The sequence below is a fragment of the Colletes latitarsis genome, chromosome 9, assembly GCF_051014445.1.
Source record: "Colletes latitarsis isolate SP2378_abdomen chromosome 9, iyColLati1, whole genome shotgun sequence".
Classification (NCBI taxonomy): domain Eukaryota; kingdom Metazoa; phylum Arthropoda; class Insecta; order Hymenoptera; family Colletidae; genus Colletes; species Colletes latitarsis.
The window spans coordinates 25,618,506-25,874,416 of record NC_135142.1 but is presented as its reverse complement, the minus strand read 5'-3'; the positions used below and the strand labels follow the sequence as shown (position 1 = coordinate 25,874,416).

Sequence of the window (255,911 nt, the reverse complement as noted above, 5' to 3'; positions counted from 1 at the left end):
TTGATCGTATCTGCATGCCACTTAACCATTACGTTTTACGAGGCGGATGGACGTAAAATACCCTCCCTCTCCCGTGTCCAGCAACAGGTTACGTCGTTGTCTTGCGTTTCGCGAACGACCGCGACGACGAAAGAGAATATTTTCCACGCAGGATCGACGTATCCTGGCGTATCCCGTGAAATTTACCACGACCGTTTCAGCGCTCGAACGTCCTCCACCGATCGACGAGAGTCGCCTCTATGACGCGAATTTATGCCATCTTCTTGTTCTCCGCCCGATAACCAGCGTCTGGCGAAGGCCTCGCGCCTATTCCAACAAGTATAGAAAACGATAACAACGTGTTCTACAGGGTGGATCCGAAACTAGCGAGCTACTAACGATAAGAACAGAACGATTCTTCCGGAGGAAAAGGTTTTACATTCTTGGCTTCGAGGATCGGTTTGGGATCGTAAAAGTTGATCTCTCGCGCTCGTTCTGCAGGGCTGATTTCTGAACTGTACGAGTTTAACTTCTGGAAATAGTTCTAATCCAGGAAGATTCTAATTTTCGTCGAGAATCGTGATTCGCTAATAAGGAGGATAGTTTTTTCAAATTATATATTCGTACAATTATTTGGGATTCCAACGGTTCGATGGTTCGTTCGAAAGACGTGTTTACTCTTATAGCGAGGCGTGGGTGGACAATCGAGGTACAGTAGAAGCTAGTGCGACTCTGTTAAGGTTGATATCTGAACTTTACGATGGCTTCTGCTTTAACTTTTGAGACCAGTCGGGATCTCAAACGATCGTTTGTCCACTCGACGAACGATTTAAACGATCGTAAAGTTCGCAATGTGCGAATCGAAACACTCGGTCAGCCAGTAAGATGACTTCTCCGGGCAGAAGATTTTTCAGATCGTATTTTGCGAGGTTAAATTCGACAAATCCGATATTTTTTCATCCACGTAGCTCCGTAAACTTTCGAAGGACGTAAAATGGAAACTCCGTGTTACGTTTGTTTTTACAGAGACAACGAAGAACGTTTTAATGTAAGGAAATATCGAAAGGTAGCCAATTACGACAACCTTTCTCGACGTATACTATTTTTCTTTGATCGCGACTGGCAGAACATTCTTCGGGAACGTATTTCCTGAATACAGATCGTCGAGTCGTCCGCTGAGAGGCGCATCCAGCCACTCCGGTGCATTCGCATAAACAGTGCGCGCGGCTAGCATTCTATTCCGGAAAAGCGAGGTCCTTGAACTCGATTCCTCGACACATCTCGAGCTACCTGCCCGCGGAGTAGTCCTTTATCCGTACGTACAGTCGTATGCAAAACGCATCTTTCACGCGTGGCTCGCGTACACGCGTACCAGCTCGATAATATAAACAGGGCGTGGCCCTGGGACGAGCAGATTTTCCGCGAAACTTCGCCGACGAGAAGATCGATTTGCATGAAATTGAATCTCGAAAACTGGCCACCGGTTACCACGTTCAACTTTGGACAAAAGGGTCGGAGGGACTTTAGCGATGGCTCTGGAATATAAACTACAAAGCTTTCGTTAATTCCTGAAATCATAGCGGCAATAGAAGATGTATATTCTATTCTTCTTGCGATTTAAAAATAAAAATAAAATTGAAAATAAAAGAATTTTTTTCTCGAAAGTGAGTAGGATTTCGGGGGTATGTGTATCCACCAAAAATGTTTGTAATTGACCCCTGGAATTATAAATAATTTTTTTAGAACGATTTGAAAATTTTTTTTTCACCGAAAAATTTGTTCACTTACTGAATTTTTTTCTCAAAACTGCGTAGGATTTCGGGGGTATGTTTATTCACCAAAAATGTTTGTAATTAACCCCCGGAACTAAAAATATTTTTTTTAGAACGATTTGAAATTTTTTATTTACGTCGAAAAATTTCTCCACTTACTGAATTTTTTTCTCGAAACTGCGTAGGATTTCGGGGATATGTCTATTCACCAAAAATGTTTATAATTGACCCCCGGAACTAAAAATATTTTTTTTAGAACGATTTGAAATTTTTTATTTTCGTCGAAAAATTTCTCCACTTACTGAATTTTTTTCTCGAAACTGCGTAGGATTTCGGGGATATGTCTATTCACCAAAAATGTTTATAATTGACCCCCGGAACTAAAAATATTTTTTTTAGAACGATTTGAAATTTTTTATTTTCGTCGAAAAATTTCTCCACCCTCTCCCTGATTGTATATTTTATTGTTGTACCAGTATATTTGTTAAGGCTTGAAAAAAGCAATTTTGTACGTTTCTTTTTCGATATTATTCCTTGAATCGGTACCAGGAAATGGCGGTTTGCGTTCGGTGTTTTCGTCGCAGCAAAACTGGACGCATCGATCCCGATATCGTGCCATCGAATTAACTTTGAAAGCGACATTATCACGACGAAACACATCCACAGAATTTAACGCATTAAATTGACTTCGAACTGTCCCCCACGCACCGAAAACCTGATTACCCTGAATTAATCGCTGTACGTGCAGTTCGAATGTTTCGTCCAGCATTATTAACGAATACTTGATATAATTACATTCCGATGGAAGCTTCGTATTATACGACGGAATTATTTGGTAAAATTATATTCGTTCAATGTTTCACACTATCTTCAAAATATCCACGGTTGCCAAATTTTAAATACAACGATAAAATTGTGAAAATTATCAAGACATTTCGTCAAACTGGTCTAGTCGTAGTTTATAATTTTTGTTTCTTTCGTAATCTGAAATATTTAATTTTTATTATAGATTTAAAAAATTCTATTAAGTTTGGAGAAACAAATGAACGGTGTTATTTTCGATCGTTACGTGTTTCGTTTTGCTGGTCGAAGATTTAGCCTGCCGTTTCGAATGATTAACGCGAAACAATTTTGTCACCTGGCTGCCGCGCGCGTCACGCTTATTGGTGTCGCGCGATCAATGGTCCTCACCTACGCGTTTGTCCCGAGCACGCAGAAAGGTGGTACGCGTGGGTGTATTGGGTCCCAAAGGCCAACGATAACGACAGCGAAAAGTCCTAGTATCGCGGCTCCGCATCGTGAAATACATGTGTGCATTTGCATTGATAAAAGGCGATCGACGACAGTATCTCCGATCGGTCGTTTATTCGTGTTCAACAATCAATTACGCACGAACGCTCGTGTCGTGTGTACAGGCTGCTTCCGAAACAATAGAACCATATTGAAAAATCACCATTCCTGGAAAAGTTTGGAAAGACATTCTTCGACTTTATTGGCAACGAAAATGAATATTTGGAAATGGAAGCCTTTAATTTTACCTACCTGTGAGACTTTGTTAAGACTATGTGTCACTGTTTTTTCAAGAACAAATAATTTAAACGAATGCAATTAACAATCGTAATCTCCGGTGTTCTTGTATCATTTTACTTGAATTTCGACTGCGACTCGTCCTGGTATCGTAGTTGGAAGAGCAAAGTTCACTGCCTACTCGTTCTCCCGGTTCTCTCGCCCCGTCGCGTTTTCACTTTTTCGGTCAGCATCTGGCTCTTCGTCATCTTCGAGATAGTTCGAACCTTTTCCCCGTTGCTCAATCCGGTCGGCCGTTAACGAGCTGGCAAAAAGCACCGAACGATATCGCAAGAATATAATGGGTAATTGCTGCGTTCGCGCTGGAATGTTGTCGAGTTGCAACGCGAGCGTTTTGAGTCTGCCTTAAAACTGGATCTCTAAAGAAACCATCGTCTCTTCGGACCTTTCCATGAAATTTCTCTCTTGCATTTCCTCGAAATTTCACTCGTAAGACTTTTAGCGACGGAAAGGCAAAATTCTAACGAAAGTTCGACTGCGAAAAGAGATCGACACGGTCCCGCGAAAGCTGGTAAATAAAGAGGGATCGATTGAGTCGTGATTCTTCCCTTTGATCGTTCCACGGCAACGGTCGAGCGCGATCGATACAGGATTTACAGGTTTCCTAAAAGGAAGACGCCTCAGTTCAACGCACGGATTATCGCGATCCTAGCAGACTCGGCCCGTAGAAATTATTCAGGTGTCGGTAGTCGTTCTATCGGTTTTATCTGCGATCGACGAGCCGCCGCGCTTAAGATCGATTAATCATACGGGCGCGAGCCGCGGGTTAGCCGCGATAACCGCCGCGCCGTGATTTATTGGGAATTCGGACCGCGGAAATATTTAAGCGACGCCTGAGAGAGTTTCTTTCGCGCGGACCTTGGGACAGAAGAAACGAGTCGTAACGAATTCCTTCGACTCGGACGTGCAACAGGTCTGTTTACGAGCCATCGATCTTCCTTGGGATCCGTCCACACCGGGCCGTGATCGTTTAACCGTTTCATGGTCAGTTTTTAGACCTATCGACCTAATATCGACGATCAAATTCTCGTTGGAATTTTTAAAAGCTCCGAGGTCCTCGTAAAGTTGGACGAATCGCTACTTCAGCGTCCGAGGAAAGAGGATTTTTATGGACACAGTCCTTCGAAGCATTGTTCGACTTTGCTCGTTGCTGAGAGCATCTGGGAATCATTGACATCTTGACATTCTCTGGGAGAAATTGTAATGGGAGATTCTAGAGGCCAAAATAGGACGAAAATCAAGAATATCAATTTATTGACTGAGGCTTCGTTGAGAAGTTATTAAAAAATTTCGAATCGTTCTAAAAAAATTATTTTCATATTCTGGGGCCAATTACAATCATTTTTAGTCATTAGACATACCCCCGAAATCCTACTCAGTTTCGAGAAAAAAATTCCTTACCGAAAATATAATTTCTAGCCAGAAATGTCTGCCCGAATTTTCATGCGAATCTTTAAAACGTCATAACTTCTGAACGGATTGGACGATTTTCATGTTTAAAAAAGCAAACTACGCGTATTTTGGTGGAGAATATGTACAAATCGTAAAAATATTCGAAAAGTTGGTCCTTGACACCGTAAAATGAGGAAAACCCCATAAAAGTGGTCCAATTTTCAAATAGCCACAACTCTTATAATAGTGAATATATTTGAATGAAATTTAGTCTGGAAGTAGAGCTCATGGATACCTACAAAAAAAGTATTACACAACTTTTCTGTAGGGCGTCAAACAAAATTACTAAAAATCAAAACCTAATTTTTAAGAAAAATCGACAAGGGGGGGCAGGTGCCTAAATTTTTCGGAGAAATTAAAAAATTTCAAATCGTTTTGAAAAAATTATTTATAGTTCCAGCGGTCAATTACAAGCATTTTTGGTGAATAGACATATCCCTGAAATCCTACCCACTTTCGAGAAAAAAATTCAAATATCTGGTCAAACTGCTGTTCTACAGGCAGAATTTGAATGTTAATAACTTTTTAACGAAGCCTTGATCAAGAAATTGGTATTCTTGATTTTCGTCTTATTTTGGCCTGTAGAATCTCCCATTAAAATTTTTCCCAGGGTTGGCCGAACACCCTGTAGCTCTTTAACATGGCACGTTTGAAATCAGGGATTTTGAAAGTAATTGTTTCAAACTGTTATATAAAAGTTTCACTTATTTAGAACGTTATTCTCCCGGGGAAGAATTAAAGTGATTACTGAAATATTAATTAAAGGCTGCAGAAGCATTCGGTGATTCTTGAAAAATTTATTACGATTATACCTTGGGAGATTAAGAATGCGTCTTGTATAGTTCTCAGTTACAGAGGGCTCCTTCTATCTTCGTGTAACGGATATACGAGCGATAATTCATAGCAAGACTATACTCGCGATAATTTAGATAAACAAAATAAAACAACGTTGGTACACAAACGGCAACGGCAAAAGCGTAAAATAATAATTCCACGACGGTGAACGTTAGTTTAAATATTACTGAAATCATTGCAAAACCGTTCCTACTGCGTCGCGATATAAAATGTCTCATTACGCATACAATGGAAATGGAAACCTGATTTCTTCCGTCTGTCTTTGTTGCTTTTTTTCCTCTCGTTTGCTCCAACGAAAATACAGGAAAAGTTTATTGAAAACCAAGTCAATAACGAAACGTCGATCGCCCAGCCGGTCCGCGTTTCTGTTAAATAGTTACTAAAAGGATAAAGGCGACTGTCTCGAGCAGTCCTTTCTCCCTTACTGGACAAATTAAGCAAAACAGATCTTTTCGATTAAGCGTCCGCGAAGCTGGGCGCTTAATTGGAAGTGCACGTAAACACTGTTCGCAGGATTTCTTTGTCCGTCGTTGCGTTAAGGGAATAATTCTTATTTCCCTTGGATTACTTTATTTGCCTCGCCTGCCTCCTCTCAAGGCGAAATTGTTATCGTCGAGCTCCGGACGAAATCCTTCTCCAAGGATGCTTCACGGACAGGCGAAATTAATCAAATTTAATGCGTTACAGTCGCGTTCCGTTCGACGAAAAAATCGTGCATTTCTCAGGCACTTTTACAAGAAAACATTCGAGATTTCGACTTGATCAACGGGAATATTCGTAATTCAAAAACTGTGTATTTCAGTTTTGTTAAAATTACCTTTACAACCTTATTTTGACTATCATGTTCTACTATTATTGCACATTAATGGGGTTTTCGTTTAGTGAATAAACAAATATCCTCCCCTTGTCGGGAACCTAGATGGCTGCCTAGCACGCTCTCAAACGAATCGTCCCGTTTTTGCCCGTTCGCGATACGATTGCCAAGTATAAAACTGGTATCCGTTAATTGAACGACAGTCATCGAGTAGTAAAAATGGCATCTGTTAATCTACGACAGTCACCGAGTAGATACCGCTGTCACGATCTTTTACGAGTGGAGATCAGTTCCCCCTGCGGTCGTCGATTAAATAGTCGCGGCGTAGAACACTCGATAACGGAAGCGTCCTCGAACACCATTCGCTCGACCGTTTAAACAGTCGCTCAATATTAATTTGCCAGATGATTGTCCGAGCGTAGGATAACCTTGGGCCTGACAATCCCGGGAGGATTTAAAAGAAAACCAGTGCTATTTACTTGCCTCGATCGAGGCAGTCACGCCAGTGGACGCGTTAATCCTTTCACTGACACGGGCAGAAACGCTGTAAACGACAGTTTAAACAAAGTCAATATCGACGTTAGAAACTCTCTGCGAGATTAAAAATGGCTGTTGGGGATGGATGGACGCGACGAACGCGTACGGGGTGATATGGAAATAGGCAGTTCCGGTTCCGTAGCGTGTTCTACTTTTTCCAAAGGATGTTCCTTTGGAAAATTACGTATACTGTTCTTCGAAGATTCTTATTCCACGCTAGGCGACGGTCTCAACCTTTATGATGTCGTTTCACGCAAATTCGCAGTTTCTTCATATTTACTTTGTAGCATTCCTCGCATTGTCGTTTGATTTGCAGTACACTTGCATCCTCGGTTCGCAATTCGTGACGCAGCCTGAGTGGCAAAGGAATGCCGTCATTGACGTCTCGCTGTCCAATCAAGTCCGTAATTAATTCCTGTCTAAATTCTGGAATTGACGAGCAAGCATCCCCTGCGCTATTACGTGTACATAATCCGCGTGTTTTCTACCGAGGTATTCGGGAAAAGCAGGAATGCCGATCGTTCATTTTATCCAGATGCGAACATAACTTATCAATTTAATGTTGTTTTAATACGACGAAGCAAACGATCGCGTAAAATTAAGGGGAACGATTCTTAATTTATCCGAAAAAGTTCCTCGGCACAAATTGCAAACGTCGGGAGAATACTACTGACAGATAAATAAATAAAAAACTCGTAAGGATTCGGTGTTGCTGAAACGTATCCGCATTCGACGAGTTCCAGGCGTCGAGCGAGGTCGATCGAGTTCCGCGAGTGGGCGCGCGGAGCCAAGGTCTCCGAAATCGAGGCCCAAAAGAGATCAAAGGCAGCTGTTTCGCTGTCCGCCATACTCGTCCTCGTCTACACGAATCGAAGCCTGCTAAACCGGTCCGCGGCACCGACGTTGTTGACGAAATTAAAAAAGAAAACAGTCGTAGGGTCGTAGTCGAAAAATACATACAACAGTTCCAAAGGAGACTAGAAATATATTTTATACAGTAATTTCTCCCACTTTTGATTCGATGTCCCGGTGTCTCCAAGGTGTACACGGTTCCTTTTGTCATCGAGAAACATATATTCCATTAATATCCAAGTTTTACGTTTGGATTTACAAAAAGTCAACAACGTTCTGTTTTAGAGCTGTTCAAAAGATCGCTGTAATGCATTTACATACGTCGTGCACAAGTTCACGACTGGTTCGATACGAATATTGAAAGATACCAACGCTTTTGTTCTTGGCGTACCGAATGAGCAATCGCGGGAACAGTCCCTGTAGGTGGTAATTTCCAGGAATCCCGTTTTTTACGTTTGGATTTACAAAAAGTCAACAACGTCCTTTTTAGAGCTGTTCAAAAGATCGCTGTAATGCATTTACATACGTCGTGCACAAGTTCACGACTGGTTCAAGTCGTTGCATTAGAATTTAGCCAGAGCGTTCGATACGAATATTGAAAGATACCAACGCTTTTGTGCTTGGCGTACCGAATGAGCAATCGCGGGAACAGTCCCCGTAGGTGGTAATTTCCAGGAATCCCGTTTTTTACGTTTGGATTTACAAAAAGTCAACAACGTCCTTTTTAGAGCTGTTCAAAAGATCGCTGTAATGCATTTACATACGTCGTGCACAAGTTCACGACTGGTTCAAGTCGTTGCATTAGAATTTAGCCAGAGCGTTCGATACGAATATTGAAAGATACCAACGCTTTTGTGCTTGGCGTACCGAATGAGCAATCGCGGGTACAGTCCCCGGAGGTGATAATTTCCAGGAATCCCGGATCTCTCCGCGGCCTCGTCCGCCCTTTCTTCGCGGATGGCGTGGCCGCGTCGCGTCGTTTCCAACTTGTAAACACGCGCGGGACCGCTTCCATCGCCTTCACCTTCGAAGCCCGGTCGAGGAGCGCGCCGCGGGACGCTCAGGAAAAATATCGCCTGGATCCGGTACCCGGTCGGGCAACTACCTGCCGCGCACCGCCGACTGGTTGCCGTCTGTCCTCTGTTATTACCCGAGATCGACCAGCGGGGCCTGCCTGCTGTTCGACTTTAACGCTCATTGTCGATAGGCTGCGTTTACGCAACGCCTATGTAAGAACTAGTTCCATGGAGGAACGTGTGCTCGTTGTTAATCTGGCTTCGCGAACTCCGGTTCAGCGAGGATTCGAGACGATGGACGCTTGCCACTGCTAGGCTCTGCTGACCAAAACTGACCACCCCTGATGCTTCCGACAACGTATAACATCTCCCGACGTCAACTGACCAACGCTGACCACTGCTGACCGTTGCTGACAACTTGTGACATGATGTAATATAATATAATATGTTTATATGTATTAAAGTTTTGTATAATGTAAATCTATGGCAATAAATGATATAATTTCAAAGAATGCTACGTGTTCTCATCATTTCTACCTTTCCTTTCCTCTCGAAACCATTCCCTTAGTTATAAGATACCTGCCATCTCTTCCCCTACCATCCCCTTCTGATAACAAAGTCTAAAATGGACATAAAACCGTCAGTATCTGACCTATGATCGATTAGAGATACTTATTCATTCATTCGGTAAACGTCAGCTCCCATACTAGCTGCCACAGATAAAAATTTTCAAGTCTAAAATGGACCTGAAATCGTCAGCGCCATAGCTATGGTCGATAGGTAAACGGCAGCTCCGCGTATTAGCTGCCAGAGGCAAAAATTTTCAAAGTTCCGCGGAAAGATTTCAAATCTGCCGCCGCCTGGGCTTTCTCACAAGCGCTCGCTCGAGCCTTCGTTTCTATATATACACTCGTTAACCCAACTCTAAATGGGCCATTTCATGACATGCCTTCCTAGCAGCAACATCTAGCAGCAGCAGTGGAGCCGGCAGGAGATGGTCCTCCCCTGGTCCGGTCAGGTCTGGCTGGCGGTCTCCCACCCAGTGGGAGGGGGGGGGGGGGTCGCTGCAAAATTTTCGGGATGTTCCTTCCCGAAAAATTTCTAAGTTCCACGGCTGGCAGGAGACAACAAACACTTGGCGGAAAAATTTCAAAGTCCCACGGCTGGCAGGAGACAATCAAACGCTTGGCGGAAAAATTTCGAAGTCCCACAGCTAGCAAAGTTCCCGGGAAAGATTTCACAGGGGGGGGCTCTTTAAAATTTTTGCCGAAAAATTCAGGCCGGAATTTTTGCCGCTGCCTGAAACTTCCGAGAAATTTCAGGGATTCCGAGAAGTTTCAGGGTTTCCGAGAAGTTTCAGGAATTCCTAGAAATGACGTCATTTCCAGGAATTCGCAGAAATTTTCTGGCGGCGGGAGATTTGAAATCTTTCCGGGGAACTTAGAAAATTTTTAAAGATACAGAGAGTCGATCGAGCGTTTGTGAAGGTCTTATAATTAAGGGAATGATTTGGAGAGGGAAAGAACGGTAAAAAATGATGAAAACACATCGAATTCTTTAAATTTATATCATTTATTGCCACAGATTTACATTATACAAAACTTTAATACATATAAACATATTATATTATATTATATCATGTCACAAGTTGTCTGCAACGGTCAGCAGTGGTCAGCAATGGTCAGCTGACGTCGGAAGATGTTTGCAGAGGCCAGCTTAGGCCAGGAGATGCTGGCAGAGGTCAGTAGAGGCTGCCAGTAGCAAGTAGTAATCGTTATACGTTGTCACAAGTATCAGGAGTGGTCAGCAGCGGTCAGCGGAGGCAGGCAGAAGTCAGTAGTAATCGTTATACGTTGTCAGAAGTAACAGGAGTGGTCAGTAGCGGTCAGCAGAGTCCAGCGGAGGCAGGCAGAAGTCAGTAGTAATCGTTATACGTTGTCAGAAATATAAGCGGTGGTCAGCAGAGGCCAGCAGAGGCTGGGAGAGGCTAACAGTAGCCAGTCGTAATCGTTATACGTTGTCAGAAGTAACAGGAGTGGTCAGCAGCGGTCAGCAGAGGCATGCAGTGGCAAGCAGAGATCAGCAGGGGCGAACAGTAGTATGTAGTAATTGTTATACGATGTCAGAAGCATCAGGGGTGGTCAGCAGTGTTCAGCAGAGGCCAGCAAAGGCATGCACAGGCAAGCAGAAACCTGCAAAGGCAAGCAGAGACTTGTAGGGGCATGCAGTAGTAAGTATTAATCGTTATACATTATCAGAAATACCTGCAGTGGTCAGTAGCGTTCGGCAGAGGCCAGGAAAGTTCCGCAGAGACAAGCACACACTGACAGTGATCAGCAAAGACCAACAGAGGTTAGCAGAAGTCAGTAGTAATCGTTATAGGTTGTCAGAAATATAAGCGATGCTCAGCAGAGTCCAGCAGAGGCAAGCAGTAATCAGGAGCAGTCAGTAACAGTCGCTGTATGGTGTAAAAAGTTGTCGGGAGTTCTGTACTTTTGTCAGCACTGGTCATCAGAGGTCTACAGAGGCAAATAGAAACCAGGAGTAATTTGCAGAGTTCAGTAATGAACTCTAGGAAAGGCAAATAAAAATACCTGGGCAGTCGAGATTCCGAATCGTATGCCGTTGACGTGAGGTCGGATTTCAGTTGTTAAGAGCGAGAAGGCAAATGTGAGCCTTTCTCTCTCGACTCCCACGAGGCGGTCCGAAATTACTTTGGGCAGCTTCGGAATAATCGAGAAAGAAGGCATGTGTCAGTTTAGCTTTGTCGACATTCCGAAACTCTACGAGCTCACGTACGCGTGATCTGGTACGTGTGAGTAGGGTACCGGGTGCTGAATCTGAAGTGGAGTCGTCCCACTAGCCAACTTCTCACGCACATGCAATACCCATCTCAGCGATCCAATATTTGGCAATAGTTTCAATGGCTAGGAAGTGAGGATTTTCTCATTTTTTTCGCATCGTTCGCTCCTGTCCGCCATGAAATACAACGCGGTTCGCAGGATGGCACGGCCACTGCGGAGAATTCCTGATCGAACTTATGATCCTGGTAACCTCGGCTCGGTGATCCGGCTTCGAAAATAAATTCCGTGTCGCGCGATTAAGCTTCGTGCGCGGCCGATAACGGAACCGTTTCGAATCGCCGACCGACTCCCATGACGGCGTAAACACCGAGATAAACGAAAAGTATGGATCCCCAAGGAGGCCGGGTTCTTCGAAGCGTGGGTCTGACTCTTGCTGACAACGTACGCGCAACACGTCGGCGAATATTTCGCGGTATCGTCGGGCTGCTTTGGACAGGAATGTTCGAGTAACGAGAAGAGGCTCGTAGCGTAGATAGTTTGGATCGTCGAAGGGTGGTATCGCTGCCGACGCAGTGAACTTTGAAGGTTTCCACTCGTTCATCTCCACTGTACCGATACTACGTACTTAAAATCATCGAATAAAGTATCCCTGTCACCTACATACGTTTTAATTCGTTTCTCTGGGGAACAGAATTATTTTTGAACAGTTATCCCATTTAAAAGCAATTACTCGAACGAATAGTTATGGTTTCTACATGTTGTCTTTCAAAAGTAACTTATCGGGACACAATGCAAAAATGCTTACCCTCGATTTCAAAGAAGATTCTCAATATACGATACTAAAATGTGTTGTTTGTTTTCTTAATCATTAAAGAACGGTCTTTGATGTCTACACTATTTTTTGTGAATGGCAAAACTATTGGATGACCAACACGACCATACAAACACTCTCATCCAAACATCCTAGTTTCTAATTCTTACTCATTCTGAACCTTCGTACCCTTCCTGAGACACACTGTCCCGTGACCATCGTCCCTACCTCTATCTATCTCCAGTAATATTATATAAAAGCTTGCAATATCGAAGAACCGGCAGAAAGAATTTAGTATGTAGTCGACCTAATAAAGTGTTGTCAATTCTACTGGAATCCAACAAAACATTGGATTATTTAATCTTTTTGATTGTTTAATTTTTGATATAATTCCTCTTGATCTTCAGAAAATTGTTTACCACGAATCAAAGTCTGTCGAACGCAAGAAGAGTGACGCGTTCTTCGCGGGCTCTGTGATAAGTAATTCCTGCAAACGAGACGCGCATCGTCTAATTCGCCCGTGCTTCTTCAATTTATCTCCATTACGCAGCCGATCAATTTAATTCACTGCACTACCCCGTTCATTGACTTCTCAATTCACAGTTGCACTGCTTCGAGGGTTTCGAAGTTGCGAATCGCCTGCAACTCGATGGAACGCGGTTCCCAACTATCCAAGAAACCAAACCTGGACGCTGGGATTTTATGCATCGAAACCTGAAACCGATCGAGCGACGTTTTGATAATCGAAATATTCTGTAAATGTACACAATACCGTCCAAAAGTTTGGAACTAGTCGTACTTTGCAATAAAACACGATATTCCCTTGCTAGACTAGCTCATCGAGGATTATAATAGATGATCCATTTCAGCTCGAATTTTCGTTCCCTGTAAGACGAGCTCGGGTTTGAGAGAGGAAGATTGGCTATCGAAATTGGAATGAGTTTAATAAACTGCAGTTAATGTTCAGTGGAGATTGTAGGAGATTTTAAGTGAACGACTCTCAACTTGACGCGTCGATGTGTCCTCGAGTTCTCGTTAAGAGGACACTTGAGTTGGACTCGATGGCTATGGAGTCGCGATACTCAGTCACGGAGATCCTTGAATTGTGGAACTTGATTGCGATCGTGGAACTCGGTTTGTAAGATCTCCATTACTTCGTAAGAACTTCACAGCTCCGGTGCTGGAATTCCAAAGAAATTTCCGTGAAAATGATTAAGTACGTCGAAAGCCTTTCACAGATTGTTGTATTCGTTGATAAATGCAGCGTTTCAGAACTTGGCTACGAAGACATTGAAACCTGTATGGTGTCGTGTAATTATAACGATACGTCGTTTATTTAGTCCATTCAGTAAAGATGACTGTTGAATCATAGCAAGGCGTAGAACTAGGTCGTGACGTCAGTGGAGCAGTAGAATTCGGTCGTGACGGCACTAGAAATCTCTAGAGTCGTAGGACAAGTAGGCGTCGTCGTGGTGAACCTTGAATCGCGGAATTTATAACCGCGATGGCGTCGTTGAATTCATTGGCACACTTGGGGTCGTGGAACTTCGAAATTCGATGGGAACGACACTGGAACAGGGGCGAATAAATTTTATATGTTCGAAGGTGGGTCAACAATTTTGTCGAATAGAAGAAACGAGTTCGTTTGGAGAAAAGAATCGAAACGATCGTAATGGAGAATTGGGTAAAACGAGTCGAGCTCAATTTTGACTCGATTTGAAAGAACGTCGAATCCGTTCGCGTTGCATCGAAGGTGAAGGAAGCAAAAGTAAAAGCATTGGATGCGTCTCGAATGGAATCGAGCCGGGCAGAGGCAAGGAAAGAGCTATCGTGTCCCGAGAAAAGTGGAAACCGGCTGGACTGCAACGTCCACCGGTGCATATACGCTCGGCGATGTTATCTAATGCGTATCGCGACCGGGCCTCGAAGAAGCCACCGGGACTCAACATTACTCCTGGCCGCCGCGCCATTTATTACGATTTATCGCGGACAAACCGGAGGGGTATCTCTCTTTCCCTCGTTCCCGTGGATACTGACTTTACATCGCGGCCCGATGCATCCGAAAAACAAGAGCTGCGCCCGTGTCTCTCCTCCGAGAAGATTGATAATTACACGGAAAGCCGGATAGCTATTCCGTAAACGATGATAAAGTTACGGATGGGTAACATTAATTCTGAAAATCAGAAAAATTCAGTGATTTTTCTGCAATTGTTTTCCACCCGTTTCGAGGCCCCGAGAGAGAATCTTTTTATCCTTGGACAAAGTTAAAATCGTCATGGTATCGATCACTTCGAACTGATCGAAAATATAGGGTGCTCGGCCACCCCTGGGGAAAATTTTAATGGGAGATTTTGGAGGCCAAAATAAGACCAAAACCAAGAATATTAATTTCTTGACTGAGGCTTCATTAAAAAGTTATTGAAAAATTTCAAATCATATTAAAAAAATTATATTTAGTTACAGGGGTCAATTACAAGCATTTTTGGTCATTAGACGTACCCTCAAAATCCTACCCATTTTCGAGAAAAAAATTCGAGAAGGTGTGAAATTTTTTGACGAAATTAAAAAATTTCAAATCATATTAAAAAAATTATATTTAGTTACAGGGGTCAAATACAACCATTTTTGGTGAATAGTCATATCCTCGAAATCCTGCGCATTTTTGAGAAAAAAATTCAATACTGTCGGAACTTTAAACGTAAATAACTTTTTAACGAATCCTGCATCAACAAATTAGTATTCTTGATTTTCGTCCTATTTTGGCCTCTAGAATCTCCCATTAAAATTTTTCCCAGGCCACCCCTGTATATATGTAGTAAATAAATATAAAATATTCTGCATTTATTCTATTTCCATAGCTACACAGATATTGATGAAACCACTAAATGATTCGCGTTATTTGATTATTCTATGTACGTATGAATTAAATTACTTTTATATTCTTCAAAACAGAAATACAACGATACTTTCGAAATAAATTTTATTCCAACCAGAAGCTTATCCGGAGCTCATAATTCGAGAACTTGTATTACGAAAGTTCCCTTGGAACCGTTTCGATGAAAGCTATTGGGAAAGTTTCATAACTGTTTCGACTCATGGCTGGAAGTTCCTGCTAAACGCGGCTTCCTCGAGTTTTTCGCGTAAAATGGAAAATGCGATCGGTGCGTCGATGGCAGACCGTGTGGCGCAACGAATAAATTTCTCCGTTGCACCCCGCGATTACCGAAATGCTAGTCCCACCGATCGCGGTTACGCAAGGTCGCCGCGAAATTTCGAATGCAACGCTGTTGCAATTGCATCGCGAGTCGAACTGCTCCAGTTGTTCTGGGTACGCGCACGCGCTCGTGTTCCTGGAATTGCGCCGTTTCAAAGCTAGACCGTTCCATTAGTTTTCGCTTTAAATATTTCAATTTGCTGGCCGCGCGGTTTAAATTGACGGACGTTTCCCGATTTCCCGCGACACGAAATCGCGTTTTCGAATCGCGTGCGTCCGACAGCTTTCCCGAATAGTTTACCAAATTTATTTCCCAGCCAGTCTGCATTAGGCACAACAGAATTAATAACCACGAGTTTTGTGTACAACGCTGTTCATCGTCGAGAATATTAACCCCTAAAGACGAGCAAATTTCATTCTTGAATAAGAAAAAAATATTTCGTGTATATCAAGAATTCATCTTATTTGGAGTATATGATTGTATTATCCTCCATCATTGGTAAAATTTGGAAGATACCAAAATAATCTGATCTGCAAGGAATTGTTGTAATTGTTCTTTCCACATTTATTGTACGAGCAGCCCTGATCGCGTGACTCACCGCGTGTATCTCTTACTTTCGTTAGCATTCGTTGGAGACGTAGAAATCGTATTTCGTCGATTCGAATCTGATGTGGGTTGGATAGCGAGCGTCTAGATCGCGACTTCCGGTAGCCGGGTAGGTTTGGGGCGCGATTTTCGAAGGTAGCCACGTTGCGACAGTGCCGGGAGCTAAATACCCCGGTCGTCTCGGTCAGTTGATCCGCGGAATGCGTGTTCCAACGCGTTGGTGGCCGCGATTGGTACTCGTAAAATTCACTTTTCACGCGCGTGCATACATTTGCATAAATAACGAATATCGCCAGTGGTAGGAGCGCAGGGCATATCGGGGACGCGCGGCTGAATTTCGTATGCCAACAAAACCGAACCGTGGAACCAGTTTCCTCGCCGTGCAGTGACTTTTAGCCCGACTAGATCCTTGTTAACTCGCCTCGTCGCGAAATGGGAAACTCTAGAATGGAGAGCCCAGAAATTTTAACCATCTTTCAATCGTTCGACGCACGAGTGTTTCGTATTTTTCCACATCAAGAACTAATTAAATATTCAGGGTTCTGGTAACCGTAACAAATGCAATAATAAACACTAAATTATCTACATTTTGCGCTTCTGTAAATAATTAAAAAGTAAGTTACCATACGGTGCGTTCCAAAATGGCGTACAAGTTTACAACCGCACCATATGCCGCGACCTGCAATTAACCCTTGTGCGTTTAAATAGTCGGATTAGCTCTGCCACTGTTCAAACCGGAAATTTCCTTTACTTCAGGTATACAGGGTGTTCGGTAACCCATGGGAAAAATTTTAATGGGAGATTCTAGGGGCCATAATAAGACGAAAATCAAGAATACTAATTTGTTGATGCAGGCTTCGTTAAAAAGTTATTTACGTTTAAAGTTCCGACAGTATTGAATTTTTTTCTCGAGAATGCGTAGGAATTCGAGGATATGACTATTCACCAAAAATGGTTGTATTTGACCCCAGAACCTAGAAATAATTTTTTTAGAACGATTCGAAATTTTTTCATTTTGTCGAAAAATTTCACACTTTCTCGAATTTTTTTTCTTGAAAGTGGATAGGATTTCAAGGGTATGTCTAATGACCAAACATTATTGTAATTGATCCCCGCAACCGAAAATAATTTTTTTAAAACGATTTAAAATTTTTTAATTTCGTCGAAAAATTTAGGCACCTACCCCTGGGTCGATTTTTCTTAAAAATTCATTTTTCATTTTTAGTAATTTTGTTTGATGCCCTACAGAAAAGTTGTCTAATACTTTTTTGTAGGTACCCATGAGCTCTACTTCAGAAAAAAGTTTCATTGAAATATATTCACTATTGTAGGAGTTATGGCAGTTTGAAAATTGGACCATTTTTATGGGGTTTTTCTCATTTTGCGGGGACAAGGACCAACTTTTCGAATATTTTTGCTATTTGTACATATTCTCCACCAAAATACGCGTAGTTTGCTTTTTTAAACATTAAAATCGTCCAATCCGTTCAGGAGTTATGATGTTTCAAAGATTCACATGAAATTTGGGAGAACCATTTAAGGCCTCAGATTATATTTTCCGTAAGGAATTTTTTTCTCGAAAGCGGGTACAATTTTGGGGGTACGTCTATTCACCAAAAATGCTTGTAATTGACCCCTGTAACTAAATATAATTTTTTTAGAACAATTTGAAATTTTTTAATTTCGTCTAAAAATTTCAGTACCTATTCGAATTTTTTTCTCGAAAGTAGGTAGGAATTCGTGGGTATGTCTATTCACAAAAAATGCTTGTAATTGACCCCTATTACTAAATATAATTTTTTTAGAACGATTTGAAAATTTTTAATTTCGATGAAAAATTTCTCCACTTACTGAATTTTTTTCTCAAAAATGATTAAGATTTTGGGGATATGTCTATTCACCAAAAATGCTTATAATTAACCCCTGTAACTAAATATAATTTTTTTAGAACAATTTGAAACTTTTCAATTTCGACGAAAAATTTATTTAAATTAATAACCAAAAAATTCATTTTTTATTTCGTCGAGACTAAAGCAATTTCCCGACAATTTATACATACGTATATTAATTGATGCTTAAGCTAATTGATAAGTAATTCGATCCGGAGCTATTAAATTTCTCCGTAAGAAAACATCGCGCACAAATCCTGTAAAATCTCCTGCGTGAACTTTACAAGGATTCTATTTCACAGGTTTCCGGTCGGCCGTATTGTGCAATGCAGGGTTAAATGTTGCCAGCACGGTTTACAAACTCATGCATAACATGCAAATAAAGAATACTGGTTCTGCTCCCCCCGCGATGAAAGACGCGTGTCAAACCTAATTCGGTGCCGTAAAATGTTCAAGTCGAAGGGAATCGCGACCGTTGAATCGAGCTGGGGACAGCGAAAAGATTTCAACGGGGATAAGACGAGAAACTGTAACCTCCTTTGTAAAGAAAAACCCTCGCGTCTCGAAACAAATTGGATTTTCGAGATTTTCCGCGGAGATACGCGTAGCGTTTTCTTTTTTTTCTTACGACGTTCTTGAAATTTGCTGCACTATTTGCGTCCCCGACGCATTGTTTGAACTCTGACACTTTGCAGCGAAAGTTTCTGATAAAATTCTCCCTTTTCTCTTTACTCGCTTTAAGGAGGTCTGGTACTTAGAAAAATTGAGAATTCTTTATTATCATTTTTCTTTTATGTTTCTCTCTGCAAAGCTGTATTTTTGAAGTGTTAGAAATTTTTCTTAAATAGCCAAAACGTGTTCAAGATTTTTCTCAAGTACAACTTTCCCTCGCCAAAGGTCGGGAAATAAAGTCGAATTTTTCGCGAGCGAAAAACGGAAATAGTGGCGAGTCGTTGGAACAATGTAAAGTAAGTTGTTGAAAATCGATTGCTCAACGACGACAAGAGAACGTTGCGGCCGCGATCGCACCGTGTCGGCCAATCTAAATTCCTAATTACCAGTTCGCGAAGCAAGTTTAATTGCACGATACGGTGGCGACTTATGATAAAGTGACATTCGTTCTCGAGCGGCGGCGAGCGTTTAAACATGCTACCCGGTTTCTTACGGCCACGAAAGGTTATTTCACTCGCTCTGATAAAGTTTATCGTTACATAATTCGTCAAGCGAGCGAGAGACAGGCGCGCGTTCTCTTTGCGCGATTGTTTGCGTACGCCTCGTGCCGTGAAATTGCCACTTGCGTACCGATGCACGAATATCATACGCGAATAAAGTAACGAATTTCTTATTAACACGAGATATCATCAAATATTAAGCAACTTCATCGAAGAAACGAAACGCAAGGTCCGCGACTACGATTTCATTTCGACGCTTCCTATCACTAAAAAGGATTTCCGATCAAACTTTTTACATATTTGTTTCAAGTTTCACAGAAGCTAAGAAACTTTCGATCGTTCGCCATTGAGTTTGTAAAACGTGCAGCATTATCGCTTACGAGATTAGCGTGTTTACGTTTTTGTTGCATACAAAAGTTGAGAAACCTCAGATTTACGCGAGTTATCTTAGACAGGACCGTGTCTGGGTACTTTAGTGCCCTTAAATTGCGATGCTTAAAAAAATAATAGAGATTTTTATATTTTAGCTTCTGGTATTTGTTAACATACTAAAGATAGGGCATTTTTATTAAAACTTTCCTATACGACGATTTTAATGATATAGAATTCCTTCAACATGTGTATACCAAAAATGTGATAAGTATTTTTGTAATTAATATAGTTTGTTAAAATTTTCAGGAGCTATACAGGGTGTTCGATCACCCCTGGGAAAAATTTTAATGGGGGATTCTAGAGGCCAAAATAAGACGAAAATCAAGAATACCAATTTGTTGATGGAGGCTTCATTAAAAAGTTATTAACGTTTAAAGTTCTGATAGTATTGAATTTTTTTCTCGAAAATGCGCAGGATTTCGAGGATATGACTATTCACCAAAAATGATTGTAATTGACCCTTCCAACCGAAAATAATTTTTCCAGATAGATTTGACATGTTTTTTTTTCAGGGTAACCAGACAGTCATGGTCAGACATTACATTTTCAGTAATGAATTTTTTTCTCGAAAGTGAGTAGCATTTCGGGGGTATGTCTAATAACAAAAAATGATTGTAATTGACTCCCACAACCGAAAATAATTTTTCCAAAACGATTTGAAATTTTTTTTTTCGTCGAGAAATTTCACACCTTCTCGAATTTTTTTCTGGAAAGTGAGTAGGATTTCGGAGGTATGTCTAATGACCAAAAATGATTGTAATTGACCTCCGCAACTGGAAATAATTTTTTCAGAACGATTTGAAATTTTTGAATTGAATTATTAATAACTTTTTAACGAAGCCTCCATCAACAAATTGGTATCCTTGATTTTCGTCTTATTTTGGCCTTTAGAATCCCCCATTAAAATTTTTCCGAGGTAGCCGAACACCCTGTATGTAGATAATAGAACTTTTTTCTTGTCGGAGAAATTACGAAAAATACACACATTTGTCGTAAAACGAGAATACTCGTTTCCCGTCGGTAATGTGTTAAGAAATTACTGTGTTATCTGTGAAATTGTTTCATTATTACGTCCTTACGTTCGAACAATATCGTATTATTCGATGTCTGTTCCAACTCGGAAGAATAGGTATTTTTCAAACTGGTCTTGAAGCTAATTACCTATATAATAACCTACCTAGTGTTAAACGTTAAATTTACAATTGTAGTACGCGGTCGTGTGTATTTGTTATCGATAAATAACAGAACAACGTTGCTGTCTGCGCGCGTCATCGTGCCCGATTCATTCAATTATCTAAACTGCAAAATTACTATACACGTTATCGTTTCTAAACAAAAGAATTGCCGACTGATAGCGGGGAATACCGTATTGCATGGCGACATACAATGCAGCAAGTGTTCACAAATTGTCCTGTCGTGGATAATTACTGTTTGGATATTTTATTTCTAAGATTCTTATCTTTGTCCGTTGAAAGAACACGAACGCGTTTAATAAATAAATACGTTGCTTACGGGGATACGGGAGACTATTCAGAACTTTCAGACACTTTGGGGTTTAAATGATATTTATTTTCACGTTTTATAAGTAATCTTTATAACACTTCTTACATATGGGAATATTATACTCACGGGCGTATCAGAGAAATAAAAAATGAAATTGATCGCTACCCACTCGCACACTCATCGAAAATTCGTTTAAAATAGATAGCTCTCTCTTTCACTCGCCCACGTGTTACATAGTCTTTTCCTTTTCATCTTTGTTTTTTTTTTTATTTTTCCATTTAACGTACAAACGGGTAATGCTAAACTTTAATATTATCGCCCCATAATTATTGTTAACCGTGAAGTCGTCGATTATCGATTAAAATCAATTCACGTCGATCATCGTAAATCTTACACGCGTGTGTGCACCGTTAGTCTATTTGTCTCTCATTAATCCAGTATTTTCCAAAGTAGAGCCTTTACGATCCCAAGATGAGGGAGGGACGACAGAAAACGTTGACAATTTAAACAACTTTCTCTGTTAATACATTTATCATCGTAGTTTACTAACTGTAAGAGTATATTTGTCTGGTATCCTTTTAAATATATCATGTGTCTCGCTTAATAAATGCCTCCATTCTTACATCTTCCTTCAAAAAAACTATATAAATATCTTACTTAGATTTTCATCATCTTTTATCTCGCAACGTGTTATTTATACGTGTATATTGTAGGCCTTTTTAAAAGTAATTTGTTACGCTCAACGAGTCAAAAATTCGTTCGTTCAATATCAACCGAATCAAAAGAAAATTTTTGAAAATCGCTTCGACAGTTATTTTTTTTAATGGTAGAAAGAATTTTCTCGACGTAGAAATAGAAACAGATTGAATACGATATATTACAAGTCACGGACGCGACCGGAAGTCCGTCGAGTATCTCGTTTCGCCGACGAAGATCGCGAGGACTTCCGGTCGTTCTCGACAGGAACGCTAAGTCTCGTCCTTTCCTCTTCGATAAGCTCGCGATTTCTTGGAAAAACATAACTCTCAACTCAATTTTGAATAAAACGAAACGAATTCTTTCTTGAATACTCTTTGTAATAAAATAAAAAACAGAAGCGATCTGTCGAATTGTTTTCAATCCATATTTACAGATCGCGTATCGATCGAATGTAAAAAGACGCAGCTCTTGAAATTTGAATAAAACCAGCGTCGAATGCTTCGAGTTTCGCGATCGGGACCGAACAGTTATTCAAATTTATTTATTACATTTTAATTATTAAGAGAAAACAGGATCGACGTCACCTTTTGATATTCGCGCGGAACAACGGAGAAATCTTAGCCTCAGACGCGAAATTATTTATTAAGAATATGTTGCATTCCTCGAGACGAACAATGAAATCACGATCGATCCTTTTCCTGTTTGCTGGAAGAATTTTCCTCGGAATTAAGTCGACGGAGGTTTCCTTGCATCTCGTTTTTTCAATTTAAAGAGGATCGCGAAAGCAAAACATTCGTTCCAGTTTTTCGTATCTTCAAAGGAATTATAATAATTCCATTAAGCGGGAACGCTCGCGATTACGTTGCTTTCGTCGCGAGAATTCCAGTTTCTCTGCCCGCGCGTTCCATTTCAAGCTCATATATGCGTCCGCCATTAATGGATCAACACGAATGTTTTCTTTCTCCGCGCATGGATCAGCGCTTAACCCCTACGCCGAGCCATTTCGATGCTGAAAACGTTCAGCCACGTGAATCTTTCATTACGAGGATCTCGGATCTTCGACGATAAAAGTCTTCTGGCAAGGAGTAAACAGTAATACAGTAGTATTATCGTTCTTAAATTATAAAGTACGTAAAAATGTTTAAAATATTGTACACCTTATCGATCGTGAGCGATAGAGCTTTGAGCAGAGTATCCAAAAGCTGCCAGAAGACTTGCTAGCCTTTGAACCTAATCACAAATCTACCTGGATCCTTTGAAACTTAGTTAAATCACCAAGACTGATGCCTACAGTTAATGCATTGTTTGTTAAGAGAAAATAATTAAATTTAAATGAATTAAGATATCTTTTTTGTTCAAGGTTCTCAGATTTCTCAAAATTGTATTTGGTGACTCGTGTTTGAGTAAGTTTACCTCCTTGACCTATCTGGATCCTTTGAAACTTAGTTAAATTAACAAGAATGATGCCTACAGTTAATGCATTTTACTTCGTGCATCGTTTGTTAAGAGAAAATAATTAAATTTAAATGAATTAAGATATCTTTTCCAAGGTTCTCAGATTCCCCAAAATTGTATTTGGTGTCTCGTGTTTAAGTAAGTTTGCCACTATTGACCTAGACGATTTACCTAAAAAGCTAATATTAATTATGAGATACTCGAGGCTCTCGCGACCTGGGTTTCTGCAATTGATCGAGCTTCCTTGTGTAAACTGCATAGTTATCGAAAATCGACCCGACGCTGCAACTAGCTTCATCAAGGTATCGAATAACGCACTGATAGCAGAGCACTGAGAAGGGTAATTGATCGGAACGCTCGCTGTGCAAGCAATCGTTTTTGCTAAATAATAGACGATGGAACCGAAGAAATTCTAGAACATTATTTAACGACGTTCAGTTGCGTTTATAAAACATTAAAAGCCCGTAAAAGCATCAAAATGGTTGGTTAAAAATTAAAAATCTAAATATTCAGCACACGCCTACGCAGAAATTTCGCGTATTGTTTGCTTCAATCGACTCGATGACGTATAAAAAGTAAAAGTCACGCAATAAATATTAACCACGAGACGTGGATCACTCGATCCCCTGACGAAGCCAGCTGCAATCTTGGCGAAACGATTTACACCTGAAAGCCTCGAAGGCAAAATTCAGAATCAGCTTCCCAATTAGCTCGACCGTGACACGTTCATTATCGTACAACTTATCCTAATCAGAAAACAACTCGTTTGTACAGCTTATCAAATATGCACAATACTATTTACGCCGGGATCAGTCTGCTCGAGTTTCGGCCGCTTCTGTTCGTTTCAAGATCCAGAGTAAAGTCCATTACGTTCATTCGAGATGCACGATTCTTAAACGAAAATCGTTCTCCCTCACTGGCTGCAACAACGAGCTCGTCGTCTCTCTGGCGTTTTTCGTTGGGCTTTTTGATTCTCTCTCGATTAAAAGTCGAACGACTCGCGGTCGAAATCGAAAGGCTCGGATACACGTGCGATCGTACGCGTCGTCGAACCGCAAGTTTGAGACCACGCTTCGCAAATTAACTAAACACAGTTTCTACACACCATTTACTAACTAGCTTTATCAATATTCACGAGACTATTTATTTAACAGGGTTCCTCGACGCGTTGACTGCTTGGTAATTCGACATTTCCTCGAGTTTCAGCGTTTAATAATGTATTTTTTATTTCGTGGAATTTCTATCGACGCTAAACATTCACGACTATCAAGGTTTTAGTCGTTCTTCTTTGCAGTCAACGCGTTGGTCTCTTCATGGATACCGACGTATATTTAGTTTTTTAAGTTACTTTAAATATTGCAACATGGAAGTAACCACTTAAATTATGGCTAAATATCCGTAATACAATTTCCAGACGGTATAAATGCATCTTAAAAATGTTACTTTCTGCAGAATTTTTTAAATAAAGCCTACGATTGTCTTATGAACAGCCTTCATGTAAGTACGCCCGAAAATAACTTGAGGGTAACAGGGTTAACTCGGATAAAAACTTACAGAAGAAAACAAGTGTGAACGTGATAATGGTACCTACTGATTACCAGGGCCGTTCCTGAGTGGCGTGCTGGACGTGTACTTGCACGCAGTGAAAAGAAAAACCTGTTAATTTAAATATAAAATTAAAATTAAAATTGTAAAGTGTCGCTTTGTTATTTCTTTGAAAATAATTGTACATTATGTACCTGCTAATCGATATCTATATTTTCTTTTCCTTGTTAATTAACGCTAAAGTTATGTTGAATTTTATTGATACGTATATTTATAAAAATCCTCGCGAAAACTGGGTCAGCATTTTGAAATTTCACACGTGGGCGACTGACACCTCAGGAACGCCCCTGCTGATTACTCGCGAGTATAGCTAGATAATTTGCAAAATGAGGAACGAAGAAAATAGTCTCAAATTTACGGTCTCTAATGTACGTATACCTACGCATTCTATTCTGAGTACACACACACACGCACGCATACAGACAGAAGAATCAGACTATGATGTATCTTGTCGCTCGACACTCGTGAAAATTACCCTAAACGCGTGCTTTCTCGTCCACGCAATCTCTCACTCTCACGCTGGTATAATCGTGATGTAACTAATTACCACGATGCAATTAAAATACCTACATCATTAAAGGTGCGCGCGTTCTCGCGAAACGCCGCGTTTATTTACAGTCCAGAGTTGAGTGAAATAATGGACAAAACGACGCTTTTTTTTTTTTAGAATCTTTGGACGTTCGTTTGGACGAAAAGTTTGGACTACGTTCGACAGAGACGGGCAACATTCTCATCTACTCACAAATTTTAAACAGGGAATAAAAAAATTTCAATTACAGGACGAAAACGTTTCATAAAAAATAAATCAAAGTTCCGTTCGAATTTTGCCAACCTTTGTCGATCCGAAGTTAGGGTATTTATGTACTTCCTGTTTCTATTTTCTGTATTCGTCTGTACTACAATAAATGCGTAAGAAAGACGTTTAATAATAGTAATAATAAGTTCTTAGGACTGCTGTGACATTCATGGTAGCAGTCACGGATGCGACGAAATTTTCATCAACGGATCGTTAGATTACGTTACAAAAATAACTGGACTCTAGTTACTTCTCTTTCGTCCAAAATTGTACTTTTCACGATTGACGAAGGCACCATGAAACACGAGCAAAGGAATCAGGACGAGTTAAAACGCGAAAGAGGGTCGAAGTTCCTTCGGGATCCACGAATCTTCAGCTACACGATCGAAGCTGGGCGAAATGCTATTTTAATCAGTAAATAGTAAATAAATATTTTATTTCAGATTGTACGTGTACCTTCGAAAATAAAATATTTCATTCGTTGGAACTTTTTTAAAACAATTGCATTATGGATTTCAATAATAAAAATATTTTGTTCCCAGAAAGAATCGCTCGTTTAAAATAGCATTTAAAATATTTCCTCGGTAAATAATTACCCAGCTCCGGGCGCAGTTTGCAATAATACAAGCACACACGTGTAAATCATAGTCTTTATTATTAAATCTTTGACTTGAATACTCGTACAAGCAAATCGATATTCATATCCTTATCTCGTGTCTATTAAAAAAAAAGAAAGAAATGAAGAAGAAAGAACGATTATCAAACGCTATGCCACGTTCTCGCACGGATACAAAATCGTAGAACAATGCCTCTCGACGTGTCACGCGTTGCTGTCCGAATGTCTCGCGTAGTGTCGCTGGCATTAGTACCACAGTGACATTAAAAATGTGTACCCGCAAACTGTCGTCGCTTCGAACGATTTTGGAACAGTCATTCACATAAATCTATATATATCTATGTATATACATATATATTCATTTATGGCATGGAGAAACTAAAGTAAATCGAGAACAGTATCGTGTAACTTTAATACACTCGTGATATTTGTGACATTTTACCATCGTATTTACCGACGTTTCTAAAGGAGTTTAAATAGATATCGCCTTAAAGCTTAACCGTCTGTTCTCACGTACGCGTGAGTCCACGAATCTGAGCTCGAGCGATCGATCTCCTCGAAAATACACAATTTTTGCGATCGATCCTCGAACGTAATTCGTTTAAACTTTATCCGCTACGTTAAAATCCGTGATGTTTTTAAAAAGAGAGGACGTTGCAGCTTCTGGGGTTAAACTTATTCCTAAGGGCTAATAATTCCCCGAGGTATCGGGCCAAAATGGCGCCGTGCCTTGCGAGAGACGGTTAAGCGTGAAGTATCTCTAACGTTAAGTGACGAACAATCGTACTTCCTACGGGATTACTCGTATTTTTTTTTTTTTTTTGTTTTTAATAATATTGCAAGAGTACGGAGTGTAGATTTCTGTGAGTGACTTAATTGGGACAGCAACGCGTCTACGGATTCGCGATACTCTCACCCAACTCTGGTTCGACACGCTCGCGGAAAACTCGATTCCTCCTCGCGGTTTCGGTTCCCCCGATCTCTCGATCCGCGCGCTGGACGATCAAAGGGTCCGAGGAATTCCTGCGATCCACGCGAACGCCAAGGAAGTCTCGGCGAATCTCTGCCGCAACGGTTTCTCGCTCTGCCACGGATCTCGTCGCTTTTAATTGGCGCAATTAGCACGCGTTACGGTTCCATTTGGCGCTACGTATTAACAGGAGAGATATTCGCGCGATTAGCCTCGCTCTTTCAGTATTAAAATAGAATGGCGATACACGGGTGATTGGAACGGACACGATTTGCTCTTATCGTGTCGCGTAATCGTTGCTCGCCATCGAATTCGAAAGGCGAAGCTCCATTTCGTCGGAGGAGACGATTTCGATCTATTTTGTATATAGTATCGTTGATATTTTATCGTTAAAGGTCGATCAATACAATAAACAAAGGCATGAATTACGAATTACGCTTTTCATTCTGTTCATGCTCCTCCAGTTATTTGATGCAAATCCGATTTTAGAGTAACTTTGACTCTCTGGTCTTTTGTCCTGATAATTAAACATTCTCGATCCGTAGTAGCATCGGGCAAATGTAATCTAATTACGTTTGCCGGGATTACTTCCACAAAGTTTGCGTTGCACGTAATTACGGAGCAATTACAGCGTAATTGCCGTGTAATCGTAATCGTAAATCATTAAATCGTATAATTACCGTGCAGTTATCGTGTAATCGCTTTGCGGAGGTTTAATTCAGATTATAATTTACCCAACAATTTGTAGTTAAATCCACACGACTGAAATAATGTGTCATTTGATAAATTAAGATTCCCTAGTACGTTCTCTTTTAAATCTGTTAAATTTCATACATTCGCCATTACACACTTTTACGTATTTTTCGTTTCTCGCGTCTTTTACGGTTTTCGAGAAACGAATTCTTTCTATTTCCAGATAGTCGTATCTATCGAATGTTGCACCTTGTTTAAAGCGAGTGTAAAAGGAAATACGTCGACCGAATGTAATGGACGCGGTGAAATGCATCGAGTTTAAAAAAAAGTTTCGATTAAACGATATAGAATCGTTTGTGGTCGAGTTTACCGCGATTTGTCATGCGTGCATGCCCCGGGGCCGAAGTTAGAATCACCGATTCGAAACAATTGAACACTCTGTCGATGAAAACTCCAATAAAAGTGCTTTTCTCCCGGTGGAAACTCGCGGACAGTACATTCCAGCGTTTACACACAAGGTGTTTCATAAAATATCACGATTTTACACGTAGCGAGCGTAGAAGTAAATAAAAAAAAAAAGGGTTCGTACAAACGTCTGTTTCGTCCAAATATTTATTGTATCAACCTTAATTGTTGCTTTCAGAAGAACGAACCGAAACGATTCACGAAACATTTTATAAAAATTCTTACAAACAACCGTTAACGAGTTACGCAATGAAATATTTAATATAGTAATATAATTGTCTAAGTAAGATTTGTTACGCTAAAATTCAATTTACGATTGAAGACTCATCGCAAAATGTTAAAAATGCACGTGACTCGGACATTGGATGGGACAAGTATGCTCATAGAAAGTTTTATTAATATCGTGCGACGAATTTACTTCTAAAATACCCAATGTTTCGTTCTACACTGTGCGTAATACGCACGCAATTACGCTCGTTCGCTCTCAATTTGCCTCTGTTTCACCTCTCGTTTCTACGAATACTCTATTTTTGTTACTATCGTCGCGTTGGCCGTTACTAACCTCGTAATTATCAAACTATACAGGGTGTTCGCCTAGGAAAAATTTTAATGGGAGATTCTAGAGGCCAAAATTAGACGAAAATCAAGAATATCAATTTCTTGACTGAGGCTTCGTTAACAAGTTATTAAAAAATTTCAAATCATTCTGAAAAAATTATTTTTGGTTACAGGGGTCAATTATAATCATTTTTGGTGAATAGACATACTCCTGAATTCTTACCCACTTTCGAGAAAAAAATTCAAGAAGATGTGAAATTTTTCGACGAAAAAAAAAAATTTTGAATCGTTCTAAAAAAATTATTTCTAGGTTCTGGGGTCAAATACAACCAGTTTTGGTGAATACACATACCCCCGAAATGCTACTCACTTTCGAGAAAAAAATTCATTACTGAAAATGTAATGTCTGACCATAACTATCTGGTAACCCTGCAAAAAAAAACATTTCAAATCGTTCTGGAAAAATTATTTTCGGTTGGGAGAGTCAATTACAATCATTTTTGGTGAACAGGCATACCCACGAAATCCTGCGCATTTTCTAGAAAAAAATTCAGTACTTCTTGATTTTCGTCCTATTTTGGCCTCTTGAATCTCCCATTACAATCTTTCCCAGGCCGTACACCCTGTATATTCGAACAGGACATCGATCTCTTCCTCCGACTGCTGAATAATAACCATAGTGTTGTGTCAGGTAAATGCATTTTATTTCTTCTTCTCTTTCAAATATAAAAATCATTATAATCATCGGGGCGAGTACAGTGTCGCGCGGCATCATCGTACAAAAATCCGTGTGGCGAGCATATGGTTATTATTCACGTACTAACTCGAGCATCGCGGATTCGAATACACGATAATTAACGATAATAATAATAATAATAATAAAAAAAGAAAAGAAACTGCATTCGTACGCGGTCGACGATCCCGTCGTGTATCGACGACTATAATTTTTCTTTTTCAAATTCGATTTTTCCCCGATCGTCGTTATCGTCGTTCCCTCCCCTAATCGTTCTGCGCATTCTTCTCGTCCCTGTTTCTTCTCTCTTCTCGCAACGAAAACTCTAAGCACGATTGACAAATTCGCTCGGAGCATCGATCACGCTGCACGCTCGTTTCGAAGTGACATCATCCACGATTACAATGAACATCTTATCAACTCGCGACGCAAACGCAGATCTCGCGAACATCCATCGTGCCCCGGCTTCTTCGATCTCTTTCGATCGCTTTTGTTTCGTCGCGATCGAAGTCCGCCTTGTTCGAATCGTCGACGTTCGAGATTCGAGACCGCGCGACAACCTGTTCGATACATCGATTCGCAGACACTCACAAATCCAGCAAATAAATAGTATTTTCGGCACTTTCAGTTCGACGGTTCAAAGAGAAAAGTAAAAATATGTTTCCTTACGTAAACAAATGCAAGACCCAAGGTATACAAAAAGATCTTCACAGAAGTCCTCGGGAAGCTTAATTTTCTATTCTTTGTTCTTTGAGTATCGTAGAAAGAAAGGAGGATCCAACTCGAAAGGAATTATTAATCATATTGGATGGACAAATTACTCTTCTATCTTTTTTTCTTTCTAAAATAATTGAACAGGTTGCGCAGAGAAGACGATACCGAACGTTCGAAGAAGAAAGAAAGGGAGCCCATGCTCGAGCAGATTGCACTTCTTTTAGGAACCTTTCGTTCCAGTGACGCATTTCGACATATCGCGATCAATCGATGCCTTCGATTGATCGATCGAGGGACGCCTCGGAAGAAATCGCGCGCCCCTGGTACGAATCTCGATCGAACGCGATGTTTTCGACGATGGGTGCCTCGACTCGACCGAAAATTTGGATACACCGATCGTTTCTTAATCTTCGAGGAAGGAAGGAAGAATTCTGGATTTCGAGAAACTTCTTCCGCGGTATAGTTTTCTTTACTGAAGATGTTCTGATGCTTCTCGGGTCTTGGACTAGTTTTTTTTTAACTCTTCCGCAATTAAAGATTGTTTGAGCCACAAACTTTCCTATCTTTGCTTCGAACAGGGAAATTGACGTCTATTTTAAACAATATCGGATAAAAGACTGATAAAACGCGAGAAAAATATGCCCAAGAAATGTGCTTTTCAATTTGCAACGTTTGTTTCTCCCTCCAGTGTTAAAAAAAGTCACGTTACTTGTACGTGTCTGTGAGATCTGAAGATTAAAACGACGATTAGCCAACGCTACCGCGAGATTTATGAAAGAAGATAACGTCTATTGGAAAACATTAAAGAGTATGCTTGTCGATGTAATAACGACAAATTGTCAATCCGCAAATAAGGTATTTTTATTATTGTTGCTGCTACTCGTGCGTTCTGAGTCGCTTACAGAATAAACGTGATTACATAAACTTACATCGATAATTAGAGAATCTAAACCCAATTCAAAGAAATTTACGTGCATTCAGCAAAAGAAATACACATAACGTTGTATATAATCAAATAATCTTAATATCCGAAAATATCTTGTACGCTGTACTCTTGATTCCACAGAAAAGAAATCTAGATTATTCAAGTATACATATTGTCCCTAATTTTTTTTTGTGTATATTTTTCATATTATTTCGCTCTTTTTTTTACTTTTTTTTTCTTTTATGTACAAAAAGGATCTAGTTCCCGCTGATAAATAAATTAAAAAAATAAATTATTCATACAGGAAATAATACGACTAACTGGATCACGAGCCCCATACTTGCTTTCATGAGTCGCACTTAACACTTGTAATAAATATAAAATTGATACTACGATTAAAAAAAAATTAGCCCGTACGAACAGAAAATTTAGGTACACGTAACTATAGCGTGTGGTACGATAATGTGCGATTGGACAATTTGATGGAAATTGCGTATTGATTATTCTTAATGTGACACGACCATTTAAAACCTCGCGTTTAAAATTACCATTAATTTTGACAATTTCTCGAAACGTAAACGGTACGAACAGCTCGCGCGAGACTGGCAATTTGTCGTTACTAATTTTTGGAAAAGTGGAGATTGGTATTAAGTGAATTTTCGAGGCGATTCGAGGCATCGATCGCGACTACGTCGTAAGGAACGATCGATAAAATGAAAAACGAGCGACTAACCGCGTACTTAAAAAAAACAATTATTCTCAAACCCCGCCGGTGAGTAAATGATTCCATAAAACGTCTTTTTGGATTTCTATACATTCTAAAAAACAAACATATTACGGTGCTTCCTTTAATCCTCAGTGTCGAACGATCTAACTCCGTCTAAAAATCGAGTCCCTCGCGCGAAGGGTTGAAACGTACGCGTCAGAAGCAGGCGCGACGCGAATAAAAAATATCTCGTTCGATTGGATCGTGTCGAAGGAAGTGCGAAAACATGCGAATAAATCGATAGAGTTATCAACCCCTTAACCGTGATCAGTTTTCGTTAAATTTCGTAGGTAAGAGTGGAAATCAGATTTTTTTTAACGATTCGGTACTGTCTCCAAAGTGGGTACATATAAAAACTGTTTAAAAAACCTTTACGCACGATTCATTCGGTAACGTTTATTAACGCGATAGGATTTCGGTAAAAATACAAAAGTTTGCGATAAAATACGCGAGCTTCTCGAATGTACCCGGTTAAAGGGTTACACGCACACGTTCAATTTATACAACGAATATATTTATGTATACGTAAACCTGTCACCTACGTTAAAACGATCGGTAATCTAGATCGAAACTGACAGATTGTGACGGTGATCGATGTTGAGGATGCTATTTAAAGCTTTCAGGAATTAAAGCATCGACGAGACGGACGATCAAACGACGAGAAACCGACTCGATGATTAAACATTTCCAGTCTGCTCCGATTTTAATCGCGAAACGAATACTTTTTACAGGACACTTTCCAGCCTTCGATCGTTTTTTTTTTCCACCATCGAAGGAGCTTTCTCGATCGATTCGAGTTTGGCGCGCGTCGAGAATCGTTAGGAAACTTTGCCACTCCCGAAACGTCTCGACTCATCGGTTTCGTCTTCCTAGATCCCTGTTGTACAGATTTAGTTAGCTCCTAAAAACGAATTTCACAATTCTAATATTACGTTTCCTCGTTCGAGGTCTAACGAAACTTCAACTGAAATCTCTTAGCAACTATCCGAAAGCACCGAGGAAGATCTACGTGTTTTCTTCTATCACAGGCCGACTTTAACGCGAAACCTTGGTCGAAATTTTATAATCGAATCCACGATTTGAACGTCGAAGACACAGATGTAACGAAGCAATGCTCAAATCACAGTTGCTTCTGAGCAACGAGTTTAACGATTGAGAAAATCGACGAAGATCCTGCTCCATGCTTTCAAGGAATACGTAGGGTTCCGAAGTTTAAGTACGATGCTTCGACTGAAGTCTTCGCGTAGTTTACGAGTTGTCAGAGGCTATCCAATCGAAGAACTGTTGAATATATGCAGCAAACTTCTCTTTAAGTAGAACCTTCCTAGTCCGTAGAATATCCTGCTTCCTATCGAAACATTCTCGCATTGAAACTAATTTTATTCGTTACAATTTAGCATTAAAATGGCAATGCAAGCTTAATCAAAACACTGAACAGACGAAATAACTGATAGGCTGAAAAACGCGTTTTTGTCGAGAATCTTTGATAATCTGAGGTAGAAGAAAGCCATCGTTTGGGCAATTAAACGTTCGAAAAAGATGTGAAGATATAGAATAATAGAGGTTCTACCGTGCCATTTAAATTTTCAGAACCGATAATTACAGTGCAAGTTGTCTTCCATTAGAATTCTGACGATCTAATACTATTTATACTTTCGGAGTCGAGATATCAGACTCTGGTCGTCTTGACGTTGAACATTTACATTTATAATTCTAAACATCAAATGCAAAAAGAAATTCCAGCAGTTGGAGAGCCCGGTTGGCAATACTATTCACGTTTTTCGAGTCAAGATCGACTCCGGCCGTACCAACTGAACACTCGCGCGTAATACTAAACCACGAACGCTAACAAAACTCCAGTCGAAGTTTCCAAGTAGTTCGAGGGTCGTTCGAAGCCAATCCGATCGAAGGATTGGCTCGGATGCAATACATACTTTCGGAGACGAGGTATCCCGCTTCGGTCGTCTCGCGGAGGATTCGCTTCCGGCGATCGCGCGCGCAATGTTAAACCGCGAATGCCAGACCGAGCTCCAGTTGAAGTTTCCGAGTACCCGGGTAAGCTTGTCGAACTTTCGAGAGTCGAGAAGGTATCGCAATCGACGATCGCTCGCGACGCCAAGGAGCGCGTGGGATCCAGCAAAGTTTCCGACACGCGTTCGAAAATGGTCGACCCTCCTTCGATCGCAATCTACCGCGACGTTGGTCTGTTGGGACATCTTCGCGTACGTCCGCGAGTTCCCTCGTCCAGGTATCGCGTCGCGTGTCTCGCGTGGGAGAGACGAGAGAAGACTCGAGCGAACGTCGACGACGTCGGTGTCGAGGAGGGTAACGCACCGGGTGACAGTCGAGACGCGAGACGATCGCGAAACGGGCGAGGATTACGGCGTTGGTGGGTGAAGGTGGTGGTAGTAGAGCGGCGGCTAGAGGTGCACCGGGTGCACGCCAGTCGGCCTGGCTCTCCTTAGCATTAACACGCGATATACCAGAAAAACCAGTTTGCGGGGCTTTTTATTAGGCCTTTACTTTCGCCTGCAAACTGAAAGGAAGAGTGAGCGAGCGAGGCCTGGCTAGAGTAACCGATGAGCGAGCGAGCGAGCAAAGTGACTGACTGAGCTAACTAACGGGGTCACCAGTCGATACGGACACGCACATATAAAGACGGTACCGACACACACGCATACGTACACACACACATACTCTCTGTCTCTCTGTACGAACGCGTGCGCACGTAGGCACACATAGACGCGCGCTAGAAACGCTCCCGGAGATCCGTGGCTGGTGGGTTCTGCGCGCGTATAGGAGCGTATACGCGCGCAGATGCACGCGGAGATATAAACGCACGCACACACCTACACGCGCGCCACACACATCTTGGACGCGGCGACGCTCTCGCTCGCGGTATTAAATAATTACGGTATCTAATAAAGAAAGTTATGCAAGCTGTTGCCGCCGCGAGAGACTAGACTCGTCGCGGTGCCGATCGACGGCGCATGCGCAAGCGCGACGACGGGGTTTGCGCCTCCAGGGTACCCCCTGGGTCGCGTCCTTCGACGGGTTCGTTTCCTTTTTCTCCGTTTGGAACCTCGAAACCCGGGAAAGAACCGTCTCCGTTCCGGAGATACTCGTACGATCGATGCACGCTTATCCGAGACGCGATCGGTCGCCTCTTCCGCTCCGAATGTGCGCGCGTGTACGTGTACGTTTACGTTTGTTCGCGCCCGTTGCGTGTGTGTGCGCGCACGGTTCCCGCGCGGGAATCGAAAGAAAGAAACGAATGGGAAAACGGTCTCCCCTCCCACGCCCCCTCCCCCCCTCTCCTGTAAGCTCGTTCTCCGTGTCGCACCGATCGCGCGTCGCTCGTCCTCGATTTCAATCTTATCACGTTACATAGTATCTAAATGAAATGTGTTCACAGCCACACATTAATATTTATACATAGATTTTTATACATGTATTTATATATTTAAATATATATTTATATATTTATAATATTTTTTGTTTGCAAACGCCACGCCCGGTTTCTTTTTCTTTTTTGTCCGTCTGTGATCCGTTATTACCACTACCCTCGTCTGTTCTCGGTACGCGTTACTCGAAACATGTGTTTTTTATTTATTATTATATCTTTATTTTTTTTTGCGTTTTCTCTGGTTTTCTGTTTCTGGAAAAAAAAGAAATGAAGGTTCAAAGGGGGGCGACCGGAGCGCCCGGCGAGACGCTTCCGTGAATTTTCAGTCGTGATTCTCTCGCGAGTGCGCGCTCCGTCGAAGTCGCCCGTGGTTCTCCATCCCCGTGTTTCCTCCGCGTTCCTCTTCGACCGCGGGATCCCTAGATCCGTCCCTTTCGTTGGGAATGACCAACACGCGCGCGCACAGTCTCTCACCGTGAACTACGCGCGCCCTGAAGAGCGTCCATCGACCATCGGAGTCTCATCGGACGATCCCCTCGTTTATTCGCGCGTGTACGTGTGTGTATATATATCTATATTATATATATATATATGTGTGTATATATAATATATATGCATTCCCTTTCTGTCTCTCGCTCGAATGTTAGGCACACAACACAATTGTTACTTTGTATTCGTTTCGCTTGGAGTCTTGTAGTCTCTCAGTTGATCCCCTACGACCGTAGTTCAAAGCTACCGTCGCGTTTGGTCCTCCCGCGACAACTGAGCGCGTCCACCGCGTGTCCGGGGGAAAAAGAAGAGACGCACCCGTCGTCTTTTCCCCCCGGTTGTCATCAGTCTTCCTTCGACCCTGGTCACTGTCACCGACGACCCCCAACGACGACGAATACGGAGAATACCGTGCTTAAGCTAGCTCCTCTTCGTCCGTCCGCGTCACGCTCCAGCGTCAACTGAGGATCGAGTCGCTCAAGGTCGACGGTTCGTCCTCGAGCACCTCGAGGACGCAGGGACGACGGTGTCGAGCGTGTCGTGGACGCCTGGCGTCGATCGTACCGCGGACGTCGGTGACCGTGGTCGTAGCGGTGGTGATGGCGTTGGCGTCGGGGTCGCATCACGACGAGCACGCCATCCACGAGTTGCAGGTGCACGTGTAGCACGCGGTGGGTATCACGGGAGCGTAGTAGTAGCCGTTCGCGTAAACGTAGGTGGCTGGCGGACCGGGTGGCGCCTGTTGATGGCTGGTCAGCCGTTGCTGCTGCTCCTGGCAGAGTACCTGGTACGCGAGGCTGTCGATCAGCGCCAGGGTCTGTCGTCTCTCGTGGCCCATCAGGCACACGGTCGACTCCTCCACCACGTTGTGGAGCAGTATCAGGTATGGGTACTTGAGGGCCTCCTCTTCCGGTCCCACGAAATGATTCCACAGGTAGTTCTCCAGCTTGGCGCGTTGCTGGCTGATGTCCGGAAAGTCGATGAAGAATCTCGAGCACATATATCGCTCGAGGGTCTTTATGTAGTCGGGCTGAGAGGGTTTGTACATCTTCACGAGCAGGTTGCAGTACTTTAGGAGACCGCCGCCGCGTATCTCCTCCGGATGCCTCGTCGAGATCAGTTTCTTGTGTAAGTGGTAGAGGGCCTCCTGGAAGTCACCGTAGACGGACTCGCCCACCACCGTCGGGTAGAAGTTCTCGCCGATCGGCAGCTTGCTGCACTCGTAGAACAGCAACAGGGAGTCGAGGACTATTTGAAACGAGTCTACCGAGAACTCGAACTGCCGCCTCATCGAGTCGACGAACTTTAGCTCGACGTTCCTGTGACCCCGTGAGTTGCCTAGGGAGATCAGGGACCACCTGTCGCCGTCGTTGTTCACTTTCACCATCTTGCTGACGTACGCCTCCTTCAAGCTGCACGTGGTGATACGCTTGCGACTCACGCCTTCGGGCAGCAGGTCGAACAGCGAGCCCAGCACCGCGGCCTTCACCTTGTCGTAGTTTCGCCCGCTGGACAGCTCCACCGCAAATATCAGGTCCAGGTCGTTGTACGGCTGCGATTCCGTCGCCAGAACGTGAGACGCGGCGCCCCCGTTCAACCGTATGTCGCGTACCCTCATTCCAGCCCCGCCGTTGCTCGGGTCCGACTCCAGTTTGCTGCGCACCACGGTCACCAGGTCCCTAAGTCGAACCTCCAGAGTGGGGAAGTTGCCTCTACCGTGGATGCACACCATCTCGTTCATCACGTCGTTCAACCGACGAACTTGCTCGAAGCTGAGCACCGCCAACCTCTGCTGGGGATCTGGACAGTCCGGGTTGTTGTTCGCGTTGCTGTTGCTGTTCTCGTTCCCGCCATTGGTCTTGGTGCCGTTCACCTGGCACAGGGACTCCATCATAGCGACCCGACGCTGGCGTTCCTCGCCGATCTCCAGGGAGCCACACTGCAACACAAATCGAACACAACGCGTCAGTAACTGCTCGGTTTTTTCGAAATTATCAGCATTTAGAAGCTATTCGTCTTTGCTGTACACGAAATGGAGTTATCGCGCGTCACGAGGTTCTGAAACGTGGAAAAGTCTTTAAAAGTATCAATGAAGCTCGAACTTTTCTAAATTCTCGTCTTGATGTTTTCTTTTTTAATTGGAAACAGAGTTGGACGGAGCTTTGTTCGATTGAGCAATTATCCTGACAGTTTTATATATTCAACGTGAAATACGATTCAATTTTATATTTCAGATTGCAATTTTTATCGAACGAACATCGGGTCGAAACTTCGTTTTTCATCGAAGCAATTGACCTTTTTCGATTGCAAAAGCGAAAAGCGAGATTGATTTACCAAGTTGTATTTCGTTTAACCTTTTCCCTTCCAAGCACAGGAAAAAGCATTATAATATATAACGAACGAAACGAGAAACGACAAGAAGTGCAGAACAAAGGAGGCGTTTCAAGAAATTAACTTACGTAAGTTTTTATATCTCATCAACAGTTCTATAACGTTTCTCATATTTATTATATGTATTCGTTATTTTATAATTTATTATTATAGATTTAAAAATTTGTTCTTTAATAAATACATCACTTCGTAGTCGAAACTTGTTTTCGTAAAGTGATCGAGTCGGACAAATGTTTATTGTATGTAGAACGATCGGAATAACGATCAATATACCGTGCACAGATTAATAAATTGGAAATACTCGTCTTTAGACTCGGTTGTTCAGATCTTTCGCTCTTTTCTCGACATTCTTTTATTCAGACGGGGAATCTCACTTGCTTATGAGTGGAAATTTCTTAAAAAAGTCTCGAGAATTCTTGGGACGGGATTCTCGAGCACAATCGCTATCCGTCACAGCGAAACGCGCCCTTAAACGGCGCGTGTATGTGTGTCGAGTTGTACGAGCGCACATTTCGAAATGCCACGAGGTTACGTCCGGGTAGTATGCACGTTCGCCAGTCCACGGACCTCTTTCGAGTTCTCACCTGTTGTTAAATGGACTCTCCTACGGACGGGCAACATTTTTATTCCCACAAAAGCGTAGCAGAACGAACGAAAAAGTCAACTACGGTGCAAATAAAAAATTTGAATTTGAATCACGGAACGTATAAAAGAAAATAAATCGATCGAATAAACGTCTCGTGGATGAATTGTTACTGTGCTCTTGGTTGAATAAAATTTTGCCAATTTCTGGAATCTCTCGACGCGAACGAATCGTACCAAGTTTCGTGTGTCTTCGAGGAAGCGAGAATCGCGCCAACGTTGGCGAACGTTGAAGCTAGACGTTGCTGAATGCCTCGTTAAGAACGCGCTCGTTGAATTGTCAGCGATTACTGGCCACGTTGGGGGGAAAAAAAGACTTCGATAACAGGGAACAACTGTGCGCTGCAGAGAAACTTCTTTGATTCGATAGAACTGATTACTGAGGCTACCGGAAAATTTTCAAATCATTCTAAAAATATTATATTTAATTAGAGGGGTCAATTACAAGCATTTTTGGTCATTACACATACCCCCGAAATCGTACCCACTTTCTAGAAAAAAATTCGAAAAGGTGTAAAATTTTTCGACGGGGAAAAAAATTTTCAAATCATTCTAAAAAAATTATATTTAATTAGAGGGGTCAATTACAAGCATTTTTGGTCATTAGACATACCCTCGAAATCCTGCGCATTTTCGAGCAAAAAATTCGGAACGGGCGGAACTTTAAACGTTAATAATTTTTTAACAAAGCCTCCATCAACAAATTGATATTCTTGATTTTCGTCTTAGTTTGTCCTCTAGAATCTTTCATTAAATTTTCCGAGGGGTGGCCGAACACCCTGTATATTTCCTATAAAATATTACCGACTGTGAGCTGAAATCAAAGATTCAGGAACGTTCTAAGTAAATTGCCTGACCTAATCATCGTGACTCATAATCATTATATTTCTGTTTACATTACGTTCTCTTAATACAGTGTATTAACTTTCATTCTCGAAATTGGCTTGCATCCAATTTTCATATTTATTATGCTTTCTTTAAATACTCTTGGCTTAAAACACGTTGACGAAAGAGCTTTGAAAGTTACGTGCTACGTGAAATGGGGAGAAAGATTCTTAAAATTCAGTATTCGATTGATTCTTTAGTAATCTACGTTTCTTCTAAAATAAATTTCCACGGTGTTTCATTCTTAGAATAAGAAAAATTCTAATAGACATAGCAGCAAGTATCTCTTAGATTTTTAAAACGTTCACTGCCAGATCAAAACCGTATAATACTCTGCAAAAGTAAAATTTTTAAACCATTATAAGCTACTTAATCTAAAATTTCTTTCAGTACTTATTTTCATGACCTCATTAAAATTCATAAATTCCATTCATATTTATTTTCCTCAACGTCTTAATTTGAGAATTAATTTTTCTAGTATCATAATGGTAAATCCTGTCACCCACGTACGGGTGACATGGCAGTCAAAGTGTTATCAAAATACGTATGTATTTCAAAGAGAAGAATATCGATGGCGGACAGTTCGATAACGTTCCTCGTTAGTCGTTATTCCAGCGACGGATTGCGTTCGAAATTGGATCATTATCGTCGCGAACGTGGGGGAGTACCGAGTCCTCGACGATTCTTTTAACAGAGACGCGAGCTGACGCGGAAAAACGGCGTGGAAAAACAACATGAGTCATAGAAACGTGCACGGGACGCAGGTTAGAGTTCACCGCGAGCGCGATAATGCTCGAATTATCGTCGCTTCGTGATCCGATATCGCGACTCTTTCGATTGCCATCCGAGCCAGCGCAGTATAGTCGTCCATGCAAATAAGACTAACGCGTAATTATTCGTTCGTTCATGCTCGCAAAAAACGAGCATCAATATTTAACGAGTATGACTGACCTAGCACAGTCTATTCGATAGTTCAATTTTTATTTTAGAGAAACTAAAACCGTGGTCACGTTTCATTTGTTACTGCGAATTTGGCCCACGTTGGACGGTGACCGCGACGTGGGAGTGAAATTCTCGAAACAACGAAACCTCGATCGCTCTTTCCCCGCGAGTTCTCACCGTGCACTTGGGAACGACAACACCTGATCGTGGTAACTTCATTAGCTAACAGCCGCGTCGATTACGGCGTATTGCGTCACACATTGCGTCCACGCGTCGCTAAGTTTCGTTCTCTCAGCTGGCGCGATGAAAATCGGAGTAAAAGTCCTCGAAACTGAACGATCGAGAAATTTTGAAAAAAGAGTTACATCATTATCGGCGAGAATCTCGTGTCGCGTAACCTGACGATTAATTGCAATCTTTATTAGTCCCCGTGTAGCGACAGGGATTAGTTTTTGATCCACTTTTGTTTGCATCACCAGCAGAAATTGCGTTCCGTTCCTTTGATTTGGCTTTAGCCGCGTTCCGACGAAGGCCGGGAACAAAGGTCGAAGACAAAACGAAATCTTTTGTTTGAGGTACCGATAAAAGTTAATGCTCTTCGAAATTATTTCCTCGAGTTCTGTATTTAGGAATCTTTTACGTGTGCTTCTATTACCAAAGAATAGTCGAACGCTAATGGGAAGAAAAGAATCGTCAATTTAAATCGAACGACAGTGATACGGGGTCAAGGGAGCTAAATTTACGAGCAAAAAGGATCTTTCTACAAGTGGTCGAATTGCAATTCTCGAACAGATAAAAATTGAACACTGATCGCTCGAAGGGCGTCACAAGATGCAGCACTGTTCTAATTTCACGACGCGGAACCGACGAGATTCACCTGGACGAAATCACGTAACTTTCACTGATCCACGGAGCACTGTGATCGCGACAGATCGAGGGAAACAAGAACGGAGTCGCACCACCTGTGGAGCACGCGTCCAGCGCGCGTGGAAATCAATCCGTGGCATCGACGAGCCCCTCTTTCGTTCTCTGTGCAGGCTTACCATGAAGAAGCACTCGACGGGAGTCGTCGAGTGGCCCAGGCTCGATTCACGGTGCTCCAACGTAGACGCGGGATCCAGAGTCGCGAGAATTCACAAAAGGAAAGACACTCGGAACGAAATCGAAACGATCGCGAAATCGTTCGCGAGGGGATTTGCGTCGAGTATGTACGGTAAGCGTTCTCGAGCTCCGACCGATAGATCCGCGGCTCGCGAGAGGCAGCAGCGAACTGAGACCAGCGGAGTGAAAGGCGTATAAAGCAGCCTGGCGGCGGCGGCGGCGGTGGCGACAGCACCATCAGCGTCGCGAGTGCTCCAGGAGGGCAGCACAAAGCCCACCAATACTATCGACGACGCGATACCCGGACGAATTTAGCGGGTTGTAAATCCGATTACGCGACGTCACCCGTATCAAACCGGTGCGTACGACCAGCAACCAAGAGGGGACCAGGCAAAAAATCGATTTTTTTCTTTATTTTGTGAGAAACGTATGTATTTGGACCGTGGGACCGTTGGCGTCGATGATGTTTAGTCTAAGCTAGAGTAGGTATCGAGTGAGGTGTTTAGGTTTAAGGAATTATTGCTGTCTAGACTGTCAATTTCACGGCCCTTTTTGTGATTTTTTTTTTTTAATGATAGATAGGCTGTTTTGTACTGAGACTTTGTAGATATATTTATTCATCTTATAAGCATGTACAATATTTTTTTCATGGAGAAATATTAAAAATCGTGGGAATTATAACTTCTTATTTAATGGCTCTTCTGGAAAAGGTGTTCCAATGGGCTTCCAGGATTTCAGATAATTTGAAATAGACGGGGTTAAAGTATCTTCATAAGGAAGGTTGTAGTTATAGCAGGAACTAGGGAGAAGTCAAAATCCTGTCAATTCAAAAAAAAAGAGAAGTCAATCGGTTTGCTAGATCTTGAAATATCATGTAAACCAGTTTAAATGCGTTTTTTCAAACACGAAGCTATAACTCTCGCAATTTTTAATATTTTTTGATGAAAAAAATACTGTACACACTTATAAGACAAATAAATATATCTGCAAAATGTCATTACAAAGCAACCTACCTGTCGTTAAAAAAAAATCATAAAAAAAGGCCGAAGAAATGACAGCCTAGACAGCAATACTCCCTTAAGTTGAAATAGTTAGTCGAGAGGAGTCACAGTTTTATGCTTATGGTTTCTTTATGTTAAATAGTTTTACTAAATATTAAATAATACAGTTAATCCTCGACAATCCTTACAATTTTTGTTTTCGAAATTAATGCTATTCAGAAATTAAGTGCCAAAGTTCCGTGACATTGTGACGTTGGGGGATGAAAATGTCGAGTACGGAAATTAGTCAAGAGATGGACGAAGCAAAGGCACGCAATAATTTGGGCAGTTATAAATATAAACCATTCTCGATGGTGTATTTAAAATCATTTTACCCATTTATGAAGATTCGAGCGATGTATTAGTGGCTATACACAGAATGCAAACGAAAGCTTTAATAATTTAGCCTGGAAAATTGCTCCAAAACCATTCATCAGGCAGAAAGAAAATGGCAGTATTTTGAAGTTGAAATATCGATTTTTTTCTTTGATTTACACGAAATTCGAAGTGTTCGTCACTGATATAAGAACCAACGAACAGACGAAATATGTAAAATAATATTCTCGTTCCCACAAATGTTACAACTGCGTTCAACCCTTAAGAGCAACGTTCAAATCTAATCGCGTCGCAACGAGCATCGCGGTGATCGATTCTCGATTTTTGTAATTTTCAGAAATTCGCTACTAGAATATTGTCGAGAGGAATAGAATTGGTCGGCGTGGGTTGGCTGGCTGAACAGTTTGAGATGGTAGCCCAGGGGGGACCTTGGCTTCTTTATCTTCCTACGCCCAAACGCGCACCCTTCACACGCCTCTTTCAATTTGCGAGTTCACTGTATTCGTTCCATCGACCATACGCTCGCGTATAACCTTATCCCGGCTGGCGTGTTCATTCAGAGACGCCCACGCGTTCCTCGGTCTGACGTCATAGCAACTACTGGAGCAGTCGACGTGGTTCGAGACGCGGGGAGAGAGGACGGATCTGGAGCAGCGCCTCTCTCGAGCTTTCCGTTGATCAAACATAGGCGTCATTTTGTTGCAACGCAGTATTTGTCAACTTTTACACTACTCCATCTTCCGTCTTTTTTTTTTATAAATTGCAACAGCAACGTCTAATGCAATATTACATTCCCATACTTTGCATTTTTGTTATTAGATCAATTTTTAAATGTCTAGTTATTTCTGAGCTCCTCAGTCACGTTTATGTTGGGTCAGGGGTTCTAAGATAACTATCCAGACTCAATCCTACTTTTCCTCGTGAATTAAAACCGATAAAATTAAATTTTGCACCACTCAAACTTCCACCTTCTTTTCTTCCTACTCTTCAGCTAATGCCATTGCAAAGATCCAAGTATTTGGCAACTTTTGCACGACTCAATCTTCCATCTTTTTTTTCCATAAATCTATTTACTTGCAACACGAACGTCTAATGCAATATTGCACCCTCATACTTCACGTTTTTGTCATAAGATCGATTGCCAAGTGACAGTCTAGTCATTTCTGAGCTTCTCAGTCACATCAATTCAACAATATACGTTTACGTTGGGCCAGAGTTTTCAAGATAACTATCCAGACTCAGTCCTACTTTTCCCCGTGAATTAAAACCGATAAAATTAATTTCTCGTAATACGATTGCAAGGATCCAAGTAAGCTTCGAGTTCATTCTTCGTAAATATTGCCCAACAAGTGAAACTTCGTGCAGATGGAAAGAAAATACAGGAGGAAGTGAAAAGGTTGGCAGAAAATTTCAGAAAGACCAGCTGATCGTCGTCGCCTCGGAACAGAGTCGCCTTCGTCGCTGGCAAATAGAATTAAGCGTCTCCCTAGGAGTTCAGCCACATCCGTTTCATCCACTGTACATCCACGTAGATGATTCTCGTCTCGGGGGTGGCGTGTTTCCACCGACGCGGCGCGTGGGCGTCGGTGGAACAGAGGCTGGACCAACGAGAAGGGTCGACAAGTATTATCGATCTCGCCTACCCCGATACTCAGTCGTCAACCCACGTCAACGCGGGGCTACGATTTTATTTTTACGCTCCTCGCGGACGTGTAATTTCACCCAGTGACGAAAATATGTCCCGATACGGGGTGAGAGGTGGGGGGATGCTTCACGTCGCGACAACGCGTGAACGCGGACAAACGATGGATGACGTTTACTCGCGCGATGGCATTCCTGGTACTGAAACGCGTGTTTCGAACTATTTTGGGCATATTTTTTGGGAACAACTTTTGATAGATTGCTTCGCGATCGAGCTCGTGTTTCCCAAATATGGAAAAAGAAATTTCATACGACGCGATAAAACTCTCGAACCTTGTCTACCTGAATGGCTCTCAAGATCAAAAATGAAGTTAAATTCCTTTGTTGTTAGCACTAGAACTACCAAAATGGTCAAAATGGTCCATTCGTAATTCCTAATAAAAATTGTAAAAAATTTACTGTAGTTTTTTATAAGAGAATAAATAGATATTTAATTTGGTTTAATTTCTTTGGTACAAGTAAATATACTCCAAGTGTCGGTAGTTCTGGTGTTAATATAATAACGTTTAAGACATGTTATTTAAATGTGAATAACGCTACGCAGAAGTCTGACGAATGTTTGAAAGTGTAGCCTCGACAAACACTCGTAATTAAGGTACCAAGAAAAAAATGATAAATTATGAAAATCAACTTGACATTCAACGTATTAATAATACATGCAACGTTTGCGATGGCGGTTTCTTACGAGTTAGTATAAACAATTTTTTTTGCAGCTATTAATCTTCTGCAATCCTGCAAAGCTCTCTGAAGCCATCTATCATCCAACATAAAAAATAAATTGTAATTTAAAAGCAATGATATGGCCTGCCAATACTTTGTTTACATTTCACGTTTCTTTACGGAAACGATCGATACAGTTGGAAGTTTACTAAAATTATAATTTACATTCCACTTAACATCTCGACTATTCTTCCTTGTCGTTACCAATAATTTCTATTAAATAGTCGGTGTAATAATTGTCTATCGAGGGGCCCCTTTAAAACTGATTCGGATTCTATCTTCACGGCTGGATCGATACGCAGGAACTGTAGTACGAGATTTATCGCATTAACGAGACTCATCGACGTATCGTAAGCACCGACGAAGTCTCGTAAGCCGACGATTTCGCTCGGGGGACGAGAAATATCGGCGAAACGAACGTAGTTGGTCGGCCTGGACGATGGAAAAAGCGTTGAACGCGCGTCGAATGCAGATGTTCGCTGCAACGTGTCTCGAAACGGAGTCGTCGAGATTCCCAAGGAAATCTCGCGTCGTCGATATTCATGAGGAAGCTGGCCTTCCGTGAACGTAACGGAAACTGGGTACGATCGAACGTCCAGGAAACGGAACCGAAGCTTTTCGACAGGTGCGCGACGATCGGGTAATCGCTTCTTGTTTACGTCGACGTGCGTCACGCTGCATTAACAATTAACTCGAACTCTGGCGACACGTTCGTTCCGAGACTGTTAACTCTTCCAGGTTACGTAACATGGCGAACGCGAAATGCAACGTCGCGTAATTGCTGCATTCTTTAACCTCGCGATAGCGTGTCGATGGAACCGCCATTTTTCAAATTTCCCGCGTTGACATCGAAGGGAAGACAAAAAGGCTGCGATAAAATTCGAATTCGAATTCGAGAATCTCGACTCTAGAGATGTCGACAACCCCTGATTTAGAACGTATTTTGGCGACTGTTCTGGTCGATGGAAACGTGTTTTTTAACCCACTTTTGGACCTTTTGGACATTTTTTACATTTTTGTCTCGTCTCTACTGGCACAGTTTGGCTGGAACATCGCGAGACACCCTATGTAATATACCTTGTAAGTAACTTGCACGCTGTACGGGTATTTTTAGCTATTCTACCAAGGAGGTATCCAGGCTATCTTCTTCTCTATTAGTCAACGTGGGAGAAATACTATCGGGGGATGGATAATCGTCTGTCAATCGATTATGGTAGAAAATACTGTTCCAGGAATTGTGTAAGCGTCGAAGGTTAGGGGGTTGCAAAGCGACTGGCTGAAAATCGAGCATTTATTACCTAAAAGTACTGAATAGTAAACTAAAAACAAATTTTTAAGAAAAATCGACGGGGTAAAATTTTCGGCGAAAAAAAAATTTCAAATCGATCTGGAAAAATTATTTTCGATTGCAGGGGTCAATTACAATCATTTTTGGTCATTAGACATACCCCCGAAATCCTACCCACTTTCGAGAAAAAAATTCGAGATGTGAAATTTTCCGATAAAATTAAAAAATTTTAAATCGATCTGGAAAAATTATTTTCGGTTGCAGGGGTCAATTACAATTATTTTTGATAAATAGACCTACCCCCAAAATCCTACCCAGTTTCGAGAAAAAAATTCGAGATGTGAAATTTTTCGACAAAATTAAAAAATTTCAAATCGTTCTGAAAAAATTATTTCCAGTTGTGGGGGTCAATTATAATCATTTTTGGTCATTAGACATACCCCCAAAATCCTACTCACTTTCGAGAAAAAAATTCAATACGTGTCGAACTTTAAACGTGAATAACTTTTTAACGAAGCCTCCATCAACAAATTAGTATTCTTGATTTTCGTCTTATTTTGTCCTCCAGAATCTCTCATTAAATTTTCCAAGGGGTGGCCGAACACCCTGTATACTTGAAGAAATGTCTTACGTGACAATAAAATATCCTACGATCCTACAAGATTTCTCCAACTATCGTTTCAATTTCTTTGGAACAAATACATACACCATAATTCTCTGTAGTTTTAGAAATGTTTAAAAGCGTAGCCCCGACAAACTCTTGTAATTAAATTGTACAGAACAAAGGTACCAAGAAAAAAATGACAAATTATGAAAATCAGCTCGACAGTCGCAGACGGTCTCAAAACTCGACAGAGTTAAAATACTCCCCTTTTTTACGTAACAACTTTCGGAGCACCCTGCGTGGAACGCGAGGCATAAACGGGGTTAATTCTCGAGTGAAATCTCGGTACGGATCGACGGTAAGCATGCGGAAAACCCGAGAAGTCTCGTCGCGCATCCGGAAACGTTCGCGGCTGGTCGACGAGTGCAGCCGGTTGCACGGGTCAACGAATGATTGCAACCGCGATGCAAGGGGGGGAACGCACCCGGGGAGATACAGGTTCACAGTGTACGTGAAATCGTAATGTTTCGCTTTTCTACGGCCACGCGTTAGCGTTTCACCTGCTTCTCGATCCTCGTTTGATTCAATCTTCTTCGGCGGCTGAAATGAAAGTTACGCGTACGCCGCTCTGGAAAAATAGAAACTCCGTGCTCGTGCACCCGATCCACCGAATAATAGAACGATTACAGTGTCGCGCGACGTATCATTATTTATTACGCACCGATTCAAGATCGTTGCAACTTTCTTGCAGAGGACGAACGCACAGGCGTATCATTAACGATCGTAAAGTCGTGTCTAACGATCGAACGAAGGTCTTCTACCGTGCATTCGTCGCAATTAGAATCTTACGACTACCTGTCCGGAGATCGTTTATTTAATTTACGCGAATGCATGCATCGCGAGCACACAGAAACGTTTCTAGATCGTTCGACGCGTCTTTGGACCCCGGAAGTCGTAAACAGCACGCGTACACGAGCCTGGTCGACGCTAAATAGCGCTTCTAAGTACTCCGCGAGCGATTCGACCACTCGATTAGGCCTCTAAGTGTCTATCGACTTCCGGAAAGCTTTAGAGTTAACATTTCATCTAGTTCATTCGAGGCGTTTCGCGATCGACGTTCGCGAATATTGGACAATTTAATCCGCGTAATCGTCCTCGAAACGACGGCCAGAATAAACTCGTTACCTCTTTAGTCCTCTTTCTGAATCGCCTTACGTCATTTGTACGAGCGGAGTCAAGTGCGCGAGCACTGAAATTGCGTTTCCCGGAATAATGGCAGGCGACACAAAGAAACGCGAAAGATTAATTCCGCGTAATACCCGTTTCACGGGTGACAAGCCTGAAGCGTCGGATAACTAACATCCAAGCTCGTGGAAAATTAATGCAACGCACGCGACGCGGCCAGAGTTGGGGGGGAATTTTATCCAGAAATCGAGAGTATTTTATTCGTCGATAACGAATATTTATCCAAATGTCTACGCGGAAAGAAAGGCGCGAGTAAAAGTAAACTCGCGTAAAACTCGAACTTGAAGCAACGCTGTCCATTAATTACTGCTTGTCGGATGCTACGTGCGTTTGATAATATTCAATTAGGCCTCGTTTGTTCGCAGCTCGTGAATATGTTAACGAGGGGAACGAGTTTTACTTTTCGTTACCTTAAATCCCAGTTTTAATATCGTTCTTAGCAATTAAGTTGTTAGTAGAATGCATCTTCTTGGTTTAGATTTTACGCATTGTATTTAAATAGACTAAAAATATGCGATACCTTATTATTTTACGAGTAAGCTTCGCGTAGATAGGCTCGAGGGCACGACATCGCGATGTGGAACAGATGGATCGAACCACCAAACACTTTTCCAAGTTCTGACGTCGATAAGTTCCCCCTCGAATGATTTTTTAATAATGTATCCCCTGCCTCGGTACTTTTAATCATGTACAAGAAGTCCAGCGAAACTTTTTCAGATTAATAATGGAGCTTCCTATTACTTAACGGTTCTAGTTTCGCCTTAGACGACGCTCTTATAGATACTTACAGGTCTGTGTGGTTGGTGAATACCAACAGACCATACAGACTGTTCCATTTTCAATTCTCGATCATTTCGTTTCTATAAAATCTGTCTAGATTTGTTTTTACAATATCTCAATACGTTTAGAGTATTCGAGAGTCAGCGACTTAAAATTTGGATGAAATTTCGTTTAAAAAGTTTCTTATATCCACTGTATCCCCTAAACTCAAAGTGCAGAAATTATAGGCAAATATTTGGGATTGAGATAACACCGTAGCGCGTACAGCGTTCTTCCTATGGCTGAGAGCACGCTTTCACGAGTACTTATGAACGACAGTGCATACATCCTTGTGGTCCCATGTATCGCCAAGTGCACTCGACGAACTGCACTCTGGTCGACTGAGTTTGTCGCAACGTGGACGCAATTCGTGTAACGACTCTGTTTCGTTCGACAGAGGAACGACGAGGGTGACTCCAGGAGGACTACAGAGTACGGAGGGTGGAGTGTCGATTATTCAGACACGCGATCGTCCTAATACCCTCGCCATCTTTGTCGGGAAAATTCAAAGAAACGATGCTCTAACCACGCGAGCCCCACAAACTGTTATTAAAGTATCATTGCATGACCACGAAAGTAAAAATTCATCATCTACCTTTGTGCTTTGATCGACGTTGCGTAACTAATACACACACTGCGGATGTTTATGCATTCATGGGAGATTTTAATTCTCAAAAAAATACAGAATGCACTTAATATGTAAAAATACTAGAAATAAAGTAAAATTTATTATACTGGGTGTTCGGTCACCCCTGGAAAAAATTGTAATGGGGGATTCTAGAGGCCAAAATAAGACGAAAATCAAGAATATCAATTTGTTCATCGAGGCTTCGTTAAAAAGTTATTAACGTTTAAAGTTCCACTCGTACTGAATTTTTTTCTCGAAAATGCGCAAGATTTCGGGGGTATGTCTATTTAGAAAACATGATTGTAATTGACCCCTGAAACTGGAAATAATTTTTCCAAAACGATTTGAAATTTTTTAATTTTGTCGAAAAATTTCACATCTCGAATTTTTTTCTCGAAAGTGGGTAGGATTTCGGGGGTATGTCTAATGACCAAAAATGATTGTAATTGACCTCTGCAATCGAAAATAATTTTTCCAGAATGATTTGAAATTTTTTTTTTCCGTCGAAAAATTTCACATCTCGAATTTTTTTCTCGAAAGTGAGTAGAATTTCGGGAGTATGTCTAATGACCAAAAATTATTGTAATTGACCCCCGAAACTGGAAATAATTTTTCCAAAACGATTTGAAATTTTTTAATTTTGTCGAAAAATTTCACATCTCGAATTTTTTTCTCGAAAGTGGGTAGGATTTCGGAGGTATGTCTAATGACCAAAAATGATTGTAATTGACCCCTGAAACTGGAAATAATTTTTCCAGAACGATTTGAAATTTTTTTTTTCCGTCGAAAAATTTCACATCTCGAAATTTTTTCTCGAAAGTGGGTAGGATTTCGGGGGTATGTCTAATGACTAAAAATTATTGTAATTTATCCTTGCAACTGAAAATAATTTTTCCAGAAAGGTTTGAAATTTTTGAATTTAATTGTTAATAACTTTTTAACGAAGTCTCCATTAACAAATTGGTATTCTTGATTTTCGTCTTATTTTGGCCTCTAGAATCTTTCTATTAAAACTTTTCTCAGAAGTGGCCGAACACCCTGTATTTAGGGGTTGAAATAATCCTGTACAAAGCTCCTATTCCATTAATCTGCAGTTTACTAGTAAATATGCAATTTTATTGTACAACGTTACCATTTCATTAATCTACAGGCTACTAATAAATCTCTATCTACTAAAATGCAATGTTATTATACAAAACTCCCATTTGATTAATCTGCAGTCTACTAATAAATATGCAATTTTATTATGCAAAGCTCCCATTTCATTTATTTGCAGTCTACTAATAAACACGTAATATTATTGTACAACGGTACCATTTCATTAATCTGCAGGCTACTAATAAATCTCTATCTACTAAAATATAATTTTATTATACAAAACTCCCATTTGATTAATTTGCAGTCTACCAATAACTATGCAATTTTATTATGCAATTAGGAAGTATTGTAGTATAGACACGAAGACAGTTTAGTTTGAAGAGTGAACTGGATACGGTAGTGTACCGATGAGTCTGGCCAACAACTTGTCCCTTCCCCTGTCTAGATAACCGGGTGTTCGGCTCTATTCACCTTCTCGGGTACCGTTCGCGACGTCAGACCGCTAATAGTCAGCGTGTGACTCAGATTTTGGCACGCACTCGCGAAAATTATAGCGAGCATTCCAACGAGCTTCCGCGGTGAATTATAGCGAAGGACCGTTGGCACTTGTAAATTTCGAGTAGGTGTGTCGACTCTGCACGCGAACTTCGTCTACTTATCCCGTAACGATGGGGTCGAGACACTTTGAATCATTTCCAATACGTGACGCAAGCTTCGAACCGCTTCGAATAATATTAGACAGTAACCGATTTTACTGTACAATGAAGAATTTTAGCCTCAAGGCTCGCACGAGCCGGATATTTTCGACGTTTCGAGACTTTCTAGTTGTTTTCGACATACTCGGGGATTTTAATTGCTTCGAAATGGGATTTATAATTTTCGTGGAAGACCGAAGACTCAAGAATTTGAACGTTTTTTGGACGCTTGAAACATTCGAGACTTTTGAAAACAGTTTAACACGACGTATGAGTATTATCGAGGCCTTGGTTTTCATTAAAAATTCATTGCTAGTTTCATAGAAACGCGGATTATTAGTGTGTCGCGATATACTGATACATTCTTCCGGTCATGTGGGTGGTCAGAACGAACGGTTGCCGGGATAAACATTAACGAGCATAATTTGTAAAACGGAGCATCGCAGGCGGGTAATGAATATGGTAATTTTTGTTTCTTCGCTAATTAAAGGAGTACTTGTTCTACGCGTGGTGGAATCTAGCCGGGCGTGACGAGCGATCGTTAATTACAAATTATCGAGACTCGATCGTAATTAAAATAAAGCATCGATGTGGCCGCCGGGGGAGGCTACAAAGTTTCAAAGCCAAGTGGCGTCGTTTCAAACTTCCGAACGATAGCACTTAATAACTGTAACAGTGATTGAAACTTTTTCGATGGATGCCGCAACGGTTGCCCACAAAATACGCGACCCTCCGCTTGCGGCCATTCTTACATCGAAAATGCATAGGACAAAAATTGTTGCAAATAAAACATGGAAACTTTTTCTACATATGAAAATTTTCGATAAAATCGATAGTACCCGAGATATCGAGGAACGATTAAAAGTAAATGATATAACGATTAACACTAAACCTACATTTATTTATATTTATACTTTTTTGTAAAAGACTGGACAAAATTTGGTATCAAATTCTAGTTAACTTCCGATGTAAATAAGAAATATATGTATAGCAAACATGAAATGAGAAAATCTTCAGTTTTCATTGTCTTAGAATAGTCTAACAATGCTCATTAAAAATACATAAATTTTAAATGCGTGCAGTTCCGAAACTACTGGTGTTTTATGAATAATTGAACCACTGTTGGAAGCGGCAAGGCCTCCCCTTTAAAGTGGTTTTTGGTTTTTGTCGATCCGACTTTCCGTTTTCGAGATATCGTAATTTATGTAAATAGGTAATTTTAAAGAAATTCTCTTATGGCGCTTCCCGTGTTAAAACGGGCTACGAACGCGTATTGAAATTACTAAAACTTTAATTACTTGTAGTTCCGATACTATTAGCGTTTTATTAATAATTAAGGCATTGTTAGAAGCGGCAAAGCCTCCCCTTTAAAGTGGTTTTTGGTTTTTGTCGATCCGACTTTCCGTTTTCGAGATATCGCAATTTATGTAAATAGGTAATTTTAAAAAAATTCTCTTATGGCGCTCCCCGTGTTAAAACGGACTACCAACGCGCATTGAAATTACTAAAACTTTAATTACTTGCAGTTTCGAAATTATTAGTACTTTCTCCATTATTGAGCCATTGTTAGCGGCGACAAAGCTTCCTCTTTGAAATGGTTTTTGGTTTTTGTCGATCGGACTTCCCGTTTTCGAGATATCGTAATTTATGTAAAAGGTAATTTTTTTAATTCGACTATCGCTGTCTCCGTCTAGCGCGTCGGACCTCTCTCTCGCTCGTGCGTCGTGCTGACCTACCCCACGAACGTGACTGGCGTGACCCAGTTCCGTAGTATTTCCAAGAATTTACTACGCACTGTGTACTATCTACGCGCGCGGGGGATGAATGAACTCGCGCGAGCGCATCAAAAACGTAAACAAACTTCGGACCCTTATATCTCCGTAACTAGCCATCGCATCGACTTGAAATTAAAACTGTCATATCTCAGGAACTAATAAAGCTATCCACTCGTACAAACGCTCATTTTAAAGGGCTTTTCATCCTCTACCTAATGACCATATCATCTACTATAATTTTTGCTATCTTCTATGTTTATTTTGCAATTTACTTTGACACTACATATTAAAAGAAGTTTCTGCAACTCCTATTGATTATACGACTAGTGTGCGATAAAATTGGATTATAAATTTGTTATTTAATTGAAAATCAATCTAAATTTGTATAGGGGATGTTTGCATAATTACTATGCCATTTTTTCGTAAATAATTGTTTCCTCCGGAATTAACTGCGGTATCGACTTGAAACAAAACTCGTATTGAATATTTTTGTACAGATTCTTAAAATTCATGCTTTAAGAACAAATATGCGACACAAAAGAGAAAGATATCTTTCAAAACACAACTTTCTATAGATTTAATGCTAAAGCCCACTTTAAATTATACTAAAGGCAACTGCTAATTATTTTAGAACTAAAAGTTGTTCAAAATGGTTCTCTCGATAAGATATGCATTCTCCCCTAACCTAAATAATAACTATTTAGTGCTCCCACTGAATAAAATTAACTAATCTCGCTAGACGAACTATATTAATTTGTTACGTATATCCAGCGAGTATCCAATAGAAAATAATCGACGTTAATATCAATGTAAACAGATCAGTGAAACGCGACTCGTATCCGTCGAGAGAGGTTAATTAATTCCGAACCGATTATAAGGATCTCGGGTTCTCGATTTACCAGCACATTATTCATAAAGAACATTTCATCCGAGACGGTTCTCGCGGTGCGCCAGTTACAAGATCGGGAAATATATCATGCAAAGCACACTCTACGATTCTCGATATTCAATTAAAATGCTGCGGAATGAAATCTCGACGCGAACTGGTCGACTGCACAGCGTGGCGAAGATAATCAGGAACACCGACTGAGAAGCCAAGCACCGGTAAACGGTTTATTACCGTCATAATTCCGCTTTAACAGCACGCTGTCCGTTTCCGTCGGACCCCATTTCGCGTTATTCTCGAGAGAGAACACCCATTTCTCCAGTTGATCACAAAGCATCCATACACAAATCTCTCAGTAGTTAGCTAGCTTTGATGCTCACAGAAACTACCCGAATCTCGAAAACTCTCAGTGAACCACTTGTGATACTCATATTGGATCCATTCACAAATAAATCTCCCTATCCCCTTCCAACTTCTCTTTGAAATTTACAAAACTTAGTCTGAAACACATGTTCTCCTTTTGCCATTTCGTCGTTATTTAATTTTTATTTATTTAAAGATCTTCTTGAGGATTGGAATAAACGATAATCTGTGACGACTAGGAGAGCTGGCGAGCAAAAATTAATTTTAGTTAATTTTAAAAAGATTTCTTCATATTTTTGTTAATTCTAGAATACAACACGAGGAAACGTTGATAAGTAAAAGGCTCCTACGTCGCGTTTGCAACGAGAAAAGTTGAGATTAATTCCCCGATTCGAGATTTTCGAAAGAATTTTCGTCCAATCCGAGTAAGAATTTGCCACGACGTGGAATCTCTGAACAGTTACTTTCACGCCATCAAGGGATTCCAGCGACGCCAAGTGCCGGGTTGCAATTCTTTTGGATGTCTTTTAGTGAAAACCGAAGCCCCGTATTAGGCGGTCGAAACATTTTTCGTTAATTGAAGTATACCACGTTCACTTCTGCACATTCTTATTAGGTAATAATACGTTCTTTATTCGAAGAACTATTTGTTCCTCCGGTCTCGATCACTCTGTGCACGTATGTTCTGGTTTCTTTGGTCGACCGGTCGCTTTTGTGTAAGAAAGTTGTCGCGAGTACAACACAGATCTATCGAAAAACGCGAGAGCGCGAGTTCTCTGTGCCAAAATCAGCTGGGTGACGGGCTACAATCGCCAGAATATTTCAAGCGTTCGGATACGATAAATCAGGTGAAATCAGGTGAAGTTTAAAACATCAAAAGGGTAAAATTAACACTTTTAAATGTAATATATGCAACGAAAATAAATATCTAAGACGATCAAAAAGAAGGTATACAGATCTGGACAAGTCCAAAATACTGAAAGGGTAAAATATTTTTAAATATAATACATGCAACAAAAATAAGTATTTAAGACGATATAAGAGAAGGTATATGTACAGATCTCATCAAATCGACTATAAATGCACATGGTAACGACCGTAGAAATTTGTGTGAAATGGGGTGGGCTTGAAAGGGGAATATTTAACGAAAAACGATGCTTTCGTTGAACTCGTTCGTTTGGTAGCGAGTTGCTCATCGTCGAGGACCCTCGTTGCCCATTGAAAACGCATTGCGTAATATTTCGATGGTCGTTGGTCTGCCGTCGACCGAGCAGCAAATCAACCTTTCGCTGTACAAGCGTGTCGCGTGTTGCTACTTTCGAGCGTCGTGCAATTTGTCGCGTCTACGCAAATTATTCGCGCGGCGAAACGACAGCGACAGGAATTTATTTATTTGGTCATAGTCCTTTAGAAACTACCGTCGGTTGCGGCAATTATATGCAACTGTCCGTCTCTGGTAAGCATTTCAGATAAACAGACCATCGGATCCCCTTCGTTGCGAAAATTAAATGTTTAGATTCGATCGTCTCTCGTTAATTTATGAGTACAAGATAAACAAGTCAATGGAACATCGTATTACTTCAATTATACAATTTATAATTTCAAGTAACGAACCTTTCATTATGCATGGATAAACTAGAAAATTTCTTCGCAACTTTTCTTTTACCATACTGTAAACGAAACGTGTGATTTTAATTATGTGTTTACGTTTAGTATTTCGTGATGTTCTATCGTACGATAGTGATTGTATATCCCTTTGCACTCCGTATAATATTTCAATTTTGTTACCAGCAGCTCCCAAAGCTTTCAAGCGTTACGTTAACTAAAAATTAGGGCAATTTAAAGAAATTCAATTAGATATCTATCGATGTATTTTGTAATTTTCAAGTGTATAACATTTCTTTGATTTGGACTTGAAAATAGGGGTGCAAAGGGATACAAATAAAAATTGTTGTACCAATTTTCGAGTGCATTTTTCCCCAAAACGAAGTCCCCCCCCAATGGGATTCTTAATTTTCGTTTGCTCGATCAATTTCGAAGAAGTCGATTTCACCGATAAATGGTAAAATCAAGGGTTAACGTTGTTTGGATCGTGTCGTTGGATTTCCTCTGGGTCGAGTCGAACTGCGAGTTTGTTTCCGGGTGCATAGGCGCGGGGGATCGATGCCGTCGATGGACGAGTCACGATTCACCGTCGACATTAAACCGTTTTCTCGCCCCCTCCGGTTGCGCAATGATCGAACAAGATGAGCGCGGTGCCGACCATCGCAGAAATCCGCACGAGCCGGCAATTTTCCACGGAGCAACGACGGAATAATATTCCCCTCCGCGGGTAGAATGTAGGCCAACAAATGGCGCTTTATGCAACGGCTCCGTTGGCCGCCTATATCCGTGCCGAACGGACGGTTTAAATTCTTTAGCGCGTCGATGCGCGATCAATTATTTATCAATTTTCTGCCTCCGAGCTTATCTATAGGCCCGAGCGGCCACGATACGTGCCTGGTCTTTTGCCGTCTTTCGCCCGGTGTCGATTCAGGATTTCAACGTTTCTTCCATCGGAATATCCCTTCCTCCAGGCACCCAACTATCGTCTGGATCACTTTCATCAAATTTTATCACATTCGTGGCAATTTATTCGCAACAGGGAACACTTTTTTATTTTGTACACACAAATTATATCTTCGATTTTCTTCAATAAAATAGCGACTGAGAGTGTACTATATTACGTAGATTCTGGACTGTTTACTCTGTTCGTTTAGTTAAGGAATATTAAAAATTTTAATGAAAGGTTTTTTGCTATTTTTCACACAATGTTTCCTTCCAGGTTCCCAACTATCGTCTGGATCACTTTCATCAAATTTTATCACATTCTTGGCAATTTATTCGCATCAGGGAACACTTTTTTATTTTGTACACACAAATTATATCTTCGATTTTCTTCAATAAAATAGCGACTGAGAGTGTACTATATTACGTAGATCCTAAACTGTTTATTTTGTTTGTTTGGTTGAGGAATACTACAATTTTTAATGAAAGGTCTTTTGCAGTTTTTCACCTGGTATTTCCTTCCAGGCTCGCAACTATCGTTTGGATCACTTTCATCAAATTTTATCACATTCTTGGTAATTTATTCCCGAGAAACAGGGAACACTTTCTCCACAAAATTTTATTTTGTACACACAAATTATATCTGCGATTTTCTTCAATAAAATAGCGACTGAGAGTGTACTATATTACGTAGATCCTAAACTGTTTATTTTGTTTGTTTGGTTGAGGAATACTACAATTTTTAATGAAAGGTTCACAAAAAATTTTTCAAACGAATTTAAAACTTTGATCCGTACATTTACAAGCTATTTCTGCAGTGAAAAAAAGCTAAGATGATCTGATAGCTTGATGGTCTGATCCTTTAAGGAGGCATTCTACTGCAGTGCTTTCTTGAGAATCTATATTCATTTTCCGTAAAATGGCCGAATCGGTTTATCCAAGAATCGGAAAGGTACTGCGTTCGGAACGAAACGATCGATCCAAAGCAACCATATCGTTATTAAAACTGTTTGTCCTGCACTTCTGTACGCGCACTTGAATTTTCGCGCGTCGACTACCGCTCGCTATCGAACCTCGCTTAGCACTGCCCCGCGCGCCGCGACGCTCACCGTAAATATACTCACGCGATATCCAGAAGGATCGATTCTCGATCCTTCGCGACCGTTCGTCAAAGAACTTTCGCGGTCTATGGACTGTGTTTTTCCCCCTATGATACTGCTAAACCACTTGCATTCGGATCGCAATTGAGGGTCGGAAGAACTGGCGATCAATGGATCGAGAGTGTTTCTTTGATATTTCAAACATCATAATATTTGAGTATCATTTTTAAATACAATTTATATCAAATGTTAACAACGTTTGCACCGTGGACTTTCCAGAGTAGTTAAATAGAACATCGTGCAGCAAAAAATCTATAAAATTCTCTCGTAAAATTGCACCAGGATTTTTAATTGGATTCCTTCGAACGTAGAGTCAATTAAAACGCATTTACGATTATTCCAACGATCATCGACGGTCCACAGAAGCTACATAAACGCCACACTTGGCTTTTTAAACGTCGAAACGTATTCGCAGCTCGCTCGAAGACGGCTAACGTAACTTAATACGCAATACCTTGGAATCTTACGGACCAAGAATTCTCAGGACTGTATAACCCGGAAACTAGAGGCTCTGCAAGTAGATTATCGCTCGCTGGTGTGGGTATGCAAGAGATTCATAGTACGTACACGCATATGCCGGAGTTGTGTAAATGTGCACAGCCGAGTTTAGGCTAACAGGCACCTCCTCTTTCGTATCGCGTGACTTCGCATTCGCGATCGGCTTCTGTTTCTAACGAAACAATTTTTGCTCGAGAAAAAGGCAGCCTGCAAATTGTGCCTGCAAACATCGAGTTTTTGATACATACTCAATAATAAAGAATTCGTGGATCGAAACGTTGGAATAAACACTCGTACAAGACTGGAAAATTCGTCTTTCTATCATGTTCACAAGCTCTGCTATACTGACAGTAAAATGTTACAATATTTTACGATAATTTTGTTGACGTTTTTATTTTAACATGTAACTTGCGATAAAAATTAGAATTTTTCACCTCAAAAATTGTAAAATATACTGCTATTTAAATCTACGTTTCTTCTCGAATTTTACTCTCATTCAATATTTTACGATAATTTTGTTGACGTCTTTATTTCTTTTTAGCATGTGACTTGCAATAAAAATTAGAATTTTTCACCCCAAAAATTGTGAAATATACTATTTAAATTGTTATATCTACGTTTCTCCTCCAATTTCACTCTTATTCAATATTTTACGATAATTTTGTTGATGTCTTTATTTTAACATGCGACTTGCGATAAAAATGAGAATTTTTCACCCCAAAAATTGTGAAATATACTGCTATTTAAATCATTATATCTTTGTTTCTTTTCGAATTTCGCTCTTATTCGAAACACGTAGATATCTTTTTCGACCCGGGGATCCACCAGTGACCCACATAAAAAATTGAAATTCTCCTAAAGAAACCTGGGAAGTACGGAACGCGTGATAAAGTGGTTCCAACCCTCCGGCGGTTTAAAACGTTCGAAAACAGTGACGTCGAGCGAGCGGATTCGTTTGTTCGATTCTCCCAGCCGTTCTCAGGAAATTTCATTTCCACGTTCGAGGTTCGTTTCGCGTTAGCGTTGAACGTCGATACAACCCCCCCCCCCCCCCTTTGTTCTCTTCTACAGCATCAATCGTGGAAATCATACAAGCCCCGTATTCACCCCGTCACGTACGGTTTAAATAATTTATTCGCGGTCTGTACGCGCGCCAAGGATGAAGCGAGCTTTAGTTGGTAAAATACGACGAACGGGAACGACACGCTAGGAATATTGTAAATTTTATGTACCCAACGTTATACCCGCGTAAGTATGGAAAATCCATAACCACGTCGTAGGTGCGATTTTATATAATAAATGACGCTCCTAGCCCGCGAAACTTCGCACTTAAACGCGAACGACGAACGTTTAGGAAACTCCGATACCCGCGAGACACCGATCGAACTATTAGGAAGTGTTCACTCGAACGTCGACCCGTTTTACGAACTATTCGAACAGGTTTTTACTTTCTATTCGATTTGCTCGTAAAATATTTTCTACGGGCCTCTCTAAATTACTCGTAAGATGGGTCGACTATTTTCGATTCGTCGTTTCTCGTCGATACTGCAACAATCGAACGAAATTGTTCGAGTATCCAAGACGTCGAACACAACTCGCTGCCTTGCCAGTTTCAATTTAATGCGAAAACTTTTATAACGAACGAACTCTACATAGTTCTTCTGGCAAACGTATAGTTCGACTCCGAGTAGAACTTTCTTTCGAAACTTTAGTTCTACGGTTATTATGTTTACGGACGGATGAGACTTCAACGGGAACCTAATATTATTTTTATTTGTATTTGAGAGGCGTCTAACTAGTAGTGTTCGTAGAAAACGAGCTACTATTAAAACTCCTCTAAAATGGTGTGTTACCCTTCTGAGCAACCTACGATCGATCTTTCTCTGGAACAGTTTCGAGTTATCGTTACACGGTTAACAAAGTGCTATTTGTAAATTGAATTAAATTCCAGGAGCCATCGATGAACAGAATTTGCTCGAATCGTGGCTCCAGGGACGAATTCGCTACCAGGAACTTTCAAGAACTGCAAATTTCCCAAACTGGACTCCACACGCGAGGATTACGACTGCATCCCCTGGAGACTGCGCTTCTGAAACGTTCCAGGAACATTTTCATGCGTTTTAACACGTTTACTGCCAGTCTGAAATCCTGAAAATGTTTACGAGACCAAAACATTGATTTTAAACAATTGTAAACTTAAAAGTTGTCCTGGTAGTTACTTACGTAACCCCATTAAAATTTACGAAGCTTATTACAATTTATTTTCTTTAATATTTCAACTTGAGAATTGTTTTAGTTCCACTGTTAAGGGAGTATTGCTGTCTAGGTTGTCATTTCTTCTGCCTTTCTTCGTGATTTTTTTTTTAACGACAGGTAGGTTGTTTTGCAATGACATTTTGCAGATATATTTATTTGTCTCATAGGTGTGTACAGTATTTTTTTCATCAAAAAATATTAAAAATTGCGAGAGTTATAGGCAGCAATACCATATATGGGTGACGTGGCAGTCAAAGTGTTAAATGCTTTTCAGGCTGCACAATAAACAGCAACCAAAGCCAGTTTCAATCAGAATATTTTCTGTGTAAGTTCCTGTAATTTTCTAATCATCGTACATACAAAATCCGTTTCACGTTTCTCGTTATTTATTTTGATTTTTTGAACGGAGAATTTATTAACTTCGACGACCATTCCTCGTTTTTCTCAGACACGTGGAAACTATTTCCATCGCGGAAATTCCACTGGAATGATTTATGCTCGGAGAAAATACGCACGAATTTGCGGTTCGACGCGATAGAAAATGGAACGGAGAAAGAATGGGGAAAGCGCTCGGTGGGATACGAGGATTATGCAGTCCGAAAATGCACGCAACGCGACAACAATCGCGACGATAATTGCACGTAGGCGACATCGAGTCGCGTACGAGCCCGGACGGATAGCACGCGATTTAGAAACACCCGTTCAATTTCAGTAACGACCAGCGTGGGTGCTTTTTTCCACGAACGACGCTCTCGTGGAACCGACCGTTCCAAAGCAAACTTCGCGTCGAGGCCCTCGAACGATCTCGAAGCTTCCGACGCACCAGCTAACTATCGCCAGGGATAATGGGACGATGTATTCGATCGCGGTGAATCGGTGTACACCTTGTTCAATCTCAATAATGACTGGCGTGGGTGCTTCTTAGCGTGCAACCAGCCGACGACGAAACGTTCGAGACACACCAGGCCTACCAGAAAAACTTCCTCTCCAGCGTCTGTTGCATCGGTTGGTGTGGGCGGTTCGCGACATAACTCGGGCATTATTGAAATTAAGTGTTCGAAACGCGATCGTTAAAATAATATGTTAAACGTCATTCGAAATAATTGTCAGTTTATTTGAATAAACCTATCAGCGATTCTAACTTTCTTGCGAAATAATGGAAAGCGAATCATTTTGAATTAAATGGTATTGTGTTGGAACTGATTGAAAAATTATAATTTTTACTAGATTTACTGGATAGTCTAATTTTTAAGTAGTTCATGAGACTGTTGATAGAATTCTGTTTCATATTAGATACTTTTGTTCTACATTTTGCATCGTATGACTGAAAAATTGTAATTCTTACTAGATTCACTAAATAGTCTGATTTTTAAGTAGTTCATGAGACTATCGATAGAATTCTGTTTCATATTAGATACTTTTGCTCTATATTTTGCATCCTATGTCTGAAAAATTGTAATTTTTACTAAATTTACTAAATAGTCTGATTTTGAAGTAGTTCATAAGACTGTCGATAGAATTCTGTTTCAAATCAGCTACTTTTGTTCTACATTTTGCATCGTATGACTGAAAAATTATAATTTTTACTAGATTCACTAAATAGTCTGATTTTTAAGTAGTTCATGAGACTATCGATAGAATTCTGTTTCATATTAGATACTTTTGTTCTACATTTTGCATCGTATGACTGAAAAATTGTAATTTTTACTAGATTCACTAAATAGTCTGATTTTTAAGTAATTCATAAGACTGTCGATAGAATTCTGTTTCATATCAACTAGTTTTGCTCTACATTTTGCATCGTATAACTGATTGAAAAATTAAAAAATTGTAACTTTTACTAGATTTACTGGATAGTCTGATGTTGAAGTAATTCATAAGACTGTCGATAGAATTCTGATTCATATCAGCTACCTTTGCTGTATATTTTCATCGTATGCCTGAAAAATTGAAATTATTATTATATTTACAAGTTAGTCTGATTTTGAAGTAGTTCATAAGACTGTCGATAGAATTCTGTTTCATATTAGATACTTTTGCTCTATATTTTGCATCCTATGTCTGAAAAATTGTAATTTTTACTAGATTTACTAAATAGTCCGATTTTAAAGTAGCTCATAAAACTGTCGATAGAATTTTGTTTCATATTAACTACTTTTGCTCTATATTTTGCATCGTATGCTTAAAAAATTGTAATTTTTACTAAATTTACTAAATAGTCCGATTTTAAAGTAGCTCATAAAACTGTCGATAGAATTTTGTTTCATATTAACTACTTTTGCTCTATATTTTGCATCGTATGCTTAAAAAATTGTAATTTTTACTAAATTTACTAAATAGTCTGATTTTGAAGTAGTTCATGAAACTGTCGATAGAATTCTGTCTTATATCAGCTACATTTGCCCTACATTTTGCATCGTATGACTGAAAAATTAAAAAATCGTAACTTTTACTATATTTACAAGTTAGTCTGATTTTGAAGTAATTCTCTTGACTGTCGATAGAATTCTGATTCATACCAGCTATCTTTACCTTATATTTTGCATCGTATGTTCGCAATTTGTGCAAATTCGATCGCCGAGAAATGAAACATCGGCGGAGAAAATGTCGAACGCGATCCGGCGCAGGCTGTCTGATTCTACTTTCTTCGCGCGGTCGGATCGAACGAAAGAAAGTGTAAAGAGAAAACGAGAGGCCCGCCGTCGAAAAGGGGGAAGGCGAAAATACGGCGTCGCGACGTGTCCCCGTGGCTCGTAACGGTGCGCAGAAAATGAAAGCGATCGCCGTGCACGTCGTGAATTATAATGGGGGGGAAAAAAACAAGCTGGGAAATAAGTTCCCATCTGATACGCGCGAGCTGCGTTCCGATTCGTTCCATCGGCGATTCGAGCGCTGAATAAATTAAAAAATGATATAAAAAGAACGCGAGAAGAAGCGCATCCGGATCGACGAATTACCGGATGAAATTACTTCCTAGTGAGTCAGCAACCGATCGATCCTGCACAGATACTGTTTTTATTATAATATAGCCAGTGGGCCTTGTGTTTTGCGATTAGAATATGTTTGGAATACGTAGATTCTCATACAGAAATTTTATTCTATATTTTGTGGTCATTTTTGGATAAAGAATTCTCCTATTTTTATTACCTCTTTATAGAAGACGAAATAAATATATTTTATTTTAATTATTTCAATAATGAGAGGAATATTTAAGAAAAATGTCCAATTAAAAAGGGGCATCTTTCTCGACAGTACCATTTTATTCTGTATTTTTTGTACGAAGAATTATCCTGTTTTTATTATATATTTACAGAAGACAAAATAAATATACTTGATTGGCGGGAAATTATTTCAATAATGAGAGGAATATTTAACAAAAATGTCCACTTAAAAAAGGGCACAGTTATTCTATATTTTTTGGATGAAGAATTATCCTGTTTGTATTAAATGCTAATAGAAGACAAAATAAATATATTTGGTAAATTATTTCAATAATGAAAGGAATATTTAAGAAAAATATCTACTCAAAAAACGACACTTTTTTTCATAGTACAATTCATCTATCTCGAGTCTCATGTTCCAAATTTTGACAAAAAAATTCTTTGGATCGATATGTCAGATTTTGACAATATCACGTGCAATTTGCATAACTTGTGCACGAAGACTCCCGCGACAAGCATGGATTTAAATACCAAATGGCATTTATTCTTCGCCGGCTACTAGGGAATTAAGGCATCCGTTTTGCAGTTCGCAGTTTCATAATAAGTTTCATAATATCGTTACTGGAGCACGTTTCGTGTAATATTTCGATCGCAATCGAGTTAACCCCGGCCAGCTGGTTAAGTAACAAGCGTTCCTGCCAGTCGGGGGTTAACGACCGTGTCAAAGGATCCGCGGGCTTCGCCGACGCTTTCGCGCGCGTCGAGTCATAAAACTGACGTGAATTTCAGAGATTCCGGCGCACGTGCTGCGCAACACGCAACGCGACACAGCCATTGAACATCATAGTTCGAGGAGGAACGAACACAAAACTGCAAATATCAAATTTCTCCAATCGATCCATTCCAACAAACACCTCCATTTATAGCAGGTAAAATTTTTGCAATTCTTTCGCACCGAATATCGAGGAACAATTTTGATATTCGAATCCAGCACACGTTTTCTGGATGAATGAGAAGGCAAGCGACCAATCCGAGCGGCCCGTAATAATATCCCTGGAAAGATCGACTCATTCGATCGGATTCGCGTCGCAACGCGGCGAGGAAACTGGTTTCAAAAGCGATTCCGCGAACCGTCGCGATTAATAAGAGCTGATAACGAAAAAGAAAAGAGGAACGGAGTCGTCGGGGGCCCCCGAACGTGAAACCGGCCGATCTTAATTACATTAATTAAGTTCGAAGTTATCACGGCACGGTAACGTAAGAAGGAAGCAGATTCACACTAATTACCGCGCCAACTATCGTTACGCACGGCACCGCGTCTCGCGTTGCGTCACACGCCAAGCTGAATAAACCGAGAGCAAAGCGCATCAATCGCGAATCGAGAACCGCCCAAATTAACACTAGATTTACGGGCATTGATCGCACGTATATTTATTGATACCTCTCATGTTGACGATTACCTTAAAATACGATTTTTCTTTTAATTAGAATATATACAGGGTGTTCGACCACCCCTGGGAAAAATTTTAATGGGAGATTCTGGAGGTCAAAATAAGACGAAAATCAAGAATACTAATTTGTTGATGGAAACTTCGTTAAAAAGTTATTAACGTTTAAAGTTTCGCACGTACTGAATTTTTTTTCTCGAAAATGCGCAAGATTTCGGGGGTATGTCAATTCACCAAAAATGATTGTAATTGACCCCCACAGCTAACAATATTTTTTTAGAATGATTTGAAATATCTTTTTTCCTTCGAAAAATTTTACACTTGAATTTTTTTCTCGAAAGTAGGTAGGATTTCGACGGTATGTGTAATGACCAAAACTGATTGTAATTGACCTCCCTAGCTAATAACAATTTTTTTAGAACGATTTGAAATTTTTTTTTTTCGCCAATTAATTTAGGTACCTACCCCCTGTCGATTGTTCTTAAAAATTAGTTTTTCATTCTTGATAATTTTATTTGACGCCCTACAGAAAAGTTGTCTAATACGTTTTTGTAGGTACCCATAAGCTCTACTTCAGAAAAAAGTTTCATTGAAATATATTCACTATCGTAGGAGTTATGGCTATTTGAAAATTGGACCATTTTTATGGTGGTTTTCTTATTGTAGGGGATCAAGGAACAACTTTTCGAATATTTTTAGAATTTCTACATATTCTACACTAAAATACGCGTCGTTTGCTTTTTTAAACATTAAAATCGTCCAATCCGTTCAGAAGTTATGACGTTTTAAAGATTCGCATGAAAATTCGGGCAAACATTTCTGGCCAGAAATTATATTTTCGGCAAGGAATTTTTTTCTCGAATCTGAGTAGAATTTCGGGGGTATGTACAATGACAAAAAATGATTGTAATTGCCCACTGTAACTAAATATAATTTTTTTAGTATGATTTGAAATTTGTTAATTTTGTCTACAAATTTCACTACATATTCGAATTTTTTTCTCGAAATTGGATAGGATTTCGGAGGTATGTCTAATGACCAAAAATGATTGTAATTGACCCCCGCAACCGAAAATAATTTTTCCAGAACGATTTGAAATTTTTGAATTTAATTGTTAATAACTTTTTAACAAAGCCTCCATCAACAAATTAGTATTCTTGATTTTCGTGTTATTTTGGCTTCTAGAATCCCCCATTAAAATTTTTCCCAGGGGTGGCCGAACTCCCTGTATTCATGCCATTGCATCAAACAAATTCAACATAAGTTGTTAAAAAACAATATTTACGCGTCCTGCAATTTTAAGTATGAAATCTGATATCCGTGAAATTGACGGCTTCCGTAAATCTAGTGTTAACAAAATCGTGCATCGTTCGGATGGCGAACCTTAAACCTTGATATTTAACCTTTGACGCAACTTGTGCTCGTGTTAACACATTAACGACGGGGCATTTTCCTTGGACCCACCAGAGGGCCACGCTCTTGTCTTTCTCGCAAGCGCTCGACCATCCCTGAGAAAAATTTTAATGGTAGATTCTAGAGACCAAAATAAGACGAAAATCAAGAATACCAATTTGTTGTTTGAGGCTTCGTTACAAAGTTATTAACGTTTAAAATTCGATAGTTACGTATCGCAGATTGCCGTTCTACAGACGAAACTTTAAACGTTAATAACTTCTCAACGAAGCCTCAATCAACAAATTAGTATCGTTGATTTTCGTCTTATTTTGGCCTCTAGAATCTCCCATTAAAATTTTATCCCAATATCCCGTCGTCTAAGCCTTTCTCACCTCTATCAGAATCTCGCCACAGAGCATTTAGAAAGAAAGTTTGTTCGACACAGTGGTCGAAGGAAAGTGCAAAGGGTCAGCTTGTTTGGTCCAAATAAAATACACAATTATCGTCGATAGTTCTAGCGTTGAAATCAAAGCGTTGGGGCAGGGGCGTGCCACCCCCGCGAGAGCAACAGGCGGAAGGTCCGAGCGAACAGCGCGAAAATCGAAGCGTCCGCCGCGTGGCCGACGACGACGAGGACGCGAGGTCGCGACGTAACTGGAAAACGGGGTCACCGTGTGTACGCGGGCGAAGACGACGTCGCAGAACGGCCGAGGATGTCCCAGTTTCGCGGGAACCTGGGTCGTTGCACCCTGGCGCGAGTCAGCCGGGCGCAGGCGGCGCACGCCGCCGAGAGAGTTTCGATTTCGCGATCGCGCGCATCCGGGATACGTAATTCCCCTGCCTTCGGTTGCCTGCCGGCCAAGAAATGGAGTCGCGGACCAAGCCATCGGCCCCCAAAGAAATTCGGTACGAATTCCCGTACGCTCCCTGCTTCTAATCCTGACGGACCCGTAACCGCTAATTAGCGGCCTCTCGTCGATCAGACGCGAACCGTTTCGTTTGCGTAATTCGGAGAAAGCATTTGGGAAGAATCTCTCTTGGGGAACACGTGTAGACCGTGAGCGATAATCGACCAAAGTTCATTTGAGCGTGTTAAGGATCATTAGAGTCGAACTTCTACGTTTATCTTTGTTAATACAGAAAATTGAAACTGCAATTTAACGCGTGGAGCACGGTTTCTCGATTGGACGGTGGCTCGCTGTATTGACATATCAAATTGCGTAATTGGACGCTGGGTTGTTTTACACTGTCAAGGGGATTTACAGTTACAGTTGCCTTCGATACAGATATCGAAATCAGGAATAAACGTTTCGTTTTTAACCCCTCCTCGCGCAACGACGAGTTCTTTGTGTTGAATTTTAATAGAGAAATTCTTTGAGGGTATGTGAGTGAATTTGAAAAGTAGAACTACCAATAATTGTGGTGTATTTATTTTATATCAAAGAAATGAAATATATACTCGAATGAATGTGTTACTGCAAGGGAAATACAATATCTATTGATTGGAACATTTTACTCTACAAATAACTCCATATTAATAAATACAAATTGAAGATATATTAAATTCGTAATAGACACAGCGACGATACTTTTAAGAGTTGTTTCTGCAGTTTTTCGATAACCGTGCAAGTGTGAATATTCGAAAATCCAGTTGAGTAAATTTCCATTAGAAATTAGTAATTATTTTGACCATAAAATGAAATGGTGTAAATTTGAGAAATAATTTTCAATCGAAGAGAGAATTATCTGGTCGAGTGAGAATTTATAGCGATAAGGGGGTACGGAAACTGGAATGTTCAGCGGAATCGTGACTTTACATAACGTTTTGGCTCGGTTCTAAGAATGCGCAGGAAAGATGGAAAGTTCACACGGCGTTAAACGAGATCATTGTGCAATTTTTAGTTCTCGAATCACGAGAGTGAAACCGCCCATCGCTTTCGCTCTCGCGTTCGATGCGTGCATGCAAATCGCACGCGAATAATCGTGGCGCATAGCGTTTGCATGCGTGATTCAGCGCACGTGGTCACCGACCCTGACGTCATTGGCCACTGATCTTGATCGCATCAAATGCAGGTATCACGTGTCGTCCGACTCTTGAACAGGTTTTCCTCTATTTTTACCCGTCATCGTTTCTTGCACCAACTTTTCGTCAGTATACGATACGCGACGCGTTAATTAACACTAGGTTTGCGGTACGCGTCAATTCGACGCGTTCAGATTCTAAACTTAACGTTATAGGACTCGTAAATATTATTTGTTAGCAATTTATGTTGAATTGAATTGATGTAACGATATGGATGTATACTCTAATTAAAAGAAAAAACTGCATTTCAATGCAACTGTCAACGTAGCGAATTATAATAAAAATATGCGCAGTGTCCGTAAACCTAGTGTTAAATCAGGTAGATTCGATCCAATCGATTTAGAAAATATTTTCTAAACGTTATCTGTTAAAATAGTAGAAGCTGCGAAGATCTGACAAAATGGAATAAAACAAATTTGAAATTTGTGCTTCCATTACTGCAGCAGATTTCTATTTGCAAGCGATTATTCGCGAGGTAATACATTGTAATACATGTGAAAAGAATCGAATCTATAAATAAGATCTGCTTTATGTAACTGACCTAATTTGGCTTACAAAATTTCCTGTTTCAGTATCGTGCAAGGTAAATCTCTTATTCGAACTGTAATCCATTTCGCAATACTTATACATACGTATTAAAAGTTTGATTAGAATTGAAAATTCATTATACGAATCGCTAAAAGTAACAACTGACATTCCGGTAAGATACCTATAAATAAATTGACCAAAAGTGAATCAAGAAATTCGTGGAATCGGTCGAGACCCCAGAGATCCAAATCTGATTACGCTAGACTTTATTCTGGATCTATGCGGGTCGCTTTGTCCTCGTTTATTACGCGGAAAATCATCCTTGGAGAATTTGCATGATTATGAGATCGTCGATTCATTCTCGTGTCGGTGAACATTTTGAATTTTCACACACGACGCATTAATATTCCCCGATTGTTATTCTCGCGTATCGAGAATAATCGTCGCGCTCATTTATTCAAAGCACGTTTAGTCGGGGAAAAAGTGCCTTTGGAAATTCAAATTTCCCATCTATTCGTATTTGACTCTCATAAAATCGAGGTTGACTTCTATAACGTCTGATTTTACCGAAACTTGAATAACAATATAAGAATTTTAATTCCGTGACAATATTTTCGAAATCTTGCAGTGATAAAGATTCTTATATTTCTGAAAATCTAGGAATAATCAAAGATATAAATATTATAATAATAAAGATATAAAAATGAAAATAAATTTAACGTATGGGCAAGGATTTCGACATCATCCCTATCTCACTTTAATTTAAAAAAAAAACAAAACTTGGTAATTAATTTCTTAACAACACAGGCTAATTTTCAGAACGATAAACAAGGCGTTAACTAATTTCGAAATTACTGAAATCGGGGTATGGATTGTTCTGCTCCACTGCCCTATTTAATTGAAAGTAAAGATACCTAATTTGCTTAATTGCAAGATATTTGGGATTGCAAGCTCCGTAGTAGCTAACAAGAAGCATTCGAGATTCTTCTGCGAAGCCATACCCGGTGTCCATAAAATTCTCGTCGAAGGATAGCGTCGCGCAGACGCCGAAGAGTTGATCGTTAAATCAGCAATTATGTGGCGTCGCGTCTACGCGATTGTCACCGGTCGACGGTAGCTTGTTCCGCGCAAAATACGATGCTGGCGGCGCCGCGACGCCTTCAGGGGGGACATATTCTAGGGAGATCGGCGGGGATAAACGGGAAGGGATCAAAGGAAAGGGAGAATCGAGAACAGAAACGGAGAGGGAGAGGTCACAGAGAGATGGAGGGAGCGAAATGACGACACAAAGAATCGTCCATAGAGGGGGAAACCCCAAAGGAACTGCTCCACAGAGGAAACGCCACGACCTTGTCGAGGTTGCGGCGAACCCTTGCTGGCTTCGTCGCTGAACTTCGCTGCTGGACATGCAAATAAGCCGTGTCTCGAGCCACGTTGGGCTCGTTCCCTGTCTATAACGCTCTTCGACGTATTTGGGTCAAAATCTACAAGTGGTTGTCTCCCCAGCTTACGATTTTCTGGACCTTCGATTTCTTCTTTTTATAATCAAACCAAGCGTCGCGTAAATCCATATGGTAGAACTCACAAGGGACCATCCCGAGGTGTAAATCTCCCATTTTGATGAAACTTCGCAATTACGTAGTTCTCATAAATCTATTAGACACGTATTTTTTTGTAGCTGCTAATATTCACTTTAAGGGGTTGAAATCAGCCCTGAAAGGCTCGATTAAAAATAACTTTTTAACGAAGCCACCATCAACAAATTGGTATTCTTGATTTTCGTCTTATTTTGGCCTCTAGAATCTCCCATTAAAATTTTTCTTAGGGTTGACTGAACACCCTGTATGCGATCTGGTACTTCGTACAACACGAAATACGAAAAAAATTACAAATATAAAATCTTTCTTTATTGTGAAAAAATCAAAATTCCAATTTATCCGTATTTTGTACATGGATGTGTAGTTTCTCTGTACAAATGGAGAAAAAAAAATGATTAATATCCAACGAGAAAAATAAAAAAATGTGCTATTTTTTAACATATTGTTTAAACAAATAAAAGTTTTGCAAATCTCTTTACACCATCAAATTCGCCGTTTAAAAACATAAATTTCATCCATTTCAAGCACACCCCTATCTCTAATAGTTTCCAAGATATTCAACAAAGTATAGTTTGAACCCCCAACTTTCAGGGCTGATTTCAACCCCTTAAAGTGAATATTAGCAGCTACAAAAAAATACGTGTCTAATAGATTTATGAGAACTACATAATTGCTAAGTTTCATCAAAATTGGAGATTTACACCTCGGGATGGTCTCTTGTCGGATAAATCGAACTTCGCGATTTCTATCATATACCGAAAGTTCTATAAATCGTATGGATCAACAAGGGATAAAATGCTTTTCCTGAAACTTGTATAACTTCGTGAGACGAAAGAAAACTCAAAGGAAGTGAAATGGTAGCAAGAAAAGGTTTCAAAGATCAGAGAGAATCGAGATTTGTATCAGGTTAAACGTTTTAGCCATTCCCATAGCGTACATTTAAGCAAAGTTACTCGATTCCGTCTTCCTTCGTCTCGCTTATGGTATCGCTTTCCCCTCGACGCTTCTTAGACTTGTACATTGTAATGTACTGTCCAGAGACGGGAAGTTGATTAGCGAGTCAGACTCTTTAAAGTATAATCTCCATCCGGCAGTTCCTCCTTGGGTTTATAGGAAGGAGATTATACCGTAACTAGTCAGACTCTCGCCAGCCAACTTCTCATCCTCTCACAGTACGTGGACTCCAAGATTACTATTTATTATTAAACACTTCCCAAAGAAGACTCTCTTCTGCATCGTTCAAACTCTAAGTCGATATCAATTCGTTCCTATTAAACATCGACCGTTAAATCTTCGCTAATCCGTTTCGACGTCGACCATTGTTTAATCTTCATCCTCTTTCGAACCGACAATGTGCTAACTTCCGCGAGACATCCGTTGTACATGGATGTTTCTGGTCGACGAACAATCCAATTAACCATCGATTGCGCAATGTGGCCGATCGTGAACCCAAGAAAATGAATCCTTGCAAAGCTGAGGGGATCTTTATAGTCGGTGACATTTTGTAACTCTGCAAGTTCAGCTCACGGACGCACGATTAGTCGAGAAATATTTCTCTGTGGGACCTTTTCTATATCACTTAAATGTTTCTTTTCCCCCCTGTAAGGAAATGCCAGATTTTTCTATTTTGCTTACTCGCGATATTAAATACGACGTGGTGGGTCGATTCTGACCCGTTTTTTCGTTATCAGACGATTCACAGTGGAGAATGAAAACGTTCAGAGATCTTTCGCATGGAGTCGTGCGTATCTTCGAGCCTCGATCCCGAGTATCGCGTTATGTAATGGCGGTGAGTTCTGCCAAGACGGTAGCCGCTTTCGATTCTCCCGTGATCACGTGAGTGAACGAATCACGTGACACGCTGACGCACGAAAAGAAAGTAACGCTCGTTCGTATGATTGTACGACACTTGCATCATCGTCGCTGCTACGATTCTGCAGGTCGTTCGCATCCATTTTCGTTAATCGATAAAACGTTGCATCGCGTCGGCGAAAACGAAGATAGCTTGCGAAACACGTATGTATGTATGTATGTATGTACTTTGTTTTCTCGACGCGTTCGCGTGTTGGCAGCCAACGTCATGTGTTTCTCAGTTAACGACTGATCTAGATAACGTCAGATGGGGAATGATAATACGAGAAGGATGATGACGAACGAGTAAAAAAAGATTGAGTGCAATAAAGCTCTGAACGATAATCAATATCATAACGATATTCAACACGCGTGAAAATATGTTCAATTTCTGCCTGCATTTACGAGACGGGGGTATCAGATTTCGTAATTAAGATTACAGAAATTATGTTGAATTTCATTCGTGAAATAATTAAATTTTTCCTCGATTTTTAATTAAATATTCGATCGTTCGAAAGAAAGAGAGTCCACTAGTCGAGCACGAAAATTCGGAGACGATTTTCTGTCGCGTTTAAAATCGTGATCGATGATTTAAAGTTCCTTTGTACGCTAATCTATTCTGTAGGATTTATTGCGTGTCTAATCGGTCTTCGACAGCGAATTTAATCAAATGGCTGTTGGTAGAGCGGTTTTTACCGTGTCACGATGATACCGCGTTAATACACATGTATTCGCTTCGCCTTGCTTCGTCGAATTGCTCGCGTAGTCTGCCCGTCTGGCACGGAATGACACTTTCTACTGCAGCGATATTTATCGCGTTTTAGGACCGCGTCCGACCCAGCACGCTGCTTTCTACTCGAATTCTAATTTCTGGCCTCCTACGGTGCCTGACTCGACCATTATTTTCCTTTCCAGGACTTCAGAATGAAAAACGTTAATTACATTTTATGTGTATTTTTGATTCTCGAAAAATTTTCTTTTCTGACCAATTCACCAGAATTAATAAATTCATTTCGATCTCTTTTATTTTCATCGAGGAAGTCGACGTTGGTCAAAAGTTATGCAAATTCAATCGGAGCCATACTTTTCTCGCACCTTATGGAGAGGTTAAGAACAATAAAGAGGTCTAAAATATCGACGGATCATCGACACGAGTATCTGCTCTAAAAATATCGTCTCACGCGTGCATTACCATAGTAATTAAGCTCTGCAATAAATGCAACGACCTACATGGCCACGGTCGCGAGACGTGGGCGTTGATTAAAAGTTATTTATAAAAACCACGATGGATTTATAACCGATCTCAAGCTGTAGCACTTTTTTAATATTCCTATGCTATACAGGGTGTTCAGTCACCCCGGAGAAAAATTTCAATGGGAGATTCTATAGGCTAAAATAAGACGAAAATCAAGAATATCAATTTCTTGCCTAAGGCTTAATTAAAAAGTTATTAAAAAATTTCAAATCATTATAAAAAAATTATATTTAGTTACAGGGGTCAATTACAATTATTTTCGGTCATTAGACATACCCTCAAAATCCTACCCACTTTCGAGAAAAAAATTCGAGAAGGTGTGAAATTTTCCGACGAAATTAAAAAATTTCAAATCATTATAAAAAAATTATATTTAGTTACAGGGGTCAATTACAAGCATTTTTGGTCATTAAACATACCCCCGAAATCCTACCCACTTTCGAGAAAAAAATTCGAGAAGGTGTGAAATTTTCCGACGAAATTAAAAAATTTCAAATCGTTTTAAAAAAATTATTTTTGGTTGCAGGGGTTAATTATAGTCATTTTTGGTCAATAGACGTACCCCCGGAATCCTACCCACTTTCGAGAAAAAAATTCGAGAAGGTGTGAAATTTTTTGACGAAATTAAAAAATTCCAAATCGTTTTAAAAAAATTATATTTAGTTACAGGGGTCAATTACAAGCATTTTTGGTCATTAGACATACCCGCAAAATCCTACCCATTTTCGAGAAAAAAATTCGAGAAGGTGTGAAATTTTTTGACGAAATTAAAAAATTTCAAATCGTTTTAAAAAAATTATTTTCGGTTGCAGGGGTTAATTATAGTCATTTTCGGTCATTAGAGATACCCTCAAAATCCTACCCATTTTTGAGAAAAAAATTCGAGAAGGTGTGAAATTTTTTGATGAAATTTAAAAATTTCAAATCATATTAAAAAAATTATATTTAGTTACAGGGGTCAATTACAAGCATTTTTGGTCATTAGACATACCCTCGAAATCCTACCCACTTTCTAGAAAAAAATTCAGTACTGTCAGAAATTTAAACGTTAATAATTTTTTAACGGAGCCTCCATCAGCAAATTAGTATTCTTGATTTTCGTCTTATTTTGGCTTCTAGACTCTCCCATTAAAATTTTTCCCAGCTTATTTATCGGACTTGCTATAATACTCAAAAAAATTAATCCATATTTATTAGTTTGTAAACGTCAGAATAATGTATTAGTAATGTTTTGAATTATTATCGAGGAAACTAACATTTTTATTCATCCTACGCGAATGAAGTTTGAAGATAAGGACGAGTATGAACGCGGGGGAGTAAAAAGGCGCGCTGAATGGGAATCGATTAGCGGATTCTCTGAATGATCGTCACGTTAGCGACACTCGGTCCGTACATAATGCGATCTGTCGTCTCATGGTTGTTCAAGCGAGCCGCGGTTGGAGCAAGCCACACGCTTCTGCGTTTGCTAAGTCCGTCAGCATTCACGAGATAAACGATCGATCGCGAATACGTGCTGGAAATAACGAGCTGGAACAATACGATGCACGCTCGATGTCGTTTCGCGACCGGAAATGCGACACTTTATTACTAATACGCTTCGATTCGAACTTCGACGCGAGATCGTAACCATCGCCGCTGGCGTTTACGGAATCGTAGGAAAATCGCGAACACACAGATTTCAAATATAACGTAGCGTCGTAATTATATTATAATAAATATCGAGACTCGATACCAAGATAAGATTTCGATATCTAGTTCCTATCAATTAAGCATCGAACTTCTTGAGCATCTATATTTAATCGTATTCCCGCAACTACTTTTATCGATTAGATTATTGTAATTATTCCAAGTTGTATCTGCGTGTTTGCGTTGTTTCATACCAATTAGACTTTGTAATTGCTCCAAGTTATATTTGTATGTTTGCGTTGTTCAGCTCTTACCAATCAAACTTTGTAATTACTACAGGTTCTACGAAAATTGCACACGGTTTTTCGGTCGGGTTTTCTCCAATGATAATTTTTAATCACTTTTGGACAAATTGTAAACAAATTGTAAACAAGGTCACAGATTATGAGATCGTTGAACCCATCTTGACGTCACGCAATAAAGCCAGAAATAGGTGGCACCGTTTAAAAAAGACGAAAAGATATTCGAAAACACAGTTCCTTAGAAATGTTGAAAATTGTAATTTCTAGCCAATAAAAAATTCATTCACAATTCAAGAGAATCAAGAGATACTCTTTCTATGAATCTTCTCGTTTCATTTATCAAACCTGACTTTCCGGAAACGCCTCAGTTTCGATTCTATTCTTTCAATATTATGAAATCTCGAAGTACAGAGATTACAAAAATAAAGTCTCTCCACATTGCAAAGATTACTATCTTCTAGATCAGTTCACTCGATCTCACCGATAGTGCTTTACTTGCGATAAAGAAACTTTACAAATTAACTTAAAACCTCCTCCGATTAAAGCACTAATTTTAGACGAAGAAGTAGCAAACACGAGTTACTGTTTCCAAGCTCTGTTCCTTAAATAGCGACCAAGAAAGTTTGCAAACTAAACCAAACCTTTTAAAATTAGAGAAGCTTTAAATTACAAATTTAAACTTCCAAAACTTAGAAAAATTCTGACTATACTGCTCTTTGGACGAAGTAAGAAGTCAATGACTTTTCCTAAACACGTGCCCTAAATTGCTACAAAAAAAACTTCACCGTGTTATGAAAGCCTAGAACCTCGAACACACGGTGAGTAAGTTTATTTCGCATAGATATTAGCTAAGATCGCGAACACTTTACTAAACTAGGAAAACTACAAATCGAAGAAAACTTAAACTTCGCGCTAACAAAATTCCAAACTTTCAGCTAGCGAAAGTCTAAACTAACTCACATACCATAGGATACACTAAACTCTGTTCTTAACGTTTATACAGGGTGTTCGCCAAAATCAAGAATATCAATTTGTTGATTGAGGCTTCGCTAAAAAGTTATTAACAAATTAAATTAAAAAATTTCGAATCGTTCTGAAAAAATTATTTTCGTCTGTGGGGGTCAATTACAATCATCATTGGTGAATACACGTACCCCCGAAATTCTACGCATTTCCGAGAAAAAAATTCATTACTGAAAATGTAATGTCTGACCATAACTGTCTGGTTACCCTGTCAAAAAAAACATTTCAAATCGTTCTGGAAAAATTATTTTCAGTTGCGGGGGTCAATTTCGATCATTTTTGGTGAATACACATATCCTCAAAATCCTACGTACTTTCGAGAAAAAAATTCTTTACGAAGCTTCAATCAACAAATTAGTATCCTTAATTTTCATCTTATTTTGGCCTCTAGAATCTCCCATTAAAATTTTTCCCAGGGGTGGTCGAACACCCCTGGTATCTTGCAGAAGGCAAACTATATTTTTTTCTTCTATCGGAGGAATGAACAAAATTGCATTAATTTTCATCGATATTCCATCGAAAACCAAACATAATCTTTTTTAAATCCAATAACACGCAATCGATATTTCATACTGAATCGCCGACAACCCGTTTGATTTATGCGACTGTGAAAAAGAATAGTAAATAGTACAATCAACAGAAATCTTTGTATTCAAGAGCCAAGGAATATTCATCGTTCGATAGGTCTTAAAGTATCCGTGGAACAGAGCGAGCGATGAAGTCACGTCAATAAACGCTCCATTAATTATTTCGAGCGGTATAATAACCCTACCAGCGGTTGTAAATTATTCAATAACTGGTCTCCGCGAAGCTCCGTGACCCTGAACACCTGCGAACGCAACTTCTTCGTTTTCTTGCGCCTCGTGACGCAAAGTTGCGAGCGACCGTGCGCGAGATTGCTCGCGAACAGCCTGGAAGCTCGCCTGGATTGCGTAACGCGACGTGTACGGCCATCACGACGCGAAAATGAACGTTCACGCGACGATAAGACGGATTTTTCATTTCACTCGACCAGGAAAAACAACGATAAGCATCCAAGGAATTCGAGTATCCGTCATTGCCTGGGGTTAAACACGCAAACGCATCCTTGGTCGCGTTCGTCGTCGACACCCGTTATCATTGACAAAGCGAGTCGAACGTTTGACTGACAATGAAGGTTCTAACGTATCCTTGATGCTCATGAGACGAAGTTTACGCGTCGACAGCTGTCTTCATGGCCACCTTGAATGATCTTCGCTCGAGGAAGTTTAATCGTTTCAGGGCGGAGCAATCAGAATTAATTTCTGACGAGATAGAAATAATAAGTAGAAATTGTGGCAATTATTTGGTGAAAGTTAGAAGAAAATAATTATCTTCTCCACTTGTACTGATGGTGCACTTACCCTTGCGATTCAGCAAGATTTATGGACACTGTACGAATTGGCGTATACATACCTGCAATAAAATTGAAAACTATCGTTAGAATGAAATTATGTATTTAAATATTTTGAAAGTAGTACACATTACAATTATCCCGAATGTCTGAATTACCGGGATATTTACGGTAAATGTTATGGATTATATTTTACAAAAACAAGGAAATTACAGCCCCATGCATGCAGCAGTGACGTCGATACTAAACAGTTGACGAATAAAGCGTAGGAATTTTATATATTTTATTTTTTATTAATAAATTGTATGACTACATTACTCACGGTTGTGTTTATTAAAAATCAAAAACAAATTTTTAAGAAAAATCGACGAAATTTTTAAATTTTTCGACGAAAAAAAAAATTTTCAAATCGTTCTGAAAAAAATATTTTTAGATCCGGGGGTCAAGTACAACCATTTTTGGTGAATACACATACCCTCGAAATCCTACGCACTTTCGAGAAAAAAATTCCTTACCGAAAATGTAATGTCTGACCATACCATTGATATGTTCCACTGAAATTTCATGCATATGTTTAAAAAATCATAACTCCTGAAGGGATTGAAGGATTTTAATGTTTAAAAAGGCAAACAACGCGTATTTTGGTAAAGAATATGTAGAAATTCCAAAAATATTCGAAAAGTCGTTCCTTGACACCATAAAGTGAGAAAAACCCCATAAAAATGGTCCAAACTTCAAACGTCCATAACTCCTAGAATAGTGAATATATTTCAATGAAATTTTGGGAGGAAGTAGAGCTCAGAGTACTAAACAACTTTTCTATTGCGTGACAAACAAATTTATTAAAAATGAGAAACTAATTTTTAAGAAAAATCGACAGGGGGTAGGCGCCTTTTCTCGTCGAAAAAAGAAAATTTCAAATCGTTTTGAAAAAATTATATTTAGGTCATAGGGTCAAATACAACCATTTTTGGTGGTTAGACATACCCCCGAAATCCTAACCATTTTCGAGAAAAAAATTCGAGTAGGTGTCTAAATTTTTCGTCGAGATTGAATCGTTTCAAATCGTTCTAAAAAAAATATTTTCGGTTGTAGGGATCCATTACAATCATTTTTGGTGAATAGACATATCCCCGAAATCCTACGCACTTTCGAGAAAAAAAATTCATTACTGAAAATATAATGTTTCCGTAATTTAATTTTTCTCTTGTGTTTATTTTTGTGAAGTGTTGGTAATGTTGCGAGTGACACGAAAATGGGTAACTTTTAAATAATTCTTCTTCCATTAAACGCTTTTTACGTAGGTTCGCGATGAAACCTGAAAAAGGTAATGGAGACACGATTTTTTCCCCGGCGACATGACCTTAGAGAGCGTCGCTTTCTCATCGGTTACTTAAGTCTTCGAGTTAAGAGGATTTGTAAATGTATAGTTAGGTTCCCACTTATGCCCACATGCTTCGTACGTGTATATATATTCGCGTATTAAAATAAGCTTCGAATAAACTAAACGAAAAAAATAAAAAAAATTTTAATACGAGTAGTCGTGAATAAATGTGTACTTTTCATCGAATACTTCGTTCGAAGCGCGTGCAAAAGATAGTTTGTTCTCCTATTGAATATAAAAATTGAATACCATTCAATCCCATCGAGAACTAATTGGCGATAACAGGCGACAACAGCTGAACCGACAAACTAGAATTCAATTTCATTAATTAAGATACCCTTATCGTCTCGTCGCGAACCGATAGCAAAACTATGTTTCCCGGTGGACGTTTTGTTCATCAGCGATCCAAGTAAACAATGTATCGTGAACAATGAAGAAAAAATAAATAGTCTTTGCGCAATAATAACAACCGTTCGAGTCTCTGAAAAGAACAAGATTTATCTATATAATTTAAGAGGAGAATGATTGCTTCGCGGAACAGCTGGAGTTCCTCGTAACTACGCGATGTCATCCGAAGACAAAATGGCCGTCGTGCGCAATCGTGCTCGGAGGAAGCTATACTTTTCCTCCTTTAATAAGCAGCTTGTATTTCCCTGGCCGAAAAATTCCTCGAACCGCGCTGGCGTCACGGAAAACGATCGAGCGGATATGCAAATACCCGTGACCACGTATATTCGTTCGATTATCGATTTAACCGAAGCCTCGTAGCTATCAGGAACCAGCATTTGTAAAGCACGTGTCTTACGTAACGAACGCCAGCGCGTACATTGTACGTTGTTCGCCAAGCGCCATTGACGTAGCGCGATTATCGGACTTCCCTCTGAGCAGGTGCGACAGATCGGTGCCCAGAAAATCTACCATTCTTATTTCGTACCAAAACCATCGTCGTAGGTTTCCATAAATCCATTATAAGACTCGTTTTAGGGATTTTAACGCGCCAAATTTGAATCTGAAGTAGAGTGACACTGGAAATACTGATTTTAGAGCAATTTTCATGAGCTGTAAAACTGATTTTACAGCGAAATTTTCTTTAGCTGCGTTTCAGACAGAAAAATAAAAGACCGTCTGCCTTTCGTTTTAACGCGCCAAATTTGAATCTGAAATAGAGTGATACTGCAAATACTGATTTTAGAGCTATTTTCATGAGCTGTAAAACTGATTTTAGAGCGAAATTTTTCTTAGCTGCGTTTCAGACAAAAAAATAAAAGACCGTCTGCCTTTCGTTTTAACGCGCCAAATTCGAATCTGAAATAGAGTGACACTGGAAATACTGATTTTAGAGCAATTTTCATGAGTTGTAAAACTGATTTTAGAGCGAAATTTTCCTTAGCTGCGTTTCAGACAGAAAAATAAAAGACCGTCGGCCTTTCGTTTTAACGCGCCAAATTTGAATCTGAAATAGAGTGATACTGCAAATACTGATTTTAGAGCAATTTTCATGGGCTGTAAAACTGATTTTAGAGCGAAATTTTCCTTAAAAATCAGACGAGGGCAAAACAAAAATGCCAGTTTGATATTGCTCTATATTGCTAGACTCAATGACTGAAAAAGTATGGCTGATTTAGTGGAAGAAGGAAGATATTGGAATGAAACGCGATACCGGGTCGTGAAAGCGTCGCATGTAGCTGCGTTTCAGACAGAAAAATAAAAGGCCGTCGGCCTTTCGTTTTCCTCTGTTCCTCTCTCTTCGTGCGTCGAAGCACGTAGGCTAATATACCAGCTGCAACATTGCGCGACAAACACGAGCACGTCGCAACAGAATCTCCCATTGCATTTTAAACCGGGCAAAAGGACGACGCATCGCGGCGAACGTCCTTCGTACGTCTGGCGCCGTAGAATCTTACATCAAACCAAATAGTTTCGACTCCGTTTCGGCGACCTTGTCATTGGACGAAAGGAAAAGTCCCAACGTGAGCTTGCGTTCTAACTTCCATCTTATAAACTGTTTCAAAGTTTCTTTTCGATCGTCTAAATTAGACGCTTGGAACTAATTTTTATTTCAAAATACACGAATTATTTTAACGATATGAAATGGAGCATTGCAATTTTTTTTCTCCAAGTCTGATACTGATAGAATCGTCGAAGCACTTTGTTAATTTTTAAATCGGGTGGATCGACTCTGCGAGGACGCGTGAATTTTATAGTCTATTTTAACGATATGAATTGACAATATGAAACAGTTTGTTAATTTAGAAACTATTTCAAAGCGTTTTCGACGTTGTCACGGAGACGACAACGTGGAATTGAAAATCAGACTTGGCGTTAGGACGAGTCGCTGGCTGTATAGAGTTACTCCCGACGCGAGGCTTCATTCAAATCGAAGCACCGTGTACCACATTTTCCCGTCGAGAGCGAGTCGCTACATAATGCAGGAGAGAAGGGATCGCTCGGTTCGTAAACAACGTATCAAAGCAAGGTGTTGGATTGTGCCAGCGTCGGAGGAGCATTGTGAAACGCGACACCTTGGGCTTCGTTTTCCTCGTCATCGCGCGCCGATGGATCAGCTGTCGTTCGGACGGTATAACGCGTTAAATTCGATACGAAATTCAACGGGGCTCCGAAATCGATTCGAAAACGCCTTAAAAAGTTTTCGAAATCGACGATACGCGCGGTGCATATTTTAATTTTAGGGGAAATTAAGTAGAAATACCTGGAACTAGGGACGACTGTCTGACCATAGGAGTACCGAAACTACTTCCCGCGTGAAGCTGATCTCCGTTACTTCGTTAGTTATGAAATGTAAAAATACAACGATATTTGTTATTTTTATTTTTTAATAGTTTTGTATACGGAACTACTGGGGAAAATATACGGTTACTTGTTACGTGTACTATTCCTACGAAAGTTAAAGATATAATCACGTTCGAATGCGCGAGTATATTTTTTGTAGAAAATGAAAGTAAATTTTCAAACATTGATAGGTAGTAACATAAACAGGTGGAGAAGTAAATATTTTATAAAATGTGTAATAATAGAACGTTGTTTGGAGTTTGATATTTCTCTTTGCATAGTAACTGTCGACCAAATGTTGAGGAGATGGAGAACGTGCAGTCCAGACGGTGCGAATTAGCGTGTCCGACCATAAGAGGAATGGAACTACTGACTCTGTGGTCAGACCAAACATCGTACCCACGTTTGAGTCTCTTTAACTGCGACAAAACTGAGGGAATATTTTCCCTATTATTTTTTCTTCTTAAAGAAGACACTCAAGGTTAACTATAAAATTTTGTTTCGGGAAAAATACTCACATTTTGATTGATCCATAACGAAATTGAAATTTACAAACACTTCGAGTGAAAAATTTCCAACAAAGCTTTGACTTAGTATTAATTTAAATAAATATAAATTACATTCCGTTCAACATTCAAACCCCCCAAAAAATACACATCAATTTCAGATTTATCTACCCTCCCAAATAATTTTACCACAATCGATGATCAAGTGTCTTTAAAAATGAGTTATTCTCGGGTACGTTGGATTGATTTTTAATAATTTCCGTCCTGGGATCAGCATTTCAGCGCGACGACAACCGATTACGCAACGATTCCTCTAATCTTCGATCCCCGTACTCCGATTCTACAGCTTAATTAACGAGCCGTAAACGCGCGCGTAGAAAACACGGACGCGCGTGGAGGGGAAACGGGTATCTCTGTTGACATAACGGATTAAATGAAGTCAAAACACTCGAGAAATTCAGCGGTAATTAAGCGGCGAGTTACGTGGTCGCCGTTGCACGAAAGAGGACCGAGTAAGGTTCGCGCGAGCCAAGAAAAGATCCATTCGACCAACAGCGGTACAATGTACCGTTGGAATCTCACGCATGACGACCGTTTTATTTATTAGCCTGCTTTTCCGTAGTCCGTTTATCCATCGTCCGTGCAACGACGCGGTTTGTATGGAAAATGCTTCGCGACATTTTTTGCATTCCTGGCAGACGGCGTACGTGCACGTACGGTGCCACGCATTCTGTCAAGGATCTCTTACGACTTTTTCAGCGGGCGAGCACTGTCGTTCCTTTGTATCTTTTGTTACCAATCGACGCGTGTAACAAAAATATATTCCGCGACTTTTATTACGAGGTCTCTGGTCGCGGTTTCTCGCAGGCGAAATCAACGAATTTACAAAAACTTAAATTGCCAGAGTTCTTTGGACAGGTGCAAATAAGCTGATAGATGTGTTTAGCCAGGTGCGCCGATCGAAATTTAAATTAACAGATCTCTTTGGACAGGTGTGAGGGTTTGAACGTATCGAAATTTAAATCGTGTCGATATGTACATTTCGTAAATATTAAAATTTGAATATTAAAATTTTTGCTCGAAAGATGTATAATTACTTCTTTATATACGGGGTGTTCGGCCAACCCTGGGAAAAATTTTAATGGGGGATTCTAGAGGTCAAAATAAGACGAAAATCAAGAATATTAATTTGTTGATGGAGGTTTCGTTAAAAAGTTATTAACGTTTAAAGTTCCAACAGTATTTAATTTTTTTCTCGAAAATGCGCAGGATTTCGAGGATATGACTATTCACCAAAAATGGTTGTATTTGACCCCAGAACCTAGAAATAATTTTTTTAGAACGATTCGAAATTTTTTCATTTTGTCGAAAAATTTTACACCTTCTCGAATTTTTTTCTAGAAAGTGAGTAGGATTTCGGGGGTAGATCTATTCACCAAAAACGATTGCAATTGCCCCCTGTAACTAAATATAATTTTTTTAGTATGATTTGAAATTTTTTAATTTCGTCTAAAAATTTCACTACCTATTCGAATTTTTTTCTCGAAAGTGGGTAGGATTTCGAGGGTATGTCTAATGACCAAAAATGATTGTAATTGCCCCCTGTAACTAACTATAATTTTTTCAGAATGATTTGAAATTTTCGATTTTCGATAATTAATAACTTTTTAACGAAACCTCCATTGACAAATTGATACACTTGATTTTCGTCTTATTTTGGCCTCTAGAAACTCCTATCAAAATTTTTCCTAGGGTTGGCCGAACACCCTGTATAATGAAGATTTATGTATGAAAGTAAACTACTATGGTTTAATAAATGAGGGAATTATTTATGTAAGTCTAGAATCCCTATAATTTTCTTGAGTGTCTCTTGCAAAATGCTTAATCGATAATTTACATAACATCGATTAGAAATGTTGAAATACAAAATATCAAATAAAGTTGCTTGGGTAATTTCACTCAAAGACACGATAAGAATATCTACAACTTGGAAACGAGGCCCATTTGGATGAAACTTGAAACGATTATAATTTGTCCATTCTTAGAACTAAATTTCAACATCTGCAGAAGAAATAAAATTGTTATCGATGATTCGTTAATACTAGTGTGCAATTTACATAACAGGATATCATTGACGAACGAAGTGAATGCAGACAAATTTTCAAATTAAATTATTTAAAAAACGATGCATCGAACGAACAAATTTTATCCTTGACAATACACTATACGCGTTTTTTATTCTTTTTCAAATAAGAAAGATCCAGAATCTGGAATCATTTACTACCAGCAATGGAATATTTCGAATCGTTTCCACGATTTCTTCTTTACGCAAGGCTAGTGCTCCAAGCGATAAAGGTGACGAAAAGTCTTTACCGTGCTCCAGCGATTCAGAATGCCTCCCACGCACCAGAGTTCCTAGACTCTGTCGAAAGAAAGCTCCCAGAATTTCCCAGCTATAAAGGAAAGCGCCAGGAATCCCGGTATTTTCCTACAAGGTTAGTCACAGTCACGACGCGCAAAGGAAGACTCACCGTAGAATGGAAATCGATTTAAAACGATCGTAACAAGCGACTTAAATTCGTTATTAAATATTTAGAAATGTACTGCGAGGAGAAAGGAAAATCGACGCTGCAACAAATCACGCGTAAGAGAATTTTCTTTCGCATCAGCATCGTTTCTACGTTATCTGAATCCTGTTTCCACACTATGTTGCAAACGGTGTCATACTACCCTCACTTTTATTCCAGCATCTTGTGAAACGCAAACGATTCCTAAAGAAGACGTATTCTACGTCTGAGTCACCGGTTCGTTCAGCTTCTACGCCGTAATTACATCGAACATTCAAACTCTAAATCGATACCAATTTATTTTCCATTGTACATCGATCGTTCAATCTTTGTCAAAACCGTTTCAATATCGACGATTGTATAATCGTTCATCGCGATTTGCTCACCCGAAAAAATCATTGGTTACAGACGGTCTCTGCTCGAGTAACGATCCAATTAACTGCATAAAGTATCCCAGAGGATCGTCGACTCGAGAGAAAAGAATCTCTCTCGAAACGGAGGAAATTTAGCCGCGATTTAACGCGCGATAATTTTTAATCGTCGATAGGCGTGATGGCAGACAGCTACGTTCGACAATGCACGAGACTCGTCACTGTCGTCATCGTTAACGGTGTTCCGAGAAACGATGCTGCCATCGAAGACCAATTCCATCGGGCTGCGCAACATCCCCGGCGAAATACCTCGCCTGTTCCATCCTAAATACCAGAAAAAGGTCACGTTCGCGGCGAGCAAAGAGTTTAAAGTCAGGCTATGGAATAGGAACAACGACATTGCTCGACGGATGCATCCTCGTCGGATACTTTCACGTTCTTCTCTTCTTTTCACGCTGGAACAGTCACGGTATATTTATTTGCAATGAGGGGATTAAAACGATAGATATTCGAAAACATTGCATTACTGGAACTTCATTGAAACACTTTACTTTATAAATGATTCATATTATTACTATATAAAAATTTAAAATTAAATTCGTATGTACAATTGAAATCGTCCATTTCTAATGCCACAGTAAAGATACTTTTGAGAGTTGGTAGTTTTTCAATAACTGTGCAATGTTAAAAAAAAATAGATACTCGAAAAAATGTATTACTGCAAGGGAAATATAATATCTATTCGTTGGAATATTTTACTCTACGAATGACTCTTATTATTGATAAATACAAATTGAAGATTAAATTTGTATACAGGGTGTTCGGCCCTGAGAAAAATTTTAATGGGAGATTCTAGAGGCCAACATAAGACGAACATCAAGATTATCAATTTCTTGACTGAGACTTCTTTAAAAAGTTATTAAAAAATTAAATTAAAAAAATTCAAATCATTCTGAAAAAATTATATTTAGTTACAGGTGTCAATTACAATCATTTTTGGTCATTAGACATACCCTCGAAATCCTATCCACTTTCGAGAAAAAAATTCGAGTAGATACTGAAATTTTTAGACGAAATTAAAAAATTTCAAATCATACTAAAAAAATTATATTTAGTTACAGGGGGTAATTACAATCGTTTTTGGTCAATAGACATATCCTCGAAATCCTACCCACTTTCTAGAAAAAAATTCAGTACTGGCGGAACTTCAAACGTTAACAACTTTTTAACGAAGCCTGCATCAACAAAGTAGTATTCTTGATTTTCGTCTTACTTTGGCCTCTAGAATCTCCCATTAAAATTTTTACAATACAATATTCATTGGAATATTTTACTCTACAAATGACTCTCATTACTAATAAATACAAATTGAAGATTAAATTCATATACAATTGAAATCGTCTATTTCTAATTCTGCCTAGTAAAAATACTTTTGGGAGTTTGTAGTTTTTCAATAACTGTGCAATATTTGCACAAATCCAATTCTTTAGAATCTTTATTAGAAATTTACGAACCAATTTGACCACTTCAGTATTTCTAGTGTTAAACGAAGGTTTCTCATTTTACAGGTATTTTTGTCCCCATGGAAACAACCTCCCCTCGAAAGGAAGCTGCTGAAATTATTTTTTTTTTGGAAGATCGTTGTATGTATCGCGAAAGAAGATTTATAATTTCGTCGGGACTGATTTTGGGAACAATGGAAGGAGTATCGATTCTTTTCCACGAAGAGCCTAGAGACAGATTCTTTAAGAGTGTTTCTCTTTCGCGCGAGAGAACACAAAGAAAGTGAACGTTGCAACGCAACCGGGAAGTGGCCTAGTTTATGCAACGTGACGTCTCTTACGTCGCTTATGGAATAACGCTCGCTGGGATTATAAACGACACGAGCACGCCTCTTTTTGTCCCTCGTTCCTCGTTTTGGCGCGATAATATTGTGCAAAGTGGAGAAGGTGCATGTTACTTCGCGCGTGCTCGATGTAAGTTGGATCTTACGGTTCCGTGGAACATAAAAGGAGATAAAATTCGCGAGCGACGCCGATACACTTGCAAAACGCGCTTCTTTTTTTGGTAATAGGAACACGCGTAACACGATGCAAATCCAACTCTTTTCGTAGCAAATAAAAGTTTAAATTACCCAAAATATGGCAAACACATCGTTGATCGAATGAGGTCTATAGAAAATTAATTTATTGCAAAGCCAAATATGTTCTTTTTCTTCGTTTCGAAAAACTTGTTTCATCAATCTTTGTGTTAGTACAAATATAACGAAATTCTGTAAAAGGTTGACATTGAATTTTCTAATATTCATCGTCGTTTTCATAAAAGCTTTCAGTTTCCATTAACGTTGGAAAGCGTTTCTGGTTCTCCGTGTAATACGTTATTTTTGGATAGTACGGCTCCATTACTCGGACGCACGTAAAATGTATCGTGTCAGTCTCTGTTCGTTCGCAAACATCTCTTCGCCCTCTTATACGAAATTGTGAACCGCGCCCTCGGGGAAATCACAAAATAAAACTGTCCAATGGACTCGCGAGCTTTAAAATACCACGTCCCGGTCTCGGGAGATTAGTGTTTAAACAAAACTTCGTTCGAGCTTTCTCGCGCGGAGATCCACGCGCTAAAGAGACGTCCATTAATGTCCTTTCTACGTAAATCCAATTCTTCGAAATTCTACAAGATTTTCCTTTTAGAATCACTCTGTTCCCATATATGTATAGTTTAGTCGACCATTCGACTGTCGTACAATTTAAAATTATATTTAAATTATAGACACTTTGCAAATAAATCCAAGTAAATAGGGACCGGATATTAACACTTTGACTGCCATATATGGGTGACAGAACTTTTAACAATGGAACTAAAAGAATTAATTCTCATGTTGAAATGTTAAAGAAATTAAATTTGAATAGGCTTCATAAATTTTAACGAAGTTACGAAAGTAAGTACTACGACAAGTTTTAAGTTATGTAGTTTACAATTGTCTAAAATCAATGTTTTGGACTCGTAAACAATTTTACGGTTTTAGACCGGCAGTCAACATGTTAACAAATGTTTTCGATTTATGTTAAATGGAAATTAAATTCGATCTCGTTCGACGTACGTTTGAACTTGTTCGGTTCTTTCGAGATCTCGGATGGTCTCGGTTCGGTTCTACCGAACCCTCCAACTAACTTTTCGACTTGGAGCGCGACAAATTCGCAAGGGCAAGGGAACAATCTTGCCAAGGGCTGCCTGAGAATCGTTAAACGATATTCTTTTTCAACGTTGCCACGGCGACGCACAGATTCGCTCGTACGCGACCTAATTTCGTCCCGGAGCAGTTTCGCGTTTCCACCTTGAGACCCTTCGAGGTTACATTCACCGCCATTCTTGAGGTCTCCTTATTCTCGCCGACACTAACGACCAAGGGAGAGAGAGAGAGAGAGGCTGTGTCTTGGCAGACGTTAACTAACACTTGCTTTGGCAATGAATTGCTTCTCGAAGCAATTACTTCGTCCTTTAGCCCTTCGACTGTGTAACTTTTTCACGCCTGACCTCCAGAAACGACTGTTTTCTTTATTACATATTTCGAGAATCGTGATCGAGAGAAAAATGTTGGAAGAATTATCGAGGGAAATGGATGGAATTTGATTTAATGTTAAAGTTTTGATGATAGAAGCTTGTCAATGAATCATAGTATCGTTGCATCAACCGACGACACTTTTATTACTCATCGTCAATTTGCATATCCCTAAATTAAGAACGCTCTTATTTTAGACTCGACCGTTTCAGCGAAATATTCGCGAGGTCGAACGTTCGGAATCTCAATAAAACTGTCAATATTGGTTCTCGTGGGTCCTAAAACTGAACGGACTCGATAATCTTCGAACCTCGTTAAGATCACAATAGATTCCGATAAGCAACGTCGCAACAAAGTTAATAGTCTTCTGAGAAATCGAAGATTTATAAGACCTTTTTAGGACAAAGACAATCGACCCACTGAACCACTGAACCGAAGCCAACCGTTTCTAAGACCGCTCCATTAATTGAAGTGCTGAAGTCATCGACTGATTTACAGGGGCAGTTTGTTATTTCAGATAAAAAAAACAGTTCGATTCACTGAATTCTAAATTAAACCTTAGATAAAAATACAGTAGAAACGGACCATATTTTTTGGAAAAATCTCGTTTCAAAAAATACTATCTCCAACGAATGAAATTAAAATTTGATCGATTTGAAAATTTCAATTTTTCAATTAGATAAATTTGAAGCGTGATGCAACGCTTGCTTCGCAGTTCTTCGACGCGAAATTAATGAATGGACGCTGCAGCGTTAAAAAAAAAAATCTCCAAACGTTCGATAGATCGTCGTGTCTCGGGGTACGTTTCCTCGGTCTGTAATAATGGCTTCTCGACTGGTCGCTGATAGCAGAGTCAATAAGACGCTGTCGATCGCAAAGTGTATCGACCCGACGCGTCGACAGTATCGCGAAAAACCATCGACGCCGGTCGAGGAGCTATCCCGGAAGCAGAAATGGGCGAAAGTCTTATCTGGATCCAAATTCCGGATAAGAAATAAAAGACAAACAGCTTCGTTCGGTTGCTCGTTGAATATAAATTGAAATTCAAATAGCAGAATTACATATTTGGAATCCCTTCTCCAATTTACAAAACATAATTCTATTTTGATTACCAGACTGCGGATCTTTATGCAAATTCATATATTTATTAATAGAATTAACGAAATGGGAATCTCTCTAAATATAATAATTCGTACTTCACGTATTCCTTATATTTTCGCATATTAAGTGTATTCTGTAACTTTTCAGGGATTAAAATTTCTCATAAATGCGTAAACATTCGCAGTTTACTGATTACTTTCAAATTTTTTTGTCGAAGTGAGTGAACCATCCTCTAACACCCAACATTCTGAGTCGACGAATAAATTCGTAAAAGAAAAATGAACGAGATGAAAGTCCTCCAATGGTATTTTGGGGATTGAAAGAAAAAGAATGCAATGATCGGATAAAGGAGGGTAAAAAGCAACGATCTGTTTACGGTGGTTTGCAGTCGCGTAGCTCGTGCAACGATTCAGGCCCGTTGCGCTGATCTCAATTTATGCGCGCGTTTTACGTCCGTGTTTTACGGAACCGGTTGCGCAACCAAACGAAAAGAGTCGTTTCGCGATTAACAAAGCGTCGCGCGACGCAATCGCGACGGCCCGCGGTAATAGGACACGGAACACTGACTTATTCGCGATCACGCGACCATCGTCGGGTCTCCGCCTACGAATTCGCTGGAAACACTGACGCGAAATCGCCGTTTTATCGCGGACTGGCCCACTTCTTCTTCCCTATCAAACCGTAGCACTCGTTCGCTATCGCGACCGCGCCATCGCGAACAATGGCACAGTCGCGGAGATAATTCAGAAGACATCGACAGCTGACTAGAAAAACCACCCAGAGAAACGAAAGAAACTCCGTAAATTATACCGAACCAAAACTAACAAAGGAGCAATACTCCTAGAGTCTCGTTGCAAAATTACTGGCCTTGTTCAAAAGTGAATAATTATCAGTACTAATATGTATTTGAATCTTCTCTTATCCACTTGTAATTATTCTACTCACTCTATTGTTAATATACATATAATATTTGTCTAATTTTTTTTTCAAAGTGACTCAAAATAATAAGTATTTTTTTCCACCAAGAATAGAGTTTGCTAGAGTTACTAACAACCCTGATCAATACTCTTGCCTAGAGTTTAGGTGCAAAATTACTGGCCTTGCTCAACAGTGAATAATTATCAGCATTAACATGTATTTGAATCTTTTATCCACTTGTAATTATTCTACTCACTCTATTGTTAATATACAATATTTGTCTAATTTTTGTTCTCGTGTAAGTATGAGTCTGCCCATTTTTATCAAAGTGACTCAAAATAATAAGTATTTCTTTCCCCTAAGAGTAGAGTTAGAAATACTATTGCAACTATAATTTTGAAGACATTTTGAGGACGCAGGTTTGGAAAAAGTGTCGGAGAGTTTTCCCCACGAGCAACGGTGCGTGAAAAATTCTGTGACACCTCGATAAAGAGGGTCACCGTCTCGACGAATCGCCACGTTACGTTTTACGTCCTCTCGCATTAAGTATACCAACGTATTGAGCGCAATGAGGATCTAGGTCTAACGCTGTGATCCAATTGTTGTGTTGGCGCCTGCGAGACGCTACGATGCGCGAAATAGCGTCGCTATTTTCCTTTTAAAAATCCACGAATAACAGATAGGAGTCGAGTCACGCGCGAAAGATTATTTTACCAATTTTTCTATACCGCAAAAGTAATATTGTCAACGATGGTGCTTCTAGACGATTCTATAACAGATAACGCGACTTGTTACTGTATTTAATTGATACTCTTTCATTATCTTTCATTGTAAATACGAAACGTTTATTTTGTAGATGGGCTACCGCAAACAGAATTAAAAATTCACTGATAACAAGTAATCGTAGATACGTTTGTTCTTCGGTATCGATAGATTGGAGTCGAGAGGTTCTTTATTTTCTTGGCCAATTAGAGCAACAATATACGCTGCACTTGTTGACTCAACGTCGAGTAAACTAATATCGCGAGACGCTAATGTCAACAGGTGTTTCGGTGAACTTTCGAGAGCCTTCTGCGGAAACTTTTTAATAATTTAAAATAAAGTCCATAAAAAGCAACGAAGATATCAGTCTCGCTTTAAATGCGTGCTATAGAACACGTCGTGTATCAGTCTCAGGGGAATAAACAATTGTGTATAGTTTCGTTTTCGAGTCGATCGAAGATTCTGAAATTTAAAAATCCTTTGGCGTTGTTTTGCTCTGCGCGGGGATTTAAAATTCCCGATAAACGTTCTTTCATCTTCGCTGGTGCGCTCCAGCGACCTCGAGCATCCGGCGATGTGGGACACCGAGGCACTCGCCATCGCCTTGTCGATAAGAATATGCGAAGACCTTGACAGAGGCGACTCCTCCCACGAGTGACCAAGACAAGGGACACGTCGTGAATCGCATACACGACGCGCTCGAGCAGTTTCTCCTGTCACCGCGTCGTCGTGGCTAACCCGATTCAAACGAATTTCCCAGCTGTTTATCGCGATCGTCACACACAGGCGTTTCGACACACGACTGTTGCACGCTCGTGACGAAACCAGAGAAATAATCGTACAACGCCGCGAAACATCGAGGACAATTCTCTACGACATTCCATTTTTAAGGAACCTCAATCTCTCTTCCAGGTGTTATATTACTGTCACTCGTTTAGATACTTGTTCAGGTACCAAACTAGAATTCTATAAATACTTTACTTCAAAGGATCAGCTTTCTTTCTCAACGGCGTTTCAGAGATATGGTACTCAAAATTAAAAAGACTAAAAATTTTATTCTAGGTAGACTAATTGTTTCGTGGAGTTCACTGTTCACTGTTTCAGGGTACCTTTCATAGTTTGGTAGGTATTTCTCTCCAGACTCCACGTTCAAACTAATAGCAAAAATTTCATCTAAATCGAGTCTAAATCCAGAGTGCAACACAAAGGATCGCTTACTACGAATGTTTGTCGTCGTCTCCAAAAATTAATTTAATAAAAAAAGAATCGAGGTACCTAGAGCGATCTAAAGCACAGGTAGCCACCTGTCGATCGTGTATCGCGTAAATCGGAAGCGAGATTAGAGCCCGGTTACAGCGATTGGACCGTAACGCGGTCGAATGTTGTTCGTAGCTGCGATTGCTCGGCGCGAATTTGCAAACCTGCGGTCCCGATCGACAACGGTGCACGAAAAAACGGAGAAAAATCGCGCCGTAAACGTCGACGGAAAGAGAAAGAGAAATATCGGCATGCAAAGCGAAGTGGCAGCCAGGCCGCTGGGGATTTGCCAATCATAACGAGATCGGTTATTGCTTGCCAGTCGGATTTCCAGGTGCATACCACGCCCTGGTACGTGCTCGCGAACCTTGAAAGACCAGCGACATTCCTTTTACAGGGCTGAACTGGAGCGTTCTCGCATAAAACGGCGCGCGGCGACGCTTGGAAACGAACGTTGCGCACACACCACTGGTGAAATGCGCGCGGCGTACTCCGTTCTCGTTATGGGACACGTACTGGAGCTCCGCCATTTTACAGGGCGCCTTAAAAAAATATTAACGGGTCGTACATTGCCCGCCAAACATCCTGGACGACCTCATTTTTTATTATATTACACGGTATCGATCTTGGGTCGTCCTTTCGCGAGTCAAGTTTTGTGATTTTAGTCGTTCTGGGGTTGAACAAGTATTTTATTTGAGTATCGTTTAAGTGGAAATCATAGGTTGAGTTTTTAAGTTTGTTTGGGGACCATAGTTCGAGGATGAAATATACAAAATTAATTAAACAAACATGTTCCTCGTGCACATCGTTTTGAGAGTCAAGTTTCGTGATTTTATTCGTTCTAGGGTTGAACAAGTATTTTATTTGATTTGTTATGTAAGTATTATTTAAGTGATAATCTTGTATCGAATATTTCAATTAGTTTGACCGTAGTTCAAGAATGAAAAATAAAAAATGAATCCAACAAAGAAGTTCACCCTTTTGAGAGTCAGGTTTTGTGATTTTATTCGTTCTAGGGTTGAACAAGTATTCTATTCAAGTATTATTCACGTGATAGCCTTGCATCGAATATTTAAATTAGTTTAGGGACCGTAGTTCGAGGATGAAATATAAAAAATGAATCAAACAAAGAAGTTCACCCTTTTGAGAGTCAGGTTTTGTGATTTTATTCGTTCTAGGGTTGAACAAGTATTCTATTCAAGTATTATTCACGTGATAGCCTTGCATCGAATATTTAAATTAGTTTAGGGACCGTAGTTCGAGGATGAAATATAAAAAATGAATCAAAGATGTTCCTCGTGCTCATTGTTTTGAGAGTCAAGTTTTATAATTTTATTCGTTCTAGGGTCGAACAAGTATTTTATTTTTTCTTGAAGTATCATTTAAGTATAGCCTTGCATCGAATATTTAAATTAGTTTAGGGACCGTAGTTCGAGGACGTGAAGTGGAAAAATGAATCGAACAAAGAAGTATCTCGCGTTGCCCTTTAATTGGACTCGTTAACTGAGACGGTAACCTACTCTCGATTTCAACGGAGAATAAATGCCGCCCAGCGCAGGCGGAACGAAGTTAAATTCCACGGTTGCCCCCCCGTAAATCCGATTAATATCCTTACACCGACGAAGAGCATACTTTCCCGACGAACAAGAACTCCAATTCCGCAAATTGCACTCAGCCGGGGCCTGGATGAGGAGTAACCGGCGAACGAGTATCGGTTCTAAAGTCACGGTTCACGATCGTCCCGGTGAAAAGGAACGTTCCGACGCCCCGAAAGGACGTCTCTCGCGTACGAAGAAGCAAGAAGAGAGGTGCAATTACTCCGCGACCCAGTTGCACTCGAAAGATCGGAATTGATCATCGAGAACAGTTCGGAACGAAGATAAACTCGGAATGCTCGCTGGGAACGTGGATCTATGGGAATTGGAGCGACGGTTTTACGAACTACGGCGATTAAAAACGAAGGAGACCGAGCGATAAAGGCATCCCTCTATATCTTACGAATTTTTTTATTTCACTATTTTAGAATTCGACAAAAGGGAAATATAGCTTGAGAGATGTTTCGTTCGCCAATTTGGGAGTCGATTGGTTCTGTGCACGCATGTCTGACATCTCGAGAGTTCAGCGTTTCGACAGCTAATAGGCTAACTTCCGAATGAATTATTCAGTTTACGTCTTAGCGTAGCGCCACCGTTCAAACGCAGTCCGAATTATTTTTTACAAATTCTGAAAGACGTGTGTCCACGATGCTTTCGAACAGTTGCATCGATAGTTTATTTACACTGTACTCTCAAGAAAAATTAATTTTTATTTCTCCAAGATATATCTTTACTGTACGTTCGTATAACAATTTCCTTACGTACACTACTGTGTATAAAATACAGGATGTTCGGCCACCTCTGAGAAAAATTTTAATGGGAGATTCTAGAGGTCGAAATAAGACGAAAATCAAGAATACTAATTTGTTGATGGAGGCTCCGTTAAAAAATTATTAACGTTTAAATTTCTGACAGTACTGAATTTTTTTCTAGAAAGTGGGTAGGATTTCGAGGGTAGGTCTATTCACAAAAAACGATTGTAATTGCCCCGTGTAACTAAATATAATTTTTTTAGTATGATTTGGAATTTTTTAATTTCGTCTAAAAATTTCAGTACCTACTCGAATTTTTTTCTCGAAAGTGGGTAGAATTTCGAGGGTATGTCTAATGACCAAAAATTATTGTAATTGACCCCTGCAACCGAAAATAATTTTTCCAGAACGATTTGACATTTTTTAATTTTGTCGAAAAATTTTACACCTTCTCGAATTTTTGTCTCGAAAGTGTGTAGGATTTCGAAGGTATGTCTGTTGACCAAAAACGATTGTAATTGCCCCCTGTAACTAAATATAATTTTTTCAGAATGATTTGAAATTTTCGAATTTAATTGTTAATAACTTTTTAACGAAGCCTCCATCAACAAATTGATACACTTGATTTTCGTCTTATTTTGGCCTCTAGAATCTCTTATTAAAATTTTTCCCAGGATTGACCGAACACCCTGTATACAAAGTGTTTATTTACAGGTAATTTTTTAGGGGATCAATCTGAGAACATTTCTACCAAACTCGTTAATAAAATTAATTTAATAACTAGGAATAAATCGAACGCTTTAAAACACTTGACTTATTTCGATTGAAAACAGTAGCTGGACCGAATGCAATTTTATTAGATCAGGTAAAATATTAAATTCCAAGGAACGAGGGGGTTTGTTGTCGCGGTAGAAAATAAATTTAAGATATTCCTCGTCGGTCGGGAATATTAATTCGTCGCGTGACGCGCGTAGAATGAATACAATGTCGCGGGCAAAAGACAAAGGGAGAAGTTTTCGAGACACGGGGCGAAGAAAGTGGCTCGAAATCGTGCGAGAGGCCCTCTCCGCGAGGTCTTTTCTTCGGCTGGCCGATATTCGCCAGCCTTTAATTGGCCAGGCGTAGCCGATGCCGTCGAGAAGGTAAGTCTTTCGCCTCGTGCACCGTATTTAGACGGCCGATTAATTATGCGCTCTTACCATACACGGTAGTCACCTGTTTCGAGCGCTCGTACACGCGCCTTTACGTCTTACTTCGGCTCGAATGCTCTAAATCGACGGTCGACCGTACGACGCGTATACTTGACACCGTGCCAGGAGACACCATTCGAAAAATTCGCGCTCAACTTTCTACCATTTTGAAGGTTACACGTCACCCTCCAACGTAACACGCGCAGTTGCTCGTCCAAGGTATCGGATCATCCCAGAAGCAATTTTCTGGAGTCTCTGACACTCGATATCTTGATCGTAGCACGCAACGTATCGTTTCTGGGGCTCTTGTACCATCGTGGGCGGAATAATAGATGAAAACTGTCTTTCTCTCTTTAAATCTAAATATTCTAGGATTTACATCTCTTCTGGGGTTTTTTACAAATCTTTTAAGGATTTAATATCCTTCAATTTTGTTGAATTTTGTCTAAAGAAAGTACTGCATTTGTATCTTCTTGCCATAATTGAGAATTATTAATATAATACAATCAAGATGAAACAGCATATGGAAGACTGAATCTACGAAATAGCAAAAAACATGAAAAAATTGAATATTTTTTGTTAACTGCACGAAAACACGCGTACAACGATGGAATCGGGCCACAACTGTAATCTGATTACATTCGCCACGATTACGTGTAATCGCACTGCAATTGCACCGTAATCACGCTAACTGCACGATAATTCAAGTACGTAAGTACTTATTGCCCGTTTTAAAGATTTACGATTATGATTACGTCGCGATTAGACGTTAATTACCGCGTTATTACATCTTAATTACACGTAATCGAGGTAAATCAGATTACATTTCGTCAAACTCCAAGTAACGATTACGTTTTCGAGTGTCCCTGAATTCCTTCACTATCCAGTTCTTTCATTATTATGCAAGATTTCTTATCTCAAAGTCGGTGCACAAATTTGGTATATCAGGAGAGATAATACCGAGTATGGCAAACATTGCCTTAATTTTTTCGAGTAATCAATGAACAACGCAAACAAAGCAAGTCAAAGTTCCTTGTGATTAATATCACCTATTATCGATAGATAATCGATCACTATCAGTCACAATTACGTTTGTTAATCGATCGTAAAAATAATCGCAAAGTAACCCAGTCACTGTCACTGTCACTGTCACTGTTACTGTGTTACTGTTACTGTTACTGTTACTGTGTTTCTGTCAGCTTAGAATTCCGCGATTTCACTGCGCGATTCGATACGTCTGTCTATCGACGACACGTTCTACTGAATCCATTTCGCGTATCGATGCACGCTGGAACAGCACACAAAAGGGAAATACTTATTGTTCCGTTACAAAGGATGCAGGTTATCTCCATATCTTATCTAGAGACCGTATCTCTTTTCTACATCGTGCAATTTTTATCGAGAAAATTTTCCTCCGACTCCCAGGCACCGTCGAGAATATTTAGACGATGGAAGCTGAGTTACTTTGTATTATGAAATGCAATTGCAATCGAAGGCGCAAGAAATTGTTACGATAGCTAATAAAACGCATCGTTTGGCAGCAGATACGCAAAAGGTGTTATAATCACGATTGCAATCAGTCCAAAAATGGAAATAAAAATTCAGTAACATTGTACGAGTTTTCCTTCGAGATTGATATCGTACGACTCTGGTTCGAGCAGAGACTTGAAAAAAATAAAAATGTCGAATGGAACGCGTTACGAAACCGATTTTTCGAGAAATCCTCAACCGAGAGATCATATTTAAGTACACAAGGCTGATTTCAAACACAATGGCCTAGTAATGACTACTCGTAACCCGACGATGACTTGCGAAACAGGTTCCAGTAAGCAGTGTTTCGAAGATTAATTTCACTGGCGAAAATCACTAGGATCTAATGGTAATACGATGTCATCACGATCCACGAGGAACAGCGTCGCTTTATACTATTACGGCGTTACCGTGGCGTTGTTTATGGCGCAAGACAATTTTACGTTACATAATAATTACGATCGAACGCGTTTACTTTGACCCGTGGAATGCAGGTGCAACGTATCTTCTGTAAACCGATCGCAAATTATCGAGCGACGAGGCAGAACGGAGGAGTTCGTGCAATAAAAAGCAACTATTCACCTACGACGAGATTAAAAATTCGTGACACGCGGGATTTCGGAATTTATCGCGATCGTAAATTCGCCGTGTCTGTCCGCGAATGTCATATTCCACTGAACGCGTACTAACGCGGAATGCAAATGGACTGCGGATGCAAACTTTACGTGGTCGATAAAACTCGTTTATGGGAACGGGAACGGTTTAATAAATCGTAATATTAAAGTCGAGCCTTTTCATTTTTTCAATTATTCTATCACGGTTGTAAATGTAATCATGTGGGCTAAATATGGACTTCTTTGTTTGATGTATGTTGAGAATATGTATTCGTTGAATAACATTTATTTAAACTAGTATTCTTTTTTATATATGTGGATGCTTTGTAAAGAGAAATAGTTGAAAATACTTGGCTCTAACGTATTTGCAGAGTCGATATCAATTGTTTGCCTCGACTCTGTAACTATGCACAATGATAAAACACGGTTAAATATTATTCAGTTCGATAAGAGCTATAAAAATAACAGAATAATGATACTATCTATCGAAACAAATCTAAAATACGAAGTCGATATCTTCGTTGGGTTCCGAAAAAATTAGCGATACCTTATTGAAATTCTTAATAAAAATAGAGCAATCGAGAAGCGTTCTAGCGTGGAGTGTTTTAATAAAAAAAAATGGGGAAAATTTTCGCGTAGATGTAAAAACTTCGATCGGGATACTGCGATATTTTTCGATCGATTTTGGAGACGACGTTCTCGTACGGTGGAGGAAGAAGGATGGGAACGCATATCGCGTACTTGACCTTCCACATGAGCTGATACGAGCGATAAGGAAGTCAAAGAAAAGGCAACCTCGGGGAAAAGTGAAAGCAACGCGTGCTCTGATAAGAGCTTGGAAAAGTAAATGGGAGCTTGACGAGCGATACAGGAACTGGAACCGTTCGAATGTTACGTTACCGTTGATAACGTGGTAATAAAGATAACCGGTGGGGGGGAAAAACAATGAAAACTCGCAGACCACGGGGGACAAACGCGTAACACATTGATAAGTGTACTTGTGTGCTTCGTGATTTCTTTTATCCCCAAACGAAATCCATGACTACAAAGACAACTTATTTGAATTGAAATATCGGAACTATAATTTTTCCTACTTGGAAAAATTATTTCACGCTAGTTCGAGACTTGAAATTAAATATATACCAGTTTTAGTTGCTCAAAGAATAGAACAATCTCTTGTTCGTTGTAAGGTGGAATCCAACTATCAGAAGTATATTCCTACTTGGAGAAATTATTTTATACCAGTTCGAGACCTGAAATTAAATATATAGTAGTTTTGGTTGCTCAGAGAATAGAACAATCTCTTGTTCGTTCTAAGGTGGAAACGAAATATCAGAAAAATTGCGAGACTTGAAATTAGATATACATATACCAGTTGTTTTGGTTGCTCAAAGAATAGAACAATCTCTTGTTCGTTCTCAAGGTGGAATCCAACTATCAGAAGTATATTCCTACTTGGAAAAATTAATTTACACCAGTTCGAGACCTGAAATTAAATATATAGTAGTTTTGGGTAGCTCAAAGCGTTAAAGAAGATGTATAAAAGAAAAAAAGAAGGAATTCGAGGCTCCGGTTTGCAACGGAGACAAGAATGCAATCGTCGTTCGACGAAGTAGCGCGAATCGAAGGAAAACTCGCGCGAAAAAGGGGGACAAGGCGCGGAGGAAAACCGTAGTGGAAAAGCCGAGGCGCGCGACGCGCTTCTAAGCCGCACTTGACCCGCGATGCGCGTGACGTTGCGCCCATAAAGCAGGAGAGCAACAGAAGAGAAAAAAAAAAAGGGAAACGGCCAAAGAGTGGGAAAGGTGCAAGGCGAAAAATGGTGGGGAGCGGACAGCGCGACGGTAGGCGCGGGCATTACGCTTTTGCGATGGAACGCGCGTCGCGAGCGAGCGTTTTAATGTCAAGGAACGCGCACAACACGTTTTGCAACAATGCGAACGTGGGCTAACGGCGTAACAGTACCATAGTGTCCTTTACGCGGCTGATGGCCTGACCTCGAAAAGATTAACCCCCATCTACACGAAACACTCCATCCCTACCCACGAAACCGGGGGTGGGCTCCTACCCCTAACTTAAACTATCCGTATTTAACCGAAATTAATACTGGTATGTTTATCTATAGTATAGATATATATTGAGAAGTCTAAAACTTGCTTAAATTATTTTACTAATTCTTGTAATATTTTCTCATAATTTTCTTTAGCGTTGACTCCGAGTCTCTAGATAGTAGATATAATTGAAGAATTATTGGGAAGTCTGAAACTATCCTTGCTTGAATTACTTTACTAATTTTTATATTTTCTTTTTCAAGAAGAATCGAAACTGTATTCTTTTTATTGCTGTTATTAGATATAATTGATCAATGATTAAGAAGTCCAAAACTATCCTTGAATTATTTTACTAACTTGTGTAATATTTTTCTCATATAATTTTGTATTTTTTTTTTAAACGAATTGAAACTGTATTCTTTTTATTGCTGATACTAGATATAATTGAACAGTGGTAAAAAAATCTAAAACTAGCCTTGCTTGAATTATTTCACTAACTTTTGTAATATTTTCTTTCATATAATTTTATGTTTTCTTTTTCAAGAAGAATCGAAACTGTATTCTTTCAAGCGTTAACTCCCTCTCTATCGCTGATTAAATTAACGCGACTTTGTCGTAGCTAAATATATCTCCACCCGTATCAGCGCCGATTAGCGTTTCGCCACAAATTACGGCTGTATAATTAGCGATTTCGCCTATTTCTGCCGCGGAACGTAATCTGCAGTTTCGAGCCACCCACGCCTACCCAGGACATCCGGTTCACTGGGACAAACGTTTATCGTCGGATCCGACAATAGAAACTCGAGTACGCGGTCAGTGGAACTTCCTCGAGTTTCGATCGTTTCTTGCTCAAAGTCAGCTACCTAGATCAACGCGAACGCTTTCGATCGACAGGTGTAATGCCATTCTCTAGATTTCCCGAAACAACGTTCGTAACTGCGAGCCTCGAAGTTTAAGCGATCGGTTTCGCCAAGAAAGAAAAAAGAACGATCGTCGAAGGAAGCAATTAGCCGTTTCGTTTCCGGCTGGCCACCCTGTATATAGCCGTTGCGCCGTTATGACATGTAAATCGATGGAAATTAATTCCCGTGACTCCGTCGTTCGCCGCGAACCGAACAAAGCGGAGCGAGAGAGACGCAGCCACAGAGAAACTATTCTCGCGACCTAATTATCCGCGCACGATTGCGAACGATCCTCGAAATCGCGAAGCTCCGAGAGTCCCACGTGAACCGAGCTGCTTAACAGCCGTATCGCGATCGTAATAAGAACGTTACACAACCAGAGATACGACTCGCGATATTTTCGAGAACCATAACCCACTGCGCCCACGTCGTTGTGCAGCGACAAGTGGCCCGTTTCGTTCGTGCATCTCGTACTCCATTGTTTGCCACCGACCGTGCTCCCGTCAGAACTATCTTTCTCCCACCGTACCATTCCTCATCCCCCTCCCTCGGCAACTTATTAATCTACGTAGGTGGTAAAGGAAGCGCAGAATCGCTGCGATTTACACTACCGTTGCACAAAGTCTATTTTCCACGAATATAGACTACTGTACGTTTAACCTTTACGCGGTTACACTGGATATCGTATTCCGTTCGTTATTCGATTTGACATTTCATTACTGCGTTGCATCCATCGAACGCTCGATAATTGTTTCGCCAGTATTCGCACTTGTAATGTCTCTTAACCTCCTAGATTTTCCAGCGCTGAACGGAGACGACCGTAGAATCGACGAGTTCTTCAACCGCCTGAACAGTATTTTTTTGCGAATACTATTCCGTATTTCGTATTTCGAAGCCTAAAAATTAATTATGCAGGGTGGTGCATGCAACTGTTTCAGGTCGTAACTCCGTTATTAATGTATTTACGGAAACATAACAAAGGAGAAAGGTAAGTGGCTGGAAGAGCACTACACCTGTAGAAACTTAGATTTTTTTCAAATTCAATGGCGCTTCTTTACATGGAAATGCATATTTTTTGTTACACACATCCATTCGAGAAAGTACAGCGCTAAATACAGATAGTTTAAACGCAGTTATGAAAACAATAAAAAGAACGTCATCGGGAATGGTTACAATGTAACGGAAAAGCGTCTGAGCATCTTCAATAAAGATATTTCTTTAATTTTGTAATTTGTATAAATAATAAAATTTAAATAAAGGGATAATTTTTCAAATTCCACTCTCCGTCTTACAAGAGTCTGTCAACGTGAATTAAAAATACTAAAACTTTAGACGCGTGTAGTTCTGAAACTACTAGTGTTTTATTAATAAATGAGCCACTGTTAGAAGCGGCAAGGCCTCCCCTTTAAAGTGGTTTTTGGTTTTTGACGATCCGACTTCCCGTTTTCGAGATATCGTAATTTATGTAAATGGATAATTTTAAAGAAATTCTCTTATGGCGCTTCCCGTGTTAAAGCGAACTACTGCCGCGTACTGAAATTACTAAAACTTTAATTACTTGCAATTTCGAAATTGTTAGTATTTTCTGCATTATTGAAGCATTGTTAGCGGCGGCAAAGCCTCCTTTTTGGAATGGTTTTTGGTTTTTGACGATCGGACTTTCCGTTTTCGAGATATCGTAATTTATGTAAATAGGTAATTTTTAAAAAACTCTCTTATGGCGCTTCCCGTGTTAAAACAGGCACTAACGCGTACTGAAATTACTAAAACTTTAATTACTTGCAATTTCGAAATTGTTAGTATTTTCTGCATTATTGAGGCATTGTTAGCAGCGGCAAAGCTTCCTCTTTGAAATGGTTTTTGGTTTTTGTCGATCGGACTTTCCGTTTTTGAGATATCGTAATTTATGTAAAGGGGTAATTTTTTTAATTTGACTCTCTCTGTCTTCGTCTGACGCGTCGCGCTGGACCTCTTTCTCGTACGTGACTCGTGACCGAGTGACCTAGTTTCGGGCGTAGTATTTCCAAGAATTTACTACGCACTGTTTACTATCGACGCGCGCGGGGGATGAATGACTCGCGCGAGCGCAACAAAAACGTAAACAAACTTCGGACCCTTATATCTCCGTAACTAGCCATCGCATCGACTTGAAACTAAAACTGTCATATCTCCGGAACTAATAAAGCTATCGACTCGTACAAACGCTCATTTTAAAGGGCTTTTCATCCTCTACCTAATGACCATATCATTTACTATAATTTTTGCTATCTTCTATGTTTATTTTGCAATTTACTTTGACACTACATACCAAAAAAAGTTTCAGCAATTCCTACTGATCGTACGACTAGTGTATGATAAAACTGGATCATAAATTGTTTATTTAATTGAAAATGAATTTAAATACAGAATGTTTGCGTAATTACTAGCCAACACTTTTTCTTACATAGTTGTTTTCTCTAAAACTAACTGCGGTATCGACTTGAAACAAAATTCTTTTTCGAAGACGTTTTATCTTCTATCCGATAAAAATTAAAAAATTGTTTAACATAACAACGAAAGATATCTCACGAATAAACATTAAAACACAACTTTTTATACATATAATGCAAGAATTCGAAGTACGTTGTCTCGTAAAAGAGAAAGAAAAAGACTGTTCATTCGACTGGTCATGGTAGGAATGGGTATACATGAAGTACCGGTAGGTTTAGTGTTAAATTCTCGAGAGCAGATAATTTTTTTGCCATGATATAATGCAGAATACATATATGTGCTTAGGAACGCGAAGGTGAGTACTATTTATTACAAAGTACATACGTAAGCACAAATCAATCAACGTTGGAAAATCCTGGCTCTTAAAATATAGAGCTAGGAATATAAAAATATTAAAAGATTGCGGTGTAGGCGGAAATACCCTCTTAAATTCGATTGCAAAAGTGATCCTCTGCGTCATACGCGAAAATCCAGCAAAATTTCTGCGATTATCGTAGGGAACGACGATGAACAGAACGGAGAGAACCAACAAAGATTGTTCAAAAATTCCTATCTAATCGAAGCTAAAAATAACAACGCGATAACCGCTGAAATTCGACACGAGTGGGGACTCTGTACGTCCATTATGAGATACCAAGCCCACTCGGTCGATCGTAAATTTCGTCATCGACGGTGTCGACGACCGAGCCGTCGATTTCGATGCGCGTTAAAGAGCCGGGACGGTCGTGAAGTTTAATTAAATAACATTAAAGGCGAGAGTGCACGCGAAATATTACGTCCGCGAGCGCAACGTAGAGTCGCGAGCCGCGAAGCGTCGCTTTAAAGCGAGATCTCCTTCCGGAACTGTGACATCGATCGTGCGTCATTTTCGTGCGTTCGATTTTAAACGGGACAACCGGTGACTTGGATGTGAACTGTCTTTTGTATGGAAAACGCTCGTGCTTCTCGATTCGAGAAATCGTTAAAGACACGATTTAATGTAACAAGGTTTCGATAAAATAAATTTTTAATCGTTGACAAACAAATTTTCGAAACAAAAACATTTGAAGAACACCTTCCCGAGAAAGTCCGTTGCGTAATAATGCAAGTTCTAAGTTTCTCCAGAATTTCATTAACGTAAATGATCTCCATTGTAAAACCGCAGAGATCAACGTGAAAGTTAAATACGGTAAGTGCGTTTGAAAGTTCTTTCGACGGAGTTTCCAGCAATTATTCGCGTGCGTATTAAGTAAACGATATCACGATCGAACGTTTGCCAATTGAAAAACCGAGTGGAAACGTCTGTTCCCTGTTGTTTTAACGTTTTCTCGTTGAATTTCCACTGGACTGTGTTTCCCGTGACACGATTAACTTCATTCTGACCGACCAACGCAAACAACGCATCACGTGATCTACGCATGAATGATTCGTACCAGATATCAGAGCGATATCGCGTTTAAAAAGCAGACGTTGAGTCACTAATTACAGCTTTAATGGAGAATCAATTAAAACCTCGCGTTCCGTTTTGCATCTTTAACGCAGGACTCTTAAAAATATAAATAAACATTATTTCAAGCAAGGGTGGTTCACGAAAAAGAAAATTACTCGGCTCTAATTACAATTTTATCGTTACAGAAATAATCATGACGGTTTCGAAACATTTCGCACGAACGCGACGCATGCGAATATTTTTAATACAACTGAATGGAAATTCCCAAATAATCAAGATGAAGGATTTCCAACACACGTTACGGTTTAGACGATCCGCAGAGACAACGCTGTCGAGTGTTTACTACGAAAGTAAAGAGAGAATAACGTAGAAACTACAAAGCATTGACGGTACGCCAAAAATTGCGACACCTGGCGCAAACGAAAATCTCTGGACGACCGCCAACGCGTATCTCGCGAAATATTGATACAAATTAGTTTGAATTTCGATTTCCCGATTAGCGATTTCATTGCACTTGGATATCGTGAAACGTAATCTCCAACGAGCCTAGGTAAACTTCCAACGCGTTGCTCCTCGTAGACCGTAGGAATGGCACGTTGAGAATTTGTCGCGCCAACTAATAGATGACCTCGGAATTGGACACATCTTTTATCGAATTATTTCGGTTCGCGTTTCGTATAGTACGGTTGTTGTCTCGAACATGTGAGAAAAATAATTGGAAACGCTGCTCGGTGGAAAATTCCTGTTCCAAGCAGTTTCGTTGTGCAATTAAAAAAGCACCGTAATTATATAAAGTAATCTTCAATCCCCAGGATCTTCTCATACCTTCAGTCACGTAATAACTACCGGTTGCTAATAATTATAATCTCAATTTCAAGTTTATTCTGAGCAAATTAAATGTTACTTAATACTGACCACGTTTATCTTACTCTTGACATCACGATGATTTCTCTCATCTTCGCGTGCATTTAACCCCGGTACGTCATCGAGTAATTTCTCAACTAAAAGTTCCCTTCTATCGACTCTAGGAAATCGTGGCGTCGCGAGGCTAGACGAATTACAATTGCATCGTGCGTGCAGGTGAGTGCAAGTGCCCTGCGACCTGCCAGCGAACGCAACAAAGTTAAAGAAAGGAGGAAGCGTTACGGGAGACGAGTGAAAGGCTCGTGAAATACATCACCCCCTGTGTTCCAACCGTATCGTGACTGCGTAGTTGCAACTAATATTTGAAAAAAGAAAGGGGGAAAAAACTATAAGGGAACACGAAGATTGATAAGACTGTATCATGACGCGGACGTTCGCTGAGCAAGAAAGGAGGAAGTGAAAGGTAAAATTGGAGCCCCATCGATTTAGAATTGCAACTCTAGTTAGCAACATGTAACCCCTTTGCTCGAAAGATCGACAACGATACGACAAAAGTGGATCGAGACGACAATGTATCGCAGCTGGAGCGAATTATCTCGAAAAAAAAGCGACGCTACGAAAGCAGGAAGTCCCTGAGGAACGAGTGAAAGGCGTGATTGGAAAATTCAGCCGGCGAGATTATGGCTGGATCACGACGCACGTGCTCGTCCGTATCGCGTCGCGACGCGTCACGTAACGACGCCTATCTCGACGCAGTTCGCTGCCGCGACAAATTTTATTTTCAGATTGGAAACCACGTATCTAAAATTTGCAATTTATTATTTTTAATCTCGTCGAAAGATCTCATACAGGGTGTTCGGCCATCACTGAGAAAAATTTTAATGAGACATTCTAGAGGCCAAAATAAGACGAGAATCAAGAATACCAATTCGTTAAAAAGTTATTAATAAAATTTGTCCACATACATGAATTTTTTTCTCGAAAGTGCGTAGGATTTCGGGGGTATGTGTATTCACCAAAAATGATTGTAATTGACCCCTGCAACCAAAAATAATTTTTTTAGAACGATTTGAAATTTTTTAATTTCGACGAAAAATTTAGGTATCTACTCGAATTTTTTTCTCGAAAATGGTTAGGATTTTGGGGGTATGTCTATTGACCAAAAATGATTGTAATTGACCCCTGTAACCAAAAATAATTTTTTTAAAACGATTTGAAATTTTTTTTTTCGACGAAAAATTTTCTGATCAGTATGGAACTTTAAACGTTAATAACTTTTTAACGAAGCCTCAATCAACAAATTAATATTCTTGATTTTCGTCTTATTTCGTACCTGTATGCACCCTGTATATGTTAATGGTATACTCTGAGACGTTGAAATTGATTTAAACGCACAATTTCGAGTATAAACCAATATATTGTCACGATGTCGTACAACGTAGGTTTCATATTCGAAATTTATTTGTAAAATACAGGTTCGACGAATGCATCGACGCGTGTTATCTGTGGTACACGCATCCTGAATCGAAAGTCGCGGAAAAATAGCACTCGACGGTGTTAACGGCCAAGGCACGAATGATAGGGGCGAATGGTTGCCCAACTGGCGAGAAATGCGATGGGACGTTGCTATTCTGCTGTATCGAGGCTCGATTTATTCGCGACACGCAACGTACGTGTTGCATTTTATCGAGATTCGCGAGAGAACGGTTGCTGAATTTTATGGCCGCGGTGAATGGAATTTCCAGGGCTGAAAAGTTATTAGAATCGGGAACGATTCCTGGTCTTCTTCTCTTTGGACCGTAAATTACCCAGATTCTACCATTCGTTGCACGCGTATTATCGAAATGGACGCTACTCGCGTCGAAAATAAATTTTGGTCGCGTTGGATGGACGACCAAACACTTCTGAACGCCACTCTATGTTAAGTAAGTTCTTCTCATAATTGGATACGATCGCATTTACGTAACCGGGTTAGGTTTTGTAACTTGCGTTGCATTACCTTGTCTTGTATTCTTTGTTCTGCTTGCCATAATGTAATAAAGTCGTTATTATCATTATCGAGCTTCTTGGGATAAACATGTTCGGATAATAGACCTCAGTATCGCAATATCGAAGCAATTACAGTTTCGATACATTCGATAGAGTCACTAGTTTTCGAACGTTCGCGTCCCTTCCATTTAAAATCGATTTTATTGACAACGATGGTAAACTTGTAGAGCCAACCCTCTGTGTCGCGTTAAAACCATGTTACAAAATATCAAAGAAGAATAATTAATATTGTTCCGTTCTTTAAAATTAAGAAACATTCTAAATTATGGCTAATACGATACATTCTCCACGGTGGAGGATGAAGAATATTGCTCGAAATATGAAAAAATTAATCACACACATAGACCGTCCTAAGCGGTAACCTCCGACAAAAGAGAAATTATTAAAGTAGAGTAGAAGGAACTGAAACACGGAGATAACTCGATTCTTCGAATCCTTTTACTTCCATCTCAGAGTCTCGTTAAATGGAGAACTCGCGTTGAAAGTTCAAATTGCAGTATCTCTATGATTAAGAAAATATGATCGTACCGGAGGTCTTTGTGTTCGTCTCGCGATCGTAACATCCCAAAGAGTATCATGCAATTTAAACCGAGCACTTTATATAAGCTTCGAGCTATAATTGACCTGGAATTAAAACTTGATTATTCTGTTCCTCACATACTGGTTTGTCAATTTTTTATACAAGGTGTCGTGGCACTGAAAATACCGAAATCGAAAATCAAGGATAGATTCACGAGTTTTCAAATTTTCTGGAGTGAAAAAAATCGTCGAAAGTTTTTGGCGGATACCGCGGCGGATTAAACCGAAGCGTCACGACGCCTAACCTTCGAGCGCGTCGACGGTCGGACACGAGCGCAAACAGGGAAAATTAAATACCGTAGGAAGGAGAATAACACGATTTAACGACGACGGGCACGGCAGCGGGCGAAGGCGTAAAAGTGCACACCGCGGGGATTACACCGTCGCAGAGAGGAACAGCCTGTTGCACTATCTACGGCCACGGAACACGCAATGGTTGCCCTAGGTCGTGTCTCTCGAACGCGTGTATTCTCGAACGGGATTTCGTAATCGTTCTAACAATACATCGATCGAGCGCCCGAGCGCGCCGAGCAAACAAGAGATCCGTTTCGCGGCAACGAACGAACGCCATCTTGGGTCTCCGCCGTAAAAATGCTTGGGTGTTCGGCCAAGCCTGGAAAAAATATCAACGGGAGATTCTGTAGGCCAAAACAAGACGAAAATCAAGAATACCAATTTGTTGATCGAGACTTCGTTAAAAAGTTATTAACGTTTAAAGTTACGCTTGTAGAACGGCAATGGCCCCTGGAATCGTCCATTAAAATATTTTAAAATCAAGCAATTGGTATTCTCGATTTTCTGAATCTTCCATTAATATTTTTCCCGGACGCTGGTGACAAGATAACTCGATACTTATAATCGCTTCAATGCATAATAATTTTTATCCTTCGAATGCCCATCATCCGTTGTTTACTCGTCCCGTGACGAATCGACTACGAGTTAGCTCCTGCTCGTAATTAGCTTTTGCCTGCAGGTTTGCGCCAAAGTCGATTATCGAGATACTGAATTGTTTTGCAACAACGTAGCCAGATGTCTTTTAGGGTTTCGCCTTGAAAAATGTTCGACAACCGCCTCGAAGGAGCCACCTCGTCCACGTATGCGTGGAGAACCGCGCTTGCAACACCATAGACGAGCGTTGCGAATGGATTCCCGTCGACGCGCAGCTTCGATTATTTAACCGCGATTTTGCCTCGGTCGCTATCGCAAACAACCTGTTGACTGCGTAATTAAGCGCGCGACGCGCCAAAAGCGAACGTCCCGCGTTCAGAGTTACGCGCAATCGTTAACCTTAGAGAATCCGCTTGATATTCCTCGCCCGCATCTCGATCGAACCACCGACACAAATTAAATAATCTTATCTCCCCCGCGTGGCCACGATTATAAAACGACTCGTTGCGCCCGTTGCATTCCGACACCTATTCAGCCCTGTTCTTTGTTCCAACGATCCACGACGCGATCCCTTCGATCAATAATACGTACGTTCGCGTCGTAAAAATAATTTGTGCACATATCGATACGTACCAGCGATTTATTACGTGCTATTCTTTGTCCCGCCTGAAAGTAGTATCGCTCCAAGGACACGCAGACACTTTCACGCACTCCGAATGTAGAACTCGGGAGAGGAAAAGATGACGATCGTGCTCGCGGTTCGTAAATGTAAGAAAATTTTCCCCGTACCGGATATAAATATCTGGAATTACCAGAGCTTCCTGGTCCGTTCGTATTTCAGTCGTTCGATCCCGACTCGACTCGATTTGCCCGAAACGATTACTGGATCATCGACTGGAATGCACGACCCTCGCCGCGGATAATGTGTACTTTCAAAGTTTCCAACCGTTCTGGTATAATTTAGATATTCTCTATGTTATCGCGAATTCCTAAGAGGTCTATTTACGTAAGTGCATATAGACGTCGAGGTGCAGTTAAAAGTACTGTTACAAACCCTAATTTCGATTATCTGAAGCAATTAAACGTAATTTTTTACCAATTTGATGCACAAATGACCACGACTGCGTATTGACGTGCTGATTGCGACAACAGTTTTTCAGTACAATAAATCAATGAAATAGTCATTTCTGTCACGAAAGATCGTTTTGCAATAAAATATTCTTCCACTATAATTACGTCCAACGGTGGAACTAACGACAATAACGAAATACAAACGTGTCTAGAGATGGTTCCGAGAACTCGAGCATGTGCTTGACCTTGATCGATCCGAAGATTCCTGGAACGTATCTCGCGAAGTTATGATCGCGAACGACTATTGCGCGCGACAATTTCGTCCCAAAGGGAGGGCAATTTTCCAATTAATAATCTGATTCAGTTGAATACGGCGCGTTGAACTTGCGAGGGAATCAGATCGTCACGATTCGATGATACTTTCGATTTATTTCGCGCTAAATCATCCGTAATTAAACTAGATTATTTTAAGTACTCGAAATATTTCAAATATCAAAGGAAAGAATAAAATTTCTTCACTACAATCATTAATCTATATGGGGTGTTCGGCCACCCCTGGGAAAAATTTTAATGGGAGATTCTAGGGGCCAAAAAAAGATGAAAATCAAGAATACCAATTTGTTGATAGTGGCTTCGTTAAGAAGTTATTAATGTTTAAAGTTCCGCCCGTAATGAATTTTTTTCTCGAAAGTGGGTAGGATTTTGGGGATATGTTTATTCACCAAAAATGATTATAATTGACTCCCGCAGCCGAAAATAATTTTTCCAGAACGATTTGAAATTTTTCAATTTCGCCGAGAAATTTAGGCCCTGTCGATTTTTCTTAAAAATTCGTTTTTCATTTTTAGTAATTTCGTTTGACGTCCTACAGAAAAGTTGTTTAATACTTTTTTGTAGGTACCTATGGGCTATACTTCAGAAAAAAGTTTCATTGAAATATATTCACTATCGTAGGAGTTATGGCTGTTTGAAAATTGAACCATTTTTATGAGGTTTTTCTCATTTTGTGGGGTCAAGGAACAACTTTACGAATATTTTTATAATTGCTACATATTCTACACTAAAATACGCGTCGTTTGCCTTTTTGAACATTAAAATCGTCCAATCTGTTCAGAAGTTATGATGTTTTAAAGATTCGCATGAAATTTCAGGGATGCATTTCTGGCCTGAAATTATATTTTCGGTAAGGAATTTTTTTTCTCGAAAATGGTTCGGATTTCGAGGGTATATCTATTGACCAAAAATGATTACAATTGTTCCCTGCAATCAAAAATAATTTTTTTAGAACAATTTGAAATTTTTTAATTTTGTCGAAAAATTTCACACATTCTCGAATTTTTTTCTCGAAAATGGGTAGGATTTCGGGGGTATATCTATTCATGAAAAATGATTATAATCGACCCTTACAAACGAAAATAATTTTTTTGGAACGATTTGAAAAATTTTTTTTTCGCCGAAAAATTTGACCATCTTTCCGAATTTTTTTCTCGAAAGGGGCTAGGATTTCGGGGATATGTGTATTCATAAAAAATGATTGTAATTGACCTCCACAACCAAAAATAATTTTTTCAGAACGATTTGAAATTTTTTAATAACTTTCTAAGGAAGGTTCAGTCAAGAAATTGATATTCTTGATTTTCGTCTTATTTTGGCCTCTAGAATCTTATATTAAAATTTTTCCCAGGGGTGGCCGAACACCCTGTATACTTTCATAAATACAACTAAGATTTTTCTTAAGTTGTTTATTCTATATAAAATAATATTATATTTCGATCGCTGAGGATCGATGTCATTGGAAACGTTCGATTCAAACGATTCTTTTGCACCAAACAATGGCTCAAATTATCGATCATAGTTCGAATTTCCATCCAGCTGTGTTCGACGCTGTTTCCGTTTAAACGTCGATGAAAAAAAGCACGGAAAAAGGTATTTACAGTCGCGGCGAAAGGGAGAAAAGGACTTAGGAAAGGTCGCGCGCCTGCGCGAGCGATACGGGTTCTAGAAAGAGCGCGGCTGTTCGTATATATCCGCGTTCACGGACATATACGGGCTGTTTCCTAAACACGGTTGGTAAAGCAGACAAGCGTAGACGTCGCGACGTCGACGAGGAAAGAAAATGCGTTCGAACGAAACGCGACGATTGAAATATTCGAGTGGATTTGACGTTGGAACATCGTGGAACGACGCAATTTTCTAGAATCTTCGCTGCTTCCTCGCGAATGTTCGTCGAGCTTCGTCGTTAGGTTAGGTCGTCGCGGTAACCCGAATGCCGCGTTCGAAACGGATCGCTGAAGCTTCGAGATCGATACGTTCGAACGAGGGAGATAGCGATGGGACCAATTCGATGACATGCTCATTAATATTGATACGTATCGATTGTCGAGCACCGAGGTATCAAACAGGTACCGTTACAAGTAGCCGTTCGTATCGGGAAGACGTACTTGTTGACATTTCTTGCGATATCGACGCAATTCAAACATCGAATATCGTTGTAACCCCAACGGACAACAACGCAACTGATACACTATCAGAGCCGGACATTATTAGACTAACCTCGATTAAATGTTTCCACAGATAGCTGTTCGAATAAAGCTATTTTATGTGAAACGATTCACAGGGACGATGAGCGTTTGTCCGCAACGGGTGTAAGTTTATTCGGAGAGAAATGTGGGACCAAAGTTTATTCGTATACGACGTATTCAATGTAGATGTAGGAATAAATTATGCAAAGAAAACGGTTATGTGAAGATTACGTAAATAAATCGGCGTTTCATCAGATCGGGATTGCCGACTAACGATGAGACAGCTGAGAAGCGATTATTTTATTTCGAACGACGATTGTAAACACGTATCGAACTTGTACTCTATCGATAGGACGGTTGCCTGTCTCGTCGAGTTTCAAACCGTTCGTGATCGTTCTTTCGATACAACGATACGGGAGAATCAATCACCAACGTCGATTCATCGATAATATTCAAACGCGTCCGAGCCCCGTCTCTAAAGATAGTTTTCGAAGGCTACCATATGGAGCTGCGAGTGTAAACAGCGTGTGTAACTGGTCGGGTACTCACATCGTGTAAGAGCCTCTCCTCACTGTCGTCGGGACGCGGTGACACAGCACGTCTCACGAGCGATGATCACCGATGTCCAAGCACGGTTACATGTATCCGATCCGAGCGTTCTCCTGTCCACTGTTGTGCGGGAGTACGTCGCGCGTACGGTTTACTCTCGCATATGCTGGTCGTCCGGCACCACACGTGACGTTTTCGACCGGCGAACGTGCCCGAGAGCAATAGAGAACAAGAGAGAATCGCGAGAAATAGGCGGCCGTGTGCGTTTCCCGGCGGTCGGTATCGCGCTGGGACCGGTTGCACTGCGCGGATCCTCACCAACGGACCGCGTTTTCGGCGAATACCCTTACCCTCCGAACGGACCACCAGATGAAAAACTTCTCGCTCGATCGACGAGTCTGCTCGCCGCCCGTCGTCGTTGGACGGGCAGACGCGAACGCGATAGCCGCGTACGAGTTTAAATCGAAGTTCCTGGTTCCGATCGATCCCCGATCCTACGTGTTAATCACCGTCGTTAACCGCCTCTCGTCGCTTTTGTAAACACACAAGCTCCCGTGCGGGGAATACGAAACGACGCCCGTTGCCAATCAACGACGAACCGCGGTTAAGGAACGGGGGGAAAAAAAAACTTACAGATACAACGGCGGTTTACACGTCGACGACACAACAAGTCGCCGCGGCGAACCAATTGACACTGACAGCGGCGTTCAACTCGAGCGCGCACGCACTCTACCTGCCCCCACTCCTGTCACCTTCCCTCTTACTGTCGGCCACCTTCTCCCTCTTCCCGCCGTGTCGCCCCACCGCCCCCTCCGACCCCTTGGACGACCCTGCCGTAAACGTCATCGACGCTGCTCATCCCCTCGGAGCTCGAAGCGGCTCGTAGAGCGCTTCCACGCGATCCTGACTCACGCCCGAGAGCTCGATTTTGACGTGCGCCGCGCACACGTTACGCGAGCTTTTCGTTGGCGCGTCGTCGTAACGCCGGCCGGCGGAATGACAGCTTGCGCGAACGTCACGGCGTATTTTTAAGTCCGCGGATTCTCGCCTCGAATTCGCGCGACGATAATGGAAACGATACGCGCGCGAGCAAATTCTTCCGTTGCCTCAAATGTCGCGCATCGCGTACGCGGCTAAAGGTTATTTTCGCTCGATTTCGTTGGTTCCTTCGGTACCAGCGTCTTTTAAAATTGTTTCTGTTCCTGTTGGAACTGTTGAACTTTATTTATAACCCTTTTCACTCCGTGAGCCTTTATTAATATGGGCGACTAGCAATATCAATTACCATTTTGTTATGTGGCTTCTAGAAATAAAAAATTTTATTCTCGAGAGAAGTCTGTGGGATTGAAAAGGAAAGGAGTCACTAAGGGTTTCTAGCAGGTTCTACTTTAGTATACAGGGTGTTCGGCCGACCCTGGGAAAAATTTTAATGCGGGATTCTAGAGGCCAAAATAAGATGAAAAACAAGAATACCAATTTGTTGATTGAGGCTTCGTTAAAAAGTTATTAACGTTTCAAGTTTCGCCCGTAATGAATTTTTTTCTCGAAAGTGGGTAGGAATTCGGGGGTATGTCTATTCACCAAAAATGATTATAATTGCCTCCCGTAACCGAAAATATTTTTTTTAGAACGATTTAAAACTGTTCAATTTCGACAAAAAATTTAGGCACCTACTCGAATTTTTTTCTCGAAAATGGTTAGAATTTCGGGTGTATGTCTAACCACCAAAAATGGTTGTATTTGACCCTATGACCTGAATATAATTTTTTCAAAACGATTTGAAATTTTCTTTTTTCGACGAGAAAAGGCACCTACCCCCTGTCGATGTTTCTTAAAAATTGGTTTCTCATTTTTAATAAATTTATTTGACGCGCTACAGAAAAGTTGTTTAGTACTCTGAGCTCTACTTCCTGCCAAAATTTCATTGAAATATATTCACTATTGTAGGAGTTATGGCTGTTTGAAAATTGTAGCATTTTAATGGGGTTTTTCTAACATTACGGGGTCAAGGAACAACTTTTCGAATATTTTTATAATTGCTACATATTCTACACTAAAATACGCGTCGTTTGCCTTTTTGAACATTAAAATCGTCCAATCCGTTCAGAAGTTATGATGTTTTAAAGATTCGCATGAAATTTCAGGGATGCATTTCTGGCCAGAAATGATATTTTTGGTAAGGAATTTTTTTCTCGAAAGTGGTTAGGATTTCGTGGGTATGTCTAATGATAAAAAATGATTATAATTGGCCCCCGCAACCAAAAATAATTTTTTCAGAACGATTTGAAATTTTTTAATTTAATTTTTCAATAACTTTTTAACGAAGCCTCAGTCAAGAAATTGATATTCTCGATTTTCGTCTAATTTTGGCCTCTAGAATTTCCCATTAAAATTTTTCCCAGGGGTAGGCGAACACCCTGTATATAGCAACCGAGGGGTCAATGATGCCAGTGGAAAGAGTTAATAAAATATACTGTTGAGAATAAGCATTGCATGCATTTTTTATTTTTAATGGAAATTTCTATCCATTGATCCCCACTCTTGCAAAAGTCAGTCTACCTCAACTCAACAGAAAACCATCAACTTAAGAACAGCATTTTCGTTTTGTAAAACTATATTAATTAGATACATACTCAAGTCGAAACTCTGTTGTATTTATTTAGCAAATAAATATTCAACACATACAGCGGGTTCTCGCGTACGTGTACTATTATTGGACGATAAGCCGACCACGCGCGTATATTGCTAATATTGTACGATAAAAGATAACATTTTTCTTTTTTTGTGATTTGACCGGCGATTAAAAGTGACTCAGACTGGTTTGCCTTTCTAGAAAATACAGTTGTTCCTTTTTCCTTGTTCCGCGCGAGTATTCGAATAGTAATTCGCCGAAAGAAAAATTCCATTACAGCCCTACTTTCAGCGCGCCGGCAGCAACACGCGTGCAACGTATTCGCGTTCCAAACCCGAATCAACGTTTTATGAACTGCATAATTCTCATCTGGCCGCGACTGACGCAACGCTCGCGTAATAACCGCGACGATTTAAGACGATAAAACGACCGAACGCCGACCGGAGTTCGACGCGTTGTTCTACGACCGCAAAATCGCCGCGACGCCCAATATTTTCCGGTTTACGTCGGGCCACTTTATCGTTCGTGGCTTCTAGAACCGACTATGGAAGACTATAACACCTGCAGCAGTCCATAGGCGATCGTTCTCTCACAATCAGCTAAATATTTCCACATCGACGAAACTTTTCAAGAGTTGTCGCCCTACTTTTTCACGCGGCGACAGAGAATTTTCTAGTCCGATGCTCTATGCAAACGATTAACCGCTATTGCACGCCATCGTGACACGTACAGCTGGGCAGATTTTATTAATTCACAATGAATAAAATAATCGAAAGTTCATTTCTGAACGAATTAAAAATTTCTATTTTTTTTCTCCCCTGGCAACGTTTTACTAATTTGGGATTGAAAGGGTTAAGAGCCGTTGTTCCACGCTGTTTGTAAGCTGATTCTTCCGGCGTTGAATAGTTCTTTGCGCAGAAATCCATTCCGGGGTGCACGCGGAAAAAGGAAGACGGTAATTAACGCAATTAAGATGCAACGTGGCAGACAGGCGCCCCGCGTGTACAGCGAGACGCACACGCAGACCAAGAACGTTGCAGCGCGAATTAAATTCTACACGCGAGAGACGAACGTTCCTCGCTGTGTGTTTTCCATGGCGTGTGCATAATCTTTTCATAATATTCACGCACGATAAACGTTAACGGTACCCGTGCATGCGTTTATTAAGCTCGAGCCTACGCATTCCACGCAAATTTTCTGTCGCATAAAAACTACGGCGAATGTAAATAGCAGCAGATCTTAATTAGCCGGATCGGGAAACGGGAAAAATCGACCGGTGGTAAATTAAACGGTACGCATGTTACGATTGTCGATACGGTCTAGTGAAACTTCGTTTCTAAGAAAATAGGGAACACTCGTGTGCCCCCGAATATCGATCATTTTGTTTATGTTTATACGATGTAATAAAAATGATTTCTAATGGTGCATTGTTTATTTTAATTAAACTATTTGGGGGAAGAAATGGTGGCTGCTAGTATCGAGTAGTCGGTGAAGGGTTAACTTCGAGCGGACGTTGGCTTTCATAAATTTATTGTTGGAACGGAGCAGTCGACGGACAATCGTCCGCGCGGTGGATGGCAGAAAAATACTTCGACTGAGTTTCAAAGCCATTTTTAGGTCAAGCAGTTATTGCAGGTTACTGACTCTGGTCGTTACTTTCACGTCATAGTGTTGGTCGAGCTTTTACGTATGTAGAAGCCGTGGTTTATCTATTCTTGGTTCTCGTCGTCAATACTAGCAGAGACATAAGATTTCGCGAGTTTCCAACACGACTATGCAGAATGTTTCGTAATTCGTAATACGATCCATTGGTTCCTCGCGAAGGGACACGTCGAAAAGAAAGAATGAAATTTTGTCGTACGAAGCTTCATTTTCGAGAAAATCGGGTTTAAATTGTGTAAGTAGAAACAGCGAGTAATGCACAGACGCGCCAGTAAAAGAACGTATACGAAAAATTGAGAGAATTTCTTTTTATATTTAGGAAACTACTATTTTCAAAGGGTGATTTTAACCCCATCGTACTATGGCGTCTACGAAAAATAGTTTTACATTATGATTGAGCTGTTCTACTTGCACAGAGTGGTAAAAAATTCTTTGAATATTCAGAATCGTGAACGTTCTATGCGAGTATGACTTTGTCTTGCCTGTCTGTCCATTACTAGTTATTTCTACTTGTTCTACCACTTCGTCCGGAGTAAAATACTAAAATTCCTGCCTCTGGAAGGATTCTGTGCAATTTGGAGACGCACAAACTTGATTTTCTTCTTTTTATAGTTTCTTAAAGTTTATAGATATATAAAGTAAGCGTCTCTTTATCATTTGAAAGGCGCGATATTTTCTGAGACACCTTAATATTCGATCGGTTATATTTTATTCGATGTGGGTTACTCTTGGCGGCCATTAAAATGCCGCGATCCATCGTCCACTTTTTCCTCTATAAACTTCCAACTGTCATTTGGCCGTTAAGCGTATTCAGGTTCCCGTTGCGGAGATACAAAAACTGACTCCTTAATTGGAACAACCGCGAGCTTACAACATTCCGAACGGCGGCCAGTTTCCCGCGGGAAGGTCACTTCCCCGGCTTCATTTGAATTTTCAATTGGCGGCTCGATTAGCCCTAAGATATCGTATTTATCTTCGCGAGCATTACTGGCCGGGCAACGGGCACAGGTGTGCTCAGGTTCGACGCTAAACGCGTAAATTTCTCGCGAAACTGGTTGTTTCAGCGAAGAAGTCGTCCATTCTGTGATAATCGACAACGTCCTTCCAATTAATGGGCGGAAAAAAAAATCAAAATGCACTAGCGAACGAGCGCATCTTCGATCCATTAACGACGCAGACAACGATAATTCGGCTTTTAAGGAGATCTGGTTTAGTATCTTCGAAAGTAATGCTCTTCGAACAGAACCTATTACCAGAAACGTATTAAATTTTTCGTGTAACTTACTTTGCATCTATAGACTGATATTAGATGGTTTATATAGAATTAACAGAATGTTGATTTCTCTGTTAAAGTGAATTTTGTCATTTTCGAAAAATTGAGAGTAATTCATACTAAGTACAGTGTATACCCAATAGATCTACGCCGTTCCAACAAGTGTCAAACGTCCCACTCCGCTGGAGGAACGGGCAACGAATGAAATGAATTCGTAATACTACGTATCCACACCTCCGAACGGAAAGGAGAATAAATAATTCATAGCACACTTACTGCAAGTACCGAAAGCACACGAACATCTGTTAAAAAGAAAATCCCTTTCCAGCCACGATTCTTTTACATCCGTTTATGGAACGAGACGCGACGGGAAGGGGATAACGGGTAGGGAGCGAGAAGAATGGAAAATCGTACGACGATGGAGAATCCTCGATGAAAACAACGGCAATATGCTGCGAAGGCGGCGGAACGCAGCGCGATAGACAACGAAAGAGCAACGAATGGCGGTGCATCGTGCTCGGGAGCACGAGCGAAGTGAAGGTGTCGATGACGTAATATGCGGCAACCACGATACGCGGCAACGAAGTGGGGGGTCGGTTGCTCGTGACGGTAAAGGTGGCACGCGGTGGTGGGGGGGCGTCGTGTCACATGGGACGACGGGGGTGGGGCGAGGGAGGAGAAGGAGGGGAATGGATATGCGCGCGCAACGTTGCGCTGCGCGCCGTGTTGCGCCGTTGCTACGAGCGACCGTCAAGGACGTTCACGCTCGGCGCGTCGCGTCCGCGCGTCAGAGAGAGAAAGAGAGGTTAGGAATTACTCGAATAGTTTCGGATACTCGCGTATATATAAAATAATTCCACCGACCGCGTTCGCGTCGAGCCGAATAATTCGACGGACGATCCGGATAATCCGCAACGGCAATTTATTCCGTTCGTATTATGTAAACCGTCGGGGATAACCGACCGAGCTCCCGTTAAAAAAGGAAATGTTGAAATAATGGTCGGAATAGCTATCGACTGGTTTTCGATTTCGCTCGAAGTATTCGTAAAGTGGCCGCACGAGCGAATCGTGAACCATATGTTCGGTCGCGGTAGGTCTGGTACTAACCGTTTTGATGCAAGCGTATTACAAATGTCAAGCTTTTAGTGAAACATGGAGCATTCGGAGAAATATCGCGCTCGATCGTGCGGTAGAAAGTAAAACGATGGAAAAAGTTCGAGGCACTTCGCCTGTGTTATAACCGTCGTGACCGATGGCATTAGAGCTACCTTATGCACAGATCACGTCTGACGGATCGGTCAGTGGCACCATAACGGTCATACTGGCATTGTCTACGAGCGAAACTTTCTACGGAGATTAATTGTTTGGCGATCGAATTTTTCTTCGAATCATTCGGACTTTCTAGAATCGTTGATAATTCGAGACGTTTCTCGAAATTTGATCGTTAATTTCGCGATCGAGTAAGACAAGGATGGAACGCGCGAGCGACTAGAGAAACGGCAAGCGAACCAGAGAGCGATTCGAGCGAACGAGACGCAGAGATGCAGAGCAAGAAACCTGCCTAGACGCGTTGACGAGAAAGAGCGATCGAGCGCGATCCAAGTGCAACGGAAAGGGATAGATCGACTAGAGCGTTGCACGCGTGTGAGAACAAGCGAGAGCGAGAGTGAACGCGCGAGCACGATCGAGACGGAGGACAAGAAACTGACGGAGAAACAGAGAGAGCGATAGGTGTTAGAGACTGCATAGGTAAAGAGCGAGCCGAGGGACAGAAAAGGAGGGAAAACGCGAACAGTCGGGACAAATAGAGAGAGAAGCAGCGCTTTCTGTCTGCCGCACCCGCGAATCGACGAATTCGAGCCACTCGATCGGCCTCGAGCGGCCTTGAATATACATATCGCAACCGAGCGCGGAGCAGAGCGAGATTGCTCGACGTTTTTACACGGTGTTTTCGCGGTACCTATTGCACCAGGTTTCCATCGCCTAACGAAACGAATCACGCGCTTCACAGAGACAAATACCAAATGGCGTGCTATACCGTCGTCCAGACCAAAACAAAATAGAAATGCAATTCAATTTCACGCGTATATTTTTAAATTTGTTCAACTATACCGAAAAAAAGTACTGTCAGAATGTTTGTTCTGCTATAACTTGAAAATTACTTAAAGATGATTGGAAGTAGAAACAGGGAGTAATGGTCAGACGCGTCAGTCGAGCTCGACTGACCCAGTTATTAGAATCGCCCTGTAGACCGAGTTGAATTCGGGCCGATGTTACTCGATCGATCGACGATCGTCGTCTCCGATATCCTCCGCGTTATTGCGGATCGACACGGCATTAGAAAGTATGTATTTCGATTTATCGAGCTGGCATAAATACGCAAGATCGAACGCGCCTTCGGCGACGTGCAATCTCTTAAAATCCTACAACGGTCGGCCTCAGAGTCAACTTTTACTCGGTTAGGAAAGTCCGGTGTCTATTCAAGGCCATCGGGTTATCGATCAAAGCCGCGAGCGAGCCTCTCATAATACGAAAAACCGATCCCTTTCGTCCATCGAATCGCTTGAAATTGTAATGCAACACGTGTCGCGAACGCATCGATCAGTTTCGCGTTTAATTGCACACCTAACGACAACCCGCTAATCGTGATCGTGATATCGTAAATATCGCTGATCTACATTGTATCCCAGTAACAGCAAGTAACCGTTCCCTTCGCGCTCCGTACTTTTATCGTCGTTTCTTGAAGCTTCGAACGTCCTATGTTTACTTTTTTCTCATAAAAGTAGAGATGGATTATCAATATTTCTCTTTAGTGGATGCATAGATCGTTCGTTTCGTCGATGGTCCCCCGCGTGACACGGTTTTCGAGCGACAAAAGCTTTTCCAACCTGGTGACTAAAGTCACGATACCGGGTGGTTTTCGCGGGAGCGTGAGGAAGCGGTTGGAAAAAAGGCTTTGCATAATGCATAACGACGGCGTACGGCCTCACGTATATAGGCGCGAGACTGGCTAAATCAATGACCCGCGATATAGTTGATCGAGCATTTCACCATCGTGGGATCTACACCGTTTCTCCTACTTTGCTGTACCGTAACAAAGACACTTATCTATGCACCCGCTGCGCGCCGTCGTTGTCCATAACATAATCTGTGCATGCATAGGCTCGGGAACCCGGGGAATCGATCACATTTCTACCAACTATCGCGTACTTATGGGAGAAACTAAATATAACGCGATCATTGATTCAAAATTCTGTGATGATTCAATCTACTCTAGACACAAATTTAAGAAATGAGAACAAAAATTTCAATCATAGAATTAAATACTTTACAAAACTTCCATGTGTATGATTCGGATAGAAAGATATTTAATATAAAATAAAATAGTATTCCGAAAGGAAATAATGAAATAATTTAGAATAGTGGATGATCTTCGCTGCTAGAGACTGTAGAGAATAAGTAGAGAACGTATGCAAGATAGAAAACTATCGAGATAGTGTGATTTACGAGGGTCCAGGAGTCTAGAGAAGCGAGAACAGATCGCAGAGAAGAACAAGTGGCTCTGACTATTTTGTGGAAGATGGAGATATCATAAGTTCAAAGAATTTTCATACCATAATGTAATCACCAATAAAGATGTACTAAAAACTTGGGTATAACATTTTATTACAGGTTGAATGGTTCTCTTCGTTTACTACACGTATGATTCCACTTATTAATCATTATCATTTAATGGATATATCGATGAATGAAACAAAAATAGAAGAATCATCTTTCATACTACTGGCAAACCGTCCATTAACTTGGACAACTGCTGTCTGGTTGAACAATGTTTGTACAACTAAATTCTTAGTTTTTTTTTATTAGTTATTTTCTATTAGAATAAAATTCTGTCCAACTACGCTTTGAACTTTGAGCTGCAAAAACTATTTTAAAGAATGACTTATCGCGATCGAGATCGATGTTAGATAACTCGATAAGTTATCGTTTTACATCGTCCGAAGCCGAGCTATCTTCTTTCTCCGATCGAAAGTGTTTGGACTAGACGGGCTAGTGAAAAGCGAAAATCACGATTGGCTAAAATTTCAAATTGAATATACAATCTACGATGACTTGCGCAAGATAACGGGTCCGCGAACGTTACGGTACAAGCGATAATCTTGCGCAACTGCTCTCCGCCGCACTATTCCCAAGAATTTAATCGGTGATAAGCGAGTGTTTGCGCTCAGCCGTGATCGGGAGACACGGTATTTTCACAGTTATCGGTTAGGAAATTATACGAGTCTGTTTTGCCGCCCGGTATCTCCGAACAGATGTCCGCGACTGTTTGCGTAACACAATTACAATTACACTTCAATAATAACGAAACGTTGGCCGTCGGAGATTCACCGCATCTCCGACGCCCAGGGTTCAAGAGTACAATCGAGATAATGGACGTTTTCAGCAAAACAATTTCAGGTTTTTAAGATCTTACCGGAGAAACACTTTCTTCCATTACCGCGACGTTTCCCAATGCGGGACGTTGCCTTCGAAGCACTCGTGCACACTTTTTTTCCTTCGTTCGTAGACATTTTCTTCTTCTTCACACTCTAAAGGAGTAATCTGGTCTCAAAACATTAATTTCTTTTACGTTTTCTCGAAGCACGTGCCTCTGAAAGTATTTGTATAAAGGTATTATTGTATGAGGTACCAATAAAACGGTGACGATGGTCAGTGCAGGAATAATTTAAATATTTATATACGTAAACGTTTTGGCCTTAGCTTGTACCTTATTTGATATACATTATGTTAATTTGAAAACTATAAATCGCGCAAGAAAGAGAATCTATTTAAACAGGTGTATTGAAAATTAAACTTCCTTGTCGAAAACACTCTTCTTACATTTGGAACGGTAAATAATTTTCAACAAAATTGTTTAAGTAGGAATTATCTAGAGCTCGGAAAGATAATAAAGTAAAATATTTATCGTCAACGGGGAACTACCAAAACCGAAAAATATGCGCGTTAGCCTGTAAATGAGACAATGAAAAACTATTTACAAGGTGAAACATGATAGTAATAATAACATCGAACGATAAAACGGAGTCTTGTATATGCAAAAAAGACTTATGCAATAGCAAAAACAAAATGCTGAGTAAAATAAATTCGTTGCAACTAACAATATATAACAATAAATAATTTTAATATTCCCTGTTTTATTTTTTAAATTAACACAACTACAAAAAAAGAAAACTTTACTCAACTGTTCATTGTCGACGCAGTGTTAACACTAAACCTATCACGATCGGTCGAACGATTTATATTTTTGTTGTAAAAGACTGGACAGGTATCAAATTCTGGTTAACTTGCGATCTAAATAGGAAATATAGGAAGAGAATCTTCAGTATCCACTGTCTTAGAACAGTCTAACAACGCACATTATAAATAGTTAAAACTTTAGACGCATGCAGTTCCGAAACTACAGGAGTTTTATGCATAATCGAGTCACTATTAGAAGCGGTAAAGCTTCCCCTTTAAAATGGTTTTTGGTTTTTGTCGATCCGACTTCCCGTTTTCGAGATATCGTAATTTATGTAAATAGGTAATTTTTAAAAAATTCTCTTATGGCGCTTCCCGTGTTAAAACGGGCTACCAACGCGTATTAAAATTATTAAAACTTTAATTACTTGCAGTTTCGAAATTGTTAGTATTTTTTGCATTATTGAGGCATTGTTAGCGGCGGCAAAGCTTCCTCTTTGAAATGGTTTTTCGTTTTTGACGATCCGACTTCCCGTTTTCGAGATATCGTAATTTATGTAAATAGGTAATTTTTAAAAAACTCTCTTATGGCGCTTCCCGTGTTAAAACAGGCACTAACGCGTATTGAAATTACTAAAACTTTAATTACTTGCAGTTTCGAAATTGTTAGTATTTTCTGCATTATTGAGGCATTGTTAGCGGCGGTAAAGCTTCCTCTTTGAAATGGTTTTTGGTTTTTGCCGATCGGACTTTCCGTTTTCGAGATATCGTAATTTATGTAAAGGGGTAATTTTTTTAATTTTACTCTCTCTGTCTCCGTCTGACGCGTCGCGCCGGACCTCTCTTTCTCGTACGTGACTCGTGACCGAGTGACCTAGTTTCGGGCGTAGTATTTCCAAGAATTTACTACGCACTGTTTACTATCGACGCGCGCGCGAGTTCATTGATCGCAATGAGCGTAAACAAACCCTTATATCTCCGAAACTAGCCACCGCATCGACTTGAAACTAAAATCGCTATATCTCCGGAACTAATGAAGCTATCGACTCGTACAAGCGCTCATTTTAAAGGGCTTTTCATCCTCCACCTAATGACCATATCATCTACTATAATTTTTGCTATCTTCTATGTTTATTTTGCAATTTACTTTGACACTACATATTAAAAGAAGTTTCTACAACTCCTATTGATTATACGACTAGTGTACGATAAAACTGGACCATAAATTGTTTATTTAATTGCAAATGAATCTAAATTTGTATACAGTATGTTTGCATAATTACTATGCCATTTTTTCGTAAATAATTAATTTCTCCGGAATTAACTAGGGTATGGATTTGAAACAAAATTCATGTTCAAAAGCATTTTATCTTTCTTCCAATGAAAATTAAGAAATTTCGACATAGTTTGTAAGTTTTCTGTACTAAGTACTAAGTATGCACATTTTGAGGAAAAGTATTGGATATTTTTGTACAGATTTTAAAAATGTGTGATATAAAAGAGAAATATATTTTACGAATGAACTTCAAAACACAATTTTCTATATAATGCAAAAATTAGAAGCACGTTGGCTCGTAAAAGAGAAAAAGAAATACTGATCGTTCAATGGGTATACATGAAGTGTTGATAGGTTCAGTGTTAACGAATCTCAACAATATCGATCGTTGCCAGTGTTCGATCGAGTTCCTTGCGCGGCTGAAAAACGCCAACGTGCTCTTTATTCTTTACGATCCAATGAATTCTCCGTTTGGCGCGAAGCAATCTAAATTGCCACGGTTGAAATAGTTCAGAATATTGCTGGGGGGTTCCAGTTTCCGACGAAACTGGTCGCGGTCGTCGCGATAAGGCACGACACCGTCGACCTAACGGTACAAAGAGCCGCAATAATTCGGTCCTCGACATCGAAAAGACGCGACCATAGACGAATCTTCTTCGATTATTACGTTTCCTGATAAAGACTTCCGTCTGAAAGGACTACTGGTCGCTCTCGAAACCGCGCGCGATAAAAATAACGATGCTATCTCGGTCGTTCGAACTCGTTCGCATGTTAATTCACTTTCTACGGGCCAACCGGTCAATCGCGTTCTTACTAAAAAATTATCCACCACGATTTGCATCTTACAAGGAGAGCTCCCCTGGCCGTAACTCACACCTTTTTAATGCGTTCAACGCCCGACGCAAATCGAAATTCATTCGATTCGCCTACCGATAACAATTTGTTCGTCTCGACAAGGCTTCCAAGTATTAAATACACTTGTAATTTCGATTTGTTCTTGTTAAAAACCAAGAAACAAATCTGTTGAAGACCCGTCCTTGTTAGACTAGGCGTACGGTATCGACTTTCCGTTGCACGACAGTTTAATCGATGTATGGCGAGAGCCTTGGCTTATATGGGAGCGCTTATACTGATCCAATTGTGAAGCATTCAACAAGTATGCACGTATAGGTTCGTCCCTTCAACGCGTTCACTAAATCGTCTCATACAGTATAAATAGCGATAATAATAACAAAAATAATGACTCAAACTTCCCTCAATCTTATATAAATTACGTCATAATTCCTGTTACTTCTTTATAAAACTTTTTGTACATCACACAAGTACAGTATCATCGAATATAAAAATAAAGTAACGAACGCTAATTTATCTCTCGTAATATTTATTTTATTTTAATTCAAAGTTCTATCGTTTTCGTTGGAAAATTCATTTCCTATCGCAAACGAGGACTGTATTTTCATTTAGCGATTCGTTCGAGAATTAAATCGTCACGACACGATTTAACATTGGGGTTGACTAAATGGTCGAGCGACAGAAAGTCGATAGTACTCGCCTGACCTTACGGGCAAATTCGCCGATTGATTTTCACTTGATCGCAACCTTCGGGGGCTGTCCTTATCAGCGCGAAACGGTGCCCTTTTCTTCGCCTCGAACAGCTCGGAATACGTAATGGACCAGGGTCCAACGAAGCTCAGGGCTCATCGCGCGTTTATGCGGTTACCACGGGAACAAGCTGAGCGACTTAGCCCAGATACCTGGATCGATATTGATTTAATTAATCTTATTAAGGCGTCCATAAATTGGAATTTCATTCAAGATATTGCTCGTCGCGATTTAACGAACCCCCGAAGCACGAAATATTAGGTGACGGTGGCTATACGTCCGCCATTGTACGAACATTTCGCGTTAATCGCTGTTAATCAGTTTCCCAGGAAGATCGTATGGATTAGTATAATTATAGAGGACCGCACGTTAATCAACGTTAGTGAATTTTCTCTGTGAATTTCATTTTACCATAATTTTGATTGTCTAAAAGAAAATGATTTCAAAAATACAGGGCACAGTATGAAAAATTATTAAAAGGATTTATGAAATCTGTTCTGAGTGAAAAATTAATTTTATTGCAAATACAAACTCGTAACTGAAATGATATCTGTAGAAGAGCATATTGTGTATTAAGCGAATGTTCGATTTATGAATTATTCATAAGTAATTTGAACGAAGTCCGAAAACCAAGAGAATTTAAAACGTCGATTTAAACGTAAAAAGTAAGAATGAAGTTTCGTGACTAACAAGTTAGAACAGTGGTCGGTAACCTATGGCCCGTGGGTCAGCCAGTGACCCGCGATGCCACATCAACTGACCCATCGGCTATACAAATGCGAGCAGACATTTTCAAGAATGAAATATATTACTAATAGTTCTCGATATCGTGTTGCCACAAAATACTCGCACGACTCTATTCGTCGGAACATTACAAAAGCAACTAATTGTATTATTACGGAGAAACACAGATGAAAAATAAATAGTATCTATGGTAATAATCGTGATACGAAAGACACGATATTCCGTGTTTAATAAGTATTTTATCAGCTAATAACTTACCAGTCCTTTCACATATTAGCTATCTATAAAGTTTCTAAAGAGGATTTCGAAGTACAATCGATAAAGTAATAACTAAGCTGAAAGATAAATTGCAGAGACCTTACTTTTCGAGCTGAGAGTCTGCACCCTCGAACAATTGTTTTCTCACACATACCTGCAACATAAATAGAATATTCGAGCATTAGAGGCGGGATCAAAGGAACCGAAGAGACGAAGAAAATGTCTCTGTTGAAAACGATAGAGAAAAATCCAACGATTTGAACCGTAAAGGGTTGAAGCGTTGGGCGCGGCCGATTGGAGGAATACGGTAAAGGTTAATAAAAGTATTCGTATCTCGCGTGCCGTTCGTGCTCCGAGGAAACGAAACATCGCCACGTAACCGTCTTTCCTGGGAATCTCAACCTGCTGTCCATAAATACGTCGTCGACGAGACATTCTTAGGTTCACCGTGGAATGATAATAATCGCGGGGAGGGAAAAATGCCGCGTCTACGCAGGAAGATGAAAGGGATAGCGCATCGGCGAGAAGATTGATTCTCCGGCGTAGATCTATGAACAGGTCGGAGGAATTCTATCGACGTTACGCAACTCGAACGGTAGCGATTGCGGTCCTATTACTCGCGACTCTCGGTAAAATTAGTGGCATTTGCGGTCGACTGGGCCCATAGTGTCCGTAGAACACGGTGGAATCATCGTCGGATCATTGCTTGCAATCGCGCCAACGAAATTGTATATACGAACACGTATGTGCAAATGACGGATCGCAGATTGAAGATTCTTGCGAATTATAGTCGATCGAATTAACACTCTCGTCGCGAGGACAGCCATTTCTGATCGTACAATTGCCTCATTTTTTGTCTCAACTTTCGTTTGTTCCATGGAAAGGATCGAGAGGTTGATTTTATTTTAAATAAAATAGTTTACGAAATGTGAATAGAGATACTTTCGTTAAATTCTTGCTTACGAAGTTGGAACTATTAAAGCAAGTTGTTAGAGTACCTCTGCCAAGTCAGTTCGTAAACTTAACGATTTCTTTAAAATCGACTTTCGATCGCGATTCCATCTCGTAGCGAATCAACCGAGACGGCGAGTCATCGTGAGTTGACCTTTGCATCCGCCAGTAGAATCGAAACGCTCGATGCCCGCCGCAGCAGCCAATTTAGGCAATTAAATCGACGACGTATAATATAATTAGCAGTCCCAACTAATTGAAACTTCGAGTTATTTCAATACGATAATCGTCGAGGCTGTAACGAGAAGCTAATGCCGCAGGAAGCGTTTCGCCAGACGGGAGAATTCTAATTGAAAATATTTTCAGAATCCAACAGGTAATAAACCGACGTGGCCGTTGTTACGTTCTCATTGTTCGTGTTCGAAGTCTTGACGGTAAACAAACGCTCACCGAGGAGCTTCGTAATAGTAATCGACTTTAATGACTCCCATTGTTGACTAGCCCGGGTTACTGCCTGTCGTTCCTGAGAAGCGAGCGACCACCAGGCACAAGAATTTCGAAATCTGACATACTAGAAACAATGGGGATCCTTGGCGAGCTACGATCGGTCACAAAAATCGGTTATGCTATTTACGCTCTGTAGTCGAGGTAAATACACAGCGAAACGCCTTTGGAACATACGATTCGTGACAAAACTATTAGACTTCGTTTACTAAAACTGTGGGACACTTAGTCAAAATTAGTTAAAAGCGAAAAGAATTCGTACAACAATCTCTCTCATTGTTATAGGCTAAACCATCTATTTCTGTATTCTCAAGCTATCGATGATTCTTTTAAAATGTTTCAAATGTTCCAAATAAGAGTATTCAACTCCTAATTAAAAAATTGTATCGGGTATGATTTTTTTTTCTATTGAATATGATGCAAAAAAATATAAACGTGTGATTTGGATACAATCTATCACCCTTGACGTACGATTTAATTTCAAATAATTTGTCAAACCTGTACTATTTAATTTTGTTTTATGAATACTTCGTAAACGTAAAAATGCGTTGATTTTAATACATGATTGTGAGACCAGTCATTGTACGGCAAGGGGTTAAAAAGAAACAAAATTATAAACGAGCATTTCAATTTCGAAAATGGACTTTCAAACCGAGTAGTACAATAAATGTTTCGTCACAGGGATACTTTCAAAAGATGATTCTTTTTGAACCAGAGAGTCGGGGATGGAGATATTGGATGCATATAGAATGGCAAATTGTTTACAATGGATAACTGGGTAGTTCGAGGACGATTTGTGTAAACGTTGTCGCGTGACGGTGAATTCGAAAGACACCGGATGATCTGCGATTCGTCGGTGACCCGAAGAAATCCATTTACCTTTCGGTGCAGCGTCAACGTACGCGAACACCTGTTGCTAATGCAGTTGCAACTTTCGCTGGTAGGCGCACGCGCTTACGCGATCGAGCAGCACACCTACGGATCATCAGGCGATAAATTAAGCGACGGGGTTATCGCCACCGTTCCGTGTATTTCTGTTTCCAAGAAACGAACGATCGGCACGCATCCCCGGCCAATCCTCCGCGACCGCAGCCCGCTGTTTTTGCGGCCGGCTCGATTATTAATTTTAAGTGGCTCGAAGCGCCCCGACCGACGAATCAATTTGCCGCGAAACGAACACCCGAGATCTCGCGTGTCGACCGGCAGTTTACGGATCGTCGAATAATAAGCGAGCGCCCGAATGGTAAAGGCGACGACACTGATCGGTTGTCGAAAGGTTACTTTCCGCGGGATACACACGAAAGGACGACGAACTTCATCTGTCTTTCTCCTTTTCTTTTTTCCACTTTTATATTTTAGCCTTACTCGAAGATACGTCCTTCCGACGTGGGTTTCTTTGTTCGAAAAATGAGACAGAATTGCGGTGAAATCGCGTTAAAAGATAAGCTATATATAGTGCATTGTTTACCCAACATTCTTCCCGTTTCGATAAAAAGCATATGCCAACCTGATTATTATTTCGACGAATATTGGCAATCGTATTGTCAAATCGACATATTTCTGGCGAGATGAGCCTTTTTTCTGTTAACCCTTTCCATAGTTTATTACAAGTTTCTTTGTGTCCAATACTGATAATCAAATTATTAGCAAAGATTATTTACTTGTATTTTCTGTTTCGAGAGAAAAGAATCTGTAACAGGATGATTCCTTTCTTTCCGTTGCCCTTTTATTGGCAGTCTTTTCGCGTGACGTTCGACGCGCGGTAATAGCAGAGAGTTAATCAGCAATCCAATTATTATGTCGTGAAACACCAGGAAGAATAGGGGCGCCAGCTCTACGAATGTCTAGTCGACGCTATAGCGTGATAAGCTGGCAGACGACAGGATTTCTGGCATGCCGTTCGAAGCGTGCGTCAATCAATGTCGTAATCGGAAGTCGAAATCGGGAGAATGTCTTCGCCCAGAACGAAGTGGCATAAATCCGAAACGTGGCCGCTCTACTCAAAATTATGTCAGCGTACTGACCAATCTGCAACTATAGACACCACGAACCACTCGAATCCACTACCAACTCTTCAACATTATTTCCAATTCGTTTCAAATCCACTCAATATCGATGGAAAGAACCGTCATATTAATATTCTCTATTTAAGATAATCGCAAATTTTACAAAACGAGCGGTACTTTTAAATTTACCTAACACCTGCTTTCAAGTGACAATTGTTGTCCCCCATCTTTCGTGTCTTTTTTATAATTAAGATTAAAATTCTATAAGCACTATAAGCTAGTTTTTACTAGTTTGTATTTATGCATAACAACCACTGTTTTTACCCCTGATTCAAGAATCAAAATCATTCCCACCATCGTTCGTGTCTTCTTTATAATAAACCACACAATTTGGATATTTGTCACTATAAGTTAGTCTTCACTAATTTTTATTTTCGCATAATAATCACTGTTTTTACCCCTGATTCAAGAATCAAAATCATTCCCACCATCGTTCGTGTCTTCTTTATAATAAACCTCAAAATTTGGATATTTGTCACTATAAGTTAGTCTTCACTAATTTTTATTTTCGCATAATGAACACCACTGTTCCCCCCATCTTCATCAACAGCCAAAAATGTAAGAAACTCGAGAAATAAAATTGGTCGTACAGTATCAGTCGAGCAACGCTTTGACAGAGACATTCACCTCGCTCACCCCGCTTTCAAGCGAATCTAGGGTCCCGGCTCGTCACTTGAAAGCGGGTATCGGTCTACGATCGAAGAAAATGGCGCGCCCGCTAGACGAGAGCAGACGAGATAGCGAGTTTTGAAGCGCGTCCAATCGGTGTCTCGGCCGACGACCAAAAATGCGCGTCGCGGCGCGTACGTACGCGCGTCCCGACGCCACATAGTTCGAACCTTCCCAGTTCGGTTCGTTCTTGCGTCCGTGTGTCACGTGATCGATCGTCACGAGCGCATTCTGCTCTTCTTCTCTTCCGTGCACGCACGATCCTGATGATGACAGCCGCGATCCACGCGCTGCCAAAATTCCCGCGCGTACAGACACTACGACAATGGCACCATTTACGACATACTGCTAATAAATTATCAAACTTGATATACATCGATACGTTTCCCTGTAAATTGGTCCACGATACTAAAAATCGGATAAAATTTACAATTCGAATTTCATTGCACTGTCGTGCCAAGGTTCGCGAAATAAATCCACTCTGATAAATCTACGAACTGGTCTGCACCATAACTCTATTCCCCTCGAAGTTCGAACAATTTTCTCCAGAAGCGAATTCAGAAATATGATTTTTTTTTTAAATGAAACTTAATAATTTGTTACACGAATATTTTCGAATATTTTGTAGGTGTTTGCAGCACGAAGACAAAGTTGCAAGTTGACACGAGCAAATTGGAAAATGCGATGGAAGAAATAAACCTGCGAGAAACGAAGCTACCAATTATTTAAAGTCGCGGATTAAAAGCAATTTCATCGAGCAAACAATGGAAAGAGATTACGAATCGATTACGATGTTTGTTCAAACGTATCTGGCATTGATACAGAGAAACAAAGCGATCTGCATCTTTATTGATACACGTTTATGGGAGAGTTAATTAAATATAAATACTGCATTTCCGAGTTATTTACACGATCGTTGATATTAAAATTTTCCACGAAAATATTGTGCGTTTTGGCCAAGTGTTGCTGTTGCAAACAATAAAATGATCGAGTGTAATTCTGTACTTCGTTACTAAATAAAAAAATATATAATCGAGACACACCCTTGCACGTTGTTTCTTCGAAAAATACTATCGTGATACTTTATCGAGCGACGAACGCGATAAAGCTTAGCCTATCTATTGCTGACATCGTACACGGACAAACGAAACGCGGTGAATTCTATCATAAGAGGCATACAGGCTGCAAATCGAATAGGTTTCGTTCCGCAATGGGGAAAAAAGGCGGCAACGTAACCGGTAGCGCAACGAAGGGGGAAAAAAATCGATTTTCCTGTCACTTGCGACCTTCCAGACTTCGAAACTGGTGAAAACCGACCTCTCGAGTTTTACATCCAGAACCAGGGTGTGGTAGGTAACGCACAAGGTTGACTACATTCACGCTGGCGCCATTATCTACTCGCTCGAACGAATTGTTAAAGGAACAAGTCTGAAAACTGTCCCCGTTTCGATCGAAAGGTGACTTCGATCGTCGACTTCGTTATTGGACCGATCGAAAGGAAACTTTTATGTAACCAAAAGACCTGTCAATTTGACGTTCCGCTATTCGGTAACTGTGAATTCAACATATACGAATATATGCTTTAATCGACCTACGGTAGATCGTATCACCAGGAAACACAAATTTGCCAGCGAAAAGTAGTCGTTAATTAAGAATTATTTTTCGTGGGGTAGATAAATCCGCAAACGGAAGCGTGAAGGCCACACTTCCGGCCACCGAGGCTCGAGCACGCGAATTTATAAAAGGTGATAACGCTTTCTTCGGCTGGCTCGTGATTTAATTCAATATTAAAATTGTTTTTAAACTTTCGAACTTTGCTTTACTCGTTTCCAACGTGTTGCCTTAGGAATTTCTTCGAGCCCCCTCATCGAGAACTCCTGTCGCCCGTAAATGAATCGACGCGACAAAAAGTTGCAACGAAACAAAATCCTTTTAAAAGCGCGCCAATCATTCAAAAAAGAAGAACGCTCGGTCCGAAATTTCGCCTTCGCGGGATAATTGCGAAAAAAAGAAAATAAAAATAGTGGGGAGGGAGGGACAAAAAGGTAGCAGTAGTCGCGCGAAAGGCGTGGAAACGAACAGAAGCCATTCGGTCTGTAAGAAAGGAACGTTTGCGCGGGTAACCAGAAAAGAATGCGGACCGCGATTTCGCAATACCGCGAACCGAGACGAAGCAGCTGGTGGCCTTGCCGTATCGGCCATGAGGATCGATAAGGGCCGTTAAATAATTAACAGCAACATCTCGTGGGATTTATAGCAGACCGCCACCTGGTATGCAATTGTGCACTCGCCCATGTAAACGATATCGTCGATCGATTCTTCTTCGCGGCACGCCCTCAACACTTTCCACCACGACGAGGAAGGCCGCCAATTGATTTCCAACCGCCTAAGTCCGATGGCCGACTTCGTTTACCAAAACAACGTCTTCCTGACCCGTACACCCTTTACACGCGTTCGTCCTTTAATTATGATCGAGACTACGGGGAAAGGGGAACAGAATCTTGGAATTATTTATTTATTCGACGGGAAAACACACCACCCTTTACGAGGAAGTAACAAAATAGAAAAGGGAGGATACATTGTTTTACATCGTAAGTATACAGGAGACTACGAAGTTACTGCAATTCTTATAAGTAAAGATTCAGTATTAAAGCTGTCTGAGGATAAATTAAAATTAGAGAAGTTTCGACTAAAATTGGCTCGAGAGGGTGGTAAATAATTCGAACTGTGGAAGGTTTATATTTCGAAGACAATTGTCGAGGTTAGATCGTGGAAGCAATTTTTCACTTACATTTTAATAATCGCGGTATAGATAGTTTATTGCTCGAAAGGGACCTCTGATATTTTTGTAAGGAGAAATGGCGATTTCTCATATTTCAGGATTCCTAGTAACTTGTGGCGCGCGATCAAACGTCTCGAAAACCGGAAATCGCGCGACATGGAAAATATTATTCTATTTGAAATGCTAACGAGTCTCTCAAGAGATTGCTCGCGATCCCCGTGAGAATCCAGCCGTTCGATACTTTTCGACGATTCTACTTTTCCATCCAACAGAAGGAACTTCATATTAAGAAGTTTTAATCGACGACGTTGGTTACGCTTTCACTTACTGTTCACACCTATGTGCAACAATTCTATAAGGGTAGGTATTTGCTACACTCGTAAATGCTTGTGTCGATAGAAATACATGTTGTTTAATAATATGAGCGTATAATTTGTGAATGTATGAGCGATCAAATTACCAGTTAGACGTGTTAAATTTTCTTTAAATTCTATAAGGGTAGGTATTTTCTACACTCGTAAATGCTTGTATCGATAAAAATATATACTGTTTTATATTATGAGCGTACAATTTGTGAACGATCAAATTATCAGTTAGACGCGTTAAATTTTCTTTAAATTCTATAAGGGTAGGTATTTTCTACACTCGTAAATGCTTGTGTCGATAGAAATACATGTTGTTTAATAATATGAGCGTACAATTTGTGAATGTGTGAGCGATCAAATTATCAGTTAGACGTGTTAAATTTTCTTTAAATTCTATAAGGGTAGGTATTTTCTACACTCGTAAATGCTTGTGTCGATAAAAATATATACTGTTTTATATTATGAGCGTACAATTTGTGAACGATCAAATTACCAGTTAGACGCGTTAAATTTTCTTTAAATTCTATAAGGGTAGGTATTTTCTACACTCGTAAATGCTTGTGTCGATAGAAATACATGCTGTTTTATATTATGAGCGTACAATTTGTGAACGATCAAATTACCAGTTAGACGCGTTAAATTTTCTTTAAATTCTATAAGGGTAGGTATTTTTTACACTCGTAAATGCTTGTGTCGATAGAAATACATGCTGTTTTATATTATGAGCGTACAATTTGTGAACGATCAAATTACCAGTTAGACGCGTTAAATTTGCTTTAAATTCTATAAGGGTAGGTATTTTCTACACTCGTAAATGCTTGTGTCAATTTGTGAATGTGTGAGCGATCAAATTGCCAGTTAACAGCGACCAAATTTATTTTCTTTACCTAAGAAGACCAAGATGACTACTTTGACCAAGAAGACTAAGATTCGACCCCGTACCAAAGTCTAAAAATATTTCCTCGGATCTGGAATCGAAAGACGGATGTGTTCGCGTGGTTTTGAAAAGTCCGTAGTTATGCTCCAGAATGCAGTTACGTGGACGATAAATCATCGCGCGGCCCGTTGGTATCCTCTCGAATAAGTCGAACCTGCACGGCGAGAGGTTGACAAGCCGTTGTTCCTCGCGAGAGTCAACTTCACCGGGAGCCATAAATCGCCAGAGGACTCGCGAGGCGTAATTCACTCGCACGTTTCAATCGAGCGTATCGCGGCTCCGCGGCTCGTAAACGTCCGTCTCCCGACGACCGACTCTAAATCGCACTTTTAACAGGCGCGATTACCGCTCTTATCTCGCGGATCGATCGAGCACTCGATTTACGAGCCGCCATTAATTAACGAGCGATTCGCGGAGCCCTCGTCCCGGTGGAAACGGGGAACGCAGGCTGGCGCCATTATCGTGGACGCGATCGACCCAAAAATTTTCGACGTCGTACGCGCGGCCGCTTTCTATTGTTGGCCAACGCGTGGCTTCTGGGGATGTGTACGTACACCGACGTCGCATTCCGTTCGCGAAATTAACGCGCATCGTTCGCCGTTTCGACGAAATATTACGTTAGACGCGTGGTATGCCCGATGGCATTACGAAAATGCCTCCGGGGCCTGATAGACGGTCGAGTAAAAGCGAGGCGACGGTGCATGGTAGCGAATTGCCGGGCGCGGATGATGCGTTTGCTATAATGTCAAGAGCAACCGGTATGCCACGTTCTAGCCACGTGCATACGAGAGTCAGCCTTAGCGAGAATTTTAGCCCTTCGGGGGCCCCGTCGTCCTCCCAACGAACTAACAGCACCAGGGACTCGCGCCAAAATTCGAAACACCTGACAGCAACAAATCTCTTTTGCACCGCGATGCGCCGCTGATAGGGCAGAGAAGTTGTATAAATAGATCATGCTCTGCCTCGAGAACTTACTTCGCTATACATCCGTTTCTTCGTCAATCTCTTTTAACACTACCGACCCTTATGGTGTTTTTTACTATTTAGCTTCAAGATACTGTCGCGAATAACTTAAATTTGGAAGAAATGATAAAGAATAAGAATCTGAAAAAATTCCGAAATATTTCTGAATTTTTGTATTCAACGGGACAAGAGAAATAGCGTGAAAATATAATTTTCTTTATTGCCCCATTGCTACCCCCACAGTCGAGATTTCGGGTTAAAAATTGGCACAAAGTGTTTTCTTCCGAGAAAACTCTCTTTATTCGGCTATACCCTTTACAAAAATCAAGTCAAGACAATTTTTTACAATATTTGAAATTTTCTTACAATTTAAAATCGTTTTAAAATAAAAAACTGAGCGATCATCTGTTCAATGCACTTCCAAAGGTGTAGAAATTACACATGAATATATTTCTTTTTGCAAATAAATCTTCTAAAGATCTGGTTTTAGGCGGTCAATGAAATCAATTTAAAAGAAACGCGTGAAAAGAAGAGGCTAGCATTGGATCGCAGGTCGTAATCTGTGTAAATTCAGTGACAATGACCGACGGACCTTGCGGGCAACTGGCGAGCCATAAAGCGACAATAAACGTCCATTCACGCAGGAACAATAGTGCAATGACAACTACGCCAGTGATATGCAAATGTCACGGCAACGGCAACAATAAATGACACTGATCTGCGGCGACTAAACAATCGGTGCAACGAAACGAATTCAAACTCATTACGCTTCGGATTCAGGTACACTTTCGGTCGTCGATCGCCAGTAAATTGGTTCACGCGCGAGACGAGCATCGTCGAAACGAAATTTCAACGATGGACGGAAATTACCATTGACAAAATGTGGCAAATAAATTATCTCCGTAACCTCGAACCGTAATCTGTTACGTATTCGAGGCTTTTAATTGCGCTTATCGATCAACATCGTGTGAATAAAAGCGTGTCCAAAGCGTGACACGAAAAAGATCTTGAGAAACGATCTGGAGGTTGATAGATTAAACATTCACCGCCGACTCCATACATCATGCGAACTAATTCGTCGAGAAACCTTTCGCTCTGTATATCGTTCAAGATGGTACACTACGAGATCCTCGCTACCACGATGTACAGTGTTGCTTAAAAGTAATTTAGGCCAGTTCCCAGAGATCCTTAAAATTCGAACTTGGGAACAATAATTACACCGTAGGAATGTTTTAATTCTGAACTGATATATAACGTAGTTTTTTTTGTTTCTTATATGTATGCAACGATATTTCATAATGTTAAGATACACCATAAATGTGGATAATTGAGTATAGTGAGTACAGTATCGCTGTCTGATATCGTATTTATCGAGTTGTATTTTATTGAATATTAAAACGCTTATCTTTCTTTGTGGCTCATAAATAAAGTCTGACTTTAATGAGAGCCCTCACCTCGAGTCGAAACATTAAATTGTGTTTATTTTATATACGATTTACTAGCATTTAATTGCTAATTAACAACTCTTAAATCTGTGGATTATAGGAGATTAAAAAAACATAAGTTTGCAGATTCGATCTAATAGTTAATAATAGACATAGTATCGAAACACCGATTAATAAAATCGAAGATTGAATTATTTGTGAAAATCGAGAAAGGAATAAGAATTTGTCACCTATTTATTATGAATTTATTTGCTCGAAAATGTTCACCTTGCAATCGTAATTCGATTAATTACTGGGCCAAACGGAATCAACGGACCGATTTACTCGACGTTTAAAATTAAACGTCTTGCGTCACTGCGAATAAAATTTAAAAACAAGGTACTAATTACATGCAAACAATGTAACGAAATCGACTTTTTACTTGCGTTTGTAATTTTACGGTTTGAACAGCTGCAGCGCCGTCCTCGTGTCGCGCAAACGCGCAGAAAAATTAATTTTTTATAATGGAACTTATAACGACGAGTAAAACGAGCAGAATTTCATGAAAAAAAAAACGACATAAATGTGAAAAGTCCACCGTGATAATTAGTAGTTAAAAGTAGCAATCGACTGCGTACCGATATAGCTTTAATCCAACAGAATGAAACGAGGAAACGTATTTTCAGTCAGGACGATAATAAATTTAATGATCTATCCTTCCAGCAATTTCCCACAGCCATCTTTTCCCGATGTTAATCGACCGGAAAATTCGCTGTTGAACGATTAATCTTACACTGTATACTTGCTCTCTCCTATTATTTTTCCTTTTAGTAGACGAGAGAGGTCCTTCTAGCTGGCGATACTAAATTGTGTGCTTTTTGTTCATTTTGAGAACCATCTTGAATAAACCTTGTGACCTTTAATTTTTCGATATTGTTATGCAATTTAATTATGTGAGTATCTTTAAGTAGGAACACTTTGTATAATAAAGAAAATTGAAATTAAGGGTTGAAAATGTTCGAAATAAAATTATTTTATCGTATTTCTGATGTCAAGTTCCTTTAGATGAATTGTAAATTTGTAATTATAACATTCGTTTGTTCCTCGTAGAGCAACAGGCACCTCCTCGTACGAAGCTCGACAATGGGAGGAGATCGACGAAACTCTCTGCCACAACCACCATTTTGATGGGTATACTAAGACGTATACAGTTTATGGGGTATTTATATCGAATAAAACCACTTCCATTCTGTTCCATATATATCAAGAAACAGGATAAGCTATTTATAGATAAAACAGCTGAAGGAATTGCGATGAAATTTACAAACGCTTTTAAAGTAAAGACATTTTTATTTCCACGAGACGTAGTAGAGGATTCAACCTTCAAAATCACTCCAAGAAAATTACAACTTACTTTCACGAAACTACAATACTTCAAACACTGAAAACGTTTCGATCAACTTCGTACTTATTGACAAAGTCTCTGATTCTATAGGGTGTGCTGTTTTTCTCACTCTTTGGACTCTATCGAGTCCAGCTAGAGTAGGACTCCAAATAACCCTGGTTAGCGTCAGAATATGGCCTATGTCGATTAAAAACTTAAAGTTTGGTCCACCTTTTCGTTTCTGCAGACCCTTGTTCGCGCTCAGGCTTTTTCTCGGGCCAACCCTACGCCCTGCCGCGACATCCAGACGCCCTGAGCAACGTCACCACGAGGGCAACATCTCGTGTTCACCGCTGTATAGCGACGATATCTGGGTCAATCGGTTGCCTGGCAACAACTTGCTCAGTTCTTCCCACGCATCATCTGAAACCGACTACGTTGCACGCGTCGTATCGTCGTTCCTTACTGAATAGGGAACTAACGTACTGCCGGACCTCCAGAGCGGACTCGAGCGTCGATTTTAAATCAATTACGCGAACGAATAAGTAATCAAACACCGGTACCCTCCGCGCCGCAATTCAGTTTGTTTTTACGAGCTTGTGCAAACAGACTTCAGGTTAATTTGCTGGGGAGTTACTGGTATCGAACGTTTCGCAACCGATGACCGAATCGAGGGTGAAATGATAGAAGTTGGGCGTACGCGACTCCTCCAGCCCTACAAACAACCTTAAACAGTCAATTATACAGGGTGTTCGACCACCACTGGGAAAAATTTTAATGGGAGATTCCAGAGGCCAAAATAAGACGAAAATCAGGTATATCAATTTCTTGACTGATGCTTCATTAAAAAGTTATTAAAAAATTAAATTATAAAATTTCAAATCATACTAAAAAAATTATATTTAGTTACAGGGGGCAATTACAATCGCTTTTGGTCAATAGAATACCCTCGAAATCCTAACCACTGTCGAGAAAAAAATTCGAGTAAGTACTGAAATTTTTGGACGAAATTAAAAAATTTCAAATGATACTAAAAAAATTATTTCCGATTGCAGGGGTCAATTATAATCATTTTTAGTCAATAGACATACCCCCGAAATCCTACGCATTTGCGAGAAAAAAATTCATTACTGAAAATATAATGTCTGACCATAACTGTCTGTTACCCTGAAAATTGAAGAGTTTCAAATCATTCTGAAAAAATTATTTTTGGTTGCGGGGGTCAATTTCGATCATTTTTGGTGAATACACATACCCCCAAAATCCTACGTACTTCCGAGAAAAAAATTCTTTATCGAAAATATACTGTGTGGAAATGTTTGTATAACTTTTTAACGAAGCCTCAATCGACAAATTAGTATCCTTGATTTTCGCCTTATTTTGGCCTCTAGAATCTCCCATTAAAATTTTTCCCAGGGGTGGTCGAAACAAAAGATACACAAAATCATAGACTTGATTTTAGCAACTAAATTTGATCAAACTGTTTCATCAAACGATGTTTCAATTGGGCAAGATTCAACCCACAATATTACTAATAAAAATTAAGGGAATGCTATGAAAATGTACGTTTGTCCAGCAAAAGTTTGACTTTGTTTTTTCGTTTCCCAAAATTAACCTAATAAGTAACTCGAAAGACGAGTATATCGCTTCAAAGATAAAGAAATTCACCTACGTTTCGTTTCTCTCTAATTTTAATAACTCGAATTAAAACACTCATTGTTCATAGGGATTACGTACAAGGTACAATTAAATATTGCAGCCTCTGTGCTCCAGTGTATTTTTACCGATTTCATAATAACCGTGTCGATGGGATTTATTATAGTTAAACGTATCTATATACTGAGAAACGTTGGCATTGGGAACTAACAATGAAAGTAGGGAATTGTTAGGAAGTTGTGTAATAAGCAGCAACGAAGTTTGTCGAGAGGAGACATCGAACAATAATCCAAGTTTAGTTTGCTTTGTTCTTTGGTCGTTTGTTCATGCACATCAACGACTGTACCGTTCATTATCTGTAATATTGTGGAATTTTGTTGACCGAGCTGCAGTATTATTCGAAGAGAATTTCGCGAAAACATTAAAAAATTGAATTATCGTGTTCGATTATTTTTAAATGGTCTTATTTCCAAACAGGTCATTTTTACTTTAGATTCCTACGAGCATTATTCCCATCGTAACACGATACCAAATAATTATTTATAGATACCTTAAGCAACTAGTAGAACTTTTACTTGATAAATTCAATGATATACCATTTAATCTCGTATAATAAATATGATAACGGAATACGGTGAAATTTAAGTGACGCGTTACCCACGTGATTACTCGATAATTCGATAATCTACTATACTCAATAACAAATGAATCAAATAAACATTTATTGGCAGAAGCTTTGAACTGCTTACTCGTTATTGCATAAAATAAAAAGTAGCTACAGTAAAAATAATTTTATCACGGATTATATATTATTATTACTTACACTGACTTTTTGTGATAATCGAACTTGTGGTCGGAGCTTATTCCGTTCGGATAATAACAAGTTCTAATAGTAGAACGATCGGATGGTTGAACACTCGCACAATGGAGGTTCGACTGTATATAGAAGTAGTAGTGCAACGAGCTAATAAGCAGTATTGACAGTAACATTACCATATAATTTTCTTTGTAACCGATACGTATCGATAGTTTCGTGTGGGTATCAAACAGCTATCTATCCTGTTTGACACCCACGTAATCTTGACTCTTTATTGTCCAAAGCCTGCATTATCCTCATAACCGACTATAGATCTCTATTCACGCGCAAGACAAATTTTAATTGCTTCTGACTAAACGCGATACCATGGATAATTACAATTTCAATTCTTATTTTTGCTCAACCAGTAACGGATAGTCTTATCAGAAATTTTTGTTTGGAGAATTTTGTCCATTTCTTTTTTTGGCAGTGTTAAACTAAACATTGGATATCGAAACAAGTCGGAACAGCGAAAAATGGGCCAAGAATTAAGCGATTAATTCGACATGCATTCTGGAGTATCCACGTGACCGACAAAAATAATTCGACTCGTCACCCAATCCCGCTAATTATCTCTGCGATGGCAAGTGTGGCGTGGCTAACTACGGTGACGTTAGTCCGGATCAATGTAACAACGCAAATAATCCGACGTCACAGAAACCCGGCGCCAGAGACTATTACGTTCGCCTGGGTCGAGCAAAAATTTTTTATTTATGACAAAGAATAACGAATCCCAAGATTTATTCGCGAACACAGAATAACGATTGTCACTGGAAAATTAAACCTTATAAATCCGTACCGCTATTCCATGTAGATTTATTAATATGCATTCGTTACAATTCAGCAAAAAATTTGCATTCTTACTTAACTTTGAATCGATGCGTTGGCAACTTAATTATTGCCTCAGTGACGGCCAGATACTTTAATATTCAGGGAATATTCTTTTCAACTCTAAAATTAATAAATTACTTGGTCACCTACTTCAAACAGAAAAATATAAAAATAAAAGAAACGATTTTGACAACTCTCCCCTAATCCGCAGAACTAGTTTACGAACGTACGAGCTTTGCTCCAGAACTGATGGTAACTATAGTGTCATTAGCCTGTCAATGAAGACCAGACGAGACGCGACGCGTGGCGTCTCTCTGATTTCATTTGGCGTCGATGGTCGGGATCAATTTGCCAACGACCACGAGACGACGCGATTCGATGAAAACGGTGGTCGATTCGATGTTAGCTGGCATAATTTAAGGCGGAACGTTCGTGGTGACGCACGATCGGACGAGAAAAGCACACGATTTTATTCCCACCCACCGGAAACGGACATGCGTTGCCACTAATCGCATTATGCCAATTAATCTCTCTCAAAAAAATACAAATAATTTGACGTGCTTTTATATTTGATCTTGCAAAATGTGCTAGTCCACATTAGGATCAAGCAAATAAATATTGCAATTATTAACATTCACATCGATACTGTTACTTGATTGCATTCTAGAATATTTTTCTAAACCGGAAAAAAATTCGTAGATCAAAGAGATCGGATCGAAACTGATCTACTTTTTCTCTCTCGCAGCATCAACTTTTCTAGATACGTACATACTTCTACTTTAGGTCAACCTTTCTCTGCGTCACTCGAGTTTTACGCTATCCGAACTCTGCATCATAGACTCCTGTTTCACGAAACGCTATGTTCCATACCATATCACACTACCTTTTTACTCCAACAGCTTGAGAACTCAAACAATTCCTACGGACGATATATTCTACACTGCTTCAAACTTTACGTCGTTCGTTTCAATTTTTACAGTAATTTATAAACTAATCGATCTTTACAAATTTTTAGATTAAACATTTATGAACCTTTAAATCGTTCGTATTTTAACGTTATGAAAAACTAGCGATATAGATCGTTAAGAATCGTGCAATTGCGTCTCATTAGCGTGACTGAAATAAAAGTTATTGAAACAGTCAGTGGCTAGAAAATCACCGCAATGACCGATCGAGCGTCGATCAGCTATTCATCGATAACGAGATAAGGCGTCACGGTAATAAAAATACAGTGTTATTGACGCCAGGTAAGTATCGCGATGACAAATATGATGTAACACGTGGCTTGCATACGATACGATAATCGCGAGTTTCTCTGAAATAGTTAACTTTAATCGCCGCGTGGACGCGCCAAGAGCCGACATTGAACATATTGTTGTTATAATGTCCTTGTTTGCGTTCTAGCGATACAGTCGTGCACCGAGAGTGCTTCCTTGGTTCACCTTTTCAACGTTTCAGCCACGAGCAAACACCGTATCTATCGCTGTTTACGCGTTGTGCAAATATGCGGTTCAACGTTGGACAAATTTCGACTCTGAGTCGATGAAAATATTTGCTTGGACGATATTTTGTTTTTTTCTCCCACGTAGGGAAGGGGGATCGATCGAACAAAGCCTGTTATTCGCGAAAGAGACTTGGAAAAATTGCATGAAACTCCACGTTGATTTTATCGTTCTTTTTTGTCTCGTTACGATCGAAAAATTTATTTATAGTTGCGTATATTTGAGTACTCGTCCTCAGATAGGATTTAGGATTTATTTGACGACGGGGGGTTCCAGAAATAGGAAACCCAGCCGAACGAATAGCGACCGGAATGAGATCTGCAGGGAACGAAACGCAAGAGGGAGTGGAATCTTTTATATAATACCGGGAAGTACTTTAATAACCATAATAACTTTCTGAAAATAAATCATAGTGCCAAGTGTTGAAGGAAATTATTCATGTGCATCGTTAAAAAGACGTTAGCACTGTTGAAACAACTGTCATCGTTAGTTGGTCACACCGAAGCTCAAACGTCTATCGCAACCGTGAGACTCTGGTGCCATTGGATTGCTACTGTTAATTCCCAAGTAATTCGAACTATATTCGCTGGAATGTAGTTCAATCGTGGCTTAATGCCAATTGCGATATCTCGAAGCTCTTAAGCCAAAGGTATCAGTTTCGTGTAAAAGAAAAGATCGGAAGATCAGAATCTCGCACTCCCAGAATCTCGGTGTAAAAGTGTCGTCATAGACGGTACTATAAACCCAACAAATATAATATAAATAACTGATTTCCTTAAAAATTTTCCTCCATTTCTTTTAAGTTCTAAACTTGGAAAATCCCACATAAAGATGTTAATTGTCATTGTCGCTTGTATTAAATTTTTCTAGTAATTTTTACCATCGTGGAAGACTATTTCGATAAGAAAAGGGATAATAGAATTTTCAGGTTCAGCAGAGAACAATAGAGTTAAACGATTCACCTGTAAACAGACCTGGTTTATAACGTTGTAATATTCCGAAAGCCTTTATCAATATTTAGAAGGAAAATTTATTATCTCGTAATGCCTCGAGTCTGTGGGGGAACATTGATAACACTGAAATCTCGTGCTATGCCAATGGACCCTCTTCGATGATTTAACATCCTTCGACGACTCGCCATTAACATCTATTAGAAACGATAAATGTTCGTGTATTTAAAAAGAGAAAAATCTAAGTCAATATTTGCAACGATGTTGCGGTAATCAGCTTCCGGTCGACAATATATTTTCAGCTTACCAACTTCGCAAGGAAAACAAGATTGTCACGTGTGCACGTTGAAATGGTTACACGATCAACTAAGATAAGCGACATCCGGTCGTCGAAACGGGAAAACATTGGAAAAAACAAGCGTCGAGTTTTAATCGTTGCCTGCTGAATTTTACTAGCCGATTCAGTAGTCTGAGTACGGTTCCGGGTCAGACTGAACATACGAATCGTCTTCTAGCATCTGAATGCTTTGAACGATTATATAAATGCATCCAAGTAAAATAATGACTCAGCCAGCGGATAGTTATCGCTGATTTTTAATTTTTCATCAAAATGTTTCATCCTGATACATTTTTCTGGTTTTATTCGACGAATCGTTAAAAAAAAAGAAGTAAATATAATAAAACTTTCACAATTTATATTTCAGAACAGTGAAGCTTCAGTATTATTTTCAAACGAGAATTCTTATCGTCCTCGAAATAAGATAAAGTTATTTTAAAGTAGAGAAGTGTAATTTTGGACAAGAAATACTACTCGTGGGATCGCCTCGCGACGCGTAGAAAGCGTTCAAAGGTCTCGACGATGTTCCTGATAACGATAATGCGATTTCGATCGCAGACACGAGCTGTGACCCGAGACTCGAGGCGCGATAAGCGAAAGGAAAAGTTTGATCGATGTCGTCAATGAAACGATAAGAATCAACGGCTACGAAGTCGCTCCATTGAGATACTACAGGGTACATTGGTCGATCGTCCGACTGAAAATCACACTGTCTTTGCTTCCCTAGAAAGTTATTACCGACCGTTTCAGAAGATACTAATTTATATTCGCGGTGACGCGATGGCTGACTGATTGTCGAACCTTTTGCGATCGTAACGTGTGCTTATGCAAAACTCTGGCGCAATAAAGGACGGCCATATAATTTAGGAGGGAAGTGTCTTCGAATTTATGCCGACGTTAAGTTCTTCGATTCCTGAGGCAGGCGGAATAGAGACCATAAACTATACAAACACGCTTTGATCGGTTAAATGCCGCGCTGCTGGACAATTCACGTTTCCGATAAATGAGACGTGCAATAATGAGATTCGAGAGTAAATAAATAATACGGCTGGTAACACCGGTACGAAATGTCGCGTACATTTACAACTTGTGCAACGGAAATTCAGGAACGTTTAAAGTTCAACTTGCAGACTGGTGAATGAATGGTATTCTCGTAATTTACGTGTAATTTTGTTATTTTCTGCCAAACGAAAGTTGCAGCCAATGCATGAATTGATGGGAAATAGAATGAGTTACCAAAGTCATTGATGCAAAATATAAGAAGCTTCTATCTATCTAGGAATCACGCGTTATTTAAAGAATCGCTCAATTTGTAAAAGACGTTGCGTTTCAGCTTAATTTCTACTATCTTTCGTTACTTCGATTTATTCATATTTTTAAAAATAGCGTTACCACCCATTGAGATCACCTGGTTTATTGCAAGCACATGCTGACACTCGGAATGAACTCTGTTGACCGCGAAATCGCGCAACTGCACGGTCTTCGCGATTTTATTTATAGCGACGAGATATCACTGGCCGATTATTCGCAAGACACGTTTCAATGTCGGCTACACGTGTCTACGCGCGAGGCATTAACATCCGATAAGACGGTACGATAAAATTCTGAAATCGAAATGTAACGTTAACGCGATAGAAAGACTCGTCGTTGTGCTCTTCGCGAGCGAAAACATTGCAATAAAGTCGAATCGCGAGATAAATTCAGCGCTTACACAAGCCCACGATTGGCTATTCGTCGTTCGTGCGTGGCCAGCAGGAGTTGGCTAAATTTTAATTCCAATTTCGGAGGAACAAAAAGTATCTTCAAAGTGACGATTCCACAACATTTGTAATTCGACGCCATTGCGTTTCGTTTAAATTTTAAAAATCCCACGGCGCTCTGGATTCGCTAGAATGAAACGAAATCACATCAGAAATTGGCAAAATTTTTACTTGGATCAAAATTTTCAACGTCGAGTAAGAAATGAACAACTTTTTATTTGCAATTTTTTAGAATCAAAATTGGAGTTTGCATTGTAGAATGAAATATTTTAATTAAAAATTTCCCTATACGATCATTTTATTCAACGTTTATTCGAATAATAAATATGCATAAAATTTTTGTGTTCGAATGTTTCATTTTTATCCAACGAGTACGACATAAATATTTTTTATTCGTTATTCCAGATCTAAATAAGAATTTTGCCCGCCTCTGATATGGGTCAGCTTTGGAATTCAGAGGTTATTGCACCACACTAGCAACAAGTGTCAGTAAACATCCAACGCGGAAAGACTCTCTCTTCTGCAACCAGAGGTCTCTCTTATCATTGACACAGCTCTTACATTCCCTCCTATCTAATCAATCAGATGCGACACGATGTTATATCGTCTTTCCTGGAAACAGACACGCTTCTTCTAACCTTGTTCAGGAAATGTTTTCACATCGAACCTTGAAATCTGTTTACCGGAGAAGAGACTGTACGAAGATCCTCGCCATTCGTCTCTTCGTCGAATAGCAATTTCATTATTTAACCAAAACGTACAGAAAACTATCGTTACTTCCAAGACTTGCTTTGAAAAAAATCATTTCTTTTTTAACTCGTGAAACTTTTAATTTGATTTATTTATCCACAATATCCTCCATCTCAGGGATAAAAAAAGCGAGTAATTATTTTCCTAGATTAAAATAATATTTAAACGGTGGAAAGTATCGTAACGCATTCGCCTGGCGTTAATTCATATTTATTTTTCTCCCCCATTATCGTGGACAACGAACGGGAATTTAAAGTGCGCGCGATTAACGGCGAAAAATTGTAAGCAAACGCGTAAACAAAATTTTAGCCGAGAGATTATTTCTTATTTACTCAGCCCACGTTTAACGACCGCTTCGTAAATGCAATTAACACGAACGAAGTACCAGAGAAACGTTGTTTATCTTTGATACAAGTACGCGTAATCCTCGTCGAAATACCGTGCTATTATTCGAGACTTCAGGTGAAACGTAACGTGAACTTTTATCTTGAACGGAGCTTAAAAGATTCATTCTTACGCTTGTCATACTATGTTTCTAGTTTTACTTTTAAACGATAAGTATTCGTGTCGTTTTTCTATGCTTCTTCAAATATTTTGCAACCATGTTTAATAAATGTTACATTCGATAATCAAGCTTGCAAAGACTAACTGTCGTTCTTTTCGAGAGTCTACATTGTTGTTCGATCGTGGAAAGGTTTTTGCTACGAAAAAGACACGTATCAAGAAAGTTAATCCACGCGATTGTCAATTACAGTACGCGAAAGTTGATAAATAGATACGGTGTTAATTAAACCTCCGAGGCTACGATATCAGCGAGCTTCGATAATGATTTATCAATCAAATCTCAATATGCTTCAACGATACAATATCACAAGAAATAACGAACGTTTACCGGGCATTAAACTCCGCTTTCTCTTTATTAAACTCTATTCCACGATTCTAATCTTGGGAAATTATTCAAGATCCAGAAATTATTCGATTACCATTAAACCTCTTTAATTCGAGTCCGTGATCCGTGCATAACAGTGTTGCGAAAACTGTCAGTCGTATTATCGTTTCTCTGTTAAAGATAATTTGCATAATTTTCTGTATCTGAGAAACCCAGGAGGATAGCAGGTTGACTTTACCACATGTTTCGAATAAATTAGTTCCTGTTCACGGAGCTACGGAACCTAGAAATGATTAACTATCGTACACTGAACTCGGATTTGAATCGAACTTCCACGACAATTAAATAAATTACACGATCCCGCGAGCACAGCGCTGTAACATTAGAATAAATTAACGAAGCTGAGAAAGCAAAGTACGATTCGACAGTCTTCTATTCGTCGAATGTTTGCCCATTTGTCGAAAGATTCGATAACGCTCGAATCTTCTGTCTTTCTCGCTGTCTGACGACATAAACCACCGTGCCAAACATACGCCCACGAATCCACATCGTTTCCGTGTAATTAAACTCGATTACCTCCCCCGCGTGTTCTGTAATCCACGCGGAACACGTGGCTGCAAGGGTCCAGTTAAAGGGATTAAAAGGCATTCGTTGTTTGCTAAATAAAAGGGCGAAAAGAGGGGGCGAACCAATATGCACCACTTTAAATTGGAATCCCAGAACTTCGAGGTTTAACGTTTACATTTCCAGTGAATTGTAAATAGGTAGTTGGAAGCTAATCGGTGCAAAGTCTACTAATACCTACGTTCTTTTTTTTATAAATTCAAATACAATATAAACTGGATCGAGTATTATCTAAATGTACTTTCGAGAAAATAAGAACCGATTTGAATGTAATCACGAATCCCGAGGGGCTGAATTGTAAAAAGGTGTACGAATCGAAGCAGACGAGCGACAGATTATCGTATCATGTTTATTCGAGCAATATTAACGTTCAACCGTGAATTAATCCAGCATCTATTTATTGCCTTAGGCTGCCCTCCGATAACCAATTGGCCGGAAATAAGGTATCTCCTCAATATAACAGTTGTTTTCAAGTAATTGTCTTACACATGAATTTCGCCTCGAAGGCGTCGTTTAATTAACGAACACAGCGGCGAACCTTTTCGCCCTTATCGGGCTGGGTTACGATAGTTTATTTGCGATTAGGCGGCGCGAAGGAATTGTCGTATCTGGGGCCATTTTTTTACAAGTTGAACAAACTCCGTATTCCTATTTTTAACGAGTACAATAACGAAATTGTCGAACTATTATCGTCGACAATTAATAGCCGGCAGGAAATCGCGAATGCAAAGCTCAGGCTAAGCATATTTTTTTCCACAGCACTTACGTCCACGGGCCTCAATGTCGCGGCATTATCGCCGAGGAAAATGTTCATTAATTAATACGATGCACTTTAGCAATTAATTATTCGATATATCTTCGTCGTAACTCGTGTAACTGTCGATTAAAAGCCAATTATGTTGTTAACTGTAAAACGCGATTTTGCTTTTAAATCGTGCGTGGAACTACGATTACAGTAATCAGGTTGGCAAGAAATAATTAAAATTTTCACTCTGCAAACGGCACGTGTGTCGCGTTATACGTTTAAAACTCAAACGAGTATCGAAGATGAAAGAAAGAATTTTTTAAATCAGATTTGATTTATTATTAAGTTGAATATAAAGGAGAAAACAATGATTTCCGATAGTGTTGAACTGCCAACGATCTATATATTTTTCAAAATCGACGAAATAACTTTCAATTTTATATTTATAAATTCCTATCCGCGAGTCTCTGAGTCATTAAGTCGCCTGTTGCTTATTTAATTTTACTATCAGTCAAATGTGACGTCCATTCGTGACGAAACGGTCTTATCGCGAGCATTATTTCATAGATAATCATTAGACGTACGGCGAGTCGTTAAAATTCGAGCATACGAGGTTGGGTCAACTTCAAAGTGCGATCCACACATCCGGTGTAACGCAATACGAACAAAATTTCGTAATTGAACTTTAAATTAGAACAATATTATTGAAGAACGTTTTGTGTGACGAATCTTTCCAAACTATTACATATCGAACGATACTTTTACGCTTAAGTTTAGAAATTTTTGCCCAGGTAAACACAGGGATAAAATGGTGTCGAAGAGTAAGTGATAGTTTCGCGGGACAAGGTATCGTAGCGCCATTCGTCCAAAAAACACCGTTTCTATCTGAACGCTGACAAATATTTTTCATGCGTCCCGGCAGAAACGACGGCAAACACCGTTTCGATTAAGCGTTGTCATTTTGTTGTTTGCCAGCGCGAGCCATTGGAAATTTCGCGATAAACGCGCCACCGATCCTGATTGCTCGCTTCTCGAACTCTGATCGCGCGAATTACGGACGCGACGGGTCACGGTGTGTACCAGCGTTGCGAAATATTTGCTCGTAAAACAAATTGATTCCTCGGAAACAGATTTTACGATCGCGTTTTCTTGTTTCCTACTTTTTTTTCTCTCCCATTCTTTACGCATCTCGTTATTGTACCGAGCGCACGATGCATACCGGTGCACTTCCTGCTCCTTGTTTGTTCGTCGACGTTGGTTGGCTATCGAGTTCTGTGTTTAAAAATTTGAGAACGCTCAATTTGTTTTCGAAAAAGAAGCAGAATCGCGAAGGTGGTGATTCCGCGCGAAGAAATAATTCGATAATACGAATAACAGTACACAGGTACGCGTTAACTAAATTAAGAAACAGATAAAGTTTACAACGTGTTTACGAAGCCACCTTTCCTCGTACGTATTGTGCAACGTGTTCCAAAGGCACATAAATATTTTCACGCCGTTTTCGAGCGCTAAATCACCGACGAGAAATTGTACAAAGTATAAGATAATTATTTAGCGTGTGTCATAAACTAAACAAACTTGATCGAATTAAAATATACCGACAAGACACCGACAAGGACGTTGACTAGCTGCTCCAGCTTTTACTCGTGTACTCTAAAGCCTACCAAATCTTGGTCGAGTCTAAAGCAAGGTTTGCTGGGTCAACCTAACCAGTTCACCAAGGGAAACCTGAATGAAACGCCAATTAATTTTTGTGACTCGAAGTTCCAAATCCGGAACGAATTATGTAATTTCTACGAGGCTCGATTGTGCTACCCTGCGGTACATCCAAATCGCGACAATTAAAAATAACTGCAAGAATAAGCGTTTGCGTAACAACCTTCGACAAGTTTGATTCGCGAACGAATAAAAAGATTTCAATTCGTACGCGAATTTGTTTGGACCGAAATATGTGCTCGTTACTCGCGAATAGAATCGCTTCCGCGAGGATAAACTCTGTAAAATTTGTATCGACATCGATCCCTTTTGATCACGATTCGTTCGCAGGAGCGAAAACACGATCGCGGAAATTTTTTCCCGGTGAAACCTGACCCGATCGATTCGAATCGAGCGCCGACAGGCACTACTCGCTCGAGCTATTTGGTATCGACGGAGGCGATTGAGCGGTTAAGTCGAAAATCGCGTCGTTATCGCGAACCATTTCGAGATTCGGTCCAAATACAGCCGTAGCCGAGCACAGAGTGCATTGCCAGCGCACGCCCGTTCGACAAATTGATCACTGAACGGAATAACTTTGCTTGTCTCCGCTCGCTTACGCAACGTTATCCACATGCGCTCGGTGAACCGATAAGTCGACACACGCAACGACATTTTTTTTTTTTTCTTCATTTCTTTTTGATTCGACAACCTACCCGAGGTTCAGGAGCAAAAGAAATCGCTGAATCCTGCAAACTGGCTTCCCCGCGACGTTTATCTGGAACGAATGCTTGAAATTCCCCCTCAGACGATCTGATCAGCAACAAGAACGTTCTCTGACGCAAATATTTCGGTGTTTGATCCTCGATACATTAAATATAGGGCTTATCTATATTTTGCATTCGTTTTTTGGTTGGTAGAGTCACTGGTCCTTATTTCTTTCAAAATAAATAAGGTGTGAGCAATTCATGTTATTCAATACGAAGGATCGTCCACGTTGGGAGCCATTTACATCATGGTTTCTAAGCACAATGTACGATGTTTGCATTCCCATGTAGCTTCGGTATGCGATTCGGTGGATTGTTCCGATCATGGACGATGAGAAATGGATTATCCAATAAATGGAGACGAAAAAGGTCGCGGCTATGCGTGTGGGATAATTGGGAGGGAATAATGTATCATGAGCTTCTACAATCTAATTAAACCATTAATTCCGGTAAGTGTTGTTCCCAATTGGAGCAATTGAAGACAAATGCCCAGGAAAAACAGGCAGTACTAGCCAACAGAAAAGGAGTAATCGTCCATCGAGACGACGCGAGACCTTTGCCAAAAATTAAGGGAATTGGAATGCTTTATATTGCACCCTCGGATCCCTGCAAACCTCGATGGTAAAAATTTTGACTCTTTAAAGGCCTGGTGAATGCAAAGTTAAATTTCAGAAAAATCCCACTTCGATCTTTATGCACATTTGGGGAGCTTCTATATACAAAAATTATAATTAAAATAAATACACGATCGTTTAACGCAGGTCTTAGTGTAGCGTGAAATGTTTTTGGGCGCATTTGCGAAGTTAAATTGCAGAAAGATCCATGGAGAATCCTATTTACTGATTCCACTTTGGTCTTAATACACGTTTGGGGATACAGCGTGGAAAGGTCAAGAATGAAAATTCTGCGCGATTGTTGGACGCAATTTCCAAACGGCGTTACGTCACACGATTCGCAGACCGTATAGAAACGGTCAATCTGGAAAATTCGTCGTTCGGGTCGCCGTGGGCGTGTAAATCGGTTCGCCACACGCGAGCGCGTCGCGTTCTATTGCGTGCAGCGTGTTCACGTGCAGTGCCGCGCGTACTCAAACGCGTACATACGCTAACCGTAGAAAGGCAAGGCCTTGATATTTCGTATAATATGCTTTGAGAATTATCTCCTGGGATTGGTGCAGGCCTGGTTTCAACTGTCTCCCTCTCTCTCTGTTTCTCTCGCCGCGGTGGACAGATCCAGAGGCCTGTCGGGCAAAAGTATCACAATACTTAGGCGGCACCTTTTCTCCCGTGGTCGTTGAGGGCCACCCGTGAAACCGGAGGAAACGCGCAAACGTGAAAAAAAAGAAAAGACACGAAGCTCTAATGAATAAAAAATGAACGAAGAATCTCGAGGTAGCTTGACGGGATTAATTGCTTCCTCGACGTGGGCAAATTGATAGGGACGGATTAATAAAATCGCTGGAAATTAATGAGGGAACGTCGATAGGGAATTTGCAAAAGAATCTTCGATCTTGTTTTCCGAGGGTACTCGAGGAAGCTTTTCTTCGTCGAGTCGATGGAAAGCACGGGGCACTCAGCCCTTGCAATATCAAGCATTTCTCTGTTACACGGACTATCGAGTGGAGATAGCCATTAAATAAAAACCTATAATGTCAAGCACGTTCGTTTATTTTGAAGATTAAAGGATTTTTCGAACTTCTGAGCAGCAGTGAAAAGTTAAATATTTCGACATAAAATTGTACACGTTGTGTACATCCGCATAGATTTTACATATAAGTGCATACAATCTATATATAAATTTATGCTATATTATGCATATATTTCACATGCTTTTCGTTTTAATGTGGGACATACGTTTTGTGTATCTTTTCCTTTATTTTGCATATATTTGCATACGTTCTACGCAGGTTCTCCATATTCCTATATTCCATACATGCTTTAACATCGGCAATCTACTGATTATACGCAGCTATTTACAATCAACGTCTAAGCTATCTCATGAACGTCATCCCCGAAGCCCTGTCACCTGGCTACCTTTATCGCTGAACCTAAATCCTCGAAATTTTTACTCGTTGTACAACCTACGGTGCACGTTGTACAGTAAAATCGATAGATAACGTTGACATCCTCCATTACTAAAGAAAATTGAAAACGTATGCTCGAACGTCACAACAGGATAAGACGTTTAGAACTTTGTATTAAACGCTTAACTAATTGCTTTAAGCACTCTTTAAACAACCTATCTTTCAAGTCTCCGAACAGTTTCTAAATTTTATGCAGTGTAAATGCGATAACATTTTTTATCTATATTACGACACGAGAGAATACAAAATTTTATAGAATAGAATCAATATCTTTCATTTTGACTATTTGGTAAATAGAAAAAAATCCTTTTAAAAAACCACCGAATATTATCTAAAAAAAGAAAATACACCACGCAGGTCGAAAGGGCGAGGTTCAGCGAATATTTTACAACCTAGTCCAGCTTAATGCTACAGTTTCGATAAAAACAACACGTGTACCAACACCTTTGAACGTCAGTGCACGCTCTAAAACGGATGCAACTTGCTCGCAAGATTAAATGAAACAAACGTTTACATAAATCTCCATTACTAATTTTGCATACCGAGTTCACCTATGACGTTGCTCCCACGCATTAGGAAACACCCTGTGTAAGTATAACGATATTATACGAGCCAGAACATTTTCATATCGCGTTCACCCGCGTGGTACAGTTCTATCTGTATGGAAATGAAACAACGCAAGATTGGCGAAACGATTTGCAGAGCTCTCGCTCGTTCCCCATTCGACGAAACTTTTTAGCCTTTCCGAATTGTTTCGAGCACTACGATCGGCGTGCGTCGAAAAAACCGTGCGAAATAAAACGATCACGAGCATCCTGAGCTTTCGTGCGACTAAAAATTACGTACGTATCTCCGTGCGAAAAGCTTTCGATCGATCCGAGCGTCGAAAGAGGGGAGACGAAATTAAACATTAAACGCGTCGAAACATAAATCGTGATTACACGTCGGTGGAATGCAAATGCTCAAGGAACGCCGTTCGATAAATAATTCTCGAACGATTACAAGTAGAGAGGCGGATTTTTCATTGAGTACCGCTGCGCCGACACCGGCGCTGATTACCATCCGTGCAAGATAAACAGGTGGATCGGAAAATCCATGGAATAATTACGACGAGCAACAGGCTGGAAATGTCAAGCTTATCGATTCGACGTAATTAATAGATTCACCGCAATCGGTCACCGTTTATCGCGAGCTCGTCGATATTCGGAGTGAAACATTTACAGGAGGCGCTCCGTTCCCTCGTTGTCTCTATTTTCTGTGTCAATTTCCCCGCGTCGCACATTATTGTCTTTGCGTTAGCAAAATAATTACTTTTCCTCCGACGACGTTCGCCAAGAGAGAGAAAACCGACGTTACAACGACGAAACGCGTTTGCGTAACGTCCTCGTCCGAATTCAATTACCGGGAAACGAATAAAATTACGATTACTTTTACACGCGATTTTAAACATAAAAACAGGATTTCTATTCTCAAATTCAGGGAACATCGCGTGGTAAATAAAATCGATATATCGTTTCTTCTGTGCGTTTATTCGAGCGTCGCGATATCATTTTCTATAAAATATTAATAAGTAATTTGCATCTTTGCTCTATATGTGAGGTACATTTTATAAATCAGAAATGATCGACCGAAGGTCTTTAATTGTACATATTTCGAACTTAAAATGGATACTAGAATTTTTTAATTAGTACGACGATCTTTGAAATGATCGTTTTCATGATATCACGTTTGAAAACTGATAATAACTTACATACAGTGCATTGTTTAAATGCACTTTCTCTCGTGTATCTCGTTATTGAGCCATTAGTAGATGAAGCCCCTCTAGCCTTTTCAATTTTTATTTATGAACACGGAAAGCTCGATCTTTTTTATTGCGTGCAGACTATTCCACTTAATAATTTAGGTTAACCCTATGCTATACAATAACGAGCTTGACTCTACATCAAGCCTCACATATTAAAATCAACACATTTTCGTGAAAACTGTTGTTCGTTGATCCACAAAAACAGCGTAATAAATCGATGTTATGCGTTGCAAAAATTCGTAAATATAGTTAAATATATAATAAATACATCCACAAACCCCGGAATTAATCGCTCTTTAATAGCCCGCAAAAAAAAATCATAAATATGTATTTTTCTTGGCTACAAAGTAGAATGGCCCCTTAACCCCTTAACGCTCATATTTTTCCAAGAATGATCAGTTTTCTGTATCGAACTTGTTTCTAAGCTACATAAAAATGCAGTTTTTGTTAATTACAATGTTGTATCTAACGTATAATTTGAAGGAAAACAAATATCGTTATCCCTTAAACCGTTAAACTAAACAAATATCGTTTTTCAAAGCACTCAGACTCGGGCATGAGCGTTAAGGGGTTAAATAGAGTCTCCTATCGTAGAAAAATGGAGTACATTAATTTGAGGTTGAGTTTCAGGGCAAGATCAAAGGGATGCTACCTTGTTCGACGAGTGTCTCGTGTCTTGGACGTTTGGGGCGCCGATCGACGGAGCCAAAGTTAAAAAAGAATCGCTCAGGTTAGCGCAAACCCTCTTTTTTCGTTCCCCGTCGGTTTTGTCCGTCGCTCAGCCCCGTGGCGTTGCCTATTTCAAAACCCGTCGCGCAAAAAAATCGTCTGCGATTAGCCAACCCGATCCGCACGGCCTTTCACGAGTCGGTACACGCCACGGCGAGAGTGATGAATCCAGCAGCTTGGAAATTGGCCGGGAGAGTCTCGATCGGTTCCAGCCGTCGACCGCGTTACACATTCTCGCGTCCACCTTACAACGTGGATTCGCGGTACCGTGAATTCGATATATCGTGCATTATCTTCGACGCTGAGATTAGCGTGTGACGATTACGTAAACGCGGAGAAGAAAACGTTGCGTGCTCGCGGCTCGTTACTTTCTTGCGAGCACTTTTACGCGATTCTCGCGACACCGTCGTCCAGGCTCCGAGGATGATTGGAGCTTCGATGAAAGGGACGCGGAATTTCTGCATGGTATTTCGCCGTCGAGCCTCCAGGCGTAACGATCGTTCGATGCTTTCCCATTCCCGGTCGACGAGAATCAGAGTTCGAGCGAATTTCGTTCCCCCGACCGGCCAATCGAAATTCCGGATTCGATCGTAAACAAGCTTTTAAAAAAACCGCCAACTATCGTACATGGATCTTTGGCTGAGTCCCTCGTGTTTTCTATTAACGTTTGGAAGCACTTTCCCACAGAGTTTCGAAGACGAATGTGTTTCGAAAAAATTAGACGGAGAATGTAAAGAATCCAGCGTTGGAAAACAGCATAATTGAGATTGAGGAAGCCCCGTTACGCCAGGCGCAAACGGCCTCGGGCATTTTGAGTCATATTTTACGCAAAAGAGCTGGTGCAGCGAAGAACGGCGTACAGTGTGTCGCGCAAAGTGCAGGACTGTCGATCGAGGCAATTCTGAGTGTGAAAGTAAACGGAGAATGGGGAATAAAATTGTTTAATTTTTAGAAAATCGATTTTAAAAATATACCAAGTTTACGTGGACTTGAGCACGCATCGCACAAGCCCAAGTTATTATCTATATCTTTCATAAATACTTATTTTCAAAAATTGTATCACATTTTTATGTAGAATTATCTCACTCGACTACGCTCTGCGAGACACCCTGTATACACTGTCAAAGAAACATTGTAATCAATCATGACTGTCGTGATTCCTGATACCATTCTAAAAGAAAGTAACCGTAAAATACGAACATTATGAAAGAGTACAATAATAAAGTGATACACAAATTTCCTGAAAGATCTTCAAACCCTTCACCGAAAAAACATTCTGCAAAAAACGTGAACGTTTCCTACTTCCTATGTTACAAAGTCTCGTGATCTAAGCGAGCGTAAATCAAAAGTGGTGCATTCTACTTCCAACACTGTTAACTGCAATTAAAGGGAAATAGAAATCTACAATTTAACACCGAATTGATCCAATATCAAGCACTCGCGGTTTTTGATAATCTTAAACTTTTAATCATTCCGTAACTTGTAGATTCGACTGACCTTTGTTATACTGGCCGAGATTAAACGAGTTTCAATTGAAAGCGATAAACTCCCGATAAGGCGATTATTATTAAATTCGCGGTGGACTATACGCGATTGATCGATCCATTCAATTCGTTTCTCATTAATTTCTGCTCGTATTTCATCGTTTCTATCACTGATATTGAAATATTAAAAGCTTAAATCCTTGTTACGCTCTATTAAAAACTTACTTTATTATATGAAAATGATTTCGTTTCATGTTTATCCTCCCATTCTTGCTCAAACACCGAATTTCTTCGCTCATTACAATATTAATACGTGTTCGTCATAAATCGCGTTCGATCGCAACGCATTATGCAAATTGTACACGAGTTTACACGTCGATGAAACGTTCGACAAAATTCCGCTGCAGAATAATCATTTATCTGTGTTAACGTCTTCGCGCGAATTAAACCTCGATTATTTAGAAAACTGTTGAGCGATGAAAGTAATACTGCCCGACCAACGAGATTACTTTTCGTATCAAGCGCTGTACAACAATCAGAGCCTATCTACTACTGTCAGGAAGATTTTATCGTCGTAAAAAGGAAAAAAAAAAAATTTATTATCTCCCTCAAGTAACACGATGATGAATGAAAAACTGACAAGAATTTATGTGAAAGACTCCGCGTGAAATGTATAATTAATTTTCATGTTCGGAGGAAAAGAACAGTACTAGCCACGGCGATGATAATACATGATTTACGACAGACGCTATAATACCTGTGATTCTCCTTCAAATATAAAACTTCAACTTCCTGACTCCTTTCAACTCTTACGAGACTCGCGATCCAATCACTTTTTGCTCAAGACTGAATTTAATTCTCAAAGGATCGACAATTATGACTGACGTTCCGCAGCATTTACAACACTGGTTTTTGCAAACGCGATAAACTACTCTGTTACGCCGCGGATCAAACATCTATCAAGAGTTAAAAATCGTTTACTGTTAATTAAAATATCTATTTCGTCGCGATTTCTTGCTTCCTGAATTTTTTCTCCAATTTCTTCATCCATCGATCAGTGAACGTATGTTTTTATATGATGAATCAATTTTATAAGTATCGTCGACAGCCGAGATAATCAAGAAAATCGAGATTGAAAGTACGTAGAATCACTTGCTCAATTTGTATGTACGATAAATGTGACTAGTGCGTTCGAGTCGTCGACAGTAGGCTTGCGTATCTCACCTCGAGATAGCATAAATAAGTTAAAACAGAAAAGACCTAAAGCATGAGTTAATGCTAAATGACAAATTCTATGGCACCGTTGATTGCATCGACCGCAGAAGAGGGTCACGATCGTTACCAGGAAATATTACGTCCATGACTCTAGACTAATTGGGATCCTAAATTTTTGACGAGTCAACCTGGCCTGGTATGGCAAGTTGGCATTATGGAACGCGTGAATCGTTGGCAAGACTCTGATCCACAAATAGAAACACACCGGCAATAATACTTTGCAAAAACCAAAGACCTCCGTTATTCTTATATAACAATATCCATCGATCGAGAAAAAAGAGGAACTCGAAGGAAAACAAAAAACAACCGTACGACGCGATTTACGATCCAACTTTATCCTGAAATTTGAAAAACTGCATCGAATAAAATTGCTATGTTTCCAATACGTATCAAAAGATAACAAAGGGATATTAGATTCTTGCATCGGATGTTAAAACACGTGAAATCGAAACGATTCCGTAAATTACGTCTCTAAGCTACCCTTAATCGTTGGTTAAGAATACTCGGCGACCTTCCCCTTCCAGCATTCTTCAAGGCCACCGAAATCAACCAGATCGTTCCTATCGTAAATAATTACCATAAATTGATTGGTGGAACGCTATAAAAATACTTGCAGTCAGCAGGATCTTACACGAGATCCTCGGATATCTTGATTTCGAATTAGTTATCCTAGCTCGGCTCGCCACTAGCATTATTCGATCTTGATAAACGAACGTTGATGAATATTCAATACTAATTTTTTATCGAATTCCATTGAATACTAATTGTATCGTTATTCCTGCCACGACGGTGTATTAGGCGCTAAAATCATCCGAGATGCTCAGGTTTAACAAAAACATCCTGTACAGAAATAGAGATAAACGCTGCGGGGAAAAAGAACGAAGTCTGTAAAGAAACGTTTCCAACAGGTGTATTGAAATTGTAATTAATGTGTAGAAAGATCGCCGTGTGCGCAGTTGTAAATTGAAAGCAAAGGTGCTTTGTTTGCACCTGTGCCATCGTACCTACGCAGTATCGATTGTTCGGACGCGTAGTCGGATCACAGTCAGTTCTTAGAGATTCAAGAAATAAGAAAATGCACGAATATGTAACGAACTATATTTTTTAGATTTTCGAGCGATATTAAATTGGTAAAATTAAATATAATCAATATACCGGAAACGATCGACTAAATCGTCAGTCTGGTTTATTAGGTAATTGGATTTGTTTTTTCTGTATTATTCAAAAAGCTATAGACCTTAAATTTCCGTAAAAAATTACCTTGAAAAAATAGTGCTGGCATTACACGTGCCAAGAGAAGAGTCTCTTTTCATAGAACTCTAAATAACAAAGATATTCAAGTGTTCCCACTTAAATTCCCCACTCCGTCGAATATGAAACATATCAGAAATAGATAGTCGAATATAGAAAACGTGTAAAAGGAAATTTCTACCGTCAACAAATAATAGTTTTATTCAATACGATTTGAGATAAACGCTGAAAGAAGCCTTTGATTTTGAGAATCTGTCTAAGTAATCGAGGTCATTGCTTACGATAAATAATATCTTGAGCATTTCTTTCACGTTTTTGGCCCACCGTGCGCGCATCTCCGACTCGAACGACGGAACGACGAATTTTTTTTATCTCGGCCTTGGCTGGTCTCGTTCACCAGAATAGACCCGCGCTAATTTATTTCCCGAACACCGATTCGCAAAAGTGGTTATCGACGCGAATTTCCTGCGTGACATTCGAAAACATTCGATCCGTGCAGCCAATACTTAAACAAAATAGCACGTGGCATATATTATCGCGAACAGTGACGTTAATGACTGTCGTTATACATTACAAATTACGCGCGGCAAAAACAAAAAAACAAGGTGTACATCGTTCGAGGTACCACTGTCTCGAACACACGCCGAGAAATAGCGATTATTGTTTCCTGTTAGTCTTTTCGAGCGCCGAACGAAGGAGTGAATTTGTCAATTCTGTTGAAGAAAAGATCTAAAATAAAATAAGGAGATTCTTCGACGCCTTTAAACACTTCTGTAAATGGCGTAATGTAAATTATACTTTTGTTCTCCATTGATCGAAACACCCGTGCGTACACGCGATAGTTCCTTGTTGCAACATTGCTTCCGTGCAACGAGATAAATAATACTTTCCCGCGGCGTTACGAAAAAGCAAAACCGCACAACGATGTCGACGCTTCGAACGTTAAAAAATCACGGCGATGTAATTAATATCCAGCGCTTTCACTCGGTTACTATTTACTGTACAAGACGCGCTTCCAGGATATCGAATGACCGGCTGAAATGTGTTTCACTGGGTAAGTAAACCAATTATTATCTAATTCGCGTGGAATTCACTTGCCCCGTAACCCCTCGGCCAGCCACAAGCGTTTCCGTCGATTTGTTTTCAAGTGGAAATTAATGGCCATAAAAAGGCACATGAACTCTCAATCCTTACGAAACAGTTTTTGTCTGAATTTGCACTTGTACTCGTGCAAAAAATAAACGGTTATTGCCTATTTTCGTTAATAAGCGATCCATGGAAGCTAATTGTGTGCACAAATTATACGTTAGCACTCTCTTCCGACAAAAAGCGTATATCTTAATTTCCCTCGCACGAGATATCTTCATATATCACTCTTTCCTCTTAAGTATCGCGTTTTAATATTGTTAATATAAATTTCGAAATTATTCACGTGAACGTTCGTTTATACGCTCGACAGAAACACAGCTTTATTTTATAGCTATATACCTTCTTGCGATTATAAATTTCAACATTCGCACGAGCTATCGTTACTTTTAATGTTACGTAATACGTTAAAGACCCGCTTGAGAATGCAAGGATGCAAATTTCGAGCGAGATAATTTGCTCCTCGCCTAATTTATCCGTAAAAACCGGAAAGAAACGCGAACAAATTAATTTCTACCCCGGTATTCCGCAGAAAGAATTCATAATTCGATATACATACGTTTCCTGCTTTAACGCTGTGCACCGTATTTTATTATCATCAATTTCGTCGCTCGTTATTATTATTCTGGCTATTTCTGCTATTTCTGAATAATTCCACGCAAATTTCCTTAACCGTTCGTACAAGTCGATACAGTCTACCCTGTGTTCTAGTTACAACGGCGCGGAGTCTCTCCCGCGGGATCAATGGGTCATTGCCCTGCGTCTACAGCATCTGAACCGTCCAACAGGGATAGCCGCCATGGCAAGTGTTACTCGACCCTTTCCCGTTATAAATAATAACACTTTCCTTCCATGAAAAACCGTTTCTTCCTCTCGAACAAATTATCTTTTTCTTTACTAATCGATCGCAGGACCGTACCATACATTTATTCATATATTTACCAACCCCTCGACAGTCAAATTTAGCTATACAAAAAAAATATTGATGTTTCGACGTTTGATAAACATAAACTATGATATCTTCCTCTCTTTTCTGCGTATTCAAAACAAACGACGGGGATATTAATCGTGGAAAGTGTTGCTCGACCCTTCCGCTATAAATAATAAAACTTTTCTCACGTAAGAAATCGTTCTTTCCTCGCGGCGGCCGATAGCATCGCGATGTATCACGAAATATGAGAATATTTTTCTTGCCTTGCACACCTCGATTAACACCGCGTTTTCTAATTTACGTGTCACGGTGATGTGGCAATCTCGACCCGCACAGAGAACACACAACCAGAACAATACGAGCTCCGCTTCAAACTGCCGAGCTACAACCTATTTTACGCGGAACTGTCTTGCTAGCTTCAAATATTTATTCTACCAGGAATTAATGCGTCGTACAAGATCTACATTTTACTAAAATAAAATCTTTTTCGACCATATTGGCGTTCCTCGAATGCAATATAGCACGTTAATTACTATCAAAGCGATAAAGTATCCTATAAAATACAAATGTAATAGCGAAACTAACTAACCAAACGAAACAGCTACACGTCATAAAAATATAATAAAAATCCTGATCGCGATCTGAGATCCCGTCGTTTAGGAAAACGATAAAATTACACCTCGTTGTTCTAAACGAAGTTACGAGGGTTATTATTATACGCAAGTTATAAAAGATACGAGCAATTCAAACTACGTCTGGCGTGAATTATTCATACTTTTCTAAATTACGAGGATCTGATATGATGATCGTTCCGTATTACTGATATTACTGATGAATGAAGACGTTTATATTTTCACGCTCATAGAAAAAGCATATACAATTACTTATCCATTACTGTTGATGTCGTTTTGTATTCTCTAATACACATAATTTCATTGCTTTAAAATTGTATTATTTGCTCGAAGAAACCACAAAAGGATAAATGTGGATCTCGTTTCCAACTTTCAAAAACTACTGCCAATTGATGTTTAATAAGTCGATAAAATAATGTATAATTCCTCCATCCTGTTACTCCCGGATCCCAGGATCGAGCATCTTTCTTACCAAGGAAAAAACATTGTTCGATGGCGGATAATCGAAAAAAGGGAGGAACGATCGTCCCTGGGGCCCGGTTGTTCCGAGAAGCAACGTTTCTGTTGCTTCGTAACAAAAAGGACGAACCCAGTGGGCCGTTCTGCATATTCTGCATGCTCTGCATCGACTCTTCTTTGCCACGCTCTTCGACCAGACGAGAGAAATTTATCGCGGCCTTCGTGGCGAGATACACCGCCGATCGGAGCTGAGCTATGTACACGAGATCCCGGTGGCTTCGACGTCGCGGAGATTGGAAAAACTTTCCCTGCACGGCTTAAGCACCGTCTCTGACAATACGGAAGAAGGCAATTTACGAGAGGATTCCGTTCGGCGCACCGTGCGCTGCAACGCGAGGAATGCGAACGCCAGAAAGAATCACCTATCCAGCAATATCACCGGTAATCTAACGATATTTCATTCCACATACTCTCTTGCATTCTCGCGATTCTAATTATGAGTCTCTTTCGACGTATTTATACCATCTACAATGGTATTGCTATTTATACAGGGCGATTTTACAAACTGATACAAGCTAGCGCTCTTTCCACAAGGAAGGTGTTAAGAAAAGAGAAATATTTATTTCTCGAGCTGGTGAAACCATGGACGAAGGATCAGAAGCATCGATATCGAGTGAATCGTCGAGAACTTAATAATGGAGGCACCAAGATGACACAAGTGCCAACTCTTCTTTATGAAATTATACTGTTTTAATATATGGTTTACGTCGTCCATGTACAATTTGTCCTAAAGAAAATAGCGATAAAATTCTCTCCGCGTATCTTTTGGAAGACCCTGTATTAGGTTGACAATGGAACTATCGTGGGTCTTCCTTCCTCATTTAATTTGCAAACGACCACGTAATTATTTTTAAACTTCCACTTTCGAGCAGGGAACCGGATTCCCGCGTATATCTGAACGTTTGTAAACCTATGCGAAATGTCGCGCGCGTAGATAACAGCGGTAAATTTGAATGTTAGATACGTCGTTTCCGACAGAATAAAAAATGCAATGACCGATTAATGAGGTTATCGCGCTACCTGAGCGATAAATTCAAGACGTGATTCGTGACACGTAAACCGCCGAGCAATTATGTAACGCGATATTGTTAACGATCGGAAGAAGTCGTTCTGTCCTCGCTCGTGAAACGAGATTGAATTCTTTGGACGATAATCGAACGTTGATTAACGGTCCGATCATAATGTCGCAAAGAGAAAAAAAGAAACAGGTAATTTAACCAAATAGTTGGTTAAATTTGATAAAGAAACAAGAACGTTAAAGATGTTTTAAATCAACACCTTCGCTAGGAAAATACGGGATGACATGAAACAAAGATTTACTTATCCCTAATACGATAAAGTAAAGCCATCATTGATTTATGTTTCGTAAATAAATTTAACGATCACGTGTCAATGAATAAACGATTGCACGTGGAGCCGAAATTGACGTTTTATATCAAGGATTTAGCAAACATTAAGATATTTTAATAGTGATTAACATTCAATGTTCTTGCGTACTTCCTCGCGTTCAATTATCGTTAAATTTTAAGACTAATTAACACTCGATGTACCTTGTATATTTAATGCAACAGGCGAAAGGCTAATGTTGCTTTTAAAACTTACAAAATATCGTCGAGAGATTGCGCCACTTTGGAGTACGGAGAAACCAGTGAAATTAAGAGAATAGGCATTCTTTCATAATTTCTCGAAAACAGGGCTTTCCCCATCTTCGATACTTCGCGTATCGATTAGTTGCACAGCAACAGATAATAAATCATGAGGAAGAGTGGGCAAAACATTGGAAGACTTGTATAATAGCATTCTCAAGAAAATAATTGTATTTTTAGCTAAGAATGTTCGTATTAAAAAAAAGATATAAGAATTTATTGCTCTTTTTATTCGTGTGTGCTTTATCGACGTACGGACCTTAAAATTCTGACCTTTAACCCAATTTATCTCGACTATAAGTGGCTAGTTACGCACAGAAGGGCACTTCTCGAGAAACTCGTCGAAATCTACTTTCAAGTCAGCAGTTCCCGAACTTTGTATAGAAAACCCCATTTTAAAGAAGCTAAACAGACAAAAATTTTCGTTACATACATTTTAATCGATCGAAAATTAAATTCTTCCTGCTGATATCGATTTAATTTTTGTCTCATTGAATGTACAAGATTATTTAAAGAAAGTCCCTGACCAAATTATATGCTTGCAAAACGATTGTACTAATAAATAGATTATATCTGCTATAATGTGTATTGCAACTAATGCGATATGAAACAAAATATTACGAGAATCAAAGTAACTTGTTACACGAGAAGATGGCATACTTGACCCCATTTAAACATTCTAAGCGCATGCATGCATATACGTAAGACTAATTTCACGTTTATTTTAAATTGAATAATTTTTTTATTTTAGTAAAAGTATACAAAAATTGATTCATATTCTTCGTTTGTAACAAAATACAACTTTGTTTGCCATGTACCTTGCATAGTTTTTTTAAAAAAAATTCTTAAAATTCATTTTTTCTTTAAAAAGCGGGTTCCATCAGTTGAGAAATGGAGAGAATATGAAACTGAGAATGAAGGAGATAAGTTCTAAGGTTTAACGTGCCAAGGATGAAGCGGAAGGATCTCCGCCCCTAAGTTTAGGGCGAGTTCGAGGTCCCAAAAGTCGCGCGAACCCCAATCGAACCGATGCTTCTTCATTACCAAGTGGCACCACTTCCATCGACGTCTACAAATATCCTGACCTTAACTAGCTCTGCTCCGCGGGGTCTGTCTTCGTGCGTTTGACCGCAACTGATTCTATTTCTGCCTATGACCGCAAGTGGCATCGCGCACGACCCAAGCGACACTAATTCCATCTGGAACGACAGAAGTCAGGATCGCGGCTCGCGATGCTCGTTACGTCGCCGATTTCAACCGTCCCGACGCTAACTAGTCCGAGATAACAAAAAAAAAAGTTACTACCGACATTGCCTCGGGGATCTGAAAATGTTACGCAACGAGATTCGTAAATAGGAACCGTCCGATTCACGCTCAATCTTTCTAGAAATTCCATCTTCCTTCAACGACTTTCAATCTTTCAAATCGATCCTGGCCCTTTTGAAAATGTATATCCTTCTTAAAATAGAAGAATTTGAAATTGTTATTACTGAGTAAGTAGCAAAAGGAGGAATATCCAGTATATGATCAAAATTAGTGTCTCGATTCAAGACCCGCGAAACGTACTATTTGCAGTTTAAAAATCTTGCTATAATGTTCAATGCTAGTTTGTATAGAAAATATAAGACAAATTATCTTAAGTTGTATGACTTTCGAGCTTTTCCTCAAACGATTCCCTATGGTGCAGACTTTCCCTTAAAAGGGTACAATTAGAAAGCTGATCGTCGTTTCGCGATATGTCACAGTGCATCGATAAGCAAATCGTTCACCCAGACGATCTTCCTTTCGTTTCGAAAACGAGGAATCGCGCTGCTCAATTAGCTCCGAAAGCGAATGGGAACGGATTCTGCGCGTACGTGCATGGAATAGCGAAATCATGCCACGAGAACAAACTGGTTCCTTGCACAAAAATGGGTCGAAATTATATAATGCCATTATCTCGTACGAAGCTTCGTTATTGGTGAAACGACTTCGAAAATCCATCGAACGCGTAACCAAGTTCCAATCCGTTCAGAAGTTATGATCTTTTAAACACGAAATTTCGAGGAAACATTTCTGGACACTCATAATATTTTCGATAAAGAATTTTTTTCTCGAAATTGCGTAGGAATTCGAGGGTGTGTGTATTCACCAAAAATGATTGTAATTAACCATTGCAAGTAAAAATAATTTTTTCAGAACGATTTGAAATTTTTTAATTTCGTCGAAAAATTGGTCCACTTACTGAATTTTTTTCTCGAAACTGAGTAGGATTTCGGGGGTATGTATAATGACCAAAAATGATTGTAATTACACTCTGTAATTAAATATAATTTTTTTAGTATCATTTGAAATTTGTTAATTTCGTCTAAAAATTTTAGTATCTACTCGAATTTTTTTCTCGAAATTGCGTAGGAATTCGAGGGTGTGTTTATTCACCAAAAATGATTGTAATTGACCATTGCAAGTAAAAATAATTTTTTCAGAACGATTTGAAATTTTTTAATTTCACCAGAAAATTGGTCCACTTACTGAATTTTTTTCTCGAAACTGAGTAGGATTTCGGGGGTATGTATAATGACCAAAAATGATTGTAATTGCACTCTGTAACTAAATATAATTTTTTTAGTATCATTTGAAATTTATTAATTTCGTCTAAAAATTTTAGTACCTACTCGAATTTTTTTCTCGAAATTGCGTAGGTATTCGGGGGTGTGTGTATTCACCAAAAATGATTGTAATTGACCCTTGAAAGCAAAAATAATTTTTTCAAAACGATTTGAAACTTTTTAATTTCGCCGAAAATCAAGTGACCATTCGTGCAATCCATTCATGAGAAGAGGACGGTAAAATCACCTCCGAATTTTCAGACCGTTATGGCAATCAGATTGTGATACTGTGGTACTACTGTACTCGATGCAACAGTCGTTTTCCAATTGTGTTTCGACGAACAATCGTTCTGTTTCGCGACTGTTACGATGTCCAGTGTGAGGAATGTGGTCAACGCGACGCGCTAAACCGTAATTAACGATCAGGCACGTTTATGTTAAATGTCCATCGAACGTCGGAAGATACAACGTCGCAGCCAACACTCGGTTGATTGATGAACGCTTGAAAACGGCGACAGGGTCGTGTTTGCTTGTTCGAGCTCGTCTTTTTCCCCCGATTCGTCGACGACCCGTCCCGGCTTAATCTGGCGGAAAAACTGTCCGCGGACTTTTTGCGTCGTGTAATTGAAAAGTCGCACGCGATCAAAAACGACCAGCGCGAAGTTTCTCCGACGAGGAAATGTTTGGAAAGCAGTTTCTATGCCGCTTCTTGCGGTCGTTTGGAACAGATGCACGAAAGACGCGGCTTCTTGTTAGGTCGACGAGCTAATCACGAGAATTTCTTTAAACGAACGCGAGACTACCGAAGGATTGCAAATTGCGAAATGGAAATTAACGCGTCTTTGATTTATCGCTACACCTGGACCCTGCGATAAATCCTAACCATCGAAGAGTGGAACGTGGAATCAGAAACGCGTGTTTATTCAATCGTTTTTTTAATCCGCAAATTGATACGTTTTAATAAGAACTAATGAAATTTATTAATTTCTCCCTTTTTTCGATGCCCGTTCGTTGCAAAATTACTCCGAATCGACAAGTTTAAATTGCAAACGAGCACGGTATCGCGGAATCAAACTAACAAGGAGGGGACAAGAAGTGGGAACGCGCTTTTTTAACGAGTCGCTCTTTAAATAATAGATTGGGACGAGTTGTTTAACAAACCACTCCTTTTTGAACGTGACTATTCATTTTTGTATTTAATTGGGACAAAGCTTAAAGTCAACTGACGAAACGAATTATAAAAAGAGAAAAATTGAATACCTAAAAAGCTATCGATTCCAGGGTAGATATACTCATAATCTATTAGTCTATCGTATAGAAAAAGTAGGACGCTCTACTTAAAATGTCGAAGCTAACGTTCGCCGAGTCTCCGGAGTACCTGCACCTAGAAAAAAATGCATTAGCCGCCTAATTACCCACTTGAAATGATGCAACTTTTGTGTATAATAATTCTCCATACAACGTATAATTTACAAGCTATGCAAGGTAATCATGTTAGGTGCCTCACCCTGTACGTACTATGCATCTTCGCGATCTCATGGTCAGTATTTTACTCGTTTATGCTTTCGTTTAAAAATTATCTCTAAATTATACAATATGGAAAAGACAATCTAAAAATGTTATACTATGCAGCTTTGTTGGTTATTGAGAATTTACCAAGAGAAATGAACGAAGTTTCAGCTTCAGAGGTTTTTAATTTTGGATGAATCGAGTTCAAAGAACTTAGGATGATGCATATCTAACTGTATTAATCTTCTTGAACAAAGACTGCAAAATGAATTTCCTTCTTAAAAGTGTCCTGATTCTCTTAATCCTCATAATGACTCCAAAACTATGTCCTACATCAACTACTTAAACAACACACTTATTCGCGAACATAGTTTACCTTGTCTAGATGTTTCCGTTTACACAAGGTTAATTCCGAGCATTTCACACGATAGATGAGAGATTCATGCAAACTACGAGAATACTGCGATATTCTAAGGTCGCCAGTCTACTCTCGCCTAACGAAGGATCGTATTCTTCCGCTCCTTGCATTTTTCCGCGGTTCGCTAATAATTTATCGGCTGATTCGTTAGCTGGTCCGAGCCACTTTAATTGCATCCACGCGATAAAAGTGAAATTTAGTGGTAGTTACAGGCGCGGGATGTCCAAAACTAAATACGCCGTTGACAAACTGAAACGTGTTAAGTGATATTCCGAGAACCGTCGACAGAATTTTGAAAATGGACGTGAAAGTCTTGTACATACGTACGCAAAATATTAGTCATCGTTCCTTTGAAAATATCACATCTATTATCAATGTTTGTGCTGCAATTATTTTTATGATTTGCATCTTTTTTCCTTACTGACTCATTTCGATTGCAAAACTTGCGAAATGATTCAAACTACACGCGAGTCATTAAGGTCTCTCGAACACGGGTGTTTCCTTATTGATAATCAGCATATACTTCCTCCAGCAATGCGAAGAATTAACAGTTCATTATTATCTCACCGACTATGCTTAAATCAAAGCTTATCTGTTAATTTTATCGACATAATTTTCCTGTTTTTCCATATTCAAGAACCGGAAGAGGTATTTATACCATTTTTTTCTCCATATCTTAGCCGCATCTGATTTTTAATTTATCTATCCTACAACCACGTATTTCTTTTTAATTCTATCCTACTACGTTGGTATCTTCTAAAGGCAATTTAATAGTAAGCAAAGCAAAGAAAATGTATATGAAACGTAATTTCCTTTGCAGTGCTTTAAAAATGAAATAAAATCCACGCAATAGAGGGTTAAGGTTTAATACTTGGTATTATGCACAGTCACGAAGACACAGCTATATTTTTCTGCAATCGTTCGAACGCACAACGCGAAAACTACGGGGTGATAAAGTCGAACAGTATTCTGAAACAGACGTGGAGGAATACTTTCAACCCCTGCTCGAACTCGGCAAGTAACAGGGGGAAGATATTGCAAACATCACGACAAAATCCGACGTCGAATTATGCCAAAGGTATTATCGTACTCGATCAAGCTGAAATCCATTTAAAGCCCGTTGAATTCGCAATGGCAAGTCAGTCGTTTAGGTAGACCAAAGTGGTTCTACCTTTCGCTTAACCTTTTCTTCATTCGCGTTACTTTCACATACGATCACCGACCCCCGATGTCGGTGACAAAACGTTATTCTATTTAAAGATCAGTCCGGTTATCGATGTCGACGGGCAACTGTATCGAAGAATGCCTGCGCGTGGGAGGTTCGAAAAAAAAAAAGTTATTAACGCAAGAACAAAGTGACGTCGACGCAGCTGATCGAACGCCGTCGCTATGCCGCGATCGCTCCTTAAAAATAATGATTCGCGAGTATCTAGAAACGAACACACCTCTTGGAAATCCCAGAAAAAAGTACTCTCACAGCTCTCAAAGTGCAAACATCGTTCAACGATAGCAGATTATCGCTGCTTCTTTAATTCGACTACGAATTAAAAATAATGTGTTAACTTTTTCGAAGAGGAGATTGATTTTCGTCCAACATACTACCGATTGCTAGATGAGATTGAATATCTTCTCGGTTTGCTCGAAGAACCTTATCAAGCTTGCTTATCAACTTAGATTTTACAACGATGCTTTTCGCTGGGAACAGTTTAAGTGGATCAAGGTTTTAACGTGTATCTCCATCGCGAAGTAAACGTATATTCAAGCTTTGAAATAAGATGGATTTTCTGTTCCACGCTCATGATTATCTAACGAGACACGAAGATTTTTTTTTAGAGGAAATATCGATCGAGAGAACCAACGTTACGCAAATATAATTTCATTAACCATTAGCTCTTATCGAGGAAAGAAAGGATATATTTAACCCAATCGTATTCTACTTTCCTTTGGAAGCCGTAATAGCCAATCTATTCGAAATCTGCGAACTTTTACCAATTTTCTCGCATGATTGCACGTTTCCTGATGACGAATAACGTCTATCGCGTGCAAAAAGAAAATATCAAGCCGCAGAGTATTAACCACGTCGCGAAGTCGCTCGTTACCGTATGCACGCAGGCAATTATAGTACGCAGGCGAGGAATGCAGAAGAAGCTTTCACTACGAGATTTTGTTGACTTCCGGTAGCACAGTGACACTTTTTTAGTGGGGCGTTCCATTCGAATTCATCGTGCCAGAGATTGGATTTATCGCGATCGAACGCGACGGGTTTCCGGTATGCAATAGCCACGGCGAATTTTAAACGAATCCAAGACAAACGCGTCCTTTTAACCGTCGTATACTTTAAAATATAAACTAAAGCTCAATAACGTACTATCTATTAACGGTAAATTAATTAATATAAGAAACATTGCGTTATAAATTCTGTAACCTTTGACTTGATGGATGACTATTGTGTCTGGATAGACCTTTAGAGCACGATGATTCACTATATCGTAACACGAGTTCTTTCAATTTATATAAATAAAATTCTAACAGAAAGTTTTAGGCAATTTCAACTCGGTGTATCAAATTACATATTTTTAATTTTAACTTGAAATCTACAAAACCGATTCTGATTAAATCACTGTTCTGTACATCGCAGAAGATGGACTATTTATCCTATCTTTACTCGAAGTAATCACTAAACATTTATAAATAACACGGTTGAAGGGATCGTGATGAAATTTAGAACGTATCTCTGAAGTAGTTTGATTTCGAATATTAGCTATACAATATTTGAATATCAGCTATATGAGTAGAACTTCCTTTACCCAAACAGTTCGGATAACTGAATGGTCGCCTTGCATAACTGCTAAAGGAAAAAAAATGCACGATACTCCGCTTAATTTTTGTTTAATTATGTAAAAAATATATTGTCTCGGAATACAGATATTATGCATATTACTTAAAGAGCAGATTGACGTCGTTCGAACAAAAATTATTCTAGATCGAGTCGATTGCGTAACCGTCACCTCTGCGTCAACGGAACATCCGGGTTAATTAATTCGCCGATTCAGAGGAGATATAACATGTCGTGTGACTGGAGTATGCGCGAAAATTATTAAAAGCCGATAAGTATACACGAGGTATGACTCGTTAAGTAACCTTTCTTGCTCGCAGCTGCTGTTTAAACACTCTGAATAAATATATTCGCCCGAATACGGATACGACACCTTTAACAATTTCGTAAAAGAAGCGCAACGACCAGCGATCGATCCAAAAATTGTGAGAAGAGTTATCGAATCCTATCGTGGGTTAGTAGTTACATTTCGCCGCGGTTAATTAACGATTGATGATCGTGGTTCGATAAAGTAAACAGTGTATTAGAAACGTGAAATAAAATCGGTTTTATTCATTAGAAGGTTACTAATTACATAAACAGGAAACCAAATACACTGTTATTTATCCGCTCTTGTGTACACATGATTACATTTTAATTTCTTAATGAGGATCGCAACAATGTAATAGATTTATGGATCTCACGCACAACGTTTCGCAAATGAAATCAACCGGCTGAATACCGGGGCACGTTCATTGCATATTCATCGCCGCGATTCAAGAGATTCGAGTGCTAACGTTTTTGAATTCGAGCACGAATGAAATTTTCAATGCCGCGCCTCGCGTTGAAATTCCCGTTCGCTGCACAGCCCCTCCCGAAATCGGTGAATAAAACTGAATCGATTAATTTTAATTCATGAATTCTGGCCCACGTACTGACCATAACGCAAGAAATAGAATGCAACGAAATTCGTTAAATTATCAGTTAAAAACAAGAGTGATGTAAGTCGACGTTACCTCATTTTATGAATTTAAGGCTGAGCTATAGTGTCCAGACTCGAATATAATTGCAGAGTTTCGCGGCTGCTACAAAATCGAAGGGTTTCAGATTGAAGAAGGTCAGTACTCCGTTCGAAGTAATCGAAGCAGTACAATTAAATCAATTGGCATTCGATCAATTTTAATTTGCCAATTCTGTTCCCAATGCTATCCATACGGCCACCAAAATAAATGCAAGGCTCGAAATAAATACTAACCATAAATAGAATTTCGTTGTCCTAATGGAATTTGAAACTATCGGTCGGGGGAATTGGTGTACCGATTGCTGTGAAATTAGTTTTTATTGTTCGACTTCTACCGGAAGCTATTCAGGCGACCACAACCAAAGATAAGTCTAAAAATAAATGACAATTATAATATACGAAAATATATTCAGCGTATATAATTATCCAATGAATAATGCACCATCAAAAATCATTACATTATAGCTACAATCGAATTTCAATCCGTAAGTAGATTTCCCGATTTCATGGTTTCCGCATAATAGAAATAACACGAACAATTATACGGTTATTCTTCATATCGACTAAGTACGTGTACAAACAAGAACTTTCTAAATTTATTCGATGGAATCTGAAAGTTGCAGGATCGAAAGTGCCTGGTCCCTAATAAGAGAAAAAGAAACATTGCTTCGCGTGGAATCGGCGATGTTATTGATCTACGATCTTCGCGATGACTTCCTGTTGTCTGAACTTAATTATCCAACAGTCACCTTTCATGAGACGTACAATGGCGGTGATTTATAAACGACAGACACTGTTCATCTATGTCCTATAATTTAATACTGATGCACGAATAAATACATTTTGCAGGCCCGAGGTGAAGTTGAGGAATACTGCAAACGTTTCATTGCGAAAGTGGGATAAAGAGAGAATAAAAATTTGATCAGTTCAAGGTTATGGAAAAGCGGATGTACCAAGGTCTCTTTAAATCGTTTCCTCTCTCCTGCGACCTCGACCTTGCGAAGGTCGCCGGAATAATGGATTCCTTCGTGGTAGAAAAACCAATAAAACCACTTAAAATTGCATGTAAAAAATATTAGCGTTGGAACGACCTTAAAAAAAATGGAAGATTACGTTTGGATACAAAATTTTTAACAACATTCTTAGTGGCTGTTGCACGACACCCATTATATTGAAGTCCAAGCATTTGCAACTTCGACAAATATCTACGTTTTCGAATAATTGAAACAACACGACAGTGACGATTAATAATTTAACGATACCGCGTTGGAAAAAAATTATTCTCCGCCGGCTAATAAATTTCCGAATAGATACGCGGCTTAGAACGGGGACGGAAGCCGCGATTTTTCGAGGAAAAGGTTATCGCCTATATTGTGTAGATAATAACTATTCCACACGATCGTTTCGAATTATTATTCGCGCGCGTGTTCGTTCGCTGTGCTGGTCGTACCTATCGCGGACAACCGGCGACAAAAAAAAAAAAATACGACCTTCTGACGCTCGTTGTTATGATTCCGGGCTTCAATAGTACAACGACGATAACGTTTTGTTTGTTTTGTTCGCGCACGGTCGGCTAACCGCGACGGGGGAACAAAAATTCGATCGGCTCCGTAAATAATTACGCGTAACCACGTTATCTCGTTTGCACGCCAGAAAATCTGATTGCGCGAGCGTCCGTGCGAAAAATCCGAGTTTCGTACGCGATTAGATAATATACATTTTCGATCGTCCACGATCGAAGCCTGGGAATCAACTACGTGCAATCGACGAGGAAAAAAGAACGAAATAAAATATAATTAACGATATTACTTTTTGTATGTCGTTTGTCTTTATCTGGTTGGTCACGCGTGCGGTCGAATTATCAGGAAAATAGTTTTTCCGCTGTCATGGATACACGATAACAGCGCTACTCGTACGAATGCAAAAATAATATACAGGGTCTTCGGCCAACCCTGGGAAAAATTTTAATAGGAGATTCTAGAGGCCAAAATAAGATGAAAATCAAGTGTATCAATTTGTTGATGGAGGCTTCGTTAAAAAGTTATTAACAATTAAATTAGAACATTTCAAATCATTCTGAAAAAATTATTTTTGGTTGCGGGGGTCAATTACAATCATTTTTGGTGAATAAACATACCCACGAAATCTTACCCACTTTCGAAAAAAAAATTCGAGAAGGTGTTGAAAGTTTTGGGTGAAAAAAAAAACTTTCGAATCGTCTTGGAAAAATTATTTTTAGTTGCGGGGGTAAATTGCAAGCATTTTTGGTCGACAGACATACCCTCGAAATCCTACTCAGTTTCGAGAAAAAAATTCCTCACTGAAAATATTTCTGGCCAGAAATGCCTGCCCGAATTTTCATGCGAATCTTTGAAACGTCATAACTTCTGAACGGATTGGACGATTTTAATGTTTAAAAAAGCAAACTACGCATATTTTGATGGAGAATATGTACAAATCGCAAAAATATCCGAAAAGTTGGTCCTTGACCCCGCAAAATGAGAAAAACCCCATAAAAATGGTCCAATTTTCAAACAGCTATAACTCCTACAATTGTGAATATATTTCAATGAAACTTTTTTCTGAAGTAGACCTCATGGGTACCTACAAAAAAGTATTAGACAACTTTTCTGTAAGGCGTCAAACAAAATTACTAAAAATGGAAAAGTACTTTTTAAGAAAAATCGACAGGGGGTAGGTGTCTGAATTTTTCGGCGAAAAAAAAAATTTTTAATTAATTCTGAAGAAATTATTTTCGGTTGCGGGGGTCAATTACAATCATTTTTGGTGAATAGACATACCCCTGAAATCCTACTCACTTTCTAGAAAAAAATTCAGTACGGTTGGAACTTTAAACGTTAATAACTTTTTAACGAAGCCTCCATCAATAAATTAGTATTCTTGATTTTCATCTTATTTCGACTTCTAGAATCTCCCATTAAAATTTTTCCAAGGGGTTGTCGAACACCCTGTATAATGTAAAATAAATTGTATAAATTTCACAATACATCAACTTGTGGCGATTAATTTTGAATTTTACTTATTGTTTAATAAGTGACTCATGAATGATTGCGTATCTTTTATTTGTTACTCGAAATTATTAGGGTTACAGGTAACCCTCCTATAACACGGTAGACAGGTTCCTAGAGTATGCTGTGTTCTATGAGATCCAGAGCTAACACAAAATGGGAAGTTACGTTCCGAAAATTGATTAAAAATATAAATGTACGTGTAACACAAAACAAAGAATATTTTAATTTAACGCAACCTTAATTTAATAAATTATAATTTTTTTATATTTTTTCATGTAAAGCCACTACAGTTCGTTATTTTAAGGTAATTTAGTTTTTAAATATGTTAAGCAAAAATCATGTTATTCAGTGTTGCAGAAGGGTTTTCGCAATTTTCTTATCGTGTTAAAACGAAACCGTGTTGTAAGAGGCACCTGTATTTTATAATTCTTATTTCGTAATATATAGTATTTCATTTACAAGTGTAAATTTTAAACGAAGCCTGTATTTAATGTTACATCAATATTCGTAGAGAGGTATAAGAGCACTTTGCGGAGTCAATAATATCAATTAATTTCAATATCACGTACGTTTGCCAATCACCGCGCTCGCGGTTGCCTCGCGAGAGCAGCTCTGTTTCAATATGCATTAGTAATATGGAGCGTGCAACCAAAAGTGCTTTATTAAACGAGCATCGATTCGTCATTTTGCAGAGGGAGAGGAGCAAAAGCAATTTTATTCGATTCAACTAACGAGTATTTACTTTGCATGAGAATGGCAAAATCTCACACAATAAAATGAACGCAAATATACAGTGAAAAAGTAACAACTCCGTAGCGTCCGAATAATACCCAGTCGCACGCTGTAAATTTTACCATAACCGCTCGAGCACGGTCTTCGCGTTATCGGTGGACTCTGTAATTTATTCGACACCGTCGCGATACCGCGACAGTATTAAAATACGCCGGCAGACGTAATTGTTCTTTGGCGCTTTATCGCGTGGACGTTGTAACCTCCGTGTGCATACGGTATCGATAGAGAACAATGTCGCGTCCTACGCGATCCGCATCTTGTCTCAGGCGTGTCGGGGCAATCGATACTCGTGCCATTGCTCCGGAAGTGATCCTTCAGTTTCGAGACGGGCGGTTCGAGTGACGTCATTTCGAGTGAAATACCATCGAGAGAAACGGACGGTTGCGTGGGTGCGCATAACAGGACGCGCGGAAGCGTTAAAAACTTTAAAGAAGGAAGCACGGTTCGTAAGTCTCGTAATGCGCTCGTTGTCTCATCGGCTCGTATCGCGTAGAAATCGAGAGTCGCATGTCGCGCCAGCTAGACCGTTGAACGCGATATCGACCACGCGAGCCACGTTTCCCTGCGCGAGGCTGCACGAAACTTTACAACGATGCTGCCATTTACCTCCGCGGCTACCGCTTTTAATTAGTTTTCTACGTCGATCGCGAAGAGGACGGTATACCCGGACTTGCGAACGCGCAACGATCCGTGCGATACTCGCGAGAAAAACCGAATTAACGCGATTAACAGCAGCGGTGGGCGAAACTCCTATCTGGACGAAAAAAAAATTTCGAATAACCGACGAAAGATAAACTCTCGTTGGGGGGGGAAAAAATTCAATTATCTGCGAATAAAATATGTTGCCCATCTACGATCGACTGTTCCTTCGTTGCGAAGTTAACGAGTAGAAAATTAACGAATTCTATGGCAATAATTGGCTGGCGCTCTGGATCGTGTCTAGATAACCGTTACGCTAATTTAATAAGAGCCGTTCCGTACAAATGCCCTTACCGACTGACCGTACTTTGCAACCGGCAAGAACGAAACCTCGAAAGAACCGGCGCCGACATCGATCTACCAACGGCGAGCATGGAAATCTATACCAAACGCGAACCGTCTCGAACGAAATACGCACGAACGTGTCCTTTTGGTCGGCCGAATTACGATCTTCGATATCGACCGTACGAACCCCGTCATCGAAACGTTCGAACCCTTCCTCGAGCCCTTTTCCCTTCGGTTAATGACACGCTCGTAATCGCGAGCACGGATCGCGCGTAGATGCAATGTCGCGGACACGCGACGCACGGGCCAAATCGACTCACACAACCGTTACGAGTTACGTAACCTTACCTGCATCAGAGGCAGAACCTGGCCGGGATTGACGGATCTGATCGCCTCGTTCCTCCATGCCGGCTCGTCCTTGGTCGTGTTCCCAGGGTGGACCGCGACTTTACTTTCCGGTTCCGGTAATCGTGCCTCGACGTTGTTGGGATTCGCCTCTTCCATGATGGACAATCTCGGTGCACAAACGGTGATCCGGTCTCGCCGTGGGCTGTTTCCGTGATCGTTGGATGGTAAGCACGACCGTCTCGATCGATTTACTTTGAGATAGAAAGAACGTTCCACGTCGGTGTTCCTGTCGCGACCAAATACCCCACGGAAACTTAACACTTCGCGACGCACGACGAGACTTGTGTCACGTGGTCGGGCACCTACGGGAATCGAGCCGGAAGACCGAAAGCTCTGCGACGCGCACAGTACGGGCTGGATCGGCGAACGATTACGCGCGAACGTGTACGCGACAATGCGTGCGCACGATGCTGACGGTGAAGAAACTCGGCGACGATTCCGAAAAGAACGACGAAACGACCGGCGGGATTCGACACTGCGAGGATCTCGTGCTGCTTCGTTCCGGCGTGATGTCGCCCCACCCGAGTCAAGTCGAACGCCGCGTAACTCCCCCCTCTCCAGCGCAAGTCTAGTCGCACGTTTGCCCGAAATCGCCCGAAAGCCGACGTCGTCGTCGTTTCGACGATGCAGCGCCACCGGCAACGCGGAAAATCTAAACGTTACCAGGCACACCGACACACGATAGGTTAAACCGCGAGAAAGATGGCTAAAATTCTATTTTTCCAAGCACAAACTCGTATATGCTCCTCTGTAAATTTTATTCATGTTTTAATAGCTAAGGCTCTTCGGCGTGGGCCAGAATTTCGAACCTCGAATATGCATATGCAATATGATATTGTTAATACACTAGTAAACGTTATCACTGTTCTTTTATTATTTTTAACGTTTTTTTCGCGTTTTACTCCACTGCGCGACAACTTTGCCCAATTTTTGTACGATTTGCTGGCAGAAATAAAGAATAACCTATAAATTCTAAGATGAGAAGTTATTTACCCAGCAACGTACTCGTAGCGTACTTTGAAGCAAATTTATTGGAATGACAATATTTACACGCGAGTCTCTTCTTACACAGTGTTTTTGTACACGTTTTATTTACTTTCACACGGGTTTTTGAGCAATTTTTACTTACTTTAACGCGGTTACAAAAACGTCCACTAAGTAGTTCGTAGAGAATGTCATGTGCGGTTATGTTTGCTTTTTTAATCCTCCCGAAACAGATACTTTTTTACATCTTTCTTTCCACGGTTCGTATCCATGTAAAAAGAAAGCCAAGCGAATTCCTCGTTTTAACCCTCGGGCCATGGTACTATTTTCAATAATATTTTGTTCTCATAGGTCATAGAGTTTGTCGCAGGACGTAAAGTCTTCTCATTGGTTGAACATGATAGGTGACTCCTAATTGGTAGAACGTGACGCCTCTAGTGTCATTCCAGCCAATCAGAAGCCTGGCACGTACAGAAATAATGTGGTTTTCATAATCTGCTTCGCATTCTTGAAATTCTCCACAATGCAGCATTTTACATTTCTTTCTTTGGACTACAATTAATTGTTTACGAAATCTATATCATTAGTGGGTTAGAAAGTCAATTTAAAAATTATTCAAATCAATTTTATATGTAACTCTACATATATTATGACGTCATATTTTTCCTAACTCTTTTTTTATTATATTTGAAGAATATTTTGCCATTTTTGCTTACAAAATTATAAATGAGATTTAATTTGCTTGAATTGCTGTTTCTTCGATGCAAGAAAACCGCAGTGGCACGATATTTACATAAAAGTTATCGGCGATAAGTTATAAAGAAAATAAAATAAAATCTTTTAACCGCGATATCGAGCAGTTTCTGAAATGTCAAAGTTATTGATAAATGTTAAGCAACCAATATTTTCCACAAAGATGTAATATTTTTTATTAATTCTACATGGAAAGGTCTCTGTATAGCGGAAGACGGCACTTCTATTTTCCAAAATTTCAGAAAATAAATTGAAAAATAATTTTCACGCGGTTAAAGACAACTTATCTATTTATTAAGAAATGTTTCAGTGGCAAAACAAGCTTCTGGTGTATCAAGCCACTGAAGAGATACTGGAAGAGATAGGAGATATTATGAAATATTTAATCAAAATATCAGTCTTCGTTAATTCTTCGTTAAATTTTACAGTAGATTTGCAGATAAAATGGAATTATAAAAAATTTAAAGTCATTTTTACGTTCTACACGAAAGTGTACACGAGCAGGATAAAAAAGTTATTTTGAATTTATGAATATACAAATTAAGGAAATCTTCTTTCAAATAAAAGTATCAAATCTAGAAAAAGGAAAAAAATGATTTAGCGCGTATGTGGTTTTCTTGAAAACCTCGAATGGATAGTATGTATATGTGTCGTGCTGCAAGTATCGATAAATATTTATCAGAGTTTAACTTATCAACAGCGAGCAAAGAGTGTTTCGTTTACACTCGAATTCCAGAAGAAAGTAAATTTGACATTTACTCGTGCATTAATATTTAAATTCGCTCCGTCAACAGCGCTCGCTTTAATAAATTCAAGAACAGATTTATCCTGATCAGGAATCTCAAGGATCTCCGTCGTTGCCACATTTAATACTTTTAATTCGATTAGTTTGCCATGCATTATCATATTCATAAAGTATGTTCAGGATCGACTAATTTTGCTTACCTAATGCGTTTTACCCAAACGACAAGCATCTATACTCGATTATATGCACGAAGGAAACATGTTACCACTGCATCTTCGTTATGTTGTTAATGAGCTTTTGCTTGCTATTGTCGCTGAAATTGCATCCAATTTAGCATGAATATTCAAACAGCAGATCTGCAAGACGTTTCCGTTTAACAGAAGGTTCGTGAACCTAACCCGTTCCCTATGAATTTTAATCATAATCTTAATTTTATTTGATAAAACTTCTTTCGAAGTAGAAATTTCACGAAGATCTATCCGGAGTATTTAATTTTGCGCAACCAGGTCGCAACAATGCACATTACTTTATCGACCCACGTAGTTTCCTGGATCGGTTCAAACATTGTACGCCCAAGCACGTATGTACTTATCGTTCGATCGAACGGCTTAAAAGCAAGTACACTCTAGTTTCATGCGTTTTGCAATTTCGCATTTTATCCACCTACAATCGTCAAAAGCGCGACGTTGCGCAATCGCGCGTACACACTTGAATACGTTATGTCACGGCGACATTTTCACGCGCGCGGCATTCTACGCGGCCGGCAATCTCTTTAAAATATTAATTCGTTCCCGTAGCCGGGCGATATTATTTTTCGATAAGATAAAAACGCAGCTGCGAGTTTGAAAAGCGCCGTGAATACGTCACTGGTCGATAGGGTAAATGGAAATTTTTACGAGCCGCCTCGGAATCGGTGCACGCGGAAACGATATTGACGCCATTCCGCGCGATCGTTGTAAATCAACGTAATAAAATCGCCGCAGCACCGATGGAGTTTGAATTTTGAGCAGCTCTGAGTATCTGAGATGAAAAGATTTTTACTTTATGAATAACCGACGTTCGTATACTCGAATACAGACTCTGCTGGACTCTACGATGCATCTTTAATTAATTAATCGTCTTTCTGCTCCAAAATGGATGGAATCATATATTCCTCGCAGACGTACAAAAACCAAGGCTTTCGAAACGAAGAGAAACAGAAGATCACGCGCTCGTGTTAGGGTTTCTACCGATCTAGCTGGGCATCGTAAACTTGATAAGAGACATAATCAGGGAGCGCGGGCGTAGCTCGACGTTCGCTCTCGACGTCTTGAGATTGTCGAGTTAGGTTAACGGGGAACGAATCTTGAAATATTTGGTCATCCGGAAGATTTGTAACGTTTGCTCGATATACAGAGCTTTTGCGCCATAAATTCTAAAATTGTTTCTCTCGATAAATATTGTTTTATATTATCGACTTATTTTTGAACGATTAAAATCGCCCACTTTCCGATCGCGATACGATTACTGAGACACCCTGTACGAGAGCTATGATGTAATGCTACGCCTGGGCTCAACTGCAAAGTTCCGATTGGCGCAAAATTCGTCGACTGCCTTTTTCCGTTGAAAATGGTATCGTCGGTGCGTGAAATGACGACGTGGCTCGATTCTTTGTTTTTTCGGTCGCAACGGCGGAGCGATATTTAAAATCAGAACGAATTGAAAACCGTTCGGGCGAACGATACTCCCGGAGGCGCATCGATTCATCGTCGACTTCCGGTCCGCGCGATCGAAAATCCGTCAACGTTCGACGGCTGCGAACGGATCGGTGCCATATGTTAGCGTGCAGCTGAGCCGTTGCTCTATTCCCGCAAAAATCGACTAATAAAAAGGCAACTCGTCGACCTTCGATATAGTCTATGCCTTCGTGGCGATTGGCTCTCGGTGCCTCTCTTTCTCTCCCTTTCTGCTTCTCCAGGACTGTGTGCTTCGCCAGTGTGCACCGTTGCCAACTTTCACGTATCATAATACACAGTGAAAGAATGTGGTTTCCCTTTCAAATTACAAAATACAGGCGCGAGCGCGCAGCACACTTCCTTCGATTATTCGGTGTTTTCTCACCTACTTTGCTTTTTTTTCGCGCGATTAGGGGCACGTCAGTGTACGCCATATTGGCCTTGGGGCAGCGTCCCCGGGTCGTTACCGGTTCGTTCCTACCCAAAAACCGCGATCGAGTTCGAGCAACTTTCCGTCGGGTTTTGCAAAAGACAACGTTGCGGTTTACATAAAAAATTTCGATTGTATACCAGAAAGGTACACTTTTTCCGTAACTCGGTGAACCGAAAATGAGGATTTCAATCGTAGAACGAAACGTTTCGCAACGAACAAATAAAAATTTAACCTTTCGATCGATCAAACGTCACTGAATAAATTGCCAGGCGTTGGTCTTGTTGGTTATCTGTTATTCCCATAAAATTTTGCCCATCCGTACGCCCCGGGCTTCCATGTCATTCGAATGAAAAAATCGACTCTTCTACTTTAATTTTCCGTGAACCATAAAAGGTTTCGTTCAAACTTCTATAACTCCCAAAATATGGGGATCAACGAGATGAGATTTTTGAAATACTCATCTTGTCTCTGGAGAACCAATCGTGGACAAAGTTTCTTGAAATATCACGTAATAAATACATTTAATGACAATATGGGACGAAACGTTTACGAGCGCTGAAATTTCCGAAGCATGGTTACTGCAACGAGCTATAAAGAATGCCCTCGAGTGACGTCCACAATGAGCAAGAAATCCATCTTTTCGCTCATAAACTGCGTTTTCATAGCACAGACGCTATTAATCATTGCTTTTACGCGACGCAAAATCCACAGCAACAGTGAAACAACCTTTCTCAAAAATTTCGATCTCTAAATCTGAATGCCGTCGGGGGACGTACTCTTCTTGCCTCCCATATACCATCCGTCGCGTCAGAATGCACCGTGTTGTTCATTATTCATCCGCATCGTTGGTTATTTCCGCATAAATTACGCTTAGCGTCTCGTCGATGGAATTTCTCGGATGTCGCTAATCGCCCCGAGACGTCTTCATCCGGGGGTGGCGAAACTTTGACGCTGGGAGCTCACAATATCGCTTTACAAATTTCTTACAAGGTCAATTTTGCAAAATTACAACGATACTAAGAGTTTTTTTTAATGCAAAATTCAACTTGGGGGCTTCTTTCCGTGGAGTTGTAACAAAATGTTCGACCAAGAGTCCTCGTAGTGTACAAGCGTAATTGTTTCGAGAAAATGTGGGAGAAGAGCATCGAACGGTTCAAAAGGTAGGTCGCCATCTTTGCCCTGATCGATCGTGGCCAGCGAAATCGCGTTCTATCGAGGAGCCCGGTTTCGCCTTCTCCAAGGATACGGTGCAACACCTGAGACTGAAGCCTTGATTAAGATATTACGTTGCCACGCATGGTCCACACGATCGGGCGCTCGATTTTACAGTTAAAGACAGACTTGACCCAGATACACCGTAAAAAACCAGTAGACACGTCCGTTCTAATTGCGAATATCGATTCGACGACGGGGCTACTTGTTGCCTGGTCCGCCGCCATGTGTATCATCTTTCGTGCCATTAATTTGAACAGGAAAGTATTCGCGCGCCCGTCCGCAGGTGAAACTGGGTCACGGACGCGGGTCGTACACCAGCGAACAATAAAAGTTGCAGCTCCTTTCATCCCGCCGCGCCGGGGAAACGGTAGAACGCCTAAACGAGAATTCATCGTGACGGATCGACGCAGGGACAGAAATCACGGTTTCGCGCAAACACTGTGGCTTCATTCGACCTCAACGGCCAGTAACATTTCAAAAAGTGGCGGGGGATGCGACCTTTAGAGGAGACGTTTCATGATTTCAGAGGCGGAGAGAACATTTTTGATACTGCATCCATTTTTCAAATTTTTTTTCTATTAATGGAACACATCTATAAATTAAATAAACGAAATAAAAAATATTTAAAAATGGTTGAAGTTAGACTGCTTCGACATAATTAAAAGTTCCTCTACTATGAATTGTACAAGACACAGATGTACACCGAAGCTTGCAAAGGTTGAGAGAACATTGAGAGGACATATGTCTAATGTAGTTATCGTAGAGTGGGCCACCTATGACCTCAGCGTCATAGTAATTTCTTTCTACTCACCACCGCGGTACCCATCGTTGTTCTCTGTTCTGTTTTATAAGAAAGTAACGTCTCCTACGATTACGAGAACAAGAAGGTAGGGTCGTGAACCGTGAAAAGGTAGAAAACTGTTAGTTGTGGTATTACATTGTCCGACTTGTTACAAATATATTAGTTTGATACTCAAGTTCTAATCCCTCAAACTCTTCGGTGCCTACTTCCTTTTCTTAATAGTAATAATTACAGTCATATATGCATTTTATTTGAAGAATACACGTACAGTGGACAATGAAAGACGACCTTAAGATTACATTTCTCTTGTGATATTAGTATAAAAGAGATTCCAAGATTCTGACAGTAATAATTATTCGAAAAATGATGGAGTCCATGATGTGGGAGGCCAAGTGGTAGTGTTTTACGAACGAAGAGCGATAAGACTGTCCCTGGATCGGTCCTCGAGCACGTGACTCGGCGATGCTATATCGAAAATGCCAAAAATCGATGCGGTATTCGACGTGCTCTTCTGGCGTGGGTGCCCGCATAGGCAACAGGTGCTCACGAGCAAGAATGGACAAAATGCTCGATTCTACATAGTTCGATATTAGACTACTTTAGTTACTCGTTGTACGAAATTGGTGCAGTATACAATACGTCAAATTGTTTGTCACTAAACACTTCATACATATATTCATTATTTCAATTACAAAATCATTCGTGGCCATCCCATCTCGCAAGTAGAATATTCCTCTCTGAATTTCAGTAGTTCAGGATGTCTCTGACAGCCGCGAAGCATCGCCATTTATCGGGCAAATAAAACGGCTCGAAGACGTGCGGAAAAGGGCTGTCCCAGCCCGTCACCCTCTGTATCGGTGCTTCCAGGTGTAGAAAACATTCCTGCTGTTTTGCAAATATTTCTGATTAATATTTAACCATAAAAAATAAATTGTGCGTTTAATTGCTCTTCGTACAGGTATTTAAAAGGGTTGAGAACCCCTATCCAAGAGGGAAAGTAACTTTTCCTCGTTGAATTAACTTATTAGCACAACGTGTCGACTCGCATTCAACGAATTCTACGAAGAGACGCGAAACATCGTGCTAATAAATAAATTCTCTGCGTTCTTTGTAACTCTAACGATAAAGAATTGGTTGCGTTACATTACCCCCTGTTTCAAACTAGACCAGTTAAGCATTTGACTACTTTTAAGTACATACAGATTAAAATATGCGTTAGAATCGTCGTAGTTCTAAGGAAGATACGTTATCTGGCTGTCGGAAAATTTATGGCTTTCCTGGGGATTGAGGAGGAACCTTGACACAGGGCAAATGGCGTCCCGGATATCAGGCGACGACTAATGAACTCGAAGTCACATACATTATCGTTCACAATTATTTGAGCAGCTCTACGTGTAAAGAAAACAAAAATTATGTCTTCAATGAATTTTTAAAAAAATAATATGTAAAGAAATATAACAGCTGCTCCATTTTATTAAACGTCATCGTAAATTCCTGCATGGTATCGACAATTAAAAGAGAAAATATTTGAAAATTTGTCGTTAATTCCATGTTTTGTGAAATATAAATTGAACGAGCCCCGATGATTAAAGGGTGAAATAAATTGCATCCCAGCGTGTGACGAACGCGTTCAAGTTCGAATTGTTAAACGAATATTTCAATTACAAATTTAGAGCCGTTCGTTTGCTGATTTAGAGGTAGGATCAGGGTTTTGCAAGGCGCACGTTTGTACATCTGAACAAGCTGAAGCGTATCGAACCGTCACGAAGTGTGCGCAGTGACGTAACAGAAACGCGCGTAATGATATCCTGCCACATTCCGACGATGCATTGAACATGCATCTAATGCATTTTCGGCAGGGAACGATCGCATACGCGCTACGTGTAAATAATTTCGTAACTGGAAATACTTAAAGTCTCGTTTAACCATTAGGCATACCAACGCGTCGATGGCCAGGCTGAATTATCGCGAGGCATGCTTCAATTACGTCAAGTTATTTCGCGTTATACGGCATAATTGCCGCGATATTTACAGAAATGTTGCACGACGAACGAAATTTCTTCATTCGAACGAATCGAATTCAAAACGTATTCCAACTTGGCGAAGACGGTCTTCGCGCCGAAGTATTTTCATTTTTCAACCGTATCGCGTTGTTTGTACAGCTTTTCCATCGCTACGTAAATTGTAATATTATATAATAGTACGTCCCTGGCCACTTTCTCATATGAAACGTAATATTTCTTTAATGTCCGTAAACGGGTGACGTTTGATGATCAAAGTGCTCGAAATAGAAGCAAAAGTCATTGCAAACGATGTTGGCTTAATTGCAGGTACTACGAACTTGAAATAATTCAAAACTTTATTTGTATCTATGCTCCTAGAATGACTTTCTTTAGAATCAACAAAATTACGAGTAAAAATTTATAATATACTTATAAAACAATATAATATGAATTGAAGGAGAATAGAAACATATAAAATATATAAATCTGCTTGTGCAAGATTCACTCTTGATGATTAATTTTATTCGACCGTAAGCCTTAATAAAAAATAATCGGAGAAACTTGTTAGCAATGTAATATCGATTATCGTAAAAGATACTGATCGCGAGAAACGCATTGAGAACTTCTTTAAACATCTGTGAAGAGACAGAGGTGAAAGTAGGGATGTCGACCTTGCAACTGCTTCAAAGCTGTTCTTTACCATAGTACCACAAGTACGCTAACGAGAAAAATTAATTCGATTCGCTTCGAAAATAATACTTGTCTTGCCTGATAAAAATATTTACCTGAATGGTCGAGGTTATTTCTGCTCCAAATCCACTCGTCAGCGGTGCTTCGTGCGCTATTACGATTCGGCCCGTTTTCTTCGCAGACTGCAATTTTACGTGTTATTAGAGCATTCGCGTAATCGAGATCTAGTTTCCAAAATGGTCGAATGTCAGTTACGAATTTCGCGATCTTAAAATCTAGCCCAAAGTGAGTTAATATATTCTAAACTTTAAATAACTATTTCCATTAAAATTCTAATGAGAATTTCAAAAAATAAAAAAATACGTGTCAAATATTTTTCGATGTTCCACGTGCAAGCAAAGTTTGAAAGCAATCGGGCGCCTTGTAAGCGAGATCCTTGAGATACGCCAGATTGAATTGGAGAACCGATATCAGTTTTTGAACTTGACAATTTGGAAAGCCATGATAACCGCGGATACCAAGAACATTTAATTTAATAGAGAGTAGAGTGTCGAACAGAATCAAAAGCTTTAGGAAAGTTAGCGTAGATAGCGTCGACGTGGAAGCATGTCTGAATAGAGTTAGATACAAAGTAGAGATATCTCGGTAAGATCCTAGTAGTAGATCTACCACGCACGAATCCATATTACTCGTTAATAACTACGTTCCTAATCGTAAAGAAACATTTGGACGCGATCAATCTATAAAAACATATCATCTTCGATGCTAATTCTTTTATAATTACAAATATCCGATGTATTTCCACCCATATGTTCTGGGATAACACGTTTACATAATCTGTTTTTACACGCCTCGCGTGATTCCAATATATATTTCACGAAGGTTGAATACATCTACTATCTACGTATACGAAACAAATCATTCTACTAAAAAAAAATATACGTTTCAAACCAGTAGTGATTTGAGAATTTTTTAAAATTTATTCTATTTCTGAGTTTGAGATATGGTTTAAATTTATGCTTATTCGTTCGTGGTAAGTGCGAAGAATCGTTTAAAAAATGTTTACGTTCGACCCACGGGGTCCTGCGCTGGCGTCGATCTCGATCTAGAGCGCAACAAAGATCGTGTACGCCGCGCATAGAGCCGTATGTCCTAACACGCGTCATGAAGGGTAATTCGTCGAACAAACGAACCGTGCCACGGATCAATTCGTCAATGATTTATGCGCTGTCCAATGCGAACGGGTATAATAATAATTTATACGCGGCTCCGACGCTAAGCGATGCATTAATATAGCGGTCGAACGGATCGTTTCGCGGCGACTATCGAATCCGCCCAGCCGCGATCAACATTAGAAACGAGCGACCGGTGGCCTGTAATTAAGATACGTAGGCGCGCCAGCGTGTGTGTGTATGTCCTGCTGTAAATCATTAGGTATAGCGACTCGACAGTACGCATGACTATACGCCGCGTACAGGTTTCTGTGACATTTCAGATTTCAGCTGACCTTCCCTGCAACTTTCTGAAGTTACGGTCACCCGTTGCAATTCGCCCTTCTTAATCGCCCTTACGACAGTGTCTCTCAAACGCTGACATAAAGGAACCACACGGGACACCCTATGGATTTTAACTAGCTTTCATAGAATGAATTTACATCGAAAACAAGTCGCCGTATGTTTAAGCGTTTTCCCAATTGGGGATGAAAAGAAGCATTTTCAATAATTTTTTTCTGGAGAAAATCGTAGGATTTTTTTAATGCAACGGTTGTGTTATGGATTGATACTTGTTCTGAGAGTGCCCATAATTTTTTTCGATGAGAAATAATAACATTTGCAGGAATTATTTAAACGTTTGTACGAGGTTGCAAGGGAGTACACGAACGACACTGTATGGATTTTAATTAACTTTCACACAGTGGATTTAAATTAAAAATATGTCTGTCCGAGCGTATTTGACGTTAAAGTCTTATACGAGCGTTTAAAGTTGCGAGCATTGCTTAGACCATATTTATCTAGATAAGACTTGCACACGAAATTGCAACTTTTGCATTTCTTTAACGCCTTAGACACGATTAGCAGTTAAACGGCGATAATATTTAGTTTATGAAGACAAGAATGCAATAAAGATACGCTTTATGGAACGTACAGTCTATAAAATTTTACAGTATGCATGTTTACGAATTACATTAACATCGAATGCATAAGAATCTTTGAGGAAAAGCCAACGTCGACGAAAAAGAATAAATTCGAAGAAAAATCGTGTTGCATCCACGTCAACTATGTATAAATTATTATACGTAGTAATATTTGCGGCGATTCGCGGATCTGTCCATGTAGTTTTAGATCGACAAATGCCAAGCTTCGAGGAAACAGATGGACGAATTATTTCTACCATAGATATCAGAAATAAAATTTGAAATATCTGACCGAATGCTGCTGTGTGCGCTGCAAATGCATTGCATTTATATAAAGGGTGTCAAGCTAGATAACTGACAAACTTTTCCCAGTGCGTTTGACAGGTCATTCTGAAAACGTAATATATCCCCGAGCTCTGCAAAAAATAAAATACACCACGTATTTACAGGATCACCACAAATAGCAGAATCGTAGTCCATCGACTAAAAATTACTCAACTTTCTTGTCTGAATTTTATTTGTTTTGATTCTCATGATTTTTAATCTACACAGTTCTTTTTATTCTATTCTTTTAGTTTGCTTCGTTGGTTTTCCATGCTGGTTCTCAGCATATATAATAAAATATTATGCTGAACGCGTTACGAACATTCTCGATGAATAATACGTTTACTTAGCAATTTTTCGGTAAATAAAAACTGTTCGTCGAGAAAGTACGGTTCCATAATAATTCTTGCGAAACGTTTAAAGTTGTACCTCAAAGTAAAAAGTTATTTTAAGAATACATCCGTGTGCGACAAAATTTCGTGGAATCTTTCAGGACGAACAAAATTGGGAGAACAAGAATTATTCAACGATACACTGATTACACGCATCCGTGCTGATTTTGTAAATAAAAATGGCCACGCGTGCGTTCGTCAGCTTCTCATAATGCAATTTCTTTGAAACGGAAGTCATCGAAGGTTCCTGGTTATGAGATATATATCGATCTTGAAAAATGGTAATCGTGGGGAAGTGGAGACGAGCTAAATTTTCAGATATTTTAATAATACTATGCTCTGATTGTACTCAGAATATTACAGTGCAAACTATATAATAAATGATCCGAAATCGACCGTAGTTCGAAAACTTAGTCTCGACTGGTCAACGACTTCTGGGCGACGACCATTTTTCAAGATCAAGATATTTCATAATCCGACCCGTTCCAGGATCTCCGTTTACGAGAAATCGCAAGGGACTTTCGACTCCTACGGCGATTTAGCCGCGAGAGCAGAAACGTTCGAAGAACATCATCGACTCGTCGAATCCGCGAGCGTATCGAAATTACGCGAAACGGGTTTCCAATTACGCTCACCACCTTTGCGCGCGCGTTCTTCGTTCGCGTGCACGCGTGTACGGCTTAACAACGTGTATGCCGCGAGTGCATACCGTGCAATCGGCATATCATTAGGCGGCTAAAAGATCGATTAGCATAAATCAGCGCGATATTAGTGTCCACGGTAATCCGCGGCTATCGTAATTCGGACGAGTGAATGTTGACTTTTTGTTCGCTTTCCGAATAGTTGCTCGCACGATACCGGCTACTAGCATTTAGACGGGCAAGAATTCAATGATAATGTTAGGAAAATATAAACTGACAGGCATCGATCATTTTAATTGATGGGTTGAAAAATGAATTGCAATTTGGTTTTGAAAGATGGTTTTGGATTTTCCACGCACTATATGCATTATTTATTTTTTAATTCAAGTTAGTACGCTATATATTTAGTTTAATTATTTGGGAACTTTCGAAGAACTTTCTACTGACCCATTGTACGAATTGCAAACAGGATTTAGCTTTTCACGTATGTTTGAGCCCAAGATTTACGATATGAATTTTTTAGGGAATAAAAACGAAAGATTGTAGGAGGGAGACGTATGATGATACGTTAATTGAAGGAGAGAGTAAATAAAATTGCGACTATCGTTGCTAATTATCCGCGTCCGTGCCGATTTCGCAAATAAAAATGGCCACCCATGCGTTTATCTGCCGTTTCATAATTACATTTTGTAAACGCTCGGGGCGAGCTGAATTTTTTCTACGAATTTCGAAAGTTTTCGCGATGTTTTGAAACGACCCAGAGAAGATAGCCGCGCGGCGTAATTAGAGGTTCGTTAAAAAAGTAAATCGTAAACCCTTTTCTGCAGATACACGTTTCCGATATCGCGGTTTCGTCATAGCAATTTATTATTCCGATACACGGTGCCATCGTTTCTGTGCAATATTGACGAAAACATCTGTTCTCTCGCATCGCCTGTCCAACGAAAATAATTTCCCAATGATCCTCGTTTAGAAAAAAAAAAAAAACTGAAATCCTCCCTAAAAGTAAATCCGACGATCGAACGTTTCAGTTTGTCTTTCTCCGTGTCTCTGTTTCTCTCCGTCGAAGGACACGGTGCCCACGTAATACAACGCAAACGTAACAGCCGTGCTTAAACGTAATGCATGCACGCGATCCGGTTGCATTAACGCATGAAAACGGAGCAAATTATAATGATGAAATTACCTTGCAAACGAGTTCCGCGTCCCAAGGTAGGATAGAAACGAGGTCTATCACCTCGCAGGATACGCCGAGCTTCTCTTGGACGAGATCGGCCACCTCCAGCAGTACGTGCACCTGAGTTCCCCAACCCACGAGTGTCACCGCGTCACCTGCGTGAAAATGCAATCGTGTACGTGTAACGTTCGTTTCACCTTACGCTTGTATATCGCAATTACCGCTGTACTTGTGCCTTCCCTCCCCACCCTCGCCCCCCTCCCCCTACCCCTCCCTACGTGGTCGCGTATCCTGTTCCAGGACCGGTCATCGCGTGCACTGTTCCACCGATTGGATAATGAAAGGACGATTACGGCCGATAAATATTATATTCTCGAACGACGTACGGAGCGTACCTCGCATTAAATGCGCCAGGTACGGTTCGCGGCGGTGTTTAAAGACTCGACGGTTCAATTATTAATACGCGACGCAAAGTAATTGCCCGACTAACTCCCTGCAATCACTTAATCGCTCGTTGACGTCCGATGGGAGGTCCGACACGCGGGACAGAGTTCGAGAAACTCGATACGATTGATAAGAGATTCGAGCCGCGGTCAAAACTGATCCTGTGACATTACCGTGCGCGATGTAATACCGAACATTAGGCAATTAACCGATCGAAATTTACATAACGGAATGGGAAATTCGATTCGAGTCGCGCAGGTGGTCCGAAGGAATCGCGAGACCGTCGAAACGTGCAATCACCTTTGGCGTAACGAATTATTTACATGGTTAATTAGTGGTTGGTAAACGACGCTGTAAATTTCGCGGGTTAACCGCCAACGACGAACATGAGAAAGCCCGACGACGTTGAGTAAAAGTCGTCGCGGCGGACGTGGAAGAAGATTGATCTACGCGCGCTGAACGCTCCGTGCTGTGAAACTAGCGATGGGAATGATATCGAACCGATAGTATTGTCGCCAGACAGTAATCTAGTATCGAACATGTACACTGAGGCTCAAAAGTTTTAGACCTTGCTCGTCTTAACACCTCTGAGGTCCCGTTGGGGTACGATTGTCGAGATTTTCACTCTCTTGCTCGATAGAATTTATCTTCAACGCTAGATTCACGGACTATTTATAATGCATCTTTACGTTAATCAAATTCAACATAAATTGGTAAAAAATAATATTCACTGAAATAAATTGAGTTGCATAAATCTAATGTTACAACTTATCTATAACATTTGTTGACATTTACGATTATGATATATTATAGGAATAAGAATTTAGATATAGATCGTCAGCTATATTTCTTTTTTCAAGAATATGCTCTACTCCTGGCTTTTAGAGTCGACTGATCGATTCACTGGTTTCAACTGGTCTTGCTCGATAGAATTTATCTTCAACGCTAGATTCACGGACTATTTGTAATGCATCTTTTTAACTTAAAATATTCACATCGTTACGTTAATCAAATTCAACATAAATTGGTGAAAAATAATATTCACTGAAATAAATTGAGTTGCGTAAATCTAATGTTATGATATATTATAGGAATAAGAATTTAGATATAGATCGTCAGCTATGTTTCTTTTTTCAAGAATATGCTCTACTCCTGGCTTGTTAGAGTCGACTGAGCTATTCAGGCCCAGTAAAGGATAGTTTTGTAAGCTGGAGTACCATCGACACCTAGTTGGTATCGGTCCCATCGCTAGTCCAGACAACGTTGTTACGCGGTGCACGAAGTGAAACTTATCCCTGAGTCCCGTTCATCTTCCTGAACGCCTACCTTCCCTCACAACCTCAGCCTTGCCGATCTCGATCGTGTAACGAGTCGTCGGCACATCGTCGATCGCGGTGCGGTACAATATTTTCGGCTCGAACATAATGCAGGGATCCGGCTCCTCTATGCAGCTCAACAAAAGACCTTTCGCCTGTCTCGCTCCGCGGGGCACAACGATCTGAAAAAAGACGCGCCATTACGTTCCATTGCTCTTTTTCGCGTTAGTTGTTAGCGCGATACGTTCGAGAATTCACCCGGTCGAAACGATGATAATAATACTGCCAGGCGAATGTCTGATTCGAACAAAGGAACTTTTATTCTTCTCGAACTCGTATAAAGTTTATAACGATGCAGACAATCCTGAATTTTTTAAGAAAATAAAGTAAATTATGCTGAGCTCTACACACTCGCTAAAAACTTACGTAACGTGGAAGTAGCTATTAAAGTTTCCCACTGATATAGTGCGGCAGAATTTTTAGAAGATTGACGTCTTGAGTTAGAAAAACCAGGGGGAATATTCTCTGTTTCAATATTCGATGCTTTCGAAGAATGGTACCTATATTCCCCACAGTATTTGTATTAACCTAAATTCCCTTGCAATGGCCGTGAAAGTTCGAGGGAAAGGGATGGAAGCTTATAGAAAAGCAATACGTTCACGGAAACGAATCTCTGCTTTTCAGGTAATCCCATAAACCAGTCCGACGAAATCGACCTGAGAATGGATGGCCATATCCTGGCCGGAGAAGAAACTACCATCCATGAAGCTTCGTATCGAGCTTACGAGTAACTGACGATCGCTTTTGCGAGCCATCATCGCCGAGATATGGGTGTTCTGATCTAGAATTCTAAGTCGTTTCTTAAATTTTGCCGTTTCGATCGTCGATAACACCGAATATTAAAAACAACTCGTCTAAAAGTATGCTGGACAGAGACGAATAAAGCAACTCCGGAAGAAATACGAGAGTCTTGGATGGAATCGACGAAGGTCAAATTTGGTTTTGATAGCATCGATAAGCGAACGCGTAGATACGTTTCACCTTTGTTTCCACGAGCGCGGTATATTCTATCGAGTAGCTCGCGATCTTTCAGCTTCAGGAAATGTCGACGCGATGTTGCACGGTGCTGTTCATGTAATCGAGATGTATAGTGTCGGCATAGTGGCGCGTCAGTGTACGATGGAAACTTTCTTCATGCATACGTAGAGTACATGTGTCCTACAATATTCATGGAATCTCTTCCAGAAAGTTAAGAGCCAACGACTATAGCTAACGCGCGCCAACGCGGAGGATATCCTTGAGCATAGAAATTCGTTCGAGTTGCTTATACAAGTATTTTACATTTCGCGTTTACTCGTCGATAACCCATTTCGCGGTTGCCTGATTCAACAATCGCCGACGAGTAGCGCAGAAAATTTCACGGAACATAGTCTCGCGTTAAATCTTTGTCTTTACGAAGTAACCCTGTTTTGATATTGGGAAATGTAAAATTTTTATTATAGTTATTGTCATAAAGTGTACCTTCAATCCTGGCGTATGCGCGAAATATGCTTCTGGACTTTGAGAATGATAAAGCCCTCCGTGACCAACAGCTCCACACGGTGTTCGAATTGTTAGTTTTCCACAGTCGAATTCACCGCCGCTTCGATATCTTACCTTGGCAGCTTCGTTTACCAGCTGAAGATAAAATAACGGAAATTAGCAAATATTTTTGCACTGTAAACGAGAAATACGTATTTTATACGTGCAATAATGCATTCGATGTAATTGTAATTATAAACTGTTCGAAAGTAAACGACAGAAATTTATTTGTGACTTCACGATTAAAAACAATACCTGATCGAAAGCAGGGAATATGTAATCCGCGAATTGAATTTCTGCGATCGCTGTTACACCAGCAGTGGCTAAACCAATTCCAAACCCAGCAATTCCTTGTTCGCAGAGCGGCGTGTTGAACACGCGGTCCTTGCCAAATTCTTTTTGAAGATCAACCGTGCAACGAAAGACACCGCCAAATGCCACGTCTTCGCCAAATATCACTAATCGTAGTAGAGAAATGCTTCGATAATGCTTTTGGATAAATATAAATATTGCAATTGAATAATTTATCGATTTTTAAAAATCATGTACCTTATATACTTATCAATGAAAATGTTTTTAACTAAAATAGCGCTCCTGTATGTTTATCGTTTATTATGAAATATATGTATTTGAATAATTGTAGTGATTCCATTATCGTTTCTCGAAGATAAGGAATGATAATTTATATTTTCGTCGGAATATTCGCGAAACATTTTGTATCGTTTTCATTCAGTGATCTAATCGTTCCCTAACACATTAATAAATTGATAAATACAATTTATGTTAGCGATATATATTTTTATTTTTAAATATATCATGTCATTAATTGATAAAAAGTATAATAAATTATGAAATATTTATTATTACCTGCATCGGGATCGTTCGTTAACGCGATTCGAAGTCCTTGATTTATTGCTTGATACATATTCATGTTTTCAGTCTCACCTGAAATAAAAGTGGTTCGTGTACTTATTTGTCGATATCAATTTCTTGATGTTCACACATAATTGCGACATGTATCATGCGAATGCCCTCATTCCACTATCAAACCCGGAAACATTGCGTGCAGTAAAGCAACACATTAACAAAGACTAGCTTTGTATTCGAGTTTTTTTTATCCAGAATCTGATCTTCTTTCTCGTTCGAAGATCACGGCGTTATCTTCGACTAATAATTATGGTATTTATCACAATATTTTTTTCAATTAATTACAATATATCGTAATGAGCTATAAATACACAGTGATCTATAATAGTTTAGTAACTACTTTTGATCTACTGCGATGAAAAAGTTTTATTTGACTTTGATATTTCGATAACTTCGTATACTTGCTGAGAAATATGTCTTTATCATGCTAATCATTTAGATGATAAGTATATGTGGTAATTAGGTTGCAATCACGATAACGTTGATGACTAAGCGTTCCTCTTTGAGAAAACGAGATTTCAAATTGTTATTACAGATAGTGCTACGTAAGAAGAAATAAAAATGTGGAACGAAAAGAAATCATTTCTCACCAGTTACTTAATTTTACTTATTAATTCCTAAACATATACATTCTTTTCCATTATTGACAGATTACTATGTAACTGTAAGTTGATCGTATTTTATATTATATATAAAATTTGGTTCATCTCTGGCCACTGATTAAAATTAAAAGAAAAAGTCTTGCGCTCACCGGATGTATTCGTGTTTTTATCCTTGTAATACGTGAAGTGTATACACCTGACATTTTCACGTTGCACAAATCTATCCACAGAATTGAAACGTAGAGACGCACGAGCGTTCAGGAACCGAGCACACAATTTACTGAATATCATCGTGGATAAATGTCGCTTCTAACTGTGAGACGATAGTGAGTGACTTTATCTCCCACTCGATATTTACATACAATACGGTATTAAAAAATACACGAGCCCCCGTACTCGACCTAGACTGAATTTCGTAAACAGCTTTCGTCGACGTACGAACGCCTTCGAGTGTGTAAGTTTATATTATCATTAAAGAAGCGCTGAGCGAAGTTTTATGGCATCTCTAAGATTATAAATATGTTTTTCGTGTTCCTTCGACAAAATCATTTAACGTAAAAAGTAATGTAACTTTTCTAAAGATGAACAAATTTTCTATATCACGCAAATTATGAGCAAGTGAGGGCAAAATATATATTAATACATTTTCGCAGCCATTAGCTCAGTATTAGCTACAATGGAAAACTGTATAGAATATTTTCGTACGAAAGAAATAATTTAAAGATATGATTTAAATAGGAAAATAAATTGATACAGAAATAGATTACTACTGATTTTTCCCGCTATGTTTTTCAATAACCGTATCAATTTGTTACACAGAATCAAATGTTATCTGGCCTCTTTAAGATTTATATAAAACGTTTTAAAAAATTTTTACAAATAATGTATATGTATTGAAATAATTATAAAACTACAAGACGTACAGTAAGGAGCATAAGTGAACCAATGACCACAAGTTTTGCATAAATCATTATTACTAGGAATATAAAAGAATAACAAAAAATAAACATTATAATTATTTTTATCACAGAAGTAGCATAAGAAAGATCTTGTTGTTTATGAATAATACGAACAATAGATTGACTCAGTTTTGCACCACGTCCAATATTTGACAATATTTAATATATTATTCATTTTTAATATTTCGTCCATAACCCTTTTGCTTGCAAAACTGCACTGACTCTCTTTGGCATATTTTCTATTAACTTTTTACAATAATCTGGAGATATTTGTTCCCACATTATGGCATCTTATATCTTAGATAGGTCGGAAAGTAAAAATGCTGGGCAGTCGAGACTTGGAATCGTATGCCGATTATCGCGAGGTTGTATTTCAGCTGTTTCTTTTTTACAAGAGCAAGAAGGAAAGGCTCACACTAGCGTTCTTTATCGTTTTCCCGAAATTGTGTGAAATCACGTACAGGTGACTCGTGCAGTAGTATATCCCTGCTATCCCCACCACTCTGTTAGACGCTAAGGAAATTCGTCGTCATTATAGTCGATTTCGATGCACTCAATTATGCTCGATCTGGCCACACTGCGCGCGAGCCCCCAATGCATGTAACAGAAAAAAGCATTGCACGCGCCTATTCTATACCTCGTCTAAGGAAATATATCAGATCGCTGGTTTATAGTGCATAAAGGCACAGACAAAGAATAAAATAGATGTTGCTTGCAATATTTGTTTCGTATTATACGAACAACGAATTCTTGAGTCCATTTTCCCCAGTTACGCCGAGCAGTCGACAGATGCGTATGCATAGCGCAACCATAACCATAATTACAACCATAATCACAGAGTGACCGATCTTTCAAAATACTAGTGTGTCGGATCAGTTTCATTGGCTTAATAATGTCAGCAATGGTAAGAATAAAATTCCTTAAAACAGTATTCTAGAATACGCAAGAAATAGGTACAGACGAGTAATAGGTTAGAACAGTCATTTAGCGAGAGTTAGTAACCAATAAGTGCAAATAGCTTGAAAATTCATGTTTTAATGTCTTCTATATGTTTCATATTCTAAAATTTCGATCGGTTACAGACGAGTAATAGGTTAGAACAGTCATTAAGCGAGAGTTAATCACCAATAAGTGCAAATAGCTTGAAAATTCATGTTTTAATGTCTTCTATATGTTTCATATTCTAAAATTTCGATCGGTTACAGACGAGTAATAGGTTAGAACAGTCATTTAGAGAGAGTTAGTAACCAATAAGTGCAAATATCTTGAAAATTCATGTTTTAATGTCTCATATATTTTTCATATTCTAAAATTTCGATCGATAGTTAACATATTTTCATATTATAAAGTAATTTGATTGTGGTTACCTAAGAATCGCATAATAGATCGATATTTAATCTACAAGAAATATCGAGAAACGAACATCGGGAAAATGGGATAATAAATCAGTGGGTAATTAAATTTTCATCTGAAATTTGTATACATTTCTTTTATAGCCGTAGTTTCTGCCTAAGGTACCCTCAATCACAGGTATCAACGACGTAATTTGAGATTCGAGGCTTAATCTTTCCTTTGGAAATAAACATTGAGCATCGAGGTATAGGACCACCCCCCACTCTCCGCTAATTGTAACGTACCGGCGAACGCCACCATGTCGTCATTCGTAACTTGGAAATTGGCAGGGAAAGACGTCTTGACGGTTTCACGGTTAATAAGGTTCGAACTTCTTACTTATCAACGTTTAAACGTTTCTAATCGTTGCTACTACTCTCGTTTACTCTGTATCGATGCCTTTCATTAGTATTAATAACGTTTCGTTAGAAATTCAATCGACATGAGAAAAGTTGAATCGGTTTTGTCAATCGAGTCGATCGACTCTCGGAAATAAATCACATTTACTTTGAGTTCAGCTGTTGCATAATTACAGAACAAGTATTTAATGCATTTATTCTTATTACAATTCATGATCGAATTCAAATACGAGGCACGTGCTATGTATTGGCGTGCAATCAACGCCATGTTATTTCGTAATCGTTTCGAACGAATTTCAAATGTGATATTTGTAAAATTTGATTATAATAAAAGGTGATGTAGATTCGTATACACGTATTTATTTATTTTTTGTCTTTTTATTGAATTATTAATCATACTAAGCATAATTATAATTCTGTAGTCGGCCATTGTTAGAGCAATTCGAGAATCGCAATTGATTCGAGAATCGACTCGCGTATGCCTTCTTCAGTCGTGTAACGGTTTTAATGGCGTCGTTAGATATTCGTACAATTAAAACGGTTTGTATTTTATTGTAGTTTGATCGTGATTGCATTTCTCTGAACATCATTTATTTGTTTTATTGATTTTTTGCAAAATCTTTATGAATTGTTGCAATTAGACTTGTATACATTTGTTGCAAGTTTGTAACACAGATATCGTGAATATGCTACACGAGCACGTGTAATTAACGAATTTTAATTGTTGAAAATTTCAAAATATTTATAAGAATCGTGACATATTATTAAATCCAATTCAATAAACATTATTATTCTTTCTAATATAATATTTTTAAACCGAATAATTTGTTCCTAACGATTACATTTATGGTTAATACTTTGTCATTGAAATTTATAATTGTTATGAATATTTTACTTTCATAATGCTGTTCTTGTATGTTGACTAATATGAAATTCTGTTTGCAGTTCCAAGAAAAGCAGTATTCTCTATCTTCCCTCTACTTTTAAACTTTTTCCAGAAAATTTGATGGTCGCGCGCAATGCGGCCTGTAGAGTCAGTGCTTGCTTCGTAAAGTAATTTATTGTTTTTTGAAGCACAATGGCTTCGAGTAAATTGTGATTTACATTTTACATATACGCGAAAGTCGAGTCAGTGTTGTTGCGCACGTCTAAATTTCTTCCCGATCATCGGGGCTTTCATGAATCGCGATAATAAAGTCATTTTTTCGCCGATAACATTTTTTACAATTTTTTTTTTATGAAAATGTACATCAATCGTTACCGGTATTAGAGTCAGTGTATCATTGGAAAGGAGTATTTGACGATGCTCCACGAGCGGAAAAAGTAAGTAGAAATCTTTTTGTTAAATATTAAATTTTTATAATTATAAAAACCGAATCTTATATGTTCTCTCTTTTTTTACAGAATCCTGATATCTCCCTGCCAGATTTATGGATCCAGAGAACATCCTCAATGACTTTCCTGGTGACTTCACTGATGATTTCTACAATTGGTAAGTTGCATGCTATTTTTTTCTTCTCAGCTATAGAACGAATTTTCATCTTTTGAAAAATTTTCTTTAACGACAGACTTTACCGAGGATAGTCGAATATTTGGATTAATAATTCAATAAATTTATTTCAATGATTTGTCTAAAATTTCCAAAGTAAATTATTTTATTGTAAGTTTAATGTTTATTCGATCATCTGTTAGATGTCAGGTTAGGTATTCATAACATTGTTACCATAGTGATTGCGATTATGCTCGTTGCTCGTAAACGTTGAACTTATGATAGAGAGGTTACAATAGTGAGAATTAATACAATTACGTGAAAAATGGGTCGTACCGATTTGGATCGAATATTATCTATAGATCCATCGTCATTAACAGATGACGATATAGAAGATCTTTACCCTGCTATGATCAGTTGTGATGTTGATGAAATTAGTAATCTACATAACCTACGAGTTCTAATGAAACTCTCTCAAGAAATACTACAGTACAAAGACAATCAAGTAAAAATAACTATTCCATATCTTTGTTGTTACAAATTATTATTACTAGACTCTTTCTATTGTTATCTATGCGTTAGATATTTAAGAAAAGGATACATGCTTTCTGATTCTTCTGTGGTCGCTCAATTTCTTGTAATATCTACCTAATATATGATATCCTAAGAAATATTTTTTAAATAGGTTGAGTCATTACTCTTAGAATGTGGTAAATTAAAAGAGACTATTACTTCATTGGAACCTGAGTCTGCTAAGCGTAGAAAGAAAGGTAAAAAATGTGTTGTACTTAGAACAAGATTTAACTCCGAACCATTTCTTTTTAGAGTATATTAAACTATTTCACTTGACAAGTATAATATTATAAACAATTTTTTTTTCAATTCTATGTCAGATTGGGATACATCTGATATAAAACATGGAACCAGCAATTTATCTAAAGTAAGATAAACTATTAATTGTTCAACTTTTGTAAATAGGTATTTACAATATTCTTTATAAAGTATATTGTTCTTTTAAGCATTCGGATATATCAGAAAATGCTGATTACAATGATGAATTACAAGGCAAAAATAAAAAGATTAAAATTCTTATGACAGAATTAGAGGTAAGATTAGGAACAAATGTAACATCATGGAAGTGGTCTGTTGATGTTAATTTGGTTGCATAATTTCTTTAGAGCTTAGAAAAGGATAATGTAATTTTGAAAGAACAATTAACAACGCTGACACAAGAGATGGAGGATGCAACACAAAAAATGAATGAGATGACAGAGGAATTATCTTCTGCTCAAATGAAATCTGTAGAAAGCAAAGGTTACTATAGGAAAGAATTTTTTTTTTATTTCTAATGCAATCAGATATGATTTCTCAGTGAAATCTAATCAGGTCTCTACTTTTAGCAAAAATATCGTATTTAGAACAGGAAAATACTGCATTATTTGCTCAAATTGAGGAAATAACTGCTCAGCAAATAGATAGGGATCGTGTAATAGATGAGTTTGGTGCAGCAATTGACACTAGAATTAACGAGTGGAAGGTATATATAATCATAATTTTAAACGAAATTATTAAATATTTTATGCGTCACGTTTCGTCAAAATTTCGTTAGGCAATACTGGATGGGAAAGATGCTGAAATACAACGGCTACAGGAAAATTTGTCACAGTCGGTTGTGCAATCTGTGACGTCTGTTAAGGAACAAAATAAATCTGAAATTGTTCATTTAAATGAGGAATTAGAACTTCGCGATAAAATTATAACCGAATTAAAAACAAAGCTATCCGAGGCTGTAGATGAAATTAACGAAGGTGCGACGCTTATAGAAAAGCTAAAAGCAGATGCACAAAAGTATGTACATTAGTATTAATAGGAAATAAACATACTGGCGGTAGACTTTGATTTATAGATATTTTATTAACATTTCGTATAGGGTGGGAAAGAATAACAAAAAGAAACAGTACAAAGATTTGCTAAAAAAATTGCAAGATGCAAACGAGCAAATATCTAACTTGCAAATTAAATTATCAGAGGCAGAAGAGGATGCTCGGTTAAGGAGCAGTAAAGTCAGTTTATCATACATTTTCTGTTTGAACAATATCATTTAGATTCTTAACGACCTTTTTTCATTTAGTTGTGCGAAGTATTAGCGACTCTACGAAAATACGAGGACGAAAATCAATCGCTAACCGATGCACTAAATGAAATAAAAGTATTGCAGAATGATCAGAAAGATAAAAACGCGCATATAAAAGATTTGGTTAACGTTGTTAATAAATTAGAAATGCTAAATTCGTATCAAGAAATGGAGATCGTAACTCTTAGGTAATTATGTGTTCATACTTACTTGTGCCCACTGAAATTTGTAGATGAAAAAATAAACATCGGCAATGTAAACTTCAGAGAAAAGCTAGGCCTTCCAGAGGACGAGTCAGTGTGTATACAGAATGTTTTAGAAAAACGTAAAAAGGAAGCAAAGAAGTTGGAAGTACTCATGCAACAAAATAAAATGCTCGCTGAAGAAAATTTAGAAATGAAATCAGACGTAAGGATAAGTCATCTACACGCGCTGCACTTCTCTCATTTAACCGAAACAAAAATTTTCATCGACTATGTTAATATTCTAGATAAGGATATTAAAATATAAACTAACTAAAACTTCAAAAGTGTTAGACTTCTCGGATAACACTGTAGACGGTAGCACAGAATTTTTACATTCGACTAAACTGCCAGAGTCCGAACTGCAGTCGTTGTATCCTAAAGCAATCATGCAACAGGACATGCAACTAGTGTTAGAAGAGAACGAAGCTCTCAGAACGGGCATGCATGAAATTTTGGACAGTATACGTAATCAAGACGGTGAATTTTCGCTAATTTTAATGGTACTTTAACGATGCACTGTCTTTTTCCATTCTATTCACGCAAGGATACACTGCAATACTCTTCATTTTCCGTCTATCTCTAACCCACATCTACTATAAAACACACGTATATTAACCACGTTTACGAATACTAGCTCTACTCCAAAAAAAAATCATACTTAACTGTTTGATATCTCAGGTAAAAGCATAGTGGAAGTACAGTCGAGTACGTTAGAAAGATTGTTAGAAGCGTTAGATGTGAGACATTTGGCTGGCTGGTATCATCCGGCAATGAGGTTGCAGGAACATTTAAATGTTGTACAGGGTAGTAATGCAGAATTGCGAGGGCAACTTAAACAGTTAAGGTACATTCAGAAAATGTTCGTTGCTATTGATTACCCATACTGCACACAATATTCCTAAAACATGCTCAAAACATTGTTTTGCAGTACTGGAATATTAAAAGAAATATTTCTAAAGTACTGCAACAGGTTTCCTGTGTTTATTATAGTAATGTGTTTAGAATATTTTCAAGGCATCGTTTCTGCAATATTGCATACGACAGCATTGCTTATTGCTGCTATAGTAGTTTGTGGAATACGTCGTGTCGTATGGGTAGTGTCAAAGGGTTCGAATCGAGAGGCTGAAGTTTAGGAAATAATTGCAGAAAAGAATTGCAAAGAAAGGACAAGGTATTTCAGACTTTAGCCTTGAACAATGGCACGGAGATCGAGAAAATGTACGCGGATGAATCCGACAGCGAGAAAACGATGATGTATATTTCCGAAATGAGAAGGTTGCAAGAGGCCTACGCGAACGAGGCGGACGAATGGGAGAAACAGAAAGACTCGTTGGTGCAGCAGAACGACGAATTGAGCACGGAGATCGAGAAGTTGAAGTTGCAACTAGATGTTTACGAGCAGAGTTTGAAAACTTTGGAAGAGAGCGACGACGAGGTTCGAAAGGCTTTCGCGATTAAAACCAAAGAGTACGTCGAAGCTGCCAGCGAGATTCTCATCGTGAACAGGAACAATGCTGCTCTCCAACAGCTGCTAAATAAAGAAACTATGAAATCCTATCAGGACCAGAAAGAGGCTATAAAGAACGAGACGTATTTGAGGAGAGCCTATGCCGATACAAACAAGCACAACAAGGTTCTCGAGAGGGAGGTTTCAATGCTGCAAAGCAACTTGTCCAACTCGGTTAGCAAGATAACGTACAACGAACTCAAGGAGAAGCACGACGAATTGAACATAAGATATCGTAACTTGCTGGAAAACGATATGCTGTTGCGAAACGATAGCGAAATAGAGATCTTGACGAACGACTTAGAGCTGCTGAAGCAAGAAAAGAATCAACTGATCGAATTATTACAGAAAGATTTTAGTCATATTAACGAGGAGGATTTAACTCGTCAGTTAAAGGAAGCTAAGGCGAACGAGTTGTTGGAGAAGCAACGTGCAGACCACGTGACGAGCTTGCACGAAATTTTACAGGTCCAGTTATCGAAAAGCGAAGAGAACACCAAAGAAGCGATCGCTGCCAAGTCCGAATTACAGGAGGAGCTGATCATTCTGCATAAAAGGCTCTCGAAAGACGCGTGTTTCGAGAAGACTACAGCTCCGGACGATAACAGGATTCAAGAACTAAAGGATAATAATGCCTCGTTGCAGTCGGAGAACGAAAAATTGACGAAGCTGCTCCAAATTTCCGAGGAAGCTGCCGAACGACAGTACTCGTTGAACACAATGAACACGTTGGAGCTGGACAACCTGAGGCATCAGATTTTGGACTTGCAGGCCGTCAGCGAAGACAAAGCTACGATTTCGAGGCTGAACTTCGAACTGACGAGCAAGACAACGTCTGAGATGGATCTGAACTCGCAGAAAACGCGACTGGAGAACGAAACGTCGTGTTTGCAGGAGGAACTCGACAAAGCAAGAACAACTTGCGAAGGTTTGCGCTCTTACGTTCAGGATTGTCGTAAACAATGCGAATCGCGTTGCAGGTGAAACTATTTCTGCGAAGTCGATTCTTCCCCAGCGGTCGTGGAATTGAAATTCTGTAGGGTTATTGTACTGAATTTTGACTCATTTATAGCTGGAAACATAAGAATGTTTAAAAATGATTATAAATGTAGTACATCAAAGAATGGAATAGTTAATTTAGCTTACTTATAAGCAATTTATTTGCACTGCGGTCTAGGCTTGCCAAACATGTAGTTTCGCTTTAAACTATTGTTTAAAATGAACATCGTGTATCAATATAATCATTGTCAGCCGTTTGGGAAGAGTCAAATTTTGTTTATATTTTATGTACTCGTATTTTACTAAGATTTATTTACAGAACGTACGTAGATATTATAGCGTTCTTACAGAACCAATATGCAGGTTCTTCTTCGATCAGTGCTTTAGATAGAATAGCATCGTTATCTTTGAAATTGAGGGACGAGCGACGAAACATTGATTCCGAATTAAAAAATGCTAGAGAGTGTCACGAAAGCGCCAAGGTGCAACAAGAAACGTTGACAAATCGTCTGCAAATTGTCGAGAGTTTAAAGGATATTTTAGAACAACAGATCGGAAGTAACAGCGTGCAGGATATTGTGCAGCATTTTTCCGAGTACTCGCAGTACACTTTAAACGTAGGTTTCTCGTACTAATAGTATCTTCCAAACCGTAAAAATTCTTTTTATTTTTGTAAAATGCAAATGCAGAATGTTCGAGAGTTTTTTAAAGATGCAGTTTCGATTTATTTTTGTAAAAACCGAAGTAGGTATTTCGAATAACACGAGTGTTAATAATTGACCAGGATTTCAAGTACAAGAGAAAAATAACGCAACTAGAGTACGAGTTGCAAATCGCAAATAACAAATTCATGGAATACGAGTCGCTAGTGACGAGCATGGAACAGGACATGATCCAGATACAGAAGGTTTGGGCGAAAGGACAAGACCAACAAGCGAAAGTGGACACGCGTAATGCGGGAACGAGTCCCGTGTGTTGCGAAAATAAAGACAAGTTGGTCCAGGCGACGACGACGACGAAATCGGGGGAGATACAGACGGATCCGTACAATTGTTGCCTGGAGAAGAAGGACACGAGCGAAGTCGAGATCCAGACTGCCTCCCCGCTGAGAAGAATGGGGCTAGAAGGAGAATCACCTTCGGAGGAGAAGAAAATAGAACAGACCGAAGGCACGGGATACAAGGACGTAGAAACAAAGCAAGAAGAAAAACTAACGCGCTCGGGAATGGAGACCCAGACTGAGCAGAGAGGACAGACAATGAAAACGAACGTGGAGGTGGAAGAGAACAGCGGGCACGAGGTGTCCTTGGTTCGCGAGCAATTAAGTCAGACTTTAAAAATCGCCTCCGAACGGTCTGCGACATTAGTCAAGTACGAATCGCAGATAGCGGAGTACCAAAGGAAGGTGGAGACATTGAACAAAACGATAGAAAGCAAGGATTCGCAATTAACGCAGAAGGAAACGCTGTTGGAGGAGTACAGGCTGTCGTCTCAGTCGCAGCCTCCCAGCGTCGACCACACCGACAAGCTTGCACTGAAGTCGACGATAAACAGTTTGCAGAAACTCGTCGGCCAGAAGGAAGAGACCATAGCCAGGTATCAGAATCTGCTGAAGGAGGATAGGGACGAGCACAGTAGAGCCGCTGCACGCCTGCAGGCCGAGATCAAAAGTCTGCACGCTCGGATTCAAGCGATGCAGACCGAGGTTCTCAAGTCTGTTCGACAACAGAGTGAAACGATCGAGTCAGAAAAATTGCTGACGGACGAGTTGGTCGAGATCGCGGTGAAAACCGACGCGAAGAGCAACGCCATGCAAACCGAGGAAGCTGCTAGGCTTCGAGAAAAGGTCTCGACTCTCGAGGCGGATCTGAACATCACCAAAGAACTCAGCGATCGCTGGCACTTGCTGGCTGAGGAAAGGCTGGGGCACATGGATCGTATGAGGGAAAGGTAAATGTAGGAACGAACTGGTTTTCGAAGTACAGTATCTCCCGCTTATATGAAACGATTTCACCCCAGTTTACGACTAATTTTTTTTTTTATATAACGAAACGAGGCTTATAAAATTAAGAGTTTTAAACGTGGCTTCGATTGGAAGTACTTCAAGTACTTCAAGGTTGTTTACTCTCTTCGTCAAAGTCGATTTTCGAAACGTAAACGCGCAACCTTTCCCAGAAACATAGAGATGACGCGACTGATTAAATTCGTTAGAAGCGGGAGTCACTGTACAGGCTTCTTCTTGCCCCAGGCTCGAAGAACAGCACAAAAACGAACTCGAAAGTTATCGCGAGGAACTAAAAAAGTGGCAATCCGAGGCGGACGTACTCCGTAAACAGCTGGCTGAGAATCGTATGTTGCTCACGAAGGGAAACATTTCGTTGATGAAGGAGATGCAGGAGAGAGATAGCAAAATTCACGAGCTGAGTCTCGCGTGTCAACAGCTAGAGGTATCTATACAAGGTGGCTTATAACGTCTGATAGCTATTCAGAAGACGTAAAAATAAAAATTTGTGTACCCTGTCCACGGTACGCCTAAAAGTTTAATCTCGTTTTATCGTTTCCGTGCAAAGAACGAGGTCGAGTTAAGGGAGTCTGCGACTAGATCTCAACGAGCAATAACGCATTGCGAGTCGGAAAGGAAAACTCACGAAATCACGTTGGCCTTTAGTCGCGATCAGTCGCAGCAACAAGCGCAGACGGAGATCGTGCGTAAGCAATTGCAATCGTTATTGGAAAAGGAGAAAACGTATAAGAATGAAATATCCGATTTGAAGCAACAACTCAGTCGCAGGTATTCTTTCGTTGGAAAAAATTTACGTATCGTGAGTCCGCGAGAAGCTAGGCAATGGGACGCGAATCTAGTTCAGAGTGTAATAATTCCGGAAACGTTGATCATTTTCTCGCGGGCGCACAGTACGTGGCACACATTTCTCTACACAGTCCAAAGAAGCACATTTACGATTAATTGCTTCTACCGTAGATACATGGCTGTTAAGTCGCAAGAAAAGAAAACTTCGCAACGCGAAACGCAGCTCGAACGCAAAGTAAAAAGTTTAGAAGAGGAGTTAGAGAGGGCGCGAACTCGGTTAGATCGCGAATATTTGGCCCAAGAAGCGAAGAAAGCTAAGGTACGCGCGTAATATCGCTTAGCACGTGTGAATTTCAAGATTTAATTGGCTAATAGAAATAGCAAAACAAACAAAACAGCCTTAACCCTTTTAGATTCAATTTATTTTAAAGCTGCACAAAAATATTGTTATTACAAAGCATGGATATAAATAATTTTTAACAGTATTGTTCGTTTCTGATTTTTATTTGCTGAATCGAACACGGAGCATTCTGTTTGTGTTTCTGAGATTTACGATCAGTTAAGTCTTGTATAGTAAGTATGAAATACTTCGTGTAGACAGCAGAGGAACTATCGCTATGGGAAAAGCAAAAGAGGTGGCAACAAACCGCCGAAAAGTTGAAAGAGAAACTCAAGGAAAAGACGGACGAGTACGGAAAATTACTTTTGAATTACGACAAGCTTCGATCGGTAGTGATGTGCATGGAAAGGGAGAAATGGAACTTGAAGAGCAAACGAAAAATGGAAAACAGCACCATAGCTGGAGGTCTATCCGCCAGACCTATAACAACCTCGCAACAGAATTTAACGGATGAGTTTCAGAAAGAGTGTCAGACTCTGCGGGATCGTATCAAAGAATTAACAGATCGATTAGAGAACGAGGACAACGAGAAACTTTTGCTTAAAATCGAAGAGCAAAAGAGACGCATCGCCGCCTTAGAAATTGTTTCTCAGGTCAGTTACTAGTTCGAGACGATTTGTTATCGTTGGAGACGAAACTCTGGGTCTGGGACTATTTCTACATTTGCATTTTTATTAGAAGTCACGGGTTTGAATCAAGGAATTAAATATACTCCCAGCCCTAGCAAGTTTCAGTACTCGTTTGATAAAACCAGTGTCAGTCGATTGGATCTAGTTTTAATATTTACGAACGTTTCGTAGGGTAACAGCACAGTGGCTATTCAATTAGAAAAATTACAAATGGCCAAGGACATTCTCGAGAAAATGAATTTAGCCATCGAGAGTGAAAATTTCGAGCTTAGGCTCGAATTAGAAAAGGCAAACGCGAATGTGCCGAGGTTGAGGGAAAAAATCGAGCACTTAGAGAAGTAGGTGTCTCTTAAATTATGTTTTAGGTGTATAGGAAGCTCGAAAATCGATTTAGATGGGTGGATCCATGAAAGTTGCGTTACATAGTCTTTTCTATCCAGATATATAGAGCTGTTGAAAGTAGAAAAATCGTCGGATTCGTCGCCAAGGTTGTTGGACAAAGATATTCAAGACCACGGTACGAAAAAGTCCACCTTGGAAATGGAGAAGACGATTTTCACGTTGAAACGAATCATCGAGAAATTGCAAGTGGAGAACAAGCGATTGAGGATGGGTTCGAAAGCTAGCTACCTCATGCATCAGGCACGAAAATAACGTTGCGTTCGCGTCGACTATTATAGCATTCGCGGGAGTTAACCCTCCGTTGCATGAATTTTATTTTATCTTTCGAACAAAAAAAATTATTACATTTTCTTTTGCACCACCTTTAAATTCCAAGATATTATCTTTCCAAGGTATCGTGCTATTTGTTCTGGGAAATACTGCAGCGGAGGGTTAACGTTTCATGAATTTCCGTGTGTAGGGCAAGTTCTCGTGTAGACAGAGCGAGAGCATTCTGCAAAAACAGTACGAGGAAGCGCAGAAACGCGTGGTAGCGTTAGAAACGGATTTACAGCTGGCCGAGCAGAGATTAGCTGCTTTCGAGAAGGCACAGAGGGAGGATGATAGCGGGGAGATAATGGTTTTGAAGGAACAATTGAGCCAAAAGTCGGAGCTCTTAGATAAAGTAAAACATTTATTATCGAGGGCGGCCGTGAACGAAAAAAGTCTTCGGCAGCGTGTAAATATACATTTCACGGAGAATAAAAAAAACACGATCGTTAGCGAAAGGAACAACACAGTACGAAGCTCGTGTGATTTTTCAGGTACAGCAGCTGGAATCGAGGCAAGCGTTGTCCATCATACCCGAGTGCTACGTAACGCCTGCTACTGCGGAATAGTCATCGTTCGGTGAGTGGAATGTTCCTAATGATTGGTTAATTGACGAGCGTATCGTAGGGAGTACGAGAGATCGGTCTCACATTAAAAATAGTTGGATCAAAAAAGTTGTCCAGTCTATCGAATAGCAATCCCTTTCAGGACTGATCTTTCTTTCCTTCCACGGTAGACAGCGTTACGATTACGGTGAGATCGGTCCGTTTCTTGCATTCTTTCCTTTTCGACAGTTCGAGCAACGCGACGTCGCGTTTTCTCTTCGTTTCGTAAACTAGGTTCGATTTCGAAGATACTCCCGTTTTGAATCTTAGCAATACGTGTTGCACAAACATACTGGAGAGCTTGAGAGAGTGTCCCCCGACTGGAATACAGATTTATCGATCGCGGAAATGGAATTTATGGACGAAGGGGCGTCGTTCAGGGGTGATTCTCAGCTCTTCGCAGTACCAATTCGAAACACAGTCGCAAATAATAATCACGGTGTACTCTGTGCCATCGAGATTGTGCTCGGGGTCGGGGATCGTCGAATCAAAGAAAATGTGATCTTAAGAGTACGAGGAATCGCGGGCGAAACGCGCCAGGTTCTGTACCCCTAACTAAAGTTCTCTCTGCGAATTTAGGCGGGACGCATACTTTTGGCGGGTATTACGTATTATTGACGCGAACCAGTCGCCAGGAACTTGAACGCAGACACCTAGTAATCGTTATCGAGTGCTTGGAGGAACGGTTGGATCGAAACCTCATCCTCGCAGTCAGGGATGAGCTTTCCTTTGTACTTGACGCAAGAGTCGGCGCACTTCTGGCCCAGGAAGTACGAACCGAACATTTTCTTGCACTGAGCACAGTTCCTTATGCAAACGCCTGGAAATCACAACAAGGAATTCATTAAACATTTTTCATCTATCGTGGAAAGGGTTACGAAATTACTCTTCGAGCAACGAGTCTTTGCGCGTATATTTTTCTCGTGGACTCGTGCATTTAGCTCGAAGGGTTGTCAATGGATACGATTTTTGATAAATTATGAACTTACCAATGGCTCGATCGAACGGCGAACCTTCTGCGAGCACGAAAATCATAGCTGAAGCTACAAGAAGCGCCAATAGTACGCGAGTAGATGACTTCATGGCTGAAACAGTCGCAGGATAAAGATGGTTGATTAAATTACTCGTTTGGTTGTTCTCCATTTCTTGCAGGGATAGTTTGATTACGATGTAGGAGAAAATGATTCGCTATAAGTTCATTTTATTCGTCATCTGTTGTTCAAACAAAATTTCACCATGAGTTACATGGGATATAAAATAGTGTGGAATTCCTAGGCTAAGAAATACACTAAGCGTCCGACTGTAACGCGAAAATTAGACATTGTTAAATATTTATGGTACAATAAAATATTTCATTTACAAAAAAATTGCATCTATCTACATTGTTTACAATGACTATTTTTTTTGTAAAAGAATATGTCTCAACGGTGCGTTGAAAAATAGTCATAGATATTTTTAAAAACGTGTGTAAATTCTGACATTCTCCACTTTCTTACAAGAGTTTAATCAGGCCCCAGGATTAAGTTTCTGAGAAATTACAATTTTATTTAAATTCGTCGATAGAGAATGGTATATGAATTTAAATATAAAATAAAGTACCGTGTTTATAATGGAGGGAAGAAATGTTACCGATAATGTTCCATTACCATTGGAAGAGACGAGAGTACGCAAAAGCGAGAAGATATCGGTCCCTCAGCCGGTCGATTCGACGTGAAAAAATTCACCTGTAAGTTTCCAGAGTGCAAGGCGAGTCCTGGTGAAGGTAGAGCTAACAGGATACACGGGTACCCGACGTAGCCTCTGGCGGGATGCACGCGGCTCGCATCGGTATCGTGTTCACTTTCCTCGATTAATTACCGGTTAACCGGCGATAAGGATGACAAGAGAGACCGGAGGGGCAGGAGAGAGACGGCGAAAGAAATCCATGAACTTTCAGGGATAACTCGGACGTCGTAGTCGTCGAGTCGGTCGAGCGCAATGCGCGTTCGGTGCACCTGAGCGGTTGCACGGATCGTCGTCGTTGCAAAAGTGCGTAGTTTCTTAAACGAGCCCGAAATTCTACTTCCATACCGCGTACCGTCGATATTTATGCGCGTGTCTACACGTTGGTAATCTCGCTCGGGCGCCTCGGTGACTCCCAACTAACTTTTCTTCCGTTTGGTTTTCTGTTTCTTTTTTTTTTTTTTCATTTCGCACGCCGTCATTTATAACCGGAATCTCGCATAATCGGCGCTTCCGCGTTCTCCTTAACGGCCGCATTGTGAACACATAAAGATAATAAATATGGATGGAAGGTGTCTCTTTATCCGTGCCTCTCCGTTGCTCGCCGTCGAGCGTCTCTTTCTCTCGTCTCTCCAGGAAGCACTTGAAGATTCAAGACCAAGGATCGATCGATCGTTGCCGCGCGCCGGACCCGATGTTAACGGACCGATCGAGCGCGTAAAATAGTCGCGTTTGCGGATCAACGGGACCACGGAAACCCGCGAACGATGGACGTCTTCGCGTGTCGTTCGATGCGACGTTTCGACGATCGTCTCGCGATTTTCGCGAACCGCCGCGCGGAATTCGAATGCGCGATTTTGGAAGAACTCTGCGATATTTACCTGGTCGTTTGCGGTGCTGATCGAGCCGAGGCTGTTGGAATTGATAAAACCAGACGAGTGACACTGAGCACCGTACGATGACGGCCTTATATATCCGTAGAGGCCAGATTCATCCCTCGGACGAGGGAAACCCCGCTGCCTATCTCACCTTAATTCGATTTCTTCGATTTCCTGCACTCAGAATCGCGAAACGCTCCGGCGGGATTCGCGCGGAAATTTCGATCGATCGTCGAGCAACTATAATTGCTTAAAGAGGACAGGATTGTCTCCGTTCAGGGTTGTCTTGGGGAACGGTCGTCGACGATACAGACGTTGCCTTATCGCAAATTTATTGGAACGATTTATTTTGGCTATCTTTCGAAATAAATATATCTGGTGTTGGGATGCTGCGTTGTTTATTCGATTCTATGAAATAAATAGTTCTTCCACTGCATTTGTTACGATTAATTTAGAATTTTTAGCTAACAAAGTGATACATAAAAAGTTGATAGTTTAGGTAAATTATAGGTATATCTTGTTAATATGTTTGCACATATTAAATTTCATTTTTATTTTGATCACATGTGCCCAATTACATATATACTTCTGTTAGCATATTACGAAACGTTGTTACGAATAAATCAGTCGTCAACACTGTCCGTAAATTCTCGACGTTCCGAAATACCAATAAGGAAGGAATAATAACCTTCCCCCTGTGTCGTTTCGTATTTCAATTTATTTCCTGCGCTTTCTTGAATCAGTTACTTTTTTTAGAAAGTTGTTCAGACCTCTGTAGATCGATGAATATTGATTTGTGAACACTTTGGCAATATAAACACAGCGTACAGGAAAAAGAATTATAAAGGTTGTATACTAGTACATTAATATTACAGATGACTCGTGTATCTGAATGAAATAATGTCAAAGAATTCCAGGAAATACCCGGTTTCTGACAGTGAACGTTCGCAAGGTTAGATATCCTGATTATACTAAATAGATGGTAAACTATTATACTACGACGTATTAGATTCCATTTGCCAACAATGATTGTGCTTGAACTTGTAACAAATACAACGTCTCTGAGAAACGTGTTTGACTTATAAAGTAGAATAGAGATTTTCGAGTGTAGGCAATATTTAAAAATATTATTGAATTTTATACCTTGCGTTCCTTAATCTCGCGTCTTATCAAAAAGATGCAAGATATACATTGCAATGGAAACGAGTTAATCTGGTATTTAACAAACAAGAAATGCTACAGAACGATTTATTACATATATTTGAATCGAGAGAATTCCCAACCTTTATGGGTAAACATCTTTTAGTGAAAGGTACTTTCAAAACAAAATCTTGCGTTATTACATTCGAACAAGTAACAATATAGGTAAAATATTCAAAAACAACAAATCACTGTATTATTGTTTATTTCAACATTTTAAAACTTGGTCAGAACATTTATTACCATTTTAGTTAACCGACTACTATAAATAAATATAATTATTATTTCCTGAGCTGTGCTTCTATAACCGAAGAAGTAAAGTTCCTCGATTCTATGTCGTTTATACACACTAGGAGCAAAGAAGTACATAAATTACCACATTTTTGATCACCTTCGGAACATCGTGTACTACAGATAGTACCAATATATCTATTTCTTACTTTCTAGCACGAAGATACGTAATCTATAAACCAGATAACGCGTCTACTTTGCGTCTTAGGTCAATAAATACACCGACGCAATAAAATGTCTACTTCTAATTGTTGCATTTTTTAAATCTCCGGGGACTGGCCTATCTGGCATCCTTCCACTCGCGATCTCCTTCGACGCTCGCGTCCTCCCGCGAATTCCTAATACCGTCGTCCGTGAAATACCGCGATAGAATTTCTGCGTCGTTTCCAAATCGCGAAACATCACTTTCTTTCCGGTATTCCGCGAAAACGGTGCTCAGAAACTCGTCTGCGTTGAAATTTTCGCGATTTCTTGCCCCCTTAGATTTTTCGTTACTTCCGTTATAGTCTTCGATATTTGCAAACGCGTCATCGAAGTCACCGGAACGCGATTTCGAGAAATAATCAAAGTCATCGCGCTCCTTCGCGGACTCTTCTTGTTCCTCTGCCCAGTCTTTGGACGCATTATCACTTTCGGATTCATTAAAGAAACCTGGAACTCGTTTCCTGCTCTTTCCGTACATGGTATGCGTTTCCTTTCCGAGCAGTTCCAACTTTTTCATTATCGGATCGTCCTTAAGAAATTCGTCTAAATTAAACGGCTTTCTGTACTCGTTTATATCGAAAATTACAGGCTCCGCTTGCCTCGTTCGGTTCCCCCGTTGCCATAATTCATCCGAATCTTCCTTCGACCCTGAATCCTCGTTCCTTCCCGAGTTTATTTCTGGATCGTTCTTTGATTCAGAATTCGAACTCTTCTTGCCATTCACATTCTGCTTAAAGTCTCTCAATATTTCATCCTCGTTATTTTCTTCGACTCTGTTAACTAAGAAATTTTCTTTTGGATCCTTTTCTCGACTCTTTTTCGAGTCTTTTAATATTTTATCTTCGATATCATTCTCGAATTTGCTACCTTTCAAAGACTCTGTAGACTTCTTAAGACCAACGTCTTGCTTAGTCTTTCTACTATTTTCACGACGATCTTCCTCGTCTAAACTTTCTTCTCTTATGTCAGAGTAATCTGGTACGTCTACGTAGGGAATTTTATTAGGATCGTATACAGGAATGTCCGATGAGGTTTCATTATTTCGTTGATGGTCCTGTATATTAATGTAGGTTTTATTTTTGCGTTGTTCTTCGATCGACGTAGGCACGATCGAGTGATCTGTGGTGCTTTCCGATTTCTCCTTCGAAGATTCTAACGCAGGTTTGTTTAAATCCTCCACTTCCGAATGGTCCGTATCATTGCACATAGGTAAAACTGGAACGTATTTGTGTTTCGTTGATTCCTTCAATGGGAATTCCATTATTAATTTCGATCGTGACGAGTTCGTCGAGTTTGAGATTCGATCGTCAAAGTTTAAGTTCATGGCTTCCGTTCTGTATTCGTCGATGAGTCGTTTTTGCTCTTCGTAACTGAGTTTCGGATGACGATAAAATTTGTCCGACGATGGAACGCGTTTTTCGGGGCCTACGTAATCCGACTTTGCGCCCAAGGAACGCTTCGAGCGATTAATAATAAATCCTTTCCCTCTTTGCCTAATCGAATTCACGATCGTCGCGACTTTCGCGATGTATTTCGGCGCTAAATTCGAATTCTGAGTCACGTTGCTCGACTCGTCACTCGAGCTCACATTTCCAATAAATTTATCGTTAGATTTATTTCTATTATTCGTCGACGATCCAGTGTATTTTCCGAAGAATAATTTCTGATAATTCTTTGGCTGTTTTGTCTTTTTTTCGATTACTTTTACAGGCTTCCGATTAGGCAGAATGTTCTGAAAAGTTCGAATCTGTATTAAAATAATTTCGATAGATGCAATGGCAAAGAGATTTTAAAGCAAGAAAACGCAGAAAACAAATTATTTTGTTAGGATTAGAAACGAGAAATGCGAAACACGCGTGTAGAATTTACACACAGTGAAAAGAAAGGAGAATTCACAAAGACTGATAAAGGTTCCATAAATGGCACTCTTGTTAATGTGACTTTATTCGTTGACGGTATTTATGTACAAAATACAATATATAAACAGAGTTTGGGTGTACAGTGGCTCAGGAAATGTGTCTTCAACCTTTTCTTGTTCCCTTGCAAAGAATTATGCTTCTCGAAACAATCAGAACATCGCATTTTTGTATTCTTGGACGAATTCCAATTTTATGTATTTTTATAAAATGTTCAGTTTAACACGGTACGTTGAATTTTCTAAATTATAGGGTGACTTAAGTAAGTAATGCTCCAATTGTTTCGAGGGTAGTTTAGAAGGTAGAGTTGCGACTTGGAGCTGTTTCCCTGAGCCACCGTGCACACGTATATGCATACGAAATACAATAAAATAATACCACAAGCAATCTAAAGTGCTGTTCTTGTATGCCAGACTCACACTCCACACCTTCACGCCCTTCCTCTTGTTCAATGTTTTTTAAATTAAAGTAAGGAAAAGTGATATGTCTATAACGACGATAAAATGATGCATCGGGTTCAGTAGATATACGTGAATAGAAATTACACAATAACATACGTAGATTAATATAAATAACTACAATGTTTTAGTACTATTTCTAACTAGTACCTTAAGGCGATTTCTGAGGCTCATAAAGGGGTAATAGTTTATGGCTCGACGTTCGATCAACTTGACTCTCTGGACTCTATTCAGAATACACCCGGTTAAAAACGCAACGTTTAACCCGAGCTTCCGGTTAGGTTTACGTTAAAACAATATTTGCATCTTTAACTGTGTTGCTTATCAACTATCCAATGTTACTAGGCATCGATCGTACTAACTATTACGATACTCGAATATAACTGTTCGTTTAGTAGATCTCGAGAAATCTTAAAATCTTAAAGTCTCGATAGAAATGCGACTTTACTTCGAAAGTGAAACGTAAGTCTTATTATTCAAGGGTTAAAAGTCTTCGTCGGTAAATTATCAACTGCAATTTCTACCAAACGAATAATTACTTCCGACAGCTTTACTGTGATTTTCGACGTTGTTTTAATTAACCGTACATTGAATATATCTTCTGGCGTACATGTTGTTTCGTAATTCATGACGCTGGAAAGGAGAGTGTTCATCTAAAAATGAGTTGAAAATATGAAATAAATATTCGACACGTGTTTATAAATTTTATTCTATATTTTCTCCTAATTCTTCGATGAAGAATCGCCCTCTATTTGCATAACGAATTACGAGACACCTGTAGTTTTTAATTTCCTGTGCCGCGGTCAGTGCCTGAGACTTCTACAACGTGTGCGATGGTGCGAGGGCTAATTAATCAACGTACGTTTCGAAATTACATACAGAAATAACAAAACGAAGACCAATACGTTCCACTGTTTATTCTGGTAGTTATAAAAATCTACGAATTCAGCTGCCGGTATTCGTATTATATACACTCGCTGCGGAAAGTATGTTCACACGATAGGAAAATTTTCATTTTCAAAGTTACAGAAAGTTATTCTAGCTTGGTTGCAAGAAGAGAGGCAATACTGTACTTCTCAATTTATTTGTCAACTTACTTTCCGATCACGAATGGTAATAATTATTTGTTATCTTGTAACTTATAACTGCATTATTTGTTTTTGTATTACGATACGTAATACGCCACTAATCAACGCGAGTTCCTTTTTTGCTCGGATCCAATATTCAGCGACGAAAGATACCGTCTCTCAGGTTTGTCAACATACTTTCCGGCGTCGTGTGTAAATTCCTGAATACCATTTCGGGAATAGTGCCGATTCAACCCCGTGCACCGATGGTCCGGTTTACTTTCTGAATCCCAGATAGGAAGCAATCCCGTTAACACTCTCAAAGAAGAGTCTCAATATCTCGTCTCTGTTGTAGTCGTTCCGCACCTTCTCCGGTCTCGGATGTCTTCGCACATCAAGCAAGTGCTCCTCCACCAATCGCTACAGTACAATATATAGGTTTACATTGTAGGTGCTAGTGCCGTGTAATCCTTGGTAGAAAATTGGGAGAAATCTGTCCGGGATCTTCTTTCGGTTTTTTTTTTCACGGTTTACGCGTGCAGCGTGGAATGTCAGTGTGCGTTCCTCTCGATCGAATATCGTGTCGTTCGTTCGAAACATTTTGGGGCGTATCGTTACAGTTCGTCGAGAAAGATAATTGCATCGGGCTGCCCCAGAAAATACCACGCGATTTTAATAAATTTATTCGAGTAAAGCACGATCGAACTTGGGTATAACGATAATAGAAGAAACGATTGTTTTATTTTTATCGATTTTATCAATTTTATTTTTCGAGAATATTTTCTGGGATACGCTGATATTTTCCGTGACAGAGAAGAAGACTAGACGTCGAACTGATCGCTCTATCCACCTTGAGGCAATTAACATTAGCTACGTGCTAGTATGTACATTATGTGCGTGTTATTATTTGTTACGATTAAGACTTATCACGTATGGGTAATAAATTAGATAGATTAGATAGTCAACGGTAGAAAAATATACAAGAGCACGAGAAAAAGAAGGAGGAGATTCTGGCATATTAAAAATTGTCTAAGAACGTGGAAGAAGGTGTAGAGTTAGAAGTGGTGCAAGATTGAGAAGTCGGTGATTTCGATTGTTAGGTACTTTTGGAGGTCCATGGCAATGAATAAACTCGATCGAACAGTACTGATTTAATCTCCTTCGAATTAAGCACTGCAAGCAATTCACATGTTTCGTACGCAATCGACTGTGTCAATATCTCGGAGATAAAGAATTCTTAAATTCATCACTGAATGTAAAAGAGGTACATAACGATTCTCTGATTTCTGTTTCGAAAGTGTTCCTTGATCGAAATGTAATTTATAGTGGCAAGTTTTCTATCAAAGTTTGGTAAATGAATGGAAAAACGTTGTTCCACGGATGGAACCGTAAGTTGTGCAATTAAAATTTACATTGTACGAGCTTTCTAGCAGAGTTTGGTCTGTGAACAAAAGTGTATTTGCCTCACGGTATAAATATTAGAGTATTCGACAGGTATTCGAACATGTTTAACGCACGATGTTCTACCATCGAGTGGGTACACGCACGTCTACTTTCTATTAGGTAACTCTAATACGAACTAGCGATAACGAGTGATCTGGAATTGCATGGTTATTGATCGCTTCATAACCTGTTAATCCATGAATAATCGTGCAATCATACGCAACGTTTAAACTGCGACGCAACACAGGCACAACTAACTGTTCTATTGTATCGACTAAAAACACTTCCAAAGCAAACTATTAAAAGCAGTCGACGTGAGAAGTTGTCGGTCTACGTAAATGCATACTGGTTTCGCAGCGGTCGTGTTTGCAACTCGTACAACGTCCTTGCTATTTCGGCAAATCATTACTGGCAAATATACGCGAAGTTCCATGATTATTTAGTATGCCTTCGCAATATAATTTGTTGCCATTCGAGGCTCCGCGTACAGTTACTTCTGTCCAAATCGTTCACCATTTTTGCCTTCGTATGATGTACACGCAGCCATCGTACAAATTTATATCGATTTTCATTTATACTCTAATTTGTGAAAATTAGTGTAAAATATTCTGAACTAAAGAATATGCAAAGTACCATTTATATTTTCGTATTTTTTATTTAGTAAACTTCGGAGTAATTCTTTTCCCTTGCATATTCGAAACATTTTTATTACGATATAAAAATAAGAGAAGCAAACTACAGTGAAGTAAGAATATTTTTCATGTGAAATTACAAAAATAGAATGTCTAATAAATCTACATGTATTTGCAGTTTTCTGAAATAAGTGAGATTGGTGAACGGTTTCCAGTATGGCAACTGTACGCTAAAAAATGTTTGCCCAATTGTAACTTCGAATATTCACCTGTAAACGTCGTAGAACTTCTTAAGTATAATCGTTCAAGGTAAAAGCACCAGGTAGTTGATCATGCACTAGTTGATACTTTGAAAAAAAAAGAGGATTTTAAAAGAGGAAACGATCTTATTAATTATAGAAAAGCAACATTGAACAGCTATTGTGCCTATAATTCTTATTACTAAAAAAATATTGACATTTATCGTGCTTCTATGAGATTAAATAACCTAAGGGTTTCCTCGAAAATATCTAATTATATCTAAGTTACTTTTTCATTTAAAAACTATTAGTGTTGTTTATGGCTTTATGCAGAGAGGAACAGTATTTTTCTACTTGATTACTTTATCAATTATTGAACAGTCAAGTACTAGAATTTTCTATATCTGCAAGTATCAACTACAAAAACATTATAAAGCTTTCGCAGAAAATTTGAAGAACAAGTTGGCACGTCTACTTTTAAAGAGTTAAAAAAAACGATCAACTACCGTTACATTTACCTTGTCTGGATACACATTAAAAAAAAAAAGTATAAAATGTAGAAGAAACTACGAGCAGATTATAATTTATATTTAATCGTAGGTAATGCGACTCGATCAAATATAAATTACAATGTTTGTTCGACAATAAATAATGGTTACGGTGTCTCTATGTTATTCGGGGGCGGGGATTAAAATTACTTAAGGTCGCTAAATGGTCTATTCGTTGCTCTACCGTATTCGTCCGTCTGCTCTGTGTCCCTAAGCTGTTTCAAAATGCAACGTGCAGACGCTTTCTAGTTCGCTATGCTACAGTACCGTAATGTGTCTCGAGTAAGGGGTGCCTAAGGGTCGTGCTTCTTGGCTCGTGACTGTCCTTGACTACGTGGTGGTGTTCGTCTAGGCGGTCTCTACTTTTATGTCTAAAAAACAGCCTTTTTACTTTCCGTACGATCGATACTGGCCCTCTAGATTACTCACGTATTGCCCGTGACTCGCGGTAGGGTATTCGGCCCATTTGCTCAGGTCCATGCTGGGGAGAATTCCGCTTCGACAGGGTACTCGGGGGTTTCTGCGAACCAAACGTTCATTTTCATTCCAACGGAATTATCTTAGAAATTATCATTCGAGCTTTGCGCAACGATCTTTGCACTATCAAATATTGCAGGCTGTTACAAAACTGTTTGGCCGAATACTGTTTGCTGTGATTGATAATTTGGCCAACCACGGTAGTTCAAAGCATGCACTGCGTTAGATAAAATTACTAGAAAATCCAAATTAACGCGTTGAAAACAAACGTTTCGAAGTCTTAGTTACGAAGTTTAAAAAGTTTTGCTTCGACTTCTTTGCCAATAACGAGTATCGACGACTTCGATCGAGCAAAGTTGCCTTAGTTTACTGGCTTCTTCCGCACGACTTTGGCCGATTCTCACGATGCAATCGCGCCGCTCGAATCTCCGTCGCGAAAGGAGCGTTTAAATAGTCCCAAAGCAAGTAGCCGATTCTTTCTTGGCGCAGAAGCACACAGTTTCCCACAAATATCTCTGGCTTCGTGCATCGTGACGATCACGAATCAGGCCACGTCGATTACTTACATCTCGTGGTCGGGGAGGACCATGGGATAGATCTGTATGGTGTCGATCAGATCGGTGTTGTCGCAGATCACTCGGGCGAGCTTTATTTTCCGAATCTCGTTCAATTGTTCTAAAATAAAATTTATTTGTTGTTCGATTAAGATTTTGCCCGTCTGTTGGATCCGTTCTCGCGGGGTTCTCGATCCTCGATTCGAAAGGTTTTCTTACCGAGAGTGAAGGACGACGGCTGATTGGGCAGCTCGTACCAAAATCGGTCACCGCGACGAGAATAACTGAATTGCGTGGCGATCACGCAGGCGAAGGTTGGCCCGAGCATGCTACCCGGAAGTGGTCTTTCCGACACGCCACCGGACCAAAGATCGACGTCAGCCGGATGCCTGGAAATCGAATGGTATCGCACCGTTACTTCCGAGAATTTTACACGCGAATCGTCGAAGTCGATTCGGCGATGCGTAATAGTCTTGATTCATGGCTGGGACTAAAATTAGCATGGTTTGAATTATTAATGAATTTTTGTTGATCGTTTTATACCCGATTCGTTCGTTACGATTTTAAGCGATTCTTGGAATCGTAGCCAGGTATGGAAATTAGGTGGTATTGCGGGCAATAATAAATGCAGCAGGGAATAAATTATTTCGATACTTTCGATGTTTTGGCCTTGACGTGTAAACCCTCTTCAGGGAATTGTACAACCTTACCAATCGGAGAGAAAACGAGAAACTTCCTTTTTTGTTTATTATTCTGAAGGCTTATGTAATGGCTATGGGGCCCGTTTACTCACTCAAAGATGGAGCTGTATCGTCTGATAGTTTCGTTCGGCATGGAACCGAATAGTTCCTCGAATGTGTCCGCCCAGGGAAGGCCACAGAATTTTCTGCAAAAAGATAGTCCGGTTAATTAGTTTGGTTTTCATTAGTTTTGTCGCGGTCGAGATTTAATCGTAGACACAATGGCTGACTACAGAGCCAGTAGTTTCATTCCACTTATGGTCAGACGCTCCAGATCGCTCTGTCCAACCTGTACGTTCTACATCTCCTTAATCTACAGTCGAATATTTCTATGATGTAAACGTGTTCTAGTTTTAACGAAGTGCACAAAATGCATTTCATAGTATTTTATTTTGATTAAAATTCCCGTTAAAATCTTCTCTATCGTCGGTAGCAAAAAACGCCAAGAAAGAACGAATATTCACCAACCTAAATTCCATGTAACTCGGAATTCCAAACTCACGACCGCGCTGCATGTTGAAGGAGACCAAATCCAGTCCGAACTTGGCTCCTGCCTTTTTGAACAGGTGATTCGTAACCTGAAATCAAGTCGAATGAAGCATTCTGCGTTTTGAAACTCGAAGATCGTAGGAAATAGTTTTGTACTTCTTGCGTGATGGAGTCGTCCATAGCTTGGGCGACCTGGTTCATCAATCCCATGATGTATTCGTCAAAAACGCCAGCTCGATACAGATCGTAGGGTCTTCTGATCAAGTCTGACAGTCTCTTTGAAGCTTCAACGAAACGAACGTTTTAGCTATGGCTAAATGAAATTTATTTAAAATTGAGACTCGGTATTCAACTCACCAATAAATTTGTGAGCTTTACTCCATCTTTCGACCGCGGTTGGTAGCAAAGAATGGCCGAATCTGAACGCTGCCGAGGCAAACGCGTCGATCACTGCTGGATTTACGCTGTCGTCGTAACCGTCCCAGTATGCCTTCATAAATTAAAAATAATATACAATGGGCGTGTAATTATTCGACTATTCGACTTTAAAATGTATTCAAGTTTGAAACAATTACGTTCTTCTCCAGAAGAAGTCCAAATTTCTCCATGACGTCTTTTCCAAGCAATATGGGCAGGAATTCGTTGTAAGTGATGTGCTGGATCTCCGCGATAACGATCCTCCTCGATTCTTGGAACAACGTCTCGTCGTCCCAGTGTGGATTGATTTGATTTAGCGTTTTGGCTATTCTGTTATGCTCGCGCGCCATAAGCGTGTGCATGCAGGTCAACACCAGCTGTTCGTTCACTCGTATTTCACCTGGGGACAAAAAATCGCGGCACGCTCAGCGAGAATGTTGTTTACGATCTTTCAAAAATGCGTTTTATTTTCTCGACCGGAGAGTAGAGCAGCTACATTCCACGGTCCGTAGATATCATAAACGAATCGTAGGAAATTATTCTCTCGACTTAGCTAGTTCAACAGTTATAAATTATTCAAAATAAAGTTAGAGTTTAAATATTGTCGAAGACTGCAACGTGTGTAAGTTTCAAGTCCAAAATATGATTCTATAAAGCGTTCGATTCCGCGAGAATCGATTTCACAGCAATTTTATTAAGATCGATGGTTCTCTTTCTTATTAGATTGTGACTCAATCGAATTAGCGCTTTGAACACAACAAAGTGATCGTTAACGAAGCGTAACGCATGGAAACGTTGACTCCATGATTGCGAATACACAAATATTGCCTTCTTGTCGATCATTGTGGCAATATTACCAATTAAGTCGTCGACCTTGATTCCGGACCGCTCCCTTTCACGCTTATACATCGCGTTATACGTCGATAATCGACCGATCGAACAGCTATCAACGTTCTTCGGCTCGACAGCGCAGAATGCGAGCGTTCTAAGTGAATTTCGACACTGCTGGCTGTAGATAACTATTATCATTCGTCCTGCAGCGACATAAGATCGTGTATGCGACTGTTATTAGCCTGTTGCACGCGAAATGGCAAATTTCATAAACGACTTTTCCACAATTTGGTAATTAAAAGGTGCTGTCGGATGGCATTGATTATACATTGAGTCGACAAATTTTCTTTTAAAGGAAAGCCCAGATAATTCAGACGCAAAATCTAAAAGAAAGCATTTATATCTATTAAAAGTTTTATTGAAAATTTTATCGATTTCGGTTCTTCGTTTCTCTTTGTGCAAATCTCTTTCCACCGCGATTAGACGCGATGCCAACGCGATCGAACTGCACGTTGCATATTAACTGCACCTAACTACGGGTTACTGCACCCGTGCATTGCGATGGAATTGTTTCGTCTTGTGCACGGGACGATCATCGCGCAGGATATACGCGATTTTCTGATCGGTTGAGCACATCGTGGGAAAAATCATTTCTCGGCCGGTGAATGTGACGCGTAGAAGGGGCGACGAGATAAAATCGCAAACCGTTAATGAGTTTTTTCGTCGCTCACGACGCGGTGGTCCGATCCAAACGAAGATCTAGAAGGATCAGATTTGTTCATCGTTTTATCGCGTTGTTATTAAACGAAAACGGAGCTTCATTAACGAAGAAAGTTCCCGCATTCGTTACGTTAACGTTGTTCTTAAAACTTTAAAAAATCGGTAGATCCAACATTTTTTTTAAGTAGTGTTTAAAATCGATTACGAAGGTTACTAACTACCGTGTAAAATAAAAAAGTGTGTATATCTTCACGTTTTGCAACGATTGCAGTTGATGTAAGAAATCGTAATGAGTTTGATTAGGTGTCAGAATTGGACCCAGCGACAGATATATCAAGAGAAGCTCTTTATGTTCATTAGCTGTATTGCACAATATATTTGAGTCCCACGGTCCGAGTTCTGACAGTCGATACCGAGTAAACCAGATTTGCAAGTATCTCGTTTAGCTTCTTGAGGTGTCATCGATATCGATGTGATATTTAATCCCTGAAGAAGCTCTACTTGCAATGCTCTTGAAACTTGATCGTCGCACCTCGCGTTTCAAGAGTGGCTAATCAGAAAATTAGGAAGATTTACCTGCTTCGAAGCAGTACATCGATCGATTGGGTCGAGTGCAACCCTCGTCCGGGATGTCCAATTTGAGAGGCAGCAGATCCTTGAGGCCATATTCCGAGAAGACAGGGTTCATACGTAGCAGTCCACCGTAGCCCGAGCGAAGTTTCCTGAAAGTATCGAACAATAGGGGATGTTTCGACGGGGTCTCGTCGTGTACGTTGACGGAGTACGCGTGAAATTTCGTCTCATGAAACGCCTCGAAGCAACGGAGAAAGAACCGCGGGTGCTGTACTCGATTGAGTAATCGTAGGATCTCATAATGCGAGCGGACTAGAAAGTGCGAGGAACAGAATGCATGTACGCTACGTTAGAAAATATAGAACAACGTAATGCTGATTTATTGTCGTGGCTGACGTAACGGACGTACCAGCTTTGAGGTGTTTCGAAGAGCCTAGCAGCCGCCACTTCGGCAGGCGTGTTGCAAGTGGTTCGATAACCGAACGCGTGACTATTATCGTGTGACTGTTATTACGTTGTTCTGTATTTTTTTTAAGTGGCATAAGTTATGAGGCAACGATCCTATATACTCCTTGCACCGTGTTTTCATTATCTACCGACGCTCGACTAATATTGAACGGTATCGCGCGTGGGTGGCTGCAGAAAAGTCATCGATAAGGACACTGTTTAGTGTCGAACTGTATTTCTTCTCGACCCTGTTCCCTTAAATGTCATTTCTTAGAGAACGAAAAGAAAATATGAGAACAAAAGTCGATCAATTTTTAGTCGACTATGAATTGCAGTATAAGAAATTTCAAAAACAATTTTTCTCGATAGAAAAACCAAGGTTACTCTGGAGTTCAACGACCCCCCTATACCGTGGCCTTCGGATGGCCTTGACCCGAAACGTTGAGTAATATGCACCTTTGGTCTGGAATCGGGTTGTTCCAATATACAGTAAAGTTTCGATTATCCAGCATCCGGAATGTCCAAATAACTAGCATATTTACCCCGACTATACTTCGGTAAATTTTACGAATCTATATTTCACACAAACAAAGAAGTCACAGTCGCATGCATTCAGCAGTGACGTTGATACTAAACAAATGAAAAAGAAAAATTTCAAATCGTTCTGGAAAAATTATTTTCAGTTGCGGGGGTCAGTTACAATCATTTTTGGTCAATAGACATACCCTCGAAATCCTAACCACTTTCGAGAAAAAAATTCATTACCGAAAATATGATGTGAGACAAAGTCCTCGTTTTTATCACTGCATATGTAGATACAGTTTAATTATTCGACATATTTGATTTTCCGGCATTGCCCCAGTCCTAAGTATGCCAGTTAATCGGAATTTTACTGTATCGAAGAAGATTTCGCGTCGAGAAGAAAAGAAGTTTCGGTATCTAATAAAGAGAATCTTGAAGAGTAGGTTTACCTCGCGAACGTTTCTGTGATGCCGTAGACCGTGTTCCCGTCCAACACTCCCGTCAGAAGATTAAACGGTACGCGAGATCCCAATCGACAGCCGGGTCTGACGGCGGGAAAGGCGCGAACGAAGTCCATGCATTTCACGTTGAACAACCTGTAGAAGTAATCGTCTTCCGGTATGAGGATCTCGTTGCAATAAGGGTTCTTCAGGTGCGGCGGCCGATGGCAACATTCCTCGGGGTCGTTTCGGTTCAGGGGATCTGTAAGAGCGTGCTCGTCGATCATACCGTGTACCACGTGCACTACGAAACTGGGCTAACAGTAACATTAAAAGACGGAATAAAAATTCATTAGAGAAAATTAAAATTGATGCGAGCTTTCTTCCAAGAGTATAGTGGACTAATTAGCTAACCCATCTCGTAGTATCCGAATATTACTTCGAGTCACTGTGTACTCACAGTACATCGCTAGGCGCGTAACTTTAATTAATGCTACCTAAAATTCTCATTCGCGTCGTCAGAGAGCCACGCTTCCGGTTCCTGTCTCGTTCCCGAACGCGAGCTCTCGACTCTCGTTTAATTTTTCAAAGACGTAGTGACACTTTTCCCAGAACCAGCCAATTAATTCTTGTCTGGTGACGCGCAACCACTGGCCTCTGTTCCTGCCGCTAATTACCAAGTTCCAGGATAAATTCGCGGACGCGTGCGATTTTGGCGCGGCTCGCACGGTCCGTGGAAACGGTAGTCACATGATCGGCCTCCTGCTAGTTATCTGAACGGCGATCGTTCGCTTTCTCTGGCAGTTACCCTAGTTTCGATAGACGGTAAATATTCGACGTAGAAGGGCTTGGGAGCCGTCTACGACGCTTGCTATATATGAGCGTCCCGACACGCTGATGTAATTGAACCGAAGTCGATTGCATAATTTGCTATTGACTGAAAATTAGATCTCGGGCTGCTTTCTCTGTCATCGCAGAATTCTCGGTCACTGTGGGCTAACCGAGGCTACGTTCGACTTTTTGCCCTGCTTCTTGCTAAATTGTTTCGCGACTAATCGCGGATCCCTCGAGAGAAATCTGTCTATCCTACTGTTTCTTACTTTTTTGTTAAACCGTCATTGTCACATGAACACCTCTAAATTGTTTCTTTTATCGCCTTGTTCACGACCCGAAAAATACCAAAACAAATCATTTCTTTTAAACCCTACGAAGCTATATATTATCATATTCATCGCTGACACCGTTCCAGAGTCACGTAATATCTTACCTTTACCGGATGATTAACTCTTTGAACTCGAGTTGCTGACATGGTGCATGATTTGCATATTCTGATAGCGACGTTTTTAAACATTTAAACGTCCATTGCGCAAGCTTTATTTTGTCGTTCGGGATCGAGATTGTTTCTAGTCGAACGTGAACAGCCTCGAGTGCAAAGGTTAATTCCTTGAATCATTTATGCATTCTTAAGATCGACCTCGATAAATCCTACACAACGGCGCGTTAATTTTACCGTATAACCGGGGAATTATCGGTACTGGAATCGTACCTAAAGGCGTTCCAGTCAGCGTGTAGTCGTGGTCCATAAACTGTCCCCAGGCGATCACCATAACTGTGCCGGCGTGATCGTGATAACCCTCGTCGGGATGCATGGTACGCGACACGATGCGTGACATTGGTAAATCGTGACCGGTGACCGATATCCTCGGCGCCGATAAACCATCCGCGAACCTGGGCGCCAGTAATCTGCAGGAAAGATAGATTCGTCGCGAGACGATTAAAATTAATCACGAGCGGCGTTGGAGGTTTCGCGTATCGTGAAAGTTCACCTCTGGAAAGGCGACAATGTGGCACCCCATGTTGGGTTCCGCAGGTTCGTGCAGAGACCGTCGTTACGTCGGTATTTTCCTGCTCGACATTCCACGTCGCTCAAGTAGGCCGGGCATATCTCGCGGATCAGCGTTTTCGATGTATCGATCAACGGTAGACTCTTCTCGATATCCTCGAAGGTTAGCCCGTACCTAGATCGATCGATATCTTACGAATCACCTACATATTGTCGTAATGCCTCTAAAGTTTCATAAAATCAACGATGTCTACAAAGATTTTGTGTACGCAAAGTGTATTTAGTAAGAGAACTGTAATTCTTTTAATTGATCCTTAACTGGTATAGTGAGTTTAGTTGACACGTAAATTACACGAATAAGTGTTGCAATTTAGAGTAAAAAATGACTGTTACTCGGTATGCAATTTAATTTTTTCTGGTTTGCGTTGCTTAACGATTCAGAGAGGTTCTTACGTATTAGCGAGGTTCGAGCTGATGTCCAGGAGGAGTTCGCCGACCGTGGCCAGGTCTTCGGGTCGCCACATTTTGCTCTTGGGTTGCGCCACATCTGCATCAACCGACGAAACGCATGAGCATTGTTATCTAACGAGAACGCATCGCTTTGAAGTTACACGAACCTGACTGTTGTAGGGAGAAAGTAAGATCAGTCCTGGATTAAGGGGAATGTGGTACCGCGTGTACGTACAGCGGGTGGTTAAATTACGAGGTACACGTGTCAACCTCTAAAGACGGGTCAGAGTGACTCAAAATGTGCAGTGAAAACTCAAAACTTTCTACTTTTGCTACTTTTGATATCTACTATTTAATATTATAGACACTGATCTTTCCTTCGCCCTACGATAGTAATGGTAACGCGAAACAAAATTCAAAGATACTAAACTCTTTCTCTGGGTATACGTGAATTTATTGAAGGAACCTTGCCGCGGAATCTGTACCACATTTTCTTAGAGACACGTGAGTTTAATATAAACCACGCGTAGGGCGACAGGTGACTACTTTGAACGTTTCCTTTCGCAGCGAGTAACTAGTTAACGAGCCATGCAGAAGACTGTACAGACGTGGCCATATCGGGCAACGAAAAAGAAATGTACAACAAAGCGTCCTGCAATTAGCGATTCTGCTTTCGAAAATAAATCAAAGATTTGCAAAAATGACCGATAAGATTATATTTGTCTATTGGGAAATATTTGATTCTGTAATGAAAATTTTAATTCGTATTGGATGAGTGATGAATGAAGGGTTGTTTGTCTTCTATTCGTTGTTGGATCCGAATATGAAGTAGCGCAATAGGGAAATGGTTAACGACAGACGAACAGTGATCAGCCGAGACTAATTTGTTCATAGTAACGGGGGAACGTACTCGACATAGCGATCGACCGTGGTAAAAATATCGTGCTCTCTGATTATAAATAATGACAAACAACTCGTATGACAACATCGTGGCATAGAATCGCGAGGGAAGGACAATGGACCGTTGTCGAGGATGAAGGATAACGACGAGGCGAGGTAATCGTTCCGAGCAACGTGACGAATCGTGGCAAGTCACGGGTTGCAAAGGACGTCGTAAATCATCGACGGTGTACTTACGTACACTAATTATTTATTGTTAGCATTTCTTTTCATTCGTATGCACTTACTGATGCGTTTTCTCGCTTCGATGTAGGCACGATTGACGGCGTCGTAGGTGATGCACGACTGGGATCCCGCCGACGGTGGGCTGAAAAGATGAAGAAACGAGAATGAAAGTTAACGCGTGCTCTCGATCTTCGAATACGAGCGTATTATTTACAGCTTCCCTCCCCCTCCCCTCTGTTCTCGGGTTCACTCTTCTCTGGAGGTTTTTTTTTCGAGTTAATTACCTAACTCCTTGTAGCCTACTTTCGTGAGAAGCCAGCTGCCCGAGCCTACGCGAGCCACGCATTTACCCGTCGCTCCGCGTTCTCGGATATTCTGTACCCAAGGTAACCCGAAACTATCATACGAACCGTGGACTCGCAGAGCGCAGATGAATTGACATATCCTGTTTCTTGCAACGAAATATACTGGCATTGACGTGCCGCTCGTGGCTTTTACCTTCGAAGGTTGTCTTGTCTTATGGCGTTCGGATTAGCCGCGGCGCGCCCGTTTCCTCGTTTAATGCGTATCGCGGCCAATCGACGATGATAGATCGTCGTTTCGATTTCGAACCACCGTCAGAACCCTACACTTTATTTTAAACGGGTCATTATATATTTATGCGAGCAAACTCTTTTTCTCGCGAACGAAATTTCGCGAGTAGTCTCTTAAGGGGGGTTCCTCTGTAACAGGTTAAAAATATCGATATTTCTTTTTGCTCGTAAATCAAAAATATCAATTTTAGTCGTGGTATATTCCTCCAGGAGCTGAACAAAATTTTAGAGACGCGTGCGATAGGATGGGACTTGGACGTTGATCCAAGTAGAAACAGCGAGTAATGGACAGACGCGCCCAGACAGATTCAATCGCACTTTTCAGATTCGATATAGGGAAGAATTTTATTCGAAATAAGGAATAGTATTTATAAATGCTTTTTTAATAATCGATAAAATTATTTCTTCCCTGAAATTAAATCTCGAGAAAATGGGGGAGTCGAACGAATTTGTAATATAAACACATGCAGATAAAACTAAGGATGAAATTTGAAAATATTCTATATTATTGCACACATTTTTATCCTCAATTGATTAAAATTTGGAATAAAAATCAAGAGTAATCGAGTTAAGCCTCTTCCAGGCTGCATGTGCATAATTTTCTCTTTCTTGCACTTTGTTTCGTTCGATTCGTTGCCTTGACTTGCCAATCACCGGATTTTTCAACGATAATCGTCTGACAAATCCCCCAAGAGATTTGCAAGAAATTAATACGTTGATTCCGAGCATGTCCCGAGGTCAGAGTCAAAAACTGACGATTAAGACCATGTATGATCTGTCTTTGATAACTAGGCATTAAAAGAAGTTTTTTCTGCGTGAAATGATCGTAAGAGAAATCGATTATTTAAAGAAAAACACGCAAAAGAAATTTGAAACATGAAAAGTGTGCTTTATTGCGAGCTGCTCTGTGGTGAAACAATCACAGGAGATCGCTATCAACGTCAATTGATCAATTTGGGCGATAAATTGCACCGATAGAGAGCGTTTACCGGTCAGGGAAACTGTTAGATCGTACTACTGTATGACAACGTTCGATCACACATTATTTATAAGACATTATCTTCAACTTGAGCTAAGTACTCCTTCCGCACGTGGCACATTCTTGAAACTTGGTACGATTTAGTTGACACCTGTTCCACGTGCTTCAACATTACTTGTCCGACTGACACTTTATTGCGTAGAAGAAACGTAAGAAAGTTTTACCGTGACCAGCTCAATCGACTGACCTAAATCCCATCGAACATATCGAGAAAAACGAGTTGTTACAGTCGTAACGAATCGCATTACACAAAGTACAAATACGAGATGGAATCTATTATAAATTGTTAAAACGAAGATTAGAGAGATGCCCGGGGATGTAAACGTGGGTGGAGAATTTTTCCATTCATCGAACGATTGGAACGATTCGAATGAATCTTCTATTGTATAATCGAGGATTAAGGATCTTTGTTTGTATCTGCCAAAGGAATTGCTCGATACTGTTCAGCCTGATTTTCCTTAATTGGACAGCGAACACTTTCTCGTGCAATGTTCTACCATTGCTTCACACCCTTCGTCAGAAGTAATTAATTAATACCCTTCTGTCTGGTATAATTGAATAGAAAAATAATATGAGCTCCGCGTTAATTGTATATGCTCACAGAATATTAAGTTGAGGTTTCCAAAGAGTAAAGAGACCGAAACGAAATTTTTCTTTTGTTTTTACGATGCTTGTTTGAAGCAAAATGCAACTCTGACGATCATGACTTATTAAGTACAGGAAAGAAACAATAATTAGTAGCTTGTGATTGATCTGAAATTGAAGGGAAGACTCGCGGAGAATCGTTTCATGATCTACCTCTGACGGAGATTAGCTTCGATGAAATTTTTAATTCCATGTACAGTTCTTTGCTCGATCTAATTAATTCTGTCGTTCGTTACCGATTTCTAAACATTATTTAGTCGTTTTAATCGACACTAAAATACTTGGAGGGATAATTGTAAGGCTTTATTAACATTCCTGTAGCGTACATGGCGTTCGTAAATTGTTCAGAAACCCACTTCTGCTATGGTTCCTGAGGCTTACATGGTGTTCATGAATTGTACGTAAACCTAGTTTTGCTCGGAAATATTTTCCCACAAATTATCCTGTCACAATCGTTATTAAACGAAGTAATGGGTACGCGCTGAAAGTATTGGAGAGAATGTATTCGAGGGGCGTTCTGGATTTAGTTACAACAGAATTCATTCTCGCGCGGGAATGGCTGTTTTATTAACTTGCGCGTGGTTAAGTAAACAAATCAATTTATACGATCAATTGCGTTCCTTCTGCCTAGAATTCATTAATCGAGTATCGTGCATAAATTCCATCGATTAATTCTGAAGTTCGATGTTAATAATGTGGGACTATTTTTTGAAAGCAAGTAAAAATATAGAGATTCTTTCGAGGCTAAGAATTGTACGAAAGTATTTTAAAGTTCATAGAGTACGATAGAAAACCGGATAAGTAATCGCATTAACAATTTCTTTATATTCATCTGGTTTGACTACGTGGAACCCGAAGAAGGAAAAGTTGCGTTTGAAACACGTTTCCCTCTGCAAACGCTTACATGGACTGCAATTCGTGTAACGTAATAAAATTGGCCATGAGCAATTTCAAAGTGGGTAGAAAGTACATTTAGTCGCGATTTAGCAAAGACGCTTTAACGGCTTGCGTGTTACATAAATGATATAAAATTCAGCCACGATGATATTAAATCGTCTGATAGTTTTCCATGATAAAGTTCTGCGAAACAGTGAAAAATATATATCCACGAATCGCGGCAATTATAAAATGTTGAAAACTTAAGGCTTAGAAAGTCATCGTTGCACTTAAACGCCACAAGTGCAACGTCTTCGATGAATCTAAGAAAGTTTAAATGAATTGATCTCCTCTACACGTGGAATTATGTAATTTTCTCGCCAACGATGGTAAAAGGTAATGGAAACCTCGACGTAAAGATTGATTAATCAACATATTAATGGAAAATTCCATTCAATAATAGCTTCGTTCAAGCTGTGTGAAAAGTTGAAGAATTTAAATATTACTCCCTAATCCTCCTTAAAGCATTGCTCTGTAATAAATATTATTCGTGATTGCAGTATATTAGTTAACGGTATTTTTGCAAGTGTCAGAAATGTTAAGCCAACACGAGCAAATGACATTCATAAAACGCGGATGAAAAGTTATACTGTATTGCGGAATGTACATTCTCGATATTATTACCAAGAACACGATCTGCCTTTTAATTGCACAACCTATAGATTTCCTATTTCATTCAGTATCAGCTGACAAAGTATCGTTATTCAAGGCTGAATTGTATCGATAGTATCGATAACTGGCAACTTTTTAAATTCCGCGTCTGGACAACTTTAATTTTAATCCTACATTAGAGTTCTATGGACTTTTTATCATTTAAAAAAATTAAATTTTCCTTTTTGTTCTTTGTTCTTTTTAAACATTGATCGAACATAATTTCTGTTGGTAGTCTTTCGCGCGATTTTCTAAATTATTTTACAAACAATTCATTTAAAAAAATCAGAACGAAATATTACTGCTGATGACTAAAAAATTTGCCTATTTTTACTATTGTCCTTTCGATGTTTGTGAACCGTCTGTGGTGTAATATTATTCATAGCGATCACCGTACCGTAAATATAGAAATTCCTAGGAAAATTCTTCCATCGGTTCGTTACACCGGTTGCGAAAATATTTTAACTGCATTTTAGCTGCAGAAAACGCAGGCTGATCTGAGTTTCACTATGATTGGTAACGCAACGTTCATAACGCATGCGTAGGTCGCTTATTTCGTTTCGATGCATTCGGTATCGCAAATATGTCATTATATCTTTTCCTCGGGCGACTATAAACGCTTCTTTTTTTGCGAAACGAATGCATCGATATGATACAACGTCTTGCATAATTCTATTCGCGCGAGATGCAATCAAAAAATTGATTTGCATATTACTTACATGCATCTTTTATCTCGCGCAACGTGGCTCGGGGGATTACCGATATGTAAATGAAATTAAAATTAGAAGAGTCGTTTGTATCAGAATTCGGCAACATTGAATAATTAATCGAATTTACAAACATTTTAAAATTAGATGGTTACGTTACCATATCTTACTCTTCTCTTTCATTTTTAGGCTTAGGTTTCTGTAAATGGAATCATGGCATTTTTTATTTTTCTTTACGAGTCTCTTTGTTCTTTCAACTACTACAAAAAATAGTAATAAATTTTTCAAATTTTCTTGTCAAATTGAAAATTCAATCAGACGCGAACGTTGTTTAATTTAATTGATCTTCCCCGAAAGGTAATTTATTTTTGGTAATTGTAAAATCGACTTGGTCAACAGATATACAGATCAACGAATGTTTCTCTTGAGTAAATGCCTCGCGCTAATGTCGATAGCGTCTAATAGAGTGGAGCAAAAAATCCACATTGTGCAATGATCATTCATTAGTAGAGGCACGTATTATCGTGTGTAATTTTCTAATTATCTCGTTAAGCTCGATTTCCGAAATGGACGATGATTGCTTCCTTTTACCCTGGCTACTACCGTGTTTTATTAGCGCCGAGCCGCGAAGGGTTCCACAACTAACCACGACGGTTTCTTTTCTGCTCGATTACAAGTTCGATCGTGACTGCACGGGTTGTCGAACAAGAGCACACGTTCGCACGTGGGAATATTTATTTGCACGTGTGCAATAAGATTTACTTACACAGTCGCACGTTGGCAGTTCGTGCCTCGTAATTGCACGAAAACTGTGCAGTTGCGTTATGCCTTATAAGTGGCAAAACCATGCTCTCTGGTACGTCCAAAAATAGATCAACCCTTTTGTTTCGTGCACCTCGTTATTTATAGTAGTTTGCTGATGCAATTCAGAAATTAGAAACTTGATAAAACGCGTCTCAGTCCTTTAATGTCTCGATTTTAGAGCTTGATCTTTTTCTAAAACGATTAGTTTACGAGACAAAGTTTATTAATTCCTGAGGAAACAGTGTTTCGAACGATCCCAGAGTGCATCGTTCCTTGCAACACCAAGGAATACAACTCCACGACTTGTTTCAAGGTTTCGAACCTAGGAATTACGACAGTCCTCCATTGTCTTATCCGCGTTGATAAACAAAAGGAGATCAGGTTTTCCACGGCGTATAACGGCCTGTCCTCATTATACGAGCGTTCTCACGACCTGATATTGAGATACACTTTTATCCACCGTGATAAATTATCATCAGGCGTACAACGTCCCTGGTGAATTGCGGAAATATGCTACCCGGACGGGTTTATTTTCAGCATCGACTTTTAAATCTTCGACGTTTAACAATGAAGTTGGGTGTCGCCAGTTAGACCGGGACTACTCGTTGAATATTCTTTATCGCAGACTTGTTTTCATTACTCGTACTTAGATCCGGATTTAACTGTACCTAAAAGCTTCCTCGAAGAATCGTTTCAAATAAAACTGCTTGAAATGTTCGAGTAGTCCCAACCCTGGCAGAGAGAGGAATGTTGAACAAATCGACTGACGGGTGACAATGATTGAGCAACGCTGTTCAAGAAGAAAGGTTCGCGTAAAAGTCGCTACGATTAAAGCGAAGCACGCGGGAACAGAGGTTAAATACATAGAGAAAGTCCTGATTACTGATCCTGATCGGAGTTCCTGCTTTCTCCAGACCTCGAAAATGTCAGTGAAGGTCTTGTCGCGTTACGTAACAACGATTCGGTTGCAACTTTCAAGGGACGAGAAATGTTCGAAGGATTCGATTGTCGCTCGCGTCTTTCTGTGCAACGGGAAGATCGAGGCAAGAGTAAACTGCAACTACGACGATAATTCGTTGTAGCAAGAACTTTTGCTTTGTTCTTAAACGTTACGCCTTAATGATGATTGTCACAGTGTTAAAAGTATCGTGAGTCATGTGTCGTAAGTGGAACTGTTACTCTGGAGAACCGTGGGGCGAAAATTGGTTCAAACTCCAGCCGCGGAACGCGTTAACTAGACAGTCGATACCGTGTTCGAAGTTTAATTTGATAAAAGGTTGCTTACAAGGAACCACGAAGTAGATTGTAGGTATAATCGAAGGCATTCGTCCTTCCTGGACCGTTGAGAACCAAAGCACAGTCATCGCCGTTTGCATAAGCCTCGACCGACTGGTATTGCAGTCCGTAGCAGCTACTCCTCCACGTGACTAGTAGCAGCAGGAGTCCGATTATAGCGGATCGTGTCCGCCCTATCATGGATCTGCAACATTATAATAGCGACGATTATCTCCACCGCCATCGGGATACCGTGAACAGTGTTTCTGCCAGAATATCGGATCTAGCGAAATTACTCTTAATCCGGCGTATCTGTCACGAATTGTTATCTTATACCGCGTGTAAAATCAATTTCGCGGATGAACGATCCCCTGAAACGTTTCGCGATACAGACTTACGAATCTGAGCGCAAGAAACGTTCCTTTCCTTAACCCGAGTAATTAAAATTAATTTAAAACATGGTTCAAGCCTCTACAAGAACATATAACTTTGAAGTTTTAGGATCAGTCTGTAAATTGTAAGTCAGTAGCAAGTATAACTTAAATAGTTTAGATCTAGATTTTTCTAGTTCCACCCTTTGGAACCTTTTTTTTCATATTTACATTTTTATTTACTCGACGAGTCTAAAAACTAAATCTACTAGTAAGATTGATTACGATTTTAATGTAGGCGAGAATAGATACGAAATATTGTTGAACACGAGTGGCCGTAGAAGAGATCCAACGATACGTTAGGTGAAAGGATAGAAAAGTGTGAAGAGACTGTTCCTTCGAAATGATGTTAGCTAGGATTTCTGACGATCAACACCGGAGACTATGCGAGATATGCAAGTCATTCGTTTTAATATTTCTCGCATCCCCTGCATCGGATTGTGTATATTAAAACTGTTCTGCCGTACACGTCGTATTTAAACGTTTGCTAGCATTACATCGTACAGTTACGTCTAAACAAATTACAGACGTCGGGTTCTAAGTACTTCGGATGCCTATTTCAGTAAGTAAATTTAGTAGATAACTCGATCGTAAAGTTTCCATTTCTGTCGTTGATGATCTTTGCTACTCCGAGGAATTCGAATTCATCTTATGTCGTAGTTTAATGAGGTTCTCGTAGGGCTGAGATTTTTTAATCGGAAAAGGTCACCTTCGTTACGGGATGAATGGCGTTTCTCATATTACGTATTATGTACAGAGCGTGTAAGGAAGAAACGACTTCCTGAGTACAGTTCCCACAGCTTTCCTTCGCGGTGCTTCATCGTTTACAACAATGAACCGTAAAGTCCAAGTGTACGATCACGAGGATTCCGCGAACAGTCAGATATGACTGATTACCGCGGTGTCATTAGCTCCCGCGAGAAGGTAATTATCGCTATACGTAGCTGCACTATTTGCATTGCAAAACGCGTGCATATGGTTATTTTCCATACCGCTCCAATATCGTCGAGTTTGTCTAACCGCATATCCAAGAGAAAGTCCACCTTGATGCGAGGTTGAAGGCGTATAAATGTCAATTTATTACCCTGACTCGGCGCCGTTCGATGTAATATTAGGGTGTCCCAGTAAATATTGCGTGCATCGAAACGTTAATTAATTGAATGCAAATTAATCGGGTCGTATAGGAACGTCGTTCGTGATTTATTAAAGGAGCAACGATCTCTGGTGTTTACATTCTTCTTCCCGAATAACGAGACTTCCGATCGATCGAACTTTTTGGTATTTTTATACGTAAGAGTAAGAGTGAGGGACAAACATTTAAAATGTGTAGTTTTATAGTCTGTGCAAAAAAGAGATTTCATCGATGTATTAGACGGTTTGGAATAACAGAAAACAACGTTCTCGAGGCCGTGGAATATTTTCTGGGATACGGTAGACGCGTGCGTTCAGTCTATTGGAATAGTCGTTTGGCCATTCACCTGTATTTTAAACCGCGACAATTACCAGCTGGATTAAAATATAGTATGTCCGTTGTGGGTCGATCGACGAACAGGTTGAATGCTAAGCCAAGATGAAATTACAGTTAGTTTGATTAAAGAAAGATTGTCGTTCATTTAGACCAGAGTGTCTCTGGATTAATGGGATATACCGCAGAGTCTGTACCTCAGAAGCAAGCTATAACAGGCCTACATTTTTTAATTTTTCATGCTTTTTGTAATAGTTATCAAAGGTGTCTTCGATTTCAAACTTTCGTTCGTTAGCGTATGTGTTCGCCACGAGTAAATGCATGGTTGCATTTCCAAGTAATTGCAGCAAGATTGTCGTATAAGGCTGGGAAAGCATAGAAGCGTTAGGAAGACTTTTATTTTCCGTTGTCGCATAGTTCCGCGAACACTCGACGCACGAGGCTGTTATTTCGACTCTCATTACAGTAATCTTCGGATAACTGAAGCGATTTTTCCCCGGATGAAGGACATTATTCCCACCGCTGTTTATTCAGCGCGAGTCGACTCGTGCTCTTGACAGACTCGCACGAAAACGATAAGATACGTGGGATAAAATTTTCATTAACACGTTGATTGTTAAGAGAGATGTGACAACTTTCTCACAACACGACACTACCATTGTTCTAATAACGACGCGAAAAATGCATCAATATTTTCATAAGCAATATACCACTCTCTCAAAAAATTTCGCGATTATATAAAGAAATTATTGAAACACTAAGCTACATTTTACTTAAATATCCAGGTTGGAAAGTTACATTTAAAATTCAAACTCCTGTCTTTTCTTCAGCATTTCCCGAACGTAATAAATTACAATTCCGAATATGCTGTTCGTCGTGAAAAAAACGTTGAAGAATTAAACGAAAGGAATTTGTAGTTTCTAACGATTAACTTACCATGTTATTTATTTTTGCGTGCGCGAAAAAAAAATTCATTAACATATAGAACTGTTACCGCAGTAACGCCTAATACGATCGGTTTATATAATTAGCGCTGTACTTTCCACCGATTGTTTATTGCGCAACTTTTGAAGAAAAAGAAAATATAAAGTAACGCAAACCGAGGTGTAGCAATATATTGGCTTTCGAGAGATTTGAAGAGGTTACAGAAACGAAACGGCTGTTTTGCGAACGAAATTATCAAGATCAAGTCTGCCTTGAATTCTATCGTAATGAAAGGTTCGTTCGCAACTACGCCTCCTTTCGTCGATGCGTGAATACGGCGGAGAAACTAAATTGCAAAACGCGAATTATCATGGCAGTCTAACAAAGAATTACGTGAAAACTCCTCGGTTCTCAATGGTTGTACTTCGGTACGAAAAACATTCATCGCCACAAGCTATTTGGAGTTCGATAAACGCGACTGATTTAAATAATTACAATGCATACTGAATTTAAAAAATTATCTGACAATATACAGTGACATTTATTAGCTGCTTTCTAAAGTAAAAGTCCATCTGAACGCGAACTAATACATTTCACGTTATAGATTTAAATCTTGTGTATATATGTGTAATTTTGAATCTGAATGTGAATGTAGACATTCGAAAATTTAATTATCGCACACGATCCATGATATCACGAAACGAGAACAATTTCTGCACGTCGGTTTCATTATTATAATATTTAAAACTCTCGCGTGGGATTAAAATTGTTTCAGCTTTTGCACGATCGGTTTCTCGGAATTCTTAATCGACCTCGAGTCGAACCTTTCAATGTGGCGGGCTTTGGTTTATCTCGGTGAACAATATTCACGGGTTAACACGAGGATGGGAATGAAAGTACGCGACGTTCTACATATTAATCAGATAAGAAAGGCAATCGACATTTGAAACGATTTCAGTTTCTTTTTTTCCTTTTTTCTCTTTTTCTCTGGTCACCTTGCGCATTCTGCTCGCCGCTCACGGACGAAACGCACCGATAAACCGGTCGCGCCGCATTCGATTTCATAAGTCCTATTAACCAACTGCCTTCAGTCAATGACTTCTCTCGGATTTAATCGATACAATTTACGGAATCCTCCGCGAAATGCATCGAAAAGACATAAATCCACCGGGCGCAGAAGAAAAATATTAACGCGGCGCTCGTGATTTATTTCCCGATGTGGATGTAACAAAAATTCACGGGCAAAAAGGTGAATAATCTTGCATAACGGGGGGTAAAAAAAAAATTGGAATCCTGTTAAATAAAAGATTGAAAGAATAATTGAATGGAATTACTTTAAATAACTCTCGAGCATCACGAAGCTCGTTCTTACGCGACTTTTACGAGTATTGAAAGCTAGATTCATTCATTACTCGTTATTGTATTTTAAGTAAAACAGTTCAGTGAACGAGTCCTTTATCCTACTTATTGCATTAAGATTGAAATCGAAATTTAAATATTAAAGTTACATCTTTCGTTGCTGGCTCTGCGAATAAAATTTTGGTTTCCTAATTACCACAAATGTGAATTAGACTCTTGGGAACAACTTATTAAGAATAAAACATGTTGGGTAAAATTTGAAAGGAAATAAGTAGGTGGTCTGAATTACCCTGTTGAGAATTGTGGTAAACGAAGGAACAGGATAATTCGGACCAGTTCCTGTGGTATATTCAAGTAGGTTATATATTGTCAATAAATAACCAAACTATATTGACAGGGATAATTTTGATCAGACATTTTTTGTATTCAAGAATATAAATTTTGAAATTTCACATTTTTAAATCAACATCGTTGCGATGTAGCATTATATTAAATTAATATAATGAATATTATATTTTTTTATAAGGAGCACAATAAAAGGTCATGATGTAAAAAGACCTTGGAAACGAATTATCCTACTTAGTGTATTACAAAATATTTTTACCGTTCACCGTCATTGGAATTAAACTTTCTGGGTATCAAATGTAGCGTGTAATTGTTTTACTCAAATTACGTAAGGAAAAATACTGTAATTTATCGAGCAGCACCTGTGCTTTCGAAAATTATACGCTTAATCTGTCGATCGCGACGGTCGAAAGTGCTCGATTAAATTAATACTAAATGAATTACGAGAAAGATCGAGTCTGTCAGGACTCGAAAATGATCTGGATGGTCATTATATTGTATTTATTATATGTAACGTCATGCCTGTTATGAGATTCGGAATATAAGATCACGGGACGTATATTTTAAAATATAGAGTATTATTTAATTTCTTGGAAAATATGTGGTCCACGGTATCGATAACACAAAGCTGAACCCGTGGCGAGAGCAATCTTTTCTGCGGTTATCATCGTCGTCGCGATAAAACATTTTCCGCGCGAAGGATCACGTCCATTCCGTTACCTCGGTGGTCTGGCTACGAGCCAATCATGATACCCGTCGATTCTTTTTTTCGTACGGAAACGTCGGCATCTTATTCGTACGAATTGGCTGAGTTGACCCGGTATTCCGGCCTCGTAACAGCGAGAAATCGAATCGAGAAACGTAGGAAATCTTTGAGCGAACCGAAAGCCAGCGAAAGGTGAAAACTCGAAAAGAAGTCGCTCGAAAAATATACGAGACCGTAACCACTGCATGAAACGCATAACTGGATCGCAGTCCTGTCGACCAGAAGTAAAAATATAATTTTACATCAATTTTTACCTGCTTGAATAATCCATAATTTGTCGTAGTAATTATTTTTGTAACCCTTTGAAATTCACGAATCTCACTCGGATTTAGTTTCTTTACTTTTGTCTTACTCGTGGTACAATTCGAATCACGAGACAGATCCTTTCACAATTACGTCATAATTGCAGCTTTTAGTAAGTAGATAATGTTGGGTTGATAAATTCAGTCATCTCTGAGCGATATTACTCTCGAATTACGGGGTGTAGAATGCTCTTTTTTTTAAATATTTTCTTTTTAAACGGAGTTCTTTACAGATATGTGCAATTAGAATCTCGCGATGTAGTCCTTTCTCTATTGCATCATATATTTGTTACTTTCGTTGCGTCAATAATGTCGGATTGATGAGGTACATTTACTTATAACACTATTAATTTCGTATTGCTGTGTCTGGGATACTTTTCGCAGAACGTTAGATTTTTAATTGAGCATCATTTTCCTTTTCAGACAGAGTTATTTACAGATATCTACAATTAGAATCCCACTGTTGATCCTTTCACTGTTACATCAGAATCGCTACTTTCTTGACTCGATAGTATCGGATTGATAAGGGTCACGATTACTAAAATTTAGTTGCCTTAATCTCTTGAAGTTAGATGGTGGTTCTAATATCTAGAATTCCACGTTTTTGTGCTATAATGACACAGGATGTGATATCACGTTTCCAAGAATACTGTATCGCAGCGATTGGAAAATGGAATTTCCAATTGTCGCTGTCGGTGAAAGCGAGAAAGAGCGTATCGAATCGGCGAGTTACGAAACGGAATCGTCGCTGATTATTAATTACACGGGGAAGTAATCGGCACGTGATAACGTTCTCAGGCCGAAGTTACGCGTAACAACGCGATTCAGATAAAAGACGGCAAGTTGATCGGAATAAAGATCAAGTGGATTACTTTCTCATTGCGTCTACCGCGGATTCTCCTTTCACTTTCCTCGCAGATCGTTGGCAACGCGTCTCGGACCGATAGAGACTCATTTCGCGTATTTTCGATAGGCAATACTCGATCAGGTTTGTGGTAACCGAGGAAGTCGATGATATTTTTCGCGTTTAAAATCGGTTCCTGCAGTCGCTAGTATTCGTCTTCCACGCTAATCGCCTTCTAAACTGCATAGACCAGTGCCCCAGAAAGTCAACGAATGCAGTAATTAAAAGCAGACATTCTATTGCATCTGTGGATGTGTTCGGATGTGATTTAAATTTGTTTCTCCTTCGCTCGTTAATACAATGGAATTACTTCTAATTATTGCATTTTCGAGGGGACTTTTTTGCCTCTGGGGACTGGCCTAACTAGTCGAACTTGGTTCCAACGACGGTCAGGGGACCTACAAATTTCCTCGTTTTAATCATTGCTCGCTGTATCAGGGGTGAGTTTGGAAATTACTCGAATAAGAAGGTATTTATATATTTGCTTTAGGACTGGGTCTACTTTTTTTGTATTTGAATATTCGGAAACATGATCCTACGTTTAAAAAAAAATCTGAGAAATAATTTAAATATATAAATCCTGAAGAATAATATAAAGTAATGTAGTAGAAAGTAAATGATACAGTTTACGCGTAACAAGCACTATTTATACTTCACCGATGCGAAAAATGATTGACTGTTACACGACATCAATTCGCGTGTATTGCATTATAGAAACTCTGCTGAAGGAATTGGCATACATTTCTATTAATACTCTTCGTACCGGCTTCGAGCTATGTTTAGTCAAAGTTGAAACCCTAAACCAGAATGCATTCATTCAGTAACCCAATATTATACCATTGGAGGATGTACCGTTCGCTGTATTTCTTTCGCCTGCGAGTTAAATATGCGTGCAGCGATTCTTGAACCGTGAATATAACGATCATTTAGACTAATTGGGTAGGTGTAACAACGTCTTACATCATTGGTATAAAATTAACTTCGTAAATGCTGTAATAGATACATTAAACTGCGTTGAAGCACGTTCGAATAATATTGTTCTATTGAAAATAGCAAATACAAATACAGAAAATTGAAGAATTCGTTGAATTCTTAAGAAATCTAACAATTAGACATAAATTATTTTACGATGACTTTATGATCTCCCATTACTGCAGATCGGTGAACCCAACCTTCAGTGTTCACAAGGTGAGGTAAAAAAATTCCCACTGTTAGAGGTATCTTTTACTCGAGTCTCTTATTGACCTACATTTTATTGTATAATTATAGTATGATATACTTCCGAAGAAAACCCACATAAAAAGGAAAATATCTCCTTTTCTTATTCTACCTGTCATGCAAGTATTATTTATTATCGTTGATTTATGGACTGCAGGTGGTTATTCAATTAATATTTGATTACCTTTCTATAACCCCACGTGACTTTGAAATTACATACTCATTATCTACATGCTTGAAGTCTGATTAAACGCTATTATAAATGCATATGTAGATACAAGGTGTTTCCTGTAACTCTTAATATGTGTTAGTAAAGTGGAGGCATTTTGATAAGTTCAAGGTCACTTGGGTTTTTTATACACCAATCAGTACACTTTTTTGTCTTCTATAAAAAGAGTGTTGGTATCAGGGTCAAAAAATGATTAGTTTAAAAGTTACTTAAACTTCTAAATACAATTTGGGTCATAGAGGGTTGATAATTGGGTATAATAGAAATATAGAAATAGAAATAAGTTGACGATACAGCTCATTAATATTTTAGAAACTCTAAGAAATCGAATGATCGAGGATTACATTGATTTTGGTTCATTAACTAATATATGAACAATTTATTAGTCCACTTTCGCTTTCATCGTTTCATGTTACTCCAATGTCGTCTGAAGGGGTTTAATAATCGAGCCTATTTCATAGTTGCAAGTGCCTTTCATTATTTTCAAATTCACATAGTTTTTAAATCATCCTGAATGTATTTTAATAATAATACATAGGATTTTCATAACATGTAAAACCAAATAAATGATTTGCTAGAATAAAAATTCGTGACACCATATTTCCATCATCACACTCATTAATCACTCGCTATGTTACGTTAGAGCACTGAAGCTTACTTGATTAAACATCGCTAATAAATCAGTATATCGCGTTCTCATATGTTATCCATTATTTGAATAAAAATCTCTCTGTTCCATAGTACAGTCTAAAAATTGGTAAAATTATTATTTAGAGTGACGAATAAAGGACAAGCAACTGTTTCACCGTTGCTTGTTAACCCCGTCACAGGTCACGTGACTAATTGTTTGTTACGCGAGGGGTCGCGCACAAAGATCGCCTCCGAGTTTCAATTTTAGTACTAATGCATACATAGACACAAATCTTTGGTACAAAATGTTCATAATCACAAGTTTGAAAATTGCCCAATGTTTTGACGGGTTTCAAATTTCATAGTTAAAGTTACAGACATTATATTGAATTTGATTAATCTATCGATACGAATATGATAAAAATCAAGCGTTAAGAAACGAAACATTTTAGACAGATAGAAAGTACACTGTTCCATCGAATGAATTCCCATTTGTTACAAATCGCTATACGAATAAAGCGTCGCGATCCCCAGTATCGTGTTTAAGAATTAACCGCGTTCGAAGATATCGTAGTTCCTGGAAAATGAATCGGCCCACGCGCCTAGCCTCCGGAAACTCTGTCGGGCAACCGTTTCTTGGTCGACCAGTTTCTCGGGCCCCCTGAACTGTAACTCACCCGTGCATTCTGTTATCACGTGCTCCACGTTGCCTTCGAAACGTTCCAGTCGAAGGGAGATCAGGATCGCTCGTCGAGGATCGCTGCTATCGAACGACCAAGGGAGCGTGTGTGTGTGTGGGTGTGTAGCACTTCCGACGCACTTTCTTCCGAACCACGGGCGAAAAAAATGAGCGAGAGGGAGGGGAGGGCGCGCGTAAACGACGGGAAAAAATAAATGCAACGGTCTACGGATCGTCTTCGAATTTAAGAATGATCGATCGATCACCGGCGTGTTTCGTGCGATATAGCCGGTGGTTTTCTACTGACCGGACTGTCCAACGTAGTCCAGGTGACCACTCGACGGTGTTAGGCGATTGTCGGTTAGAGACTCACTGACCGAGTGTCTCGTATAATCCGGTAACTTGGCTCTCTCGTGTCCTGCGTTCGCGGGTGCCGGTATAGTTCTTTATCGCGGAGCTACGTTCGCGTCCACTTGGTGGCGGAAAGCTCCCCAAAAGCGCGGCCCCGCGAAACGCTCGACCAACGGGGGTGGGGGAACGCGAGTTACCTTACCTCGAGGTAACAACCTCCAGGTGAGAGAGAACCCGACGAGGAAAACCGAGTGAGAGAGTGGGAGAGGGAGGCGGAGGAGGCGTAGACTCCCGTCCACGTTTTACTTTCCTTTCTCTGTACGAGCCGCCGGCTGCTGCCCTCGATTCGAGACGTCGATTGTGTCTCCGTGTTCGCCGAAACACGTACGCGACGCCGAAAGTCGCCACCCGATTAATCGTCCCGTGGAATTGGAATGCCCGACGGCGGTTACGCGCTTTCGGGGACCACTCGCGGTCCCAATTTTCGATCTTGTTACTGGAACACACGCTCGATTAGAACAGACCCGATCGTACTTGGAATCAAGTACCCTTCCTCGATCATACGACGACCGTTTTAGGTCTTTGCCCCTCGATCGGAGGGTGGATTAAACTCCTAGTCTAAACTAGAAAGCCTTTCAAATTGGTGGATCCTATCTTTTCTCGTCTATTTTGCAATTCTTTACAGTAAGGAGAACTGGACATTTAAATATAAGTTGTGCAATAAGTTGTACTTTATAACCAGACGATTAATACCAGTCGTTGTTTTCCACCGCGTTTCCATAACGTACGACACCCTACGTACATAACGATGCACACTTTATTACTGAAAACATGAATACAGAAATTTTTCGAGGACCGAAATACTTTATACGCAGCAAAGGTTGAGGTTCAGATATTTTTAAACCCCTGTTGTGTCCTCATCACTGAGAATTCGGGTTTTGGTACCTGCAGGATCTACAACGTTAATATGAAGGAATTTACGCGAAATCAGTTTATTTTAAGCGAACGTAAATTTGTATCGTGGCGATGGGACCTTTCGTCGTTGTTCGTTTTCATGAAATAAATCAACTGCAATCGTATAATATTATTTATCGATAGTTTGGATATACCTGCCGGAGAATTAAGATTAGACACGAATGTAGAAGTTGATTAATTTTTAATTATACCCTTCAAAAACGTTTGCGTAGTTTGGTTCGATTTATGCGATGATTCGAATTAAATTACTAAACTGTATTAAATTTGCTCGATCTGTCCCAGTTGTATGGATCAAACTTTCCCGAACTGTAATTGTAATACAATCAGCGTGCAAGTGAAACTGCCCGCGGTAATGGCAAGTTTAACGAAATCAAAAACGCCTTCGAAAATAGAAGCATCATTAACTCGCGGGCAATAAAGTCCCTTTATGAGTATACTGCAGGATACTGAATGGACATTCAATTCCTGTTACATAAGCGACACGCAGCTCTTAAACATAATTGCGTAAGTTTATGAAAGTCATGTGGATTTAAACAGTGGATAGAATATTGTCGATTGCGTAATTAAATCAAATTATTGACCGTGCGGTTCGCGAAATTGTCGCTAATGAGATCTCGACGCTCGTTGCCTCCGAATCATTAACCAACCACGTACACTGCGTACGCTGTTGCAATTTTGGCGCGTTCGCGAATTTAGAAGGATTCTAAACGTATCTGACAATCGCTCGAAACGTTTTTGAAACGCAAACTTTCCTTCGAATTCCAATCGCGCGGCCGGAGTATTTAGACTTTCGAGCGAAATAAAAAAAAAAAAAAAAAGAAAGCGTTGACGAATTCGGAGCATCGGTTTTGCTCGACGTCCGACGAAGACGGAGTGTCCCGTTTCGATTGCCACTTTCTGTGCTATGAAAAAATTTTGAAACGCTCGTGACTCATATAACAAACGTATCGATCCAGATGACGTAAGAGGTATCTCTGGATCAGCTTCGATTTGAATCGCAGCGTGTGAAAAGATTAATCAGACCGATGGCTGGTGGGTTAGAGGGACTTCGTAACAAGGTGTGCATTAACCGTTGATTGCGTATCGTAGAAATCGAAATGACAAGTACAAATCGTGAACAGCGTGGGTCGTGGATCATTGAATAGCGGTCCATGATCGATCAAATTGTAACAACGAAAGCACGTCGAGTATTATCTTTCACCGAACTAGATTCGTTTAGAGATTTGAGGATAAGGTTAGCCACCATCGACATTTTTCTTGAACTCTAATATTTCTAACAGACAAATCGCAGATAGATCAAGATCGATGTACTTCGCTTGTTATATATTTCAGTCGAACCGGTTTGATTTAAGCATCGTTCTTGTTTTGCTTTGAAATTATGTAAAAATTTTGCAGCAGCTTGATCAAGCAATCAATTATAACGCATATTTTCGGAAACAAAGAATATTTAAAAATTTTTAGATGTGATAAAAATGCAAAAAAAGGATTTTCGAGAATTAATTAAATAAAATTGGAAACAAATTATTAACAAACCGAGCTAAATGGGGAAAGCGGTTGATTAATTGAAACCATCGATATCCTTGTTTGGATCATATTGGAAATATTGAGTTTCATAATCGAATAAACGTATGTATTTTTTACTTTTTGGCATCGATCCTTTCAATTAACGATTTGCATCTGCACGATCATCCTGAGTCCATAGCTTGAAAGAAATACGTCCAATCATTTCTTCTATAAATCCTTGCATATTGCGCAACACTTGGCATTTTTTGCCTTTTTATTTTTTAATTTTTTTACTTTTTCCTCGTCATAATTCGTTCCTTCTTCTATACGCCCTTATATATTGCGCAACACCACAATTATCTGTTTTTTTAATTTTTTGCTCATTCATCTCATAAATCTTTTCTGTTCCACTTTTAACGCGTAATAAAAATTGATTTAAAAATGTTGAAAGTGAGTCGAAAAGAACAAGAATGTTTTAATGGAACCGGTTCGATTTAAGCAACTCGACTGTCGTTCTTAATCCCAAAGTTACTCCTTCAGGATATTATAAAATCATTATAACATCATTCTGCAGAAGCTCGTTGCAAAAATTAGCGTCACTCTTTGAGAATCTTTCGTTGAAAAACGGAATTATCCAAAAATTTTACAAGTGCAAAATTATAATTCGTTTCATATAGATTTAAAATAGTTTAATTATTGGTAATATTTTATCTCTGGTATCCTTATTGTAAAACGCAATGCGCAATAATCTCCGCGATTGCCCAGCCATGGATTGGTGTTTCGATTTCCGTGTCTGTGATGTAAATACTTCCTACTTCCGGATTTTCCGTTTCACCGGACGATAAACGAGGTCTCGTTGCTCGAACTTGTACAATCGTTGCTTGATATTCCAGTACTCTTGCGTATGACACGTCGTTCGTTGTAAAAGACGCTCGGAACGT

The 255,911-nt window shown here is 39.8% G+C and overlaps 6 protein-coding genes across 11 annotated transcripts; 1 reads left to right on the top strand and 5 right to left on the bottom strand.

Moving 5' to 3' along the window:
- Window positions 1–35,355: 35,355 nt before the first annotated feature.
- On the bottom strand, window positions 35,356–183,397 carry LOC143345738 (terminal nucleotidyltransferase 5C). Of its 3 annotated transcripts, none has more exons than XM_076773112.1 (2): window positions 182,838–183,397; window positions 35,356–38,125 (listed from the first exon to the last, which is right to left on the bottom strand). In XM_076773112.1, the coding sequence occupies exons 1-2, from the start codon at window positions 182,991–182,993 to the stop codon at window positions 36,809–36,811; spliced, it is 1,473 nt and encodes a 490-aa protein (XP_076629227.1). In that variant the 5' UTR covers window positions 182,994–183,397; the 3' UTR covers window positions 35,356–36,808. The 3 variants fall into 3 exon arrangements, with proteins under 3 accessions (XP_076629227.1, XP_076629229.1, XP_076629228.1); XM_076773114.1 differs by lacking the exon at window positions 182,838–183,397 and adding an exon at window positions 115,739–116,419; XM_076773113.1 differs by lacking the exon at window positions 182,838–183,397 and adding an exon at window positions 42,090–42,301.
- Window positions 183,398–189,760: 6,363 nt separating this feature from the next.
- Window positions 189,761–202,127, bottom strand: Bckdhb (Branched chain keto acid dehydrogenase E1 subunit beta). The gene is made up of 8 exons (XM_076772142.1): window positions 201,925–202,127; window positions 201,114–201,191; window positions 200,502–200,704; window positions 200,187–200,342; window positions 198,676–198,847; window positions 196,915–197,060; window positions 192,333–192,419; window positions 189,761–190,429 (listed from the first exon to the last, which is right to left on the bottom strand). The coding sequence occupies exons 1-8, from the start codon at window positions 202,064–202,066 to the stop codon at window positions 190,289–190,291; spliced, it is 1,125 nt and encodes a 374-aa protein (XP_076628257.1). The 5' UTR covers window positions 202,067–202,127; the 3' UTR covers window positions 189,761–190,288.
- A 4,126-nt stretch (window positions 202,128–206,253) lies between these two features.
- Cep290 (Centrosomal protein 290kDa) lies at window positions 206,254–216,488 on the top strand. 2 transcript variants are annotated; one of them, XM_076772593.1, is made up of 23 exons: window positions 206,254–206,479; window positions 206,660–206,744; window positions 206,868–206,914; window positions 206,994–207,080; window positions 207,153–207,288; window positions 207,375–207,511; window positions 207,584–207,822; window positions 207,905–208,037; window positions 208,106–208,296; window positions 208,375–208,516; window positions 208,599–208,830; window positions 209,032–209,197; window positions 209,500–210,840; window positions 211,179–211,476; window positions 211,644–212,809; window positions 213,108–213,306; window positions 213,430–213,650; window positions 213,840–213,987; window positions 214,266–214,661; window positions 214,869–215,035; window positions 215,138–215,339; window positions 215,560–215,817; window positions 215,903–216,488. In XM_076772593.1, the coding sequence occupies exons 1-23, from the start codon at window positions 206,300–206,302 to the stop codon at window positions 215,975–215,977; spliced, it is 6,246 nt and encodes a 2,081-aa protein (XP_076628708.1). In that variant the 5' UTR covers window positions 206,254–206,299; the 3' UTR covers window positions 215,978–216,488. The 2 variants fall into 2 exon arrangements, with proteins under 2 accessions (XP_076628708.1, XP_076628707.1); XM_076772592.1 differs by lacking the exon at window positions 215,903–216,488 and having other exon boundaries at window positions 213,430–213,987; window positions 215,138–215,357; window positions 215,560–215,651.
- Window positions 216,489–216,666: 178 nt separating this feature from the next.
- On the bottom strand, window positions 216,667–218,660 carry Eh (Eclosion hormone). The gene is made up of 3 exons (XM_076772594.1): window positions 218,617–218,660; window positions 217,003–217,098; window positions 216,667–216,833 (listed from the first exon to the last, which is right to left on the bottom strand). The coding sequence occupies exons 2-3, from the start codon at window positions 217,094–217,096 to the stop codon at window positions 216,667–216,669; spliced, it is 261 nt and encodes an 86-aa protein (XP_076628709.1). The 5' UTR covers window positions 217,097–217,098; window positions 218,617–218,660.
- Window positions 218,661–220,199: 1,539 nt separating this feature from the next.
- LOC143345475 (uncharacterized) lies at window positions 220,200–221,773 on the bottom strand. Its single transcript, XM_076772632.1, has one exon. The coding sequence runs from the start codon at window positions 221,630–221,632 to the stop codon at window positions 220,385–220,387; it is 1,248 nt and encodes a 415-aa protein (XP_076628747.1). The 5' UTR covers window positions 221,633–221,773; the 3' UTR covers window positions 220,200–220,384.
- Window positions 221,774–222,234: 461 nt separating this feature from the next.
- Cysu (peroxidase homolog) lies at window positions 222,235–252,558 on the bottom strand. 3 transcript variants are annotated; one of them, XM_076772629.1, is made up of 17 exons: window positions 252,140–252,558; window positions 242,900–243,094; window positions 236,302–236,381; window positions 235,118–235,211; window positions 234,648–234,839; window positions 234,368–234,564; window positions 232,831–233,083; window positions 231,416–231,561; window positions 229,447–229,688; window positions 229,229–229,361; window positions 229,028–229,155; window positions 228,851–228,960; window positions 228,436–228,528; window positions 227,862–228,031; window positions 227,655–227,763; window positions 227,041–227,131; window positions 222,235–224,169 (listed from the first exon to the last, which is right to left on the bottom strand). In XM_076772629.1, exons 1-17 carry the CDS (start codon window positions 252,145–252,147, stop codon window positions 224,026–224,028), a joined length of 2,385 nt encoding a protein of 794 aa, XP_076628744.1. In that variant the 5' UTR covers window positions 252,148–252,558; the 3' UTR covers window positions 222,235–224,025. The 3 variants fall into 3 exon arrangements, with proteins under 3 accessions (XP_076628744.1, XP_076628746.1, XP_076628745.1); XM_076772630.1 differs by lacking the exon at window positions 222,235–224,169 and adding an exon at window positions 226,571–226,982; XM_076772631.1 differs by lacking the exons at window positions 242,900–243,094; window positions 252,140–252,558 and adding an exon at window positions 236,650–236,696.
- Window positions 252,559–255,911: the final 3,353 nt, after the last annotated feature.

Coding starts and splice junctions, on each gene's coding strand:
- LOC143345738 (XM_076773112.1), bottom strand. CDS start 182,993: ATGGAAGAGGCGAATCCCAACAACGTCGAGGCACGATTACCGGAACCG. Junction 38,126..182,837: donor AGGTTCTGCCTCTGATGCAG/GTAAGGTTACGT, acceptor TTTGTGTTGCAG/TGTGGCTCCCTGGAGATCGG.
- Bckdhb (XM_076772142.1), bottom strand. CDS start 202,066: ATGATATTCAGTAAATTGTGTGCTCGGTTCCTGAACGCTCGTGCGTCT. Junction 200,343..200,501: donor TATTCCCTGCTTTCGATCAG/GTATTGTTTTTA, acceptor TTTTATCTTCAG/CTGGTAAACGAAGCTGCCAA. Junction 190,430..192,332: donor AAATAACCTCGACCATTCAG/GTAAATATTTTT, acceptor TTTGCAAAACAG/CAGGAATGTTTTCTACACCT.
- Cep290 (XM_076772593.1), top strand. CDS start 206,300: ATGGGTCGTACCGATTTGGATCGAATATTATCTATAGATCCATCGTCA. Junction 208,297..208,374: donor ATGGAGATCGTAACTCTTAG/GTAATTATGTGT, acceptor TGTAAACTTCAG/AGAAAAGCTAGGCCTTCCAG. Junction 210,841..211,178: donor CAATGCGAATCGCGTTGCAG/GTGAAACTATTT, acceptor ATTTATTTACAG/AACGTACGTAGATATTATAG.
- Eh (XM_076772594.1), bottom strand. CDS start 217,096: ATGAAGTCATCTACTCGCGTACTATTGGCGCTTCTTGTAGCTTCAGCT. Junction 216,834..217,002: donor GCCGTTCGATCGAGCCATTG/GTAAGTTCATAA, acceptor TGTGATTTCCAG/GCGTTTGCATAAGGAACTGT.
- LOC143345475 (XM_076772632.1), bottom strand. CDS start 221,632: ATGAACTTAAACTTTGACGATCGAATCTCAAACTCGACGAACTCGTCA.
- Cysu (XM_076772629.1), bottom strand. Junction 235,212..236,301: donor CGAAGCGAGAAAACGCATCA/GTAAGTGCATAC, acceptor CGGTTGATGCAG/ATGTGGCGCAACCCAAGAGC. Junction 233,084..234,367: donor GCTGACTGGAACGCCTTTAG/GTACGATTCCAG, acceptor ACGCTCTTACAG/ATCCCCTGAACCGAAACGAC.